This window comes from Aulostomus chinensis, chromosome 7, assembly GCF_037954235.1.
Source record: "Aulostomus chinensis isolate RoL2024-O1b breed Wild chromosome 7, RoL_Achi_v1.0, whole genome shotgun sequence".
NCBI lineage: Eukaryota > Metazoa > Chordata > Actinopteri > Syngnathiformes > Aulostomidae > Aulostomus > Aulostomus chinensis.
The window spans coordinates 25,036,583-25,322,775 of NC_141326.1; the positions used below are offsets into that span (position 1 = coordinate 25,036,583).

Below are 286,193 nucleotides of genomic sequence, written 5' to 3' on the forward strand. Positions count from 1 at the left end.
CTGAAGACGTCACTCTGACATCCATATTGGCTATGACGCAATAGATATCATCTAGATATCTTCACTGTTTTATATAACTTCCTATTGCCACCCCCTCCCCCCCATGAGGAGCCGTGCGGCAATCTATACTTCATTCATCTTCAAAAATATCAGATTCCTACTCTAATGACCCTAAAATGACAAACATAAGGTATATTTTGAACTTTCTTCATTGTAACGACTGAAATAGAGCTGCATGCGTCTGCACTGGAAAATAAGACTGTTGTCCCTAACACACACTTCAGTGTTAATCAACTTCAACCACATGTGGTGAAGATAAAACTTAATGCTCACTGTTGTTGCTCGGGGGACCTGCACTCCTCTTCTAGAGGTGCATGGTAATAACATATTAATAACACCTTCCCTTTATATTGCTTTTAATTCTTAGAAAGCCAAATGTTAAATTTGCTTTCAAAATAATACTCTGAATAATTAACGGAACATTTTCAATAATGAGGCTAACGACCACTAAATTTATTTGCCAAGTATATTTTATATTTTTTGTATCAGTGGACAAAGGGGTTTGGCACACGGTCCACTGATGTATATATCGCTCACTTTTCAACCATGAGGTAATCGCCATTGCAGTAGCTGTGATCGTCTGATTTAAAATCAGGGTTTTTTTTGCAGAAATTCAGCATTTTTCAATGTCCATCCATCTTATTGTTTGGTATCCATCTTTCAGGAAAATGATTAAGCTCATCATCAAACAAACAACCAATAAAATGATTTCATGTAGCTTGCTATGAATACGGTTAATTTCCTCATCAAGAGCCCTGTTGACACTCAATGGCTGTGCAGTTTAGTCACCTCACACACACACACACACACACACACACACACACACACACACACACACACACACACACACACACACACACACACACACACTATACCCTACCACTCTGCTGCTTGGCCTCATGAGCTGAAGACGTTCCCCATTACTCTCTTCCTCAGTGGCCAGGTGAAAGGAAAAATAGCTCATAGTTCGAAACCTACAGACACTTGACAAACTCGTCTTGTCCTCACAGTTTTTTTTGTGTTTTTTTTGCTTCCAGGGCTGTCTCGCATGACAAGAACAGAACAAACAAACATCTAGTGCCCTCTTGAACTCTTCTTACTATTATCCATGAATATGATCACTCTAACATGTGCTGTTAGGATGAAAACACCAGTGTAGCGCAAAAACACTGAGGAAAAAATTCCACACATTAGAGGATTCTAATGCTGAATGGTGCTAGAAACCAGGCTTATTGCCAAGAAGCCATTACTAATCCCTCAGGGCTTTTAGAGTGAAGACTGTGTACATGCAACAGTATGTGTGTGCAAGCGCCATCCAGCATGCATACGTCAAAACACGAGTGTGTGTTTTCCCACTCATTAATGTGCACCCTCACATGACCACCATCACATATTTAAGTCATAACAGCTAGTTACACATTACAAGAGAAGAGAAGGAGCAGAATAAAAGCTTTTTTTTTTTTTTTAGCATGGACAATATTTCCACACAGATATCAACATTTATCAGGAACTATGTCGGAGGTTTCTAGACCATCTTGATTTAAAGCAGCAATCAAAGAGTACAAATCCAAATAAGAGCTCATTTAAAGCATGAGTAACTAATCAAAACTGTTTAGACACTCTTAATATAATTTAGGAGTTCCTTTCTATAACCATGGGCAAAGTTATAGCGTGTGAATAACTACATATCTTTCCATCTCTCTTTCTATGCAGCCCAATTAAAAGCCATAAAATCTACTTGTGTTTTACCAATTAAGTGCCAGCTACAGGTCCATGAACTCTGTCCCGCAATTTTGCAAACACGTATAAAACCAGCCTGTGTGTTGCCATGAACAAATACATGTGGCCAGAGCAAACCTTTCCCATGCATGTCTGCATGACAGGCTCCAATATCCTCACAGCAACCACAAGAAGATGAATGAACACCCACCAGACCATGTGCACACACACAAACACACTCACACACACGTATGTGCATACACTCACAAGGAGTGCCAACATCACGCGGGTGGTAGAATCAGGTTCAAAGGTCAGCACCGGACTAGCTTGTGGTTCAGTGTAGCATTTGGGCACTAATTCACAACATGTTTGGTTGTTACAGTTAAAAGGCCACACTGGTCTCTTAAGAAGTTCATAAGTCCATTTTAAGTTCTAGTTTTTAACAAAATACAGCTTGCACATTAAGGCCATCTGTCCCTGATTAGCTAACCATGTTTTGATCATATTCCAGTGAAATTAAGAGCAGGTGGTTAGGTTGTCTTTGTCTTTTTATTTCTTGAAATTCAACTTCCATTGAAAAAAACAAACCCTTTTCCTTCTCAAATAGCAAACTTTTTTGTTTACTAAGAACATAATATTTGCTCATTTGCAAATTATATGCTCAAAACAAAACACAGAGCGCATATTGAGCTCACAGGCTCAACCGCAGGCACGACAAATACATTAATTCACCCAGCATCATAAAATACACTTCAGGAGCCAAGACAAAGGCAAACACAAATAAAATATCTAGCAAGTCCTTTTTCTCCCTATTTGGAGGGAAGCGCAACCCAGTGCTCTGGGAATGAACCTGTTATAAAAACATCCCCAGAGTCAGCCAATTGAAACATTAAAGAGTAAATTTATTAGGAAACCTCCGTCTGGACCTGCTCAAACTCAGTTCAACGCATTTAGCTCTTATTGAATGAGCTAGACTCAAGTACCCTGTTGGCATCGGTTCACTTTGCAGCCAAATGTCTTTTAATTGATTACCACATATCCATGGAACCAAAATGAAATCTCACAAACACACACACACATACACACGCGCACACCTCCAAACCTATATATCTCATTAAGCATGCTGCTAAGTGCACACTTAACTATCCCAAACCTTTTAGATCTGCCTATTTGTCTCAGTGTCCTGATGTTGTAGTCACAGCACAGAGTGATTCATCAATGCAGGTAGACACAGTTCAAAGAGGACTGTGTGGTCCTTTGCTAATGCCATCTTACAAAGAGCAATTTTCACAATTTTTTTATTATTATTATTATTATTAATTAGGTTTGAACAAGCCTGATCAGAATGTCAGGGAACAACTCGGATACTCCAGTCAGAGAGATGTTTTTCTTCTTCTTTTTTTTTAATAATAGATGCAAATACTGTTCAAAACTACAGGAAGTTCTGCGTATTACTCTAATTTAAAAAAAAACCAAAAAAACTACCGTGTTTTAAAGCACACAATTGAGAAACATTTTTAGAAACTAAAAAAAAAAACTAGAAAGCACTTAGAGAGTGCATACCTCCGCCAAGGAGGAAAATAGCGCTAATACCCTGCCAATGGTCTCGAACGGTCCTCAGCGTCTACAATTTGAGTTGATCATTTGTTCCCTGTTGTATTGCCATTCTCTCCACCAGATTTCATCAAAACCTGTCCATTACAAACAAACAAACAGACGCACGCTGGTGATCACATTACCCCCTTGGCAGAGGTAATGAAGCAACTAAAAAATCCATTAAGCAATGCCAGTCAACCAATATTTCAATGTCTCCCCATAAAAGTGAGCTCAGAATGATTTAAAGCATGATATATTCATTGATTTTCTAATCTCTTAATGCATTGCTGTTTGATTGTCGTCGTGCATTTGTAAGGTGTCCTTCACAGTTTTCTGATTAAACTATAAGACAGACTAAACAAATCTGATTACACGATTTCAAATGTTAGCTTTTTTTAACAACTCATACCAAACTGCCCCACTCATACAACTCATACAAATGTAGGTGATCAGCAAAAGCCAGCAGGTAATGATATTTTTTAAAAGTCTCACAGGACCAGATTAAAAATAAAACAACGTCTCAATGGCAAATTTAGAAGACACTGCAAGTTTTTTTTTGTTTTTTTTGTTTTTTAGAAAAGCTGTGGCCGCATTAGCACAGAAGACATCCAGCAGCAGAGTGCGTCTGTTCTTGTGAATGACTCTCAGTGGATGTGATGAGAGAGAAATATGGCGCGACTGGGGGTGGGCCTCCTCCTCATTCACAGAGAGTGGATGCGCCTGAGTGCCCCCCATTCCAACAACTCTCCTGACTGAGAGTCACACTGCGGCTCCCATCGGTCATTTACAGCAGCTGATGATGGATCCATGTTGCTCCAGCGTGTCGTCCTCTCATGTCTCACAGCAGAGTGACTTGGTGCTGCAGGTCAGTTTACAGTCTGGGAAGTTGTTCCGTGTCAGATGAAGTACTGCATTACCACAGAGTGGTAGTGAATGGTAGGTGACTCAGAAGAGGATTTTAGCGCAACATTTGCCTCTGCTATGTGTGTCAATGTGTCATTACAATGAATGGAACTGAGTGATAAGTTTTACTAAAAAAGTTACACCCGAGCAAATACAGTTTCACATATTAGTCTATTTGTCCTGTCATGCACTACATGTAAAAAAAAAAATCTGCACCTGACATGAAATAAAAAAATGACCAGGGAACATTTATGCCAGATGTGGTGCAATTTGCTCCAAGCATGACCTCGACCTTGACCTTTGACCACCCAAAATGTTTCAGGGTTCCATGAGACATACTTCAATTATCAGCGGCGTACTGTAGGTGTAACTATCCACTAAAAAGAGCATGCACATGGGAGGTGAAAGTGACCTTGACCATCAAAATCTTTTCAGTTCATCTTTGAGTTCCAGTGGATATTTTTCCCAATTTAAAGAAATTCCCTCACGGTGTTCCAGAGATATCTGGTTAAGATAATGGGAGGGATACATTCAGCTGTGGATGGATAGAAAAACTGGATAAATACTGTAATACGTCTGGCTCTCAGCTACGGCATTGTGCACAATATTTGTTAATTAGGGCCTGAGCCTGAAGGTACTTCAGGCGATTATGACCATTATGTTCGCTCGTTTTAATTGTAATTGTCACCACAGCTCAAGGATGAATGGAAAGGTTTAGTGGTCAGTGGTCAAGATCAGTTTGATAAGCACATGTCACAAAGGTACACAACTGCAACTCTAAAAGGTTTTCATACAATTTTGTGGGTCAAGATGTAGTATTATTGCTGTCTGGGGAGAAGTCAGACAGCATAATCCTACACTCTGGCACTACACGCTGTGGACATCTTGATCTAATTTCAGTTTCTACATGTTGGCAGGTGCAAGTGTCCTGCAGTGTGTATAAATCATATGAAATTGGCGCCATAAACAAACACTTGATATAACTTGTTTGTATGTGAGGTTCTGCTATAATTGCACCAAGTTTATGAATAACTGTATACCAACATTTTGTGTATTTGACCATGAAAATGATTTTGCTTCATTCCACCAAACATGTCATTCAAACAGAGTACAGACTCATTACAGTGGGTTTCTAATCCTCTTGCAATGGTAACGGGTGGTCTACTATTTGCATAAGCCAACTGGCCTTTGAGGGAATTACAAACTGGAACCGGCAGCCTTTTATTGCCGGATTCATGTCAATACCTCCATCTTGTCAGCTTAGCATCAGACACGCAGACCATTTAAGTGGAAGAGTGAGCCAGCATTAAGGAAGGATTATAGAATCTTGGAGGTTAAACATTGCCTGACCAAGTGCTTTTTTCCAACAGGAGGTAGACTGGCTGATTATTTTAATATGGTATTGTTTATTCTGGTTTTGAACAGCATGTGCTTGTGTTGTGTGAGTAAATCCATATAGAGATTATGGCAAATACCACTTACAAAATAGCTTTGTTCCCTTCATCGATTTGAAAAAAACAAACGATAAAAGCATGTTTAATCACACCTTGGAAAGCAACGGGATCACACAGATAGGAAATCTTAACTAGAAGCTCTCAAAAGCTCTCCTTTCCCCTTACATCTCAGTAACAATTGTACTTTATCTCACACCCCCATTCTACCTTTCCCTTAAACCACACCCCCTTTAATCCCTCTCTGTGCCAATCAGACGGTGCCTGTGCACTAGTGTCTCAGCATGCATGGAGCCGAGCACTTGGCCAAGCAGGGGTGAGTCATACTTCAGGAGCATGCTACTGGATGTAAAACAGCACAGTTGTTTCCTGCTGAGTCAAAACCACAGCTCTCATTAAGCCATTATGTGGTAATTAGCCTGCATGTTAGAAGATAGGTAGCATAGCGAGAGAGTAACAGCTATAGTCCATCACAGGAGAGAGTGTCCATGTCAAGCAGATGCAAACAAGAGTCATTAACCAATAATCAATCACTAGTGATTGTTTTTTAATAGTTATTGATCCAGTCCTGTGTTGACAAGCTGCATGCACTCTTGGGTTACAGTTACTGTACTGCACTTGTACTCACATTTGACTCTGACCAGGCCAGGTTCCTTGCAGTGGCTGTTGGCCAGCCAGAGTGATGAAGAACCACGGTGCGTGTCAGTATCCTAGCAACGGGCAAGCCCATAAATCAGCAAACAGCACCGGGAAACACAGGGCAGTCTAGCGAAAGACAGTCATTTGAAAGTGTGTTTCTCAAACAAAACACTCCTTACTCTCCTCACAGCAACACTGAAGTCATTTTTTCCCAGCCAGAACAATAAGCAATCACACATGACCCATGAAGCATGGATAAAAAATAAAAGGAACAAAGCGTCTGCCAAAGCAAACCACTATTGTAGATTTACACTAAATGAACAGCAAATAAAGGTTATTCATAAGGGTTTTTTTTTTCCAAGAGCAGACATCAAAAAGTCTTTTACAATTAAGTTAATATGCAACATGCAGACACGCAGAGTGGATTCTAAATATCACGCTATCAAAAGCCTCCGCAGATCTCTCCAAGTTTTAGAACTGTCATTTTTTATTTTGAATTTCTATTTAAATCAGATGTGACGAGAAAAGTACAACAACAAAAACAATATTCAATCGGAAATCATCTGCTTAAATGTAAAATTTAGTGTGGCTTGAGTTTCTGCCAGGAGTGTGCTTAAAATGCACTCTCCCTCTGACTCATTGCAGGCTTTTTTGCCATATTAGAACAGTAGACTACTGCTATTCTTTGCTAACACAAAATGGAGAAAACTCATCATCTTTGCTGAACAAACAATCATGACATCCAACCATTTAAGATGTCATTTGAGCACTTTTTCTTTCCTACTTAAACTTCATCCGTTTGGAAGGAAACTAAGTTGGGTGAGATTAATTACTTTAGCTTTCAAGTCCAACTGAAATTATTATTTTTTTCCCTGCAACAGCATTCATCTACTGTGTAAATCCCATGTCCTGTGTTCCGAAAAATGTTTGATTCATGATGCTTCCCTGTCTTCGCATTTACCTGTCAAAATACTAATTTCCAGAGGTTAAATCACATTGCTTAATTATAAACCATTTTGGCATAAAACACTGTTCCATTATAGGCAGACAGTTTTAGTGACTAACAGCCAAACAGTCAGCAGTCAAACATCTGTGTGTTTTGTCGTGAACCACAGCCTGGTGAACAAGAAACCGGACAATTATTCACCAGAAAAGTAAATTACAGACATCAATTTGCAGGATGAATAGCTAATTAGCTTGTCAGCTGCAGCTCATTAAACCACATGTAAATATATATAAAATCTCACTACGGTCTAGCTTGAAGCTGTTGTAACTGGTAGTACTTCAGTAGTACTGCCCACACCGTCTAGACTACGGAACAGACTTGTTTACTTCCAGCTGAGCCAGCTTCGGGGTTGTCCTACTACATCATATTTCCACCCGCCCCGTTCTTTTTGACGCAATATCTCTGGAATTTCTGTCAGTTTGATCCAACATTCACTTGGACTGCTGGATGAACTGATTTTGGTGGTCAAGGGGTAACATCACGATCACCTCAGGTACGCCACATCCTCACATTCTTGTGAAAAGGATATCTTTGGACTCATGCTGCAGGTGAACTCTTGGATTTAAGGATGAACTGAAAAGATTTTGGTGGTCAAAGGTCATCGTCTTTGGAAAACCTTGAGGGAATTTTTCCAAAGTTGATACAGAGATCCACAGGGGCCCGAGGCTGATCTGAAAATATATTGGCGGGTCAAAGGTCATTGTCACCTCATACAAATATAGTATGTCAAATATAGTGCAGACATCCACTGGGATTCAAGGTTGACCTGAATGTTTTTGTTGTTGTTGTTGTTTTGTAAAATCTATGTGAAATTTAGTTGCATCTGACTTGGATGGTGTAAATCCCTCTTTGGCACTACACTGACTGATTTCAACCCATCACCGTGGTTTATCACCAAAATTAACGATTGAAAAAAGCAGATAATGCTCTTTTGGAGCCTGGGAAGAAGACTGGGAGTAGCCAGTCTTTCGCCACAAATATTTAGACGTTTTATCAATAAGCATGCACTGATAGCTCTCTTCCTATTCCCCTGGACAACCATCATGAAACAAAGTAGCCAGCCAGCAGAAAGCACGTTGTACAAGCCCCAATTTATACTACCCAGCACATACTGTACATCTGCCAAGAATACTAAATACCTCTAATAGCAAGAGTATATCCTGTATCCACTGGCTTAAGAGCTGCCTTCAGGATCTTCCACTATCTCTCTACCACATGTAATCAAAATCCATCCAGTAGTTTTTTAGATATATCCTACAAACAAACAAACAAACAAACAAACAAACAAACAAACAGACAAACAAACAGACATAAACCGGTGATCACATTTCTTCCTGGCAGAGGTAAAAACCTGAGGGTGCTCAAGGAGAAAAAAAATCCACAAATAATTATATCCTGCCAACGGTCCTCCTGGACAGTCTTTGGGGTCCAGGATCTATAAATTTATCCAGAACTCCTGATTGTAATATTACCTATCATCCCACCAAATGTAATCAAAATCTGTCTGCTAGGTTTTGAGATATCCTGCTACCACACAAACAAACAAACAAAGAATTATAGTAATGGTAATGTGATGCAAATGTGGTTGCAATGGCAGTTCAAACTTAGAATCAAGTGGAATGAATAATACCACAGATGAACTGATACCAATCTTGCTTGCTAATCTTTATAATACAGGATGTGCTCAGGATTGTAACTCAAAATTATACAGATATCAGGATCAAAATCAGGTCCCTTTATCCTTCCCCAGTAATTGCAGCACTGTTTTCACCTAATGACCTTTCTTTCCTGCCTGGGAAATCCCTAATCACACCTCAATAGATGTATCCAACACTCAGCTGGCATGCATCAAAGCCTTGGCTGGAGATTAAAGATGTTTTGAGCTCCCATGAACTGTCAAGAGCTATTGTGAGGCGTTATGATGTGGTGTTAGGCTGTGCCATGACCTCAGGGGTCATTTGTCACCAGTCTGAATGTGGTACCTCTGAGTGAGTGTTGATGGTAAAGGCCTGAGGGCCTGGAACTGAACCAGCAATGGGCCAACCATGAGTAGCTGATGGCAGGTAGAGCAGGTGCTCTCGTCCACAGGAAGACTTTTATAAAGTCTTAATGACACAAAGATTATGAGTGGCCAGTACAGTAAATACAGCCTCATATTAATTAATGTTTTCAGAATCATTTGTTGTAGAGGCGATGAAAGCAAGAGAGAGAGAAAGAGCCAAAAAAAGACAGATTAAATCAAGATAAACATGCCGATGAGTTTATGATATCAAAAGGTGAGGCTTTACAAAGGCTTTTAATGTTTTTGGGCTTCAGGGATTGTTTTGCATTACTGTGTAATTATTAGTCTGACACCCAGTTTTCCACTGCATTTGATGACGTGCGATAGCCAAAATCAAAACAAACCAAAAAACATTATCAGGCCTTCCGAAAGTTCCCGTATAATCTGTATTATCAGCACATGCTTTTATCCTCTGCGGTTTTTTTTGTTGTTTTTGTTTTTTGCTGCTTTTTTTTTTTTTTTTTTTTTTTTAACAATCAACCACATGATAAGACTGGCTTTAATGCGTTCATATATTTACGGTCCAAAGGCTCTTCATCCCAAAAGGTGAAGTGTAAGGTTAATGTTGCATAAACCTGATGGGCAACGGATGACTTTTATAGAAGAGCTCAAAACTATGTGCAACAATGCCATCTCAGCCTCCACACAATCACAGTAATACTCACACAGATCACAGAACAACCACAGATTATAGACCACTTCTTCTGTAATTACTACTGGCTAAGCCTAGGGCATAATCTTGCAATTTCCTCTATGTCGCGCAAAGCATGCTACTCCATATAGACACCCAATTCCACACGGATCCTCGTGTCCATGCAAAACTTGGCTCACATACTCGCGATTCTTCAGATAAGAGATTAGCCATTAGTGAACGGGTGTGTTTAACAAACAAATACTGCTCATGCAGGTTCAGTTCCTCGTAGCCATGGTAGCCTTCGCCCTCCTCCTCTTCCTCCTCCTCCTCCTCCTCCTCCTCCTTGGCTGATGTCATTACACCTTGCTGTATCACTGTGGAACATCAGCTGAGAGCTTTACACTCTAGCCATCAGTTCTCCTTATCTCTTTTTTTTCACAAGAATGTTAGGATATTTGATTTAATTCAATAACATGGTCAATGCCTCAGCAATTACAGCTTAAGTGTGAAGGATAGACTGTCAATGTATTGGGGTTCCATGGAAATGATAGTGTGGAGGAGATCAAAGACCCCCCCCCCCCCCATTTCATTAAACGGCATCTTTTATTTGCCTTCTTGACCTGTCTTTTAAACCCCATCCCAGATGAACCATTACGACATCATTAGGGTTACTTTTTAGGACTTGACGTTGCTGAGTAGTACTTTTCATGATGTTTTCATCATTTCAAATCCATTTGATTGTTAAGAAGAGTGAACTACACTGATCTAATAATTATCTAATAAATACAAGCCATCAAGCTGATACATGTTTACACTGCGAATCGACAAAAATAGAAATGTAAGCTACTAGGCCAGTCAATGTACAGCATCATCAGGACGTATTGGGCTGCCACAGAGGTAAAAACTAATGAAGAGCCTATTTTTTTGCATATTCTCAAGCCCAAATTTGTTCTTACATACTTTATGACCTTTTTCATCCTCAGTTTAGTCTTACGAAGACATGGTTACAAGAGGTGTATGATAGATGTAGCTATCAGGCTTTGCTTCCTATCTATAAGACTAAATCTAGTCATGAATGAATGAGGCATTGAACTCTTGTCCTACCCTGCATTTGTGCATGGGAAAGATGAGGAAATATAAATGTTGATATGGTTGTGGCCCGGGAAAAGCATCCAACTTGCGATGTAAATTTTTGTAAAGAAAGCTCTTTTTTCGTTGTTGTTTAGCTTCCATTGCAGCTGAGTTTAGCCCTTGCGTGGGCATGCTCAACAGTTCCTATATCCTTCTTTCTTTCTGTCTTTCTTTTCTTTGTGCTACTTTTTTTTTTTTGTGCCTTTTTCCTAATTTTTCTCCCCCAATTTGCTCTGGGAAGCACCATGGAAGATCACGTGCATCCTCTATCAGATATGGAGTCCTTGGCCATATCTTTCCAACTACCTGTGAGGAGTTTCAACAGGGGTGGACATAGTGTGAGGAGGGATCGTTCAATTCCCTCTGGATCCCCACTTCCCTGAACAGGTGCCCAGACTGACCAGAGGGGGCGCAACTGCAGCAACTCGGACACACCCACTTACCTTCTCACCCTAGAATTGTGTCTTTAGGGATACCAGCCAAGCTAGAGGCAGCACAAGGAACTGAACCAGCAGTCTCTGGTTAGGCATTGCAATAGACTGCTGCTTGGCATTCTTCACGCTGCATTTCTATTGACTGGTTAAGTGACCGAGGTTGTAGCAGCAGTCACATTGTGAGGCGATTATCATATACTGTATTTCTGACACTCAAAGGTCTTCATTGAGACGCTCTAGACGAGGATCAGATTGAAGCTCAGTCTTCTCATCGAAAAAGTGTGTCAAAAATAGTACATCCATCCAGTCGTGCACTCTCCCATGCAATTACCAACCTTTGACAGTTCATATATGGTTGTGTTTTATTGGCTCTGGATGTGAACTGGTTGTTTTAAATCCATAAATTATTTCAAATGTAGGTATTTTGGTTTTAAAGATGTGTTTGGCGTTTTATAGGGTGTTTCATAAAACTTGACAGAATGAGGAAAACACGCTTAACTGATGAATTAATCAGCAAACACCAAACTTCAAACACTTTCCTACAAAGCACACATATAACTCTTTATTGCATCTTCTGTGTTTGAGGAACGTCCAGTATGGTGGAGTGAATAGCTAAAGCAGTATAGTGTCATCTTGCCTAACAAGATCTGCAAATGAGTCGCTCAGTAAAAGAATTCAGTAATAAAAAGAAGATGGCAAAGTCTCTTGCCGGCATTGTGAGAAGTAGACACAACACTGACACCTAGTGTTAGAGCTTGCAACTCCAACGGCTGCTTTCATCAAGTTCATTAGTGACACGTTACAGGTACAAGACAGTACATGTAAGTAACCTCAGAGTACAAGAACATTCATGTAGGAAAGGAACACACAAACAGGTATCAGGTAGTTTACTGTATGTTTGTGTTTTCCATGCTGGGTCCTCAAAACAAATATGAACTTAAGTCACCGATACTTAAATATGATATTTTTCATTGAGCCACACAAATACACATTCCATCCTGTATCACACACACACACACACACACACACACACACACACACACACACACACACACACACAGAATGTACACACATAGACACAGTGAGCCTCTTAAAGCCATAGAGCAGATAGTGATAATTATGCGTGTAAATTCCAGAACCCCTCTCAGCAGCTCTGCTGGCTGGTGTTGAGAGCTGAATCCTGCTGGCCCTGATTCTAATGGTAACCCACATAGATCCAGCTGTCACTGCTTCAAGCTCCCCTATCATACACTTTCACTGCATCGCTGCAAGTGTTGGCATAATCCCATGTACAAGAGACGTGCAGACATGTGTGTGCATTTGGGTTTTGTACGTGTGTGTGTGTGTGTGTGTGTGTGTGTGTGTGTGTGTGTGTGTGTGCGCGCGCATGTGTGCGCGTGCATGCTCAAGCAGGAAAATTACAGTAACGATGAGCAAACGACATGGATAGAAACTGGTGAAGAAGCATGCTGGCATAGCAATCATGTAGATGTAGTATTTATTTCAGAGGTTTACATCTTCACCAGATGAGTTTGGACAGAAACTGGTTTTGTCATTAAAAATTAAGCTTTAACACAGACTCTAAAATCTTTTTAACACACATTATTTTAGACTGCATATGACTATAAGGAATACAATCTGACCAGACATCAAGTCTTTTCAATAGTTAGAACTTCTATATCATTCCCAAGTTAATCCTAGCTACTGAAGCAATTGGTGGTTTAAGGTTAGATTAGATAACCTGTGTATGCTCCTCCCTTTAAGCCATCATCAAGAGGTTGTTCGTTATCTAATACATATATAGATTTTGGACCACTTGGGCCGAGTCATGATTATTCCATGTTTCTATCTGCTGTAGGTGCTGAGAAATGTAGGTTTTGGTGAATGTCATTTTTCAAAATGTTTTTCAGAAAATCCTAATATCTCAGGATTTTCTTCACAAAATGTCTTTCTTGGGTCCCAATTAGTCAGAGAACGATAACCTGGATCTTTTTTTCTTGTTTTTTTTTTGGGGGGGGGGGGTTATTTGGAACAAACCTCGGATTGAGAAATGGAAATGAGTGTGTGGAAATTCGTTGAAGTAAATGTGACGCTATAAAGTGAACCACTCACAGTTTTTTTTCGCAGTCTGTCCCGCCACAAAGTGCCACTTCATTTAAGCTGCTGGGTTCCATGTAGCCTACCTATGGTCAATTCATTCATTTCTGAAATGTGGCAACAAACAACAACTCACCAAACCTTGCCATTCTTTCATAGAATGTGCAAGTTGTGATGAAACTGCATGTTGCAGGGACTGTTTTGATGGGATGACTGCAGCAGACTGAGCGGAGGTGAAGACATGTTTGTCCGATCGATTACATTCAGAGGGAACATTTACTTGTTTGGAACAGCTACTCAGCCTCATCCCCAGTTGGTCACTTCTGATCGCCTCAAAGATGTGCACTAAACCCTCGTGCAAAATTGAAAATGGATTATTTACACTTGCTCACCAGCAAAAAGCAGGCAACAAACAACGTCCGTGCATTCATTTATGTGAATATACACCCACATTGATGAGTTGCCAGTGACCAAACTGACCTATTCCTTCAATTATCATCCAGAGAGGTCCTCCATGAGGTCAGCAAAACCACAACCACAGAAAGCTGTTTTTCTCCTTCATTTTCTCCCATGGAGATTACAGCAGCATGTTTTCCCTCTACTGATGAATGTTTATTCTGGTAGGCATGGTGGTGGTGTGATATCTGAGGTGCAATGAGCCTAGACTACCCGAAACACACACCTCTTAATGCCTGAGTGATGAATGCTAAGCATGTAGGTGATGTGAGGACTGCTGAACCTTTGTGCTGCTCTGCACCTCACTTAGTTTCAGTCTAAGTAAAATGGTGCGTGACAAACATCGGGGCTGAATTCACATCTGCATCTTAAAGCATGGTGTCTGGGATGCTGAAAAGAAGAACATAATTTTTTTAACACAGCTCATGTCTGGCAGGGCAGATGGCAATCACATAATGAAGCTATTTTAGCATCAGAGAGGCAAGCAAGAATCAGCTGGTTTAGTCTAGGAGGTGACTAACAGGGAATGGGGAGCTCTGCGGTGACTGGACTGGTGTAACTCGGCCTCTACCAATCTGCCAGCAAAGAAGGAGATGACAAACAGAGCAAAGTGGTGGAGAGCAGAGGATGGTGGGTGTGGAAAGGGTCTGATCCCTGTTACATCATCTGTGGTTGACAGGCAGTGTGGCAGACTTATCTGTCTGTAGTCTCTAGTCTCGGGTGGCATTTGTCTGGACTAGCGGTGAGTCACACTTTCTGTTTACCTCCATCCAGCAGTCTCCATTCATCAGCCGCATGAGGGCCGGTAGCAGGGTGGCTTCCACCCGCGGGTTGGCTTGCGATGCCAGGAATGTGCTATGCCCACACCTTGCTTAACCATGACACCTTTCCTGTGGTGGAGGACCTGGTTCCTTTCAAAAAGTTCTCAGCTGGAAACCAGGAGAGTAAATATAGCCCTCCAACTGTAGCCACTCTTCCTCTGGAACAGACTCTTAGGTCAAACAATTTTGAAAATATATAATATCATTGAGGTACTTGATTTGTAGGAACTGCTACATAAGACAATAAATGAATCCGAGGCTGTTTGGACAAGCACAGAAGAGTGCTTGAAAGTAAGTTTATTACACTTTGCAATGACAATTTAACAGAAGATCAGAATTGACGTGATGTGGCAAACTGTCACCACCTGGTTCTCCACACTTGCTCAAATAAACACACCCCTATGCGAATATCAAGACTGCTCATAGAGATTTACACCCAGGGTTCTCCTTTTGGCACCCAGAGCTGTAATGAAAGAGGGAAGCTCCCGCACATTTACTAATTTATTCTGACTCGTGTTTGCTGCTGTAGAAGCAGATTAACAGTCCAAAGGTCCATCAGTGGCTTGTGAGTTGGACGCTGTCCACAAGCAAAGACGAAAAACTTGCTCCGATGCCTTTTACAGTATACAATCATGCTTATAAAAATGTAGAGAGCTACGTCTTTTGCGGGTTGCCATTTCATCACAGAATTTATTATACACAGATTTTGAATCTATATCAAATGACATTGTGCAATCAAGTTCCAATGTTCTGGGAGACCCGAACATCGGCCTATCACCGCCATCACTTCCTATCAGCTGTTACAGCTTTTCATCACCGCCACAGGAAGTTTTCTCCCTGGCACTGATTCTGCTTACACCCACTCCTGTAACACCCACCCCTTCCTGCTGTACAATAAATTATCAGGTTTGTCTGCTTACACCCATGTTATATCTACAGTAGCCCAACACAGAAAAAAATATGGGTTTTACGTATTTTGGTTTGAGTGGTTGCTCCAAGTTTTCTTTTTGTCTGTTTTGTCATTGAAAATGTGACTACGAGCAACTTCATTAATATGTTTCCTCACTGGCAGAGAGAGTTCTACTGGTCTTCCATTCAGCTTTTTGAATGGCTTTGTGCAGTAACTCCATGGCTGTAATGTCAACACCACTGACAAGCTGATTGAAACTCAGACGATGGCCAGTGGTAACTGAAAAGTCTAACAAAGACTCAAATTTGCAGCAGGAGTCGGGTGTTCGAGACCTGCTTGAGTGCTGTTTACAGCTCTGCGTTTGACAGCTTTAACCCAAACCACAACGTTTTTCTAACCTTATTTGACTTTTCCTTAAGGCTCCTAAGTGGAGCATAGGGCCACAACAACACCACACCAACGGACTTGGTTCTGGGAAATTTTCTCCAGCTGGACCCACATCAGTCTGTCAGTCTTCTCCTCACTCTCAATTGATCTTCTCCAGGTCTGCTTTGGCCTCCCATCCCTTCTCCTCCCCTGTGGATTCCAGTCAAGTGGTCGCCTTGTGACGTTGTCAAAAAAAAAAAAAAAAAAAGTGATCTCTGGCCGTAGCATTAGCTTGTCAAACCAAGGATTTTAGCTGTCAGACACAAAAACAGGATCCGTCTACACCACTAAAGGATCCCTCTGTTGTTTCTGTATGGTTAGCACATGAATGTAACAGTGTTAAATTGTTGCCATTGCCATTGCATGTATTTTTATTTGATCAAGCTGGACTGAAATCCTGAAGAGTGAAAGGAAAACCGATGGAATACTGACTAGGAGCCCACAATAGCCGATAAGAACTAGCTGAACAGGAAGAGTCATCAAACTGATGATTTTTTGAGCTTGCAGCAGTCGCTAGCAGTAGTTTGCACAAGTGCTGTTTAGAATATGAAATATTAAACTGACCTCCGGCTCACACTAAAGAATGTGCAAGTCATGCTGATATTGTCATTTCATTCATTTCTTCATCCACAGTTTGACCATTTTATATTTGTGCTGCAAAACAAAGCAACGCACAATAGGCCTCCTCCATGTTTGTCACATTTTATCACGCATGTTTCTGTGAGATCAAGTCCCTGGAAGAGCCTCTCTGAAATCACTTCAGATAAATGCCAAGTGTGTGGTCCTGCATCTTGACTGAATCATCTGGTGAGTATGTGTGTGTGTGTGTGTTATAACTGGAGTGTGTGCAGGTAAGGGATAGCAATTTGCGGGCTCCTGGCTGGCAGATGATTGGCTCCCAACTGTTCACAGCCTACTTCCTACAGAGCCATGATGGCACTGTGGTGCTCCCATCATGCTCTTCTTCCCCCCACCAGCAACTCCTGAAGACTAACAGTGTCCATCTGTAACTGTTGTTATGCAACTGACTCTGTTGAATGTTGGGAGTGTGTAGGGTCCAGCTGCACTTAACTTTGTTTTCCTCCTTTTTCCATTAGGCAGAATGGCGATCTTATCATTAAATTTGCTGATTTTGAGTAGGTTTCTGTAGGTAGATGTGTTTCATTTCATGTCTGTCCTTGGTATGACCTCTACACTCTGTTTTTGTGGTTGATCGAGACCTGAGGAAGATAGCTAGCTTCACATTGTGCCACATGCAGAACAATGATCACCAGATCCTACATATACACAGTATATATGACATGCGTCTCCGTCCACCAAATCACCAGTTTCTTCATCTCCCCTCCCCTACCACCCTTGGCAGAGACTGATCTGACCCCCCCACCCAACCCTCCATGACAAGTTTAACATTAACCAATGATGACAACATCCTCAACTGGTCAGGAAGCCCCATCAGTGGGACACAAACTCAGATTAGTGGCTCATCCCCAGTGAAAAGAGCCCCTGGCTTAGCGCCCTGGCCTCCAAATCTAAACCAGCAGTGCTCTTGTGAGAATAACAGTACTTGGACAGCCATTGGGTTGCCCCCCCCCCCCTTTACCAGGCCTTACCCAGAGTTTTTCCTTCTATTTCCCTCAATCTGTATCTCTCTCATTCATCAGAATATCTCATCTTCTTTCATTCTGTGTAATAAAAGATATCAAACTTGATTTATTTCAACTTGTTTTTGGAACATTTCCAATAGCAACCAGCTCTTGGTTCACTTGAAACTCATTTTGCTATATATTCTTTGCAAGTGTATCTTTCACCTACCGACTGTCTATCCATCTACCGCAGTGTGGAGAGCAGTAATAGCGATCTGTCAATCTTTGTTTACCAGTCTACATGGAGGAAACACAGAGCAGCTAACCAGACAATGATCCAATCAAGAAAACCAGGCTTTGCATTTATTATAAGAACCCCAACAAAGGCGCTGGACTCATGCCGTGGGGATGAGGCCACACTTCAAGTAGAGCAAGACTAATCATGAATGCAAATAAGCACAATGAAAGCAACAAGAGCGAAAGAGATGCTGCAACGTCCTTTGGTAAACTTCTGGGAAACAGCACTTGGCACGTCTGAGGGGGCTCTACTTATCACTCAAGGACAGATTGAAATGCACTTGCTGCTGAGACAATGATGTATTCCCACCAAGCACACAAGGAGGGAGAGAGTAAATGAAACCAAGAGAATGGGAGAACAAGAGATTTAGCAGATACTATTTGGAAAAAAAAAAAGCTGTGTAATCATCTCTGCAAATGAGTTTGTTGCAGTTTTGGCTCGCAGGACTTGTTTTAGCAGGACCAGGGCAGCATGTTGCTGTACAGAGGAGAGATGTCACTCGTCTTGGATAGAATTCTGTGAGAGAGATGAAGAAGTCTTCGTGTGCAGCATGACAGTTTTATTGGGAGTGATCATTTTATAGCTGTGTGGTGAAACCTCCAGACGGGTATCACTAACTCGAGTCTGGCGTTGCAGCATCTGCAGCTCTGCGCCTGGCACTCCCTATTATAACTAGAGATGCAATATGAGATATTGATAATAAAACCTTATAAATTGCCTCCCACAGACACAAAAGACTATATAAGCAGCAGCGTCACTCATTTAACCAGATACAACACACAAGTTGACCAAAAAAAGTGTTTTTATAAAACAGAATAATCTCTGTATCAAGAATAGCATACTATTATGCTTCATTATTTGATTTGGAAATTTGTTTGTTTTCAGAGAGATCAGATCCAGGTTGAAGCAGCTGCACTGTCCGTAGTTGAAACTGTTAATCAATCGTTGGAGATTTAGAGAAGTACACAATGGCTCCTGGCACTGGGGCGAACCATTCAGAGTGGAGGCTCTCTGGAATGCGGAAGAGTGTGCCAGTTCACACTGAAATATAAGCAAATACTCAATGAATGAGCCAGCTTCCAGGAAAAGCCAGAGCCCAGTGGAGATAGCTTCTAATCTGAGCATGAAGCAGAAACCCAAACAGAGGGCGACCGCAGGGCAGGGTACCCGAGCACGACAGCCAAATACATCAGACACCTTTGGGTGATACCAAACCGCAATACGCGCGAGAAGCCTGGGCGTCATGGCAAAAGCAGTACAGCTGTAACCCATCGTTGAAATAACCGACCACAGAGAACATGTCTGTGGAGAACAACCATCCATCCGCTCTGCCTGTAAGAAGCGAGGAACTCTTCGCATCACATTTTGAAGTCGTTGCAGAGGACATACGAAAGAGACGCTGAGCATCATACAACTGGTTCACGTTGATATTTGCAATATAGCTGGTTAACGTCCATTCCAGTTTAGATGCAACAAACTCTTGGTTAAGTGTAGTAAAACTGACACACAACACAAACACACACACACCAAAACAATCTTGATGAGCAATCCATTAATCCCATGACTATCACATACACAAAACTGAAGTGAAACAACTGACACAACTTTATAAAGTTGCCTTCAAATCCCATAACTTTCATGACCATCAGACAGCTCACCTGCACACTACAAACTATACAAACTAACTAGTTTGGGTTAACTGACCCAAAGCAAATGAGCAATGCTATGAATCAAAGAACGTTTGTTGCTAGGGAAATTTCTGTGTTTGTGGCAGCACGCTGCATCAAGCAGTTAGGCAGTTAGGCATCTGCGGTATATTCAATCAAAACCCGATGGTATCTCCTGTTATTTTATAATTCCGTAATGTTGCATTCAACATTACATTACAAAGAAATGGCTAAATGTGCAAAAACGTCTTCTTTTTTTGAAAACCTCAACAATTATGGATGTTCATAACTAATTTGATTCGCAATGTCCAATGATGTCCAGGGATTCGTTTCACAGAGAAACGGGCAATTATAAAGAAGGCCAAAAAGTCCTCTCACACTGCTGTAATTCATATTGACAGGAAGACAATAACAGTGTGGTTGTTTCACAAACAAGTGAAAAACACGAATGTGGGCTTTCCCCATATTTTTGTTTGTGGAAAAGCCTGTTTGTCCTCAATATGTCACATTCTTCACCATCAGTGGCACAACACACCACACGGCCTTGGTCTAATGTTGTGGGTTTCCCCAGGACTAGCAAAGCAAATTTCACAGACATACATTCAAACTATTTCAAACACAAACCTCCGTCACGCTGAACTTTCTTTGAGCTATTTTTAAGTTTTAAAGCAGTCTAGTAATAGTACCTGAGAATTATGATTAATTTCCAAGAGATGCTTTGGGGCAAGCACACCCATGCAGACGCATTCATGCACATGCACACAAAAATGTATCCAAAGATACTACTGCCGACCCATAAGGAAATGAGCACCACATAAGAAAATAATACAGTAAACAGGAAATATGGGCGTAAGAACGCCAAATGCATTCTGCAGTTTCAGCTCCAGTCTGTCCTCTGTGCAACAGCATCTATTTCTGGGAAAGACTGTGAAAACAACAAGACGGACATCACAGCTGAAGAAAAAAAAAACCTCCCCTTGGTTTTTGAAATGAAAATATACTGTATTTTATGGTCAAATGAATGACAAGCATAATTGGTGACAGTAGATATGTAAATGTGAAGAACATAAATGAGGCCGGTTTTCCATTTAATTGTGTACGGCTGTCTAGTTGTGTCACAGTCGTTGCAGATCAGTGAGTGGGCAAAGTTCTCAGCAACCGTGGCTCTCTGCCAGCCTTTGGTTTCTGTCATTATCTGTGCTTTGTGTCTCTGTGATGGCCACATGCACATAATGAATAGGCAACTCTTTTCCATTAAAATAATACCCTCATCAAGTGGGCTCCTGTCAGCAAAGTTGCATCTGTGCCCGACCAAGCTCCATGTTTCAAGACAGCTCCCATAGTGGAGGCCAAAGGCTGGAATTTTAATTGTTTCACAGGAATCAGCTAGTTAGCGATTCAAACAGGCTGGCGCTGGAAAGCTTACCACCACAGATGATGAGTAGATAGAAAGGGGGATTATTTAGGAAATGTTGCTGTAAATTAATCCAAGACAAACTGCAGCTTTTGGGATGCTTTGCCCTGTTGCAATGAACTACAAAGGAGGAGTAGATTTCTTGAAAGCAGGAGGTTAGATGGAGAATTGTGTGTGTGTGTGTGTGTGTATGTGTGGGGGATGCATCCTTTTGAATCTCAGGGAGATTAGACATTTCTGCAAGTGACAAAACACCTTATTAGCCTCCGCCTAACCTCTGAGGATTGACCTTTGACTTGTGACCCTGACACCACTGTGCTTTACTCCTGTTGGGAGTCATTGGCATGAGCCTTTTCATTATAAATAGTGATTGTGCCAGAAGAAAGAGAGAATGTGGAGATTGTCTGGGAGCAGAAGATTGAAGGGTATAAGAAAGGGGGGATGTAACAGACAGAAGAGTTTAATTAGACACACAGCACCTCTGGTAATCCACTCTTACTCTATTCATAAAAAGAACAAGGGTGGGAGGGATGGGCAGGGTGAGATGAGAAGTTTTTAACAAGAGGTCAGAGAAACTTTGGCTTAGAACATGGGCCTTTATCAAATCCACTGGCAAATCCGCAGATTAGTCCATTCCATTGTTTTCAGGAAGTCCGCTCCCACCGACCCAGAATGCAGGCTGCGGATTTAGGAACTTTGCTTGAGCTCCAAGCCACTGAGCTGGATGGCAGTGTGTGTGTTTACGTGTCACTGTGAGTATGTGCGTGTGTGTGTGTGTGTGTGAGTGTGTAAGTGTACGCACACGTGTGCTTGTGCCTGTGTCAGTGTGTGCATGGGGGATGACACAGGGAGGAAGGGGTTGTCAGGAAGGCTTGGGCTCAAACACAAAGCTCTGACCAAAAGATTCCAGTGATTGCTTCTGACTTTCTGGCCACCAAAAGCAATGCAGACGGATGACGGGCTGGTTTCCCACTGTGACCTCTCCATAGATAATATATACTTTGGAAACTGTCATCCCTCATGGTTTCATTAAACCTTTTTGATATTTACATGGCCCGCAGAGCTGTTCTCTATACAGACTCAATTTGGTCAAAATGTGAAATTCTTCCTCTTGAATAAACACTTTGCTTTCTTCCCTGCAGAGTCACTTGACCACAACCAAAGGCAACGCCATTTGATATAGAGCTACAGTCAAAACACTTGTGGACAGCAACAAAACTCAACAGAGAACTATAAACCAAATATTAGATTACCACATTTTGACAATTTTTTTTCTCTATTCTTCTTGTCCTTTACCTGTTATTTGCGCCAATGTTTCTCGAGTTCCTGTGCAATTCAGCCGCAGTGCAAATGGGGCAATGGAGCGATGACAAGGAGCAATAATCACTTGAAAGCACTGAATCCATCTTAGCACCCTCCTCTTTCACCTATTTATCCCTCTCTTTTTTTTTAGCTCTGAAAACAGGAGGGGGGGAGAGAAAATCGACAAGTAAAACAGGCAGAAAGCCCAGACACAAAAGACAAATGATTTATTATGGCTTTCAGCAGAAATACCTGAGGAGGAGGAGTGCAGGTCCTCAGGTGCTGTCCTGGCAGAGTGTAGATGAGGATAAGAGAGTTGGTGCTGAGAGACACGCTGGAATGAGGAGCCCGGGAGTCTTTGGCAGTACTGAGACACTGGTTGGTCTCGTTGCAGGTGGGGATTTCGGGAAAGGGTGAGGGAAGGGTGCGCCAGCTACTGAAAATCATTTTTGCCCCCCCCCCCAAAAAAAGTGAGTTGTTTTCTTAAGTTTCACGTAATGGCTGGTGGCTTTTTTGCTCAAGTCTACTTACACTGATTACTATCGTGGAAATACAAGAAAACACTGACATCTGTGGTTTAGTGCATGATAAAAGTGACTGCATTATTTTCTCATGCGGGAACTGCATTTTGGCAAATTCAATTTATTTTCGAACATAACCAAACGTGATCTAATGGCACATGGCACGTTAAAAAAAAAAAAAATTGCTGAAAAATTGCTAGAAAATATGAATGTATCTTAAAACACACATTACACTCCATTAAAGTTATCTTTATGTTATGTCTATGTCCATATCAATGTAAATTTACTTAACGAAAAACCTTCCATGTGTCAGTAACAACAAGGGCGAGGTGGTGAAAGATCGGGCTTCAGGTTCAAATAAGCCCTTTTAGCAATCGGGGATTTTCAAACTGTTTTGACTCACGGATCAAAATGGGAAGTGAACGGTGGTTTTCTTTCACAACATCCGTCAAAACAGCAATCTCCATTCGCCGCTGGCAAAAGGGATTGAAAATAAATGTTGAGGGCCAAAGTCCAGCGTTGAAGCACTCCAACACCCCTTCTGACATTGACATTCCCACTACTGTACATAGAGGCCCTCTGATTTCCTACTTCCTTGTGGTTATAATTACTGCGGCTGCAGTGATGGTGATGCAACACCACATTCTGAGGAACATCTCAGTGCGATGCATTGACAGCACTAAAAGGTCATATTTGATATTTTGAGTTCATTAAGGTTTAGTTGATGTTGTTTTAGGAAAGTCTAAAGTGCTCCAAATTAAACGCATGAATCATTACTGATTAACTGATAACCTTCAGTCACTCTGTGTTAAACACATGGACCCACTGGCTTGCGTGTCCGTCCACCAAGACATTCAAGACTCTGAAAAACATTTTTTTAAATCCTCCATAATTTGAAAAAAGCCATATTTATTTCTGCGAAGGTATTCTAGGGCGCTTGTTTGCTCACGGCACCTTCGTTTTGGCCCAACTTTACTGTGACCCGGTTGTTTCATTTCTAGGTTACAGCTTCAAATAATCACATTTTTTTAGAAGATTCTTCTGGAGCGTTTATGCTAAAAGTTATTCAGACTTCTGACAAATGCTAGTTGGAGCATTTGTAGCTTTACTAGACATGCTGTTTGTTTTGTTCGTCTTTTTTAAGTTCGTACCAACTTTTATTGCCTCCATCACAGAGCACCACATCTCACATATGAAATACTGCTGACACATGAAACCCTGAAATTAGTTTCAACGTTTAGCTGACTGAGTGGTAGCAGTTAAACGGGTAGTTTAAATAACATGGCAATAGTGGTGAAGGAAGCCATTACCTCAGGAAAGATTTTATAATCTGTGTTCGGTTATGTGATATGGGCCAACATTATTAAGTCTTGACCAGATTTGTGAATATATATTATATCAGCTTGTAATTTACTTTTTTACAGCTTTGTGAAAAACAAAAACTGCAGTGCATTGTGGGATCACCAGGAGAGATTTTAAGTTGTGAGAGCACCGTCTTCACAAAGTAGCCACCACTGAAAAAACAAAACAAAAAAATAGCAAAACAGAGATTTTCCCAATGCAAAGTACTGAACGGGATGACGCACCAAATCCGGACATCATCGACATTCCATGCATTTTATCGTTGTTGCTTTTATTTTTTGCTACCACACATTGAACACATCTCTCCCAGTATCCGTTTTCACACACATGTCCAAGCAGTGTCAAGCCCTGCTTCAGTTCTAAAAACGTCATTGGCAACATGAAGGAAAAAAAATATTTAACTAAAACTTAAAAATAATTTTCCAACCCTTTAACAGGACCACACACACACACACACACACACACACACACACACCAACACATATGCATGCATGTTGAGTGTCCTCTTTCTCACTCTCTCTCATAGACACACACACGCGCACACACACAAACACAGCTGCTTTCCGTCAAAGCCTCATCCTGATTCTCCTTCCTCGGGGGGAGAAGATTTACACTGTGGTGGTTTCAGGTACACCATAAAAGTTCTACATTAAGGCTTCCTCTCCTACTAACCCCGGATTTTAAACTCGGTTTGGAGTCAAACGGATACAGAGGAATGGAAACCTGGGCTACCTGCTTTTACGTATGAAATCATCGTACCTTCTCAGAAATGTTGAACAGTCAACTACAGTTCAGGAACAGAGGCCAAAACATCCTCCACCAAGACTATACATATAGGACATTATAGATCTGGACCTGCTTCCAGATCAGTTCCAATCAATTGTTATCATGCTAAAAGTTACACAAATAGCACTGAAAACGTCACTGTATATAATCTATGCATCTAAAACAACAGTTCTATCTTCTTTGACTGGGCACCGGCAAAGGGGAGGTTGATGAGGCCTTAAATACGGGTGCCAAAGCCACTAGATACAGACTTCATGGAAGCTTGTATTTAATCCAGGTAGACTACGCAGCCTCTACCATTGTGGCTTGAGTCAGTGATGAATGTGAACTAAAGAAATTATAGTCTGTGGCCTTGGTTGGTACCAATTTCCTAAGAATATTCAGTAATGTGAAGAGTTGAACTAACAATATCTGAGCCCCAACAACTGTCTGCAACACATAATATTTTAATAGATTGTATGATTTCAAACCTGAAGTTTGCAAGAATCTGAACACTAAGCTTTTGCTGTAGACCAGAGGGATCAGAAAGCTTATGAAAGACCACTGAGAGAGAGAAAAAGGACAATTTTAAAATTGTGATTGAATGATGATATTATAAATGTGGCGTTCAAGCGCATTAGAGAAATTAATTCAAGGTTCTTCTACTTGGTGTTGTTTCAATATGGGCTGTGATTTGTTAGCCACATCATTACAATGTAACACACGAGGCAAAAACAGCAGCAACAGCAAACTGAGCTCCACAGGTCACATCAGGGGAGAGAACGTGACTATTGTTGCTGATGACGGGTCAAGTGTCCGGCTGGTTTAAAGGGATAGTCCATCTAAGGAGAAAATTCCTTCATGATCTACTCACCGTTATGCTGATGGAAGGTCAGGTGAAATTTCTTCAGTCCACAAAACAGTGTTGAGGTTTGACAAGAACAGGCATTGCAGTAATATTCTATATAACGGTAGAAAACGGTGATCAATTTACAAGGCAAGGCTCTTTTTCTACATGCTTTTTGAATGAATGCCACGGGGCCTTTTCTTCCAAACCCAGGAGGAACGGGACATATTGGAGACGCACACCCAGAGGCCCCACCTGCAGCCTTCCTCTGTGATTGATCAGTACCTGGTGCCTCGTTTAGGCAGGTGAGGTGAGTTCCAATCAGAGAAACAGAAGGAGCAGCTCTAAAGAATGCAGGTGTGAAAGACATAAATCATGCATATTTGATTTTTGAAGAGGATACTACAATTTTTTTTGGGGGGGGGGGGGTTGTAACCTTTGACATAACTCTTTGCACCAGAATGAGAATTTCGGGGTTACACCAACGTTTGCCCAACATTTCACAATTTAGCAATTTAAGAGCAGAAAAACAGCCCCTTTCTTCTCATTTCTAATGTTTCAAAGTTTCAAAATCAGAGGGATCATAAAAATTTTGCAAAGTGACCCTGGTCTGTCTCAATAACATCCTTGTTGTTATTAAACACCATATTAGATCGCTTTCATAAAATAAGAGGTGCCGGTTACATCTCTTAAATACAAATGATTGCAGAATGCCTCAAATGCTGTTTTTAAAGAGCGGCTATCTGAATGTACGCCGCATACTTTCAATTCCAAACTAGTCATTATACTCAATTCATGCTGACACTGATACAGTTTTACCAATCACTCTGTGACAGCCTTTGCAGATGATTGGCTGACAATAAACACCGCCCACCTATCACAGGGGCCTCTGGTCTTCAATAAATGATATTTTAGCTCCCTGCAGCCAGCCAAGTGTCAGCTTACACATCATCAGCATTCCTGAAGTCTTGCCCAGTGCAAAGGTCTATTTACACTGCCATAATAACACAATTGTTCAAATGGGCTGTATGAAATATGAAATGAAACAGGAGAGCAACGGAATCCACTCTGATATGCTTGGTTTCAGAGGGAATCGCCTGTCTCGCCTTGTTTACCATACAATAGCAAAATAAATCATAATGCTGACAAATGTTATAGTTTTTCCTCCTGAGAGTATATAATGCTTTTGTGTGGTTTCATGTCATCGGGCACTGTCAGATACAATCATGCACAGCAAACCTTCCTCTTCGAAATAAACAATTCACAACGGAGGTATATGCACTCAAGGTTGTTGCCATTTGGCCTGCATTAATGTTGTTTACTTTGCATTGCAGTGAATGTGTGTTACAAGAATATATATGTTACAATAATATATATGAAATTTGGCAATTTCACTGACCTTGGATGCAACATACGGTCTGACCTGCCAGATGCCAGCATGTCTGTGTTTCATGCTTAATATCAGCGACTACTGGTGCATTTCTCACAGTAAGAGTCATGGAAATTCCTTTTCAGTTCATTTCAGTTTTGATTACCAAACTTACCATGGTGGTATCTTGCAGGTCTGTCATGAACTTACTGTAAAACACTGTAGAAGACGGTTCTTGATCAAACATAACAAGATCAGACCTGCAAGTGGTCACAAAGCTTAAACAGTATCAGTAAAATCAAGGCTTCCTCATGTCATCTTTCGACATAGCAGATTTGCAAGAAACTTAATCCGACAAAACAAGGCTGGACAGGGCAAAGTGTTTTCCTCTGTGGTAGCGTCTGATGGAAAGGTCCTCATTTCTTTTTGGAGCAAAATAAATGGATAGCCCCATAAACTGTTGCTAAAATAAAAAACCTACGGCTCGTACACAATTGTTATGCAAGAACAAAAAGAGAGACAATATTTGGTAACCATGAGAACGTATCTATCCAGTGCTGTACTTAACACAGGATGAACTGGTTCCATAGTTTAAAAAAACCCAACTGAGACGACGGGCCTTAGCTAAAGTACAATTCCACCAATACTACTGAATTTCTTAACCATGAACCAAAATCACATATGTTTCTGTTTAGCTACATAATGACGGGTTGATGAGATTTAAGGTTTGATTACTGAAACATTTTAAAAATTAAGCCCCATTTTTATGTGTGTGTATATATATCATTCACTCCCAGGTCCAGCGACCATGCAGTACTGTACTGTAGATGAAGGTATGTATCAGCTTGGAGCACAACCCTGGGAGAGCGCATTAATTTGTGGTAAACCTCCAGCACTTCCAATCTCAGACCCACATACTACGAGAAGGCTGGGCTCCACCATCAATGTCCATGGAGGTAACGAACGCTTGGCGTCTCTGACGGTACCTTCAGTGACCTTTCGTCTTCTTCTGTCCTCACAAATTCAGTCTGGTCTGTTTTCAAGTTCTGGCATCGTTTTAAAAACAGACCGAAGTGAAAAACAAAGAACGCTGTCTTTGTCCTTCATGCAGCTTTTAATACAGCTACAAAAGATTGTACGCAAACCCAAGATGTTATGCTTTCATGCCATTTTGACAACACAGTTCACTTCCAATTCACCTCACAATTGTGTTTGTGGCTTTGAAGATGATGCACAAGAAAATTTAAAAAACAACAACAAAAAAAGGAAACCAGAACCCTCATGTACACAATGAGAACACTCAGTTTTATACGTGTGTGGAAAGAATCCTAATTATAAAAATGATATAATAGAATAGGTTTCAGTCCTATCACTATGATGTTGCTGTACTGTAGGAAGGGGAGTATTTTAGGACAGTCACAACAAGCAGTGGTTTAATTTCCATCCATTCTATTACTCTATAATACTTGTGTTCATGTCATTCTTTCTTCTTACAGAATCCTTAAACAGCCTACAATGATTCAACATCTCCCTGTGAGATAGAAGAAACAAAAATAATTTTACAATGGCCAATGTAATATGTCATGTAAGACAGAAAACAATATGTGCCAAACAAAAACCATGTTATTGTCCATCTGTGGTCAGAGCGTCATCTTCCCACGAAACACGGCTCCCGGGGCCAACTGTTGTTGGAATTGTGGACAGGGCCACACTGCAGTTTGGCCGTCACATATGTCATAGTTCTGCCTGGTCCCCTGATGGTGGAACAGAGTGTGCAGCTGCACTGAAAGGGAAAGCTTCCTGAGGTCAGGGGAGTATAATGCACTAGCTGGCTCTCAAATAAAACTGGTTTGTTTTTCTTAAAAGGAGGTTGAGGTTTTGGGGTTTCAGTCCATCACTCCCACACCACACCACCTCCACTCCTCTCCGTTTGTTACAATGGAAGCCTTATGGTGTGTGTATTTTGAACCATTTGATTTTAACACAAGGTGGTGATTGGCAGAAAACTTGTTTCATCAAGACTGAAGCTCTGGTTTGGCCCACCTAAATGTCAGCTGTGTGCAAATTTGGTGAAGACTTCCTGTGCAATTGTTGGAAAGGTTATTGGAATGAATATGACACGGGGTAAGCAACATACCGTATATTCAATTAACTGTAAAAAAAATAAATAAAAAAAAAGTAAGCAGGGATTTCCTATTTTCACAGTGTAAAGGGTTTCCTTTACCTTTAGAGACAAAAGCACTCCACGTTCACTGCAACCTTTTCAGTTTTCATAAAAAACCTCGTTTACAGGTTTACTCGAATATGTAAAACCGTTAATTTCATTTATAGATGCCACCATGTAAATGGTGCCTGCAAGGAATTAACAACAGTTTATTTTAATCTGAGTCATGGTCTTCTAAACATGCACATGTAATATAAATAATAAAAGAGGTGACAACACTGATTATGACACCATGAATCTGAATACTCAACGAGACAACCATGTACCAAACGATTTAATTGAATTTAATTTTTTTTTTTTAAATTATTTCTCCTACTTCAAAATACGCATCAAAATACGTAGCTAGAAGCCCGACCTTGTGAGTCCACTGTTAGTCAGCAGTAGGAAAAAAAGAAGAGAGACGACTCTTTAACACATAACAGCGAAATACAAGTACAAATGTACTCTGTTAACCTGAAGATAGTACGGGTCCAAAATAGTTCACTGGCTGTAATGGTCAGCAATGGTCAGTAATGGCCGGCGGTTTGGCGAGATCAGCTCCTCCTTACACAGCTCTTCCTGTCCACACACACACTGTATAATAAATACTTCCTCAACAGATTGGAAACCACTCTGCTCGTTACAGCTTTCTTGTGTTCCTCTCTCTCTCTTTCTCTCTCTGCCCTCTCTCTCATTCTGATGTTCCTTCTCTTTTGCTTTCTTACAGTCTTTTCCGTTCCCTTTGTCTATCTCTTTCCCTTTCTCTCTCTCTTTCCTTCTACATACTGACCTTCCCAGGCTGGCCCGGGTCTTTATATTTCAGGCTTTGAGGCTACATCTGAAACAAAAGCAAAATTATGGGTCTGGTTTGGCTTGAGGAGAGCGCAGTGACCCCGGCATGTGGTTTTCTTAGGCCAGACCAGTGAGAGGTGAGGTGGGGAGAAGAATTTGTGTGAATCTAGCTGTGTATTTGAAGAAAACCCCAACCACAGCTAATCTGAAAGTGTCATTAGCAGGAGGGGGGTTGATCTAAACTTGGGCTGGCCACATACTACTGAAGACACCACTTGTTTTCCTTTTTTTTTAAATTTCTTTTTACTTTTTCCAGGGGGACATACAGTAGGGGCATTAACATCAAATGTGAGAGCACTTACAGTACTGTATCCCATCATAAACATTCTCACCTCATCTTGTCCAAATCAAACAGCTGGCATTGCATGTGACAAACCTGTATAAGGTACCTATTCCATCATTCATATTTCACTCATATATTAGACTATTTGCTGGCACTGGTTAAAAGCGACTTATAAATCACGTCCTTTTTTTTCTCTCTTTTTTTTCTGGTCACTCAAACAGTGGTGGCCGTGATACTGAAGAAGATGGAGGAAGGTCAGTTTTCAGACTGTAAGCAGATGGATCACCCTGAAATAAAACAATCAGTGAAGAGAGCTCACATGTTCTGCTTGTGTCTCCTAGTTTCCTACAGTGGGCCTGCATCCTACTGTGTGGTCTTGAACCCTATTTAGACCTAGTGGGTGACCACTATACAATTAGGTATGCCATGTTTCACAGCAGCAGCTGAAAGTGGAATTCCTGTCAATGGAGCAGCCCTTCTAGTGTTTACTGCTCACATATTCTTCCTTCCATTCACGGCACTGCACCCGACCTGGCTTATGGTTGATTGTGTCATGCAGTATGAATAACACAATTACAAAACCTCATAAAACACTTGTGTTTATGTAACAGCAGATCCTCCAAAGGAAGGTTTTACTACATGCAAGGATAAAAGCTGATGCATCAGATTATATTTTCAGAACTGACAGTTATATATATATTTTTGCTTGACAGTAGTAGACATATTTAGGGATGACAAGGAATCATATCATGTAAATTTGTCCAATTACCCTTTTTTCTACATCTAATATATAAAAAAAAAAAAACACAAAACACCATGTTTGTAGATAGCATTCAACAGAAATCTGCTGTCATGTTTGGTGGAAATTAACTAACTATTCATTTGACAGTCTGATATGAACTGAAAGGAGTAAAACTTTCCTGCTCCGGTCAAACCAACACACACCCACTTGCTGTTTGTAACTGTGTCCTCTGCTGAATTCCTGCTACCATCACAGGTGTGTATGCTGCACGCATGACAAGACAGACAAACAATGAATTAATGAGGACAGATTGAATCAGACTTTTGGATGAAGTCACTTGTCAGGCAACACTGAATGAGACGATATGATATGAACAACAAATCACTGTAGTCAGTCGCATTTCTGAATCTGTAATATCACATTGAGCTAACATAACGTACCTTTATACAAGGAAGATGCAGAATCAGTGGTTTAGAATCAGTATTGTGTCATCACTGTAGGAAGTGGTATTGATATTTTGGAGAGAGAAAAAGAATTAAAACTCAAAAGGTCTGAAAAGTGGAAAGAGTCTGCTCACCCTGCCACAACTCATCTTTCTTTTCATATGTCTGGATGTTGAGGCAGAGCTTAAAAGTACATGAATCAAACTATGTCTGGCCAAAAGACAAAACAGCAACAAAGTGGGCCGTCCTGGGATATTTCCACCAGGCCTTTGAGTTGAGACATCCTTCTGGAGTAATCCATTGCCATGTACCCAGACCGTTCGATGCTTCTATCAATAATTCCTTGTAGAAGACAGCAAAAGATCGTCACAAAGACAGTTAGGATAGGCTTGTTTTAAACTTTGGGCATACAGCTTGGAAATAAAATGGGTGAATGGAGAGAAATCATATTATGGTTTTAATCTCTGAAGCCAAATGGTGCCATTTATATGCAATGGGGGAAAGGATCCTTGAGCATCAAAGTGCAAGGGGAGTTCTTACACCCATGATGGTTATAAGAAAAAAAACTGCAAAAAGCCACAGCTCTGGAGTCGAATGTTAAAATCATTAGAGAGTAAGACCCCGTACCACTGCAAACATGTCCTAACGAGAAATCTACCCATGCTGTTGCTCCCTGAATGATGATACCGGGAGATTTGGTGACAGACCCTTGCATGAACTACCATTGCTTCCTAATCCTGCAGTCCAACTGCATATCCTTGGGATTAAGCTGTAGAGGCCGCCGTGGCTGCTTTGCAGTGGCCAAGCAAATGCTTCTCAGCACAGTGCATTCAAAGTGGGCCTACTACAATTACCATATACCACACACACACACACACACACACACACACACACATTCTGTTTTGAAACACAGCTCAGCATGCAAATGAAAAACCACTGATTTGTAATAAGCTAATTTTCATATAAAGAGCCCTCCTTCATCTCACGGCTTTTGCTCAAAGGATCGATCAAAGTGGGAAGCTTGAGAGTCACAAGTGATTCTGTTACAGCTGGATCCTCTCTACAAACCCAGTCGATACTCTACCAACCCCAAAAGCTACAAACGCCCATGTGAAGAATACTGACAACCTTTTCTCTCAACATATGGATGTCTTACTGGCAGTGTTGGACCATCCTGAACCAAAGACTGACCGGCGGTCACTGTTGGTAACACCCTCCTCCCACACTTCCACGCTTGGTGTCTCGGTGAGTGGGCACTGGCCAGAACACGGTCTGGAAGAAGGTCTGTGTGTGGTCCGTGGAGCTCCCACGACACTCCAGTAATGTTGTCCAAAAGTAAGCGAGTGCCAAATCCACAACCTAGGAACATAATAACACTTGATTGAATTCAGGAAATCACATTTTATACAAATAGACATCTGCCTTCCTAAAATATGTTCATTGTTTCGTACATGTGTCAGTGTTCTCGTGAACGGACTTGTTGAATGACAGGTTTTTTCAGGCCGCTTAAACACAGTAACTGTTGCTGCAATTTGGAAAACATAGAAGTCTTTGGTAATGATAGAGTCTCATTTGAATGTAAAACTGATTATTAAATCAGCAACTGTGATAATAAGACAGAACAATAGAGGCTGTACTTACTTCCAGCTATGATTATGTCTCTGAGGAGATGGCAAAGGCTGCCTCTTCATCTTGTGCATTCCCCAGCGAACAGTTGGTCTGCTCTTAATTGTGGTGGTGGGGGGGCAACATCAGCAAGACTCATTCTATTCTTCATTTCATCCCACAGACATACTAGAAAACAGCTACAGTAGTTTCTGCAAGCTACATTTTCCACAGCAAATAGCCACAAGCTCTAAAAAGCAAAGCGCAGTGTCATCACCCAGGAATCCAAGAAACACCAGTAAGTCTGAGTTTTATTACAAAAATCATCTGTGAGCACAAACAAATGTGGAGCACAAACATGCCTTTTAATTGAGAAGGCAGATGGTCCGAGCGCAGCGGGACAGCAGCGACTGTGGAAAACAAAGCATCCGAAAGGATCCGCCATTTTTGTCACTCCGAATTGGAGAGAAGGTCTGGGATTGGAACCCACAAGACTCAAACAGAATTCACCATTGTTGCCTCAACAAGACACACACAGGGACGATTTCACAGGAACGAGTTGTATTGGGTTTCCAGGGGGAATGTTGTTTATCCACTTCATCATCATTGTTGTGCTTGTCTTCTGAAGTTTCCTTGATAGCTTTGGGAGAGAAGCCACTACCACCCTGCACTGAAATCCACAAAGTGAGGAGATATGGGAGGGGGACAGTTAAAACACAACATTTACACTGGAAAGAAAAAACACTGAAAATCCTCTGGAAGTGATCTACAGAGTAATCATCATGTTAAAGCTAATTTCTTGGTAGTCACAGCAATTTGAGGAATTTCAGTGGTTCAAATGTTGTAAGTGATTGGGACAACATGTATGAAAATGTTTGCTGTTGGCTGGGCTTATAGTGAAGCATTCTAAGGAACCAAATCTTCCCCAAAGATGCCTTCCCTCCCAGACTGGTCATAGTAACTGGATCCTCTGTTTAATAGTTTGCTGTAGCAAGGGACTGACTGAGTGGTTTCCATTCCGTTGGGCTGTAACCGATTGTCCCAGTGACCACAACAAAGGATAAAAAAGGAAGGAGGGTGAGGGGATAGAGAATAACTCCTGGCTCAGCATGGACTGGAGAACCCTGAGATCAGTGACTCAATGGCTTCCAGAGTCTACTCCAGCTTTACTACATTTAACCCTATCCGTAGGATCTGCTGCATTCTCCCATACGGCGAGTCATTGCTTTGTTATATAGTATGTCATAGACACAGGATATGGTGTCTAACAACTGGTTTCTCTGAACTGTACACTAATAGGGCAGAATCAAGAAGTCTTGATCTATTTAATTCATCAAGAGATGAGAGGAAACAGAGAAAGACATCATCGCAGCGGTTTACCGACAATGTGGGCCATATGTCCATTAAATAAACATATTGCTCTGCTTTGCGACATGTGTGTTCACAAGGGTGGCTGCTAAGTCAACAGATGGATAGCGTACAAAGTCGATGTTGTGATGAAGCGGCATCACCTTCACAGACCTCCTCTTCATTCGCGAACAGGTAACCATTAACCAAACCTACTTTGTGTGACCTAACTAATACCGGCGCATGATGGATTTCCTCAATCCTCTGAAGTAGAAAACACACAATTGAAAAACAAACTGTGACATATTAAGTATTATTGGTAATGGTAAGCAGTCATAGAGAAAAATCTTCACGCCAGAGTGGCACGTTCAAAGGCCCTGCGCTCATTAATATCCCACATGGCTAAGTGGGCTTCCTGGAAAATAAAGTCATGTGCAGGGAAACATTTTTAACAGGAAGAGATGCGATGATGTCAGTCGAAAAACAGGCGAACACATTGTAACTGTCATCAAATTAATGTCCCATTTGACGCCTTCAGCTCTTTTCCCGTTTAACGATGCATCTGAACAATTGGATCATTAATTCTCTGAATTGCTGGGCTCAAAATTTTAGTGCATGCAGAGACAATTGTTTAAGAACAATGACATACAGATGTGTGCTGGAAGCGCAAGCATTACAACCCAAGAAGTCAGACAAAACCAATTGTAGACTTTTCATTCTCTCACGTCAATTAATTTCATATTCAACCCCCTTTTTTTCTGAGAAGGATTGGATCGTTTCTTTTGTTGTCAGATCTGCTAAACACATTTGTGATATTAATGAGGCATTTTCAGGGCCAGAAATACTTTTTGAGGGTATGATATGTAAGTTTTCAGTCAGAGTACATTTGCATGATAAAGTAAAGGAAGAGACAGCCAACTTCTACGTTTAAAACTCAAACTCAGTGAATTCTGGAATTACCATAGCTGCCATTTTGACCGTTTGTACATTATTTACATATCATTTCAATAAAAAGTCGACATGCGGTTTGAATGGAGACTCTACTTTGCCCAAAAAATGTGAGTGTGAATGGTTGTCAGTCTCTATATATGACAGATGGACATGTGTAGGCCCCAGCTCCTTGCAACCCAGCACAGGTTAAGCAGTACAGATTATGAATATAAAAGATGTAACTGTAATGTCAGAGGTTAAAAAAAGACACCAGAACATGAATAAATCCTTAAAAAAAAGCATGACCAGTATGCATTTGCACACGAAGGAAACACATTTATGGACATGCATGTGTCTTAAAATGGGGATTAAAGAACAATATTTGTTTAGGTATTTGGTTGTTACATTGCTGCCTGAACCTGCTTCCATCAGATTGGCTTCATCATTGCTCAGAATCATGGCTGAAACCTCTATGAGAGTACTTTTTTGAAATCTCGTTCTCATTTTCTGTTCAATTTCACCATATTTGTCCATCCTGTCCTTATCAGTGCTTTTAATGTGTTTCAATTTAATTTTATGCTGGAAAGCTTCCCCTCCTCTTCGGCTCAGTCTTGAAGCTACGTTTAAGCTTTTAAAAAGGCAACAGTGACACACAAAACACACGCGTACACACACACACACACACACACACACACACACACATATTAGCAAGTATCTGGTAAAAACATCCAGTTGTTGGAAAATTTTCAATTGTAGTTGAACTGAAATCAATATGCACACTGTCAATATGAGCGTTGTGATCATTCAGGGTAAAAGTACTCTGATACTCACACTATTTTTTGTGTGTGTTTTTATTTTAAAACAGCATCCTGTAATTTAGGGAAATCAGGGTACTACAGTTACAACATTTCAACAAATTATTAGGATGCACATTTTAACAGCAGTCAAAATGACTCTCTCAGGAGCTGTCATTTGTAACCTGCCTGCAGTTCTACACTAATAGGAACTCAACAGTTAAAACTTGGGTCATTACAAATTCTGTCGAGTGATTTAGTGACGAATTATTGGGTGTGATTTTGAACCGTCTTAATGATGACAGAAAATGTCAAACTCCAAAGGCAATTGCGATGTTCCTGATGATTACACACTTGACACCACACATCAAAACATATCATACGTAATAGTTTACCCTTTGACAAACGCACAGGGAGTCGCTGAGCGCCGGTCCCTGTCCGGTCCCCACCAGTGACATCTGAGACAGCACGCAGCGTCGGCTGAGAGGTGATGGTTGGGTGTGTGTACTCAGACACAGACAAAACAACACTGTGGCAGACACAGCAAACTGCCAGATCATTTTCACATACAATGAAAGCTGAAATATTTGAGGTCTTGAGGCCAGTTAACTGTGAGATCATGGTCACTGCTACAGTCCTCACAGGCCAAGCCTCACTGCTGGACCAGCTTTTTAAAGTGCAGACAGCTAGTTTATCATGCGTAGATAATCCCCTTAAAAATCCTCCATTATGTGCAGCATAAAATGGGGGACTGGAAAATAACGTCGATAAATAGATATTAAAAATTTGAGAACATTGGTCTGAGAGAAGCCTTGAACAAAGACTGCTCTCTCTCTCTCTCTTTCTCTCCCTCTCTCTCTCTTTCTCTCTCTCCCTCTCTCTGACAGAGTATGTCTCAATCTGACAGCAAGTGTGTCATTGCATAAGTATAGTTTTCTCAATAAACAATGTGCTTTTTATTCTCATAAAGAACACTTTTGTTTTAAATACCACAACAGGCAACACAAGTTGACCCACAAATAAATGCCACATTAAAATTACAACCCGTAAGGAACGATGACTTTACAGTCAAGTATTTTAGGTGACCATCACACCATGGTTACATGTGGTTAGATTTGTTTCCTTTCCTTCGTGGTGATATGCGTCCGCTTAAGCACTATGGACGTCACAGTGTATTTCGGACTGCTTGCAACAACAGAAAGGCTGCACGCTGAATTTTCATGAGTAGTTCTTTATTCCCAAATGTGATTGATCTACTGTGTACTCTGGCAACATGTCGAGCTCAGTAGTGGCTGTGAATGGTTACGTTTAAAATGTGTAAGTTATGGAAGGGCACACTTGCGTGCTTTAACCCTCAGTATAATCGCTGGACTGTCTATCAGCCTCACTTGACTTAATTGATTGAATGGGAGACAATAATAAGGAGTCCCACAGAACAAAGGCTGTATAGAACGTGTCACTCATTCGCTGTACTGCTGTCGAGTTCTCTGTTACTTTCTCATCAGATTTCTTGTGCAACTCAAGTCAGAATCTAGTATAAACTTCTTTTTTTTTTTTTGTCCCGGTGGAATTCTACTGCAACACAAAATGATTTACATTCATTTCCTAAAAGTGATATTTTATTGCAAAATCCGTCTTGTTTGGAATTTGATTCATGATTTATACTGAACTGTTAAACAAAAGGAGAAAAAAGAAAAGAAAAACCTTGTTCTTGCTTGGGAAGCTTTTGCTTTTGTAATATAAGGTGGTGACAGTTGTGCAGGGCAATTCATTGTTAAAGTTCTCCGGCTGTGCAGCATTGTGTTGTATATGTCTGCCATCTATTGGACTACAACAAAACATCACTTTGCTCGTTGACTTAATGTGAGAGAGAACACTTTTCAACACGCTTATTAGAAGAAATCTTGCAGAATTTATTCACGTTAAGAGTTTGACAGCTAAGATGTAACCTATTTTGCAAGAGATGAGTAATTAGACAAAGGATTTCCTGTTAAGTGTATTGGCAACTTCATGAGAATCTCATGAGGAGCAGAAGAACAGTTGGTGGTAGCCATCTAAGCTTTGTGTTTATGTAAATGATGAAGGTTTGTAGAGGAGAAAAAATAAATACCCCCATATTTATTAAAAGAACTCACTTATATCCTATAACATGTGTTGCGGTGAAATCTGGGCAAGGACGCCAGGAAAAAGAGGGAGTGGGTGAGTGCAAGAGTTGGCTGAGCACGTGCCTCTTGAGGTCCTCTGGTCTCTGTCTAGGATCAGCCCACCTCGCCATCCCCTGGGCTAGACTCCCATCAGCCCCATGCCCTGACTTCTCTGAGCCAGACACCGCCATGACCACTTGTATTGAGAGGCCTGACCGCCATTGTGCCACAGAAGAGTACACAAACAAACATTGCAGACACACACACCGGTCTGCTCCTCTGCCATTACGTCGACTCATCAAGCCCACTTGGCTTAGTCATGTCACAGACTTCCAGCGCTAGCAGCTCCCTCTTGGCTTCGGATGAAGGATCTGGCAGAAGATATTTGCTCATTTGTCCCCACACATGTATGTGGTTTGGTAACACCACTGCAAGCGAGGGACTGCTGCCCCAGCTTTTCTTGCTGTCCAGATTCAGAGCCAGCCAGTCCGTTCCTGGGTAATGTCCTCCCACACAGTCTGGGTATAAGGATTTTTCGCTTGTTTACGTCCTCCTGTGTTCTCTACACAGTATCAAGACAAATACACAAGCGTCTCGCAAACTCTAATCAAAGAAAAATGTCTTTGTCACTGATTGAATGGACACGTTTTCTCTCTTTTAACACATTCCTGAAATACACTTGAAGTTGGTAATCAAATGAATGTGACAATCAAAACCCTAGCAGTTATTAGAAGTAATTATTTATTAAGTAGGATTTAATTGGCATTAAATACACATCAGAGCACCACCCTAAAGACAAGCAAACAGCCAGCCAATCTGACAGTGGTCAGTGGTAGCTGCACTCTGGTGTTCTGGGTAGAGTTGACACTCAGGTGTAGAATGGCTCGGAATTCTGGGAAGTTGAGTCCTCCCCCATGGGCTCTTATGTTCTGCGGTCTTCCAGCGGTGTGATCAGGCAATGAGGCCCAACACTAAAGATTACTATAGAAAATAAGGGGCAGTGATGGCCTACACGATAGAGGAGTTATGATTGGATGGTCATCGGGACTAGTGGGATAAATCTGGAACGTGATGAAGAAGTACTTGCCCCGCCCTCATTACTACCACTGAGGTGCCCTTGAGCAAGGCCCTTAACCCAGTTCCAGGGGAGCTGCTCAGTGGCAGTGGATCAGACTGCGGTTGTCCCGGGTTGTTTCCAAGCATAAATGTGTAACTGTGTGAAGCAGTTTGTAGAAATGCTTTCTGTGTTTGAAAAGTGATCAGTTTTCCATAGCAACCGTTAAGATATTAGAATATTGCAAACATGTATTACACATGAGGTTGTTTGCAGTCTGTCCCCCACACCCGCATTGATAAAATTATTAATAACCAATGTGCGCATAAAATCAACGAGAAGCTCTAAATTTTTGGTTTTGATATATTTTCCATCCATTATTTACTGTCTCCATTTGCCTCTGAAATACCTAGTAACAACCAAGTTCCTACAGAATGTATCAGACATGAATAAACCTCTATAACACGCAAGTGTTACGAACTTGTTCCATCGTACCTGCAGTTAAGTATCGTAAGAACTGTTATACAAGTAGAAAGTCTCTGAAACTATTAACTTTAAAATACTTGCTCTATAAAAATAAAATGTTCCAAGTTGTTTAATCCATCCATCGTCATCTTCCGCTTATTCCTACACTTTAAGGGTCGCATGTCGGGAAATTTGTTAAGCATCAGAAAAAATATTCTGTGTGAAATTATGGCTGAAAGAGTGTTTTTTTAGAGTTGGTGTTGAAACATAAACACACGCACGCACGCATGAACACACACACACACACACACATACCAACATGCGCGCACACACACACACACACATACACACACTGCATTTCTTCCCTCTTTTCATGTCAACCACAGCGCTGACCTGTTGGCCTCTATTTCCTCTGAAGAGGATATCCCTCTTCAGCAGAGCCTTAAAATCCATCACAGCTGACGACTTGAGATCCTGATGTACGCGACCCCCTCCCCACCTACCCACTCACCCACTCTACCCCTCCCCTATTGTCTTTGAAACGTCAGGATACTTTGGCTCAGCCTGGCCACAGTGATGATTGCGGACTCATAGTTAAGCTTTTACTGGCTCGCTCTGCGTCTGATGTCCCCCCATGTCTGATGAAAAGAGGAGTTCTGGTTCACTGACAAATGTAATTAGGAATGTGGTCGCCGTTACTCATGCTCATGGTCGTTAACTACTGCTGCCACCTTGTTCCCACTTCAGTCACTACCAACAAAGGTTTTTCTGGAAATTCTACCAGCCCCACCCAACCTCCCCCCAGACTGAAGGACCCTGCATGAAACCCACAGCGAAGGTGTTAACATCCATGTCTTGTGTAGAAGTGTCCTACATCCCCACTGAGGGCATTCTGAGGGCAAGATGTTAACATGCCTCTTTACTACCACAGATAGCATTCAGCAGCAGAATGTTCCAAATGTCACCATGGAAACGGACTTTCCACAGACGGCTGTGAACAAAAGTCAGCAAGCTAAGATAGTACTATTTACATGTTTCTGTTTGTTCGTTAATATTTACGAGTCTGAATTGTCATAATCACATTTCCTGTCGTGTCCTTTCTGTATTCAGTGTTTTGCGCAATGTTCACGACAGTTAACTCGTTCCAAGGGCACACCAAGTAACACATTTCGCAACATTAAATGTGAAATATCACTTTTTATATTGGACGGGTGAAAAAAATCGTGTTTAAGTTTAAAAAAATCCATATTCTTTAAGACATGGTGTGTCGATGTTTTCTGTATTTGTAAGTCTTTCATAACTTTGCTTTTGACGCCACAGCTCATTCTTTTGGGTCTATATTTTTCCAACCTGAGAAATTTGTTTTATTCTTGCACTTTAACACTTTGTGGCCATACTTTTCTGTTCAAACAGCTGATCTGCAGAGCTTTGGAGTAATATGCTGAGTATAAATATAAATATAGTGTACATGTAAACAGATACTGGGTCTTAGTCATGAATTCCTATTGTGTTCCTCTTTTTTTAAAGGGAATCATCCAAGGTTGCAAAGAATTTAATGTTTCAGGAGTTACACAACATTTGTGGCAAGCTTTAATTGATGGATTTCTTTTTCTTGGGCATTTATTTGGGGGATAAAATGTGTTATTCTCTGCAGTACCCCGTCCTCATCAGCGCAGACCTTCATGCTGCCGCTGCTCTGGCTCTCTGCACGGAAGACGCGCTGACAGCTACCAATAAGAATCTCACAATGGAAGGCTATGTCATGCAACAGCATTTCAAACAATCTGATCACTGTGACATTGTTGTACTTGCGAAAAACAACCTATTACCTAGAATTTAAACTCAAAAACTCATGTACAGAACTTATTGCAGTGGAACTCCATGCAGTGGTAACAGGAATGACTTTCTTCAGTTGTAAATGTTACTACAAATGCTTTGCAAGCACAAGGAAGTACCTTGCCCACAGAAATGTTCTTGTTTTAGCTTTTATCACATGCAAATTGGAGAGCGTAGACACAAAGGTCACTTTGTTGTTTTGTTTATTTGTTTTTATAATCCATGAAACTGCTGTTCAAGCGGTAAAATCTTTGTTTAGAATGGCATTCATTTCCACTGCACAACAACCCTGAAAAAAAGAAAGTACAGAGACAATGAGGATTTGAATTGTGCTCACAGGGGAACTTGTGGTGGACAGCACAACTGCTCCAATGACAAAACACTGAACTTGACTTTTTTTTCTTCACAAAGACCCATACAGGAACTGTAACTAAAATAGTGTTTATTCCTTAGAAAAAATACATCATCAAAAGGAAAAGTGAATGTTATAAAAACAAGGCTTATAATGTCAAGTGAGGAATATTGTTGCGTTCAACCATATCCTTCAATGGCCTTTCTAAATACATGCACTTTCTGTTTTAAAACGCTCTCTCTCTCTCTCTCTCTCTCTCACTCTCTCTCTCTCTCACTCTCTTTCTCCTTAAAGAGATTTTAAAGCATAACATTTCTTCATATTTAGCTCCATTTCGCCAGATGCAACACAGGAGTGTGTTTGAGGCTGAGCTTGTCTTCTAAGCGTGGCGCTTTCACGAGAAGCAGCTGGTAGCTTTTTTTAATCTCAGAAACTGTCAGAAGTAACTGAACATTACATTAAAACCCCGACACTGACCAAGGCAATGAGATATCATAACCAATGTGTACAGTGTTGACAATGGATGACTTAATACATGTGGTAAAGTTTGGCATCTGCCTCTCAGAACCAGAACTCAGAGACGAAGACGTGAACGTTGATGATGTTCTGGCCGGAGTCACCCTGGGTGGTCAAGTTGCGCATGGAGAGTTTCAGTATTGTAGTCAAAGGGCCGATCAGAGGCTTCACCTGGCGGACAACACCTGGAGGAGACAAAGATGAGACAACAGCAGCAGGTAGACGGCATGAGTTGGTCTCAAGCTACAACTGCTTCACTTTTATTGCTAGAGCTGTCGACTCCGGTTATGTAAAAGCTTGATCTTCACGTTTGTAGCCACGACCCAAAAAATGTATCTTTGTGTTTCAGGGTTTTTTGTTTTTTTTTTGTTCCAACCACAGTGGTTGTGTATTGTACAGTTAGTGCTGCCAAAACCCTTCTGAATGTACAGTAGTACTGCAGCTCAATAAATCCTGACGCTGACGAAGGACTGAGGCTTGAAGACATTGATGGATATCTTGGCTGGTGCTACTACATCACACATACTTCATATTAGCAGTTTTTTCAGTGAGAATCAGTAAATATGGACCTTTGAAAGTCAGACTGAAAAAAAATGGATGCTATTTTATGACACATATCAGCTCTGTAAATCTTGGTTTTCCTTTTAGAAAAAAAAAAAACTGGAATCCAAAAGGGACATATTCCATATTTCTTTGGTTTTACGATGGCTCATCCTACATTTACATTAAATCCACTGAAAGCTTGAAACCATATTTTTTAATGCCCCCCTTCTATTACAGACAGATGGTCCCAATGACTAACAGCCCGCTACACAACACAAGAGCCACAGACTTTGAGCAACAGCCCACATTAACTGTCCTGCTAAAGTCAACTGACAAACATGAACATATGTCTTCTTCTGCTCTTTAGAGTGTAAAAGAGCAACCAAACACTGGAGGAAAGTGCGTATCGCATAGCTGGTAGTTCTTGATACTTTTCTATCTTTTAAATTTAGACCTCGATGCATCCTGAATGCATCATGGTCGCAGTCGCATCATTGCTTAGATCGTCCAGGGTGTAGGTCCAGGTCATAACAGAACCTAAACCAATGTGTTCATGGGGCTTTTTCCATATATTCCTGCCCTCAGAATCCTCCTCTGTCATGCTAACCACCTGTATGTCCTTCCTCACCACATCCTCTTCTTTAGCCTCCACATTCAGCATCCTTTTACCAATAAATGCAACAGCTCTTCGTCCAAAAAAAATCCTCTGTCTTACCTCCCTTGTTTTGTCTCAAAATCAAATGCTGTCAGCTCATAAATGTGTTGTACCTTTGTTGAGTATTTAAATGAAGTGTTGACAGACTTAAAGAATGTCTTTAGTACAGTAGAACCTGTGGGGACACGTTGGGACAGTCCATGATAATTGCCATTTTACTTTCACCAGCCACCTCCCGTCTCCTCATCACAGACACCTTCTGTCATGGTAAAACTGATGGGAGAATAAACATACTGCAACACAGCATTATTGAATGCCCATGGAATTCATTGGGAACTCTTTTTTAACTGAACATGCGATTATGGAAAAAATGCCAGTGTTTATACAGGCTGTCAGCAGGCCTTTTCTCTGCAGAGCGTGGGTGACATTTCAGCTCTGGCCTGTTTGAACAGCAATCAGCTCAGTGCAGTCAGGCAGCACAATCACCACACTGTCCTCCTATTACACCTTCAGCCATTCTCTACCCTCGTCTTATTTATTACGAAGTCAGTTCACGCTTTTACCAGATCGCTGCTTCTATTGGTCTAAAGCAGTCAAACCCATCTGGGCGATGACTGTGCAGATGACGATCCAGTATGTGCCATTTGCTGCGTCCTTTGGGATACTGGCATGGTATGATGGCAGATCCCACCACCCACTAATTCTCCTCCCTCTCTTCCTCCCCTCTCTTCCCTCCCTGAGGGGGACTGGTGTTTGTGGCACCATCACTGTGGCCCACAAGGGTAAATGAGTCCCATGTGTTTGATGGAGGAGAGCAGTCGCAGTCACGCGATACAGCCATGGAGGCATTCCTCCAGGAATCCATCTTTAACGCTGGGAGGGGCCAGCTATAGGAGCTCGGACTGCTGTGTGTCTCTCTGTCACTTTCTGTGGCTCTCTCGAACATTTTTTGAGTCATATCTGTGGGCACACAATATATTCCAGAAGATTCTGGTGATAAGCATTTGGAGAGTGCGGAATGAGGCCCATTCTACCAGGGTTGCCCCCATGTTTTGGTGTTTTGGGACTCTGTTGCATAGTGACAGAAGACCGAGTGGAGCAGGACTGAGATTTTATTGTTTCCAAAGCGTCAGCGCCACCAGAAAGGGCTAACCTTCACTTTAACCCCACGACAGACGCGACATTAAAAAGACGGCACGAAAATAAGCGACTGAATTTTGATTCTGTAAAGTATTTTAAGACATGAAAAGCATCAAGATGCATGCGACTCTAAGCTGACCAACTGAAGTTCAGAGAGTTCGTGATTTTTCTGTGTCCTTTCTACAAAAATAGTTGAATAAAAATTCCGTGCTGGATTTATCAAACACAAAATAAAGACGAAGCACAATATGGACCACCTCATACGCATGACTTTTTCTTGACAATGCATTTCCAATTAGACTATAGGGTAAAGACATTTTTTTCCTAAGACAAAAAATCTTTCTACATAGTGCATGAATAACAAAAACACATTACGTCAAAACTGAAAATTTATTAAGGGTATCTAAATATTGCAATATGTGGAATGTTTCTGTGGGCTGTTTTGTAAATTTGTGGTCTAATTAACACAAGCTGTGTGTTTAGGAACAGTAATTCACCCTTCACTGCTCAACTCTCCCTAGATCCGCCAATTCAACATTAGCAACCGTAACTATGCATGGATGGACTTCACTGAGGTTAAAAAAATGTTGAACCTACAAGTCCCAACAGCAGATAACACGAGTGCCATTGTATTTTTTTGGCATTTCAGATGCCAAAAATGTTGGAGGAGTGGGTTTTGAGATGTGGATGAACTTCATTCACATCAAAGATCAACACAAACTCTTCTCCATCCATCCATTTTCTACCGCTTATCCTGTTAAGGGTCGCGGGGCGGGGGGGGGGGGGGGGGGCTGGAGCCTATCCCAGAAGCCTTCAGGCGTGAGGTAGGGTACCCTCATGCCTGGACGGGTCATCAGTACAAACTTTTTTTTGCTATTTTAGCGCACAGTAGAAAAGGAAATGAGAAAGCAAAATTCTTTTGCACTTTTAACTAAAGGAACATGGGGATCATTTTGTTTTTAAATGGGCGATTAGGGTGTTAAATCTTGGCTTTTCACTCAACATTAACATTTTTTTCCTTTACAATACTCTTTGCACAAATTATACTCAAGGCAAAGTACCTTCAACTGGTAGAGGACTGCAGGGGGAGTGGGTTGAACGCCCACCGTGAGCCCATTGAGGTGGGCTGAGCGGGTTTTGCAGGGCCAATCCCTGCATGGAACACTCCTTGGTATCAGAGGATTGCAAGAAAGAGCCAGCAAGAACATTGAAGCTGAAGATAAAAGCATCAAAGTGGTTGGGGCTCAAGTGGGGTGTTCCATGGCATGGCACGCTACTTTGACACAAGTAAGGGGCTGATCACCCAGGGCTGGGTCGCCTAGGTGAGGGTGTCTGATGATTTAAGACCTGAAACACCCAGTGACCCAGGGTTTATCACTGAAGATGTATGTAAGTTGCACCATCTGGTTTCTCAGTAACTGCTGAGAATGCACGTTAGCACAAATGCACAGGATAGTCCTCTCTGTTTCCTTTTTTCTGATATTTCATAAATATCATTCCATAAATTTTATTTCCACTGAATAGATTGATTGACATGTGGGGTGTAAATGCTTGATGGATTTGCAGCAACCAAGAAGCGTGGGACTTCCTGAAGGGATAATTGTGTTAGAGTTCCAAGTAGCATCACTAAATCCCTAAATGTTTTACAAAATTAATATAAAACTTTGAGATCTCTGGCTGGAATAAGAATCAGTGGAGTGTAACTCAACCTGTAGAATGTATCCCTGTTACTGTATCACATACCACATTTGTAAAAATATGCTTCATTCAACCTCTAGCCATTGTTTTACCGCATAGCCTCCAGGGTGAGAAAAGTGTAGTAATACTATAAGACAACATGGGCTTTTGTGTTCAGATCTGCACAAAGGAGGTTCATACTGAAGTCAGTGTTTGTGACCTCTTGAAAGCCTCGGTGAAATCCTAACAGGATGACTGTGTCTTTCTGTAAGCTTTCCATCAAAAGCACAGTGGAGAGAAAGCATCAGCTAACAGCTGGGCCTCAGCACACTCACAGTGAACCTGAGGTGCAACCACAACCGCATTCTCATCTTTAACATTTCATTCGGTCTGCAAGGAAAAACAGCCACATTACAGGTTGACTTTGATTGGCTACTATACCACCTGAGCTTCTTATAAATAAACATGAAGAGGTTTTGAATTTTGCCCTGCGCCTGGACTGTAAGGTCATGTTATCTGAGGCTTAAAGCACCCAAGCAGGAGACACAGTTGTAGTGCTGGAAAGGTTTGTGGTGTCTTTCCATCTCATTGAGGTATCTGCCACAGGGTGCAAAGGTGACCCCGCTGGCTTGAACAGCCACCATCAAACAAACAGCTGTACAATCTATCTCCTATCCAAAAACATTCCGACACACCATAAAGTAGACCCTTAAGTAGAAAATAGCCTTAAATAAATGCATGCTAGTGGCACGGACCCTGCCACAAAACAAAGTGAAGCAAATGCTAGGAGGCATTTGTCATCTTTCATGGCCACGACGGGTGCAATATTGAATAGTTACATGTAAACAGTACAATTTCTGGGTTTTCTGGTTTCTACAACTCAGCGAGGAAGTGTATGACAAAATCCAAAATGAACGGGTTTAACACCAGAGACAAATGAAAAGTATGCATTGGCTTCACCACAATATTGTGTAATGACACACTGGTTGTGGCGCTACGTATGCTCACTGCAGTGAAACCACTGGAGAGCATCCAGGTGGTGCACAAAGTTCCAGTATACAAGGAAGGTGCTGGGCGGCATTCTTTGGCCTCATTATGGCTACAACAGTGATTTTTTTTGTATCTAACAATATCACCGATGTGCAGGAAAGTACTGCTGGCATAAACAGAAGAAAGAGTGGCTTCTTATTCAATTATTCTTTTATTCAGTCATTACCAGGATAAACACTGCCTGAAACGCTTCCTCCAAAAAGCCAGAAGTCATGCCAGAAACATTACTAACTACCTCCCTTATTACCCCATTACCAAATCTTAATTTTTGAACCGTCAGCATGGCTGAAATAATTCAGACTGTGTAAAGACTCAGCACGCTCAGCAACTAGATCTTGCCATGTCACTGGTACATCGATGGCCAGTCAGGTCAGGCTGTCCAAACACGATTCGGACCACTCCAAAGAGGGGGCGGGATCCGTGTGCGCCCCTCTTCTAAAAAGGCCAGCATATGCGGTTTGATATTTTAAGGTCAATTAACAGTGAGTCATAGCTACAGATCTCTCAAATGGCCCATGTGTCATTGTTGGACAGTGTCACTCACTGGGTAGTGACATCATTGAAAAGTAGCCATGGGCAATTGGTTGCTTCTTTTCTTGGATTCTCTGTTTTCACAGTTGTGGGCCAGAGCAGCTGAGATGATATAACATGCACCATTATCTTTACCGCTAACTTTGTGCTATATTGCAAGTGACCTTTTAAAGATCATAGCTATGAGCAATACATAGGCTTGATAATGTAGATTCAATTAAAAAGATATGAGGTGAAAACGTGAATCTGGAATGTATTATCCATCCTGATATCCCACTCAAAATACATGGATGAATTAGATCAGGTTTTTAGAAAATACTTTGCTTTTGGCCTTTAACTACATGCACATGGATAAAACAAAACAAAAAAAACATTAATTTTGTCAGCTGAATGACGAGCTAAGAGAAGTTACTTTTTCTCAAGTGCCAGATAGGAAAAAGTGATGATGAGCATAAATGAAATAAATCACCAGACTGGAGGAGAAACGTGTATCTGATGAGTTATTAAGACAGATATGTTCCAGTGCATCTTTTTAACCGTGCACATGGTATGTCTCTGCAAGTACAACATATCTCTTCATCTATACGTTGAGTGAGGACCACCCGAGGGAGGCACTGTATGTTTGACGGAGGGGTTGTTGGGAGGAGAAGACCCTGTTTTGATTAGCAGTACTAATCCCTTGTTAGGGCAGACAAGGATTCCTTATGGTCTTGGCGCACTCTGGTGGGCCTGCTGCTGCCATGTCATGATTCATCCAAAAGACAGCCGCTAAAACTTGAGGAGTTACTTGTCTGCTTATCTCCTCTGCTGTCCTCAACTCTTCATCAGCACAGCCACAAGCCAGAGCCACAGTTTCCACTGGCTCTGAAGAAGTCATGTCTCACACAGAAGGCTCACATTCCACCAGCCACTGTGGATGGCTGCACCGCCGGCCACGACTACCTGCATAGACACAAACTGTCCACTTCCTCTTTCATCTGACTGTCTGCTTCACTGGCTGCCAGCACTGTGGTATTGCGAAAGGTATTTATTCTCTGCAAAGGATATAAACCACACGTGCATATTTCCACCTGCATTTCAAAAATGAACGGAATTTAGCTGTGACATCTTAAACCTACAATTTCTCCCAGAGGATTTTGTAGGATTCATAAAAGGACAAATGCCATATTATCTCTCGCCGTGTTGCTTTTTTACACTTCAATTTAGGTTTTCCTGCTTAGAAAAACTACAAAAGTGATTCATTGTCCTGAAAAATTCTTCCATTACAAATAATTACTCATGAGGAGAGTCATTTGGATACATTTAAGGGATGACTAAACCTGTGCTGACTGATTCAACCGTTGGCTGCATATTGCACTGAATTGTAAACGTACACAGAGCAACACTGGTCAGTCAGCTAAGTAATAAATTACAAGTTACACTTTTGATAGAATGTTGAAAAGATGGTGTGTTCGAATTGCTTTTTTAAATTTAGGTATTTTTTACATGGAATGCCATATGTTGCAGTAAATCCCAGGGAGTCCTTGTTGTGGGAGGAAGGGCTCATCCATCCACCTGCTGACTTCCAAAATCAATCATCCCATTATCAGCTTGGTGCAAATGTGTTCCTACCCGAATGTGGAAGAAAGTGTTAGCAGGAAATAATGCAGGCAAGTCTGTTTCTACGTGTGGTTTGATCTGAGTTGTGGAACATGTAGCAACTGCAGATGCTTCCACGGGAAACTGAGGGGTCAGTTCATGGGTACGACAATTATGTGACGCCAACATGTGGTCCTCAGTCACCTGGACTCACTAAGCCCTCGCCCTAAGTCTTCAGGACATGGATTAATTATTATCTTGAGCTTGTGAAAAATTCATAATTAATTTCACAGCGTGCAGTTATAAGTGTGCACTCAAAAAAGTACTGTAACTGAAGTTGTGAATGTGCATTTATTTTGCAAGCAGACAAGCAAACAGTCCAGGCAGTCCAGATGAATCATGTACTCATAAGATTGTTTGTTTTGTTTTTTGTTATTTTATCAGCGCCGCAACAACTAACCCTAACCCCACCGACAAACGGGAGAGGAGGAAATATAGAATGGCCCAGTCACAGTCACCTCCTTGCTATCATGCAAGCAACAACCTGACATTCAGAAATCCCCGGACATTGATCGATCAAAACCCATCGGCATCTTTACTGAAACATCAAATGAGGGAATACCATTTCGGAAGAACAGCATTCCGGTCTGAGAGCTCCAGAGAGTGATGTTATAGCTGGTATGGTGGCTTCTGATGCTCCTGTACCTCATTAATGTTGCCTCTTTTCTATCTTAATTACATCTGTCTGTGTGTGGATGTGCTGTGTGTCTACCTGAAGGGATTTTATGTAGCTGATGCTGGTGGTCATGGGAATTGGTAAGTGCTTGATCTGTGCTGTTTTCCAAGTTCTGCGGGGCTTTTGTGTTTGTACAGATGCACAAAGCTGTCAGGGTTGTCATCCATATGCGTTGGGAAAGCCAATGATGGATGACCAGGAACTAGGAAAGAGTGATGCAGCTCTTACACTATTTAGTGTGTCATCCAGTACGTGTATGTGTCTTGTGTGTATATGCATACACTGCATGCCTGTGTGTGCAGCTGACTGGTTTTAAGTAAGTGAGCAGAACAGAAAAGACCGTCAGCCAATCAAACCGTTTAAGAATCACTTTTTTAAAGTTAGCTATGGATTCCGAGGATTCCTAATTGCCTCTTTTGTCCCTTTCAAAAACAAAAGAGCGGCCAAAAATAATGGCCAACGTTAGCTTGAGTTCACGCACTTGTTCATTAGTGGAGCCTCAATGTCTGCTACTCTTCACATCCCACCAAACTGTAATACCACTGTTGGAGACACGGGAGATACTGGAAACTAAGCTTCCTGAAGTGACACGTCAGCGAGCCTCATACAATGGTTACGTAACACCAGTGTCTGTGGGCCAAACAGCACAATCCACTAAATAAAACCAAGAGGGCCCTCATCACACCAAGGACTCCTCACTTCACAGTCAGAGCCCAAACGCTCCAGCGCTCAGGGCTTCATTTTATATATGTGATGGGCAACTGGTGTTAAAATACAAGAGCTGAATCCAATCAGCATCCAATGGTTTTGGGAGAGAAGCGCCTCCTCACAAACAGGCCTTTCATGTGGTCTTCACTTTAAGTGCTCTAATGCTCGGCGAGACACTGAGGCCTAGCGTGGGGAAATGGAACAATACATTTAACCACATGAAGCAAAGCATCCAGGATTACTTCTGCACATATTTTCTCCCTCTTTCTTTCCCCTTTTATTAAATAACAGTCTCAGTTTATCTTTTTCTCTCTGTAATTTTATTCTCCCTCTTTTGCACATATGCCTCAGTAAATAAGCACCGGAATATCAACTAAATCCTTTTTTACACACATGCACACAGATACAAACAAAAGACAATACATTATGAAATAGGAGCTATCACTCAAGCGGAATTACGCTAAAGCACATTCCAACAAAAACATACAATTATATAAGTTGGTACAATATAATTAGAACTGCTTTAACTGTGAATCATGTGAATTATTGCTGGTAATAAACGGTGCTCTACCATGTCATTGAGTGAATTTGGGTGCATTTGGTGAGCACACATCTGTTCTTGCACAAGTGTACAAGAGAGAGAATTTGTGTGCACCCACAGCACAGCCTGAATCAGGGACACACATGCTCTCTTCCTCCCTTTCCCTTTCATTCTATCAAGACAGATGTGTACGCTGACAGGACGTCCCTCCATCCATTAGAGAGAAAAGACACACTCCTTCCACTGTACACCGCCTGCATCTCAGCACAAACAATACAGAGATGGGCCCAACAATGTGTCATCTTCAGGCTCACAACACCCTCATCCTCTCGAGGATCATGGCTCAGTTCAGCTCTCCCACAGGCGTGCAGCAGCCTTAGGTCACCACCAGGATGGGAATGGCTTCTACCCAAACATGTGTTGTTGTTACACACCACTGGAGATGGTATCTGCAGCTCCTACTTGAACTAACGCAAGGCTTCTTTCGGCATGCTGGCAGTCGTTGAACAGGTGGTTATGATGAAGTGTTTGGCAACTGCCATCATTCACGCTTATGTGCACGTGAACACACAAGTGCAGATTTATATACTCTATTCCTGTAGATACTGACATTGTGGAAAGTAATGATCTGCTGGGGATAAGCAGAGCCATGGATAAGTGAATTAAATGGTACTTTGTTTAACCACAAGGATGTGAAAATTGATGCCAAATATTTGGTGAGACAGAAACAGGCCTTTGTCTGTCTCAAAGAGCCACTCAGAGGACAACTCTCTGATGACTCCACCAAGAGCTGCCATGAAGATGATGGCGGCTACATGATGCCACCACACTGCAAAGACCACAACGGGCCATGTCAGATGTATTTATGTCAGGAGGTCCACATTACCCTGCTTTTGTCATTGTGCACATATGAGTTTGGTTTGTAAAAAGAGGTACATAGCCTATATATTGCATATACTTCTAAATGTATTTACAGAGAGAAAAATATAATCTCCAGTTACAGAGGCTGCTGGTTAGGATGCATGGTAAAGCTGCTATATTGTCAAAGTTGTTCGTCTCACCCACAACGCAGACTTCACAAATCTCAAAGCAAAATCCGTGCACTCACCCACATACATTCCATTCTCCACCCGCTTGATGAGGTCGAAAGCGTTCTCCACATTGCCCTCCAGGATGTCAAACTTGACGTCATAACTGCCTAAGTGATAGGGCCCATAAGCTGGCACTGTGGTTCTCAGGAAAACAATCTCTGTTGAGAAGATAACAATTAGACACAAGAAGCTTTTGGAAGTCTGAACCCTCATAATTACACTGGGATTGCAGGCATTTGCCAACTCTTTTTTTTCTTTCCAAGAGAAAGACAATAAAATGGGAAATGGAAAGGCTTGTGTTTGTGTACCCTGAGACAGTCACAGGAAGGCTGAGGCTTCTCAATACTGATGTTTGACTAAAGGGCCTCGAGTCCTTCACATCCCAATTTGTAGTTTATGAGAAATGACAAGGGCTTTATTCCCTGTGACGTTGAGCATGAGCGTGTCTGAAACATGCCCTGCAAGCCGGCCAATAGATGCTTGTCAGCTGTCACTGTCTGCAAGTGATTACCATGGTTACTCATATCCAACCAATATGGCACATTGCTTTCTGGTGTAGCCAAGCCCAGACAGCATTGAGAACATCATGGAATAGCCAATTTGGGGGTCAGACGTAGTCGGATTCTGACAACTGCACGGAAATTAATTTAATGGAGGCTCAGTGATGATAAAGGATGATTAAGGGTGATAAAGTATAAGGGAAAAAACACGAGGATAACAATGACACTAAAACCGCAAGTTATCATGCTGTCTTAAAAAATCATCCTTTCCAAAAATGTCTCAACATGTCTCAAAATAAAGCCTCAAATGTGGGTCTTTGTAAGAAGGAGAAAATGTAGTGGGATACAGAGAGACATTTTTTGGAGGGCTTAGATGATCAATCATTGTCAAAAATTGTGAAGTAAAAAAAAGATATGTAAAGGTATAGTTTTGCGTTTCAAGATGGATTATTCTTTCATTTATGTGCTTTTTTCTCTGAAGAGAGTTTGATGAGAGAGTTGATGATTTTCTTGTTGTTTGTCTGTTAAACATGAAGTTTTTTGGGAGTGTTTCTTAGTACTTATACTAGACACGGAGAAAAAGTAATGTGATCTCACAGGAATAAGTGTTGCTGTGACCACTTAACACTGCATAACATGGTGATGGCACATCACGTGTCAAGAGTTTGTTTTCGTGGCGGACACAAAATCCCTGCTTCAACTGTGTAACGCAATGGGTAGCGGTTTATGTTTTTTACTTCAGACAATTTTTTATTGTTATTTTTTCTGCAATTTAATGAATTCACTGACAGCAGCTCATAACACGGATGGGTTGGGGAAAATAATGGTCCTAGTTTTATCCAAAGGTCATAAAGTCACTTACCACTAATTAGCATTATTGGGTCCAGAATAAACAAACACAAAATAGTGTGTTAAGTACTGGGTCTTAGTGGTTTTGGTAGTTGGATTTTGTTCACTTTGGAGAGAGCCAGTCTAGATGTTTTCCCCGTTCCCCAATTTTCTAATCAACATAACATTTCAGTGATGGGCCAAAGGTTAGAGAAGCAAGCTTCTGAGCAGAGGGTCACCAGTTCAATCTGCTGCTTCAAACCTGAGCGAAGAAGGTGAAGAAGCAGCGCTGCCCCTCCGTCATCACCACCAGGAAGATGCCCTTGAGCAAGCTCTTAACTCAAGTGCACCGGTAGAACAGCTCAGAGATTTAACCCAGCAACTTTCAGGTCTAAATGCGTAAATGTGATCAGGGAAATACCCCAGACTAGATAAAGGTTGAGAAATAACACACCAACTTATCTAGCAGATGTTTTGTGAAGTCTGTCAGTCCAATTCTTTTTAACACAATATCACATGGTTGGGTGAGGGAATTTCTTCAAATTTAAAAAAAAAAGGTCAACTTGGTGCATAGGATGAACTGATAAAATGTGAGGGCCAAAGGTCAAGGTGTCTACTCACATAAATGGAATGTCATACAACATCCATCCATACCGCTTATCCATTAAGGGTCACGGGGGGCTGGGGCCTATCCCAGCTGACATTGGGTGAGAGGTGGGGTTCACCCTGGGCGGGTCACCAGTCCCTCACAGGGCTATCAGGAGCAATTAGGGGCTCAGTATCTTGCTCAAGGATACTTCAACATGGTCACCGGGGGAAGTGAGAATCAAACCAGCAACCCTTCTGTTGCTAGACGGCAACTGTACCTCTTTTTTTAAGGAATTTTTTTGGCATACACACCTTTATTTAACTGTAAACAGACAAGAAACAAGGGAGCGAGAGGGGAGGTGTGACGGGCAGCAAAAGAACTCCAGCCGGGATTCAAACCGGAGTCAGCTGCATATGTGACATGCTCTCCAACGACTCAACCACCTGAGCGAGGCACCACTCTTCCTCTGAGCCATGCCACCCCCTGTCATAAAACATGTGCTAATAATTTAGCACCAATATCCACTGGGATTCATGGATGAAGTGCACCAGCCGGGACTGGTGGACCTCATGATTTTACGCATTTCCATATTTAACCTATTTTCGACATACGCTTTATGTCAGTCAAAGTAACTGTGGTTCAATTTATTAGCTCCAGCCATCACTGATGGAACTACATGAAGAAACTCAACATGGCAGCATGGAGGCTGGTGTAAATGCAGCACAAGAGCCACAGCACTGCAAGTGTATGAATGCTCATAGAGTGTAGGTCATGTACTTTGTTTATGGCCACATAGACCAAACACTCAAGGACGATTTAGCTACTGTCTCCGAACAGACTGTATTTTGGTGTTCTGACAGAGGACAAGAACCATTTCCACAGTAGTGACAGTGAGCTAATCCAATACTAAACTACTCTTCGGAAACGTATATATTTCTCTGATGGGAGCTTGTGTATTATCACACATTTAGCCATCTGTATTGCTCTGGATTGAAGGTCAAGCATGTGAAGAAAAGATGGAGGTGCACTTACCCTCTGGCCTTGTAAACTCTCGGAAGGTCGGCAGTGAGATGAAGGTCTGGGACACAGAGTGTGTTGGGTCCAGGGCACAGGCCACATCATTAATTTGACAGGACTTAATACATCGTATTGGGTCAGAGCGATCAATCCTTGGCACTCTACAGGACAGAACCAACATATACACCACACACACACACACACACACACACACACACACACACACACACACACACACACACACACACACAAGGCCTCCGGCCTTAGAGTTCCTTACAATAAGATTCACGATTGGGACAAACCCAACAGCTGTAACACAAACAATATCTGTGGAACATGGCTGACTTTCGATGCAGTCATTGTAAAAAATCTCCACGCTATAGAATATTAATAAACAAAATGGCTACAGCTCATGCCGAAGCTAAACTTTATGCCTAATGCGCTATTTCAAGCTGTGCGGGAAATGATTTATCACAGTAACAAAGGCTGATCCACGACCTGTTCAGGACAATATTTGGATTTTCGCTGCATCTTTGGCTTTACATCAGATAATCTCTTGAAGAAAATTAATGGGGCAAGGGAGTACTCTAAAGACTCCTAAATTGTGAGCAACATGACTAGACAACTCCCTCTCCTCTCCCCCAGGCAGCTCTCATCCTATTATTTAGGGCTTTGTTTATTCCACAGCCTAATCAGTGACAGGTCGGAGGGAACGGAGGGCCCCTATTGGCTCCTAAAGCTAACGCCACGTAAAGTATTGCTATTCACAACCTCTCTGTTACATTAGACTGTGTGAGAGGTTTCTATGGCATTAACAATCTCATTAATCAAGCGTTTGACATTGAAATAACAAGGAACCTGTGATCAGGAGAGAGCGTTTGGAACATAATAAAAACCTTGAGTTTGACATCCAAAAGGCTACATTTAGATCTGGTCTCCACAAAGGAGACAATTCATTTTATATATATATATATATATATATATATATATATATATATATATATATATATATAGTAACATTGGGTTATGAAAACAGCCAAGTCCAGTTAATGTGTATGGCAGCCATATAGCCACATAGTGAGTCATGAGCCGTGGATATCTGGCGCTCCTCGGGGGACCTTTAGGCTGCAGCTCAAAGCCCCAGGCCGGCTTGAGTTGCAGGGCTCCTTTCATGGAGAGCGAGGGGAGAAGCCCCTGACAAAAAGGCAAGCCACCACTGGGTAGGGGCTTGTAATTAGCAATTAGCGGGTGGGTCCAAGATTTGGTTTGGCCATGGCCAAACCCACAAAATGTTCTCCTAGTTTATACTAGCATGGTCTGAGCTGCAGAAACACCCGAGCTGGGCTCTAGAGGAAGAGGTGAAAGCTCTTTTGGGTCAGAGTAAATTTACGAGAAGATAATGACTCAGGATGGACTGCCCCTTTACACGCAGACAGACACTTCAAAGCAGGGGTAGCAAGTGGAGCTAATTACAACATGTGTGTGTTAATGCATGTGACTGGCACCAAAAGGTCCATTTGTGTGTTTATGTTCATTTGTGCACGTGTGTGCATGTGTGTGTGGGTGTGTATACATATATGCAAGTCTTCTTCATCTCCCCATGCCTCATGTGGCCCAGCCCAGGAGAAAAACCCCAATACTTGCAGACCAGAAAGAAAAACACACTTTTTGGATGAAATTCCTCTGGTCAAGCATTGGGCCTTTTATTTTTTTGGTAATTATTATTTATAGTTGGCACATTGATAACGCCCCAACACAAACACTGCAGGGCATCATTCATTCTGTGCACAGCAATGCTGCTGTACCACAAATTGTTCAGACCACCGGCCAGAGCCCAGAGCCCTATAACTCAATGTCAAGGGGGAGGAAAAAACTCCTGCGCACCACTATGTTCTTATTTTAAGGATATCCCCATTAGGGACCAAGTGCATCCTTACTAGCCTGACAGCTTAGGACAGGAGGAACCTTCGACATCTGAATTTACAGTTATTATAAGCCACAGCCCCGGGCTCACATCTTGTCAAACTATTTATACTCTGTGCCAGGGCACATTTCCCCTCCTGTGCCACTGCATCTCATCGCATGTCACTTACTCAGCCTTCATTTGGATTATCTGTCTACTTTAGGGTTTATACCCACAGTATGCAGTGGAAATCTATGCATTTCACATTAAGCCCAAATGTAAAATAAGTCAAGGGCATGTGCATGAAAATATACTGCCACATAAAGATGTATCTGTGGTTCAGGGTTACTCATGTTTGGGAAGTGGGAGTAACAATAGAAGAGCCAGTTAGACTCATTTTGACAGTAATTTGGAGACACCGAACTACTGTAAATATAAATCACTGAATGTAAAATCTCTTGCAACCTTTTGTGAATATATTTTCTACCACTGATATGACAGGGACATTGTTAGAGAGTCTTCATACTTCCATATTTCATATGTCACTTTAATGTGATTGACAAAGCTCTACAAGATCCTTAATATCAAGAAATGGATTTTACTTGAACACGTGTCATTTCTATTCAAATTTTTAAAAAGTTCACATCCAACACATGTACCATAAAATAGTGGGAATCATCAGTTTTGATCATGCAACCATCATCAAATTACACCCAGTTGTATCTTATGACTCACCCTGACCTAGTGCGCCACCTAGCGGCTATCATGATGCCTTGCCTCCGAGAGGCTACATTCAGTTTAAACTGCTGAATTCTGATTATCATACTGATTATAATGTGGTATAGAAATAAAAAAATGTGCCCGTTTTCTCTGTTTACTACAATGTTTTGATCATATTAACTCTTAAAGTATGATGTGCTGTCTTTAACACGCTGTCGACGTGTAACTTTAACACTGTTATGAGTGTCCAAACAAAGAGGGTTCATCAGTCTGACAATAGGAGAAACTGCTCTGAAAGCCTTGTAAAGCAATAATATTTGAAGGATTTTTTTTTGGGGGGGGGGGGGGGGATGTAGCTCCAAATATCCAAAACTGATATTAGGAGGGCAGGATGATGCACACAAAGAAACAGACAAAAGAAACATTAGGGGCCCGCTGATCTTTTATGCTCTACGTCCGCTGAATTAAAATACATTTTACCCACTGTTTTATAAATGAGTATCACGGTTCCTAAAAGAGAAGCAAATACTATTCTGATTACAATCACTGCGTGGAATATCAGCAGACCGGTCATTTTGATAAAAACCAATGCAGAACAGGGTCTAATCCAACTAATGAAAACCTCATTATGATCAGTTTTATTACCTCCAAGGAGGTCATACGATCACCAGCTTGTCTCTGTTTGTTTGGGAGCGCAAAATCTCAAGCACTAACGGATGGATTTGGAGGAAATATGGTGGAAAACTGTCGATCCTGACGAGCGTTATTCGGTCGTTACATTGATACAGTTATTTGTGATGTTTTTCAGGACACCTCATAGGTGAATTTCAATCACATTGCTTGAGTCCATGTGAAATGCTGAAAGAAGCTTCCCAAAGCTTCTTGATTGTTCTGCCTATTTTTGAAATATTTGAAAAATATAAACATATTTTGATGAACTCTGTAGCTTCCCCGGCAGTACTGTACGTGATCTCAGAGTGCTTTCTACTTAATAAACGAGATCAATAAATATTTGTCTATATTTTCCTGCACATATTTGTAATAATTTGAAGGTTACAGTCAAGATGATATTGCATCACCATGCCTTGCTGACAGTTGTTGAACATGCATGTTGTGTGTTTACTGCACTAGACAACGAATTTAAGATTACACATCATAAATAAGAGTGTATTGACGAACCGCTACAGAGGTGTTGTGTTTATTCTAGCAGCGGATTGTAAGGTACTCTGGGCTCCTCCTGGGTAACAAAAACCAGCACTTTAGCTAGGTACGTGGTGACTGTGCTGTAGCGATGCAGCCTTAGCTCCAAAGACAGCTCAAAGTCCTGTGGCGTGTTGATGAGCTTCGCCACTGACATCACTCCACCAGTGGGAACTCGTTCCGTCTTGAAGAAACCGCCCTGGTTGCCAGAGGTAATAGCAATCTGGATGTCATCACCGGGCACAGTGTGGGAGGGGCCCATGCGGAAGATGTTGGTGAAGACAGGGATGTTGGTGGGGAAGGTGAGGTGGTAGTAGGTTATTCTCAGGGGCATGGCCAGGCACTCGACAGAGTCATTGCAAAGCAAGCGTTCACATCGACTGTAAAGAGAGATGGGGTGGAGGAGGGTGAGGGGGTGGGGTTTGGGGAGTGACAGGAGGACATAGAACAAAACAAGCAGAGAGAGAAAGAAAGAGAGAGACAGAAAGAGAGGGAGAGAGAGAGAGAGAGAGCACATGTAAATTCAATTTGCCGTGCATGACATGCAGTGGAGGGAACATCACATCAGCGGCTTAGCACCTGACTGAGGAATCATGGTGCCCTCTGTGGAATCATGCAAAGGTTCTGAAACTGGCAACTCCATAACAATGTGGCCATACACAGGTCCTCCTATTATCTGAGCTGATGAGACTAATATCCATACACACGTTATCATTCTAAAACAACAGAGCATGCTACAGCCCAGTCTTTTCTGAAGTCATTCTTGCATTGAGCATACTGGCCATGCAGAGCCTTGACATACAAGTACGTGCTGGTATTAAAGGCCAGATAATGTTTACTGTTGTACTCATAGTAGCTCTTGGTGAGATGATCATTATAACTCTGCTGTGTGTGTGTGTGTGTGTGTGTGTGTGTGTGTGTGTGCGTGCGTGCGTGCGTGACATTTTCAAACTTTGTCCATATTATTTACTTCTACCCATCAATTACCATACTGATGTAAATACAGATGACACTGTGCATGTGCGTCTGAGAGACACAATCCAGTTACTCACGTCTCTCCAACACGGCGGTAGTTGGTTGGGCACTCAAAGGACAGGCATTTGAATCCTCCCTGCACATTAAAGCAGCTCTGATTCTCGGCGCACGTGTGTGTCCCTGCCACGCATTCATCAACATCTGGGAGCACAAAGAAGGAAAAAAAGTGACTTCAATAAAATCTGCTTGCATTCAAATTAATATGAATCATGAGGGATTATGTGTAAAACTGAGGACATTTTACCCTGGCAGCTACGCCCATTGGGTGCCAAAGTGTAGCCACTGACAGGACAGGAGCAGTGAAAGCTGCCGGGGGTGTTGTGGCAGCGATAAGAGCAAATATGACCTCCTGTGGGCAGGGCGCATTCATCTATATCTAGAGAGAGAAAGAAAGAAAGAAAGAAAGAAAGAAAGAAAGAAAGAAAGAAAGAAAGAAAGAAAGAAAGAAAGAAAGAAAGACCAGCTTAAACCAAAGAATTTAAATAAACATGCTAATATACATTCGAGGTGGCAGATTGATCAAGGTTTTTAATATTGATTTGTGGACTCTTACATATAAAAGACTGAAACTGTCAAAATTAATTAATGATTCAATAGATAAAATACTACGTCCTTATCAGTACCAGACCATTAGAAAGAAATGTAGACTAAACTAAATTCATTAAATGTGACACGAACTGAGTTGTGATTTTATTTTACATCCGTATGTATTAACATTTAAATTCCCCTATGAACTGAATTTCACATTTAACTAAAAATGCATCCTTATTTCTGTAGCCATATCAAGTTATGTCACCTTTAATCAATTCATCTCTATATTTATCCAATAAGTAACAAACGCCTGTCTGTCATTCAAATACATTCCATTTCATTTTCAGGCATTTATGGATCTATGTTTTATTTTTTGGCTCTCCGCAGTTTCGGTGGTTCAGTTTTACCTTCACAAGTCATTCCATCAATGTCACTGAGCTGGTAACCACGGCGACAATAACACTGGTAGGAGCCGTACACGTTGGCACATTCTTGACTGCAGGGATTACTCTCACACTCGTTCAAATCTACAGACGGTAGTGGGCGGAGCAGATGAGTCAGATGCTACTAAATCAAATCCAATGCTATTCGCTTGATAAAGAAAGACTCCATTCATTACCATCGCAGTTCCTGTTATCACTGGATAGCTTGAAGCCAGTGGTGCAGCTACACATGTAGGATCCAGGGGTGTTTTCACACTTGTGAGCACAGAGGCGGCCAGGATAGTGCCTGCATTCGTTAATATCTTAAACACAAATATACATTTCTATCAGTACTTCAGTATCAGCCCATATTATCTTATTTAAATACGTATTTTTCTGCTTACCCTCACAAAGCCGATTGATACTGTTAAAGATGTATCCAGCCTCACAATCACAGTGGTAGGAGCCCATGGTGTTGGTACATCCGTGACCTGCACACACCTTGTCAGGGCCCTTACACTCATCAATATCTGAGGATACAGAAAACGCCAGAGTTATAACAAGGTTGGTGCTGTATATTGGCGAGAATGTGATAATGATGTCACTCAGCCGTACCAACACAGCGGGTGCCGTCTTCATTCAAGTGATATCCTCGGCCACAGTTCACCGAGTTCCTCTTACAGAAGTAGGATCCTGGTGTGTTGATGCAGACCTGGCCTCTCTGACAGGGGCCCGTCTGGCTGACACATTCATTGATGTCTAAAACACAGACACAGATGATACTCCTGATTAATGAAAAAGCTGCTCTGCTCGCACACTATCTTTCAATTGCAATTTCTTTGAGTATAGTTCGAAGATCCGCTGGGACTCAAGGATGATGCGAACATTTTAACCATGACGCAGTACTTCGAGTGCGTTTATATTTGCTCACCAATGCAGGCGCCCAGAGCATCCTGGATAAAACCGGCTCCACATTTGACACTTGGAAGACAACGGAATGACCCCTGAGAGTTTTGGCACTGAAACCCTGGGCCACAGTTGTGGATACCGGTCTCACATTCATCGATGTCTGGAGGAAAAGTATTCATTCACCACTGACCATGAATAACACAGAAAACTCAAATATGGGCTAAAAACAGGGATTGAGAGGGCAGAGGTGTCGCCGACCTTTGCAGTTATTGCTGTCGGTGAGTTCATAACCAGTCCCACAGCTGACCTCTCGCTGGCACCTGAATGAGCCGTCTGTATTGATACAGCGCTCGCCCACCCGGCAGTTGCTGGCCCCCAGCAAACACTCATTGATATCTGGGAGAGGAGAGCATAGGTTAACGATTATCTTGCTGATTGTCTTTTCCTAAAACGAAATTTGTATTCGCAGTTTCAATATTAAATCTACACCTCCGTGTTTTCCTCATTTCCCAGCTGAGACACGTGTCTTACTGAACGCTATATTAATATTAAATGTAATAAATTCCACCGGCATCACTTTCTTCATCTCATTTCGTTGTCGTGCAATTCAAATGTGCACAGTCTTGAATTACAACCATTTACTTTCAAATTATAAGATGTGGAGGAGTGAAATATTTACTTACCCTCACAGCTCTTTCCATCTGGTTTCAGTTTGAAGCCTTTGAGGCAGGCACATGTATCATTACCCACACAACGATGAGCACATTTTCCTAAAAGAGAAACACGTGTTGATAATTTATCACTGCCTTTGTACAGAGAAATTAAGTTTTTTTTGGAGGGGGGCATAGAAAAGCTTGTTCATTATCATACCTTGGCACTCATCATTTAAAACAGAATTATCCCCATTAGCTGCGGTTTCATCCTCTTTTGGTACTAGGAAAGAGAGGAAACAGATGAGTCTTAATGTTTCACTTCTTAAACAGCAGCTCATTTTAAAGTTTGCCATTTTTCAGCAATTAACAATAACTGCTTTTCATCTTGATTGGTGGTGACGCAGGGGTTTCCTCAATCAATCAACAGCTTGCTTTTTGCTTGATAAAAGGTTGCATGTGTCAGGGTAAAAAAAAAATAAAAGCAAGGACTACTTTATTAAATACTCAAATAAATTACCACTATCTCAAATACTTAATTGAATTCATTCTACCTCTGATCAGATGCTGAACGTAACCCATTACAATGTGAGTGAAAAGCATGGCTGTGTCCCAGTTGAGAGCTGAAAGCAATTACAGCATCCATCCACTAAGAGGCAGTGTAGGTCAAGGTTTGACAATTACTGACTGTTGGGTATAAATTCTCCTTCTCTTCTCCTCACAACAAATTTTGAGGAATTAAAAAACAATCTATAAAAGAGCTGCTTATTTTTAAAAATGTTTTACCTACATGTACTTTTTTCTAGCACTGTGGTCTGGTTGTTTGACACTCCATCCACGCAGCAAGCCCGGTACACGAGGCCACACTGGTAGCCCAGAGCCAGGTTGTGGTCACAGGGAAGTCCCATGTCCTGGGCTGCCTTCCCCAGGACACAACAGTCACAGCAAACCTACAGAATATAACATAAAATCCATCGGTGCACAATAGCAGCATCAAATAAATATTAGACTGAAATACAAATCAATACTTGTGCTGAGAAGATTATATACAAAAATGGTGAGGAGGAAACAGCGTGGTTCTCAGTTAGTTTGAGACAGCTTCATACTCAAAAGATTCAGAGAGAAAGGCAGCCGAGGTTTCAGTCAATCAGACGGACAAAAGAGGCGGCTGATCGAGAGGACGACTGACAGACAGACAGAACTGAGTCAGTAAGCAAAATGGATAGGCGGAGAGTGATGAGATGACATCACCGCCTCTGGTTAAAACATGCTCCATCAATCATTACAGCTACCTGGTGATGTCAGCAGGGGAAGGGAATGAAAGGTTGCAGAGTGTGTGTGTATGTGTGTGTGTGTGTGGGGGGGGGGGGGGGCTTCTGCTGCAGGTTTGAGACAAGGAGAACTGGTGAGATATATATTTGAGGACCGTGACAACAGCGTCTACAAACATTAGTCCAACACGTCGTGATAGAAACATTTAATGGTTTTAATCTTTCTTTAGCCCCAGAGCAACGAAGCGCGCTACATCTGTGGGAACGGCTACATCTTTCATGTTTGTGTGGTAAATACAGACATCTAAAGCTCACTAATGAACACTTCACTTCACGTGTTGTTTGATTTGCACAACATGGCACAGTGAGGTTTTAATGGAGTTGAAAAAACTGAAGCCGTTGCTACCATTACTCTCTTTCACAAGCCTTTTGTTTGTCTACTAGCATATAGCAAAACCTCAAAAATGAGTATATATGTATGTTGCACTGTCTTCCAACACAGGGGTCGCCGGTTCAAATCCCCTGTACTGTCTTCCTTACTGACGTAATTGACAACCGCACTACCAAGATGAAACCATTTTATTGTGTGACAGGGGATTTGAGAGGCCATCTCCTGTTCATCCTTGTACACAGCTTTTAATCAAAATCTTACCTGAATCTTACAGCTGATCAAGTAAAGACAAGCTGATGATGACAGCGATATCAGCCTGTCAGGAAAATGCACTGACATGCCCCACCCTCCCCCTCTTTCATATTTTGACAAGCGTATATTTTCTTTTTACTTTGATGCGCTGTGAAAATAAATGGGCAGGTTTGGGTTTGAGAAGGAATAAAAACATTGATGAGCTGAAAAGTGTTTGGACGTGAGCCTGCAGAGAGGATTTTACAGTCGAAGATGAATTTATAACCTTTCTGACAGCAACAAGCTCCATGGCTCCCTGGAGTGACATGCCTCATCCTGCTCATGCCTCAAACACATAAACTCACAAACACACACACACACACACACACACACACACACACACAAACTGTAGCTCTCATCAGTCATTCCTCTCCAAACTGCCTGTCAAGCGGAGTGATGTACAGAGCAGTCATTCAGGAGAAGGGGATTTTTTTTGGTGCGCGGGGTGATTTCACTCTCTTCTCTCTTATTTTTAGAGTATTTGTACTGTATGTGTACTTGTACCTTTGTCATTTTGGTCTCACAGGTGTTGGTGAATAAAGAATCGCAGGCTCCTTGCTCTTTGGCCACGTTGATACCACTGGTACACATATTATCCTCCAGCACTGCTACACAGCACTGCTCCTGCACTACCCTGTCGAACAAAAACACCAAAAAAAAAGAAAGGAGGACCAGTCATATCTATCAATAATCTCCATGTTGCAATACAATTCTGCCATAAAAAAAAGCCCATTAAAATAAGCTTGAGGCAAGCCTAGTGGGGATCTCAGAGCTGTCACACTGAACGCCTGGATGAGTGTGCTGATTAAGTCCTGTGTGAATTCATGGCAGGGCATTGAAGAGGAAGTGTGGTGTTTACTTTCATTTGTGTTTTTTGCAAAGCTGGCATCTTCAGATACAGAAATCCACCACGCTGTCTTTGTTTTGTTGTTTTAGACTTCAGTTGAACTAACACTTCAATACCAAGAATGCATCCGCCTCCGCATGTCCTTACTCATGCTGAGATTGTGGCTTTTAAAAAAAAAAAAAGCATCGCTCCTATTATAGTATAACTCAAACAAACCACTCCCTACAAGAAGAAGTGTGATGTAAGAATGGAGAATAGCCGACCAGTAATTGGGTGAATAACAGTTTCCAGCATATTCCGTAAGCTCGGAGCGTATTACATGACCAGAGCTGAAATGAATGATGGCATGTTTTTAAACTCCGACTGTGTCTCACCCTGAATTATTTTGGGATTAAATAAAGGTTGAGGACAATTGAATATATTTTTTAAGCACAAGTGAGTAACACATTGGTTCAGGCGGGGGTTTTCAGCTCAAAAGAACATCTCTACAGGGATCAATAAAACACGTTGTACTATTAAATCTGTTAAATGTCGAAAAAGTAACATCTGGAAGAGGCACAGGCCTTCGTATTACAGCACTCAACAAAATTTCAGTTATTTCATGTTTCTAGTGAATCAGATTGCATGACATTGTGGTGCTCTGTAGTCCAGTCCTGTGGGTGACAGTTTCTGTCTGTTCTGGATTTCTGTCTCACTCACTCACTATTTTACAAGACATAGAGCATGAAACGCCACCCCCTCGCCCCCCCACCCCCACCCCGCCCCCCCCACCCCCTCACCTCTTCGCTCTCATTTCCAACAAACCTCTTGATCAACTCTTACCAGAAATGTCGTCCCATGTAAACTACACTGGATCTCAAATTCACGTCAAATGCACACACAGCCTTTTAAGGGAACAGTCACACTCCTGTTTTTCGCTTGTCCTCACTTCTCTTGTCTTCTCTTTTTTTTCCTTTGGTGTCTGAAGTAATCACTCAGATTTCCTGTTATTGCCTCTCTCCATCCTCCCTCTAAGGTATTTCCGGGGTTTTCAACAGCCCCTCTTCTGACCCCCTCACCCCTTTTCCATCCCTAAATACACTGTGCTTCCCCACAAACCTCTGGCCTTTTCCTCTCCTACTCTCCTACTATAATTTAGACAAATTTGGAGATCACTTAGGGTGGCTTTAGTAAATGTGTTTGCCATCAGCATTGACAGCAGCAGATCTGCCTGGCTTACGGGCTCTGAACCTGTGGCGGCACCTTCTAGAGTTACAAGCAGATCTGTTATTATCCCATCACTATTAGTGTTTCCTGCTCTCACGTGATGTGAATAATGTGGCTGGAGATTTATGGGACAAAGGTAAAGCCATCTCATATTAAAGGCCTGCGGACATTTTCCCCCATACGTGGTGCAGGCCGACTCCCTTGTGACCAATATTGAAGGAGCTTCTGTGGTGAAAATCTAAAGATAGTGGATGGTTAATGACTTGTGAATATGAATGTCTTTTAACTGGCCTGCTTGATCTTTACGCTGCGGTCAGAGAGAGCAAAGCAGCTGGTTTACCGGCATGCGTTCGTCTCGGAGATAAGAGGGAGGGATGCACAGTCTTCGTTATCACCGGCACGCCTCTGGCCGTCCTTGCAGCATTCATTGATCGAGATCGGCTTTTCTCCTGCAGACATTCAGAGCCACAGCGGGTGATCAGGTAAACGTTGCATTTGTGCACATCATCTTAAAGTATTTGAAGGAGATTTTGATATCCGGCATTGACTGGTTTGCAGCAGTGAGCTGAACCCCAGAGGGAGCATAATCACACCTGCTAGCATACATGTGCATCATGATTCAACACTGTTGCCTTGGAACTCATTTCCAATGCAGGAACAATCCTGAATCAATGATTTTGAGCATTATTTTGTCGGCACACGTTGTTCAGACATGTTTATTGACCACATCCATCCATTTTTTTTCACTAGGACCAGATCACAGCGGCAGCAGGCCAAGCAAGGTGGCCCTTACATCCCTCTTCCCAGCAGCACACTCCAGCTCCTCCCTGTTGGACTCCGAGGCATTCCCAAGCCAGAAGAAATATATAGTCCCACAAGGCCTCTTACCAGTCGGACGTGCCCGGAATATCTCCAGCAAGAGGCGCCCAGGAGGCATCATAAACAGATGCCCAAGCCAACTAAACACACTCCTCTCGACATAAAGGAGCAGAGGTTCCACTTTTCACTCTTCTCCAATGTTCATCCCTGCATCTGAGCTCTGTAACCCATCTGTAAGGCTAAGAGGTAACTCAGCCACTAGGACTGGGTAACAAACTTTGACACTGCAATGGAACTGACACTACTGATTCAATATTATAGTGTACTGAATATCAATACCTAAGAAACCCAAAATGACACTTGATTTTTATGCTGCAAAAAAAAGTAATTAAACATAAAACTTAAGAGCTGAAAAAGCCAAATACGGTAAAAATAAATAAATAAATATATATATATATATACAAACAGTAAGTTGGTGAACCAGAGCTTTGTATTAGTGAAGGTTTTCAAAATGTTTCATTTTTTTGTATCCATGTTCACATTCTCTCTCAAGAAATGAGTTGACATATGTTAAAGGAAGGGTAGGCTCTGCCTGTTTGGGGCTTTTTGTGACGTATTTATTGTTCTTTTCAATTTTAACAAAAGATACACAAAACACAAACAGATACACAATATACAAACAATATGGCATAAATCTGTCTAAATCCTTTTTTGAATCATACTCTGATCATGAACCCTCCCTCCTCGCTCCTCACAAACTACACTGACAATAAATTACTGCAAATATAGCCTCTATAGCTAGCTAGCAAAGTTGGCAAATGGGTTTCTTACCTGTCCAAAAGAAAGGCTGCAACTTGCGTGTCCGTAACGAAACCTTTTGATTCTTTTCGACTCCTCCAGCAAGCAAATGAATCCCCAAGAGTCACTCGCGTTGCACCGAGCCTTTTATCCTGCTCCATCTACTATCTCTTGCTTCTTCTACAAAAGACCTTTTTCTTTTCACTGTGTTTTCTTCTGGCTCCATGCTCGTCCTCCTTGATGCTGCTCACCCAACACCGATCCAACAAGGCGTTGATACCCGCTTTAAGCTTTCCTGGTCTCAGCCTTTTGACGGACACCTAAGCTGCCCAATTAGGTGCATCCTGGTTTCAGCTGTTGACGGACAGCTAAACGGGCCAACCAATCTTGCTGGTTGCAGTTTTTGTTTGGGTGGAGGTAAATTTGGCCCTGCACCCCTTCTGTATTAGGGATTTTGATGCTTCCTTTTTTTTAAACGTGCTTTTTTAATGATTGCCATCGAGACATCATGACAAATTCAGAGATTATAACAAAAAGTACATAGAAATCTGGGAACCTACCCCTCCTTTAATGATAAATAAATAAATTATTTATGTTGATCAAAATTTGGCTATCGAAAAAACAAAACAAAACAAAAAAACAGACACTGCCATTGTCGAAGGCAAGCTCCCTTGCATTCGAAAAGATGGAAAATCACTCCTCAAAATCAGCAATTTAAAGTCCCTGGAGGGATTTTGTTTTTTTTTTTTACCAAAGACCCTGGATGAATATGTTGTTGCAGACCCAAGAGAGGCTTTTTGACTGGAGCACAACCAAGTCTGTGGTGATCTGGCTGTTTAGTCATGTGGATTAGAGAGTGTGGAATGCCTCAACTCTGTAAACAATCAGCCGTCACAATCACATCAAGAACATTCATTCTCCTGTGGTTTGTGTGATATGCCAAAAATGGGAAATAGCTTTGGCAGATCAGCTTCTTCAGACTTTTTCTTTTTCACCACTGGCTCAAACCATGACCAGTGCATCAAACTGTTTTTAACAATAGGTCCGCAGAGAGGGAAAAAAAAAAAGAAAACAAACTTGCTGTGAAATAAATCTTGTTGATGCGTTGTAATACAATATGAGTTGTTGCTAGTTAGTCACTGAAGGTTTTGAATTATAGTGAATAGTGATTGTGAAATGGGCTGACCAAATCCATCTGTTTGAGAGATTGCTGTTTGCTGTGAGATGCCTGGCAAGAGTCAGCCCCTTCAGGTAATAAGTTACATTAGGTAGGGAGGACAAGTGTCTGGACTAGCGAAGACGTGGATTTGCTGCATTCTCTCAGGGTGTGGGAGGAATTTCATTGTGAGCATTAATCCAAATATTCAATAGGCTACCAGTTAAAAGCAGGGACAGTAATCATCAGAGACAACTTCATGCATTGATGAATTTTGTGAAAATACAATGTAAGCAATGTTTCTATCAACCCCGAACAAAGAGGGAGCAAGATAAAACAATAACTTAAGAGTGAATTTTAATTATTATGGGTTTTTTTTCCATGGAAAACCTTCTGAACATACTTCTATCTAACAAAAAATTAATAAAAACTGCAGTAAATGATTTTGCGGTTGTGCAAGACTGAAATAAATCCTAACAGCATCATCTAAGCTATTACAAAGTGATGTAAGCATCCATTGGTAGTTGGGTTCCTGTTCCTGTCCTCCTGATTGGTCACTGATGAATCTGTCTTTGAAAAAGACAAAGGAAGACTTCCCACTTGACGGACTAGACTGAATGAGACTGAAGGAACCTTTCACTTGACTTCTCTTGCTGAAGGAAATCACAACGATTCAAGCCAGACCTCAGACACCAGGTCGCTTTCACTGGGGATTCATTAATCTTTTTTCAGTAAAAGTCATTGTAGTTCAAGAAGTTAACTTAGACGGGATGAATTGTAAAGGTGCTTCAACTGTCAAAAGTCTTCTCTATTTAAACATATTGTGGGTCTGCTATACTCACATGGCTTCAGCTCGAATACTGCGGAAAGAGCCTGGCCACCCACCGCTACTCTGGTTTACCAAAATGACCAAAGTTGCAGGTATGAGCGTGTCATTGGACCATCATCTCAGTGGAACGTCCCACCCCCTCAGCTTCCAGCATGCTGCCATTTTCAAAGCCCCCGTTGCTATGAGAAACAACCACAACTCCGAGCTAGCAAGCTAGTAGCGAATCAGACGCTGAAGATGTGTTGGTGAGGATTCGGGTCATGTTTCTCTTTTTGGTTCTTATTCAAATATAAAAGCAATATGGAGAAGTAGAACATGGTCTCCCTACAACGTTATTTCGCAAGAACACCACTGCATCCTCTGCCTTGCGCCACCCACAACCATTAGGACTGGTCTGCAGAAACTTGCCACAGCATTTCCTGTACCACAGCTGAATGATAACAGATAGAGCCAGATGGTTCTGTTGTGGTGTCACAGAAGAGTGGAGGAACGTCTGGCTCCATGAGACGAGTCCACCACTAATGGTCACTATTGCTAATTGCTGTTTTCTCAGCTTTTTTTGTGGAAAAATGATGCCTGCTTTGGCCAAAAGTGAGGATAGCTGTGAGAGTATGAACTAAAAGAAAAGGGAAGTTCTTTACAGGATTGCTAAACATCGAGCTAAAACTTGCTATTAAACTGTAAAGCTGGGTGACAATTCTCTGCAGGTTCATTGTTAGCATTTTCTGTATTATTACTGAGAAATATTGAAAAAGCTGCTTCGACTGTGTGGCTACTGCTGCTAAACAAAGAAAGATTAACCTGGCAGAAAGACTTGAGTTTGGACAGGATTTATCAGTCGACAGTCACATTAGCTGACTCACTACTGACTTCTGGATGTCTGGCACATCAGCACAACACTCTGGCCAATAAACCTTATAGCAGCTGGCTGAAATGAGATGGCATTTTAAAAAGCTTTCACAAGGGTTCACCAATTAGATCCTCCAGAGTGTTTATCCTCTCTCTCTCCCCCTGAACATCGAATACTTCTATCTTTTGCAAAGTAACACGGGGATTCTACCATTAAAAAGATATGCTGCTCACAAAGAGCCGATGAGGAGTTCTCCCAACTCTGCTGCTCATGACCTTTACCAGTAAATGACACTGTGGTGCCAGAACAAGGCGGATGATTTGCATTCATAGTGGAAATCCAAGGAGGATCATTCCAGTTTCCACAAAATAACTCATCGATAAATCTTTCCTTCCAGAGACACACTAAGTATCTTTAAAATGACAAGAATATTTGGTAACATACTGTAACTGCCTTCACTGACCTGCTTTAGACATTACTCCCTACTGTGCTGATAACTAATGCCAACCCACGAGGCATCACGCAGTCATTCCAATGCCACCACTGTCTGCTGCTCTGCAAAAGTAATCGAAAGACCAGAAGCACTTAAAAACTGTGTGGTGTTGCTTTATCAAAAAGAGGCAAACCAGATGCGGCCGTGCTCCAGCCTACATGCAGTCTGCTGCTGTTCTCTGTCTCTATGATGTATTGTCTGCTTGGAGGAGGGCTGATTTCCATCTTGGATGGCGGTGCTGGTTGTGAGGGCCATTCTTTCTTGGCAGGGCAGCACATGGCTTGCCTGCGTCTAGACGCCTCATGTAAACAAGGCTTAATGAGCCCACTAGTGGAGCTCCACCCAGACGGAGTAGCTGCTCTTAGCCAGACATCACAACAGCAGCATACATCTCTCTCTCTCTCTCTCTCTCTCTCTCTCTCTCTCTCTCGGGCTTCTCCAGAGTCTCAGAGAGCTATCTGCCTGTTGGAGTTTCAGTCAGGCTGGTAGCTGACTGAATTCTCCAGCACACTGACCTGTGACACAACCCCCTGCTAAGAAGGCAGCTGAGAGAAAAGTGGCCCTGCTGACTGTGAAAATGGCCCCATGTGTGACCAGGCAAATGTGAGCTTTTGATATGGCTCAACCTATGGCTTGATGACCCTGCTGTGGGCGCTGGAGTATAAATCACACCCGCCTGTCTAGACCACCCTGTCCTGGTGGGACAGTGTGAGTGCAGCATCACAGCATACCAAAGCACTTGGCCTTTGACTTGCTGGTCAGAAATTACAGCAGCCAAGAGGAAGTGAGAACTTTCAATTTAATGTTGTTTGTGGGATCTCACATATTCCTGCAACAGTTCAGACCTCAAGCTGAATCAGACACAGTGACTCTGTTGCCAAATGTTCTCATGTTATCCCCAGTAGGTGCACACAGATGTTAGGACACATTGCTGAATGAACCAGTGCAGTTGCCTTCAACCTGAAGAATCAAGCACTCATTTCGACTTTACTTGAGTCCAGGTAACAGTCGTGCTGCAGTAATATTGGAAGGACGCAGTGAAGGAATAAGTACAGTGTCATGGGATAAAAGTAGTCAGTACAGAAGTGAGGTACAGGACAGATGCTCCAAATTTAAAAAAAAAAACAAAAAAAAACACCTCAGTTAATAGAGTCAATAAGTGTCTGATATGTTTGGATAATGACAGTTTGATGGAATGTATCACAACAGAAAACTTCAACAATGCTTCATTTCAGTAGAGCTTCAACACTGAAGCAACAAGATTAGTAATATGAACCGACATCACATGTCCCGACTCGTCCTGTGACAAACTCATCACGTACGCTCACTCTTTCGTCTATTATCTGTTAATGTATTTCCTCGTTCATCTAAGTACCTTGACACACGGGTGTGACAATGGCTGGCACATTCGTACGTTACTGGATCGAAGACTTCTTCTCACCTTTCTGAGGTAGCAGCTGTGTGGTGGTCTGAAGGTAACTTACCTTGGCCAAGGAGAACTCCGACCAGACAACTGAGAAGCACAACCCGCGGACCCATTGAATGAACAGACGTAACAGTATAAAACTTTTTTTCTTATTTAAAAAAAGAAAGAAAGAAAGAAAAGGAATCCGATATGTTGGTTTATTCCGCGGGATGTGGATGGTGAGCTGCAGCCTTTACAACACAGAGAGTGACTCCGAGGGGAAGAAGTGGAAGTGATGGAGTTTGCAGCGTGACTGGAGGAACGAGCGTCTAATAATGGCACGGTGAGAGGCGGGCTGGGGCCACTGTCAACTAATCACACCACTCTCCCCCTGGAGCTCATTTACATCAGTGTAATTAATATAGGCAAATGACCGGGACTTAACGTCAAAGTTTTGACAGGAAAGATTATATTTATGCTGATCACATCGATAGGATGGAAACTTGACAAGTTACCTAAAAAAAAAAAAAAAAAAAAATACTGTCCGCCATCATTTTTATTGCATGTGTCTACAGGCTACTGTGTAGTAAAATATGCATGAACACATGGAAATTGTCTTCCCAGCAACGGCATTTTTTTTTTCTGTTTAATGATTGTCATGATTACTCAACATCTGGAGATGGTTTTTGGGGGTATTTTAAAAATCTGTGGTGGCTATGCCCAGACTGCATAAGCCTTTTCAATAACTCAGATAAATAATTTCACTGCAGTTATTTACTACTTCAGCTGAGTTTTCGTGCTCATGCTAGATTATATTGGAACCTTACTGATGTACACAATGGGATTAAAGGTCCCTGTGGAGCTACTACGTGCATATTTTTCTCTGCTTAACTTTGCAGCTGTACCAAAGAAAATGAAGTTCCTGAAATTTAATAAATTAAAGCTTTTGTGACCGTGCCACATATGTGGGTAGCTTACACCGTCAGCCAAAGTGATCATGAACTGTGAGGAGTTGAGTATAAACAAGCCACACACACACACACACACGCACACGCACGCACACTCTCTAGTCTACCAGAACTGGCAGGAGGGAGAGAAATAATTGCTAGACTGCATTATAAACATTTTGTACCAACTATGGTCCTCTGCAAATTCAATCAGTCTACTGGCTCTGGGAATGGTGACAGAGAGAGGTTAAATGATCTTCTAATCAGAGCCACATGTCTCCACCACCAGTCGAAAAACTTCACCACTGGTTTGATATCGGGACACCACAGGCATACAGGGAGGCCCACAAGTATATGGCCCTTATTACTGCTCTTTTAAAGTGTGTGACAAGCTGTGTCTCAATCTCTGCAGTGCACCTAGTGTTTTTGTACAGTATACACTTCCTGTAAAAACACCTTGTTAAAAAAAAAAAAAAAAAGACCACAGCAATGCTTTCAGTGCATGTTTTTTGTACCTTTCAGACCATCATTCATCTTGCTACTCAGGTCACTATTGCAGGACTGGTCACAACAATTCATGATATTCTTCATAGTAACACAAGATGATGAAAATAGTTCCATCGACAAACTGTAACACTTTCAGTTCGGCAGTGCAGTGAATGAACGAGGAGTCAAAAGGGTTTTGGTTTGCTTTTAGCCCAATCAAAGTGTTTATTGGTCACTGAGCTGGGTAAAGACGGACTGTAAACCAATGATGTGGGGCAGTTTTAAAGTTTTATTTGTTGCCGCAGGCTAGCATTTGTTAGCCATCACTCACCATTGGCTTCACGTTAAAGATACAGTATGTGGCCGGCTCTTTCTGCAATCTGGAGTTACTGCGAAGTAATGCAGGAGGGGGAAAAAAAAAAATCTTCATGAGCACTTACAAGTGAGTACTTGAAAAGCAAAGTACCTTTTTTGGGTAAAGTTTTGCTTTAAGGCATTCGTGACCGTATCTGACATGGATCTGGTTGACCCACGAGGAGTACATCAGTTTAAAATAAAGACAAAAATAAACATGTGAACTTATTATTCCCTTTCCTATACATGGGGAGGCTAAGTAAACTAAAATCTAAAAGATGACAAGATATTGCACAACTCTACCTGAATACATATTTTCAAATAAAAACCAGCTTGTGGAGGAGCTACAACGAAAGGTAATCCATCACAATAAACACAGCCTGCTTTAGTTTTATTTAGTCTAATATCTGCTTTTGGATGGCAAAACAAAACAGATGTTACAGATCAACCTGCAGTTACATCATGATGATAATAGAGCCCTGACACAAACAAAAGCAGACATGTTTACTGCAATGGATTTCTGCAAACGGGTTGACTACTTCGGTCAAATTCAGTAATAGTAAGTAAATGGAGTGAAATGTGCAAAACACCTGATAAAGCCTTTGAATATGCAACAGCTGTACCATAGGACTTCGATGTCCCACAGTTGCTATAGTAACACAGACACAGTTCCTTCAGATATCCATCAGTCATTGTGTGGCAAACCCCTTTGTAATGCAACAGTTCTCACAGCAGCAAAGAGCATCCCTTCCCCACTGGCCCGTCTGTAATCTTATCAGCACGATGGGACGAGGGTTTAGAGGTAAGACCGAACATCAGAGCTCAACATCAGAACTCCAGGATCCAACTCAGCTGGTAACAGCTTCTGGTGCCTGCTCGCCCTCACCAGCTCCCTCTCTCCTCCTCTAATCTGCATTTGGTCTTTAACAAGAAACAGAAGTGTGAGTTGACCTCCGAGCTCATAGGTGGAGGAAATTAGAGTGGCTGAGGTCACATTCAAACAGTGTTAATCTTGTTGGTGGGGGTGCAGTACAGTTCCTTTGAAGCTCAACAATGCTTGTTTCGCCACGTCTGTGTCAATCAGCAGATGCCACTGACACAGTCAGGCAGTCTGACGACCCAAGATCCTCTGGGGCCCCGGGAACTTGTTCCCTATAACTTAACATAACTGTAGGATCCTGTTAAAAGGGGAGCAAGAGAATATGTGCATATGTGAAACTGAAATTGTAAATCAGAGCAGTGGTACAGTAGTAATTTGGAAAAGACATTCAACAATATTGAAAGGAACATGCCAACAACATATTTTTTGGGGAAATATGCTTGCTTGACAGGCAAGATATCCTTCTCCATCATCACAATTGGAAGCTGATGTTCTCCTCTGTGTATGCATCAGGGACCTGAGACCCACAGAGCCCAACAGACTGCTAGTTAGCTTAGCACAATGAATGGTAGTGGAAGAGCAGGTTAGCATACCTCCATCTAAACTCAGTCAAATCAGGTTCTGCAACTTGACTTGTCCAGAAGTTAACATCCTCATCCTCTCTTACAAAGTCATGATTAGTGGCAGTTAATAGCAGTAACTTTCTTTTGTTACCCACAGTTATAACAGGGCTAACAGGGTGCTGTGTCAAATCACTACGCTCAGTCCAGAAAGTAGTTCCACCTATGTTTCTGATTGGTCATTTTAAAGTGTTATTTCATAATGAATGTACAACCCTGGTTATATTAATGCAGGCAAAGACAGTTTTAGAGAAAAGCGTACTTGATGACTTTGACTGAATCACTTTCTGTCACACTTCCCACCCACTGCCATTCATTGCACAAAGCTAACTCGGGGTCAGCTGGTCTCTGTGGGTCTCAGGTCCCTGACGCACACACAGAAGAGAACATGGACTCTACTGTGTCTTGGACAAAAAGCTTATTTCCAATAAAGTTGGTGGGTTCCTTTGAATTATAGTTACAACAATTGTGTTTAACTTTAATTAACTCCACAATAAAAACTTGTTCCCTTGAATTAAACTCTTATCTATTTTATTATACCTTGTAAACACCTGCAAGTAAACTCACTTACGAGTATGTGTATGATAAATGATTTGGCTCTTGCATACTAAAAAATGGAAAAAAGGAAGCATATTTCCAAATTAAACTGGTTGAGGGAACAAAAACATCTCATAATATCAGCGCAATGCTTATATTTTGTCAACAAAAGAAATAAATAAGCAGATAAATAAATAGATAAATAAATAAATTTTTCCCATAAAATGTACTGTTACAGCAACTAAATTTGAGGGTCTGCACAAGTAGAAAGAACTCAACAATTCAGACCAAGAAGGCATACTGTATAAAAGCATGTAATGATGTAACACATCTACTAAGAGAGACTTGATAAGGCCTAATGTATGATTCCAAATTCATTTCTTCAACCAAAAACAGAAAAAAATCAGCCAGTTGTCTCGACCCTGAAAGCACATCGATGTACCACATGCATGTACTTCCTGCCATAAATTCTTTGAGGTTTAGTTAGAAATAGAGCATTTCTTTTGATTGTGAGTAGATCCAGCAGCTGCGCGGCAGTTCAGTGCAGTAAATAGAAAAATATTTTGGTGTCCCCTGACATGGTCCTTCACTTGAAAAACAATTTTATCCAAAACAGTTTTGGTGACGCAACGTATATTTTTCGGAATTCTTTCCCATTTTTTTTCTTTTTTTCTTTGCAGTGACGTGTGATTCTCTCGAACTGGCAGTGTTGTCCAATATCAAAATAATTCAGAGGGCTTGTGCTCTCAATACTGCTCCCTCCTCTCCACTCGGGCAGCTGGATGAGTGCATGTGCTGATGGGTGGGGATCTACTGTCAGACAATGAGAGCTGAGAGTCAGGAGGTGCAACAATCTCCATTTTGATTTGGGGGAAGTTCTGGCCGGGGAAGATGGTCCTGAGGTGCTCCTCAAACATCTCCTTTAGCTTCTTGCCTGTCATGCTGACTTTAGCGTCAGTCTTGCAAAAAACGAACAAAAACAAAAGGAAAAAAATTTATTATCAGATGCTGAAACTCTTACAAATGGAAGTATGTGTATGTTGCAAATGGTACCTCACTGAGAATTGCACAGTTCCCAAAGATAAGCCTGATGTCTGCCACGAACTCAGCAGTGCTTTGGTAGCATACACCCTGCTTTGCCTCCAGTCGCTTTTTCACAGTGGAAAGATTAATTGGTCCCTTTATGGCCAGCCTGTTATTATCACATACCTACAGTATTTAGAGAGGAAGGGCTGATTAAAACTATAAAACTTTATAAGAAGATGATAAAAACCATGATTTGTATCTCATGCTTGTCATGAATTATTTGTCAGAATTTTGAACAGGGTTTTTCCTGTTTTTGTCCCTGATTTGTATCTCCCCTTATTAGTTGTGCAATCAACAAGAATTTCAATCCAACAGCATCACACTTGTGCAATATAATATGTATACGTATATACAATATGTAAACAAACACTATCTGTCAGTCTTTGCCATATCATGTGCAAATCTTTGCATAGTTACAATATGTCCATGGTCAAATGTGTAGGCTACAGGTAAATACTGCATATTTCACATCATTAAAATAGGAGTTACAGTAACCCCATGTGACATTAATCCTGTTAGTGTCCTCTGCCATGCTTCCACACTCACCGAGGGAGGTGCAGGGTCTTGAAAGTCTGACCTCAGATCATTGCAAAACAAGTGCAGCAACAGTCTCTCACACTTCTGCAGCATTAGAATAAGACATGTGGCTTAATATAATATATCAGATGTTAAACAACAAACTAAATATTCTTGTCCTTTCTTTGGTCTTATAACCATTTCCTTGATGGTGAGGCTTATCTCTCTGTACTTAACTTATGAATGTCATTTATGAAAAAAAAAAAAGTAGCTAAAAACATTTGCACAGATTCAATAAATGCATTATTTTACCTCAACCAAAAGGGGTTGTGTTTGTTGGGTTTCAGGTGCATCTGCTGATTTGATTTATTTGTTTTGTTGTCAACCGAATTATGCAAAAATTACCAGGCTGATTCACTTGAAACTTGGTGGATGGGTATGGCCTTGGGTCGAGGAAGAACTCGTCAAATGCCAGTGCAAATCTGTTAAATTTAGCAATAAATGGCATTTTATTAGCTTGGACTTGGGGGAGTTGGTCTACTTGTGTGTGTGCTCTCCAGAAGGCCCTTCTAGGTGATTGTTATGTCTATGAAATGTCAGAAAATACTGGAATATATCTGCAGTAGCCTGAGGTCTGCACACTGTTTAGCCTAACACTCCACAATCCAAAGTTCGTTATTGTAACCAAATTATTGAAAAAATATATATTTATACTAACCTGCCTGTCCCGAAGCTGGAACCCCTCTTCAGGATCCAGTTCCTTCTTAACTCTTTTGGCTTCAGGTTTGCTGTCACAGTCAATCTCTGACAGGTCACAGCAGAGAGAGCAAAGCCATTCCCCACTAGGACAAGACAGTCCAGACACTCAACCCAGTAAACATTGGTGGCGGATTTAAAAGAATTTCTTATAAATTAAATTTGACAAAGCTTGCCTGGGAGGACTGAGAAGAGGTGGAACATGGCACGTCAGGTGAAAAACTCGACGACAGTTATTGCAGCGCAGCAGCTCTCCGACTGTCTGACAAACTGCACAGAAGTCTTCATTAGAGTCTTCACGTCGGGCTGGATGCTGGTTTTCCTGCAGTTCTGCTCCCAGTGAAGGAGCAAGACCTGGAGCAACCATCTCACTTTGGTCCTGTGGCCAACGCCATGAAGGGCTTTGGAGGTTGTTGTCGATGTTATTAAAAGGTGTTGTGACCTTGTTCCCCTCACCCTCAACCCAGGTTTGGGGTTGGTCACCTGTACTGTCAGGGAGGCTGGCTCTTTGGTTAGACTGCACCTGAAATTCACAAACATACAGAAACCAAACAATAAATGAACACTGAAACAATCAAGTACACAGCTGAATTTGTAAAGTCATAACAATTTATACCCTAAGGGAGTTTAAATCCAAGATGAAATTGTACAAAATCATTATAGCGAGTGTGTAGCGGCCTTCCAACTACAAATGTCCACTGTAAAATGAAGTTCTTATCCTCTTACATAATTGCAGCCATAATCTGGTTCATCTTTGATGATGATGATAGGCCCTGGTGATGATCCTTGTCTTTTTTTGACAGCTGAGCCCACTGCTCCGTTTACTTGTTGCAATCCAAGAGGTTTCCAGGAAACAGTCCTTGGGAACAAAGTGATAAACAAGCTAAATTCACTGGCGAGGCCAATGGCACATAGGGCTGCTGCTGACTCGCTGCCTTCAAATGGAACTTGTGAACTGTTTACGACATGAGGAGTTGTGTACACAAAGTTGTGCTCGCAAATTTCCCCTTGCGAGGTTGTGAATACCACAAAGGGGTTTGCGGATGGTCCACAGAGACCTCCATCTCAAGCCAGCAAAAATCAAGGTGTTCAGACCTACACGACCATGTAAAGACTGAGAAAAAAGAAGGTGCTTTCGTTTGCGTGTGGCTTTGTTCAACTCTTTGTGGGAGCAGGACCCCATTTTATTAGTGGAGCCAAATATGCTTTATGGGACCAGAAGACTGGATGAAACCAGGGTTGAGAATTGTTTTTAGGGTCGGTATTCAACTGTGATGGTTAAAGTTAGGGTTACGGACTAAACTGTAGGGCCTGTAAAATGATACTAGTTGTGTTTCCCTTTGATCGTTAAGCAAATTTAAAGTGAGTTTTGGGAATGTTGCAAGAACGGAAATGGGAATTTGGTGTGATTCCTTTAACTGGTTTGAAGCAGATCCATTTTTCCAGCTAGCATCAGCCATGTTGCCAAAGTAGTATCGACTATGTTGCCCAGCAAGTAACGGCCAAGTTGCCAAGCTAGAATTGGCCATGTTGCCCTTAGATGAAGACAAAAATTGGAAATATCAGGGAAAATGCAAGCAGTGGAAACAACATGAATGAATGCTCATCAAAATACATTCACATCTCTTACCCTGGTTTCTCCACCTGGGATACAGCAGCGTATCCAGATGAGTACTGATGTCCTTGCACTTCAGAGAAACAAAAATATATATTACCTTATAAGGAACACAACAATATATACAGTTATGACATCTGACACAGACGTACCATTTCTGTGTGGCAAAGATGGTGGCAGGCTCTGGGAATAGTTTGATTTTAGCGTATATACCGGAGCACTCGCATCGTTCCTCCTGTTCAAATATGTAGTCTCGATCTAAACAAAGCAGCGAATGACATTTACTATGCAGAGGAAAAAAATAAGATACAGAAAAAATCTACTCGAGAGAGACTTTTTGCTTTTAATGGATTCAGTCTTACAGGTATATTGTGAATGGAGTTACTTGCCATATGGCGTGGTTGAGGTGAACCCTCCCCACCACCACACACTGGTAATGGTGTGATGTGTGTGTAACCAGGGGAGGAAGAAAATGCATCAGCAGGTTTGGGTTGATATCTGGAGCCCTGAGGCTATGGACGAAAGAAGGAGAAACCAAATGATGAAAAGAAAGGCTGCAATAATTTTTTTCCTCATGCTTTCATTCCACCGGTTACATCATGACACTGCGTGTGTGACCTGGTCTTGTTCCACTCTCCAGGCGGCTTCATCCCCCACCAGGTGTGTTTCACAAGCAGAGCATTTTACCTTTGTTGGTTTTTATTTGACCAGTGCTGAGTAAGCAGCTTCAGTTGTGTCTTTTTTTGGGGGTTGGGGTGGGGGCTGTAGCCTACATCTAATCATAAATTAAGGATTTGAAAACCAGACACGTCTTGCATGTCGTCCATGGACCGGTTGTCTTCAGGCCTGGTGTCTGATCTGTTTTATTTTGAAAAATGACTGGATTTTCAACTGCTCTCATGTCTGACCTCCTACATGAAATTGGCAAACTATTCCTTTCTGAATTTTCCCTGATCTGGGTTAAGTTTGTTACATTACCGCAGCAAACAGCAACCCAGATCTCAGTCTCACTCAAAGAAATTCTCCGCAGCAGCAGCAGCAGCAGCAGCAGCAGCAGCAGCAGCAGCAGCAGCACTGTCTAGTGGACATACTACTTGCAAAAAGACTAATATACTTATTTATAATGGAGAATATCTGAGTTCATCATGCAGCTCTAACAGCTTGTTCACATCAGGATGACACAGTGTATGTGTACACTTCACAGGCCAGTATTGTCCTGTGAATGAGCCTATACATCAGAGCTTGAAGCAAAACACCCTGTGAACTAGACTAAACAACTTGGATGATGAGATATGATCAAACGTCTCTTTGGCTCGTCCTGTGTCGAACGTTGGCTGCTCTTCTACTGCAGATTTAGCTGTTTTATTTTCAGCTAGTTTAAGATTAAAATCCATCTTGACAAGGAAAGACATAAATTGCCCAGGATGTGAACGCTGTCGCCTCTATTTAGGACAACGCCATCCACTGTCACTACTTGTTAAGCTTCTCAGTGACACATGCACATGTGGTTCTCACATGTAAATGCACACTAACCTGCGGCGTGAACCCCGGATTTGATAGGCTGCTCGTTGGGCTGACGTGGTTGTGAGGCGGCATCATAAACCTGCGACCTGTTTGAGGGGGCACGCAGTGTGACGGAGACCCTCCCTGAAGAGGCCTCGGGACAGTTCGCTGAAGTCGAACACTCTGGTACCATGTCCAGGGAGGAGGAGGGGGTTGGGGGTGCCAGTAGGCCTGAGGGTTTAGCTTGTCCACCTGCATCTGAAGCTGAGCTAGAGTATTATTTTGGGCTCCCGGGGCAAAGCTGTGGGCTAAGCCTGAGGGGGCCTGCCCAGGTTGGGAGAGCTGATGTGGGATACCCTGAAACCCTCCCAGCTGGTGTCCCGGCACGCTCTCCACCACTAAAGAGCCTGAGGCGACATACACACAGAGACAGGATGAGCATAACAAGTAGGGATAAAAATACGCAGCACAGTCAAAACTCCTCCGGAGGACTGAGGAGAAAAAGTTTGGGGAACACTAAGTGTGAAAAATATGTTAAGAAGGCTAAAAACTAACTATAATTTATTTGATTGAATTATTGATTAAACTATCTGTTGAAACTGTGAAAAGCAAAAAGCCATGTGACTAATGAAAGAATGAACAACACAGTGTGCAGGTTTTTGCAGGTTTAACAGTATAAACAAAGTACAGAGTTTGGACAGCGCTTTCTGTATCTAAGGCCCTGTTCAGTCTCGGGATTCAGATGAGTCCTAGAGCAAGTGCCTAGCATTTAGCATTAGAGGACCTGGTCCTAACCAATTAAGCTCCTCCCTCTCTCTCTTGAAAGCAGCTCCTCAGGCCAAATTGATCTGCCCTAAAGCGACCTGACCCACAAAAATCCAGCAGGTCCTGTGGGTCTAGTGGTGGCCTAAAGAGGGAGAAAATCAAAACAAGAAAAGAGGAACAATGTAAAAGGGTTAAAGAGTAAGACTTAAAATAAAACAGAAGGGAATAAAATAAATTATTTAAATTAAATTGAATGAAATTCTCCCCTGACCTGGCAGTCCTGAACTGTCCTTACCCAATCTCTGGCCTATCACCCCCCAGGAGAAACTGCTGCTCCAATACTACTCTGATACAGTTTTTCTCTCATTTTCTTCCTTCTTTCACTATTCCTGCCTTTCTTTCTATGCCTTTATCTAGTTGCTCTAGTCATTAGTATTATGATGTTCTCCTATTTTTTTCCATCTTAAATGTTTGATTCACAATGTTTTGTGCTGTATCAATCACATGTATTGCACTGTAAAATAATCTAAAAAAATTAAAAATAAGGTACATCGAAGTACTTCATTTCACCCTTGGTATTAAAATGCACTTTCTGATGCATCTTTATCACACGGGAGCAGTTCTCACTTGACCATTTTATATACACTTAACACCTACATAATTTCCACTTGTGAAGTTTCTTTATGGGCATTTTCAATGCTCAAATCATGTTGAAACAAAACCCTGCATCCATATGAAGTTATTATTATTATTTTATTTTTTGCTGTAAATTGTGTCAATCACTGACAGTTTCATTCTATTTAAGGAAACTCTCTCCTGTTCTGGAATGCTGGATGAGCTAGACCGACTTATAACAAGAGAGTAAGTGCAGCAGTGAGAATTTTTTTGTGTGTATTGGTTGGAAAATAGAAGCAGAAGAGGGAGGAATCAAATCCATCAGTCCATCACAAATCGCCTTGGTTAGAACATTTGTGCGAATGATCAGTGTGGACACAGCCTTGTGGCAGGAAGATGGATTTATTTGACCTCTTCAGCAATACGGGGGCCTCTTACCCAGATCGACATTTGAGGCCCAGTAAGAGGATCGACACTGGAACCGCACGCTGCTCTGTGGTACAAATGAGGTACTGCATTTTGCCCGCAGGAGATTTCCAATCTGAAACAAAATCTGCAACAGAAGGGTTGTTATAAATAATTTTCAGAGAGGAGCATTAGTCTGTTACAAAAGACATATGTTCCTGCTTCATCGAGTCCAGGATGGACCTGGCTCTTGATAGGACACTGGGAAATCATGACTGTGATGGGATACTGTGGTCAGACATTACCAAGCGTTTACAGATCAAAAGGGCTGTGCCCCTGTTCCTGGCAGTGGCCCACTTGGTGAATTTGATGACATGATCCAGGTGTCTGGACAGATAGCCAATGTCCTCCTGTTGTTTTTGTAAGACACTCTCATGATCCCTGGTTGCAGCCTGGAAAAAAAAAAAGATGAATAAATGACAAGCTGCAACATTCAAACAGCTTGGGGGGATGTGCTCTGGGCCTCAGGGTACAGCAGTCAAATTAGCTCACCAGCAACTACGGTTCTACCTCACATGAAGCCATAGGTATACCGCCTGTACTGGTACTAATACAGCAGATATTTATCTTATACTATATTAGAGCTGTTCAAAGTTCACCAGATCAAAGGAACACACTTATTTGCCATCCTCCCCACAGAGGGACACAGACAGACACACTTCTCTCCTCTGTGCGCATCACGGAGCTGAGAACCACAGACACCTGCTTGCCGCTAGTTAGTTTAGCGCAATGAAAGGTAGCAGCTTCCATCACTTACATTCTTACGTATTCGCATGCATCTAAATGTTGACGTGCACGTCTACTGTTCTCATACCTCGAGTTGATTTACCAGCGTCTTGCCCTTCTTGTTTATCTCCAGGATTAAACTACAGATGGACTTCTTGATTTCGCTGTGAACAGATCTACGGTTCTGATCGATATGAAGCAGCCTGCCAGAATTCAATGAAACAAATATGAGACTGCATCATAAAGTTTAGTCCCTTTTGTTTGCCAGTCAGCCTTAAACATATGCATGCGTGTGGGACTACACACCCGTTGTTGATGGAGTTCGATACCTCCTCAATGACTTTCTTTTTCTCCTGCAGCTGATGAGTCATGCTCTCCATATATTGTTGGTGGTTCTTGTACGCATCCTCCAGGAACTGGTAACTAATTCAATGTGGAGACATAAAGAAATCAGGTCATATTTGTACTATTTATGTGTTTTCCCCTCCTCATGTAGAAGAGAACAACCGCACATAAAAGATGGGTAATAAAATGGAAAGAAATGTAAAAATTGTGATGATTTTTTTTGAATATGAAATAAATCCAAACACATTAATGCTAAACAGAAAATGCCAATAAATTATATTGTCCTATAGACTGGAACAGTACTTGTGGTCCTTGTGCTCTACTAGCTGGCAGTCACGGCATGTCAGCAGGTCACAGGTCTCACAGAACAGCTTCAACGGCTCCTGCTTGTGGCTGTCACAGAACATTGGCCTCTGAGACGACACGCCTCGCACCTCTGCAACACAGCATCTCAACATAACACCTACTAAAAGTAGCATTTTGGACTGAATGAGTTACATTCACTCAACAGTCCTGGAATAAGATATTGAGTGTCAAATCGCTTGTATTAGATTTTCAAAAATAATCTTCATCGAAGCCTGAGTAAAAGGTGTTAAATTGGCAGCTCTGATTCCAAAATAGTTCAGTCCTTTATCGTGGAAAACACAGTTAACCCAGAATCTAACCCTACATTAGGGGAACTCTACACAAATATAGGCGTAAGAGCAGTGGGAGGGATACCTTGGGATTCTTTTGTCTTCGGCTTGATGGTGTGGTCTTTGGTAAATTTCACTCTTTGGTGAGCCTCCACGCAGGTTGCGCACAGGAACTCCACACAGTCGACACAAAAGCCGGCAGCTTCCGTGTTGTCATCGCAGGTCATGCAGAGCTACAGACGGATGAAACACGTCATTAGCTGCTGGTGAACTCTCGGTTTCTTGTTTGACAGAGGAAAAACTGGATGTCAATGGATCTGCAGGAATAAAACCAGACATCTGCTACTCCTGTTAAATGTGTGATGCACAACAAAGAAAGCTGTTCCCAGTTCAGACTGACAGACTTTGTGGTCCAACACTCTGAGAAAGAATATTCCAATGTATTTACGTCACTAACCTGGACTGTCTTCTCTACTGTGCTGCTGGGAGCCTCCACTAAGTCCTTCACAAAGACATTTTCAATGACATCTACCTCCATACACTCCTGCCTGCACACCGGGCAGCGGATCACATTGACTGGAATCAAAACACACACACATATCGGTCTAAATCCATGACAGAAAATTACATTAGACAGTCACAAAAGAAAGTGTCCTGCATGCGGAAACGCCGTGAATTAATCCCTGGTCACTGTTTGTAAACAAGTGACTCACGTGGTTTGGTCGCACTGTCAACCTTCGTGGGCTCTGTGCTGGCCAGATTCCTGGAGGGTGGAGGTAAACATTTCTTGCAGAATGAATGCAGACACGGAAGAAGTTTGGGTTCTCGACTGAGAAAGTTCGAGTGGCAAACGGGGCACGTGTCCATGTAATTAAAGACGGGCTTGTCCTCGTGCGCTTGCATGCTTTCAGCCTCGTTCTCAACGACGAGGACCGCAGCTTCCCCCAGCTGCTGTGTGCCTGGGCGTCCATTCATGACCAGACGTTCACGACCAGCGAGGCTACAATACGCCTGACGTTCGTGGAAGAACACACACACACACACACACACACACACACAGACACACACACACAGGTGAACGAACCCGGGCTCAGGAGTCCAGTTCCTCCCGCAGCGTAGAGAACATCCGCTCACACCTGCTCCTCCTCCTCTTCCTCCTTCTCCTCACACTCACTCACTCACTCCAGCCTTTTTACAAGCGCCATTTATGCATTCACAATTCTCATTGCTGGTTAGCTGGTAGTAAACCGACGTCTCGAGCGGAGCGAAAAGAAAAAAAAAGGAAACCTGTAACGTTGCCGCACGGAAGGACTCGCGAGACGCGGTTGGGATGTCATCGCAACGCACGCGGCGCGTTCCTTGCGGCAACAGGAGGGGCGGGGCCTGTATTGCGCGCGCTCGAAGAGGGCAGACTGACATCAGTGTTAGTGGTTCATTAATACACTAAATACTGCTGCAGTGTAGTAGTTGTATAGTAAAAATCTGTTCATATTGATTGGTAAAACTTGATAATAATGTAAGGCTACATTCATCATTTACTCATGTATTAACAGTTTATGGGAAACTAATCATTAAGTAGGCTAAATGAATATTTATTATTAACATATTTTAATATAAGGTATGTGATTGATAAAGATGTCATTTAACTAGTCGTGAGGATAACATTCTAGTCATTTATTCATTAGATGAACTGCTTTTGTGAACTTTTCTAGAGTGGTGACCGTCCAGTTTGGGACTCCTTAGAGGTTTTATGTGTCCGCACAGCCGTCCATCTCATTCTTGGTAACACCATGCATCAGGAATGCCTTGCCAATTTTCAGATTAGGCTGTAATATTCTCAGAGACTCAAGGATGGACTGAAAATGTGATGAGATCAAAGGTCAAGGTCAATCGCACCTCATATAAATGAGATATCTCTGGAAGGCCTTCAGGAAATGTATCTGTATGTTGCTACACACATCCACTAGGACAACTGTGCAATAATTATGTTATCCATATCAAGATTAATATGTAAGTAATCATGAAGGTGACTCCTATGATAAATATTCATTTTCTAAAAAAGAGGACAGACCAGACAAATACATGGGATGAGCAGTAGGCGGCTGTCTGGCTGGAATTAACCCTTCGTCTTCACTCCTTGTGCGCATAAGTTATGATGTCATTGAATCAATTTGAAACCTTTCATTCAGCATAATGTGATTCAGCACTTAAATGATAACAAATGTAATATTGTTATCGCTTCCATGTGTTTAACTCTGCCTACAATCAAGTGCTGCTAGCATGATGTGTGCTAACAAACCCATGGACCCTAAGGCACCTGGGTTCAAAGTTCATCCTTGTGCAATAAACGACCTATTAAGTGAGCAAGCGAGCCTTTGAATTTCTCCGTGATCGCACACACATGAATCTGACTGCAGAGAACCTCAGTGTCCCTCTCAGTGATGGGAACCGTATCCCGCTGCTGGGACTAGGAACGTATGGGGACCCTCAAACGGTAAGGAGGACACCATTTTTGTTTGTTTGGGGGGGGGGGGGGGCAGGAGAAATGCTCATCGATGACTGACTGCAGAGTTAATGAGTACCTGTGTTTATGTCTTTTCATGCACACAAACTGCAGCATGACTCAGACAAAACTGGGTCAAATCTTACTTTACTGTAACACACAGTCATATTTCCATCAATTTCCAACAGACACCGAGGGGCACAGCGCTCGAATGTGTTAAGCTGGCCATAGATGTAGGCTACAGACACTTTGATGGGGCCTTGGTGTATTTCAATGAGCATGAAGTGGGGCAAGCCATTAGAGAGAAGATTGCTGATGGAACTGTCAGACGAGAGGACATCTTTTACTGTGGAAAGGTACTCTCTGATTTAACTGTTCTTAATTCCTGTGATTTTGACATTTAAACACGTGTGTTGTTCAGAAAAGCAGACACATGCTTTGTGCATGACTTTTAATTTTTTTTTTTTCTCCCTTAGCTCTGGAACACCTTCCATCCACCAGAGTTGGTGAGACCCACCCTGGAGAGGACTCTGAAAGCCTTAAAACTGGATTATGTTGATCTTTACATCATCGAACTTCCTATGGCCTTCAAGGTTTCCCCTTCAAATACTCACATTCGTAATGATTAGATAAGAAAGTAAAGTAAGAGTTTCCTGTTACAAAAGCTTGAATAAAAAATCATGATGTGAAATAGAAATAACAAGATGCAAGTTTTTTTTTAATGTTATCAAATGCAAATTCAATCAAAATAGCCTGAAATGTGCAATATTATTTGTGCAAATGTTGGAATATATGCCAGCCAGTGGTATGACTTGTTGGTCACTGTGATAAGAATTTTTATATGCTTTTGGTAGCAATCACATCTCTTTTTCTTTTTTTAAACGAGTCCAACTGGACTGATGGTCAGATTGTGCTTATTATCAAGTTTTATTATAAACATCTATTTGCTTATTTTTTAGCCTGGAAATGAATTCTATCCCAAAGACCGGGATGGTAAATACATCTACCACCACACAGACCTCTGTGCAACCTGGGAGGTGGGTTGTTTTGAGGAGACACATGTACTTGTTGTCCATTTTGCTCAATTTCTTTGCAGTCAAGCCGGTCCAACTTCTTGTTTTCTGCCTGAAGGTGTTTTATACATTTGCGCTCTCAGAATATAGCTCCTATGAGAATCAAATGCAAGGGGAAAAAAAAAATCAGCAGTCATTTTGCGTGGGTGTGTTAGCCCTCCATAATCAGCTTGAAGGATCTTTTATTTATTCTTTTCAATTTAGTGGTGCTTTGAAAGTAGTGTTTATCCTGAATGAGAACATTAACACCATGAATCAACCGCATTGTAATTAAATAATTGATATCCAGCATTAAAACTGGAACATTCCCTTTCAATGCATCAAAGAATGTCAAGGCCAGTAATTACCAACTTTAAAGATCTGATTTTTCTTCCCGGTCGCTTTGTTTTGCTGCACGCTCAGTATGTGAAGATAATCACCATGTTGATATGCATCTTTCCTTCTCATCAGGCTTTAGAAGCGTGTGTAGACGCTGGGCTTGCGAAATCTCTGGGAGTCTCCAACTTCAACCGCAGACAGCTGGAACTGCTACTGAACAAACCTGGCCTCAAACACAAGCCTGTATCCAACCAGGTAACTGCTCCTGCTCTCCCTAGTCTCCATCTTTTCTTTTCAGAATTAAGCAAGTGAAGTATAGCATATTCTTTACTGTTTAAACATTCGTACATTTCATGCTATTGCTACAGAAAATGAAAATAACTGATGGAACTGACCACTATTACATTATATAACCTTTAAATGCTCAAGTCAGTTTTATATATGATATATTTTTTATCTTCAGTGTACATTCCCCTTGCATTTTAGTACATGTTTAGTACTTTGGCTTCGGCAGTATCTGTTACTGTGGTGAATTTACTTTAAGTACAGATCATAATTCACAAATCGAAAGCAAAACAGATACAATCTGCTCAGAAGAAAATATGGGGACCAAATTATAAACCAATAATGATATGATAAAACATATAATAATAATAAATCTGCTCCTTTTTTTTGTATTTGTTATTGGGAGATACCATATATAGACCTTGACAAAATTTACTGTCGTTTTTGTGGGAGTCAATACAGAAAGAGAGAATATAACCATTTGTCATGGCAAGCAAGAGCAAGAGGAATAAAGACGAAGTATTTGTGCATTTATGTGTTTTCTGTCTTCATTCTTAGGTTGAATGCCATCCATACTTCACACAACCCAACCTTCTGGAGTTCTGCCGTCAGAATGACATCGTAATTGTTGGATACTGCCCCCTTGGCTCCTCCAGAGATGCATCCTGGTATGCAGATTCTCAGAGACAAGCTGTTTTCAAGGCTGGTCTGATATTTTGAAACAAATTACTCACAGATGATGTTTTGCAAAATTTTGTTTCCTCTGGAATTGTATTCATGGACAAACCCCACATTCATATGGTAGTGTGACACTATGATTTCCTGCAACTGCCACTGAAAAGCAGAGGAAACTCAGTCTAGTGACGCTTGTATCCTGACAGTTGAACAAAAACACAGGGATAAACTCTGAATGACTCCTAGGTGGCCTTTTCTCCCCTGTCATTGGCTCAGGGTGAATGTGACATGTCCTCCCCTGCTAGAGGATGAGCTGCTGGTGTCTATTGGAAAAAAGTACGACAAGAGCAGCGCCCAGGTGGCTCTGCGCTTCAACGTCCAACGAGGAGTCGTAGTGATCCCTAAAAGTTTCAGCCCTGAGAGAATTAAACACAACTTCCAGGTTTGGTTTGACTTTTTTTTGGTCAAACAAGGCCATTTAGTGGTTACATGCACATGTGAAAAGAACCATCTACACTCCCATGTTTCCTATTATACGTCGGTTGGTGGGATTTTTAATAGTCTTGTATATCTAATCGCAGATATTTGATTTTTCACTCACTGAGGAAGAGATGAGAGCCATCGAAGCTCTGAACAAAAACATTCGTTTTGTGGAACTTCTGATGTAAGTAATGAATTTGCTTCAACGGGAAAATCTGTCGGGAGAATATGAACTCATCAACATTTTTATATGCATGTATGTCTTCAAGTGGTAGTTTGTTTTATGGCATCGTTCTTGTTTTTCCAGCAGATAATAGCTAATCATCTTTGTTTTGACGCAGGTGGAGTGACCATCCAGAATACCCATTTCATGATGATTATTAAACTTTTTCTCTCTCTTTTTTTTTTTTTTTTTTTGGTGATTTTGCATCATTTCCTGTCACTCAACTAACAAGGATTAAAGCTCAACTTTCACTTGAAAAGACAGGAATCATTTGTATTTCTGGTGCATTTTGACACTTAACACTAGAGGTCGCTAGTTCCCAGCAAATGAAAGGGATAAATGCTTTCATGGTTCATGTATATTTACGCATGAGCCACATATATTTAAAATAGTACATTGTTAGTTAAAACTGATTAATATGAATTGTTGCAACTAAATGAAGTTTTTTTTCTTTTTCTTTTCTTCTCTTTTGAATTGAATGTGTCAAAAAAATACTCAAATATGTACCAAGATACTGTCACTGTAAGGACTCTGGCTTCTCTGTAATACTAGAATTCTTCTCACAGGCACGTATAGCTTTCAGTCTGAATTGATTGAGAGAGCAAAAAACACGCCATGTGCCATTCCTGAGCTTCCAATTTTATGTATAAAGCACATTTATAAACAATGATATTTCAGACAAGGACAGAAAAATGACTGGAGAAGAGCAAAAGAGCACAGATATTGAATAAACATACAAAATGCACATTCAAATGCCAAATGGCCTTTTTGTCAAGATGATTCAGACACAAAAGAATGGAAATCTTAGGAGCAGCTCGAGTTGTAATGACAGTCAAAGTGTTGCAAGATGGTCAAGCAGGACCTGGTCCATCATAATCAGGAGAAAAAAGCAGCGTCATCCCAGAAGTCATGAAAGATTTCAAATGGCCAGAAACTACAAATGCACCCAACAATTCCCAAACTTGATACTTCAATAATCACAAGGATCAGAAATAAATACATGTATATGTATTTATATATGTGAGATGGGCCCACGTGAAAGGGCACCCCATGTACAGTAGTTGAGGATCTCCATGCAGCTGCATTACCTGCATATATGGTACCTTTGGCTTTGTCCTTAAGGGAAAAGTGTACTCAGCAGAGTACATCTCCGTACCAGGGGCGTTTCTGGGGGGCCCAGGCCAAAGGGACCTAGGGGGGCAGTCATGACCCCAGCCAGTAGCCTGGGGGCCTGCTTAAGGGTTGTTGCAGTCTCCAGTGAATGGTCAATCATAGAATTTAAGGGGGTTCTCTAATGTCACTATTGACTAATCAGTAGATCTAAGGGCCCCCTCCAGTTCGGAGCCTCAGGCTGCTGCTTGGCTTGGCAACTCTGATGGAACACCCCCACTCTTTGTATGTCGATGTGTTTCTGCATGTAATGAAGTAAAAATTTAATATGCAGAGTCTTCTGTGTTTTAGTCTGTCACAGCAAAATTGTCAAGTGCTCAGAGGTCAGATTTGTTATCAACAGGTACTGCAGGCAGTTTTGTAGTTGCCTTCGTCCTGCTGCGGGAACATTTGAGGAATTTGTGGAAAAGCATCTCGCATCCTTGTGTTAACACATTGAAGGGAATGTGATTTTCCATTATATCGCTTTTATGTTATATAATCGGAAATCAGAAATACACTTAATTGTACATTAGAATAGAATATGATTTGTTGTGTGTTTGGTTTGTTAAAAAAATGCAAGTACCAAAAGAAAAAAAAACCCAGAAAACAGATCCTCTGACTGACCTGTTCTGGAATCTTGTTAAGTACATAAATGATAATTGTTGATGCATAATTATACTCTCTGTAAAAAGTACAACATTCAGATTTCAGAACCAAATAAAATAGTTTGAAGTTATGGTTTAATTTCTGCAAAGACCTTTTTGTTACCAGGACTTGGATTCCAGCAGGACACCTCAGTAAAAGCAGTGATGCCTGATAATTGTTTGCTTTGGAAGGGTATTTCTGGTCAATCCGTTATCACACTGTGGACACATTGTGTAATGGTTGTGTACACACTTCTTGTGTACTCTGATGCTCTGCTTAGCTTCAGGCTGCCTACAATAAGCAGAACTTCTGCTCCAGGAAAGGAAATGTAGGAGAAACAATATTTTTCAAAGGTGGATATTTGGTATTAGCGGCATGATTCCCGTCTGTCAGCCTCTTTTTAAAAAAAAAAATTTTCTCTTTGGGCTGTGATGCAAGAAAGTGTCTCACTTGCCGAAGCCCCTCTTGATAGAAGGTTTGACTCAGTGAATTTGCATATGTGACGGATGATTACTTGACTCCTTCGAAGTCAATAGTTACATGCTAAAATGTGTCACTGTGCCTTTTAGCATTTTTTTGTTTGTTTGCTGGCTTTCTTGTACACCAAGATTCCATAATCTTTTCTGCAATCTTTTAAAGTCAGACACATCTTGTACTAATCATTAACAAACACGGTGAGGGATTCTTCCTAATGTCTGAACCTCCATGCAACATCAGGCTTAGAATTGAAGAGAAAAGATGAAAAAAACAGACCACATTTTCAGAGCAGCAACACGCAGTTATAAAAACAGCTGAAAAACAAGTGAAGAAATTGATCAATGAGTCCCCTCTGCTGTTTGGGATCTCGTTTGCCTTTGATATCATAGACATCTGCAAGAATGACACTGACCCTGGATCAGCCACTGATATGTGATTTGGAAAGAAATCTATTCAGAAAAAAGTCAGGTTGTTTCCTTCACATGTAGAAAGTCAAAGCTGCCTCAACAGTGAAGTCAGCTCTCCTCTAATGTGACTGTGTCTTGAATTATAATTTGATCTGAGGTGGGGGTGAGGGGGTGGGTGGGAATTTTTTTTTACTGAAAAAGACCTCACCCTGAAAGAGTTCAGACAGGAAAGGAGAAGCACATCACCCCCCTGCTCCCCATCTCTACCTCCATAAAGACCCTCTGGATTGTGACCTTCTAACAAATGCCTTGAACCGGGCCACTCTGGACCCCTGTGGTGGGAAAGTGTTCTGAATGGCCACTGGGTCTGTGAGGAAGGAATCTGGTGGAGGGAAGAAAAGAGGATGGGGGTGGGTTGGGGTGTAGGGGGCTGAACGTGTCTGAAGGAGAGGGCTTCATCCAGCTGGAGTGATGTTTTACTTGTCAAAAAAAGAGAGCTTAAGAATTTCACCTCTGAAATATTGGAAGCTCTCTCTCTCTAAATCTCATGCGTCTTTGCCGAGGATGCGTTTGCATGTAGAATCTCAGCTCAGTCTCATGCAAATGATACACGAGACTCACAATCTGTACATCCACCTAAATACAAATATGATCAGGCTTCCTTTTTTGGTTGCTCTTCCCGGAGAGAAAGGCCCTGGGAGAATGTGTGTGTCAAAAGGTTACGCAATCAGCCAACCACACTGAGACAGCACAGACCTCTAGTGTGCTGTGGGGAGTGTGTTTGTGTGTGGGGGGGCATCTGAATGGAATTGGACGGACGGGCGGGGGTCTTCAGAGAAGGCAAAGCAGAAGGAAAAATCTCTTTGCGGGTTGTTCCACAGTTCCTCAGATCTCCACTTCTCTATGCATATTACATAGTGGGACCTGAAACAGCGGCGGGCCCTCAGTTGTGCTCCTCTCTTCCAGCGGTTGTATTTGTACAACTCTATCAAAAGGTGAGTCATTTTTTTTCTTGTGCAACTTCTTTCATACCAGAGTATATTTTTCAGATTGCAATAAGTGGAATTGCAGCTGTTTATTTAGTAAAATGAACAAGATTATTATCCTTTTTACCGCCTATTTATTCAGAGCAGGGCAAAGTTAAAACATTTATTTCAAATTGTCTTTTTATTTCCTTTATGAGCATTGCTGCGACTATGCAGGACTCTTGATTTTGATCAGCTTTTTGAGTTTTAAGTTTGGAGCTGGCGTTTTAAAGTTTTTCTTTTTTTTTTCTCAGATGTTACTTGTTACTTGTTCAATTTAATCATATGAATTCATAGTGTTATCAGAAAGCAAATGACTTAGCAATAACAGGTGACTGATCCAAGTCCAGAGTGGCTTCTACAGAAGGAACAACACTTGACTTTATTTAATAGAGAAAATGCCTTTTATCTACTAATGCATAATCTAATCAATAATGCTTTATCATGCCGAATATGATATTTTGTTTATTTGACATGTACTTGACACATGACGCACCACATTGCAAACTTTATTAAGAAAAAATTATTCTTTGTTCAGTCAGAATCACATCTGACCAATAAACGACATCTGAGATGTTGAATCGATGCTCCATGTATACGCAATAAAATTGATCCACGCGTTTTCATCCAAACATACATAATTAGTAATCAATATTACAAATATTTACTGTGCGCGAAAGACTGGTGACTATGAGGTCCCTTTACTGTAACTTATGTAACAAATTCAGTAATGTACTAGGCTGCCAGTACTGAAGGAATGAAGGAGTGAGGGAGTACAGGACTTCATCGGTGCCTGACTCTGAGATGCACGTGTGCCACAGTGGCCTGGCATCATTTAACACCCGATTCTATTTCTGAACCCATCAGAATAAGCACAATGCTGTTCTCTTACTGATCTATACGTTTTATCTTTGGTGATTTTTCACATTCGTGCAAACATTGAAAATAGTTCTAATTTGTGTCAACTCTTTCAACCCTTTAAAACAATGCCCCAAAGTCCCATAGCATATCGCGCAACCTCCTCCTTGATTCTTGGGGATATTACATGTATTGAGGTGAATCTTCTCATCAAAATGGCAGATATGATACGTATAAAAGGAAACCAAAAACTCCTACAAATGAGTAAGTGGATCATTTCATAGATCAGTCTATTGGTCCATCAATTTCTCACTCAGTCCTCCACTTGAGGGAGAGTTAGCCATGGTGGGACTCCAGCGTGCCTTGACAAGGTCAGTGTGCCTCTCTGAGTTTATTCTTAAAGCATGTATGGGAGAAACGTCTCTATTTCAGCCGGACTCGCCTCCTAAGAACGATAGGATTTGCTCTCACCGAGTAAAGACGCGGTATTTGAGGTGCAGAATCTGGCTCGAGTGTTGAGCTTCCTAATGCCCACAAAGAAACTATCAAAAAGTGAAGTGAACTGGGATCTGGCTTCATGGCCAGTGAAGAGGGGCTCCTCCGCTTTTGTTGCTGTAAGCTCTCATTCCCACCAACCACCTTCCCAAAGACAAGGGGCTCTATTTTTACATCAGGCCTCGATTTGGCTGCAGTGCTGAAAATTTTGGCTCCTAAAATGGGTTCGACCTCCAATCCTGCGCACACAACACACAGAGTCACACTTGTGCTCCTGTGCACCTCTGCCCTTTGCCAAAGGGAGCACATTCCAAAAGGTGGCTTCACACAAGGCCTCCAGCTAAATGCGATTTCCATTTCCTCTGTTGACATCTTCATAGGCCCCTCGAGACTATGCTAGGCAACATCTCTTTGTTTCAATGTGTGAAAGACGGAAGCGCGCTTTTATCTCCACTCTTGTAACTGACATCATCTGAGCATGGCTCCTGCAGATGACCAGTTCTTCGAGTTTGAACCGAAGCAAGGACCACAATATGTGTCAGAGAGAGGAAAGAGGGTAACAGTAGGGCTGGTGAGGGGCCTGTTAATGCAACCTGACAGGAGTGAGCACAGTCAGTGAGCCGTCTGTTTCCTTCACAGAGAGAAATTCTTTCAGCTGCACTGGTCCATAAACAAGGTCTGGCTTCTAACATGGTCACGTAACATCACACAATTACTGACCTCATCCAAAACAGGACAAGTAGTGACATACATTATAGCTCATGTAAATATTTGGCAACTGGGATGCGATGCGAGAATTCCTCTGGAGAACTAGCCAAGGTCCTGAAACTCCTTCGTCCCCGTGCAGGCCCAAATCGCTGTACATTTAATCTGCATGTAGGCAACATTAATTGGTGAACTACTCACGTTTATAGTTTGGGTGATAAGAAAAGAAACGACACAAAACATGCAAATTAATTTCAAACCCACAAGCTTTTTTCACGAATCAGTCAAATAGAAAAGTCGTTTTCATTCTTTTCATCTTCACGTCAACATTTTTCTGCGTAGTAACAGTTTTTTTTTTTTTGTTTTCATTGTTTTGTTTTGTTTTATTCTAAGCTTTTGGAGTTATTCTCCCAGGTGACATGGAGAACCAATCCAAGGTGGAACCCTCCAACGGGCACAGCCTGCCCCTGGATATTGTGCCCAGTACAGAGACGAAGATGACGGACAGGGGTCAGTGGGGCAACAAGCTAGAGTTTGTTCTGTCAGTGGCTGGAGAAATTATAGGCCTGGGGAATGTGTGGCGTTTCCCCTATCTGTGTTACAAGAACGGAGGAGGTGAGCATTGTGGTTTCCTAAATCTTTTTTTTCTCGACTCTTTCTGCATTTAGTCAAGACTACAACCAGAAGAAGGCTGGCAATCATGATCATGGATGTATTTGACCAAGTTTGCTTCCCTTAAAAGTCAGAGCTGGTTGCTTGAAAGTAAAAAATGAACTTGTTTCAATAACCACTACAATTCATTGCTTTTATTTATTTGTCCTGGAAAAGAACAATAAGGGTGAATTCATGATCTGTTCCGAGAAAGAGACTCAAATGTCCAAATCCTCAAAATAGGCAGAGAACCAGACAAACATTTTCATCCAACCACCGAGCTAATTTCTAATTTCTGTATTGTTTTCACGCTTTATTTTTGGCTCCAGAAATGAAGAAACTGTTTAAGTTTCTTGTGTTTGTACATCTAATTTCATTTTTGACATCCTGTCTTCTGCTAATACAAAGAGAGTGTTTTAGGAAATATAATTTAGAATGAAAGGATGACACGAGCTAATAAACACACAAAGTGCCAAAACTATACAATATCCAAAATACACAGTCTGCACCTCTGGCAAACATATTCTGGAACATGACATACTTTCCTCTGACATTTCTAACATGTCAAAACATTGCATTTATACGTTTGCACAATTTCCTGAGATGATCTACTTTGATTTTTGTTTGCTCGTACCAGGCGCTTTCTTCATCCCTTACCTCATCTTTCTGTTTGCTTGCGGGATCCCCGTCTTCTTCCTGGAGACGGCTCTGGGACAGTTCACCAGTGAGGGAGGCATCACCTGCTGGAGGAAGATCTGCCCTTTGTTTGAAGGTAATCTGCGGACACGTTCACACAGGAAAAGATATGTAATAGTTATATTCAGTTCACGTTGGTGAAGAGCTGAGAAGGTCACGCAATCCAGTGCACGTCTCAGCTTCATTACGGTGGTTCAGCTTTCCTTCTTCTTGCAGGAGTTGGTTATGCTACCCAGGTGATTGTTGCTCTTCTGAACATTTACTACATCATCGTGCTGGCTTGGGCCATTTTCTACCTGTCCAACTCCTTCACCTGGGACCTGCCCTGGGCCTCCTGCAATAACACCTGGAACACAGGTAAGACATGTTTGCAGCACGAAGACTATTTTCCGTCATGAAGGACAGAATAAAAAAAAAAGACCAAAAATGTGCCCAAACCCGTATACATATACAGATTTCCATGACTTCCCCACACTTTTGAAGAAATCTTTAATGACCGTGGATTCTGTGAAATGTCTGTTCTATTCTACATTTGTTCTTCACGATGACTTTTCAGATATTTTATGCCTTTATTTATTTTTCCAAAACTTTTCGAGGCCTGGATACTGTTGTTTTCAAATTCTATGATTTTCACAGGTTTTCCATGAATACAGTAACCCTCTATGATACTATATCGTATCATTTAACCTGACGCACGTATTTTATTATATGAGGAGGAGCTGATGGTAGCCTACATCTTGTGCCAGCTCATGGACTGAAATCATTGTCTCTAAAATGCAACCCTCCTATATTCATCATTTAAATTTTTATGACGTTCCTCCTCATAATCAAACTCAGTAAGGAGTGTGTGCTCCTGCACCGTTTCCCTCCACCGTCTCAGTGGGTTGAATTGTTTCTTTTGCCTGTGTGTAACTTGGAAACCTCAGCGGGAGCTTGGATTCCCTCTCAGTGATGAATGTCTTTTCGTCTTTCCTTTATTCAAGATTCCTGTATGGCATTTCAGAGAGGGAACAGCTCCATCCATCACCATGAAAACGCCACCTCTCCTGTCATTGAGTTCTGGGAGTAAGTACCCTTTTGTTGAGCAACGTCCTCAAATGACCCTAGGGGCTGATAAATTTAAACAATATTCATACTGAGAAGTAATATTCGGTTCTATTTTTGCATGGTGTTGACAAAATAAACTTCTAAGTTTAAGTTTCCCAGTTTTAGTAAGTTTTTGGAAACACTGACAGACACAGAGTTTCCAAGCTTTTGAGAATAAAATTCTCTTTAGAAAGATTTAAAGGATTTTAGAGGAGACTGAATAAAAGGTGTGTGTGTGTGTGTGTGTGTGTGTGTGTGTGTGTGTGTGTGTGTGTGTGTGTGTGTCTGTGTGTGTGTTTTTGTGTGTGTGTGTGTGCGCGCGCTCCAGACACAGAGTGCTAAGAATTTCCTCTGGTATTGATCATATTGGCTCTTTGAACTGGGACCTGGTTATCTGTCTGGCCATTGCCTGGGTCATCTGCTACTTTTGCATCTGGAAGGGAGTCAAGTCCACTGGCAAGGTGAAGTTCACTTACTCATTTTCATCAATGAAACAGAGCCAATCATTATATTGATCACTTATTTTAAAAACCTTTACAGCTGCTTTGTTCTGGTTTTATCTTCCCATTTATCCATATTGAAATAAAGTGAAATAATTAAACATTTGCACATACAGAACCTCAGGTTTATCAACTAAGAATCCAAACGACTAAATATTTTGACACCCACATATCTCTGAAAGCATATTAACTGTTTCTCTGCAGGTGGTCTACTTTACAGCCACCTTCCCCTATGCTATGTTACTGATCCTGCTGATTAGAGGGGTCACACTGCCAGGAGCCTCCAGGGGGATCCACTTCTACCTCTACCCAGACCTGGGACGACTTTCTGACCCACAGGTAGGTTAGAAACACATTTGCTCTTGGACGTTTACACTGGACAGCTGCTTTCATGCAACTAGCCGCTTATCTGGACATTTCCCTGAGGAGCTGTATGCAAATAGGAAAGTGTGCAAATAGGTTGGACTGGACATTAAACAGACTGCCAGCTCCCTTGTACTGTAGATGTACGTGTATTTATATAACTGAGACCACCCCGTGATGTGGAGAACACTGCTGGGGAAGGCTGTGCTGATAACCCCTGACCTCATTATCAGACAGGTCCAGTAAGTCCAGGTTTTTAACATAGCTTACATCACCATAATATTATTTCTTTGTATTTAGATTCAAACAATCCTGTTGCTTTGAAGTACCTTTTCCCTCTCTCTCTCTCTCTCTGTCTGTCCTGTTTCATTTCTCTCCTAAGGTGTGGATGGACGCTGGAACTCAGATCTTCTTCTCCTACGCCATCTGCCTGGGCTGCCTCACAGCACTCGGAAGTTACAACAAATATAACAACAACTGCTATAAGTGAGGATCTGAGTAACGTAGTATCTTGGTCTAGACAATGTTTGGTACAAGTCACTCAGATAGAGCTCATGTATCCACTTTTACCTGCTCTGTCTAGGGATTGCCTGTCCCTCTGCTTCCTGAATAGTGGCACCAGCTTCATTGCAGGCTTCGCCATTTTCTCCATCCTGGGCTTCATGTCGTATGAGCAGGACGTACCTATCTCTGAAGTGGCTGAATCTGGTTAGTAGTTATTTTACTATATACAAAAATAAAATTGTACACACTGGTGTTCTGTTTTTGTAAAGGAACAATATGAATAGACAAAATGCATGCCAGTTACATGCCACTGGTGGTGTTAGAACCATCCGTGGAGATGGAGGGATGCATAGCAGCAGGTTGAATGTCTAAAATCCACCGGTCTATTCTTATCTTTTGCCACAGAAATGTTAAATAAACCCAATGTTTAGTGAGATGTCAACATGCTAAATTTCACATCTAATCCCAAAATGGTTCACTTGATGGTGAACTCTGTCAAATCCAGGTCCCGGTTTGGCCTTCATTGCCTATCCTCGTGCTGTTTCCATGATGCCTTTCTCCCCTCTGTGGGCCTGCTGTTTCTTCATCATGATTGTGTTTCTGGGACTGGACAGTCAAGTGAGATCAACACACACACACACACACAAACACACACACACACACACACACACACACACACACACACACACACACATACACAAAAACACACTTTTGGAGCACATTTTAACAGATTTAAAGATCCACTGTGTAGAATTAAGTTAGATAAGTAATATTGGTAGGATCAAAATGGAACATTGGTAACTATTTTAAATATGATTGCACTGAATCAGTCAATAAGCTGTGATGTAAAATGTAGACACGCCAATTGTCTTTCCCTGCCTGCTCACAAACAACTGGCCTGGTGCTAAAACACTGCAGCTACACCTTATTTTTACACATTCTACTTTGCTTCAGGTTGCATAGCACAATTATGCGAGCTGGCTGCAAGCCACCACACAGTAAAGGAGTGCTCAGTAAAACAAGACATATTTACCAACTAGGAGGGGCACAGTGGTGCAGTGGTCAGCACTGTCGCCTCACAGCAAGAAGGCTCTGGGTTCAAGCCTTGGCTGGAGCAGGGGTCTTCCTGTGTAGAGTTTGCATGTTCTCCCTGTGCCTGCGTGGGTTCTCTCTGGGACTCCAGCTTCCTCCCACAGTCCAAAGACACCAAGAGGGGACGAGGCTGATTGACACTCTAAATTGACCGTAGGTGTGACTGTGAGTGTGAATGGTTGTCTGTCTCTATGTGTTGGCCCTGAGATGGACTGGCGTCCTGTCCAGGGTGAACCCTGCCTCTCGCCCAAAGGCAGTTGGGATAGGCTCCACCCCCCATGACCTTTAACAGGATAAGTGGTTGAAAAAGGATGGATGGATGGATGGATATTTACCAACCAAAGCCTCTCTCATAGAGACTTTGACTCATTTCTATTCGAGGTGGCCTCTGCAGGCTCCCGTAGGATCGGGTAGATGGTTAAGGATCTGGTGAGGAGAGAAGTTGCAATCTGTAACTTAACCATTATGTGTCAAGATCTTACATACAAGAATTTTATGCTCATTCATGCAGAATGATTAGAAACTTGCTTGATACAGTAGGATTTTAAATTGATCAGAAAAGCTCTACACGTACATTAAGTCATCTTGTTTCTCTCTGCCTTAGTTTGTGTGTGTAGAAAGCCTGGTGACAGCCATGGTCGACATGTATCCCTCCACCTTCCGACGTAAAAACCGCAGAGAACTCTTCATCCTGGCAGTTGCTGTTGTTTCCTTCCTTGTGGGGCTGATCATGCTGACAGAGGTTAGTCATGAAGTGATGTCTCTTGATGATGTGTGTGAGAGAGAGAGAGAGAGAGAGAGAGAGAGAGAGAGAGAGAGAGAGAGAAGAGAGAGAGAGAGAGAGAGAAAGTAATTTTTGGAATTTTTTTTTAACCATAAAAACACTCAGATAACACAATATGCTAAAAAACAAAAAGGAGATAATAACAATAATCTGTTATTGAACTGTCATAATTCCCAGTATTGAAATAATCCCCTATAATACAAAGGATAATAAATTGTGGCTCGGTTGCCATGGCAGCCAGTTGAAGGCTTTTATTGTTTCAAGCATCAGTGAAGACAGACTTGCTTTTAGCCTTGATGTCAATCCATGTATTTATCTACTGTTCCTCAAAAAGGTCTGTAAATTACGCTGTTTCTCAGTTTGTCCCATTGTTTGACAGCATGATGGTTATTTTTTTTTTGACTGTGAGCAGTTATGATCCAATTTCTGTTCCCACAGGGGGGGATGTACGTCTTCCAGCTTTTTGACTATTATGCAGCCAGTGGGATGTGCCTTCTCTTTGTGGCTATTTTTGAGACTGTTTGCATCGCTTGGATTTATGGTGAGTGTGTTAGCGAGGCTGTTCAGGGATGCATGAGGGGGGTGTTTATGAGACAAAGGCTTCATTATTACTTGGCACTATTTATCCTGTGCACTGCTTCCCACCGGTTTGTAGAACACTGAGAGATTGAAAAGCACAAGAGCAAATCAGGGATTGTTTTTTTTTTAAATATGTATATATTTAGGTGTGAATAAATAGAATTTTAAAGAATTGACGAGATCCCATAAAACCTAATAAAATAAACAATTCTCTCTTGTTTTTCTGTCACTCTCTTTGATTACAGGTGCTGATCGTTTCTATGACAACATAGAGGACATGATTGGTTATCGCCCCAGCTCTATCATCAAATACTGCTGGCTGTTTTTCACCCCTGCAACATGTTTTGTAAGTTTCTTGATATCGCCTCACTTGACAGAAGAGCAGCCTCTGGTGGTCAATGTTGCAGCTGCATTTCTCCGCTCATCGTCAACCCACGGTTTTATTCAAGGCAATGAAATAGAGATCTGACATTTCACTCCCTCTGTGTCTTATCAGGGAACCTTTGCCTTTGCCTTGATCAAGTACTCACCTCTGAAATACAACAATGAATATATATACCCGTGGTGGGGCAACGGGATCGGCTGGATCTTAGCTCTGTCTTCCATGTTGTGTATTCCTCTCTGGGCAACAATGAAACTCTATTACACCCCTGGAACACTTAGCGAGGTAAGGTACACCTAAGCCTGTTTGACAGTATTCTGGAACTACTTCTACTAATAATATACTATGACAATGCCTGTAAAGTCATATAGAGTGGTGGAGGAGGAAGAATTCAGATTCTATATTTAAGAAAAACCGATTCCCCAGTGAAATTTTACAAATTATAATTCTTCCCATTTTTGAACAATTTTTGCTGTACTTATATAAACTGTCGGGTAGCTTCAGTAGAACAAAACTTCATATTTGATAAGCTCTTAAATCATTTAAATAAATGGATTGAATTGATTTTTAAAATTTTTTTTTTAAATGTATAGCGTAGACGTAGAAGATTGCACAAGAGGAAAAAAACTCAAGTACAATTAGTTCAAATGTGTACTTCAGCACAGTACCTGATTAACAATCTACCATCTTGCTAATGTATGATGTGTTTTTCATGGTCTCTCGCTCAGCGCCTGGCTCGTCTGACCACTCCATCCACTGAGTTACCAAAGACCAAACAAGAGCAAGAGAAACTGCTGGCCATCTTCTCTGCTGACAGTGACAACATCCATCAGAAAACACCCCCAACTAAAGACGGCTACTTCCCAGTCGATGAGAAAGAGTCTCATTGCTAGAGACTGGATGGTTGGAATACTTGTAGGGGTCAAAGGTCACTCCTCGTCTTGGTCTCTTTGTCTAGCTCAGTCCCAACTCTCTCTGCAATACCTCAAAAAGATAAGGTGGCACAGATGCGGACTTTTATAGTTGCCTGATCTGCAGATGTGCTGCTGGAGCTTTCTCCTTTCAACAAACAGTACGACAGCATAATTTTTTTTTTTTTTAAAGAGAGTTGTTTACCATTTCATTGCCATGTGTGCATATAAAATGTGGCTATTGTTGTTACACAGTGGCTGAGAATTTACATTGAACAGTATCTGCTTTCTGAGGAAGCATATTTCTTACATTCCAGTTACTTTAGTGATTCTAACTGCTGAGGATGGAGGACAGGAGGTGTTACATGAGTGCACATTAAAAGCTCACTTGAGTAAAAATCAGTGTGTGTTTAAATGCACATCTGTAATGTATACAGAGTAAAACCATATCGTGTATTGACTATATCAATCCAATCTGCTTTGTTTTTATTTGACGGTAGAGAATTCTTATCTCAGGATGTGTATTTTTGTAATAAAACAGATTCTATTAAAGCATACTAAAAACCATTACAATGCTTAAGGATGTCATGATAATTTCATTTAAATATGCATTTAGCAGGACTGACCATGAATCAATTACACTTTTGTTTTGTTCTTTTATCAGATTTACGTTTCTATGTTCAATGGTTCAATGTATTTTTTTTTTTTTTACTTCCTTTGCTTTCCTGAGCTTTGCAGAGTTGCAGGAATATGTCACACATTTTTTTTTTTACACTGTTCTGATCATTCACACCATGTTAATTTAGTGTCTTATCTCTTCATTTGAACTTCACAAGATTCATTACATTAAAGTGCCTGTGGGAGACAGTTGTGCTACATAGATAATATACACTAGCCGCACTATCATGGTGAAACAGTTACAAGATCATCTGCCCTTCAGTTGTATTCTGCTAAATGTCATTAAATGTTTGAATTACTGTAAAATCACTGATGGCTGTTTTGGTGAACATCTACGTATGAAATGTTTAAATGCTAAAATTATTTTTTATGACTGAATAAAAATACCCTCATTTAAAAAAAACACATTCATTTCGATTGAAATATATCTATGTTCTCAGTTCATACACTTTTTCAGCTATCACATTCTTGAACATTTAAATTGCTTTATATATTTCACTGTATTATCAAATAAGAGTCTATCATCTGCATGTCTTGGTGCTGCAGAATGCTTCAATTATAAAGTATGTGCATATGATAGTGATAGTTAAAATACAGCATGTAGAATACAGGAGAATGAAACACCTTGTGTGTTTTGAGCAGTTCTGATGTCATTTGACCAACAGCTCGGTAGTCTGGCGAGCCTGCATACAGTAAGATTTGACAATATGACAAGAATTGATAATGGGTCATAATTTACATGTTCATCGAGTGTACAGTTAGTTGGCAGCTTTACAGCTACCACCGCCTCATGACAAGAGACCTCTGGGTGGAAACATGTCAGGCAGCAAAGACCTTCCCTTCCTTTGAGTGCGTGTTTATATGCATAGATAGTGCGTGACCCATGGATCCATAAGCCTATCATGAAGAAATCCGTAGTTTATATATTCGTATTTGGACCGCTCCTACACTTGGATTTTAATTTTATTAGATATGACAAGAGAAATGAAACCTCAGGCCAAGTTTGGGCTTCGGTCAGTCCTGATTTAAAACGTCGCCTGTCTTGCTCATCATCATGATGGATCTGTATCACCCTTATGTTCCAGTAGAGGTCGCTGCAGTCGTTACTTTGCACCAGTCACTGTTTACGGAAGTCCCAGTGACGTGTCACTGACTGGCCACCGAAGCATTGTGGGAAGGAAAGCAGAGTTGACGGCCGCTGATGGCACACTGCTCAATCCAGCGAATATATTCGATAAGTAAGCAGCTGTAAGAAAGATAAATGTAAAGCAAGGATGCTACGTCGGGAAGCTAATGCCAGCGGGCGGTGAAGAGAAGGGCCATATGCCGGTGACAGAGCCGCTTTCCTGCGCACAGGCGCTCCAAACAGTGAAGTGGGATACTGTGTCAATGGACCGCGGCGTTTTTATTTTCCTTTGCAAGGGAGGTAATTAAAGGAGCGACGGATTATATTCCTGTCGTGGATGGGTGGGGGGGGTGCGACTACGCTCCCGCATTCTTTGTCGTTTTGAAGTTTCGTTAGATTTCTGTCGAAGACGCCGTCAAAGATGTCGACCAGCAGTCCCGAAGCGGTGAAGAAATTGCTGGAGAACATGCAGACGGACCTGCGGTCTCTGTCCATGGAGTGCAAGAAGAAATTCCCTCCTGTCAAAGAGGTCAGCCGGGTAGTTAGCTTAACTGAGCCGTTACCCTGGTATTCACCACCCGTACTGCCTGTACAATTGTGTTTGTTTGTTTTACTGGTACCAGTATAGATCTGGCATGTTTGTAAGAGCTGGTTCCCCCACCAACCACCCGGGCCTCTCCTCTGCCGGGGGATGTGTGGACTCTGCGGGTTAATGAAAACTTGTTTCGGCCGCTGGGCCTTTGTGTGCCACGTCGTTCGGCTAAATTTGCCAATATGAAGTAATTATACTGCTGAGAATCTGCTAAAATGAACTCAGCCGACCTACAGAGTAATATACAGAAGAAGCACCACACAGCGCTCCTCATTCCTGACAGGTTCCTGTACATACATCTGTTCTGATACATTATCTTATTTTTTTGTGTTATATTAGCCCTGGATTTATTCTTGCAGACAGGAAACAAAACCTGATGGCTAATATGTTGCTTCTGATACCTTCTGTGTATTTTCTTGTCTTTGAAATCCTGAGTCCCTTTCAAGAAGTCACAAAAGGGTTTTGCATCCATCACTAAAATATTGTCACAATATCAAGGTATTATGATATAAATATTGTGATATTTGATTTTGTCCATGTCTTCTAGCCTTAAATCCAGGTGCTAATATGTGTCATTTACCAAGGGATGTTCATGTTCAAAGGTATTTCCTGGGAAATGTTCACATTCTTCAGAAAAGATTTGTTCCCGCAGTTGCGTTTTTGTTTTTTGTTTTTTCTAGGCTGCGTGTTTCCTTCACTACAAGTTCGCCAGTATTGGCACAGCAATTTCCAGTGTTTGTTTTTCCATATTAAGTTACTGTTTGCAGCTCCTGACCGGCTTAGTGGTGTGGTAGCGTTGGCTTGCTAACATTCCTAATGACATCAAGGTTTGGTTTGTGAACAGAATTGTACAGTTGTGAAATGTATTGTTTAGCTTCTCTCTCTCTCTCTCTCTCTCTCTCTCTCTCTCTCTGTCTCTCTCTCTCACACACACACACACACACACACACACGCACAGAAGACAAACCAGCTTTTATGACTCCACTTTGCCCCAAACAACACAGCCCTCTTTATTACAGCTTGTCCACAGTGCTGGGCTGCTTAAGTTTATTTACATCTGCAACGTATAGCATTTTTTCTTTTCAACCTTCATTCTATCTGATTCGCTCTGCATTTCCTTTGAATGCTGTTTTTTCTGACTTGTTAAAGAAGTGCTTAGCTTGAGTACAGCTTGTGTTAGCCAAAGTTATACAATTCAACTTACTTATGCCATAGCCTAGTTGCTGTAATTCCTTCTAATTCCCTGCTCTCTTGTTCCTTGTATAGGCAACACAGGTCATCCAGGCCATCAGATTCAATATTGCAGTGTATTTGGGCTTTTGTAGCAGGTTGATGCATATCAGGCTAGGTCAGCTGAGTTTGTTTCCCTCATTTTTAACCTTGGATAAAGACATTACTTTGAGAAAGAGAACACGAGGACCTGTGCATGGGGGCTGGAGCCTATCCCTCTGTGATTGGTCTGTAGACTGATTTGATCCTGGAGGAGGTGTGGATCTGTTGCGGAACCATGAAAAGCATCTGTTCTAGCAGGCTGCATGTTGGCCCTCCTCACCCGAGGGGTCATGAAGCATCTCCTTCAAATATTGATTTATCATCACCCATGTTTCTAGGTGTCTTACCAGCAGCCCCCCCCCCCCCCCCCCCCACAGGGATCACAAGACACTTTGATGTTTTTACCATAACCTGGTCTCACTTAAGCTGGCGTTGACAGAATACTGATTGGAGCAACCTTTCCCAGTTTGAGCTGCCATTGTTATTTGCTGGCAACAAACAAGCTCAGTATTGTAGCTGTTATTTGATTTGAAATTGTGTTACTGCACGCACACACACACACACACACACACACACAGTCCTCGTTTCAGAATTCCCATTTACTTCATAGAAGGAGATTTGTTGTGGTTCAGTCAATGTTTGTGGGAAAATGTGTAAAACATTGTCTATTTTTAAAAAAAAAGGGGTAAACCCTCTCCTCATTCCCAAGCCTGTCCTCATTTCCAGCTCCTCCTTCGTTTCCCAGTCCAGCTCCCACATTGACAGTGCAGCACAGCTTGTGGTTTCTCTGAGGAGCCGACAAGAGTCTCATTGATTTTTCTGTATCATAGCTTCACACGCAGACTCTCACTTTTTAATTGCGTGGCGGTCAATGACACCCACCAGGGGCTGGATGTAGAGACGATGTACAACGCATATGCTGTGAATTTGTTATAAAAATGTGTGTACCTTGCACATACTTGAGACCACGCATGCACATGTTTTTTTTAGAGCAGTATACAACAATGAGGAAATAAGAAGACGAGATGGAATTTAACAGTTAACGTCCTTTTCTGTTACCTTTATTTTTCTATTTCCACACACTCTTTTATTTCCTATTTACCACTCACAAACATTGTAAATAATCTCAGTTGTACGAGGTCTTTTCATTATTATTTTTCTGGTAATTATGGATGTTAAAAATAGCTGGAGCTGTGTAAGGGGAAGCTGCCTGGTGTTCTTGCCAATGCATCTATTTTTTTTTTTTCCATTCGGTATTTTTTTTATTTTCTTTAATTCTGTTCGTGATTCAGGAGGAGACAATCACATAAAACTCATTTTCTCTTCTCTCCGGTGAACGTCTCAATTTCACATCGAGTGAAATTGCGCTTCTTCTTTGCTGTTGCTATTATGGCCATGTCTCATAATATGTGGTTCAAGCAGTGTTTTTGTATGCAAATGACTGTGTAGCTCGTGGCTGTGGGTACAATTTCAAGATGATTGAGATTTATAAGAGCAGATTCAAATGCATAGCTTTCTAAATATGATGAAGCTAGTACACATCTCTCCCCTTATGTACACATACACATTTATTTGGAAGTCTTGTGCATCAGGCCTGGGGGCTTTGCTGCTTCTTGTGCTCTGATTGCTTTTTCTGAGGTGAAAAGACACCAGGCGGCTAGCCCTCGGCTCTCTCCATTGATGAGTCAGGTGCTGTCAACTTCATGTGCTTCACCGTGAAGTAAGACTCCTTGTCTCGGGAAAAATGTTAGAATTAATGAAAGCATTATAAGCAACCTCTGTGTGGCTGGCTTAGCAAAGGTTTTGTAGGCTGCATACAAAACAACAAGTAACATGAAGTGAGGATTTGGCAAACTGACACTCTTTTCATTATAGGCTTTCAAGCCAGCTCCAAGAGACTGCTGATTTTAGAGACTCTCACATCAGATTTTCAACAAAGTCAATCTGTGTTGAGTTTCACGAGTGTTGCTTTTCAAATAAATGAGCTGGCACTCAGACGTGGGTCACTTCTGCTTTGAGGGTCTCCCAACAAAAAAAGGCTCTAGAGAAGAACTGAAAGTACTGACCGTTCCTGATACAGCCTGGTCCTGCTTGGACAGCAGAGGCTTCAGTGTCCCATTTACTGGTTGGAGACATCAAGTTTGCCCCAACTGTCAACAGTTCCTCTGAATTAACAATATATTATGAGATAAGTCCAGTAGTTGCTTGGATCACATTAGAAAACCCCTTTGAGTATTTAAGAAGATGATAACTTTAACAGAGGAAGTGACTGTTCACTGTTGAGTCGATGTATTATTCATTTTAGACCTTTTCATTTATGCAGGGAGTTGAGATGGTTAAAACAAATTGCAAACAATAATCAGTAAATTTATGGAGCTGACCGTGCTTGCGCTGACAAATCTTAATACGTCTGATTCCCGACGCTAACGACACATTTAAGTCCGTGCCAGTAGGATACCCAGTCTTTGACCTTGTTTTCGCTCCGTCTAGTTCAAGCGACAGAAATCTTTTGCTCGTTTGTAATATGAACGTGTCAACAGAGAAAAAAGCTCACGGAATCTGGCTTTTGCAGATTCATTTCAGGTCTCGATCATATACAGAAGCCCAAATGATCTGAATGTTTTTGCAAACGTGACCATCATCTAAAATGAACAGAGCAGATTTTCTTACTGTTGTGAGTCAGATGTTTTAAAAAGATGCAGCATCTTGATGATGGTCGGTCGGTTGCTGTTATTGTGTACTGGTGATAATCAGAGAGAAGAAGCATCGTGGTGGAAGGAGGCTCAGGCCAGTGGACAATGGCTGATGTCACCAATCTATTATAGTCATCAACACTCATTGCCCCGGCTACAATAAATAAGGGCTCTGGCTGTCCCTTTTCTTCTCCACCTTAAAATGGAGCCATTGTTTTCTTCACCTCTAAAGATTCTTCAGAAAGACTTATTTCTTTTGTCTTGCTTGTGTCCTGCGCAAGTCCAAGCAGATGCAGACACAGGTATCATATTTAGGTCACTTTTATAAGAACACATAAACAAGCAGTCCAAAAAAACCCCCATCATATCTGGGTATGAAATCCTGCGGCGTAAATGCAGCTTTAGTGAGAAAACGCACCCAGACCCTTTGATGCAGCGCAATTTTAGATGAGGTGAAAAATATTTCGTTTGACAGCTGCAGCTCTAGTGATGCCGTTGAAACCGGAGTGTCCTCAACTCACTGGATATGTGGTTGGTGAGCACTTACAAAACTGTTATTTCTGGTGTTTGAAATGACACCGATTTGAATTATCACACAGTCTCAGCTTGAGCACCATTCTGAAAGACTGAAAGGAAAAGCAGCTGTCTGATAGCATCTGTGTGCTACACTGGCCACTGACATCATCAGTTCATTGGTATTTTCCTCCTTTTGACGGTGACTTCATAGTGCTGACAAGTGGAAGAGAGAAGCTCCAGAGAAAGCTGAAGCAGCACATTCTGTGAGGAAGTAGGAGGTGAAATGTGTTGGCATGCAGAAGGGAGACTTTTACATGTCACTGCAGACTATTTTCATCAGTGAAAAAGAAATACAAATGTTTTTCAGATGGAAGGATCTGTTCTCATTGGTTTTCAAGATGAAGCTCTCGATGCCTCACAAAGGAAATACAAACAATCTGCATCTGATTAGAAGCATTTATAGTTTACTGGTACTCCACTTATTTGGCTGACTCAGATTCTACAGTAGCATTAAACCTCTTTTGGAAGTAGTGGCAGTGGGCCCACAAGATAACCACTTTTTTTCCCCCTCTTCTTTATAGCATCACATTCAGCAGATCAAAGAGGGTATTTTCCTGTGAAATCATCTCCCTAACAGCCACGATATAGTTGAGTAACATCACGGAGGCCATGAAACCTGATGAATGAATAACATTGTATAACTTCTGTTTTTAAAAACTCACTTGAGCAAAGCAGTGCTGTTTGATAAGTACAGGGACGCCTCCTATCTGAAGTACTTGAATGGGAACTCAAGTACTATTTATATCTGTAAGACTGTAGAAAACAGGCTCCTGTTTCTCACTGGCCTTTGGTCACAGGCTGCAGAACATCAGAGGACTCAGTCGTTATTAAGACTTCAATTGGCATTGATACAAGTGTTGGTCGAGCATCAGATATCCAAATGAACTACAACTCATCCTCCATGGCTGTAGTCCTTGTCTGTCTTTCATGTTTCTCGGGACGCTTTTCATTGTAAAGTGTAAAACCTTGATTCATTCTGAAAACTCTTTCATAACCTAGCACAGATCCAGGCAAGTCTGGAACTGGTGTTTTGCTGGTGTCCGTCATAACTACACTATATTTTTCATCTTGGGTATGAAAAGTAGCTCCATTAGCGTTGCAGGTATTTAGAACTTAATGTCTCTTTGATTATCCTGTTGAGACCTGTGGTTCTGTACGAGGAACAAAGGAGAAGAGGGAGACCGGCATTTTTTTGAAGATTAACTTTCTATTGTGCCCTTGGTAAAAGGCCAGTTCCTTCTACCGGGCAGTCAAGCTCACTAACCAGCGAGCCTGCAATATATCAGAGACGGTTGAGAAACGCGACAGCGTGCTGAAGAGCCATTTCCTGTATCTGTGTCATGTGGGTTTATCCACTGTCTGGCCCTTAAGGAGATGAGCAGCAGCAGTGCCTGAATCTTGAGCGCAGATTCTAAGTACTGTAAATATTGGTTTCATTTTTCACCAGGCACAATCAACAAGCACTGCTCTTAATAACTTTATACTTTAATCTGGTAAACACAGAAGATTGGCACAACGCTATGCTGCTTTCTCACGTTGCTTTTTGTTTCTCACTCATCAAACATGGCGTGTTTTTGTCTCGTAGGTTTGGAAATAGTCATTGCACATCATTGTATTTCTCTGCCTGCAGGCAAGATGATAGTTCAGCCTTAAGTCATCGTTAACGCATTCATGCTTAGTTGATTCATGGAGTGGATGAAAAATGCATCCAGGTAAATTGTTGGTTTGCTCTGATGAGAATGCTGATTTTTACTTTTGATGTGTCACGGTTGTTAAGCTTTTCAGTTTCCTTTACATTTAAGCTAAATCTGCTCCACTGACCACAGGAGCTACTGTATGTGCACCCACTCAGGTCCAGATTCAAGTGGCAGGCCTGTTTTTTCTCTCCATGTGCCGCTACAGTGACCTGTAAGATTTAAGTTTGCAAAAAAACTACATAAAGCAGTTAACAACAAAACAGTGCAATCTGTAGAAATGATGGAATACCTAATTGTAGCTGCTGCCTCTGGAAAGTGGTGGAAGAAAGGAAGGATGGAGTTGGTACCCCTTGTAAGAGAGTTCCAGTATCTCAGGTTCTTGTTCTTGAGTGAGGGGACTATGGACTGAGATATGGGCCAGATTGGATTGGAGCAGTAGGAGAAGCTTTGAGCTCAATTTTCCACAACGTGGTGACAAAAAGAGAGCTGAACTACATGCAGGGTTTATGACCAAAAGAACAAGACTGTGGATACAAACGGTTGAAATTAGTTTCCTCAAGAGGATGGCTGGCCTCCTCCTTAGTGATATGATGAGGAATCCGGTCATCATTGAAGGAGCCCCTGCCTCTTTGCATCCAAAGGATTCAGTTTAGGTGGTTCAGCCATGTAGTCAGGATGCCACCTTCCTAGGGAGGTGTTCCAGACATGTCTAGCTGGGAGGAGGCAAGGCAGATGGAGGACCAGGTGCAGGAAGTATATCTCTACTACGGCCTGGGAACGCCTCAGAATCTCCCATGCAGAGCTGGTTGATGTGGGCAGGGAAAAGCTTGTTTGTGGTTCCCTGAAACTGGAACTGCTTCCCCTGTGACCAGACTTTGGTTAAACAGTAGAAGATGGATGGATGTGTAGCAGGTACTCACGGTACCATCGGCACTGTGAAGCTGCTGTGTTTCTATCCTCACAAATCAAAATAAATCAATCAGATCAATGTGTATCCATGACTTTGTGAGTAAAATGATCAATATGAGCTGCTAATATTACAATGAATGTAAACATAATGAGGCTCGTGTTTGTGGTCTGATATCTCATGAGAGTGTGTGGCTGGCTCATAGCTGCATGCAACAAACATGCTGCTGGTGTAGCAGGAACGGATACGCACTCTTATCAGATCCAAGAATGCAGGAAGGTCAAGCCATCAACAACAACAACAGGACACCTACGTATTGGATTATGATTGGATTTTCTGTCAAGGAAAGTAGTTGCACATTGCCCCTCTTAAATCTATTTAGATGTCTGTATTTTGTGTAGTGCACCAATGCTAACAGAGGAAAGGGAATATTGAGAAAAACATAAATGAGTCCAGGCTGTAGTCCTGGAGAGGAAGAACCAGGGCCTGGGGGGAAGGGAGATTTGACAGGCTTGCGTTGGTTATTGGTGGCAGTAGAGAGATAAGAACAGCTTCTATTTTGACTGGAGAATACTCTGTATCTGTTCCTCTCACACAGGCTGACTCACAATTAGTCTGTCTCCATATCATCGCCTCCTCCAACCTTCTTCTCCTGTCCTGTCATTCCTCCTTTCCCTTTTTCCAATTCTTGGCATCTCACCCCTGACATACACCTCACTAGGGAAATCACACTCTCGCAACACATCCCTCTCAAGTTAAAGCTCATTCATAGCAGAAACACCGGCCCTCCCTCTGCCTCTCGCTTCAGGGCCTTTCTGTCTCTCCCGTGGGGCCGTCATTACAAGATACTTTGTCTACCGCAAGTAGCAAAGTGTTGCTACACCATCAGGATCTGTTAAAACATCTTACAACTAATTTTAACCTCAATGTTTCATCTCCTTCCCCCTCCCTCAGGCTGCAGAGTCTGGCATTGTGAAGATTAAGACCATTGCAGCCAGGAATACAGACATACTGGCAGGTGAGTGAATGTCAACCAGTGTTTCCTGTGGACCAAGAGGTTTCGGCAACATGTCTGGTGGTCACTCATAAGGTTGAAGTCATGGAGATTTGAATGTAAAATCATGGAATTAATGCAGAATCAACACAAGTGAATATATGTAAATCCACTGTAGGTCCTCCACCTTTACACAATTAATATACTCAAATTAGTCCCTGAGGGGCTGAAGGGGCTCCACTTGTTTTGTACGTGTGTGTTGTGGGCTGAAAATAAACCAGTGTCCAGCCGGTGCATATCTCTTTGGATCCGGTGCTCCATTTTTTTTCCACAGTTCAGCACATTCTCACCTTTGCGTAACGGCATTGTCTGTATACAATCACCATGATTTTTCCAGTCAGCCACATCAGCGTCAGACACGCTGATGCTGACATGCCATCTCAGCCCCCAGATGCCTTCACAGCACTGCCATAGCACTGCTGCAAAATGAAGCTAAATGGTTTTAATTTCATTGATGAAAACCAGACTAAAAATGTCAGTTGACTCCCTTTTATCAGATGATGTTGTCTAGTTCATGTTGACCGGTGCTGGGCCACCATCAGTGGTGGTGGTCATGTTATTTTTCTTAAAGTTCCAGACTGTTTTAGCTGCTTTAGTTTTTGCAGTTTCCCCCTAAATAACTATAACATCCATGTTACAAATGATGGTTTATAAAAACCTCATTAAGTTGATGTTTATTGAAAACACTGAAAGTCATACATAAAGTATTGTCATGATATTGATATTCAGGTTTTTGATCAAATATATTATGACATTTGATTTTGTCAACATATTCAAGCTCTGCTTTAAACTCACAAGAATGAATGACTTGACGTGTTTAGTTATTACTATCGTAAGTACATTTTTGGCCACATCACCCGGCCTAATGTTGAATAACAATACTTCAAGTGATAACATGTGACTAAAACTGCAAATACCGGCTGCCCGAAAGCCCTGAAGAATCACATTAAGGCTCACCTCCAAGATGTCACAGTCAGTTTTCATGCACTAAAACTAGACTGAAATAGTTGCTGTGCTGGCAGCAGAGCTAGTCACAGAGCCAAATGTATAAAAGCGACTGCTCATTCAAAATACTGAGTTGACTTCTAGGATGGGCCAGTTTTTTCAACCATGTTGCAGCAGACTGGTGTAAAAGTGGCTGTTAGTCCATTGCTGTAACTCCCTCTGCTGCCCATACAGTGTCGATGAGTGTACGGCTATACTAGATTAATAAACATGTCTGAGTATGCAGCATGAACTTACTGGTGGAGCTGGCGGGTAGCATAATATCAGTTCCTCGGGTAATAATCATTTCAAGAAAATGCCAAGTCTGGGCCGAGTCTGTCGGCAAGCAACCCAGCTGCTGTAAATGTTGCTTAAAAGCAACAGTACATCTAATTTATTCCAGCATCTCAAACAGAGGCATGCAGCCAATGTTTACAGATAGAACACCTGATTAAAAACAGGTTAAAACATTAGTGGAATCACAACACCTTCTTTTTCCTTTGCATTCTGAAGCATGTAATCTACCCAGCATCTGTACTGTAACCAAAACAACAGCATGTCTCTCCTTTTTTCCTGCAGCTCTGAAGGAGAACAGCTCAGAGGTGGTGCAGCCTTTCCTGATGGGCTGTGGCACCAAAGAGCCTAAAATCACCCAGCTGTGTCTGGCTGCCATTCAGAGGCTCATGTCCCATGAGGTGGTATCTGAGGTGAGGAGGCTAAGCTGCAGCAGCACAAGAATTAACATGCTAGCAAATACAGTACATACTGTACACCGTGGCAAATATCCAGAGTAGAGATATGTACACATAATAGGTGTGGCTATGCATATCTACAAGTCTCATGAAGCACGCGTATAAAACATCTCCCCACTTCCAACGTGAAGGATGAACGCTGATAGTATGCTGGCTGTTATCAGAGGCTTCTCAGGGCTCGCCAAGCTTTATAAGTTTTGATGTCAACCGTAGCAAATGCTCCTGCTGTAGTGGATCCTCAAGACATTCCATACTGCTCGGTGTATCATATCAAACTGTTGTATATCTTGACACCTCAAAGATGCTCAGTATAGCAAAACACTTCTCTCCCTTATGGTCTCAAAATTAGTGTTTAAGGGGGGGTTTTTGGCCTGTGCGACAGCCATGACTGGAGGAACTATGATTTGGGGTCTCCGATGGGACTTCCTGTCCCAGTGAAGGCGATAACCAAGCCACACCTTCAGGCAACTCCTGAAAATTTAAAACACAGAATCACTTGGACTCAATGAATGAACTGACACAAGGCTTTGTGAATACAACAGTGGTTCTTATCACACCAGGAATCCCATGTTTGAGGTAGCTAAGGCAAGTGAACTCTGGATTGATTCTGTGCAAATGTGAAAGGTGAGACTGAGCAATTTTACCTGTTGAAAAATCCGAAAAAAAACTGTAACACTCATCTTATGGGACAAAAACAAAGTGAAGCATTCATATTGAGAAAAACACTAAAACACTGATAACCACATTGGCAGCTTCGAGATGTAGATGGTGAGTACTTTGACAAAGAAGGACAGATGCTGAAGCCTGTTAAAGTTTTTTTTAACCCATGTTCAACACTTCAAACCTGCCATTGTGATTGAAGGTTTTTTAGCCTTTCTCTCAGTATGAATGTCCTGCCTTTTGTCCAATTTTCCCCCCCAGGATTTACCCTCCCGCCAAACCCCCCCCCCCCCCCAAAAAAAACCTGTTTTACACAGTTAAATTAACATTAGACAATGAATGCTGAAAGTGATGGACTGCTGCACCGCACTATCATTGTCTGCTGTCATTGCACTCAAGGAACATCTAGGTCACACTTCAACAATTCTACAAAACACACACACTGTGATCCGTAGAGGATTGTAGCTCCTCTTCCCTGCCAGAAGCACTCATTAGCAACCCCGAACTACAAGGTTTAAAAGCTTGGAGACGGCCTCGATAGACAATAGTCAACTACCTCAGTATTGATTCTTGAGGTGATGCTGGAGAGAACTATGTCATGTAACTTTGTCATGTGGAGAGTGTTATTTGGTGGTACTCGGTTTCTCCTGGGAGGGAGAGTGATCTGAGCAGTGTCTTGAAAGAAATGCTGTGATACGAAGGAACAAACACTGCGTTGCCACAAACTGATGTTTCCACCGCATGGACATCTGTTGCCTAATTACCTAATTTATGCTTTGCCTTCTGCAACAAACTCTCGTGCTCTCGTGACGGCCATATGCTCCTCCACTGCATCCCATATCGTGAAATGGGTTTTAGCTGCCTGCCCCACTAAAAATGTGCACTTACGGTTATTGGATGATTTTGTGGTATTATAGTCCATAATGTGGCAACCCCCTTCCCCAGTGTAAGCTCTGAACAGAGAAACAGGTCATGGTAAACATAATGAATGTAAATGAAAATTAGAGCAGGAAAAAAAATGTACAATTACTTGTTTTTCTTGTTTAATAACATTACAGATTTACTACAATTCAACAGAGTTTCATGGATTTGTTTTACTATAAATTATTCATGAATCATTCTAAAAAAAAAAATAGATGACAAATAAATCGGTATTGAAATAAATCTCGTGTATGATTCAAAATCTCATTACCAATTGGAAATGAATGTGTTCAGATCCAAGGTGTTTCATGAATAAATGGAGTTTTGGATCATTTGACTCAAGAAAGGACATAAAGGGACACATTCTGTCAGCGTCAAGTGACATAATATGAACTGGCAGTTGGATTTTGTTTTATTGAACTGTGATGATGTTGTGACCCCGAGGCCATCGGCACCAGCTGGTCCTACAAGGATGTTTTTGTGCATGTTCGTGATATAGTCTTGTCTGACCTCAGGCTCTTCTCTCACTTGCTCTTTGTCTTGTCACAAGTGAGCAAATCTGATATCTGAGCTGAGGGTGAGAAGTGGCGGATGAATTTACATAAGTATGGACGTAAACAAGTTGTCTGTGCGTATGTGGCAGGCGGCAGCGGGGAACATCATCAACATGTTGTGGCAGCTGATGGAAAATGGTTTGGAGGAACTGAAGCTTCTACAGACAGTCCTGGTGCTGCTGACCACCAACACAGTGGTACACGATGAAGTACTTTCAAAGGTATAAAGCCTGCATACTCTGCTATCACGAAAATAGTCTTGTCTGTTTCTGCTTGTCTCACTGGGGCACATCTGGAGCAAGAAGGCACCATTTTCCTCTGTTCAGTCTGCTCAGTTTCCAGCTCTTGTTGAACGATTTCAATTTACTCCTTCCAGTGATGCAGGACAGCCATTATAGTAAATAAGTACGTATTGATTTAGTTCACCCATTGCCTGTGTTTACATAATATTGTCATGTTTTGTCCCTGCACAGGCCATTGTACTGTGTTTCCGCCTTCACTTCACCAAGGACAACATCACCAACAACACAGCGGCTGCTACTGTCAGACAGGTCGTCACGGTGGTCTTTGAGAGGATGGTGGCTGAGGACGAGCGCTTCAAAGGTCAGGAGGTGTTAACGCCTTTTCAGGGTCCATTATGTTTGTGACTGGGTGATAATTTAACGTGACCTTGACAGAGTGCAGAAAAATGAACTGAAAAATGTTGACCTCATTGAAGATTTCTCTCAGATTGAAGCATCGGTCCTAAATTCATGAAGCACTGAGCGCAGGTTTAGAGCTGTAGAGTATAGAGTGGCGTACAGGATGTTATTTTTGCGCATTTGGAAACCTGCATTAGTCGTTTCATTCGTTATTTATTATTAATCAATCATTGGCTTTCCTACTCTGAACAATTAATTTCCTTGTTGCTTCACAGATTTTCCCATCGTACCAAATGTGAGGTGTGTAAATGTACACATGTTTTTATTGTGTTTACTGCCCAGGCATTGTGGAGCAGCCTCCTCCAGTCCAGGGAAATACCAATCGGCGCTCTGTTAGTACCCTGAGGCCTAGCGCCAAAGACGCATACATGCTCTTCCAGGTATGTCCACCAGGGGGCAGCAGCTCTCTTCACAGGTTTATGCTCCTGTTCATCCATGGACAAAGTTGCTTTTGAGACATTGCTGTTAATGTTAAGTCATCAGTGGTAGATAGATTAGGGCCTCATGCTGGGTGATTTGTTGATACTGACAAGAAATGGAAGTTGTCCCTGTAGTTTGAAATTAATGATATTACCAGTGTTGAAACTCCTGATGTAGAAAAGGAATGGGCACTTTGTCTGGATGAAGGCTGTCCTCCCAGCAGAGTTCAGTGATGGCACTCTTTCAGCCTCTGTAGTGTGTGTGTGTGTGTGTGTGTGTGTGTGTGTGTGTGTGTCACATCATTGTTGTGAATGCTGTTGTGTTCTTTTCTGCAGGATCTGTGCCAGCTGGTGAATGCCGATGCCCCCTACTGGCTCGTGGGGATGACAGAAATGACACGGACATTTGGCCTGGAACTGCTGGAGTCTGTCCTTAATGATTTTCCTGGTGTATTCCTACAGGTGCTTAATGATAATTGGCTTTTTATGTATAAATTATAGAACAGTAGACATGCTTTCAGAATGCAATGACCATAAAAGCACACTGCTACTACAATACAACCTCAGAAATGGCCAGCACCATTACAACATATCCTATACTGAAGTACATGCCATATGACTTCTACAATTAAAAAGTAATGCGTATTTGCATTACAATCGTTTGTCGTATCCCCCAATCCATCTGTTTTCTTTTTTCCCCACCCAGCACCAGGAGTTCAGTTTCTTGCTGAAGGAAAGGGTGTGTCCTCTCGTCATCAAGCTCTTCTCCCCCAACATTAAGTTCCGTCAAGGCAGCAGCAGCGCAGCCTCTCCAGCACCTGTGGAGAAACCTTACTTTCCCATCTGCATGAGGCTGCTACGCGTGGTCTCTGTCCTCATCAAGCACTTCTACAGTTTACTGGTAAGGAGCCAATCGGCAGTGATGGTCGACTGGCCAGAACTGTTGCCTGATGGGTGCTTTATGGGTAAGGGATTTCCTCAAGCACTGAGCTGATGCTTTTGTGATGTTGTAGTTTTGTCTTAGTTCTGCCCCAGGCACTTAAATCTGACTAATCTAGTGTTGCAGCTGTGCTTATTTAGTGATACCCTATCAATCTGGGAGACAGAAATGTGTGTTTTCACCCATTTTCAGGCTTTAGTGTGCTTCATTAAAGCTTAAAAGCAATCATAGATTTTACCAGAGGCCATTTGGGAGTTAAAGGACCATCACTCTATTTTGCAAGCCAGACGTCTGACACGTGTGTTTGCTTGTTTTGCAGGTGACTGAATGTGAGATATTCTTGTCTCTGCTGGTGAAGTTCCTGGATGGAGAAAAGCCTCAGTGGTTGAGAGCAGTGGCTGTGGAATCAGTCCATAGGCTATGTGTGCAGCCACATTTATTACGGTAAGATTCGGTTAGCTTGTTTTCAAGTCTGACTTAATTTAATATGCACATGCCCACATGTGTACATTGACAGAGTCATTGGTCTGCGTGATTGTCTCCCCTGTCATTAGTGACTTTGAGGAGATCCTTTCCTCGAGGCAGTCCCTTCCCCTGCAATCAATCAGTGCTGTACTTATCATGACAGCTGTACGTTTCTGTACGAGGTTTTGTTTACAGTTCTAAAATTAACAACAAATAAATACAAATGACATAGCATCATCAGCTCTGACTTAACTTACTCTGTTTTTTTAATTCAGTAAATTGGTACAATCAGGCTGAGTGGCTTTCAGTCTGGCAGCACAGCTCCCGTTGGTCAGACATTCACCCAAGTCATTGATCTTTTAGTCCAGAGTTAAATATTTAACCATTTACTAGGAAATTTAGGATGTGTCTTGATGCCGATGCTCGTCATCCTGGATGCTGAGGAATTCTAGTGTAATATATATGAGTTTTATTTGCATGCTAATGTTATTATACAGACTGTTCATCTTTTACAAGAAGTTTTTGGCTGCAGCTTCTCTTTATCAGCCCGTAAGAGAAGTGCTGTGCTTAGGAGATTTATGCAGAAGCGGGCCTGAGCTTTCCTCCCTCCAGGTGGTTGAACCACAGGTCAGGCAGCAGTGCCCTCTACCTCTTGCTGCTCTGGCTACACGTTGAAAGTGAAATCTCTGCCAAATTTGAATGCTTTTTTTTTTTTTCAGTTTGCCTGTTTGGAGTAGCCCAGTGAATAAGATGAGTTTTATAGTTGTGCAGTGACGATTCCAGTGGCAATAGTAGTTTTAACACGAAAACCAACCTGTTTTGGGGACAAGAGAATTGCACATGAGCACTAAATGCCCAACAGTTCGGACTTCCCCCATAATCTGTGTTCTTTGCGCTTCTTCAGATCCTTCTGCCAGTCGTATGACATGAAGCAGCACTCCACGAAGGTATTCAGAGACATTGTCAATGCCCTGGGCTCCTTCATCCAGTCCCTCTTCATCGTCCCTAACGTGGGCAATACTTCGGCGATCAGTGCTCCAGCCGGTCAGTTCTCTGCTTTTAAGATGATCATATCTTCATACATGAGCTCAGAGAATTCTGCTGTCATTTTACATGTCTGATCAACTTTGATTTATTGAAGACTCTCTTTGACTAATCTCATCCATTCTTCCTCCCTTAATTATCTCTAAACATCTGTCCAGGAGGCTCGGGTTCAGGGGTCCAGGGCACAGCACAGGGTGGTCCAGGGACAGGAGGGGTCAGCTCGAACCTGACCACCCAGGCTGCCTTTGAGTACCGTGGCACCTGGATCCCCCTTATGACTGTAAGCGTCCAGGGCAGCGCAAAGGCTACCTAGTAAGTACTTATATCAGACTGACTACTTTGTTTACTTGTCTCATTTTTTCTGTGTCTTTACACAAACATTTCAACTTGTATAATATAATATTAAAAAAAATAGCACAGTTGAATTACCGGTATCATGCAAGCGGTGATAAATGAATTTGCTTTAAACCCCAAGGGATGGTAATCGAGCAGAGATCAAAGGCTTAAACCTCCAGGAGGAGTGAAGATACTATTACTATTAGTCATTGGTACTTAAGAGGAAAGCAGGGTTTAAAACACAGGGAATTACATTAGCCAGGGGTCTTCCTGTAAAAGAGAGGTGTTGTTAAATTACCCTCTTGGACTCTAACGGAATCTATTTGCTGTAATTAGGATTCCTGGTTTTTCCAGAGAATGTTGAAGAGGGGATGGTCACACACCTTTTGATGTGCTCAACCTCGCAGGGCAGAAAATCAGAACAACAGCTGCTTTTTCTATGAAACTAGCAAAAACAACAACTGTGGTCTGGGTCTGAATTCATTTAATACACAAACTGGAAAGTTGGATGATTGAAAATTGAAAGAGGCAGATTTTTGGAATTGAAATAAACTTGATATATGGTGTTCTTTTAAGTCATTACTGAAATGTCCACATTCTTGGATAAGAATGTATTCATACATCCTTTGAACTCATGGAGGAACACAAAGGCCTTTTTTTTCGACGAACACTTTCTCACTAATGTTCGTGCATACAAGAACATACACACATTTCCCACGTTTTTGATCTTTTAGCCTAGAAATGCTGGACAAAGTTGAGCCCCCATCGATCCCAGAGGGCTACGCCATGTCAGTAGCCTTCAGTGCTCTGCTGGACCTGGTGAGAGGGATTACCACCATGATTGAAAGAGAGCTGGCCATCGAGGAGGAGGTGGCTGCTGAGTTCAGGGAGACACACCCGGATCAGGAGTGGCAGCCTCCATCCGGTGAGAATAGACGAATGGAATTGTTTAAGGAGCGAGACGGGCAGGTTTCCATAGCGATGAGAAATGTTCAAAAGTTATAGGACATTGACTCGCTGACTGCTTCATTAGATACACTTGTGATTCAGCACAATAGCTCTGGCTCTCACAAAGGTAATAATGTTAAGCTTTGTATTACACACTCAGAGAGGTAACGTTTATTATTTATGGTTTAGTTTGTTGTGGTGTCGAACCAGACTGCATTTGATTGGGAGATGTTTATTATTTTGCTGCAGTAGAACAGCCACTACACAGTATGACCTCAATAATATCCATAATGGATTGTAAAGGTATGATGAGCTGAAAACACGTTTGATTCGTGACAAACATGTCTGCTGTGGTGCAAAGAATCCATAATGAAGTCATCCAAGCATGTTGTCATCATCACAGGAACTCATCTGGTGTGGGAGGAAATGGTCAATGCGTCCTGGTGTGGTCTGCTGGCTGCCCTGTCTCTCCTGCTCGACGCCAGGTACATAAACGCTGAATCGCTGTCCTGTAATCAGCAGTCATTCTGGATCTTCAGAATCCTAATAGACACGAAAGAGTTTCCTCTTTGTAGTAAAGCGGCTCACTTTATTTTTACATCTCTTGCGTGTTTTCAGCACTGATGAGACAGCAACTGAGAACATCCTGAAGGCAGAGTTGACCATGGCCTCATTGTGTGGTCGTCTGGGCCTGGTGACGCCACGTGATGCCTTCATCACAGCCATCTGCAAAGCCTCTCTGCCACCACACTATGCCCTGACTGTTCTCAGTAGCAATGCTGCCAATCTCTCCAGCAAAGGTAGGACACCTAAGACTGCTTAGGGAGCCCCTCAGGTCTGGTCTTACCTCATCCTTGGACAAGACATCACCCGAATGCTTAAGCTCTTTTACACACACACACGGCCTTGAAGTTCCGTGATAATACTGCACACCATTTGCATGGAAGTTTGTTTTCTTTCTTTGATATTGGCAGCGTAAATCCCCGAAGAAGACCTCCAGCCATGTGTATTTATGTTAAATTAATGAGCCCTTTTCCCCGGTATGTTTTGATGTGCATGCTGTTCAAATGAGCTTAACATGTAAACTGTTGGTACTCTTCTTGTCCCTAATGCGCCACCTCTGTCCGTGTGACTTCTAATTAGGAAAACAGAGGAGAATGCATCTGGGGGAATGGCGACGTACACACAGCCAATCAGACATTCACTGTTTACATATTAGCTTGTAGAAATAAATCCAGCAAATTGGGTCTCAGCTCGCGATACATGTTTACCTTGCAGTTAATTAAGAAGGCTTTTCTTGCATGAATTAGGCTTGTTACAAAACCTGTTAATCTGTATTACTGTGACACAGACCGAAACACTGAATCCTACATAAACATCACTGTGTGTGTGTGTGTGTGTGTGTGTGTGTGTGTGTGTGTGTGTGTGTGTGTGTGTGTGTTTTTTCTGCAGCCTACTCCATCCAGGGCCAGAGTGTGCAGATTATCAGCCCCTCAAGTGAATCTCATCAGCAGGTGGTGGCTGTGGGGCAGCCGCTAACCGCCCAGCCGCAGGGCACCGTGGTGGTAAGAACACAGTTATGAAGAAGCTCTGGTTGCACTTGACATTTAGAGAAATTAATTCCTGTCGAAGCTCTACAGACACTTACATCAAGCATTTTCTAAACAAGGCATGTTGAACAGACAATAGACAGTAAACAGCAGCTTCATGATCAGTCAATACCCAAAAAGTCATTTAGGACAGACCTTGAACTTTTGTTGATTAGCACCGATTCAAAGTTGTTCTAGTTTGCTGTTTGAGTTTTACTGCACCTTAAGTCAGTGGTACCTGACATTACTGTAGTGCACTTGAACTAGTAGTATTCCATGATTGTCCCATATTAACCATTGTCATCTCATTATGAAGCTGCTTTTATCTTTAGTACTGTGTTGATTTAATTCCGTAGCATTTTGTAGACGAACGAGTGCAAATTTGACCTTTTTGTAGCCGCTTCTGCTTCATAATTAAATCTGGAAAAGTGTGTCTGTTGAATGCTTGATGACACGCAGTAAATTGTTTTAAATATAACTGTATGTCTTTGTCAAGCTGACTGCCAAGAACATTCAGTGTATGAGAACCCTGTTGAACCTGGCACATTGCCACGGGGCTGTGCTGGGCACCTCCTGGCAGCTGGTACTGGCCACACTGCAGGTACAGCCACCAACTGCTTTCACACATGGAGACAAAACAATATGCACACTTACATGGACATGTTTTACTTTAATGTATGCCTATTTGGATTGCTCCTTTCAGTGCTGTTACATGCTCAGTAAGAGTTTAAATTTGGTACTTTATAACTTACTTTGTCCTGTTTTTGGGGGTTTTTTTTGGGCTGAATAATTTGCATTTTCTGCCAGTAGCTCAGTAGATTTCATAACTTTCTGAGTTCATGCAGGTGTAGTTTCTTCTTCCTCTCCTTTAACTTACCTGTCAACTTCTCACTTTTTCTGTCTCAGCACTTAGTGTGGATCCTGGGGCTGAAGCCAGGGGTGGGTGGAGCCCTGAAGCCTGGTCGAGCCGTGGAGGGGCCCAGTACGGTGAGAAACACTCTCAGCTACACTGTATGATCGTATCACGGCGGAGGGTGTGGATCTAAACGACTGTGCTTTTGTCTTGAACCATGTAGGTGCTGACCACAGCTGTCATGACTGACCTACCGGTCATCTCCAACATTCTGTCCCGGCTGTTTGAGAGCTCCCAGTAAGGACCGGTATTTCATGTGTCAAAGTGAACGCTATCTATACAATTTTCTTCTAGAAATTTCACTTTATTAAAGAAAGACGAGAAGCTCACAAGTTATGATGTAGCTAGGTACAGGAGGTATGAAGTTGCGTCAGGAACGACAGTGAGGTCAACTACATTTCGCTCGAGAAGAAACTTTCTCAAATCAACTTATTTTTATCGTTAGGAATGACACTTTGTGTTTGAATCTGCCGGGACTATGCACATGTGACTTGTCTGTATCATTGTTCTAGATACCTGGATGATGTTTCCCTTCATCACTTGATCAACGCTCTCTGTTCTCTCTCCCTGGAAGCCATGGAAATGGCTTATGGAAACAACAAGGTGAAAGCTGTCTCTATGTCATTACTTGACTGAAAAAAATCACGTTTTAGATGTTTTATCGCTTGGGATTTGATTAGAATAGGCAAGTAAGTCTCTCTGTGTTTTTCTTGCTCGTCATATTTTCGAGATGACTATTTGAGTAACTGCCTGAAAACAAATTTTAGTCTACCTGTACCTCTCACTGAAATGCTTTGTAGAACTTGCTGTAAATACTAATATCTGTGCTAGACTGAAGACTACATTCAATCAAAAAAAGCCTGGCTACATCATTTAAACTGTGTGTTCTTGACTCGTATGCAGGAGCCGTCTCTGTTTGCAGTGGCCAAGCTGCTGGAGACTGGCCTCGTCAACATGGATCGTATAGAGATTCTGTGGAGACCCCTGACCGGCCACTTACTAGAGGTAAGGGGACCTTATTTGTTCACAAAATACAATACAGATGACAATACTTTTTAATGCTGAGGTGGTACAGTTAAACATTTAGAACAAACACTCAAAATAATGATTGCTACAATCTCCTGCCAGGCAGTTTTGTGCTGCTTTACTGAACATGAAGGCTTAACGCATTAGCTTTTTTTCCCTATGAAATGGGCCATATTAACCCTTACAGGAAACCTGAAATGATACAAGAGCAGCTTAGTCATAAAGGGAGAAAAGTATGGAGGAATTGAAGGCTTCAGTTCATATAACAGCATGTGATAAAATCAGTGAGCTGGACTTAATAATGGTTATTGAGTTGATGACTTTTTTTTTTTCCATCAATATTTCTTATTGACTCTTCCATAGCTGTAATACTTATGAGCGTCCTCAGAGAGACTTAACTCTTGGTCATTTGCTTCTGCTACCGGTAGATTATGCCAGTTTTTGAATGTTAAATCCGGGGGATTTTCTTTGTTGGTGGCACACCAGCATCAAGAAAGAAATGTGCAATTCGGTGAAATCCTAGCTTCTGATTAAATGAGATGTGCACACGGTAGAGCTCTGACACACTTCAGTTCCTAAGAGACAGAGGGTCATACACTACAGTAGATGCTGACATTGAGTTCCTCCTCTCTGAAAGAGGATTCTTTTTTTGTATGTATGTTAAGGTGTGTATTTGGAGAATTTCTTCACAATTTCTTTCTCTATCTCCCTGTCTTTTTTTGCATTCCTGTCTGTTTTGCAGAAGGTAAGCTCCTCCACAATAATTGACTTTCTCCTCTCTTCTTTTTTTTCCCCCAATCTGTCCGACTTCCCTCCCTCTCATTCTGACATCAGCATGTTAGAGTTGAGGGGTTGCTGTGTCACAATGTGTCCACTCTGCATTTGCTGCGCTACCAATGTTTGATCTCACACTCTTGTTCCTCAAATTGTCACAGAAGCAGGATCTAAAGTTGCATATGCTGGCGTCTGTGTTTGCAAGCTTGATCAAATTCATTTTCGGTGCTTTTGTGTTTTAAAGGAAATCTGACCTCTGTTTTGTCTTGAGTATATGAGTAAAATTACTATGAAAAACCAATCAGTACAGACCAGGAAGTCAGATTCTATAGAGATTCTATATGGTGTAGAAATACAAATATATACTCTATAGGGATACCTTTCATTTTAAAAAAACCTCTCTGCAGGCTAGAAATGATTGATTTTTGTTTTTTTTCTCACAGATGAGCTGAATTATAGGTCTTTTTCTTTTGTTATTTTTAAAGAAGACAAAGCTGTAAGCCGTTCTCTTGTGTATCTATCAGGGCTGCCCCCCGACCCAAGATTTTCCCTGTCAACTAAAATTTGTTATCCCAGACAATTTTGATAGAAGTCCCATGCTTGAAATATCAATTGAATTAAATAAGTAAATAGTTTTTTTGAGCGTCAAAAATAATTTGAGTCCCACAGCATTTCTACAAGTGCAGTAATGGTAGTAAAACGTCTGGAGCACCTAGCCAGCAAACGCAGCAATCTGTCAGTAATAACTCTCTTCTCTTTCCCAGTAAACGGGTCTCATACAAAGTTTCCTATACAGTATTGTGTGTGGATGTGGGTGTGGGTGTGGGTGTGGGCTGGGGGCAAACACAAAACGTCATTGACCGCCACATATTGATTGGCTGCATATGGATGGAACACACTGACAACCACAAGAGCAGCTCCACTGTGAGCTGTCCGCCCGCTCCACCGGTCGCTTATAGACATGGATAGATTAACTGTAGCACAATAATCATGTCTGTCTGTGCTAAGTCACGTAGTATCACGTGTCCACATGACACCAGAGCACAGAGCGGTACCCGCAAGTGGAAAATCATTTGCACCATGGAGTATTTCTGCCCTGCCAGTGCGGCGCTGCCATAAACAGGGCTTTAGAGAAGGAGTCCATGCGTGACTGACACTTTGGCATGTGGAGTTCTTTGTGTGGCTGATCGACACAGTCAAACTCTTTGAATAAAGTGCCGTCGACTGTTAGCAGGCAGCCCGAGTAACTACACAAACTTTTGTGATAAGACTTTGTGTTGCAACATATTCTGTTATCACTGGGGTTCTGCTGGTTTGTTTCAACCACTTGTTTCACACACAGCTACTCTGAAACGCTTTTTTTTTTGTTTGCTTTTTTGGAACAAAAAACTCACAAATCATCCATGTTGCTGCAGACATCCAATTTCAATTGTGCGCCCATGTATTTGTCTGCATTTGTGTATATATGTGATGTGTCCTGCAGGTCTGCCAGCACCCCAACTCCCGAATGAGAGAGTGGGGGGCTGAGGCTTTGACGGCACTCATCAAAGCTGGTCTAGCCTACAAACACGACCCTCCACTGGCTCAAAATCAGGTAGCTTGCACTGCGCGCATATGCCAGTTTCACATATTTACCTCACAGAGCTTTATGATTTTTACAGTATACAACACCCACTGTCCTTAAGCCTTTTGTTTGGATAATTAAAACCCTCTTAACCAAAAAAATAATAATAATTGAAGAGACCAAGTAAAGGTAGAGGTCGACAGATACAGGTATTTGGCCTCAAAAACATACGAAGATGAGAAAGTCTGATTGATATCGAGCGATCTGAAGCAGAAACAAATTTACAATCACACTTGTGTATTGTATGAACATTTATATAAATATTGTTTGGATTCTCCATTTTTCCCTCTTAATAATTGCTCTCTGCAATGCTAAAGATTTATATATCTGTTCCACTGTGGCAGCGCTGGTGATATTAGATAAGAGTGTCTGCCACACATTAAAGTGGTGAACAAAGAAATGTCAGCAACCATTTCTCTTGTCGTAGAAGCCGTCCTGTACAAATGTGCAATATAATGACCTAGAAGAGTTTTTCCAATTGTATATTTGTTGTGTTTGAGTAATTGTAAGATATGCTGACCCGAACCAACAATCATTCAATATACTGGACAAAACTGGTAGAATTTGACTGCTGAAATTGCATATGGCCTCTTCCCAAAACGCACTTTTACATTAAACAAATCATGTCTGAAACACAGAGATCTATAAACAATTAAAAAAAAAAACACGATTCAAATCATCCGTGTGGAAGCTTTGGATGTATAAAGTCTGGAAGGATTCGGCCCTCTGATATCATCCACTCATGACCAAACCAGCACAAAGAAGATGAAGGAAATGACTAAACTGTTTGTACCAGCTGACAAAGACGAGTCTGGCAGTTGATCAGCGTTAGTTACTGGTTCCCTCTTTGTATCACCAAGCGGCTTCAGCTTCTGCTGCTAAACCCCCTGAAGGAGTTGTCCAACGTGCTGCACGCAGACATCCGACAGAAACAGCTGGAGAGCGTTCTGCAGATCTTGCAGAGCCAGGGGGACAGCCTGGGGCCTGGCTGGCCCCTCGTCTTGGGTGTCATAGGAGCCATCCGCAATGATCAAGGGTAGGATCATGAGGGAGGAATGGTGGATAGATAACGCAAATATTTTGATTTTGAGAGGCATCCTACCTTTCTCTTCTACCTACTGTTATTCTGCAAGTAATTAAGAAACCACACTGCGTTTGCATTGTTTCCCCTCAGTGAGTCACTGATCCGAACAGCCTTCCAGTGCCTGCAGTTGGTGGTGACAGACTTCCTGCCCACCATGCCTTGCACGTGCCTCCAGATTGTTGTGGATGTAGCTGGGAGCTTTGGCCTACAAAACCAGGAGCTTAACATCAGCCTCACCTCCATCGGCCTGCTGGTGAGATGTCGTGTGTCTTCGGTCGGGCTTTTATTCGAGGATTTTGCTTTGACACATGTTCTCTGACAGCAGCTAAGCTTTACGCTTACACAGTATGAAATGTGGAGATACTCCGAAAATCATTTGAACTGGAAGTCTACTTTGCTTCCCAGTGGCTACCGGTAGAATACTTAAGAATAGTTTATAGGTTTGGATGTTTGTAACTATGACGATGAAACAAGTCTATGAACATCAAGCACGATATTTCATTATGTTTAACCATAAAAGTATCTCTTAAGTCCATGCTTTGCATCTCATCTTAGTCAAGAGCACTTAAGTGCTCGACTGACATATCATAGATGCTCGTGCAGCATTCAGGACACGCAAAACCTGATATTGATTTGTTGGCTGCAGGATTATGTCTCTTGGAGTGTGACAGTTCCTGAGAGATTACTTTATGGTAATAGGATAGCAAAACCGCCAGAAGCCTTTTACCAACCTCCCTCTCTACTCCACCCCCCCACCTTCTTCCCCTCTCCCTTTTTTTTTTTCTTTTTTACCTACAGTGGAACATTTCTGACTACTTCTTCCAAAGGGGTGAAGCCATCACACAGGAGTTGGAAAGGGAGGAGGAAGCTCTGCAAAAACAGGCCCAGGAGAAGGGAGAGACTTTGAACAGGCCCTTCCACCCTGCCCCTCCCTTTGATTGCCTGTGGCTTTGCTTGTATGCCAAGTTAGGCGAACTGTGTGTCGACCCACGGCCTGCTGTGCGTAAAAGTGCTGGGCAGACATTGTTTTCCACCATCGCTGCACATGGGACCCTGCTGCAGCAGCCAACGTGGCATATTGTGGTCTGGAAGGTAGCTTTCAAGAATAATATCATTTGGTTTTCATTGCAAGATTATAATTGTACAGAAAAACTTAAAGCCTCTAAGATGAGGCTTTATTAAAAGTTCTTGTATCACATCTGCAGAAGGCACTGATTCACTCTGTGACAGAAATTGCTGCTGACATATCATGCTGTGTCCACCAGGTACTGTTCCACCTACTGGACTGCGTGAGGACATCGTCCACTACAGCCGACAAGGAAAAGATAGAGTCTGGTGGCGGCAATATCCTCATCCATCACTCCCGTGACACAGCTGAAAAGCAGTGGGCAGAGACATGGGTGCTAACTCTAGCCGGGGTGGCGCGTATTTTCAACACAAGGCGGTATCTCCTCCAACAGTTAGGTGAGCAACACAAAATCTGCTATGATGCGCTTCCTCTCAGTTTTTTTGCTGCTGTACATGAGGTTGATTACCACAGGAAAAGAGGCATTTCCTCAAAGCACATGTAGGACCTCAGGTCAATGGCAGATTTTTAGAATTTTTAATCACCACAGCTTGCCAAGCGTTGAATGTGATGCAGTTTTTCAGCTTATTAAATGGATCTGCCATGAGCCCATTCCTCCTTGGCCCAGGCTGCACAACTTCACCAAGTTTATGGAAATTGTCACAGCGTCACAGAAGGACAGACAAAAAAAACACAGACAGGTGTACAATTGTGACTTTTTGTGTGGCAATAATGCCATTGGGGTGTGGTGGGGTATTTTTTTTTTTTTTTACACAGTCTTGCATTATCCCAATTCACTTGTGATTATTATTAATCCTGGGAGCCTGTAGTCAATCTGCCTCATCCATAATTTGAAAGATAAAGAGGACTGAAACTAGTGTATTTAAAAACAACAAAGTAGAGGTCATATGGTAATTTTAGTCTTATGTGTATCAAAATAAGGTGACTTAAAATAAATACAGCGTTTTTCTAGCCCACTACATGAAATGTCAGTGTATTATTATATGTTATATACTCCATATGTATGTACATTTGGGCCTCTAAGCATGTCATTTTTTCTGTGGTCTCTGAACATCTGCTAGTTGCCTTGTACTGAGTTGAAAACTCCCGTATCTAGTGCTTATTTCCTCTTGACACAGTTAACTGGCAGTCTTTCACATTCCCATCATTTATGGACCTGCAGGTGATTTCTTTGAGGCCTGGGAGGTTCTGCTGAATCACATTCAGTCAGCTGCTCTCAGCAAGAACAACGAGGTCTCCCTGGCTGCACTCAAGAGCTTTCAAGAGATCCTACAGATCGTCACACCTGTTAAAGACTCAGACAAAGCAGGTGATGCACTTGCTGCTATGGGTGTTCCTGTAGTACTCATTGATCCCCTCTCAGCGTCTGGACCTGGCAGACCCCTGGTGCGGTCAGATTCACTTGTCGAGCGGCTGACACAGTACAATGGCGCTGAGCTGCAAGTCCCTCCGCCTGGGGAGGAGTCCGCCTTAGAGGACTCTGCATTGTGGTGGTCTGCCTGGAACACGTGGTATCGAACAGGAACTGACAGCACAAGGCCACCTAGTGGCCTGACAGAGAAGCTCTCCTTCATTCCCAGTCAGCCCTTCCTCACTGCATTGATCCAGATTTTCCCAGCACTGTACCAGCACATCAAGGCTAACTTCAGCATGGAGGATCTGAAGAAGCTAGGGGTCATCCTCCAAGGGGCCGTGTCAGTGCCTATCAGCAGTGACGCCTCCCCTTTCATCCTCCCCTCCTACACTGAGGCGGTGCTCACCAGCCTGCAGGAAGCTGTACTCACTGCTCTAGATGTTTTACAGAAGGTGGGCAAAAAACAAGGCTACCACGTAGACATTAAGGATCCAGATTAACTGTCTGAACTAGATGATGTAGGGTTGAGGGAGTTCTTTTCCACTGGTGTAAAGTTAATTTCTCAGCAACAAGAAAGAAGTAGCATAAGACATCAACAGAATAGACTTCTGGTAGAACACTGGATTTGAAATTTTATTTTTAAAAACTTAATATGTCAAAAAGAAAGCTCCGCAAATGGCAGCAATATCATAAGAGTTTGATCTATAGCACAAGGTGGAGCGTGGCTCAAGTTAACTCTCCAAAACGAGCAATTTTACTCTATAAACCACAAATAGTAATGAATTCATTTTCAAGCTGCCGTTATAATCTTGACGAGAACGGTAGCTGTAATTCTGAGGAAAAGAATGAGACACCTGATTTAGCGGTTGAATACTTTGACATCAGATTGTCAAGGTTAATATCACCCTGATCAAGGACATGGAAGAAGCAGTACATGAATGTCTTCTCCTGCCTCTGTGACATTGCTGTGTGGCTCATTTTAAGCCATTTTGTGTCTTTTCCTTTTCAGCACAAACACACACACACACACACACACACACACACAGAACAGAACAGACAGCGAGTGCAACTGCAGTAGGTGTTTGCTGAATTTCACCAAAAGTGTATTGAATTAGAATTGCTGACTGCACCTTTAACTGGAGTGATATATTTATAATTGGCACAGTAGCCGACCCAGTACCCATTTTAATTGGATTTTCCTACAGTTACTGTGTAAATCACAAATGCAGATCCCTCTTTTTTTCTTATTTTTTGCCATTTTGTGTCAACTCAGCCTAGGAAATAATGTGTCAGGCTGCTAAATCATGCAGTATGCAGTCCCATGGTGGATGTCAGCAGTGTTTGTTCCTCCCTTCCCTCCCTGCTGCAGGCCATCTGTGTGGGCCCAGAGAACCTGCAGGTCATGTACCCGGCCATCTTTGAACAGCTGCTACTCTTCGTGGAGTTCTCCTGCAAGCCCCCTCAGTACGGCAGGATGGAGACCAAACACGTGGCCAATGCCAAATACAACCAGGTAGGGGAAATGGAACTAACCCTTACACTTCTTAGTTTTCATGATGCAGTTCTAGCCTTGGCCCTTCATGAGAATGACCCCCATTAGACCCCCCCCCCCCCCCGTCCCCGTCCCTTTCCCGTCCCCCCCATGCTTCTTGTTAACGGCAGCAGGCCACAGAAGGTTTTCAGCACAAACCAAGTTCAAATTTATATCAAGGAAGAAACATAAGGAAATATATCTTTCTTCCTCTAAATTCAAGAATAGGGGAGCAATATTAAATGTGTTATTTGATAGCTGGTGCCACGGGAGATTTCAATGTTGAATTTGAGGGTCTGTGGTCTGCTGGTTTAGGGTCTGACATGATGTGACAGTTTTTGAGATGAAGGAGCTGTCAAGTTGCCGGATAAGATTTTGGATAGCTTTGATGCTCTATATATGTATGTGGTGATGAGAGCAGTCAGAGATCATTATGCTGACAGGGATGAGAGACAAAATGGCTCAGATCAAAGTCAGAAATTGTCAGTGAGGTTTTGTGACGTCACAGCCTGTGGTCCTCGGTCCTGACTGAACCAATGGGCACTACAGTCGTAGTCAGGGCATGTAGTCGTATCGTCACTGGGAAATTAGAGATTGAAGAGCCTGCGATCAAAGTAACAACTCCTGAGGCCAAAGTCCCTGGTGCCGTCACTTATGAATATATAAACAACTTCCATTTCTTCTCAAGAGCAGAGCCCTTTCACAACAGCATTCTTATATTATTGTCTAGGTGCAAGGAGTGAATGTTTTTCCCTCTAAATCAGTCTTGATTATTTAACCTCCTTAACTCCACAAGCCAATGCAAAATTGAATATAAACACCGGTTTAATTGCAATCTTCTCTCACTCTGTTTCTTGGGACTACTCACTGGATAACCATTTTAGATCCAGCTGTTTGCACCGGTGAGTTCCACTGTCTCCCTCAGCCCCCTCTATAGTTGTCCTAAGCTGTGCTGAATGGTGAAAACCTGCGCTCTGTGGTGGACGCCATATAGCACTGCATGATAGGCTCTCTGCGTCAATCACTTACTCTTCGCTACCCCCCCCCCCCCTTTGCCTGCCACTAACTGGTGGTTATGCCTCTGTGTGCACAGTCCCTGTGCAGTTTCATCTTCAGTTCAGTTTGTGTTTTTTGGTGATGTTCATATGCACATGTCTGGTTCAGTTTAAATTCCTTAAAGGCACCCTTTGTAGCTTCCAGACATTTGTTTGGCTATAACATTTCAGCTGTGCCTAAGATCATATAAGCCTAACAACATCTAATGCAGATGACATTTTAAAGGTGCTATGTGTAAGCATTGGCTAACCGTCAAATTCTCTCTCCATAATAATATATAGATTACCCGAAAGTTAAGGTTTGCACACTGACTGTGAAAAACAAGGAAATGCCAACCAAAATGATTAATACTGTTCGTAATTTTATACATTCAGCTTGGCATTGCCACTTTACCATTGTTAACATTAACAGCTAAAAGAAAGGTTTGATCAAACTTTATTCCTTTACTTGCCGAGAGCTGTCTGTCCTTCATTCTCTTCTTTACCGCCGAACTTGGTTTCTTGCTGGTGGCAGGGGCTGGTGATAATGGTGGCTTTCATAGAGCTTCAGCCGAGAAGGGCTGCCTTTGGCTGCACGGTAGACCACACCTTCAAATCACAGAGCTGCCAGCTGCTGCCTCTACTCTCCAAAACCATCTCAAAAACTGATGTTTAATAATGTATCACTGCTATGGCTAAGATCTAGTTGGGTCTTGGCTCAAAAATAATTGGCTTTATTTAGCAACAGATCATAGTGAAGATTAAAAACTTGTTTCAAGGCTCAGTTTAGTTTCCTACCTTCTTACTGTGAGACAGCGTTGGTCATTGTGGTAAGGGGATGAAAGCGTCTCCAGCTCTGATGACTAAGAGCTCTTGAAAGTTGTCTTTCTGGGGTGTGTCTGCACTCTCGAGGTGACGTACTCTTGCTTCAGCCATCGTTGAGCCACTTTTTTACCTTCTCATGTTGGACTGAGGCAGGCTGGACACTTCAGTTACTCACTATCACCTCTAGAGGGTAAACATGGTATTGTGTCATACAACAAACCAGGGCAAGCTGGTTAGCATTGTAACATAAGTAGGCAGTATATCCATGTAGCAAAGTACATACAGTATGAATGTAAAATACTTGCATATAGCACATTTAAATACACGTGTGTGCTACTTACAAAGTGTGCCTTTAAAACTGCTTTCAATGTGGACCTGCTGAAGGGCAGAGATAACTATTCACATTAGTTCTACTCATTTTTTTTTCTCTCATGTTTGTTTTTCCTCTTCTTTTCGCTCCTGCAGGCAGAATGGGTTGCCTTAAACTATGTGCCCTTTGCTGAGCGCTCCTTAGAGGTGGTGGTTGACCTGTACCATAAAACAGCATGCCACAAGGCTGTCATCAATGAAAAGGTTCTGCAGAACATCATCAAGGTATAGTGAGACCTTTGAAATATGTACAATTTGTTTTTCAGAACTGCAAGTTTTGTAACGAAAAAGAAAAAAATCAATTTCACCAGGGCATTCTCTCTCATGGACAAGTATATATTATCAAAAGAGATGGACTGAGCATTAAGTGCTGGAATATGTCTGATTATTCTCAGTTCTGGCACAATAAGAACCGCAAGTTCTCAACATCCTTATCCAAACTTTGAACTGGGCACCAGTTGTTGTTGAACCCTGCACAGTCATAAAAATATTGTTTGATGCTACAAGGTTTTGTAATTTAAAGAATAAATTCACACAGGGAAGAAAATTGCTGCTGTGCTCCTTTTCATGGGCTCAAACACTGAAGAAAGTTGAACGTGAGTCATAATTCTGTGGATCATATCAAAGCAGGTGTTTTTTTAAAATTGCAGCTATTTCTCTTCAAGGTCCTTGTAAACAATACTCTTATGTCAGTTGCTCAAATAAAATAACGTGTCTGAAGGGGTTTGCTTGTAGCGGCAAACTAACAGATCATCGTGAACCAACCTCAGCTCCACCAATTTGGCTCTACAAGGTGACATTTGACTGATCTGGTCCAGTGTCACTGGTCTGATCCTTAGCAGGGAGCTGGTTCCAGCTCAGGGAAAAAAATGGAAAAAGCCACTTTTTATTAGGAATGAATGTGTCATTGATTGTGTGAGTGATTTACTCTCTGAATTAAGGTGCAGGACTCTCTTTGAGTCTGTCCATTCACCTCAGTACTTACGTACCTCACTGTTTACTTATATACTCTACATATACTTAGTACTGTACTTAGTAGTACAGTTTCTCCAGTATTTTACCGTATATATGCTCTTATCTGTTAATCTCAACTTGTAGTTCTGTTGGTTCCCAATGCCAGCTGCATTTTCTGAAACTTTTCAAAGCACAGTTTGTCAAAAAGACGTATAAATCACAATTTAAGGTCTTCCACTTTTTCCAGACCTCTTCATTAAACTGCTCTTTTCACATAGTTTGTTTCTAGGAAACTCCAAGCTGAAGGGCCAAAGATTTATTAAGAGGGTTCCCCACGGATAAATCCATCCCCAACATTTTTGTCTACAGAACAAGAAGGCTTAACCTTGGAAGGCCCTGCTGTCCTCTGAAGAAGAGACTGAAATGAAATGAAATAGAATGAAACCTGAGTAGAACTACTGCTCAGTGCACAAATATGTTGAAATATTGTTTTGAATTTCACTCTTTGAATTCAGGTAGTAACTTGTAACCTTCAAATAGCAGTCATTCTCCATATTTTAGTGTGAGAAAGGAGTTTTTTGTGCTTAGTTTAATGGATTATACCTTGAGCCTGTCTGTGTTCTCTCTTGAGTCTCGTGATCTATTGTTGTCTCTTCCTCCCTGTGTCCCTCCATCCCTCAGTCTCTGAGAATGCCCTTGGGCTTGAAGTATGCCTGTCCGTCAGAGAGCACCTGGAAGCTCGCCGTTTCTTCCCTGCTCAAGGTTTTGTCTATTGGACTCCCGGTGGCACGGCAGCATGCCTCCTCGGGAAAGTTTGACACCATGTGGCCGCAGTTGGCCAACGCCTTTGAAGACTTTCTTTTTACCAAAAGGTACAAAAAATACATAGTTTGACATCATCTACACTTCCATCTATGAATGTTCAGGTCAGTTTTCACTCCACAAATTGTTTGACCCAAAATAGAAGTCATGGGGGCATCTTGCATAAGTGCTGAATGGATCGATATGGTCTTATCAGCAGAAGAAGCTGCAGCCACAGCCCTACTGACTCTTAGTTGTGTTTTGGAGCTTCGCACCCTGCTCCCTCTCTGATAACGTCCTGGTACAGGAGTGGACACCCCTGCACCGTGCCTTGTTCTCACCCCACTGCGTTAAAACTTTTTCACCCTGCAGGACACATCACACACTCTACACTTAGGAGCTGCAGTCGCTCTGCTACCTCTTCAAAACTGGATTGACTGTCCTTCTACAACACTTTTTAAAGCGCCGGCCATGACTGCAGACTAAGAACATTCATGTGAACCTTGTAAAAATTGAAACGCTCTGTACAGAGAAGTGCGCATTCATTTATAAACTCAGAACTCTGTTCTTGAAGCAAAGAAATATTTTCACTTTGCATATGTTTCTTTTTTTAAATAGAATTCATCCATCGATTCTTTTTTCATTCACCACAACCTTGGTAATAATCACGTAGCAAAGTAAGAAAATCATAGATTCTTCAAAATATGTATAAAAAAATCCAATCCTACTATTTTAAGCATTTATCAGGGTTTGTTAAACTGTTCTCTGCTCCTAAAAGCAAACCACAATTTGTTTCCTTGATATTTGCTTTGACCACTCTTTCTATTCAGCACCGCTGCGCGTCATCAAGTATGTATGATATATTTATTCTTTAAGTTTGGTTTCGTGAACTAAAAACTCATTGTGTTTATAGCACTCCTCCAGATAACCTGTCCATCCAGGAATTTCAAAAGAACGAAGCAGTAGATGTGGAGGTAAATATTTTTCTCTCCCATCTGGTCGGTCAACATGATTTTGTGAGTGTGCCCACGTCAGCATTGTGTTCTTTTTCATTTAGGTGGTCCAGCTGATCAGTACAGAGATTTTACCGTTTGCCAATTTCATCCCCAAAGACTTTGTTGGCCAGATCATGGCTATGCTCAATAAAGGTTCCATTCACTCACAGTCGCCCTCATTCACAGGTAAGATGTGATTTTGGCAGCGGAAATTGTTTGACTGCAGCTTTGCTGTTGCTTTGTTTTGTTTTGTTTTATTTAATTTGACGTTAACGGGACAGCAAGCAGAGTGTTGGAATCATCCTGTAACTGATAGTCCATTACAAAAGCTCTCCCTGTGGTTCGCTACTAAGCAGCTCCGGTCAAAATGAGTGTTGCGCGGCGCTCAAGCTGTAAATAACTTTGCTTAGAAGCATCCGCAAAATATCTTGAATCTGATGAAAGTTCCTCTCTCGACAGAGGCCGAGATCGATGTACGGATGAGGGAGGAGTTTTCCAAGGTTTGCTTTGAGACACTACTGCAGTTTTCCTTCAGCAACAAGGTGTCAACCCCACAGGAAGGCTACATCTCACGCATGGCGCTCTCAGTTCTCCTCAAGAGGTCCCAGGATGTCCTCAGGCGCTACGTAGAGGATGAGCGGTTGAGCGGACGTTGCCCACTGCCCAGGTACACGACACCAACTAAAATAGATTAGAACATGGCGTGGCTCACCTGTGCTGGATGACTCTGGAGGAAACACAGCCGAGGAAAAAAACCTAAGAGCCTAAATCCCTAAAATGTAAAATCCCTAAGAGCTCTTAGTCTTTCAGACAGTGTACCGCTAGCAGTTAGCTGCGTTTTGACACATTGTAGTTCCAGATCAGTCATAAGCATGAGAAATGTCACAGTCACATGATACCTCAATGTTTTCATTCTTGTCCGTCCCAGTATTGTTATTAAAATCTTTTTTTTAAAACTACGAATCCTGTCACAGTACTGCAGTACTCTTCCAGTTCTTGCAGTAAGAGATTTCAGCTGAAGCAGCGTCGTGTGCGCGAACACTCGCATCAGCAGAGGCTGCTGCTGCCCTGCAAAACTGCGCTTTAACGCTGCTTTCCACAAGACCTTCAGTGACCCTTATCCCAGCTTTGTTCCTCTCATGTGTTGCGTCACTTATTACTAAAGTGTTAAATATCTTTTTCGCCTTTTTCTTCTCAGGCAACAAGTGACCGAGATTATCTTTGTCCTGAAAGCTATCAGTACTTTGATGGACTCACTCAAAAAGACACAGCCAGAAAACGGTGAGTATTGAACTGTGAAGGATGACATACTAGATCTTGGATGGAGGTTAGACGCTGAATGCAATGATGCCACTATATTTATCATTTATTAATTTCAGATAAATGTGTCACAGTACTGTTGGGACCATTTGTCAAATGAGTTTTATCTCCAGTCTGGGTAGAAGTGTTTGTTTCCACCAAGGTCAATTACAAGAAATTACGTTTTAACCACAATAGATTGAAGTGAGACATGTTAAATTAGGTTTTTGAAGTGCCCTTCAGGATGTTTGTATCACATCGCCCTTTATTCAGAGCAAAACTCATTTCCATACGCCTGTGGGAATTTTATCAAGGGAATAATTTCTTCGATTGCCTCCTTTCACAATTCATATTCTCTTCTTTCCTTTTCCTCCCACCCTCCCTTCTTCTGCGGTTCTTTTGTTTACTGCCAACAGTGGATGATAACACATGGGCTCAGGTGATTGCCTTATACCCCACACTGGTGGAGTGTATCACATGCTCATCGTCTGAGGTGAGCTCAGCCCTGAAGGAGGCCCTGGGGCCCTTTAAAGACTTTATGCAGCCACCAATCTCCAGAGTCCAGAACGGAGAGTCCTGACCTGGCTCGCATTCAGCTCTTTGTTTTATTTTATTTTTTTGTTGTTGTTTTTTTTTTATAATGAAGAAATCTTGAATGTGTCTTCTTGATCCACGTGCTTCACAAGTGCACAGACATGAACTCCACGTGAGCCCCATCTACAGTGACATGAGGCAACCCACAGTGACCAGAGAATCAGAGCCCACTCGGACCACGCAGATGAGCCTGATTCTCATGCATCATGCTTCTCATAAGAGCCGATAACGCCCCCCCCCCCCCCCCCCCCCACACACACACACACACACACACACACACACACACACACACCTCCACTCTCATACGGACTGGCTACACTCCTGCGTTCACTAGAGAGATTTAAACATTTGCAGTGTCGCCTCTGGGTTTGTTTTGTTTTCTTCTCCTGATGAGGCCGAGTCAGTGTACAGTGTGTGGTGATCATGTCGATGATGTAATTAGGAACAAAACAAACAAACAAACAAATGGGGCTTTAATGATCTTAAAAATGAACACTTAGAGACTTTTGCAACATTTTCAACAGTGAGAATTTTATGCAAGAAAACAAATCTTACTGTAACATTCCATGTCATTGTTACCCAGCCATCTGAGAAGGGATGTACTTGTCTATATAAAATAAATGGGACAGTTCTACAATCAGCTCTGTGCTGCGTCTGCCTCACTTCCCTACGACACCCATTAACACGTGCATTAATTAAAGCAATACTGCACCCAGAATTATCATTCGTTAATCAGTCAGTCACTCTTTGATTAATTCATGAAGATTTATTTCCCCCAGCATGAGAATTCAGAAATAACTCCAGAGATGAACAACAGCAAAACAACTACAAAACGACCATTTACAAACCGTCCAACGCATCATGCGGTGTAAACCAAGTAGAATGCATGTTTAACATTGTGCTGAAAACCTGCTCACGCCGCACCGCCACTTCTCACTCTTCTCCCTCATTACACGAATATACAAATATGTTTTCATTTCACGTTTAACTGCTGGACGCAAAATGTCTCCTACTTCCTCAGGAAGTCGTGTCTCACTGTTTGTGCACTGAAGATTCATATTTCCAGTGTGTGTGTGTGTGTGTGTGTGTGTGTGTGTGTGTGTGTGTGTGTGTGTGTGGGTGTGTGTGGTAAAGCCTTCTTCCAGATCAGTTATGATGTCACAAATCATACTAGTAGCCTCCCATTGTCTGTCTGTGGACTTCATCATTAGTAGAAAACACAATATGGCGTCTTCTAACATTCACATTACAGGAAGAAAATATATTTATTAAAGGCTAATTGTCAGAATGCCATTTTAAAATAACATTGCAGGGATGTTCTGCCCACACATCATATTCTACACACTATGATAATAATAATTAATATAATATAATATAATAATTCCAAGTAGATGTTGTACACACATCATTCTACGCAGCGAAGCACACACGTGCAACAAGAAAAACATGCTGGAATGTATCAAAGTATTTTTTCTCAAATACTGTAGTAGTCTTTACTCCACTACATTAACCTGAACCTACCAGTTACTGTGCAGGAAAATATTTTGCACAGAAAACGCATGCTGAAACCAAATGCGAAGCTGGCAACTTCAGAGGATATAACAACTCCCAAATACCAGAGTACACAAACAGCATGTAGAATTGGTACTTTCACTTTTCATACTCCAGTAAACTCAAATACTTATTTGCTTTTACTCAAGCAGAATTTGGAATGGAGACTTTAACAGTCTATGTAGTGGGATATCACTGTTGGTTTTCAGAACACAACCTTTCTAAACGCTGGAATACACAAATATGTAGAATGTGTACCGTTACTTTTTATCCCTAAGTGAACTCAATATCAAATACTACTATTACACATGTAGAATTTTAAATGGAGACTTTTAACAGAGTATTTTTTTATCTGAGTTGTACTTTTATGTAAGTAAAGGAACTACTACTTTTTTCCATATCTGAAATGAAACGAAGTCCCGGTAAGGAGTTCTCTTGAGGTCCCCAAACCTTGCATTGTTCTCCCCCTTGTGTGGGTCACATGAGGGAAGAGGGAGCTTGAAGACGGAGGAGGAGGAGGAGGAGGAGGAGGAGGAGGAGGAGCGCGGGGGGAGCAGGTCTCCTTGGGCGGGGTTTCTCTCTTATTTCAAGTGTGTTCAGAGGCGAAGCGGGAGAGGAAAGAGAGAGAGAGAGAGAGGACGACAGACGGACGGACGCGCGGACGGACCGTCTCCAGCTGCATGGGAATGTCTCTCCGGAGGACGGTGCATCTCTCCATCTGGACGACATTTTTTTTTTTTTTTTATCCGTGCCCTTGTTGTTGTTGTTGTTATTTTTTTCTTTTTGGTCTTCGCATTGTGACCAGGCACTGGCTGAGGTAGTAGTTTGTGCTGTTGGTTGGGTTGTGACACTGCCCGCTATGGAGATGACTGCGCAAGCTACTGCCTTGCTAGTGCTGGTGCTCGCTCTCCAGCCGAGGAACAAAAAAAGAAAAAGAGCGAGAGAGAGAAAAAAAAAGCCCCTCTCGCTGCACTCTTTGTCGGTTTATCCAGGTAAACCAACACCGTTAGTTTCATATCATGTTAATTTATTAACTGTATTTTAATTTTATTTATTTATTTTGTGTTCATGGATGAATTTCCAGTTGAAGCTTTTGTATTATGCTTTATCCAATAAAATAGTTCAATGACCGTTGGGGAAAAGACCACTTCCGTGTATGCAGTTTTGATTTTACTTTATTATCGTGCATTCTGGCGGAGCTGGACGGAAATATGATGTGACTAATTTGATATGCAAATGCGTGATATCTCCTATGGATTTGCATGGTTTTCCACCTCCTCAGGCAGAGTGCATGTAGAAAGCATGTAGGTCAACAGTACTGTTGCTATGAGGAGACTAGTGACGTGGCTCCTGCTGCCCACAAAGGTATCCTACAATACATCTGCTCCGAGCTGGCTTTACGGCTCTCCCTGTCCTCCTTTTGTGGACTAGACTGCATTCCATCACTCTCTGGACCAGATAGTGTGCTGCACCTAAACACCTCTTGGATGCAGGGCAGACCTCAGACATAAATCCATGCAGCTGTTGGCTCTGCTCACCTAATAATCTGGTTATTATGTGAAATCTGGATAATGTGTGCCTCCGTGTTGGAGCTGGACGGTTTGCACAGACAGCCACATGATCTAACCCCCTCCCTGCCTTCCCTCCCCTCCTCCTCCCCAGGCGCTCCAGCAGTGGTGTCCTCACTGAGGTCAGGGAGTGGATTGCTGATGTAGGTCATGCTTTGTGAGTTAACCTTTGAAATCCTTCCTCTGCTGCCCAACAGCATCTGGCTGCTCGATATCACATTAGTATGGGCAGTCAGGGGTCTTGTGGTGGGGGTAGCGACCGGAATGGATAATGAGCTTTTGATCGGCTGCAAGGGTTTGCTGTCTTGAGTTTAGACCCCCGCAGCCTAGATGAGAGCATGCCGCCGCTCACTTGCTGACTGAAGGTTGAATCCGGAATTTGACCTTCCATGAAGATTTGCATGAAATATTTACGAGTTCACACTTGATAGTGTGTAAATCAGAGTTATGATCATCCTGGGCCACAGCTCGGCCCACTAGCATCTGTGCTGATATTACACAATAAATTCCACTCCAGCTATTAGAGATGATTGAGAAGTGGGAATTCTTTTTTTCTTTTTTTTTGCACAAGAAACCAACAAGGAAACTTACATTAAATATGTTTAAATCAGTGTTTATCCTCATGTTAGAAGTAATTCAGCCTCCAGGGCAAAGCCAAACATCATTAATCATGTCCAGACTGTAGTGAGAGGCAGCAGTGCAGAGGCCCGTGTCCTCCTCATCCATCTTAAGTTGAGGTTCTCATTGGAGTTTCGCCTCCGATAAATCAAGCTTCAGGCTCCTGAAGCCCTAAAGCAGTAAATTAAAGCCCCCTGCGGAAAATCAGTCCACTCAAATGGGTATCGCAGCTGTCCTGCACAAGCAGCCGCACCTCCTGACAGGAGTGCACCACCACTTCAGCGGATACTTGAACGTGCTGACGCTGCTTGTTTGGGATCAGAGCTGAAACATGCACTTCTTCAATTATCAGAAATGTTTATCATCTTTAAACATTTGTTTTAAGATGATTTTTAATTCCTTACAAATAGAAAACCTTTATTTGTTTGACATCCTGTTAACTCCTTTGCTCAGTCTATAGATTTGCAATTGAAGTTCAATTGAATCGGCATCAATCAAAACGATATTTGTGTACAAACTAAATGTCTTTAGATTTTTGAGGAGATGAATCTGTTAATTGACAGTTAGAAGCAAGTGAAGCTGGTGTATAGAAGTGACATTACAAGTAGTATCTTTTTGTTCTCCTCTACAACCGTTCTCCCATGTTGCACTGCAGCGAGCGAGTGAGAGCGTCACCTTTCCTGTACAACAGATGAGTATCTCGCTGCAAGCCCACTCAGCATCTCCCTCAGAAATATCCACGGGTGAGGTGGGAGTGCTGTGACCTTGGAAAAACAAGCCACCCACAGGAATGACTGTGTCATCATTGCCGTCATCCAATCTGGACCACACAAACACACACACACACTCACTCACACACTGACACACGTGTAGAGTGCCAGATCAGTGCTGGCTAAACTGGAGGAGGATGCAACGCTGGCCTGTGGGGACCAGATGGCCCTCCAGCTCCTGCAGGGGACCCAGGAGTGGGAAGCTCACTCTCACGACTGCACCTTGTTCTGATGAGTGTCTAAAGGCATATTTACTGATTTATTAGGTATGAAACGCATGCGATAGAGCGAGCCTGCAATAAATCTGTCCTCAGGCAGATAAATGAGATGGACAAAATAATAGGAGCAGCTCAGAGTTTAACCCTGAACAGCTCAGTAGCACCTCTCAAAAATCTGATTCAATAAAAGACTGAATAATGTATTTTCTCCCAAAGGAATAATTAATATCTGTGCTGTTGTATTGTACCAGATTGGTTTAGTTGTGTGTGTGTGTGTGTGTGTGTGTCTTGATACCCTAATTTGAAAGGTTGCGATAACATGAATGAATAAAAGGAACTCTCAGTGGTTTATAAAGCAGATGGTTCACAATTCAGATGCTGCACGTGTGAACACACGTGAAGAGTTCCACCTGTGTGCCCTCCCTCCCTCAAGTCTCCTTCTTTACTTATTAACTTCCATTGAATTGACACCCAATACATATGTTTCATTCATAAAAAAGGTAGAAAAGGAGATAATTTATGGTGTGATATATATATTTTATCATACGTATTCATTCATAATGTATTTATTTTACTCGTAATAAGTATTAACGACGGTACAGGGTGTTACGTTTTAAAGGCGGTGGTGTCTATTAATTGGTCTCAGGTGCTCACCGATGTCTGTCAGATGACTGCCGAGTATCTCCGCTTCACCTGCACAGTCAATTATAAATGGTTTATTAATGCTCCAGTTGTGTGCTGTGTGCATCAGAAAGTGATTCATGAGCAATAATGAAAAACAAACTAGGGATTCCCAACACACATTTGAGATGTCAAAAATAATCGTTCATCAGAACTGAAATTCCATTTAGATTGCGAGCTTTCAGGGACCTGGTACTGTGCATATTGTCATGGTTACTGAGACATTTGGACAGAACCTCTGATATAAGTGACACCTGTGCGGTCCCTCCTGCTGCTTTAATTACTAACTATGTACAAGAACATGCTAGCAAAACATTCCGCAGTACGTAGGTTTACATATGTAGCAACTGTCTACACACCTAGCTGCCATTTAAAAAAAAAAAGACATTTTTATATATTCATTCGTATCCTTAGGAGCCACATGCAATGTGTCTTCAGTTCAAAGGTCAAGTTCACTGTCACCTCATGTCATGATCTTGCAGGAATACATTCAGGGATTTCCACATTTTTCCCTTAATTTGGCACAAACATCCAATTGGGGTTCAAGGAGGAATTTAAGAGTCAAAGGTCACGGTCACTAAGACTTCATACACACAATATCTCAGGAACGCCATGAGGGAATTTCTTCAAATTTGGCACAAATGTCCACTGGGATTAGAAAGTCAGGGAGATTTTTGTTAAATCTTGTATAAAGTTTACTAGGACTGGAGGATGAACTGAGTCGATTTAGTTAATCAAAGGTCACTGTGACAGGCACGCCTCGTGGAGGCAGGCAGCCGCGACGCCAGATTCCGGCAGAGTATCAGGTACACCGTTTTAAATGACAAACACATTCAGTTGTACTTTACAGATATTGGGGCACAAGCGTGACCAACATAACGGACCGCCGGACTTGGTGAGTCACATGATATACGTATGTAAAGAAAAGACCCTTGTCATGCTTGCAAGTGGCCGAGTCAGTTTCAGCTGTGATGCTGGTTCAAACCTGCCTCACTCCAACAGCTGCTGGTATTCTTTGAGACGCACTTTTTCCTTAGAGATACACAGTAATACCAAACAGACCGACTGCTGTATTGATAGAATAACTGCAGGATTGTGTACCCCCAAAAGTACAGGGAACAACAATCTGTTCAAGGAAGTTCCATGCACCTTTGGGTGAGTGGAAGTATGAGGGTTCTCTTATAACAAAAAAGCCATCAGGTGTCATTTCAATGGCACTTGAGAATATGAGTTGCATCTTTTCTCATATGAGCAGATAAAACTCAATCCCGTAATCTAATTTAAATCTTGATCACACAAATATTTCAGGTTCCCGCAGTATACTCCCTCAACTACGCTTTCATTGGACTTGAGAAAAGACAGTTCATTGTTCCGCACTAGTTTTCGACTTATATAAGTGAAACATCGAAAAGAAAGACCAGTTGAAATGGGGACGCAATTCTTTGGTCAAGTTATCAAGTTGTCTTTCATCACTTCAGGGTGTGTGTGTACTTCAGTGTCAAGTTACGCCCCTTGCAGCAGCCTCCACCATGAAATCTCCTGTCAGGCAATTCAGTGAACTGATACCCTTCATCCACATATTGCTTTGGGACTCACTTGACACAGTTTGTCAGACTGGTAAATGTTCTTATTCTATACAGTCGCTGGAGTGTAAGAGAGTTTGTCCTCATTCAAATCTCGAGTTCCTACAGAATTTCCATTCAAGCACGCCTTGTCCTTGCCTTACTTCTTTAGGGTAACTTAGATTTGACTTTTCAACTTCCAGAGACAAAATGTAATCGACAGGTTGATACTGACGACCTCAGCAGTGTAGCAACTAATGAGTTACTGGGGGGGGGGGGTAATGTTGTCTCCTGAGCAAAACTTGTGCAGGCTGATTTTTATAAAACATGGCAGGGGTGTGTTGCATGAGGAAATGATGATCTCATTACATTTGGGAGCAAATCTGTTTAACATAGCATTTATTTTGCCGGAGCATTTATTTTGAACGAACGGATAGATTTTAATGAGATTTGATGGAAAAATATTACAAGGAACAAACTGCTTCCTTTTGGAGGTGATCCGGATCAAATCGTAGATCCTGGATCCAAAACACTGTTCCAGTCCATCGGTTATCAGGGGAACTCAGTCCATGTGAAATGATTTAAGGAACATTTCATCTTCTACTGATCAAATTCTGGGTTTGTGACACAAATTTAAATGTGACACTTTTGTTTTTGCTTCCATTTTGTATCAGTTTAAATGACGACAGGGACGCCAAATCAGCACCAGTTAGAAAAAGTGGACAAAAAACACAGGGCAAACCTGTTTGTATTGCCCCCCCCCCCCCCCATCTACATTTTACATGGACTTTATTAGTGCTAAAGCAATAGTTTCTATCCTATAATAAAGTAGAGTTTTCTTTTTTTTCGGTAGCTTCTGTGTCATGTGATCCTGGGACTCCAAATCGGCACCAGCTATTAGCACAAAACTAGAAATAGAGAACACACTCCTTTCTATTACATTTTATTGCCTCCTAAATCTTACATGATTTTTTTTTCCTGTGTGCAGAATTAATACATTTTTTTTAATAGCTTCCCTGTCAAGTAACCCAGGGACTCAAAATCAGTCTTCTACTGTTGGTAGTAGTCAAGAAATATAAGGCAGGCCTCTTCTTCATTGCATTTTATGGTCTCCTAAGTATTACATGAATATTTTAGTGCAGAAGTAGTAGCTTTTTATTGTGTACGATGTCTTTATTTAATAGCTTTTTCAGAATGTTCTTTTTAACATGGAATCCAAGGGGCCCAGGGACCGTCATTAGGAGGAAGCCGAGCGAAGTGTAGTGCCACACTTGACCATCAGTGTGGAGCATGTCACCGTTGCCAGGCTCATTTTACCCACAATTCAATGCAACATTTAAAGTTTGAATAATCAGAACAAACTGCATTTGACTCCATGTTTAACCGGTGCAGGTCTGAGGGACCCCTGCGCTGACCCGCCACTCAGGCAGCAACATCAGCATCTGGTCCACCACCCTTTCATAAAGAGATGTGTTACCCACGTGATGACACACATCTCTGATAAAAAGAACTCAGACACAAATGGTCTTCTTTTTTTTTTAATAAAGCAGAAAAAGAAGTTTTTTGTTTTTTTTACTGATCCTAGGTTTCAAAACAGTAAAAATGACATATTTTGTTTCAGTATAACTTCCAGAAACAGAAAGGAATTGTCCCCTTAAAGAATTATTTACATTTTTACATTTAAATTAAATCAATCATGTTGCACAAGCCTAAGCCACTTAAATGAGTTTGTGCACGATGAATCAAGGCTGAAAACTAGAAGTGGACAACAGGTGAGACACAAGTGGATCAGGTTAAAGCAGTGATTGTCAGGATTAGCCTCTTTAACTCATTAACTGCCTTTATATATAATTGATCTATTTTAAAATCAGAGGTATCCCCTCTGTAAGAGATGCCTGCTATCCACAGCCAAGGGTTTATATCAAGAGAAAATACTAATTTATTCTTTAAATGTAAAATGTGTGCATGCATGACAACAATAGAGTTTACACTTGAATACTACTCATCAAACAGCTGTTTTGTTTTTTCTTGTTTTTGTTTTTTTTTTGCTTCAGCGCATTTCTAAGAAAAAAAATCCAAATCTTCAATGTAAAAAGAGTTAAGAGTAAGAAATGTAGATAAGAATAATGGCACGCGTAGCGGCTGTCGATTCACGGTGCACACCATTCTTTAAATACCACAAATTGGTAAAAGGAAGAAAATAATGAGGTAGATGCAACAGAAAGACTTGTTTGGTTCTCCTCCTGAAAATGGAGTTCAGGGAACACGGAGCTGGAGACGCTGAAAGGGTCCAGTTTAAGTGACACCAGCGTTTTCTTCAGAAATGTGTTTCTTCATCTTTAAAAGGAAACCGTTTTCCTTAGTAAGTACAGTGTTGTAATACATGGAGGGGGGGGGCAAATGAACAAATATAGCAGCTGCAAGAACAACAACAACAACAAACCAACATCTAGAGAAGACTCAAGTGTTTTCTTTTTTTTTAAAAAAAAAAGGCTAAAAATTGCACAAATGACTAACTACAAGCCTTCATGGAACAGAGAGTGACTCATCGTGTCCAGGGTGTCAGTCTTAAGTTTTAAACACTGTACAGCTGTTCAGATAAAACATTTATCCAAGTCTTACAGCCTTGGGAATATTTACACATTTATATATAGTGTGCATTAGTTAGTAAGAACAAGACCTGAGATGTGCAACATCATCTCATCAATGTGAGTCCGTGCTCTCGGCCTTGAGCGTTGCTCCAAAATCAAGTTTGGGAGGGACATACAACTTCTCCAGCACCCAGGGAAAAAAAAGAAGGTATAATCAAGACGAATCGGAATAACATCCTCAGAAAAGGAGAAAGTCCCCACTAAAGCACTTAAAAGAGCACGAGGGATGAGGGAAAATCCAAGGGTGGAGTTGGATGGTCAAGGCGGGCTTTAGTTTCGGTGGTGGTTGTAATTTGTTTAGTTCTGTTTGTTGCCGTACACGAGGGGAATGATGTAGACAGAGATGTCGTCTCCAGAGCCTAACCTGTCACTGGATATCCTCCAGCCTCGATCTTTCAGCACGCCGCGCGCTCTCATTACGAGGTCTTGAGCTGCCATTGTGTACCTGACATTACAAAAGATAGAATGATTTACAATACGGTGACAAATGATCTCAACTGATGAGTCAGCCTGCAGCTAATGACATTATCTTTAAATGTTAAAGTGAACATTCCAACAAAAAAAAAAAGATTTCGAGTCTTGACATCAGCTAAATGACTTATCTACATGTTTGGAAATTTGCATAATTTACAAGATAACAACATTTATCCCCTCCGAAAAAAAGACAAGGGTGAGAGGAAGTTCAACCCTGAATTTTTTTTTTTTTTTTGGCTGCAGATATGTGAAGAGCAAACTTGCCTGTGCTGGTCATCGGGGTCACAGTTAGCCAGGAAACAGGTGACTGCCTCTGCTACTTCCTGGTTGGAGAGGACGTCCCATAGGCCATCAGTTCCCAGAACAAGAATATCATCAGCTCCATGTTCAAACTGCGCCAAAGGGTAAACTCTGACCTGAGGGTGAAGGGAAAGGGAACTGCTGAATGCAAGTTCACTGCAAGTCCTCCAAGAACTGAGAGAGAGTGGAGATAGACCGGCACACTCCAGTATGCTCCTACAGAGTGATGCATTGTGGGAATTCTAGCTAAATTGTGGGTGGGGGTGAAACTACTGAAAAGCAAGCTCAGGATAACAACAAAAGAAAATGTAACCATCCATCCATCCATTTTCTACTGTTTATCCTGTTGGGGGGTGGAGCCTATCCCAGCTGCCTTCGGGGGAGAGGTGGGGTTCACCCTGGACAGGTCACCAGTCCATCACAGGACCAACACACAGAGACAGACAACCATTCACACTCACAGCCACACCTACGGTCAATTTAGAGTATCAATCAGCCTCGTCCCCTCTTGATGTCTTTGGACTGTGGGAGGAAGCTGGAGTACCAGAGAGAACCCACACAGGAACAGGGAGAACATGGAGACTCCACACAGAAAGATCCCGTCCCCAAGCCGGGGCTTGAACCCCGAACCCTCTTGCTGTGAGGCAACAGTGCTGACCACTGCACCACTCAGATTAAAGTCTAATATCGTAAATATTTAATAATTTTCTGAAGGTATAATATTCCCGTTTCTAACTTTCAGATATGTTCTTTCCTGGTAAATGTTTTTAAATAACTTGTTAATTTACTGGCATTTACCAATGCATTTTAAAGACATTTAGATAGATATAGTGACTAGGAAGAAAGAAGTGAAAGGGGGGTTCGTAGACTTCTTTACTTCTTTTTTGATAACAAAAAGCAAAACGCTGCTCAACTCCCCTGCAACTGGCGCTCTAGCAAACCTGTGCTGATAACAGCAGCAGTCTTTTCCTGGCTATACACGAGTGGAGTGAGTGAAGTGATATTATTGCACGTTTCCGACAATGACGCAGTGGCCTCCAATACAAATAATATTCAAGTTAATCCCTGTGCTACCAGGGGGGAGTCGTCTCTTCTCAGTGGAGACGGCGACTTACCGGGAAAACCAGGGTAACCACAATTTCACAAAGAGCTCAATATGCATCATGAGTCCCCGTGTCCTGATAAACCTTGTGATTCCAGTCAAGCTCAAATCAGGAGAGTAGAGGAGTGAGGCTGAGGGCTGACTGTGGCATTTGATCACGATACCCATGATCAATGACTCAGGACCTTTTTATATGTAATCCGTCACCAGCCATTATTTTTAGGAGACCTCCTTATTTGCCCCCATGCTCAGTGACAGCATGTCACAGTCTTATATAAGCTAATCATGCTATATGCAACAACAGTGGCTGCAAGTATCTCCGATTAGAAATAAGACTTTAAAAAGATGCTGAACTATGACTGAACTCAAAAGGACAATGAATTCAAGATCAAGGGATTCGTCTGAGAGCGGTAGTTGGTGGGGAATATTAATGTGCACGTTGACCACGCAGTAATGGCTAAAGGCATTTTAACATTATTGCCTTTGTGCTCCCATTTTAGCAAAAATGGTTAAGGTTATGAGGTAAATCAAATGGGAAATTATCGATAAAATACTGCAGTTTATCACTCCTAGAGAGAGAGACGCATTTCTGGGATTATAATGAAGTCACAGTTTGAGAAGCGGGGGTAAGAAAAAAAGGTTGATGCTGGTTCCTGAGGATGAAAATGGCAAGTTTCTTCCTAATACTATATTTTATTCTTCAATCAATGGCAGGACATTTGCCAGGATCACAAATTCTGCCACAATACACAAGATTCACGAGCCTGCGATTGATATGAGACGGTACATATCCATGAACACAACAGACCATCTTGTCACAGGTTGAAACTGATGGCAGGACGTGGGAGAAGCAGAGCACTCCAACCACATCACGTGTGGTATCCAATTCCACATCCATCACCGTGTTACGCCTGTAGCTTGATGAAGGATGGGAGGACCATAATCGAGTGAAACCTACCTCTGGACAGCAGGAAAGGAAGGGTTTGATGTAGATGTTGGAGTCGTGTACTTTGAGACTGTGGTCCCCGAGACCTCTGGTGACCCCGATGGTGGCCAACACGCGAGCCTGCAAAGAAGAATCCACCAGTTGCGTTTGAAGCACAACTGTTATTTTTTTGTGACACATCCAAGACACTTACTAAACATTATTAATATTACTTTTGATGATGGCCGTCATGCTTAAACCCAAGAAACTAAGAAAATAAGACGTAGATTTTAAGAGAGTGCAGTTATAGATTAAAGGGGCCATGTGTAGGATTTAGTAACATATTCTAGCGTTTGGATCAAGAAGGTTCCTTGAATTTAACAGCAACTATGGCCAGGAGATTCAAACACTTCAAACCTGAACACCTCCATGAGTCTACTTCGCGACTAAAACCGATCAATGTAAAGTCTTTCCCTGTATGACGTGTTCCTAGTGACAATTCACTGAGGAATAAAAGCGACTTCCAGTGGAAATTTATATCCGGATGGATGAGCAGCATTTAGACGAATAAACACAAGCTCATTGTCTGCATCTTCCACCTTTGTGTGTGCTTAACGATCATTCCCAAAGCCCCTGATGCTATCAAACTCATTTGTAAGCTGTGCAAAAATTCATTTTGAGTCTCACTGTCTGCACAAATTGCCACCACGGCCTCTAAAAATGGCTACTGGCACCAGACTGGGGAACTGGGCTAATTGAATCTACTGTTCAGCATATGAGAAACGATAGCACATGCAGACGAGGGAGAGGAGTAGGAGAGCGAGGGAGCGATTGAGATGGCCTGGCAGGTATGAGACTGGATCAGTATTCAGCACAGACAACACAGAGAGAGAGAGAGAGAGAGAGAGAGAGAGAGAGAGAGAGAGAGAGAGAGAGAGAGAGGGAGACGGAGACAGAAAGGTGGAGAGAAAGGAGAGTGTTTCAAAGTGGTGGCAAAGCTCCTCCGGCAGAGAAGGGGAAACATCCTGGGATTAACTGTTGAGCATTGAGGCCTAGCAGGCTGCGCGGCGGGCTTTGAAGTACTCTGGCGTTCCTCTCTCACACACAAAGTCCCCCCCACCCCCCGCTCTATCTAGCCATCTATCTCCATGCCTCACTTCAAAGGGAGAAGGCGCGACATGGGCACGGCCGACTGTGCAGGGGTAGACCCTCATGTGGTGGCAGGCAGTGGGGTGACATCTGCCCCACTCATCAGTCAAACATCAGTACACTGTCTGTGTTTAATAGTAAAACAGTGAGAACATATTCAGATCCATTATCTTCCCTTTGTGACCTTTTCAATGCAACAAAGACAAGTTGCACACCGCCCCATGAACAACATCACCGAGGGAGAGAAAAAAGGTCATCAGCTGTGTGCTGGGCTTGTGACCTTTTCTTTTGCGTTTGGAGTCAAAACACTGACAATTACCTCTAAATAACATATGTCACGTTCTGTGTCAACGAGCACATTTACATGATGTTAGTCAGTTTATTGTGTTAGGCGGACTAGAGCTGGACTTTTAAAGTACATGTGGGTACGGTTAAAACTGTGCTAAATCAAACTCTCCGAACTTGAAACAGAGTTAATACAACAGGAAAGCAGTTTCCCCCGGCATGTGTACACTTCAGCTGGCCCCAAATGGCCCTTCTGCATGTTCTGCGGATCCCGCTGTGGTTTTTCACCCGTAAATCGAACACTGCACAGTCAAGGAAGCATCATCACAGTGGGCGCTAGAGCAACAAAAACAATGCATTTCTGGCCTGTGCTGGGAAATTGTTCATTTTTCTTTGTTCACCGGCAACTAACTTGTTGGCTACGTTACACAAAAGGTCAAGTGGAAGAAAGAAAAATTGCGACCAGCTGTTAGGGGGCATCCGCCACCTACCCTCCATCAATAAATCCACTCTGCCCCAGCTCTCGAAGACGGGGACAAAAAAATGCAGGCCAATTAAATGAGCTTGCAACTTTACATGCAAATCCACTGACTTTCATCATATTGTCGCCGTCAAATTGGTGTCTGGCTGTAATAAAAACTTGGATCGTTGAGGGGCATAAAAGCAAAAATCCATTAGACGAGAGATATTCTTTCCACCGTAGGTAGGTGGAGGAAGGCAATCCTTCCAGAAAAGGCCAGGAATACTTTTCCCCAATTGCCTGGCTGCTAAACACGCTGACAAAGAGGAGTGTGTGAGTGTGTGTGTGTGTGTGTGTGTGTGTGTGTGTGTGGGGGGGGGGATCCTAGTGATGGAACCCTGGTGAGTTTTCATTACAGACAAGGTGCACAAGGCGTAGAGAGCAACTCAGCAGCCATGGAGACACATACCTTTTTCCCTTCGCCGTAGATCAGGGGAAACTTCAGGTCATCATCCTCTATGGTTTTATACGCCCTGCAAAGAGGAAGGAGGACACTTTAGGACGTCTCTGGTTTCGTGGCAGGTAGCTACGCGTCCCCATCAGGACCTGCTACTGAGGCATAGCAGGAGAGAGAGAGGATGCTGGGTAAAGACGGATCCACACATGCAGAGTCTTAGCATATTTCCCTCATCCTGTAAAAGTCTCCCTCATGACAAAGGGAGAGACGTCTGTGGACATAAGAGACAATCTTAGCTTCCTGTTGGTTTTTTTTTTGTGAATGTCTGCAATGTGCAAGTGAGTGTACATGCATGTCTGTATCTGAAGGTCTGGTTGCAAAACAGCTGAATGATGCAAGAGTATCCACATTCACATTCCCCAGCTCTCAGAGCAGTGTTTAAACTTCCCCGACTAATGAATAATTGACAATCTTCAGACTGGGACCAGACAGAGCTGCAGTACAAGGAGAAAGACTGCATAATACAGTATGTATTCATGCCAAGTCTTAGGATACACTTTTCACCCTTTCTGCTTAGAAACCTGCAGTGGAAAAGTCAGGCACTCTTGTTCATTCCAACTATACTCTTTTTCAGAGGAACAGCTATGTCACTAGACCATAAAACATTAAAAAATTGTAGCCGTTTTCCACAGGAGCTGCCAAGAGAAAGTTTTCCTTTCTCATCTCACACCAAGTGCGAGGAATATAAAATCTGGCTTCTAATGATGCCACAGTCCTGACCTCCGTCAAATAACGTACCAGCACAGGTTTACATTAGCATTTGCACTGGAGAAAATTGAGGCATCATATCTAAAAATTACATATTTTCTGACAGTATTGAAGAGAAAATGTGAGTTTAGTAGTCAAACATGTTGTCTTGAAGAGACCTGCAGTGTTATTTGTGAACCCAGGCCAGCACACACCTTGATATAGAGTACATTGAGTATGTCAGCTGCTGTGAAGCAGATTAGCAGGGACGAGGATGGTTTTTACATTACTGCTGGTTCCACTCAGAGAGACCATATGTTTCCGCCTAAGGCGAGCGCGATACTGCTGGGCTCAGCGCTTTTTTCAGAGGGTGCAGAGAGTGAGGACGATCAGTGTGTTCACGGCCCACAAACACAGAAATACAGTCTGCAGTGTGAGAGTTTTCTAAGCGGAGAGATGTAGTGTGAAATAACAGTCTGTCCAAGTGTTTCCTCACTCATGTTTGCAATGTTCATGGCCTGGAAAAACCTCTCCAGCAGCAGTCTGATGTTGTAGGCGGAGCCAGTCCAGCTCAGAAGTGGCTGCCAAGGGCCCTGCATCCACTAGGGGGCCCCGCAAACTCATGTATATCTATTGTCTGGCCTGACAACCCTACATCTGAATTAAATTAATGAATTGTTAATGTTGCTAATGTAACGCTAGATTATTACAGTTTTCTGGTGTGACAACCTCACAGTTTATTGACAAACAGCTGTGCGTGGTGGGTTTGTGAGGTGGGTCACCTTACAACCCCCTTTTTCACTTACCAACACCCACTAATGTCTATAATGGGAAAAGTTTTTGACGGGCATCCGGTTCCAGGCCAACTAACTGCAGACTAAAGAGGGTAATTATAAGCTTTGGCTCCGACCGGCATCTTCTGTGAATTTTTGTCATCTTGGCCATAAATGAATCCATTTGCGTTCAGTCAGCATTTAGTAAAAGATATTAACAGTAACAACCGACACACTGTCATTGCCATTCATGCTACTTTCTATCATATGGCATTCCTGACGTGAAGCGCAAGAAAAAAACCAAACAAACGGAACCTGCCTTCTCGCAGTAAGAGCAGGGCTGGATTAGACATGCCTAAGAACCTGCATGCAGGTAGGGATGTGCTGTGGGATACAAGTGAGTGAGGGGTTGGTGGTTTACATGGATCCACCCATCAGGCACAGGGAAAGGAACAACCAGCACAAGGTAATGTTTGGAAATGTAATATTACCCCAATTCTGTTTACGACCCCTGTAAACAGCTACAGGGGCTAGCTAGCTCCAGCACGCTCTATCGCCTGAGTAGCAGATTTAACAGATCCTGACTGCCATTTCAGTTTGTTATCATTTCAAAGATGTCTTGGATGAAAACCTGCTCTTGGGGGCCGGCTCCCTGGAGGAAAGTGTTGAGGAACCTGCACAAGCAGCACTTCTGCATTCAAGTGGTGTTTGGCCAGACACACAGGCTTTACCAGACACACATGCACGCGCACATGCGCACGCGCGCGCGCGCACACACACACACACACACACACACACACACTTGTTGAGAAACTTTGAGGTGACATTGTCAGCACCAGATGAGTCAGACAAATTGGCGCACTTGACAGTTGGGTTCAATTAAACTTTTTGGCCAACCTTGACAGGCTTTTCATAGATTGGATGGCGCTTTCCGGAACAAAGGCAGGCCAGAGTTAATGGCAGCCACCCAATGATAGATGGAAGATGTAGGCATTACTTATACTGCTACAGAGACATAGTGGAGATAGAGAGGGAGATGCAGAGGAGGAGGAGGAGCAGAGGAGGGAAAGGCAGAGACAATGATGAAAGTGTGTGTTGTCCTCCCTCCTCTCTCCTTCAGTGACCACTGGAACAGAAGGAGGACAGACGCACAAGTAGACATGAGCAGCCACAACACCACTTACTGCCATTTATCTTTGGCCTCTTGTGTGAGAGAGAGACACACACACACACACACACACACACACACACACATCTTTTTTAAAAATGTGATCTTTTAGTACCCGGCTTTCCATTTTCTTTATTTTTTCACTTCCATCTATTTCAATTCAATCTTTTCTCCTTCTCGCCTGTCCTTTTCCTTATTTTTCTAGTTGACTTCTTAAAGGGGCAGTTTACCCAAAAATGAGTTACAGAATTAAAGACTCATTGTTGCTGTAGCTGCCAGCCATGACACCTTGTTTTACTGAGGTTAAAAAAAATGCCATCTGCATTTTACAAAACAACTTGGCATGTAGAGGCGGCACGGTGGTGCAGTGGTTTGCACTGTCGCCTCACAGCAAGAAGGTTTCGAGTTCGAGCCCTGGCTCGGGCACGGGGTCTCTCTGTGTGGAGTCTGCATGTTCTCCCTGTTCCTGTGTGGGTTCTCTCTGGTACTCCAGCTTCCTCCCACAGTCCAAAGACATCAAGAAGGGACGAGGTTAATCCAGACTCTAAATAGACCGTAGATGTGACTGTGAGTGTGAATGGTTGTCTGTCTATATGTGTTGGCCCCAGATGGACTGGTGACCTGTCCACGGCATGTCATGAGGATTCAGGATGCTTGGTTTACATCGGACGAGCAGAATGGTTTTAATATGTTCTCGTGTTTCAAAACTTGACACCATTCATGTGAGCTTTTTGGAGATTACTGTATCGCCCTCTCTTGTGAAGCAGTTTTTGATGACTAAAAATCATCACCTGACCTTCCATCAGAACGAGGGCGACTATGACTGAATTAAAGGTTTTGGATGAACTGTCCCTTTAAGCCACTCAACTCCACATCTTGATCTGTCTCATTGATCTTGGCATTCTGACTTTAATCGCTGACTTAAAACAACATGCCCCGCCCCTTTATTGATTGCAATGCTTGTTGTCTGCGGGTCCTTGTGTGACTTCACAAGTCCTCCCTGACTTTGATCTCCGTCGTTCTGTCTGCCATCCTGCCATCTTTGATCTCTGCTTTCAGCGCCCCATACATTCGTGCAGCATCAATACCATTCAGAATCTTTTCATGGGAGGAAAAGGAAGCACTGCTTGGATCTGAAGGCTCAGATTAAGTGAGGTGCTTTTCAGCAGAGCAGATGTCTGTCATCTCAAAAGCTCTGTCATCTCAGACGCTAGGCTATAAGTTAACCCATTTAAGGCCCACGTATGGAGGTTTCTTGCAGTTATAGAAAGACTCAACATCTGTCACTCCAGGACATCTCAAAATCAAAAGCACCTGTCACACACCATTACAGTTTTGTAGCACCAAAGCAGGTTAACACTCCGATCCAACTGGCCAAGTAAAAGAAGGTAAAGGAAGCGAGGAAGGAAGAAGATAGAGAGGGGTGGGCTGCAGGCTTGTATGTCTTCATTAGTGTGGCCTTGATCACGGATGCCTTTGAGGGAACTGGATGCTAGCATACACCCACACACACAGCATGTGGGAACATAGGGTACACATACAGACAAGTGAGTGCAGACAGAAAGCTGTGGAGACATTAAAAATGATCCTCTGCAGCTATAAAGCGCCTGAACTGCACCTATACAGGCTGACACAGTTAAGTCACACCCTGACGCCCGCGCAGGCCGAGAGAGGACTAATTTTAGACACTGACTTAATCCGGGTGAAACAAGCAGCATTGGGTTATGAGCAGAAAGAGATGGAAAAAAACAAAAAAAACATCACCGGTGTTCTGCAGTGGTGAAACAGTAAGCAGGTATTTGACAGGCTGACAGTTCTGTGTCCAGTAGGTGCACGCAGAAGCAAAGAGGTGGCGTCACAAAACGTCCCGTTCACCTGATGGTGGGTCTTCAGTCCAACCCTTTTCATTTGCACACCAGTGGAAATCCAGGGCTGGACTGGATCATGAAAAGATGTTCTTTAAATCTGAGATAACTTCGATGTGAGTGTAAAATAAGTGAGTGAAAACACACCTCCTGAGAGGAGGGTTGTACTTTGTTACTCTGTGATATTTACTAGTTACTGCATGGTAATTGAAATATTTACCATAATATATGATTTTTATGGGACATGTCAACAAAATAACACCCTCTACTACTACTACTACTACTACTAATAGTAGCTAACAAACAGTTAGATACAACAAACAAGATATAACCTCACAAATATTATGAGTGATCATCAAATCAGATATTTTGGATTTGAAGAATTTGTATTTGAAGTTTTATTTTTGGGACATTTGAGGGCAGCAGAGACAAACTAACTAACTAACTAACTAACCCTAACAGTTGTCTGAACAGAAAGATCAATTCTTAAGTAAATTACATTAAATACCTGCAAGTATTTACAGTATTTAATAAAATTAACATTTAATAGCATGTAAATGTGTTTCTTGATTCATTTATGTATCTATTTCTGATTGTGTCAGTTTATGGTTGGAGAAGGCCTAATATCATAATGTAATAACAGCAGAATGAATACTGAAAAAGCTCAGGTTGCGCTGAGAGCATTTGATCAGTGACACCTTCATCTGCGACTGGACTTAAACTCTATGAAAGTAACAGAACAACTCTGAGGCTCCAGTAGACTGACAAAAAAAACGATGAAGATGCTAAGGGAACGATCATGAGCCGCTACTTTTTTTTTTGGTAAAACTTTGTAAAGCCGTAGTCAGGCGATTACCCTCCACGCGATCATCATCATCATCAAATACCTCCCTGACATTAAACATGACCCTTTCAGCCGCCTTCGATGACATTTTCTGCTAATACTATCCTGAGTTTCATAGTGATGGGAAAATCTATGTTACTCAAGTAAAAGCACACAACCGCGCAACGGTATTTAACCAATTCAATCATGTGTTATTGATGCATATGCAACCGAAAAGACCTGTCTAAAAGCTAGCATATTGATCTCATTACTAATCAAAAAAACCTCATTACATCCTGCTGACTTTTTTGTGTGTTGTGTATGTTTGTAGACAGTCAGATAATTTGTCAGTGCAGTAAGCAAAATGTCATGGCAAGTGAAATATATTGATATTGTCTTCAAAATAAATCTCCTCATCTTACAGAGATGAGAAATTTTTGACTAGAATTTAGAAAGACAAAAAGAAAAAAGAAGAGTCCGCACACATCAGCTCCCGTTTGTGCATATATTTGAGGACATCACAACCAAAAAGCAAAAAATATATGCACAAAAAGGGAGCTGAAGTGTCCGGACTCCTCTTTTTTCTTTTAGTCTTTCTAGATTGATTTTGAGTCCAGCACCTGTTTATGGGATGTGCGCGACTTCTCTACTTTTGACAAGAATTTAGACTAATATTCTCCTCAAGGTTCTTTTGCAGGGGAAATTCAGTGTTTGCAGCTCTCCAGTGTGTTATTTAAGTCCTTATCGCAACATTAAATTAAATGGACGCTGAACACGTCTATAGTTAGCAGAAATTACTCAGCCTACACTTGAGGCTGCAGATGCAATCATTCCTTCTCCCTTCTATATTCTCTCCGTTTTGACTCCTTTATCATTTTCTCTCACATTTCTGTTGGCGTCTTAAGACTTCTTTCTCCACAGTAACATGCCCCCCCCCCCCACACCATCGTCCTCAATCTCTTTGACCTTTCTTACATTTCTCTCTGCAGTAAGACAAAGAACCAGGGCCTTGCTGTGCCCACACAGTTTTTCCTCCCCTCATTTTCACACACACTAACACAAATGCCAAGGCCACTTACAGAGTGATGCTCTGAATAGTGCATTTACACTGTATCTCACTGACTGTGGGGAAAAAGCATAGGAAATAATTTAAAAGTAGATAATATAGTTAGTTAGTGTTTCAATGAGCTTTTTAAGCAAATTAACGGAAATGATGTTGGCATCCACTTCTCTCTGAGGACTCATTCACTGATCTGGTTTAAAACAGAGAGAGTTGTCCTCACAATGAATGTGTTTAATGGTAAATCATCCAGCGGGAGGACAGAGCCGAGGCTCCCTGACACGCACATCCTGACTGACCAAAATCAAATGAGAGACTCAAAAGCACAGCGAGTGAATACCTCCACCAAGGCTACATTTTAGTCTTGGACTATAATGAAAGCTGCAAGCAGATCACACTGAAGTGTATTAAAACAAAAAAAAAACCAAACAAACCCTGCAATTTCCTTTTGCAACCAGGTGGCGCCATGACTCATCTCCCCCAAATTTTAATGGATTCGTCATCGGCCCATGGTTTCACCCCTCCACCAAGTTAAGTGAAAATCCGCCTCATTATTTCTGCATAATCCTGTGGACAGATAAATATACGCAAGCTAAAACCTCCTTGCGGAGGTTTTTGTAATACATAAAACAAATGCAGGGCGGCACGGTGGTGCAGTGGTCAGCACTGTTGCCTCACAGTAAGAAGGTTCTTGGTTAAAGCCCCGGCTCCAGCACGGGATCTTTCTGTGTGGAGTCTGCATGTTCTCCCTGTTCCTGTGTGGGTTCTCTCTGGTACTCCAGCTTCCTCCCACAGTCCAAAGACATCAAAAGGGGACGAGGCTGACTGATACTCTAAATTGACCGTAGGTGTGACTGTGAGTGTGAATGGTTGTCTGTCTATATGTGTTGGCCCTGCGATGGACTGGTGACCTGTCCAGGGTGAACCCCACCTCTCCCCCGAAGGCAGCTGGGATAGGCTCCAGCCCCCCAGGACCCTTCACAGGATAAACAGTAGAAAATGGACGGATGGCTGGTTACATTTTCTTTTGGAATGGAATGGATGGACGGATGGAAAACAAATGCATTTTGGTGCAATGATAAACTGAGTCATAGATGAATCAATGACCAACCCACCATCCTGACATGGTGAAGTCCCGGTACAGCATCCTCTTCCCCACCTCCTTCCTCTGCACTCTCCTGGGGAACTCCAGATGTGTGAATTCATTTCCCAACAACTGGGGCTGCATGTAGGCCTTTGATATTAAAAAAAGAGACAGAAAAAGGAGACTGACATGCCCGGGGGATAGGAAAAACAATTCCATAGTCTATTAAGCTGGCAGAGTAAAAGAAGCAACAAGACTAAGCACAGCTGATGTCTCAACAGGAGGAGAGGTCAGCTATGCTAATATCTGACAGCTGGGCTTGCTTAAAAGAAGCTGATGAAGGCTTTTTTCTCGTACCAGGAACTGCAATCGCTGTCTCTCTGACTCTGGTGTGAACTCTGCTGACATGGGGATGACGTCCCCGCACCGGATAATGATAGCTCTGAGGGGAAAGAGCAGACAAAACAAGCTAATTTTAGCTTGTAGCTGCTGCTGGCTGCAGGGCACGAAAAGGTGAGCAATATGGAGGAGATGGCTCAGTGTGTGTGTGTACGTGTGTGTGTTGGGGGGGGGGGGGGTTGGTCATCGTTGTGTGTGTGTGAGTGTGTGTCACTGTCATGTTTGTGTGTGTGTGTGTGTGTCTCTCACCTGCTGTCACCAGCGTTCCCAACATAGAGCTTACCAAGCAAGTTAACCACAACCAGAGCAGTGCAGCCTCCGGAGATGTTGTAGACTGCCCTCTCCTTTTCTATTTGGACATCCTAAAGAAACACACACACACACACACACACACACACACACACACACACACACACACACACACACACACACACACCCACACTACTTTATTCTGATCACAGTTTAAAATGATCATAGCCTTCAAAAAGATTTTCCCATCATGAGGTAGACAGTTTTTACATAAGAACTCGATAATGAGTAAAATAATTCCCTGATACTTGAAATCCACTGTGATGCCGTTATTAATTATGATCTGAAGTTAATGTCATAATGACTCCATCCCCTCTAAAATCCAATTACCTGAAAATAACTTCTACACAGGACTTGTAATTTACATTCTGTCAAAGGAAACGCATGTTTAAAAAAAAGGAACCATTTCCAGCCACTACTGTTTAATCTTGTTTTTAATCTACTCCAGTGACTGATAGCGTCCAGTGATAATATGATGCTCCTTCTACCAAGGTCTGGGTGAATACTTGAATCTGATTGGCTGTTGAATGTCCATTGAAAGTATATTTGACACCTTTAGTTCAAACTGCCGGTTCACCTTCTAAAGTAATGTGCGGTCTATGTGTAACCATAGCAACAAGGAAGTTACTGCTTATCACCGTACTACAAAAATAAGTGACTTTGACACGTCTTTTAAACGGTTTGGAGAATAAAACCAATTTGATAACTGGGTTTCGGTTGAAAATGATTTCCATCTGTGAAAATAACTCTGAAGATCTCTGTGGAGGCCCAGCTCAGGCCCGCACCTGCCATCATCCATTATTCCTGATGATGGACACCGGAGTGAGGCAATTTCCTTAATTTATCTGAGCTACATCGACTAGTAGGTTGATTTTAAGCTACTGATTTGATACGAGGTCATGTTGCTGATTTATTAGTCGTTCTGTGAATTATTTTGTAGAGGAGAGAAGGAAAAACTGGAAAACACAATAAAAGAGTGTCGTGTTTGTCATCATCATTATCGTCATTTATAATTATTGCACCTTTAGTTATTTTCTTCTCTTGCCTCGGGTATCTGTGTTGTAATGTTGTGGAGGAGTAGCTGGTTGCCTAGGAATCAGCTAATGTGGATCCTGATGCTAATATAAAATAACCATAATGAATTCATTCATCAGGAGTGTCGCCGGTCAAGGGACAACACAATGAAATGGGAACTAAAAGGATATAATAGAAATTTTCAAGAGACTGCTGGTTATTATACCAGTTAATTAACTCAGATTAATTTGATGCTAATTAAACCACAAAAAAATGATTTCAAAAACCAATTTTCATTAATTAAATGAATAATTAACCTGTCGCTGAATTAATCAAAATAGCAACATGGATGTGAGGCGAGCTGCTCACGTGTAGTTTAACCCTTTCCTGCTCAGTGGCTGTAATGTTGGCACCTAAGAGGACTTCAATTGCATAACAGAAGCAGCGAGTTATTCTGGGAGAATGGAGAGACCCTCCGGCGCCTCCTTTGCATCTCTTTGTCACCATCAGTCACGTGAGAGGGCCCAAAAAATGCTGGCAAACGCAGTGAGTCCATCCATTAACATGTTTTCTCATGAGGAACGTTCACCCCAGCTGGAGCACATCGCCTTCTGCTACTCAGCTGACAAACTCCATCTGATTACAACTGTGTGTGTAGATTAATTTTAGGTGCTCTGATGAGAGATGCTCTGTGTGTGTGTGTGTGTGTGTGTGTGTGTGTGTGCATTGTGTAGATAAATATCAGTGTACATTTGTGGATCCACAACAGAAGTGGTGTGCATCTGAGTACAATATGTGTGCAGAGGGAGGAGGTGCGTATGTGTGTGCGTGTGGCTGGGTGCGTGAAACACACACTCATGTGGGTGTGTGTTTGTATATTTTTGTGTATTTCAGATGGTGTGTATGTTTGATTGGATGCTCGTTGGCATGGACTATCTTTCTCTTATTCACAGACCCCCCCCCACACACACACACACACACACACACGCACACACACACACTCTGCTTGAAGAAGCAACACATTTCCCAAGAGACAGGGGGCATGAGGGTGTATAGAAGATGGATACCTCTCTGTGTGCTTGTGTATTTCCTGAAGTGAGAGTCTCATGGTGTCCCCTTGTGGACAATGCACGTATAGCAGGTGGGCCACAAAAGGTCATTCACATTAATTAATAGGGTTTTTCTGTTTTCAATTTCATTATTAACCATGAAATATTTATTTGGGGATGCAAGGAACCTCAATTGATGTTCAAACCAGCTTTGCCACAGAAGAAGAGGGAGCTGAACAAGTTGCTGAGACTCGTCACCTGGAAGCTACAAGTCACGTCCAAGAAACTCTTTTTATTTGCATTAAGCCCTTACGCATAAAAAAATATATAATTAGTACATTTTCTATGATTCCAGCTGTCTTCATTTACTGTTATTTACTGATTGTATGAATACTTAATTTATATTACAATCCTCAGAAGCATGGCGTGATGTGACGGCAATCGCCGTGGCAGAAAAATAAATTGTAGAAGATGGAAAACTGGTGACACAGGTAATTAACACAGATCAATCATTTTCAGCGGCGTTGCAGTTTCATTTGAGGGCAAGTAGGACACCTGGGAAAATCATGGGGAAAATGTATTGAAGCTGCTTCAGTGCAGCGAATCAATACCCACCACCATCATTCCATTTATATCCATTTATGTGCATGAATGATTAAATACTACTAACTGCTGTATTTCTCCGTGTCAAGACTGGTGACTTGTCCCGGTTCTCCAGCCTCCTGACTAACGGGCCATGATGGCAGCTGGTTTATAACTGGTGTGTCCTACTGGGTTTGTTCAGTCCTGTCTGTTATTCATTAACAGTCAACGGCACGTGGAAGCTATTGAAACAAAGAAACAAATAATTATGAATTATGGATGAAAATATCAAACAAGAAGCACTAAAATTATACGAAAAGAGAGGCGTCAAATGTAATAATAATAATAATCATAATAATAGAGTATTGATTTGGAGTCACTAGATCACATGACATGGAACTATGTTACATTTAACATATAAAATGTGTATTAAACTAAGAAAAATCGATTAACCAAACGTGTCATTGATGAAGAAAGGTTAGGTAACACAAGTTTTTGAAAAGAAACTATAATGACATGAAATGAAAACAGATGTTGCTACGGAAACCTTCATGAATGTATTTCATGTCAAAATGACTGCTGTTAAAAAGGCCTATTACTTCGTACATATTAACAGCGGTATGTATTTATTAATCTTTTCTTTGACTACGGTTTAATTATCCCAATGCATAATTACCCCTGTATATGGCCTTGATATGGCTCAGTAAAAATAGTTAATTACACATTGCCACCTAGTGGTAAAACAGTGGAAGTAGCAGGATGTACTGAGTGACAGTATATTTTAATGAGGCTGATCTGCACAGCCCTCCATCAAGATCTACTCCACACTGTAATCTAATCTAATCAGCACCTCTTGAGGGAGATCTCCAGCACAGTTGTGAGCTTCTTGCAAAGCCGACTGATCACTTACTGGGTCTCTTCTAACCTGTTGGCATGACCAGGTGGGTGGGGTTTTATAACAGCATTTACATCACATATGTCGAGTGTTTCCTCATCGTCATCAGTACTTCATGACTTTTTTCCCCTTCTTTTCATTACTTCTAGTTGTGTAAAAAGTCAAAGTCAAAATGTCAAAAATACTCCACTAGAAGTAAAAAGAAAATTCTTAATTTTAAATACATAAATAAATGAAATAAAATATTCAAGTATACTTAAAGTACCAAAAGTAAAAGCACTAATTAAGAAATTAATTGGTGGAGACGTATCAACAGTCAACATTTCGCCAGGTAGTGGAGTTTATCAGGTAATAATCAACAGGAAATCCTGTTTTAAAAGGCACTTATCTTTACCAAGTTAATGTTTAATCAATAAGATATATAGTAACTCTACACACTGTGAAACCACACTGATATCAGGACAAGAAGGATGACTTTAATTCCCGAACTCAAGTCAAGATCATTCCTCTTTCACAACACCGCGGGGGATAAACATAACAGAAAGTGTTTACCAAACCCTGATGTTGAAACTGAGGACAGTGACCTCTGACCTCCACCCCGTCCAAGCCTGCAAGGCAGCCCAAACTGTTTTGATTGGCTCCGGTCTTGATCTCTTGGCCTGAGTATAAGCGCAGTGTAAGTTTGCCCTGAGAGCAGAGCCAGATGGGGAGTAAGAGTGACCTGCAGTCGCTTGGAAGGGAAGAGTGGATCAATGCTCCTCCTTCCAAGCCTCAACTGACTCCATGTGCTTTCAATTTGAGAAGAGAACACGCAAAGGATGGATTTTAAAAGGAATTCTCAGTGTGTAAATGCGTGTATTTGTATGTTGTTGGCGAGTTCACTGAATGTGTGACCTCACCTCAACCTTAGGTGACATATTAACCCTCTGAGCATGTAGGTGGACAGCACAGAGGTGAGTCACGCTAGTGTCAACGTTTTTTTTCTTTTATATTTGTCCCTGCAATAAAAGTCGACCTGAGGACACCCGCTGCTTGTTAAGAGACTTTTATGGTCACCGTCTGTAAGGTTTGTCTTTGTTGGATTTTTTGAAACGGGATGATAACACATTGATACTTGTGCAACGTCTGCTCCTCTCTGTAAAACAGCAGCAGGAAACTGAGAGAGAGGGAGATTTCCATTTCACTTGGCTGGTTAAATACCATCAATCACAATTCACTGGACCTGACAAGTTGTATGAGTTAGTGCAATATTATCCAGAGATATCAGGTTATCAAGTATGTACAGATGGAGAGACCACCTGATAACATAATGCCTCTAGCCTATGGCAATAAAACGGAAACAGAATATCATTTCTTTCTTTTAAGGCTACACCTTCCTTCCAAATACTGATTGTTAGGCCACTCAAGGTGGGTCCCATTAAGATTGAAAACCTCCCAGAAATCTCAAGAAACATGTTTTTTTGAAGAAAGGTCTGTCCCAAAGCTCTGCTTTGGTCCACACTATTCTCCTCCACCGTGTTTGGTGAAAAATCTATTTATTTTGATGCAATCCTGCGAAAAAGACAAATCATGGTGCTCATATTACCTCAATAGTGGCAACAAGGACCACAAACAAATGTTTAAGGCATGATGCACTGATGCCAGACAGCATATCAACCTAAATACAAACTGTCAGATTGACAGGATTGAGTGTCGTACAGAAAACTGCCATCTGATCCTTTTAGTTTTCGAAGCACTGAATGAAAATCTTTGAGAGTTAAAGTTGAAACTTGTTTGCCTAAAAGTCATCAAACTTTATCGAGAACTTTGTAGCGTGTCTCTTACCATGTCTTTGAAAGCATTCTCAATGGCTCCGATCACCAGACTCTCGTGTGAAACTTTCTTCTCAGAGAAGAAGCGTGTGGGCGGGGTGCTCGGGGATCCCGGAGCTCCTGCGGCACCTCGGAGTGATGCGGCTCTGGTAAGGGCACGTTGGGACGTGGGGGTGAGATGTTGACTGATGGTCTCCTCGCCCAAGCAGGTTGGGGGCAGGAGGTTTGACGTGCAGAGGATCTCCATCACCTCTTGAAGGTGCAGGGCGATGTGGTGATGGAGAAGGCGAGAGGCCACAACCGCCGCCCCAGACCCAGCGTGGCCATCAAATAATGCCCAGTAGTGGAAGGTCAGGTCTTCAGGGTTGTCCTGGGTACAGATACACACGTCAGTCAGCTGTGTCACAAGTGATCTCTGTAGGAAAGCTGGATAAAAATCTACATTCTTCTTGAGGAGTTGTGAAATATTTCAGTCAGCAGAAACATTGCTGAATATTGCACAGTATTTCTGAGTATCTCCTCGTTCATGTTAAATCAAAAGCAAAAGTCACTTTAACTGCAACTAGAAATACACATCACGGTTTCATTCCTCATTGAAACATTCTAAAAAAAATCATAAATAATCATTTTTACGTCTAATTCATAATAATAAATTAGTCTTTTAACAGGTGATTTTTTTTTTTTTTTTTTAAGCCCCACATGTCGAAACATAGAATCTAACAATAGAATCTGAACCGGCCTCAAAATAAAAACTAATGCGTCATGGACTTTTGCACCCAGTGTGAGGACAGTTCCTCGAGGAGTTCTCTGAGTTATTACGTAAACAAGAATGTGACAGACATACAACCTCAAAATATGACGCCTTCGGTCCTCAGCTGTGCTGTGCAGAGGCATAAAAATACTGTGATGACTCATCATCCCTTCATCAGTATTTCAGGATAATCTAATGCTTCCTTTCTTCTTGCAGCACTGTGATAGACTCCTGTGATTCCTAACATGGTGGCCGGGGCCTGCTGAGAGGTTTCAACATGAACCTTAGTAAGTGGAGGGGGGGGGGGGGGGAATTAAATTAGAAAGTAGTCTTCTACGTTTAGAGAAAATTCGTCAGCCCTGTAAACCACCTCAGTGAATACCAGCAACATGAGTCCCACAGCTAAACGTTTGAAAGACACTGTTTACTGTCTCAGTGACCGGAGCAGAAATCTATGTTGTCTGAACAAGTTAAACCCACATTAAATCTGTCCCAAATCATGGCCGACTGGCAATAAGAAGCTGTACTATTGGGGGGGGGGTTAAGCCGATTCGCGCAGATGTCACGAAAGTCTCACAACTCCCCCAATATCTGTGTGAATGCTCCTTTCTTCTGCATTTGAAGCAGGGATGCAATCATTGTCATTGAAGTCTTCTGATCTGAACGCACCGGAGTGTTGAAGCGGGTCTGCTGTAATATTCATGTATGCTCTGGCATCAACATTTCAATGCGCAGGATTTAATAGACCCGCCATGATGCACCGTGTGCTTCGAAGCTTGTGTGATCTACAAAGTAACGTCCGGTTCATTCATTGCGCCCCTGTAGACCGCCACCCTGAAAAAAAACCCCCGCCGATCTATGATGGTGGTGTTGCTCGTTGTTCCGCAGCCTGCTGAGGTGGTCGACTCTCCAGTGTGAGCTCACACACACCCTACGTCTTCACACACAGATTATGCTCTCATTCTTCCTCTTCTATGCAGGGCTCCAGAGATTCTAACGTTAATAAGACAACAAAACACACTCGTGACTTTGAAGGCTTTCTATGCGTCTTAAAAACACTGGTTGCTACAAGTGACCGAGCAAGTCTTCAGACGGTCTCGTGGATATGAAATTCTTCAACGTCAAAAACAGAAGAAGTGTGATGCGAGTTGTGATGGCGTCCAAGTCTTGCATCTTTGCTGTTGCTCAATCACAGCGGAATGATAACTTTGTACTCCTAAAGATTAAGTTTACACTTTGCAAATCAAGAAAGTGGGCTTATTTGTGTAGATAACCTTGAAAACCAAAAAAAGGGCAAATCTCATAAAATAGTGTTTTGCCGCACAGTTCATTTTTAGCAATAATCTATGATTCAAAGTAAAACTCTGATTGTTTTTTTGCCCCAGGAACCCATAGAGATGCTAACTTCCATGTTGACCTTCCTCACCTGGGTGTGAGACTTGTGTTGCACTTGTTGTTGGGTCAATGACCCAATCGTTCAGCTCAGAACCGCTGAGAACGTGGACTGATTTGCTAGACAGAACCAAGGTTCAGAAAATCTTGAAGGGCATTGGTTCAAGACCCTGCATCAGTTTGGCGTGATGGGGCATGAGTGTAGGTCCTTGCTAGCACCTGTAAATACACCGTGGTGCATGTTGGTGCTCAAGCATGAGCCTATGAAGGCACCACAGACGAGCAGAAACGCTCCAAACTGCTACTCTCACTGGCCTTGTACCACTGCAGTAGTGAGTCATGTGGTACTTGCATGAGTTTGCTGTGGGCTCTCAGTGGGCCTGAGTAAAGAACTGGTGGGCTGAAATTCTAGCAGAAGTATTGGTTTATGTAACCGTTAGTTGTCTTTGGAAATTAAATTACGAAACACAGGAAAAAACTTAGATGAAACAGTGAGATAGTACAGGAACCTCAGAGCGCCAGCAGAATTAGAGGTAAAAAAAACAAAACACCAACAACAAAAAAAAACAACAGGCAATTGACATCAATTATTTCTTGGTTTTCCCAGCTTGGAGGCAATAAAGGGAATGTTGTCAGGAAGAGAATTAAGAGTCTGAATCTGTTTAATCGCCTGATGAACAGCAGTGAGCTTCCGTGTCACAACTCTGTAAAGACTCCTGCTGTTTCAGACATAGGGAAGGAAGCCTTGTTGAATTAAAAGCCTGGGCTTTTCATAAAAGGTGACTCACTCCTTTTACATCAGGAGGACAATTCCCTATTATTCCGATTTTAATTAAACCGACAGTAACTGATTTTTTTCCCCAAACAATCGTAGGCAGCAGAAACGAGCAGTGATCCCAACACTGACACATCATCCATTTCTACATTTGTGTGCATGTTTGCAGCGAGTTCCTTTTTCACACATCCAGCAGTTATAAAGCAACATTAAAGTTCATTCGGAGTTCCTCCTGCTCGCTCGCTCTCCCTCTCTCCTCGTCTTTTCTCTAAACATTGCAGCCTGCTGCGACTCTCAACAAACACCATGGATCGATGAGCTAAAGTCGCACGTCACAAAGCCGAAGTAGGAGCTGAAACTTGCTGCAAAGCTTTGTGGGGCGCTGCAGATTCGGGTGACGATTCTCTAGAAGTTCGTCATGTGGCACATCATAATAAAGAGTATTGATTACATCTACTTCAGGGAAACAATACTTGTTCTGTAAAATTTCTCAGTGCTTTTAATTGCTCCAAATAAAACAATATGGAATTAAAAAAAAAAAATTGACATTCATCTTCTTCCAATCATGACACATTTTGCTCCTATTTCAAAACTTCCTGCGGTCGTTACATGAGTCTGTGTGATGTAACGCTAGCAAGCTGTACCACAACATCTTAACTAGGGGGATTTTGCTGACCTATTCCAGCCTCACATTGTGATTGGCTTTCTAAAGCAGCTGAGTGTTCAGATAGTCTTAATAAAGGACATGACACTCCTCATTTACCCTTACCAGGTTGTCCCTGAGGCCCAGAGCCTCTCCGTTAGGCAGGGAAGACCTCCTGCGGGGCGTGGGGTTCCGGTTGGGTGTAAAGCTTCCGACAGGTCTCTTCTTTACCACCAGCACCTCACAGCAGGCTTGGTCCTCATTTAATGTGCTTTTTCCTGCATTGATAACCCTGTACAGAGAGGGTGGGGGCAAAAAAGAACTTCAATTTTACAGTCCGTGTCTGAATACTGCCCCAAAAAGTGTATTTAGAAGAAAACGGCATCACTTTTTACTTTCTGTTTCTGCTTTCAACAGAAAACCGACACGTCTTTGATATCTTAATGAAAAATGACGTGACTAATTTTGCCATCTCCTGTCATGAATTTTTCAACCAAGTGTTTCAAGAGAGAATTAAAGCCAACAAATGAAATACTGTTGAATGCTTGTTGACATGAGAGGAAGTCTCGCCTCCTTCCCATAGGTCTAATAAAAATAATCCTAATTGGTCCTGGGGAGGAGCTCCTCGGCCCCCAGCTAAGACAACACCATGGGTTGCACAAGTGACAGGAAATTGAGCAGACCATCACTCAGAAAGATTGATTTTAATTGCTGTTTACACAATGGGCTTTCTGCCGCTTCCTCATTCTTGAAAGTAATAATAGCACAGGCTCCCTTTTGGCTGTCAATGCAAGTTTAGAGAAACACCTCAGCTGCCCACAGCGCTGCTCCTTCAGAATGCATATCTACGGATCTCTAATCATCCGGAGTACTGCGGCAGAAATCAGTTCATGGCAGTGATATCATCACGATAGCTATTGAATATTTGAAGAAAATAATATTCGTGCAATTAGCCAAATTCAACTTGCACGATGTTGGAGAGTACACCAGAAACTAAGAATAATAACTGCTCGAGTTAGAGCTCCAGTAGGTCATCTAACCGGCCCGCTGTCATTGTCCCAGAGCAGATGAACCGGGGAAGAATCGATTTATAGACGGAGTGTTTTGTCTGGTTGACCTTTTAGGTCCCTGTCAAACAGCGGACTTGAAGTTTAAGATGATTTAAGAGAGACACGACATCTCCCAAAGCTGAGACAGAATGAAGTTTGTCTCCTCGCCTGTCCAGAAATATTTCACCTCTGCACACACCATGACGACCCCCACCCACATGAGTGCAGACCTCCAGGTTAAATGCTGCACTGGGACCACAGGAACATGCCAGGGGCTAATCTGAGGCCAGCTGAAGCACATCTAGTCCAAGGGCCAGCAGCATTATCACCTAGACTGACTTTGATTGATGATGTCAGTCGGAATAACAAGCTTACATATATGTTGAAAGTTCAGACTTACACGGATCAACTTTTTTCTAAAATCATAAACATAAGTAGCCAAATAAATATTTTTATTCCAAATGTATTAAGCTGATGTATTAGCTGAGTTTGGTTTTTTTTTTTAAATCCCTGGTTGAATCATAGTAAAGCAGCAATGCTGTCCTTCCTTCAACTCTTGTTTCTTCAGTTCGTGCAATGAATCGAGGCCACAAACTCCAGCCTGTCTGAGACCAAAGCACTGCAGGGAGCAACGTTCATTTGACCCCGCGAGTTCACTAGATTAAGACTAGCTGAGCTTTCCAGCCTTTCATCTTTGGAGAAAAGCCATCCTCTCCCCGAGGCCTCCACAGTATCCGACACCAGACCTGTCATATTCAGTTACCTCCTTTCAACATTTGAGACAATGGCTTGGCCTTAATTGCACTGTCAGAGCTGCAACGCTAACTGAGTTTTCCCTGGATTCTCAGCATCCATTCACCCATTTATCATTGACTTTCCACTTTATTTTATAGTTTAAAGTGTTTTAAGTGTTATAGCTGGAAGTGGAATAATCTGTTAAATGTTATAAATGTAGGTTATGGCCAATGTTCACACTTGGGTTATTTGTACTTGCTGCGCACTCACACAACCATCTTTAGATTCTGTTGCACCGTCTCACAGCAGATCATCTAGGATGATAAATTCGATCCTATGACGTGATCACGACAGCCTATTGTTTTTGCTGCAAGCTGAAGACACAACAGCGTTATATTGTTTCTTCCTCGTAGCAAGGAGCTTGTCCATGGAGCAGAGAGAACACAAAGGCATGTGCTGCATCATGTGATAAAGCGCTGGCGAGCTCTGGGTGTATTAAGTGCTGTTCATGTGCTTCTTCAAAGCAAAGTGTGTCACTGATCGATTTATTTAACTGCTTGCAATGGAACGAAAAAAAAATACTAAAAATGTAGAGGGAAAGGTTTAACTAAAAATAACAAGAGGCAACATAAAAAGATACCCGTGCTTCAATCTTGGAAATGCTTGATGCAGGCAGTGACTTTGTTCAGCTACTTTCTGCTTCACATTCTTTTGACACATAGTAACGAAGACTTTTCACCTTCCAACTCCAACTCTTACACCTTTTTTCTTTGACACATGAACGTCTGCTTACCAGCAGACTAAACATCCAGAGGTGCTGCTCCTGTTTACCTTGTAGACATGTATATTGATTAGGGATTGATTGGACTGGAGCTGAGTTTGCATGACGTGTCACAGGAGTAAGTAGGTGCGCAATAAAACCTTGTCACAATTCATACGACTCGTAATCCCTCGGTAACACAACACTCTTGTGCTGAGATGTAATTCATACCCTCCTTCCACTGCTCATACCCACGTACATGCAGGTTTTTTTAAACACTGGCAAACGTGCCAAAAAAAGCCAATTGCTCCCTTTCCCTTTCGTTCAGCTTTCCCATTGCAGACAAAAAACAGATGTTGGAGAGTGTTTTTGGCCAGTGGAAGGAGGTTAGGAGAGGAGACAGGAGGAGTGCATTTTGACTTTTTTGCTGTTTCTTTGCTCTTTCATCAAAATTGGAGCTTTTGCTGTCAATCCTTGGATTTCTCCTCATGCTGCAACCATTTGCATGGCATGATAAGGGATAGCGTGTTATGTACACTATGTGTACGTAACTTGCTTTGCACAAATAACTGGAGACAGGCGTGCTATGTAGCAACGTAGCTAAAACTCATGAGACGGCCCTCTGAGGTGTTGTGAGATTCACTGTCTGCAAATCACTGTGCCCGCTGTCTCATGTTACAAACACACCCCCAAAATTAATTTCCTTTCAGGTACTGGCACCAATGTAAACTGTGAAGGCAGGCAATGTCCTGCACTTGACTTGAACTCAAGACAACAGTGTCTTGAGCACAGAGGTTACACCCCTTGGAGTGTCTCTTTAGGAGTCAAAGGGTGAGATTTACTCTCTCCACAGAACTTTATTTGCTCGCTAGAGTTACATCGAATGTAACATTCTACTGTAGCAAGCTAGCTGCCTAAAATGTGGCAGAAATGCACCACCGACTAACTCGGTTTTGCAGTACCTTTGCTAAAGTGAGGCCTGACAGTGTGCCGAAAGAGATGAAAGGGTGACCCACGCCAGAGCAACAAGCACTCGCTGATCCATCCAAATGATCATGCTCACTGGACCCGACAGTGCACCCACCCAGACACGGTGCAGCTAAATCCCCCTCATAAAGCAGAACTGCTCTTCCTGCCTCCGCTGGGAGCAGATCAGGATGGATCACCCCAGCAGTCTCCGAGTGGCCTACTTATCAGCAAGCAAGGGTATGAAGGAGAAAACCCCCAAACAAAGAACGGCTGAGCAATTAATCCTGTGAAATCATACATGCACTTCTATGATTCCTCCTATTGCTGATAGTGATAATCTTCAAATATTGACATTTATGGTCTGGATGTTAAAATATAACGTCAAGATGTTTCAGAAAGTAACTGCCTTGCAAGTAATTTTTGCAACGTTTACCAAGATGGTCAGGAATTCCCTTCAAACCATAATTTATGACACCAAATCAAAGAATACCTTTCATAAATACTCTTGTTACATGGAACACTTTCACCACATATCAAAAATTTTTCTGCCCTGATGTGTAATCACTCAGGCTTAGTTTGACCAACGCTTCGTACCAGCACATTTGATGCACATAGAGTCAGGTTCTGATGTTAGCCTTGTTGCCTCCACAACCAGTGAGATAAACAGATGTGAAAGCATGGAGTAAGAGCAATAATAACCAAAGTAAAGGTGGAGTGCATTCTTGGAGTTGTAGGATTTATTTATTTTACCTTTTGAAACTTCGCAGCCCCTTTGCTCTGTTTTCTCTGGTCATGTGACACCAATCATATCAAACGCTGCCTCACTCTCTCTGTTTGTGATGACCATCAGCACCAGTTAAAGTGGGTTGGATGTGACTGCCAAGCTTACAGATGCACTTATTTTTGAGTGGATCTGTTTGGATCACATCATCTCATGACATCATGACATAAGGGCTCGGGTTTTCTCCGCTGGCAGTGAGATTTTACTACCACGAAGCCTGCTGGTAAGCCAGCTGTTGACAAATCCTCAGTATGGCTCAGCAGGCTGGCACACACACACACACACACACACACACGCACGCACGCATGCACGCACACGCACCTGGCAGCAGCATCAAATCTCTTCATGAAGTAGGGCTCCTCACTGATCCTTCAGACTCATACGTCCCATTTAAGTTAAAAAAAGAAGATCTAAATAAATTGTGCTCTTTGAATTATAAAAAAAAAAAGTGCTAACTAAAAGGGCTCAACTGGGACTGTAGATGAATGGGAGGTGGTTTGTACAGACAGAAACAAATTCAAATCCTCTTCATGCGTTTCTTGGATTAAAAATTCTTCATGGCAGATTACACAAATGGGCACGTATACATCATCCCGTCTCCGGTTAAGGCAGAATCTGGAAAAGCGAGCGAGATTTTACAGGAGCCGAGATGATTTAGATCACTTCCAGTTTGTCAATGCTCGTTTCAAAAATGAATTCAGTATATACTTTTGACTAATCACAAAAGACAATGTTATTTTCAATTACAGTAAATCTGACGGGACGTTCACGCTGCAGCGTTGAGATTTGCTCCGGCTGATCTGTCATCAACAGAACTGACTGAGAAATCGTCGTTAGAGCGACAGCATGTTTGTTTGCAATCTGGAAAACTATGTGGGGGGGGGGGGGGGGGTGACAACAATGCAGCTCAAACAGCTTAAGGTCCTCATGGGTCCTCATGTACAGTGAGGTCACTGGATGATATCATCCGAGTTACCAGGAACCAGGATGAAGGAGCTGAGGGGGCAGTAAGAAATAGGGAGGGGGCAAATTCCTATTTCTCTTTGTCCGTTTATACAGTGAAATATTATCTGTTACTAACATTTCTTGGTCTTGCAGTTGGCAACATTTGGTATAGTAACAAACAATTCCTTCCATTTCTGTTCCATGTGTTTGGGTGTCATGGCTGTTATATTGTATGACATCATATTTAGGGCAGTTCAGCCCCTAATAGTAGGTTTATTGATATTCATTGATTCAATCAATCAGCCTCCATATGGCTTCATAACACCAACATTCTTTTCAAAATCAGCTAAAACATGAGTTTCACAGCAGAGGTGAAGCCAGTATTTCACCGTGTGTTCTTGCAAAGTTCATGGAATCCGAGCATTCAGGGTGATTAAGAAAAATGTAAAATGATGAGATCGCTCTGCTTCTTCATTTTGTGGATTACAACAACGCAAAAAATAGAATGACGGGCAAAAGTTCTACAACCACAGAAAACAGGACGGCCGAACACAAGTGATGTGCTTGGTTGTGTACTGGATACTGTTTGTTGGGGGGGGGGGGGGGGGACCAAATCAAGTAAAAACCTTCCAACGTTTTATGGGAAAACATAAAATATTATCCATTAATTATCGAGAAAATTTCAAGCAAACTGTGGATAACCCCCCGCCCCCCTAAAAAAAAGAAAGCGCTAATTTGGTGTGTTTCCATCAACTGGTTTGGAGCATGGCTACAGCAGAGGAGTAGAAGAAGAAGAGACGTCTATCAGACATGGACACTGATAGAAATCCTGATGAATTAGAATTGTTGTCCAGATATGAAGACAAAGATCATTTCCTCATGAGGAAGATGACGGGGAAATGACAGCCACAATGGTAATGTTTGAGTACGGCACAGTCCATGACATTAGCGTGTTAGCAGAGGTGTGTAATAACAATCACTGCCAGAAGGTGGAGACAAAAGTCCAGCGTGATGACTTTAATGATGTTGAGAGAGACAAACAATGGTGTTCAATTGTTGTAACATCAGTGTCACGTACACGGCTTCCCCCCTCCTCTGTGTTTGGGTCAAGCAGGAACGAAAGTCTACCTGACTGAAGGAAGCACCTCTAAATTCTGATTGGTTACCACTGAAATGTGTCACAGCCCACCCACTGTAAGACAAGCCCGTAAAAAAATGTGTTCAAGTTGGTTTTTCACTTTTCCCTGACATTATTAGGTTGCTGTTTTGCTCTCTTGTTGAGCAGGAACAACAGGCAGAGGTCTCGTTGAAGCTCAAGCGTGCAACAAGCAGGCCTGCAGACGACGTGCACGTCTAGACCGAGTTCACTGCAGGACGTCCAGGTCTGAAACAGTAGATGCAAAGAGACGTTCACGCTGAACGTCTGGAATATTCGATTAAGCAATTAGGCAAAAGGAAGTGGGCCCTCCACCATAGCATCCTTTCAACAGCATGAAGATAAGAAATATGTCAGAGGGAAATGCATTTTTTCCTAGTGAGTTTAGTCTAATCTGTCCCCTCACAGAGAAGGAAATGCCTCGAAGACCCAACGGTCACCTCTCCAGCTGCGAGTGCGTCTCCGTATCCACCAGGCCGTGCTCTCGGGTGGAGCATTCTTTTGTATGAATGTTAATTACATGAAATGAAATAAGTTTTATTTGAATAGATCAGGGGTAGTTTTACCCCGAGGTTCCCGCTAAAGCACTAAAAACAGTCAAATATGTCACTGAGTCTGCATTGTCTCACGTTCTGCCATATATTTTTGCGGTGTACTGCAAACCGCCCACATTAAAAAAAAGATCTCCGTTCTTCCCCAGCCGAGCTGCTGCACTCACTGTTTATGGCGCGCCGATCTAAAACACACCACGGTCCGTTTATAACGGCCTCAGCACGAGCATGAGGGGAGCCAAATGGATCGGACACGCCTAAACACAAGACATGACATCAATAATAGAGCAGATGATCTCTGGTCTGGTTGGTCTGTCATACAGCTGGATGACGGAGCTAAACTGACAAAGTCAACACTGCAAGAGCAAATACTGGAAACCTGCTCTCCTTGAATCGATCGCTGTCTCTACCATGGTCTAGGGAATATGGTGTTTTTGCCAGAAACATGTACAGTTCATCCACTTTGAATGAGGGGAAGAGCAACAGCGCTCCCGCTTGCCTCATAAGCACAAATAAAACCGGATCAAAGTACAGTTTACCGACGATTTCCTTGTGTGAATAAACAGTGTGCACCAAAAGTGAGGTCACAGTGACATTATTCTAACCAGCTGTGTTCAGTTTCATACATAAACACATCGTCATAATAGGTCAGCGTCCACGGACGCTATGAGAGAGGGAGAAAAGGTCAAGAAAAGACAAGACGACCGAACGATTCTTGTTCATCCTTCAGGCCGAGTGAACATTTTCAATTCTACTTAAGAAAATAAGTTCAGGAAAATGTTCAAAACCTACATGTAGAACTGCAACAACTAATCAGATGATTTATTAGCCGACTGAAAGAAAATCAGCCGCATCCTGTTGTTACAGTTGTTTAATCATTTCAGTCTTTTCTGAAGCAGAAATATCAAACATTTGCTTTCACCAAACTCTGAAATATCAAGATTTAATGTTTTTTAGTCATTTTTGACAGAAAATCAAGAGTCTGAGGGATTTTGACTGCTGGATGGACAAAAGATGTAATAATATTTCTGCTGATGTCGATCAAAAAGTGGAGTCAGACGACAAATCCCTTCATCGTAACCAGTAATAGCTTATCTTTCTATAATATTAAATTACGCTATGCTACTGTTTACATGCCACATCAGGACAGAGAACTTGGGATCAGAAATTTGTTGAAATACAAAATGATGATGATGATGATGATGATGATGGGGTTGACATGCGATGATTTAGAAAATAGTGCTTCATTTAAGATGGGGAAAAGCATTTTCTATGTAGTGGGAACATGTTTTTAATGTATGGTGTGATATCAGTGGGCAAAAGTCAGCTGATGCTTCTCATTTGTCAAATTCCCACTGTTTACGTGTGTTTTTTGTGGTGTGTGCAATAACTGAGTATCACAGAAACTCATTTTTATACACTTCATATCAGTAAATATTGGCTTTCAGCTACAGCGGTTATAAAATATCAGCATATGGTGAAATATTGTTGTAATTACAACATCATCACATCAAGAAATAAAGGTTGTAAATCTTTCTGTTGCTATTTTCTCCTCTATGGAAGCGTGCACCTTCATGACAGTGTGATTGGTGGAGGCATGTTTTTATGTCTCCTGGTTTTCGCCTCCCATTGGAACGTAGGGGCAGGTGTTGAGAGAGCACACTCCGATACATCAGCAGAGGAAAAGGGCTTGTTTTTAATTCAGCACTGATGGTAAACGTGTCTGGTGTTTATTCTTCATCCCCAGACTGCTCTGGTCCAGGCAGGAGGATGCTGTTGCTAGAAAAGATGGACGCATACAGGTTACTCACTCTGCGTAGCCGGTGGACCACGGCAGCCGCTTGGTCTCCTTCAATATCAGGATCGGTCTCGCAACATGATCCGCTGAGCATTCGATCTCGTCCGGGGACAGCCCCAGGAACTCCGGTCTGCTATACGGGAATTTCAGGGGCAGATCCGAGCCGCCGTGATGGTCACCGTTGGAGCCGCCAGCCATCATTCCGCCCATAAAATTAGCCACCGCCGACTTCACCCGCGTGAGCATGGTGGTGCGGCAGCGTGGTTCCGGGGGATGCGGTTGTCTCCCGCCGCACGGCGACTCAGGTTAGCGGCGTGAAAGGCAGACGCACAGTGGCCGTAAAAACTCATCCGGTGCTCCCTCCGTGAACGCGGAAATAAAAGACACACACTACTCACACACACACACACCCACACACAGGCAGGCAGCGCTGCACACTGGTCATGTGACAAACCGGTTGCTGCTGGTGGATTTGGTCGCACTCTCCGTGAGCAGTCTGTTGCCAGAGCTGGAGGTCAAAAGGTGCGTAATCCGGGTTTGACGATTACCTCCCGCCGGGCGAGGTGCAGAAGAGAGGACCCTCGCACACCACACAGAGACACACAATCCTGCTAATAATTGCATTCATTACACTTAATGTAACACTCAGTATGATAAAAGGGGGGTTGTTTCTAAGACTTTTTTTTTCTAAAAGTAAATTTTGGACATTACATTGTTTCTCATATAATGAGCACACACACACAAAAAAAATCAAACAAAGGTTATTTTTTTCTCAGTATTTTTCATAAAATGTAAAGAATTTCCTTGTAGTATAGGACAGGAAATTATAATTTTTGTAAATTTGAAGAGGGAGTATAAAATAATTACAACTACATTTTTTTAAACAAAAAATGCTGTAACAGAGCAAATTATTATGACACAAACTGATTATTTTAATGTCACATGATCTCAAAAGTAGAGATATCATCAATTTAGAAGTAATACATGCTGATATTATATTTACATATATATATGTAAATATAATATTTATTAAGGTTAAAATATGGCACAACAGAAAACACACTATATATATATATATATATGTATATATATATATATATATATGTATATATATATATATATATATATATATATATATATATATATATATATATATGTAGTGTGTTTTCTGTTGTGCCATATTTTAACCTTAATGTTGTAGAATTGCATTGACACACCTAATCAAAAATGGTTGTAAATTAATGTCAAAACTATTTCTAAGTGTAACCATTACCTTCAGGTTTTATTTTGCGAAGTACCTTGCCGGATGTGACACTTCTTTTTTATTTTGAAGTACTTCCGGCGCTATCACGGAAGCACGCACCTGTACGGTATGTGATTGGTTAGCATACCTAAACCGGGGAGATTTGTTTGGCGTGGCTCAATGGTGAAGTACCTCCTGAGTTAAGGAAATTATTTATGATAAATTTTAAAGTTTTGCTTTTGGTAAAAATTGATAGAAACAGAAGCAGAGTTGGTTGACGGACATTTGCTCTAGAACGTGAAGGTTTAAGGTCTGAGACAGTGGGCCTCCCTTTTCCAGACAAAGCTTTGTGTAAGTACTCTACCAGCCTCTTGGAATTGCTCAACTATCAGATAGCTTTGTAGTATTAAATATTTTATCCAATAGACAATAAACTTTTCAACCAAATTTGTCAAACGTTGCTTTGCCTGGAGCTCAGACTCCACCATTCGGTATTTATTTGTTTGGGACCTCTGAATAATCAGTAAGATTCCACAAATTATTAAATATTAGCTTTAACTAAATCATACTGATGACTTATTCATTATGTCCTCTTGCTTTGAATTTTTCTTATTCTAGAATACGTCTCCATTTATCCTGTTGCACAATTTATTATGAGGCTGTTCTGTTGGAGGTCAGCACCCTGACTGATGTAGATGGTGAAATGTAGACATGTGGTAGGACGCTGAGGGAAGTCATAAGGACGGATAAAATAATAGGGAACAAGCCTCACAACATGGAACCACACAATCAGTCTCTCTCTCTCTCTCTCTCTCTCTCTCTCCCCCCCCCCCCCCCCCCAGACATGGAGATAGTGTGAGTGCACTCAGCTAACTTTTGCATTCTCTCTCTACTTCCATCATCATCTTCCGCTTATTCCTTACTAGTAAGGGTCGCGGGGGGGGGGGGGGGGGCTGGAGCCTATCCCAGCATCTACGGGCGAGAGGCGGGGTTCACCATGGACAGGACTTTTGCATTCTCTCTCTACTTGTCCCTGATAAAACAAGACGAGTGGGAGAAACCGAAACTTGGAGTGAAAAAAGTCAAGTCAGCTACACAGGAAGCTAAACTTGAGTCGTGTAATAATAGTACTTATAGTAGTAGTAGTAAGTAGCAAGTTACAGTAGTATATATCTAAATATCATGAACTCACAAATACACTTGCAGCTGCATTTTGGAGACCAGAACCTCACAAAATGATCCGTTACTCAAAACCACCAGAGAGGCCACAGATCAGACCCGCAGGCGTCATTCTGGTCCTGACGTCGCACTGCACCGCTTGGTGAAGGGTCAAACTCAATATCGTGGTTGAGAGGGATCCTGGAGAGGGAAGGCTTACAGTTGCTTTTTGTTTTTGGTGGTGTCTTAACTGCGTTTTGCACTTTTGATATTCTTTTGTCCAACGCCTCAGCTCAAGCTGTGTTTAAATGTGCCGCAGGGATAAATCGGCATGTTTATGGTGATATCGTTGAAATAGAGGCACCGCTGGAGTCAGGTAGCTATTCACTCAAATCCATTTACACCGGACAACATTTCATCTCATTGCTTCATCAACCTTCCAGTCAAAGCTTGCCTGAGTTTTTTATTATTATTATTATTATGATAATTATTATATTAGCCAACAGATTTCAGGTTTACAAAGAAACCTGCACATTGAATTTCAATATTTAAACCTGATCTGATATTTGTGAGGCTATAAATAACATGTTTGTGTGAAATTCACGAAGATCCATGAAAGTCTTTTACCCTGAAAACATTTCAGCGTGAACCACAGTGCGATTTGAGGGCAAGTCACGTGAAATAAATTCACGAGTGGAACCTTTTTAAAACCAAAAATGCATATTGATCACATCATCATGGTTCACACCGCATTTTTGTACTCCACACGACTCTGTGTGATCGCATCACGTGAACTCAACACATGTAAAATTCCTACCCTTTAAAATGACCGACGCGTGAAACGCATTTTGCATGCGATACATTAACATGTCGTTTTGTTTCGAAGGCTGAATGGATATTTTATCCGTCTGATAATGTCCCGAGGAAGAGTCTGATTATTAAAAGACAAGCTTAGAGTACCTGAAAGCAGCGTGTGACCGACCCGCGCGCTGTCTTCTGTGTTTACAAGTCATTAAAACAGAAAGCTCTCTCATTATACAGAATGTCTCCTGTGAAAGGAATGAACTATAGATGAAAGTGGATTTGCCAAATTGGCAGACTATGCCTGATTAATAATTCATGACTTTTGCTGCTGTTTAGCATAAGTTACTCTTACATCAAAGACAGGAATTCATTCCTAAATATCCTTTAAGACGCCTAAAAATAAACCAGCTTAGTGTATTGAATTCAAATGAAATATAATATCTAGTGTTGATCTACAGTCATTTATTTCCATGTCATGGCGGCTAATTAAATAAATCGATTAATTTTCCATTAAAACATTCTAATAAAATATAGAAGGCAGTAAAAATAAAATATTCTAATGTAGGTATGCTTGTATTTATTCAGACTCACTGGGTCACACAGCATAGAAGCAATTGCAGAATTTTACATTCATATACTCGTGTAAATTGTACAAGTAACAGTTAACTGCAATACACAGTTTTCTTTCATCTTGATATAATCTCTGATATTAATTTGGAGTCACTGGGTCACATGACATGGAGAGAATTGAAATGAGCAATTTTCCAGAACACAATAATCATGGTAATCAAAAATGCATTAAGAAGATATGGGCTTTGTGTTTGCAGTCTCGCCAGGGTCGCGCCTTGCGTAGATTTTCAAGAGGAGAAACCCAGTCTGGTTTTATGAATGAAATATCACATCACTCTTGGCAAGAGACTTCGGAATGAAACAGCTGGTTGCAATGAGGAAGTAATTAATGTAAGGGGGAACAAAGCTTCGCGGTGACCTGAAAACAATGACACGCACCTAGAAATCCACCCAACAACTCTCAGGCAGCCATTATGAACATTAAAAAAAAAGTGAAATGCAACCATATACTTTATGCCAGTAATAGAAAAACCCCACATGGTGGCCCAGTTCTACCCCGCAGGATTAAAATTGAAACATTTGGTGATATTAGATTATTGATACAAATTCAATTTTGCGTTCTTTTAGGTTTTAGTTTGTCGTTTTGCATCTCTCTCGCCCTCTCTCTCTCTCTCTACAGTACACTTCTGCATGTGTGACATCATTGTGACCATCATTGAGTACTAAAACTTCTCTCCTTCTAAAATCTAAAACAATGCAGTTGGACCACTGATCACCTCGTCCTCATCAGACCTGATGATGGTCCGACTGACCATCTTTTCAGTTTAGATTCATATCTACTGTAGTTATACTACTGTCGTCCTGCATGGGACTTCAGTGTGTTTCCATTTTTAATGTCCACTCCCTCGTATCACGTCCCTCCAGCTCTGTCAGACTTATTCAACACAGGATTATGATAGAATGATGACGAGGTCAAGAGGGGTGTGTGTGTGTGTGTGTGTGTGTGTGTGTGTGTGTGTGTGTGTGTAATCAGCCTGCTAGGCCAGCTGATAACTAAGTCACAGATGGACACAGACGGCTGCCCACACACACTTGTAGTGGGAGATAATCCCAATGTGGTGAACCTGTGTGTGAGAGAGAGAGAGGATTGTTGCAAAGGCCGTTAATCATGTATTCATATCAGCATTGCATCCTTTTGTATTTCTCATCAAAGTAACATAAATACACTCATTTCAGACTGTTTAAAAAGTGTTAGTCACGAATACTTCTTCCAGCAGCACTACTACTACCACCACTACTACTACTACTACTTCTGGAAGTAGAATGCTGCTATGACAGCTGCAGAATTTATGTAAAAGGTATTATTATCGCCATCTCTATCTATTTGTTTAAGTGACATTGATGGTCAATATTTTATTACAGTTTTGTGACAATGTTGTTTGACTCAGTAACCACTAGATGTCACCCTTGTACACGGAATTTGAAGGGTAAACCTCCCCTCTTGTAAATCGAGGCTCCGTGTGTGTGTGTGTGTGTGTGTGTGGGGGGGGGGGGGGGGGCAGGTATATATTTTTAGGGATTTAGTGCATGTACACACACCAAAGCACGTGTGTTTTCTTGTGATGAACAGAGGAAATTAGTCTCCTACCTCACAGGCCCAGTGCTGATGTTGGAACTGTCTTGTTCAAATGATTTATGAGTGTTGATGGGACCGAATTCCACAGCTCCTCATAGGACTGACGGGGGGGCCGAGAGGTCCACAGGGTGAGACTCCTCAAACCATTTATATCTATTACAGCCTACTTAATTTTGTGGTAAACACCTTCCTCCATGCAAAGTTAAGGTCTGCCCCTGGAAAGGGAATAAAGACGTGTATTTTTTTTTTAGTTGGGATTAAACTTGAGTTTGTTTGTTTTGAGGGTTGGAGGCCTTTGCAGAGATAATCAATCACACAAAGTCAGTACATGGGTTTTTATAACTTTAGGGTGTCAGTGACTGTACGTATTAAAAATAAAAAGGTTCATGATGTTCTACATTTCTCCAAAAACAAACAATTTATCCTCTGTAGGCCATGATAAAACATGTAAACCTAAATAAACACACAAAGAACATGGTTCAGAATTGGTTTTAGGTTAACTCCATCAATCATCTGTTTTTATTGGCTCCTGCCTTTGTTTTTCACACAAAAAGAGATCCACAGCAGGGCCCCATCACTGCCAGCCTCAAAAGTAAATGCTATAACACAACAACGAATGATTTTCCTCTATTAATCACTTTAACGGGGACAACAGGTCATGGTGGGAAAGCACCAGGTGACAGAAAAGGATGCAACTGGAGCAAAGGAGGAAAGCCTCGTACGGAGGGGGTTGGGGTGGATCAAAGAGTCAGGGAACATTTCCATGGGGGCTCGTTGTTTGTTTCCTGTTTCCAACAACAATCACGTTTCCCACTGTTCAGTCAGGAATGGTGTAGAAAATGGCCGCAATCATGTCCATGATCGTTGTCTAGCCTACCGTGCACATGAGATCTTGGGTCGCCTTAAGGAGGTACCAGACCTAATGTAACCCGTACAAGAGAGTTTTCATGTAGTACTTAAATGTCTAATAGATGTGTGAAACCGTTGCCTCAGTTTTACCAACAGTTTCTATGATCATCTTTGGTTTGGGAAAAAATGCTGCATGTGAGATATAAGAAGCCTTTGGATACCGGGAGCATTAAAAACTCAAAATGAAAAAGATGAGAATGAGCCAGGCATGAAAATGCTGAGTAAAAGTAGTAACGTACTAACGTCAAAACGATCATGTGATATCTGGTTTAACTGAGGGGAAGGCGGCGTTACAGTATATGGCGAGAAAAGTGGGGTATAGGTCTTTGTTTCTGATGTCAGTTTATATCCAAACCATTTTCCTCTCTCAGTGGGGTTTGGATGTCACTCATTACCCGCATTCATCATAATCCAAGAACAGTTGACCAGTCAGTATGATGATGGCATGCATAAATACATAAAATGCATATTTTAAGACTTTTTTTTTTTAAGAAATTCACAATACCTACTCTTTTCAAATTTCAAACAAATTTGCATCTTTGATCTTCAGACGTTCAGCCACATCACCACGTCTGTTGCATAACAGATGTGAGGTTTTGATTAAGACGTTTCTAACAAGGCAACAGCTCTGTCAGATCCTGGAGCGTCGAAGCAGGAAAGTATTAGAAGTAACTCTCTGTAAGCAATATAGCAAACAAGGTTCTCAGTTGTTCTTTTCCCTGCTAACGGCGTAAAAAACTGCTGTGACTCTTCATTAATCATTGTCTACTGAACCAATCTAACCTGCTCTTGGTTTCTAGGCAACAACTCAGCTATTACATCCTGACATGCTACTCATATTTGGGTGGTTGTGGTGTGTGTCTGGTACAAAGCTATCACATACTGTGTCACATAAGTACACAGTCTTATTTCTACTGTAGCCATCCACTCTCTGGTTAGCATCTTCTGAGGAGTTCTGTGGAATTCCAAGTGTTTAACAGATGTGTAACAAGCTGATACGTTAACTCTTCTCAATTTTTCAAGCCAGGCTGAAGAGGCAGGCTGATCCTACCCCAACACTCTGGTTAGGACTCGGGGTCTGAAGAGTTAAAGCTGCCTCAAAGCAGAGGACCTCTTGCACTGTAATGTTCATACAGTGCTTGTATGCTTATCAGAAAAGTAGGCTGGTGCAAGACCATGACGTGCTTTGAGTAGAATTTCAAAACAAATACAAAAATTGGCAAGTACCCCGAAACACATGTAATGTGTTCTATCTGTCAGGATTTGGTCAACACTCCTGCTCAGCTGACACAGTCTCCTGATGTCACTGATGCAGATTAAAATGTCGAGGCCCCAGAATCTACTCTTGGGGAACCTTTATCACTGAGACGTTGTGTGATTGCTAATCATGTGCCAGTAAGGTAGATATATATTTTAAATTGTGTTCTTTGGCCTGGTCTCTAGTCTCTACTGTCTAGACTAGTAGGCACACCCCATGTAATTGCGGCGAGCTCCCCTACATAGATTGTTGTCGGTGGCGTTGGGCCACGTGAATATGGCTGTTGACTAGTGGTTGCAGCGGCAGAGTAACAAACCTTGGGCGGGTGTGATGAAGAGCAGCAGTTACCGCAGGTTTGTCAGGTCCAGTCTCCCCTCCATGTTCATCAGCAGCACGTGCTGGTCAGGAAGTGGCTGGAGGGAGCCAGGTGTGGTGCTAAACCGGCCGCAGAGTCTAGCAGGAGTGATGTTCCGCAATTTTTGCAGTTTTCCATCATCAGGAGAACAGAAGCAAGCTAGACTTCTTCTCAATTCATCCGAATCATCCAAATGTGCAAAGGCTGGTTAAGACCCTCAAGACGGCGATGAGCTCACTCACTTGCCTGTTGCTGTCACTGGCGGGGAACAAGCCACTGGTTCATAATTCTCTGGGAGGCATCGAACTGTCCAAGCAGCTCTGCGGCATGCAGACCATTTAGGAGAGGGTCAGAGAGTCTGACACGTACACTGTCCCTTGCTGCCCAGGCTGTGGGAGAGCTTATCTCTCTTCCCACATGTTTTAAACTATCCATGCCAGAGGAACCAGCTCACTTTAATGTTTCCCAGAATCCTCTGGGAAAGCAGAGAAGCAAGCATAAATTCATTGTCTTACTCGGTTAAAAAGCTGAAAAAAAAAAAATCTTTGAACATAAAACGAAACTCTCTTCCCAAAGAATGCCCATGGAAACTAAACTGCGGTAATAAATGACTCCAGAAATGTCGTGGCATTTATTTGCTATGTTATTTATACTGGAGGAACGATGACAGATGACGGTGCTGATAACAAATCCTATAGGCTCTTCTCACTCTCTGCCTCTGCCTTTGATTCCTGCACAATCTCACATCTGTTTGCAACCTTTGTATGACGTCCATCCGTTCCAAAGAACATCAAAGCACATTTTGATCAATGTTTTGACCGTTAATCGTCTTCAAAATGCTATATGCTAATACCTGTGTGATGCTGAAACAAAACTGAACTGGACCTGAACTTCCACCATGATTTGATGTCCTGCAAATCAGTGGTACATAAAAAAGTGTAGTAATTGTAAATTTGTCACGTGACCTATTTCACATGATTCTTTCTTCTGTGTTACATTACCGCGTTACCGATTACCATCCGTGTTTCTTTTGGCCATTTCTGTTTTTGTTTTTTTTTTCCCTCCAGCTTTTCTAAGAGAGTCTAAGTTTACTTCTTGATTTATTGCCCTTTATTGGACCTCATCATCATCATACAATGATTGCCTTCCTGTCCCTCAGCGACAAACACCGGAACAACACCTTGTGCTACTTGGACACAATAAATTATAGATGCAGAGTTCACCAAACAATACAAATGCTGACAGTTACAAAAATTTATTTTTTTAAATCAACACACTAGGAGAAATGATGAGTGTTTATTCACCTAGGAAAAAAAGAGGGAGGTTATACTTCCTCTAGAGATATGGCTTAGGAAAACTAGGACGAGGGGGGAGGGCACTTTCAAAATCTGTTCACTCTCTTTCTTTCTTTGTGTTTTTTCTATTCTGTCACATTACCAGGAAGTGACAATCGAGTTTCTAATCTTGTGTACCAGCACGCTTGTTTGTGGCATGAGATGAATGACCTTCACAAATGATTAAACAAAACAATAGTAAATTGGAATGCGAGCTGTTTCAAGGAGGATGGGGGAAAGGCAACGAGGCAGGAAGAGGGAGCCTGCATGTGATTGAGGCTGATACTGAATACTGGGAGCCAGAAATCCCGATTTATTCCAAAGCAACTTTCCTTTGAGAGCATGACAAAATGTCTTTAATCTTTCTCTTTCACTGTTCTGCCAATAACCAATTCTACAGTGGTGTGAGGAAAGGCCAGGGTGTCAGGTGGAGGGAAGCCAGCTGCTGCAACAATTGTCCAAACGGTAAAAGAAAACATCACTCTCTTCCTGCGAGGGAAAAGTTGTTTACTGAAAGGAAGCAAGAATCGTCTCTTCATGGTTCACCAAAGAGAGCTCCACTACGCAATTGTGCATCCTATGGGAAATTTCTATTCAATGAGCACTGGCTTTATTTATTTGTTTTTATATGTATACTTTTAAACCACTTGGAAGTTGGAGAGATTTTCCAAGACTGTAAATGACTACTTGAAGTCAAGCTGAATACCGGAGAGATATTTGAAACAGCGAATGAATGAAATCCTTCCTCAGATGTAGGAGCAGTTACCGTCAAAAGCGCAGCTGAGGAGTCGGGTCTTCTTTGTCTAACCCCTCTTTTCTCTCCACTTCTGTTACCGACATATAAAACACGCAAAGGTCACAAAGACTATGAACGTCACTGCTGCTGAAAAACTGAAGCCTGTTCACTCACATCTGTCAGATCCATTCATCTCAACCTATGAGCAGCGAGAGTGTGAGTGTTGAAATAGATTTTGTGACAGATTGTCCTTCCTGTGTTAAATAGACATTAATCAAAGTGCAAAAAACAAGAAGAGGGCATTGACATGACAGGGTGTCAGATGATATATATTATGTCATTGACACCGTCATGTTATGAATGGATGTCTGGGTTTTTTTTATAGGCTGAAATTCAATGTCCTGCTACAAAGAGTCTCTTTAATGGCTACTTATCGTATGAACCTCGTGTCTATTTATCCAACTGCTCAACTGGAAGTTTTTCCACTCTCTGGAGAAACTCAATCACTGCCTTCTCAAGTATTTGCACAGTCCAGACTGGGACTGTGTGACATTTGCCAGATTGTGTTGGCGTAACCAGCCTGCAACTAAGTGATTGGCACGTCTAATTAGATGTTTAGCGCCTGCTAGACTGGGAAATTGAGATGTGTCCATCATGCTTACAGACACACTTCTTAGATGGCATCGTAAGTAGCCACTTGATCCCGGGTGAACCATCTGATGCTTGTTTAATTCTCTCCCAGAACGAGCGCTTCCAGTCCCTGAAGCAGGTATTGACTGATTTTACCTTTTTTGATGGAATCACATTATTTCCTGTGGGAATTCTCCTTCCTTCTGATAAATCCTCATGTGATGAGGTCAGATGATCATGGATGGACTGAACCGCTGAGAGTAAAGAGATGAATGGTTTATTTATAGGAAACCTTGAAATGAGCACTTTAACCACCCAGGAACAAACAGAACTATCTGACGACTGTATTCCTCTTAATGCCAGAAAACATCAAGATAAGTAAATAACACAATAATGTTTTTGGTTTTTTTTTTAATCTTTCCCGGATTATAAAATTGTGCAATTTTGATTTCAAAGGAGGTATAGAATTTCTTCAGAAATGCAGTTGTGCTGTCACATACTGATCGTAATCATTCTGTTTGAATGCAATTGACACTTAAGAGTTACCTCAAGTTATAAAACTAGAATGTTTCCTCACTCGTCAACCTGTCATGTACTCGTCAAGTCGTGCAGGTCAGCTTTCATCAAATCACTCAAGCTTCCATGATGCGCATCTGAAGACTTGTATTTGAAAATATGGTTGGAAATGGCATCGGATGTTTTTATGCTCCCTTGAGGAAGTTTTTGTGTTTTTCAAAAATGGGAGTTTGAAAACACTTTTCTTTCAAAAAGCTCTAACATAGAAGGACTTTAAATCAGGCAAATGACCAGCTGCTCCTGCTGCTGTCTTCCTGGCTGTTCCTTAAATGGCTTTGGATGGTTTGCAACATGGCTGATAGTTGGCAAGAAGGAACAACTTGCCCAACTGAAAGTAATTCGTTAAGAACTCTCCATTTTTCGCTGGATGGTCAAGGTGACATCTTCTCCTCCTACCTGTCAGATAACCACTGGATTGCTTAACTGATTCTCTTCAAATTAGTCAATGGGAATGCGCCTAAGTCACATTTCCTTTTTCGCAGTATCTTTAAACTTGGCTTGAAACTTGACGTGTATCTGGCTTGACACATTGTAAAATTAAAACGACTTCCTGATAATATTTTGTAAAGGATGAAACAGCAACAACTCTGTCCAGAAATAATGTTCCAAGTATTTTGGATGATTAATCCACCTTGCTGTCTATTTTTTACTTGAAAGTATTTTATTGCTGCTCCACATGGATCTTAAACCGTTAAGACTTTCTTTTCTGAACAAAAAAATGTTGCTGTTAAAATAAAATGTCACTATTGGCTTTCTCTGCAATAGTTTAGACACTAGCAGCATGTTAGCTTAGCTTTAAGACTGGAAATGGAAGAAACTGCTCGCTTGGCCTTGTCCTGTAAGATAAACAAACCTCAGTTTTTAAGCACCTGTGAAACTGCGTTTGTTATCCAAAGGAAAAAATAAAAAAGAATTAATCGTCTTGTGTGGTGAGGAGCTTGACTGTTTCTTGCCGGGAGCTGTTGCCAGACATCCAACAGAGATGCTTCTGAAAGCCTGCAAAATACAGGTTTCCTTTTTCCTGTGCTGGAAAGGTCAGCGGGCCGCAACCAGCAAACCACGAATGTTGCTTTTAAAGTGTTTTGTTATGAAAGCAAGGTTAATGTGTGAGTAAGGTAAGAGGGCTTTTGTCTACTTCTCTCTGACAGGTATTTAAAACAATCTGTAAACAATCAGCGCCGCAGCCTTTTCATATCTGTGGGGCTGTGCTGCTCGTTGAAGGGACACATCAGTGACTCCACTGTCTTCCGTCATTGTTCACTGGAAATGTCACACTGTTGAATAATCACATGGCTCATCAAGTCTGCGTGTAGACCGGCTCGCTGTGGATTCAGAGTTGCAAGCGAAAACAACACCAGAGATTTCAGGAATTATGTCGACACTCCATGAAGCGTCAGTAACGAAATCATTTGTGAGACCACACCTGGATTTAGCCCGTCAACATGTATATTTCCACTTAGATTTATAACATATTTAGATCATTTTCAATGTGCACAAGCCATTACAGATGAATAGAATTTGTTGATCAGATATACACATATATTACTCCTATGTACAGATATTAAGTGCCATTTGTATACTATAAACCCAGATGTTCAGAAGTATTTTAAAACTATTTACAGGATGTTTGGGGGTTTTCTCAGAGAAATACTGCAGTCCACCACATCACATTAGTGTGTGGGAAATTGTTTTTGTCTGAAGTGCAAATGAAGCCCCCCCCCCCCCCCCCCTTATGTTTCAGGATGTCTGAAACAAGGAAGTATCTTGACGTAGTGTGTGTGGAATGTGTGTGAGCTCTATACTCTGAGAAAGCCATTGGCAGGGAGGTGGTGGGGGCTAGGTGGACTTGCCAAACTAAGGACAATCTCAATTCATCAAAACATGTTGGTGAACGCTTGCTACGGGATCCCATATGTTCCTGCTGAACCAAAATCAAAACCTTCCTGTAGGGATCCACATTAAAAAAAAAAGAGTGGCTGCTGCCGCATGGACCAAATCTTGAACAAATTATAAAGATGAGGATGCATGCGAGGGCCCAGTTTTTAAACGTAGCCAAACCTCTCACCAATCGTTCTTCCGTTTTGTGATTGGTTAAATTATGTTTTACGTAATCAACTAAATTCTTCTGGGAGAAAAACAACAAAGTGGAGAGCCAAACACAAAGGATGAGGTGATTGCCTTGGTTACAGAGACGTGCGGTCTGGAAGAGACATTTTCACTACCGCACACCTCCTGGCTGCGTTGTAAGATTCATCTTTGTAAACACAACAAGGGAGGGTGTTTGGTTGAACTTCATGGAGACATAACCACCAGTAAAGAGTAATAGTATTCTTGGAAATGTGTTGGTTTTTTTTAAAGTCATGTTAGAACTCCAAGAAACACAACTGCTTTGTGTTGTAACAAGCAAATGTTCAAATAAATTTTACAGAATTATATATAAAAGCCTGTTTTCCACAGAGATATGAAACTGTACACGGTGTCAGCACTTTATCGTCTTGCGTTTTTGAAGCTTATGTGACAACATTGTGATATCACTCAGAATCTAGCAAGAAAAACATATGTAATAATAATATATCTTTGCTGCAAATACACCATCTCGTCCCCCGCTCATGTAAAAGTATTGGATGGGGGGGGGGGGGAGTGTGAAGTCTTTATCAGTCACTGCCCAAGTTCGACTGAACTTATACTGTTTGTGTAGCTTCACTGCCAGGCATGTTTGCATATTTACTCCGCCTGAATGGAGGACTTTGGAGAATTGTCCAGCTCTCTCCATTTACCAGAGCTACCAGTGGGGCTGCGATTGGTCATCTTAGTCAGCAGTGTTGTTCGACGGAGACTGCTGTCTGAGTCCTCTTTCTTGAAGTCTGTGGTCATTTTGTGGCAACAAGAAAAACAGTGCACAAAGTCTTGGAGGAGATGGCCGCTAAAGATCATGTATATCCAGGGGTTGCAGCAGCTGTTGAGACTGGCAAGGAGCGCAGACAGAGTCACTGCTGTGTTCTCAGAATCTGGAGAACAGAGACAGGAAAGTGATGATTAATTCTCAAAACATCTGGTGCTGCTAGGATACAGAAATGCCCTAAGTCGATTCATCTGGAGGTGACATGTAAAACCATTTTTTTACAGCTAAATTTCAACCAAAGAATTTTTTTTTGATTTCTTCACATGATTAAATTCTAGATGAGCTGAAGAAAGCTCTAAATCTTTCAATTGTTTTAATTTTTAAAAAGGAGGTTATATTGTAACAGCATCAGGGCGCGCAAACGTCTATGTACATCCGAATTGGCTTTAAAAAGAGTGGCTTATTTTGACAATTCAGTTCTGCATATTTCATGTGCTTTATAAAGAATATATGTCTGCACATATTTTTTTTTTAATTTCGCAGATTACATGCATATTTTTGTAGCAGTTGCAGTATTCTGATAAATAAACCGGTGCGTAAAGGCTGTGCGCGTCTTCGTATTTACGCATGGTGACGTTTCCTTCCTTGTCTGTCTTCTTCTTTGGCTGCATATAAATTAGTGTTGATTAATAAAAATTAATTTTAGCACTCACCAGCCCACTGAAAGTTTTCATCCCACACTGACCACATCTGAACCGTGAAAAACGGCGCCCAGCAAATGATGTAGACCAGAACTATCACAAAAGTCATTTTTACGGTCCTCAGTTTGGCCCTTGATATCGTGGTGACGCTACTGACGGAATTCTTCCCTATCAGTCCGTTCTTGGTCGCTGCACCAGCTCTCGATTTCCTCTTCTTGTACTTGATATTTTTCCAGATACTGTGGCAGATGAACCCGTAGCACAGCATGAGAATGACAACAGGCACCAGAAAGATGCCCACGGTTATCCAGGTGATGTACGCCTTGGCACCCCACGGCTCGATAAAGTTTGCCCAGCAGTCGTGGACGTCCGAGCCGTTCTTGACTTTGCTGAGGGAGAAGATGAAGTACTGCGGGGTGCTGAGCACCAGGCTGCACATCCACGTAGAGATGATCATCATGTAGGAGCGCTGGGTGGGCTGCTGGAGGGTTTTCAGAGGGTGACAGATGGCGATGTAACGGTCCAGGGTCATCATCACCATCATGTAGGTGGACGCAAACATCCCCATCACCTGGAGATGTTTGACTATCCTGCAGAGAAAGTCCGGGCCGTAGAAGCGGAAGGTGATGTCCCAGCAGAGCTGCGGCAGCACCTGGAAGAAGGCGACCACCAGGTCGGCCAGACTGAGGTGTTTGATGAAAAGGTGCATCCTTGACATCTTCTTCTTAGTGTTGTATATTGCCAGCAGGACGCTAACATTCCCGATCACAGCAACGACGAAGGTGATGCTCAGGACCATTATCTCAATTTGGGCCACCTCTTCGTTTCTAGCAAAAGGATCGGACCCGTTCAGGTCAGCGGTGAGGTTTCCCGCAGTTCCCATTACTAGTTCGTGCGTGGGACTTGAAACCATGGACCGGTCGTCTCCGCTCAGGAGCAGCGCATGGCGAGGAGCGCGTATGGCACGGCCCCTTTGTATGCCCTGGTAGATGCAGTGCAGGGGGACGTGGAGCGCCTCTCCGGTCCGTATATGGAGCTACCTGACGGAGAGAGAGAGGAGAACCCGTTGAGCTCTGGCTTTGAGGCTGCTGCCGGGGCTTTTAAACGCGATTCAAATTTCAGACAACGCGTGCGTAAAGTGGATGGACTACACTGCAAAAAATAACGCTCCTGGCAGTTGATGAGCTACTTCGTGATGCGGAACGCGTTGTTAGCCTTAGATTTCCCACATGTTCATCACACTCAACCCGTAACCATCCCAGAGTGCGTTAGATTCCTTTCAATCAGCCAGGGCCGTTGTTCAAGTCCTGGTTGTACCGTGATGACGCGCGCATCTGTGCGCAGGGTTCTCGATTTTTGTCTTCAAAATGTAACAATGTGTGTCCGATGAAATACACATTATTCATATAACCAAATATGTAGGCAATGACAGTTTGGAGATGATGGACTTTAAAAAAAAAAACGTTAAAAGTTGCAAGGTAATTTGTTTGAGGAACAAGTTTCTGTTTGTTGTTTTTGTTTTGATTTATCATACAAAAGTAAAAGCTAATGCATTTCTTTCTTGCTACTCTGGATTTCATTGCCTTGTAAGTTTTTTTTGTTGTTGTCTTTTTTTGCAGTGTGCAATCGAGCCCTCCCCCGTAGTCTAACTCCACACCAGCGGTGCGTCCTCCGCATTGCCTGGGCCACATGTGTAGAGAGCAGCTCCACACAGCGAGTTGCTGAGGAGGAAATGAACAGAGTCACAGACAGAGTGAAGTGAAGTAAAGACCCCAATATTTCAGGTTGAAAAAATTCAAAGTTGAATTCAAATATTTAACGTGGCTCTTTATTTATGGCGTTTATTTTATTGCAATATTAATGCATCTGCTAACAGACTTGTATTGAGTTCAGTCTGCTGACCAAGAGCGAGAGCAGCAAGGAATTATTTATACATGTTTATCTGAAGGGGGTTTTCTCCATAACGAATCTCGAGGGTTAATTTCTTTGGGCTTTGTGCTTCTTCTTTACATTAGAATATCAATCACAGTGTGTTTGCCAGGAAGTGGCCTTCATTTGTGTTTTAGTATTTGTGTTTTAGTTTCTTTCCGTTTGTGTGTGTGTGTGTGTGAGTGCACCTGTGCGAATTGCATGTTTTTCAAAAGTGAGGCCTCAATCTTCATCTTGTCAACATGTATACACATATATTTTGCTCTACTGCCAGTAAAATACACCATTTCTAAAGAAAAAAAAGATCTATTCTTATGTTCTTGGCGTGAATGCAGAAATATTCCAGGCAGAACCTGCGCACATAAAACCAGAAATATCTTCATCGTGTCCAGATAAAAAGCAACTGAGGTCGAAGTTGGATGAGTGTTTAGACTTCCAAATAAGTATCCTTTTATATTACTTTCCTCCTTTTCAGTGCCCCCCGTGAGGTCCCCCCGGGTTTCTTATGTCCAGTAGTCTTTCATTGCTTCACCATTGTTAGTGAATGCTGCTTCAGCTTCTAAGTGACATAAATTCATTCATACAGTAGCCAGCTGTGGGTTTCCTGCATATTCGGCTGGTCGGATCCATTTTCTGCTGGAGGTGAGGATAGTTACCCTAATTGCATTCGCCATCCTCTTTCAGTTCTGATGGCTGTTTTACCAAGTGGTGCAAACTGGAGCCCCCTGAACTTCCTGTTGGCTCGTTGAACTGGCTCAGTGGAATAATGAAATTTTTGTCAATTATCCCTGTGTGTCAGTCTTTACTTATCTTCCCATCAGAGTCACAAAAAAGTGACCTTTTTAATGCCGTGGGCATGTGTTGACCTGCCTTGTCCAATCAGAGTGCTGTTTTGTGTCTACATGGCCCAAGTCTTATTTGTATCCCTCCATCGATACCGTCTCGTCTTGTTCCGGGTGTGCAAGGGCAGGAGCGTCTGTCTCTCTTCACGCTGGACTGAACCACATTTACCCTCATCTCCTGTTTTTGAAGCCATTCACTGGAGCTGTTCTGTGCTCTTATTACAGCACCAGGCTTGTCTTGGTTTTGATTTTTGGTTGTTGTTTTTTCTCTTCACGACATGAAAACTGTTCGACATCCTCAATACTGCATGTGATCATGGGAATTCATGTCGTGTCTCCTTCAGTCAGGGCAGTCAGTCTGAATCGTTTCCGTGATTTCATGCTCTTGAGAGCAGCTCATACTCTTGGGGGTTTTTTTATGCTTGAGGATAAATAATCTTGGAAAGGAGTTTTACTTTTAAAGGACTGACTCAAAAGTAGTGAATTATAACACATTCCTATTTTCATTTGCTGTATTATTTGATTTAATTCCAATTTGTTCTTTTTTTCTTTATCAACGCTTCCTTTTATCTGTGTAGTTTTGGATTTACTGTGTCGGTACGAAGGCCATCATCTCTCGATCAGGACCTGTGCATCACAATAAAGTTTCTACAAGTCAATTTATTGTTGATGTCACAGCCGTGCATAATCTCATGCATATGGGGACTGCCCACTCTTTACAAACTGCATAGTACGCATGCTTGCTCTGTCTGGCTTGTCTCTCGAACACCTCATGCATTGTATTAGCACTTCATTTGGTCAGGCAATCTACATGATATATATAGATTTATATGTCTATATCTATATATATTTATATACTGAGTTTATGACACATGCTTCTAAAGTCAAGATCTACTTTTCTTGATAGAAGCAAACACCTCCTATTGGACTGTGGTCTCAAAAGGTCAAACAAACAAAGCACTTAATTGTCTCTTTACTCTATAGATGAAGTGACAGCGATGAGCGCCGCTCCTGCACAGGCAACATAGAACACATCACTTATGTAAGTTTTGGCCGCGGGGATGGTGGTAAATCAGTGAATCGGTAAACACAATTTTCAGTTTTATAATTGTGAAAATCTGTACAGAGAACATATAAGTCATATAACCTGGAGGTCGCTGATAATATACGGAAGGCTTCAACGGAGCTGCTCATGCTTGGAGCCACTGGCGTCACCTGTACTGTTTGTTTGAATTCTGAAGATCTTTTAATTAAACTCAAATAACAGCGGGAAGAACTAATAAAAAATATCCAACCTTGATTATTTTTTATGATTTTTACTCACTTTTTCTATGTTTTCTCTTTCTACGTGTGTGCTACAACTGAACTAGAGGGATTTTTATTGTAAGTGATTATTTATTTTGGCTGCACGGCGGTGCAGTGGTCAGCACTGTCGCCTCAAAGCAAGAAGGTTCCGGGTTCGAGTCCCGGCACGGGATCTTTCTGTGTGGAGTCTTCATGTTCTCCCTGTTCCTGCCTGGGTTCTTTCTGGTACTCCGTCTTCTTCCCACAGTCCAAAGACGTGCAATTGGGGACTAGACTGATTGATACTCTAAATTGACTGTAGGTGTGACTGTGAGTGTGAATGGTTGTCTGTCTCTATGTGTTGGCCCTGTGATGGACTGGTGACCTGTCCAGGGTGAACCCCGCCTCTCGCCCGTAGCTCCAGCACTAACTGGGGATAGGTTCCAGCCCCCCCGCGACCATTAATAGGAATAAGCAGAAGAAAATGGATGGATGGATTATTTTTTGGAGGGAAGATGCAGGCTTAAATGGTTGGGGGGGGGGGGTTAGCATGCCAACCTGTAACAATACTGGAAAACTGCGAGGGACACAAAAGAGAAAGCAGTGTATCAGGCGTGTCATACAAAAGAAGTGCAATGCTTCATTTTACAATGAGACCACTGTAACATTGCCACTGCTTTGAATGCAACAATCTAGACAAAACAGGAGTCGTGCCTCAAAACAGTTCACAACTGAATCCCAAGCTCAAGACTGCAGACAGCCTGATGGGGAAAAACCCAACAAAGAAATTATACGAAGGAAAAGAGGCTTCTGTGTGAGGCTTTCTGGAGAGCAACTGGGAATATTGTTGACCAATTAAGGTTAATAAATATAAAAAAACTGAAAGAATTATGAACAAACATGGCATGAGAGAAACAAAACAGGTCCATTTCCTGAAGGTAGACGTTTATACTACCCACCATGTGTTGGCTTGCAGCTTCTGCAGGATGTGGGGATGCGAAGGACTGCGGCGGTACACCTGTTTCTGCTCTCTTCTACATGCTGAGCTCAATCTGCATTCTTCCTATCAAAATGTGGTCAAAGTCATTTTAGTTTAAGTGTGTTCCCGGTGCTGAGAACAAAAATGTTTTAAAAATAATCCAGCCTACTTTAATGTGATTCTACACAATCAGCAGAAGGGGGATGATCCCTGTGTAATAGCCACCTTTCAGCAGGTCTGATCGCAGTATTTCTTTTATTGGTGAGATGAAATTACCCCTTTATTTTCATTTTGTGCTCTCAAAGTGCCGTGGATGATTTACTCAGAGAGAAACAGCCAATTGTTGCTCCTTCACTCGCGATGAGTCACTGAGCGGTTGAAGTCCATTTCTGAACACAGACTTCAGATTCACCGGCACCGTTTAATGGCCCACAGACCCGAGAGGCTAATCCTGTTTTATGTGTGATCGCTTGGCTGTCAGTGTGCCATTAAAGAACTTTCCTTTACACGCCATTGCATTTTTTAAATATATCACATTGCTTTATTGAGGAGCTTAATGTACTTTTTTAATGCACCTTATAAAGATGAAACATTTGATCCTATTTGGCTTTTTTTTTTTTTTTAAAGAGTGGAATTCCTGTTTGCAGGAAATGCTGAAATACAACCTGGAGTCTTATAGCTGCAGGTTTTGACATTGAAGTTGTTGTGAGGTGCAGGTGGGGCAAATGTCGCCCCACTTGCTATGTTGCACAAGTTCAGGGATGGGAATTGACAGGATTTTTACGATTCCAATTCCATTTTCAATTCTGCTTAACGATTCGGTTCTTTGTCGATCCTCTTATCGATTCTCATTTGGAAAAAATAGAACGAACAGGTTGATTTGCATAAACTTCGTTTAGTTTAGAAGTAACATGACCTTACAAACCCAATAGTGAGGTGGTGCTAACATGATAGGCAGGGTTAGTTGGTTAGTTACGTGTAGTATTAACAGCAGAGGTTGTGCTAACTTTGGCACCGCTGCTGCTGGGTTGACATTCACGCCGGAGCGGATCGAAAACACAACATTTATTCAAAGTGATCACGTGCTGTGTGTGCAAATGTTTCTGGTAGTATTTCCTCCCTATGTCCATGTCATCCTTTCTCGATAAATGTAACGTAACTTTCGAGCATTTGTGCCTCTTCAGCGCCGTTTCCTGCAGTCTGCACTGGTGAATGACATCACCACACATGCTGCTTGCTATGCAAGGTGCGCGGCGACGTCATTTGTTCACACAAGAATCGATAAGGGAATCCTTTGCAAAATTGGCAAATCATTCCAAGGTGTTGAAACACTGGGAACCGGTTCTCAACAAAAACTGGTTTTCAATTCCCATCCCTACACAAGTTAGAAAGTCATAAACAAAATGTTCTGCGTGCAACACATTACTCAGATGTTTGTTAGATAAATATTAATTTTAGTGTTATGATCAAAAAAATACATTGTTCTCAAACTCAAGAAATGTTAGAAATTTTAAAAAAGGTCAAAGGTGACGCCAAATCCTCCAGCATTCAGCCTTCAGGAGGAGCCGCTCAGCCAAGAGCATCATGGGATATCTGCAGGCTCGATTTACGGTACAGACAAAAAAACATCTCGATCAAAGTACATTTGCCTCTATCAACCTGGCGGAACACTTCCACCTGCGTCGAACATTTTTAAAAGGACACTAACTGACTCCCACAGTTGTCCTGTTTGAATGATGCTACGTGAGGCACAGCTGTTATGAGGTAAGCTCACGTTGCGCCCGGTGTCAATTAAACTGTCTCTGTCCTTGGAAAAAGTTTTGAAACAGCACCCGCTGTCGAACTGCAGTCAGTATAAATCAAAAGGCTGTTGACTTTTGAAGGCTGTATAAATTGAAAGGTTTTCACGGAGTTGAGAGAAAAGGGAGGTAGTGAACTTTGATCTTGAAAGCGACATGTGACTTACAAAGATGTATTTTTCTCTGCAAACCTCGTAGGGTGTTCTTGATCGCACAACTTCGCTGTGATCCTTGTCAGAAAATCCTGCTTCAAGCTGAAATAATTGATCAAGATATTCCTGCAGGACTGATGAGAAAGCTGCTTCCAACACAAACCGCACAAAGAAGCCGAGTTATTTTTATGAAGATGGATTTGCTGAGTGGAAACTCTAGAGGCGTGTGGGTGTGTTTTCAGTTCTGAGGCACATGCACGCATAGCTTCTCATATGCACGATTGTCGTGTAATTACAGCTTATGGGAAACTAGCAGGCATTGACATGACTTATCATCTATCAGGAGAGTACACAGCAATGTCAACCCTCGAGGGAGGGAATGATCCCAAACTTTAGAGAACTGGACTGTTGCTTCAACGTCTTCCACAAGCAGTTCAGTTTGGGTATTTAAAGTTTGTGATTTTCTTTTCTTCCAATTTTCTTTGTTGCTTTTTCTTAGGTTCTTTGAAATGTTTCTCAAGTGCGTGACTTTTTGTCCAAAACTGTAAAGAAGGGAGGGGTTTACTCCATGAATAAATGGCACATACATACACAAACTTAAAAATAGACAGAACATCTCTAAAAATCCTTGTTTAAAACGAATCACGCCTCACCCTGGTAGAGATTCACACACTCACTGTTTTTGTACAGGCAGAGATGGTTTCAATTCGACTTAAATTCAGCCACTGCAGGAAGTGAAATTTCAAGAAAAATAAAATATAGCATTGGCCAGTCTCCAGAGAAATAACAGATGTTACCAGCAGGTTATTTTCAGCTTCAATCTAATATTTTCGTCATGTCTAAAGACGGCGTATTTAATCTTTCTGGAGACGTACAGTGGCTTCCTGCCTTTAACCTACAGATAAGAACCATAAAAATATGGCCCCCAAAAAATAAATGCATACTTATTTATTTTTTTAATTTACTGATGTTTTTCCAACATCTCTGAGTGTTCCTCGTCTAGTCGCTAAAGGAGTGTGTGAGGCGCATGGCGGGGTAATGCGGGTTAGAACAGATATCATCGTTGACCTCATCCTCATCCGTGGCTCATAAATTCAGTTGCTGATGAGCAGCATCTGCACCACAGCAGACCACTGCATCTCCTCCAGATTAAGATACACAGAAATACTCTTAACCAATACTATCATGCATGTGAGACATCGTTTGTGCAAAGAAACTATTAAGTTCATCGCATTAAGTCTTTAAAAAAAAAAGCATTTCACTTCCGTCTCATTAAAAAGCCTGATTACATAAGAATTTTGTCGTCTAAAAAAGCCGTCTAAAGACAATGACATCAAAATGCTGCTCAAAATGCAGTTCAATAAATCGATGCCACACAAAGTGATGTCACACATCTTACATGTAATACTGCCTCTTTACATGTCCACGATGGGAACGGCTTTCCATTGTCCAAGTCGACACATACATCATCCTATACAATGAAGCTTAAACATTCTGTGGGAACAAGATGAAAAAAAGCCTCTCTGCCCGGAGGGTCTTTAAAATGTTTGTTTTGCAATAAAACTTCAAGCATCGGTGAAAGATTAACTCACTTTTAATTTATTTTGGAGGAAGGCTGCTAGTCTGACATCCTGCATCCGCAAGCTCCATGTGGTAAAATAATAGGAAAGTCGAAGCAGGGTTTGAGGAAGGGAAAAAAAAAAAAAAAACAATGTTAAGTTTTGCCACTTCACTTAATATTAAGTTGAACTTGAAGAGCATGGAGTTCAAATAAATAGCTGGATCATTAGAGTGTGAAAAAAACTAATGAGAAAAAGATTTTGTTGGCAATTGTTTCATGCAAAACCTACAAGATGCCTGAAGTTCTCAACTCATTTTCCTGTTTGATAGAATTAAAAGGTGTGAGTGTCTTACTCAGCTCAGTTGAAAGAGTTGAGGGGCGAGCAGAAATAGACTTTGGGGCCATGTTACTGATAATCACACTCGTGAGCACTCCAGCGTGACCTTTTACTCCATGTTAAAATCTTTTCCTCTCCTTTGGATGATTGTAAGTTTCCGCTGTCAGCAAACAGAAGTCTGTACAACAGCACGATTTCACAAACGACAAGCATCTTTTTCTTTTTTCTTTTTTTTTTAAATTTTTGCCATTCTCTTTGAGCCATGAAAACAAGGTGGGAGTGTAGCGGGCTGCTGGATCTGCAGACATTCATCAGAAGAAGAAGAGAAAGACCATGACTGGATCTCAATGTGGACACTGTGCCAAAGTTTCAGTGCCAACACTCTGTTTCAACACCTGCACCAACCATGACTTTTCTAGTCAACAGTTATTGGTTGTTGCATGAACTTTGGGCTCTTCTCTTCTGGACTCCTGTTTTATTTTAAAAGTGTTACTTTTCATGTTGTCAATTGTTAGTTCCTCCCATTTTCCCAGACTGTGCGATTTCCGAGCCCGCCGTGATGCCATGTACCTGTGTTAATGATTACTCCATGATTTATTGTCCTGTTCTCCTTTTTAGTGGTCAGTTCATCTGTTTGGTTTCCCTTCTCCTTCTTCTTCTTGTAATCAGCGGAATGTTTGCTGCATTTTACCCGGGTCAGACTGTCTTTTCTTGAGCTTGGCTGCTTTTTACGATGATTACTGATGATTTGGGGCCATCCCACGGCTGACATTCATGATGAAATAGTTGACATGCAGCCAGTGACTCCATATGTGACGGAGGACACGTGTGATGGTGATTGTGATGCTCTCTGGAGTGGCAGAGGGGGTGGAGCAACCACCAGGACAGGTGAGCAGCAGGCGTTTGTGTGACAGGAAGCAGTAAGAATGAATGTAGCACTTACATTATAGTTGAATATGTGCAGTTTATGCTGGTGACGAACTGCTAAATCCTAAAGTCCTCTTGTGTGTCACTTGGGGATACACTGAAGCAAGTTACCCCCAAAGTTTGCAACTTTTTTCATGTAAAGGTGGCGGCAGATATGTATCATTCAGTTTAGACTGGTCGCAGCAGCTACTGCAGATATCAGCGAGTCGATCTAAGTCTGTGCATCTGTTACCAGACAGTCCTGGTAGGGTGAGGAGTTGTTTTTAATTCAGTCTCAGTCATGAACTCAATTTTTCGTTTAACATTTAAGGTTCTTAAATGCCAAAGCATCCATCAGCATCAGATTGCATCCCTGCGATGGCGGTAAATTACCAATCAAATCACAGCCACTGAGCAGTTTCGTACTGACATGGGCCTCCTACGACTACAAAAGAAAAGTAGAGCAGTGATCTGATTGCAGTGCAGGCACCCGACGACAACAAACATTGTAATTTTGTGTACTGATTATGCGTTTCACAATGTAATCTTCTAAAGATGCAATTTATTAACTAAAATGCATTAATTCTTTATTTCTGAACATTTTGTTTCAGAAATTGAAAATAATTCCAACAGTTTTCTTTTTACTTTTTTTCCTTACTTTTACGTTCACATATTTCTTGGGCTCAAACGTAGAAAAATATCAATTTTCTCATTCCGCTCTTTTGCTGTCTCTCATTCATTTTAAAGCTTAAGTGCGTCCGTCTCCTGGCAGCGACTCCGCCGTCATTATTTGCAGCTTTAAAATGGACCGACTCATTTCAAGTCCAAAATTTGATCTTCTTGCTCGGAAAAACAAGACTTAAAAAAACAACTTAGTTATTTAGCCATGTTCAAATCGGTGACCTCCCAGCGGCGGTGGTGGTGGGGGGGGGGGTGTTGTCATGGATACCAGCTCCGTATTTCGTGAAATGAGAGACTGACCTGGTGGCGGTGAGCTTACTGATTGTTCATTGTGTGAACTCATTACACGAAAGATGATTTTGCTCTCTGTGTCAAGATTAAGGCTGGTGATTTTCCAGACAATTACAGGACAGGCATGACATCACCTCGCAGTGCAGCAGCTCATTACTGCCTCGTACCACGCCAGAGCGCTCTGCTGGGATCAGTGACCGGGCTCCTCTGCCGCGCCTGCCATTGGGATGAACAGTGGAACGCTGGCTCAGTAGGCGTATCAGTTTGAAGATTCTTCTTTCACTCTGTCCAACCAACTGTGCTGGCCCGGCCTGTGAGACACCGTGGCCTTTGGCCCTCCGCGTGCGAGTAGAACTTTGAAAAAAAAGAATAAAAAGCTGATGACGTGCACATCATGCCAAGAAGACAGGATAGCTCATGAAGCAAAAAGGCAGCCAAAGACAAACAATCAATGGATTTTTTAAATTTCTATGTGTACCGAGCACTTTTAAAGTAACACAAAATCATCTCATTTAAGATATTTGAACTAAACCACCTTTGACGTCATGTCCACAACTGTTTTCCCCTTGCTTTTCTTATTATTGGGACATATTTGCTATCTCTTAGTGGAAAAAGAGCTGGTTTGTGCCTTGTGAATAAGCTCTCTTAAGACCCTGCTCTAAGGGCACATTAAGCAGATCCATAACCTCTGAAATAACAACTTACCATGAAACTAGAGACTTTTTTAGCTTTACTTGGCTCATTTTGTGCTGCATTTTCATTAGCTGATGATCCATGTGACAGATACAAACTTAACCGTTGCTACTCTTTGCCTTCATTTCATGTCTGACGTTCTTGTGTGCACCTTGCAAGGCTTCTTAGGGTTCTCAGCATTTATACGAGCTAAAACTAATGGTCAGGCAGAGTGATGTATTCCTGGAGACCTTTCTTTTGCACATGTTGCTTTAATTGTATTAATACAACATTAAATTGATGTAATGCTTTTTTGAGCAGGCCAGAAAACCTGTATATTCTGATCTATTGTCCTACCATCTTCCACCTTCACATTTACTCCATTTATATTTTTTTAATGCTTTTACATCTCCAGGTACTTTTTTACAGACATGCAAAATGAGTTGTTGTTTTTGTTTTTTGTGCCAAATGAGTCTTTAGAATTGTGTTTCCACTCTGCCCTCAGTTTCTGGCACAAGCGATGTGCCGAAAGGTACCCATTATTTCAAATGAATGTCATCACTAACTGAGCATTACAGGGTGAGCCGCTGCAGTAGGTCGCTGCCAACATGAAATATATTGCCAGCGCTGACTGAAGGGTCCTGATTTGTCTCTGAGCCGGCGTCCCTCTCTTTCCCTTGCATGTCAAAAGGTTGTCAACTGATAAGAGATTCACTCTTCAAAGGCGAGGGGTTTTGCTTGTGCATGCAGCTGGTGTTTGGTTAAACCTCTGCGCAGTATCTTGTTTGATATATGCTGTTGGATTAACCTTAGACTGTTGACCCAAGTATCACATTGTGTGTGTTAATGAAGATTTAACACCATCACGGATGCTACGGTTATAAGAAAAGCACAGCCCACGATGCACGCAACCTGAATTAAAACCCTTTTCCATATAGATGCGCATACACAGTCAGGATACCACCGGCCTCTTTATAGCCACCTCAGTTCAGCAGGGTACAAAATTGTTGCATGAGTCTCTTCAAATGACAAATTTGGGCAGCGCTCTGAATGCAAATCATATATGTGTGCACGTCTCATTCAAACTCAGCTAGAAAACAGGCTCTAATTTCCTCCTTCGCCGATTGTGTCGACACAGAAGGTTCAGCACCACCACGTTCAAACGGAGTGGCTCCGAAACTTGTCTCAACTGACGGCAGGCCGCATTTCCTCGGGAGGCCACTTATCATGTTTGTCTCAACATTCCAGGCCTAAACAACATGGAAACGCAGCACAGAAGATTGACGTTTGGAGCGGAGCTGCATTTCTGGCAAATGAAATGTTTGGATTTACCTTATTTACTTCCACAAACACTGGATTTTTCTCCTTCTACCTTCAGTTTAGAGGTTAATTTTTTCCAGAAACTTGGTGTTGATAAATTGGGGGACTACGCTCAGACCAGAATGACCGTCAGAATATTGTATTCATAATTTCTTTGTGATTCTGTTTCATATTTAAAAGTCATTGATCTTCCAGACTAGCTTGGTGGAGTAAAGTTGAAACATTCATGTTTCATACTTGAGTGGATCCAGCAATTCTTTATCATTCCCTTCATCATTAGGAGAAAAATGTTTTGAGTTAGAGAGTGAGACCCGGGAGGTGCAGGGGTAAATCATGTACTGCTGCTTTTTTTAACCACTGCCGCTTGTTAATTGATGGCCTATCATGCTGCTGCTAGCGCCGGTGTTCTCGCAATCTATGGGTCTGTTTGGGTCAACCACCGTTTGCATCAAGACTTTTTATTCTTGGGTGTGTTTGGAACATGTCTGACTGTCCTCAGGTCACAGAGAGAACTGTGGAACTAAAGAAGAAGATGAAAGAAATGAGTAAGAATAATAAAAGACCTGTGATTGTGATGATTTAAAACCGGGAAAACTGCATCTCAGTTGTATTCCTCTGTAATCTTGATCTTTGACCTCCAAAATGTATTCAGGTAAACCTTGAGTGGATTTGTGTACAATATTGGGAGAAGTTTACGGAGCGAGTTCCACAGCTATGATGTTTGTGTGAGGTGACACTGACCTGGAGTTTGAAACAATCTTTTGGGTTTTTTCATGAGCCCCGGTAGACATTTGAGCCCAGTTTGAAGATGTTCCTTCAAGTTGTTCCCGAGATCGCATTAACAAAAAAATGGGTCATACGGATGTATTGATGGACAGCATGAAAACGGAATCCCTCCAGTCCACAGCAGGCATGAGAATAAAATAGTTATGGCCCAATGCTGTGGACAAATGCTTCTTCTTTTTTTTTTTGACATCAGCTTTTTATTTGTAACCAACTTGCAGTAGATACCAAGCTAATGTGCAAGGTCCCAATAAAGAAAGCTGCATCTGTTTGTGTCGTATCTCCTGTTGCTCTGGCTCAAATGTAACCCGACGACAACAAACAAAAAGCAATACCGTGTTTAAAACGAGAAAAAAAACAAAACAATCAGTGCCCGGCTGAGGGATTACAGCTAAAGCACAAGTGTAATTTAAACTAGGGACAATGAGGGTATGTTCTGACTTCATAAAAAGAATCGGCCCCACCAAGAACTTGATATTACAAAGGCTTTCCAATCAACTAGAATCTCCACCGGCTCTACAAAAGTGTGAATTCTTGCTGGATAAGAAAAGGTGTTTCTGTCTGTGTTTGTTTGCTTTGTTCTCACCTCCTTTACATGCTGCGATGTGTTTGCAGGAGAGCCTCCATGAATGCAGTGCTACCCTTAGAGAAAGGAAATACTTTGCCAGACCACAAAACAATTCACGCTGTTGCATCACAGGAGTTTTGCTGAGCTAATAATAATTTAATACAGTCTTCTTCATTGATATGAAAGACCCAGTTAGCTGCCCTGGCCTGGCGAACTAACTTACTGCGGACCAGGTGTATCATGATCGACAAAGGATAATCGTCCTGAAGTTGTCACTGTATGAAACGCCAAAAGAAAAAAACATGTAAAACAATTGTGGGGCATTTTACCGCGAAGATTAAGAGCAAACAGGTTTTGGTGGATAACAACCAAAAAAAAAAGCTGCTTGTTACTAAGTTACAAATGAGGCAAACAAGCAAGGAAAGACCAAGGACACGAGCAGGCTCATTATCCAAAGGATGCTGCAGTGCAGGGCTAACATCTCAAATTTAGCAGAGCACCTGAAGGACCAAAATGCAAACCCTCGCGCCAGCTGCCACTTAAACATCACCAAGACGTTGAAGGATCATTTGTAGGAAGGAATGTTCAACCTCTAAAAGCTAGCGCCGGCCTCCTCTCCTCTAGTAAGCCACTCTGTTCCTACCGAGGGAACAGTGCGTCAGTGGAGTGCGAAGGAGTTCGTTCCAGTTTCCAAATGTCCATGCGTGCCCTGTACCCACCTGACAATTCCACGTATCACATTTAGCAATGCAACTAGTTAAGCGTTCAAAATCACTAAACAGTGTTTATCACACAGAGAGCTGAGAAAAAGTGATGTCAAGGGAGTGATTCTGAACAGCCCTGGACATCACCCATAGTCCATGTCCTGAAACTCAGGTTATTACACCAAAGTGGAAAGTTCCCCGATTTGGCAAAGTTCCCTTTGCGCTTCTACACGCAGCAAATGTACACAGGCTTTTCATTCCAGGGCATTTTTATTTAAACGGAAAAATAAAACCCTGCTCTTGTTTTGATGTGCAGAGGTTAGGAAAGGTTCTGACAATCACAAAGATCACATTCCTGTCTTTGCAATATCATACACACTTCCTCAGAGGTCAGGCATCATCGGGTCTCCTCAAGCTCGCTAATCTCCTCAGCAAAAACATCCACGTTTTTTTTCATTGTGATATTCCAAAGCACACAACTTTTTTTCTTTTCTCTTCTTTTTTTTTATTATTGACAAAATGTTCAAATGTCTGGAGCAGTGGATTGACCTCAATCCAAAATTCTGGTCCAAAAGGCAATCACTGCTCATGGCCGGTGGTTTTATTTTAGACAATCATAACAAAGTTTCAGTCTCATGTTGGTTAATGGGTCTCTGTGGATTCATACTATGTTATTCACCTCACATAACCCAACATGCTCCCAGATCCTACACGAGAGAGGCAATCGACGCAAGAGTTTTGCTCCGTATGTTCCAAAAAGCGTCAGACAGGTGTAAAATTCAATTCCTGATGTTGATTTATTGATGGAATACATCATTTCTGTGCTTTGCTTATTTTAAGCATGTGGTGTTTTTATATAAAAATGTCTGGGTTTTCAGATGAAGTTGGTTGACAAGGAATAAAAGAGAAGGAAGAACAGGCTGTAGACGAGCATTCAAAAATACTTAACTCTCTTTGTGGTGCAATAAAATCTTTTAATGTGTTGTATTACAATATTTTTCTTTTTTAAGTTTTCATTATAAAATGATAATGTAACGGCAGAGAATAGCCGCCCCGTTGGAAGAAACAGTTCACAGTAAGATCACTTATTTGTCCAACTTGTTATAGACGTAACTGAGATTTGCAACATATTTACATAGTTCATAAATTTAGCTCCTGAGAATTAGCTCTCCTCTCGGCTGAATTTAAAATATCCCTCTCTCTCTCTCTCTGTCTTTCTCTCTCTCTCACACACTCTCACTCTTTCTCTCGCTGCACAGATTATTTGTCTGAAATTATCAGCTGTTGAGATAAGAGCCCCAAAGGACACAGTATTAGTTTATAAATGCACGATGTCAGAAACATGTCGCTGGGATTGATCACTTACGTCTCAGTTTTGTGTATTTTATCTGAGAAGCCGTGGCAGAAGACTCCTGCTTTTCTTGTTTTCATTGTTGTAAAAGATGGGGGAAAAAAACACCAAAATTTCCTCTGAGCACAAACGTAATCACTGTCAAATAAACAGACTGATAAATGTCAAGATATTATAAGGCCAAGTGGTGTTTTATTTAAGTATTTACACTTCACATTGCTCTGCTCTCCAACTTCTCTCTTCCTCTCCTCTGGTCTCATGTCCTCGTCTCCACACTTCTGTCTCCTCATCTCTTCTACCGTTGCGCCAACATACAGCATGTGAATGTGTGTGTCCCATGAACAATGCACATCATACGCAGACACACACACGGCTTTCAGAGCAATGTAATCATTATGAAGTGGAAGTGGAAAAAAGCAATTGATCGTGAAAAAAGAAGCAATTTCACTGAGCCTAGATTTCTTATCGTCCCAATTACAGACACACACACACACACACACACGAGTTCTTATTGTTGTCCCTTTTACGCAAAAATTTACATTTGAAACAAGTTTTATTGAACCCAACAACCAGTGCTCATTATGATGCGCCCTATCAACCATACCCCTGTAAGTCCAGCCAGAGTAGCTCCATAGGAGATGAAATTTACGTGCCCTCCAGAAGGGAACATCAGTAATCCACTCCACGCCAAGGGCAGTGGATGAACTGACTTCCTAGCTGAGCTACAGCCTCCACTCCCAACCATGGAGGAACTTTCATGTTGCCATCTTCAGGACTGCAGGCGGTAAATATTGGTTATTTGGTGGTCATTTCAGCGCAGTGAAATTGCAGCTAAATTTCAAAAATGAAGCGGAAGTTGGAATTTCTTCACATGCTGTAAAACATTCTGCAACAGACTTGAGTCCTGATTGGAGCTCCGCTGCAACAGTTGGTTCATCGAATCAATGAAAAAAAAGAGGGTTTTTGTTCCAAATTACCCATGGCGACAATAATATAACGTGTCGCATTTTAAATAAACCTATCTATAGTTTGTCTCGGTATATTCCTTTTCTTACAAGATTAAAAATAGTTTCCATTATGTCATTTTGTTTACAATATGTAAATAAATGCAAAATTACAGTCAAACATTATTTTAAAAAAAAACCTCCATAAGTAACGCTGCGATAAAGTCGTAACGTCACTTTTCATCAGTGCACAAGCTTCTCTGGTTTATTTCATACAGCAACATACAGTAGCTGTTTGACCAAAGGATTCAGTGTCTTACTGATGTTATAAAAAGTCTAGGTGGTGAAAAACAGACAAAATTAAGTTCTTCTACATCTGAGATCTGTTATAAACTATCCAGCAAGCAAGTCAATTAAAATCAAAACAAAAGTTGTAACGATGACATGTGCCGCTTGATAGAAGGCCTCTAACCTGACAAGGAACAGGGCCACGTGAGATGGGGGAATCCCCATTATTTCTGATTTCCTTTATGTGACTGTAAAGTTGCATGGAATTTTTGTCGCATTCAATTTGCAACCTGCAACGAGTATCATGAAGGTTTTACTGTATACAGCCTAACAAATCAAATGGTGATGTAGTTTGATGATGGACTGATCGAAATCAAAATGAAAAACACTCTTTTCCCTGGAGGCCCAGCGGCTCGAGTTCCTTGAATTGTGTGTGGAACGATCCACAGGTCTTCCTCTTGACCATAAAGTATTTAAATATTGGTGTTTAGCCAATTAAGGTTGTTTGGTCGTCTCTAGAATAAAATGTGCCTGAGGGGAAATCAATACCACACGTCCGGACTGACATCAGCCTGGGAAAAAAAGAAAATCAGATAAAAGAAAAGTCAGAAAACATCACACTTGATCAGACCAATGATTGCGCTAGAAAACATGACTAATTATAAAAAAAACCATGTAAAATCTTCACTCTAAATAGCTCATTTTAAGTAAATTATTTGACAAAACTTATTTCATGAGAATAAATCTTGTGCCTACACGCTGAAAACGGTTGAAGACTGGAGTCACTGTGTGTTTAGGTTTTACGTTCGTCCCCTGAGGGGTTTCTCCATGTTTGGCTCTTATGTCCACCAGGTCTCAGAGATGGTCTGAATACATTTCAGTGGCCAAAGGTCAAAGTGTAAGGTCACTGTCGAATCGCCTGTGCACAGTACCTGGAAGAACTTGAGGATACTTTCCCACCAAAATATACTACAAACATCCACTGGGACAAAAGGATGACCTGAAGAAATTTTAGTGGTCAAAGGTCATGGTCACTGATAGGTCCAGGTTGCAGAGAGTACAACAGTATTGAAGCATTCTGTGTAACTATTATGTTGCATGGAACATAATCAATGTCACAGTCAGTTCACAGCCTGCAAGCTGCGTTGAAACTGCAGCCATGTGCTCTCTGAAGATGGAAACTTTAATTTTCCACCTTTTTGCTCCGCATGAGACTTCATTCTAAAAAAAAAAAAAAAAAAAAATCCAACTAATAATAACAAACCAATTTGTTTGTGTCAAACATTTTTATTAGTTCAGCAAGTAATTTTCCTTTTCATATTTGTCACCTCCCCATACTGAGTCTGTGGTAGAAGAATGTTTTAATTAACTGCACTGAAATTCAAAACATACCGTGATTTATCGACAGAAAATCCTTTTCAGAGCTAATTTAGATTAATTTTCAGTTCTCGCTTTGGCTGATTGCAAATGAGATGACGTCCATGTTCTGAGTCTTGAACACAGGAAATAGCTGCAGGGCTCGTTTCCTCAACACACGCTCGAACACACAAATACTGAGGAAGAAATAAAGTTCTTGTAGATGTGACAGGAGCACTAGGTGGCTGCAGGTTGACCAGCGTGAAAGTCATTACTGTGCACTGGACAGATTATTCTTGTCACGCTGCTGCCTTTGTGAGCAGTCCTCCCTCTGGACTGTCTTCATGCGTGCACATTTGATCAAATGGCAGCAAAGCACATCTTAACCCCCGACATTTATGGGCTTAATAAACTTAATTCCCTTTTATTTGAGCAGCAGCGGTAAAAACGCAGTTCCACCTCTCATCAAACACGATGTCATATGTGCAGTGTGACCCACCTATCACCCCACTGGTTGATATCCTCCTGTATCTTCTTATTATATATTAGGATTTGTTGCCAGACCCTTAGGCAACAGTGTCATGTCTCTGCTTCTTATCCTAAATCCCCTTCCCAACTGTCCAAAAGGACAGCAAATATTGATCCTTCGCTTCCCTGGCAAATGATTGCACTCAAATATCAACTGGGTCTTTGTTTCTGATAAGGTAGCATCAGTGGGAAATGTCAACATAATTTTGTCGAAAGACAAGCAGGCAAGAGTTTTATTTCTCATCTTGAGCCCACAAATTTATGAGATTAAGAACCATGTTATTAAAGGTAGCATCTGACATTCAACATCCAGCGATATTGTAAAAAGTCCCGTATAAACACAGAACGTTAGCTTCACTCAAACAAGATGAATGAATTCCAGTAGTTCTGAATTAACGGTACAAATTGCAACTAACACAGTCCATGGCAAATATAATAAAATTACAAAAAGAATTAAATGACACATATTGGCTATAACTCGTGTTTTCATACTTTCAAGTAACTGATTACTTTTGCATTGCGCTCACCAAAATAATCTTTACACAAACTTTTGTATTTGCATGATCACATTTTCAAACATTAAATTTATGTGATTTGCAACATAACTTGTTTATGGTTATTGTTTTTTTTAAAATTGCAATGCCTTTTTTTGGTTGCACAACATCAAAAATACCCTGGTGTTACCGATATGTAAGACTGAGACACCAAAATGTATAATGTGAGGCTTTTTTTTTTCTTGAAATGAAGCCGAAAGTAACTTAATGCTAAATCACAACATTTTCTTGAAGTGAACCTGAATTCTTTGGTTGGGGTTGACCTCCAGGCTCATTGCTGTGCCCACTGGTCTGTTCTCAGCTGGTGAGAGACATACTCACAGAAACACACTCCCCCCTGCAGGTGACGAGCGGAGCTCGGCTGGGGGAAGGGGAAGTGCCGTTTGGCAAGGCAGCATGCGTAACCTGATGAGTAGATGGTCAGAGCTTTTTGAAACATATCCTCAGCAATGACCTGCACAGAAAATGTTTCTGCAAACGTGCGTTTGCAGCCGTCCAGAGAAACATACACCAGATGAAGTTTCGTACTGGACCGACAACCCATGAGCACCTTCTCATCAGAGAGGATTATATTTGCCTGACCTACAGCTTTCTGCAGCTCCCTCAATATGTACTTCTCATCATCCCTCTTCCAGAGACCAATCTGAATGAGCAGCCCAACTGGAACACTGTAGAAAGCAGAAATAAAAAGCACCCATGTTCCCGGAGAATGTGAGTGCTCTGGCTCCTGAGCACTTCTTGAAAACATAACGGACAGATATAAGAAAAACCCTAACAAAACTAAAACAAATGTTACACCAGTGGTGTAGATCAGAACTCGCATCCAGAGAGGGCGCAGCCACACTTTGTCTTCAGACACATTGTTGATGATCCTCACAGCCTCTCTGTACTTCTCTTGGTCCTCAATGATCAGACGCAGTTGGTCTGGTACCTCCATGTCACTGAACAGACCACAATCCCATTTATAGAGACCCTCCTCATTGACAGCAGTTAGGGGTTGCAGGGCCTTCCCATTGTAGATGGAGGGGGGTTGGAAGGGTACCACAGTGGATCCCCGAAGCTGCTGGTTGGGGGTGCACAGCACCTTCAGCAGCTTATTGATGAGCTCAGGGTCACTTGCCTCCAGGTATGTGAGGTGGCAGAGGTGGAGAGGAACAGAGACTCCTGGCTCCAGCAGCACTGGGACCATTGGCTTCCTTTCCAGACAGTCTCGGAACAGAGACATGTTGGCTTCCAGGAGGCACCAGCGGCTCCTCACAAACTCTGGACTGAGAACCAACAGGACCTTCTGGCTCTCTTGGATGCAGTCAGACATGTTCTCCAACACGGTGCGTCCGGGGGTGAAGTCACGCTCGTGGTAACAGACCTGCAGGCCGCTGGACTCCAGCTTGTTTATGAGGGAGTGTGTCCACTGGTAGTCTGTGCTGCTGTAGCTGATGAAGACATGGTAACACTCGCCTTCTCTCAGAGTGGGAGGAACAGGAACAGAGGACGACAGTAGGACGGCAGGCTGGGACTGAAAGTTCGCAGTTTCAGCAGACCCTATTGGCTCCATTATCAATGAAAATCTGGGGAGCAAGATAATATAACTTAGAAATGAAGACATGTTTCACCAAAACACTCCTTACTGTGGTTTATGTTCGTACATAATCATTTATGCTGATTCACAAAATAGTTCTGGTTTTTAAATCGTGTCCTTTACAGGAGAGTATGACTATAAAGCAATAAATCAAATCATAATCATATATGAACCATGCATTTCGGATGTAGACAAAGCAAAATATTTGAAGTATTTTTAAGAAGATGTAGAACCATTCTGTTTTGGCTAAATGACTGTCTGCCCTTTTTAAACAGACCGTGTTTCTCAAAGGTCACGAAGGATTCAAAAAAACCTCCTCCATAGGCACACAAGCTTTCTCACTCCTTCGCTATGACAAAACAATTTTTTTTTAACGGCTCATTTTAGGAATAAAAACACTAAAGTCAGTAACTCTTTAAATTACAACATGCAGCATCTATAATATACAATCATACCTGTCAATAACAAAGTCACGGAAATACAGCAAAGAGTGTTTCCCCCATTCTTGGGGGAAAATACAGAACTGAAAGTAACTTCAGGAAAGTTAAACAGGAAATGAGGTCACTGCTACTCTTTTAGATTTCTTAAAGGGACATCGCGCACTCCCTGGCTAAGGAACTTCTAACAGATGTTACTGTGCTTTTAAAGACTTGATTGCTTTCTTCTTCAGATTTTAAGGTTGATTTCTTTAAAATGACAATTTACCTGACATGTAAGGATCTGTTAGAAGAGTTTTACTATCCTATAGTTATACATGGACTCTCCCCCCATTCCGGCTTTTCCTTCAGGGGACCAGTGGAGCTGGGCTGGAGAAAGAGACTGTTTCTTTAGACAAGGCAGCAGCAGTGATGAGAAACAGCAAAGCTCTTTCAACCGTATTCCGGGAGCAACCTGCTCAGGAATTGTGTCAAACCCCTTTTCACCACAATCAAGAGAAATTTCTATTACAGATACATTTGTCATTTTGAATGTCTGACCATTAACACAATCTCTTTGTCTTACAAAAAAATACCTAAACAAGAAATAAACTGACGAACTCTCGTCATTATCATGTCAAGGCGAAGGCCCTGAGCCCAGCATGGTCTGCAGTCCTCCCTGCTCATTTCAAGAATGAACGATTTCTATGTTATATTTTACACGAAAATAAAAACATACTGTGTAGATACATACCTATTTATGACAAATCAAAAGAAAATCTAGCCACGAACGAACATACTTTGGGGAAGAGTACTAAAATTAAATTCAGGAAGGAAAACACCCTCAATGATGCATCTTAGGGAGACAGCCTGCATTCTGCTTCCTGAGGGGCTTTGTCCATTCGTGCTATAAATAGTTGTTGTTTTTTTTCATCTTGTCACCGACTACATTGTAAATGATTTAGCTAGAATGATGTGAACTGGACTGGATTTTTAATGTCCTATAACTTCATTCTGACTTGTTCAGCTGCTGGGACTGGACTGGACTGCTCCATTATTTAATTCATACTGTTATTTTACTATGTTTGGGATCTTATCATTATTGTTATTATTATTATTGAGAATTATAACTCACTTTTTCAGCGGGGAATAGAGGTGCTACAAGTGAGCCAATAAAGGTCTGTAAACAAGGCCTGTCTGAGTGACCAGGGCAATTTTAATATCTGTGTGACATGGAAGACCAGAGGGAGTTCTTTTAATCAAAACTCTTTTCCTATTTTAGCTGCCATTCAATGACAATTTAGAGGATATGACATCAAAGAGGACCATCTCACATCTTTCTTTATAGCTAAGAAAGTTATGGGGTTCCAAACCATTAGTAAATATCATGACAAAACCAAAAGTGAGTATTTATTAGCCTTTATTTGTCTTTTTCTCCCTTGCTCCCCTTCAGGGTTTTCATACAGACCAGTGACCACCTCTAATCTTTTGTTGACAGAAGTGAACAAATGCATCAGGGTTGAAAGGAGAGAACTCACAGTTCTATGCAGCTGTAGTCTAGACAAACATCTGCTGGTCTCTTGTTGCACAAAGTCTGGATGAGCACTGAATGGACAGGATGCTGGATTTTGCGGTGAACGCATCAACAATCTTCACTTAACGCAGACCTCAGTCCAAAAATAGATTATTTTTATTTACTGTGTAAAGAAAACACACCATAGAATCAGAAAACCAGTGATCTGCAAAGGATGCATAAATCAAATATATTCAGCTGAAAAGCAAATGGTTTTAAGTGTCAGACAACCAATTGGTTCATTCAGCCTATCCCTGCTGCCTTCGGACGAGAGGCAAGGTTCACCCTGGACGGGTCACCAGTCCATCGCAGGGCCAACACAAAAAGGCAGACAGGTCTTTTTTATTCCCTTAATAATTAATGTTATATTGTACACTTTCCTTTTCAAAATAAACTAAACTAAACTGTTGGTCTGATAACATTTGGAAACTTTGTATGTATCCTCATTCATTAGCAGGGAGCTGGCCAGAAGTAGGGAGTGCAGCTAGCGTACCGCAGCTCTCTGGTGTATGCGCTCTATTATGCGAAGGACATTCATGTAAATTTCAATCAAAATTTATGACAAACAACTTCCTCGCTGCATGTTCCTTCTGAGTACACACAAACACGCACACAAACACACGCACAAAAATATCATCTCGAAATTAGCCTACAGATATAGGCAGGTATTAAAGGCCGTCTTGTGAAGATATACGTACATAAGAGTACTGAGTGTTGAGTGGAAGGGAACTTGTGACCTCGGTTACCTTTTTTTTTTTTTATGAAACCGAATCTACAAACTGCATCAACTACAAGCGCAGCAAAAATTTTCCACTTGCATAAGCATGATCCCAGGTCCAACAATGCATGAACCATTATTCATGCTGTTCTCTTTCACTTTGGCTGTGATAAAAGCATTTAAACCATCAATTCGTTTTGACAGTTTTAGGACAGGTTGATAGGTAATGAGCTGATGGAAGAGGCAGTGGAAAATTATACATCGTCTCCAGGAAGCATTATAGTATTTGAGCTGAACGGATGAGAAAATTAAGTTTGACATTTTCTTTTCTCTTCCTTTTTTAATTTTTTTTTTTTTTATTCATCCACACGCTGAAAACAAATTTGTAGCCGTGCTACTGTGGCCTTTGTGGTTTAGCTGTTTATATGCCAGCTTAGACTCAATTAATGGCCTCATGCCTTGGCAGCCATTATTGCTGGCCTGTCATAATGATTAATATGGTAAATTTTTGATGACTGTAGTATCTGTTTGTACGACCGAATGTTATTGTTTACAAATGTAATAATCATCTGTTCATCGGGATGTGTGTCCTTTTATGTGTAGCCTGGCTAGCAGTTCAGCTCTGGGGGTTTCACACTGAAATATGTGAGGAATAATGGGGACGATTCTTTTCAAATATTGTCCACTCATTACTGGCACCCAGATTTGACTTTGTTTTTTTGGATGCTGTGACTTTTTTTTTATTGAGCATCACTAACGAGGTCAGAATGGAAATAATAATAGTAACGACCAAACTGGGACACTAGTCAATTAGCTTTGCTTGTACAGTGTGGGGAGAAGATTACACAATCATATCTTATGCTTTTACAAACAGTGCATAATCACAGCCAATATTTAACTTTCATTTCAGGACATAATCTGTCAGTCGGTTTGGATCGAGGAGTTTATTTACTGATATTTATTGATTTAATGATAGTATGAAAAGGTTTAAAATGTCCTGAGGGCTGCTTTACAGCATAAGATAAGAAAATTGTAATTACAGAATGACGAGTGCAGATGTCGGTGGGGGAAGAAGAAGAAGAAGTAGGAGCAGCAGGGGGAAAATACAACTCACAGTTTAGGGTATTCCAGAAAAGCAGTAGCAGGTCCTAAGAGAGCAAAGGAGTCAAGATTTCTGCTGGACAGCTGGATATTTATCGTTTTACAACATGTCTGGATCTGTGAGAGCACCGCATCGAGAAATGCGTGTTGTTTTTAACAGAACCAGATTTTTTTTAATGTGTGTGTGGGGGGGGGGGGGAGGGGTTAAGGACACGATTCGGAACTGTTAGGATCCTGAAAGCAGGTTTTGCAGAGTAGGATGACTTTAGTGTGGGATGTATTGCTTGGGGTGCACTGGAGAATTATCCCGTGACTCGGCAGCTCTCTTCTCTTTGGGATGTCTTCATTCATTCAGCCCACCAGAAACCTTCGTTTTGTAAGCTGCCATTTACATGGACAGTCCCACCAGTGTGACGCGAATCATTCTGATCAGATTCCGAATGAACTTTTTTCATGATTCACTTCACTATTGGGCAGTTATGAAAGGTTTAAGCCACCTCATCTAAGAGTTAGAGGGAGGCACCTGAACTTCTTTTTGGTGTGGAAGACATTTCACCTCCTGCTGGATAAGAGGCGAAATGTCTTTCACACCAAAAAGAAGTCCAGTTGCCTCCAGCTAACTCTTAGACTACCATGACCTGGATGATAGAGAACCTTCACAGACATTTACACCCCCTCTTTCAGGTCCTTCTAATCTGACTAAGAGTTCTGGTATAGTTGTTCACGTATGGCACACCTGTTAATCACCTCATTATCTGCTGTGCTCTTCTCCTTTCAGTTTTCGTACCTTCTACCACCACCACCTGCTTCGTTACCATCCATCCATCCATTGTCTTCCGCTTGTTCCTATTAAGGGTTGCAGGGCGGCTGGAGCCTATACCAGCAGCTACGGGCGAGAGGCGGGGTTCACCCTGGACAGGTCGCCAGTCCATCGCAGGGCCAACAACCATTCACACTCACATTCATACATGTCTTTGGGCTGTGGGAGGAAGCTGGAGTACCCGGAGAGAACCCACGCAGGCACAGAGAGAACATGCAGACTCCACACAGAAGGATCCCGTGCCCAAGCCGGGACTCGAACCCAAAACCTTCTTGCTGTGATGCGACAGTGCTGACCACTGCACCACCGTGCCGCCTGCTTAGTTTCCGTTTTATGAATAAAGTACTTTAAGGCTCATTTTTGTGAGCTCAGTTTCTGCTTTGGGTCCAAACACAAAAACAAAACCTAACAGTGTCTTTCACAACCTCATGAGGGTCCGACCTGATCGAGGTTCTACGGACAGAGGTTGATGCATAGTGTGCTGATTGCGAAGCCGCCCGAGGCACACTCGGGGGATTTTTTTCAACCAGTCTTGATTGAATTTGATCGATCGAAGCAGTTACGTGAGGCATTTTTCGTCTGATTGGGGTATTATTGTGGTCCATGTAAACCCGGCGAATGTTCTCATCATGGTCTCCTGATAAAAGAGACCGCTGTGCTTTGCGTTGGAGGAAAAAAATGTCACATTAATGGAAAGATTGCATTAAAAAAAAAATCCAATAAAAACATACAAACTAAAACGCTGGAAGAGTTTGGACACATTCCCACATCATTATGAGGTCAATAACACGGTGCCTGAAAAACTACATATTTAAAGAAGCCAGTGATTTATATTAGCAAGTAATACTGAAAACTAAAAAATAGTAGATTTAATTGAAATATTAACTTGATACTCAGTGGTATGGTGGCTTGGCAAAAACAGGATGAACAATTTATTTTTCTCCACAATGTAAATACCGCACAAACTACGACAGTGTTTGGGTTGTCAGAATGAAATCTCTCAGAGCTCAAATGGCTTCTAAATGAAAATGACTTGAAACCCCCCCCCCCCCCCCAAACAAAAACTAAACCCCCCCCCCCAAATCTCTAGAAACGTCAAGCTGGAACCGTCTGAAACTCAGCTGGAATTTCAACATCAGCGTTTTTTTCCATTCAAGCATCAGACAGATGAAAGCTTAATGGGAGGAAATATGTCACTTGACAATAACTAAATATTCAACATGCATACCTGCATTTAAAAAGTCAAATAGCATAATTCAACATACTTTGAATCTAAATTTTAGGCATGTTGAAGTTCAAAGGTTTCTTAAAGCGCTCAGAGGAAGTGCTTTTTGTTTTGTTTTTTGTACCTGCAGCGTTCGTTTACAAGTTCTTTGCTTACATGTTGCTTGTCATGTCGTGAGACCCACCGGCCTCTAAAATGTCAGATATGTAAACTCATCCAGGGTGAACTCAAGAGTTCAGCGTCAGTTCCCACATGGAACGGCAATATGACGTGACCTTTGAGAACTCTATGAAACTGGATGCTATGTAGATTAGAGGTTTGAGAGCCTGACCTCTGAGGACTGAAATAAAGAGAAAACACACCTCAGAGTCGACAAGAAAAAAAGATGCTCAAGGATGTTACAGAAAAAGCCTATGAGTGTCCCCACGTTTCCTTTCTTCGAAGTTATCTCTTGTAGTTGAAAAAAAACAACTACAAAAGGTATGAAACTAAGTCAGTTTCTTGGAATGTTTGTTGTCAGTATCCTGAAAGAGAGAGGCCAGAGACAAATAAGTAACACACAGGCAGTGGCAGTATTTTGAATGACAGAGGATCCTGTGTGACTCAAAGACAAATGATTGTGAAGGTCAGTGTTAGTGTCGCCTCACATAAAGCCTTATATCGGCAATGTCTTGAGCCAGTTTCTCTAAAGTTGCCACAAAAGTTTAGTGGGAATCAAGGAGAAACCTGAAGGATTGTGGCGTTCAAGGGTCAAGTTACTGTTTGAGCGCACCTCTGCCAATGCGATATCATGCTATTGGATGATTCCAAACTCCAAATGCTTGTTCCTCAAACTGAGCTCCATCCATCCATCCATCCATCCATCCATCCATTTGTTCTCCCTGTGCCTGCGTGGGTTTTCTCTGGTACTCCGGCTTCCTCCGACAATCCAAAGACATCAAGAGGGGACGAGGCTGACTGATACTCTAAATTGACTGTAGGTGTGACTGTGAGTGTGAATGGATGGATGGATGGATAGCAGGGGGAGGAGCCTTTCCCAGCAGCCTTAAGGCAAGAGGCAGGATTCACCCTGGATGAGTCACCAGTCCATTGTAGGACCAACACATAGAGACAGACAACCATTCACACTCACAGTCACACCTACAGTCAATTTAGAGTATCAATCAGCCTCGTCCTCTCTTGATGTCTTTGGACGGTGGGAGGAAGCTGGAGTACCAGAGAGAACCCACACAGGCACAGGGAGAACATGCAATCTTAAGGGTTCGAACCCAGAACCTTCTTGCTTTGAGGCAACAGTGCTAACCACTGAACCACCATGCCGCCCCAAATTGAGTTCTGTTCCACCAAATTTAATCAAAAATCAACTACATATAAGTCGTCCGGGGAACAAACAAAATGAACTCGTGCTCTCACATTACCTCCTTGGTTAGCAATGACATTTGGTGTATATTCAACAACACTTTTATCACCTTTGGCTGCACAGTCTATGTAAAAAGCATCAAATTTAAAGTTGCAGTATTGTAATGATGGAATTCTTCGTTAGCAATTCAGTTGTAGCCTAATCTTGCTAACAGACGGACACTTGGAGTTTAAGGATCTCAGCAACAAAAAAAGAAAGCATTTTATAAATGTTTTGTTGCAGTGTTAAATGGATCAACCCCAAAAATGTGTTCTTCCTTGGTTCCACCAAGTTTGGTAAAAAGTTGGCCTCATAAGTATTTTTGTAATGTAAATTGTGTGATAGACAGACACATAGGAGGATATGGGTATTGTGTAGTTTCGCTTGAAAAATTGAACCATTCAGTACCTCACTATATTTCTATTTATAATCTAAATATATGCATGACAATTTATGCACATACTGCATGCCAAATAGCATTTGATGGGAAAAGTTCAAAAGCAATATAAACATTATGTAAATAACATAGATTAATGGTAATCAGGAAAGTATGTGAATTCATGAGTTATTATGGTCCAACCATTTCAGTGTTTAGGTGCCGACATTATTTAGAGTTTTACATATTTGGATATCAGAACCTTGGTTGTTTTTCATCTCAGGAAAACTTAACCTTTCACAATTTGCCAAGGTTTCCTTGATCCTACTCCAAAGGAATATGTTTGAAGGAATGCATACATGTCTCGGTGAAGGTACAGGCAGCTGTGTAAATTTACGGCCTAAGTAAAAGCCCCTGGGTCTTTTACACTCTAAAACTTTTGAATATATTCCTCCTTTAATACATCCAGCTGATCTCCCTTGTCTGTCATCGAGTTACGCTAATGCCTGAGAATACTGAAGCTAAAAAGAAAAGAAGGAAAAAACACTGCGTATGACCTTTTTCAGAAATTGTTTGTGAGAAATGTGTCAGCCAACGAAGGAAAAAAAAATACAAGCGTGTAGCTCTAAAGCCCAGCAATGATAAAACATTTTAAAATCCAATAAGCTTTCTGAATATGTCAGCGTAATAATGAAAGAGGTCATGCGCACGGTCAGGTCTTCATAGCATCTCATCTGTCGTAAATAAAGTGGTACAACGGAGCATGAACTCATTTGTACTCTGTAACATTTCTGGGGTTATTAAAAATGTATGATGTTTGATGTGATGTGAAAAGCTATGAACAAAGACTTCAATGAGATGAGACAGACATAGACGGTCCCTCGTGTCCCATGAATCAGCGCTGGTAATTTACTTCATCCAATCACTTGTTTTTAATTGCGTTTGGCTTTGTTTTGTCTTTTAAAATTTACGTGCTGCTGCTCGTCCTATGTTGGATAGTCATGTCTCCAGCAGCTAACCCACACATCCATCGTCCCAGCAATGTGCTCCAGTTCCTTTCAGCAGGTGTTTCAAGGCCAGATGAGATAAAAAAGTCCCTGAAGCATTCCACCTCAAAGGCCTGAGCCTCCTCAGCTGACTCCTCTCAACGTAAAGGAGCACCAGTTCCCCTCCAAGCTCCCTCTAGGTCTCTGAGCTCCCTATGGTCTCAGGCAAAGAGCAGCAACCCTGATTAGGAAACTCATTTTGGCTGCTCGGATCCTTGATTTATTCTTTTGGTCACAACCCAAAATCTGTCCCTTCTTCACCACAATAACGCTGCATGAACAAGACCCTAAGATACTTGAACTCTTGAAACTCATTTCCGAGCCCAAACCCCCAACCCTGGGGGAGCGATCCCATTTCCACAGGGAATCATGACTTTTGACTCACAGGTCGAGCTCATTCCAGTTGCTTCACAGTCTTCTGCAAACCGTCCGTGGCTTGTTAAAGGTCACAGGCTCACAAGGCCGACAAAACAGTCCCTCATAACGGTCAGAATAGGTGACAGCCCCGGCAGACCCAGCACCTGCTAGTCTTTGATTTAACTGCAAAATTATAGACGCAGCTGTAACTATGGTTACACAGTGGCCAGATAGCCGAAAGCCATGCGCCAACATAGCCTTACATTGGACATCCTTAGGGACACAGTCACACCTTATGCCCTCTCCAAGTGTAAGATTCCCCAGAAGCCCTGTGAGGAAGAGCAGCTGCTCCATTGTTCCACAGCCAGGAAGTAATACGCATTGTTCCTCCTCCTTTCCAGCACCTTGCATTTCCCTTGGGGAGCTGAACAGGAGGATTCCCCTGTTATTAGAACAACCCTGATCAGCCACTGTCTAAGTTGATTTTACTTGGTTAGCAGCTGAGGTAATATAGTCTCTTTTTCATATCTTGTTAACTGCTGTTTCTAACCGTTAACAGAAAAAGGGCAGCAGGGTAATCTAAACCAGTTGTTCCCAGAGACTAAAATCCAGCCAGACTTCCCTGGTCGTCATCCAGTGGTTTCCTAACTGTACCTAATAAGAATAAGATCCAGAACCATAGAGTCACATCAAGAAAAGGACCATGTGATGAACTCAAAATGAAATCTTGTGAAAGCGAATTACACGATCCATAACTTTTATTGGGTTTGGCATCGCAACAAAATCAACAGGTGTCTGGCACAGGCAGCATTTGAGACCAATCCTGCCATTATATTCAGATATTGAGGACCAAGTGTTGAAAGACAGCAGAGGCCCATCAGGAAACCAGAAATATTAAGTGAAGATCAAATATTACACAATACAAAATGCTTCATGGTAAAAATATTTGAGGAGTTGAACTTGAAAAAGCAGTAAAAGGTCAGTCCTGAAATGGACAATTAATTAATAAAATTGTTTAAAACTTGTAAATAAGTTATCGTTGATCATCGGGTTCTCCCGACCCTGAGATTTTTTGGGTTATTTGGGGTTTTCAGTGGTCTGCTTGCAATAATTTCCAGTTCACACTCGTTAACGACAGTATAATGTTTTGTTCTACTGTATGAAATACATCAGTAAATACCATACTTGCACATTTTGAAACTTTTTAGAAGTTCTAAAAATGGCCATTGCAAAAATGTTGTCATTTAAACATCCTAACACCGATGCTGGATGTGTCTGCGGTGTGGTTGGTTCATAACACAATGTTGGCTTTGCACTTCCAGAAATCCAGAGATGACGAAAGTAGTGTTGGACGAGCAAAGGACATTTCTGAAGAATTCATGAAGACAAACAGAGAATGCAGATAAGGAACAAAGCAAAAAGGGAAGTAGTAAGACTTCTTATCCAAACCCCCTTTGGAAAACCAGCATTTTGAAAGTGGCGGCAAATTGTAGACAAACTTGTCGTTTGCTGAGTACAAATGTATTACAATGTAGTAGTTTTGGTTTTCTCCTCTTGACGTACAGTTATTTACAGCAAAATATTTCCTGGAAGCAGCAGTTTTCCAGGCAGTTTCTCGCAGCTGGCTGTACGCGCCCCTGGCTGTACGCGCCTCTGGCAGTACGTGCCTCTGGCTCTCCTCATCAACACAGACAGATGCCGTTCAGTTTTATGAGTTATCTGGGACGCCCACAAGTACGGCAGCAGGGATACGGTTATTACGACAGCAGTCGATGAGGGAAAGACGGAGTGAATATTTGAAAGTTGATTACTTAAATGTGTGTGACAAGATCCTCTGTGCTCTCTCTCTATTCATCATCTCTGGCGACTAAAATCACGTGACTTCCTAACTCTGTTTAAGGAACAAACAAGGCTGCGTCTCCGTGGTGATTCATTGAGTATATTTGTTGTTGTTGCCTCGTTTGTCTGTTATGAATGACCTTGTTGGCCACCATAGCATTTTCCTGAGAGGAGGATGAGGTGAGGGTTAATGCCACTAGTTCCTATACTCTAGTCCATAAAATTATTAAAAGTATTTAGAAGAAACAGATTTTATTCATATTACAATTTACTGTATTCAGATTATCATTAATTTAACATCTTAAATACTTTGACTTTTATGTGTTTATGTATTTTTCCAAATGAACACATCCTCAACACTGCAAGTGCAGCAAATTCAATGCTGGATAGACAGCCTTTCTTTGTAGAGGAGAGATGGAAATATTTTTGAAATTGGTTGCTGCATGGCCAAAATTAAACAGAGAGAGAGAGAAAAGTGTTGTTGTAGTATTCCTTTCTCCTCTCAAGAAAGAAAACTTAAACCAACTGCACTGCACAGGGTAAATGTTCCCCCAAGGCAGTCAGTGAGTCAGTAACAAAACACTGTTGCTATTGCATTTACCCCGTGTGCACACGTCATCACAGTCTCGCTGGCTTTTCTTGACAACATAGCAGGCGTGTTGTTTTCATTTTGGAACAGTAATGAGCTGTTTTCTGGTCCAAATGTCTGTTGGCATGCAAAAAAAAAAAAAATCCCAAAATTCCAAAGTAAAATCGAGTTTGAACAAGCTGGTAAAAGCAACATCTGGCAGATGTTAAACAGGTGGACACAACCTGTTAAAACAAAAAGCACACAACAGGTATGAGGAGGAATCCGCGCAGTGACAAGACAAGAACGTTCGCGGATCGTAACGATGATAGTTAGCGGGAATAAAGGTCTAATAGTAGCAAACTAATTGATATGAACTACTAACTACTCACCTCGGTCACCGCTCTTCATTCAGTTTCTTCACGGTTGCAATGAAAATCGGTGATATTTGAACCGAGAGGGAGATAAAATAAGTCATTAGGGACCAGAGAGTGTGAAATGGCAGGCAAAAACTAAGAAAATAAATAAATAAAATCATGGCGATTAAGTTCGATTGAAATAGCCATTATTCATGTATCATTTACCAAGCTTTTTTATGAGACACATTAAAAGATAATGTCATAGCTTCAAAACATGCTGCATGTGCGGTTAGAATGCTCAGAAAAACGATCTTAATCCTTTTTAAAGACACGTTTAATTTCATGCACTACTTGAAAAAAAGCATGAGCCCAGATAAATTTGGCAAATGATTGGCTGGGTATTATGATTCAAGCTGTGTTTGACAGATTTACCATATTCTCATAGAACATTCGGCAGACAGAACTGGACTGTATTAAAACCAGATTTTTCATCTGTGTCCTCATTTCAGATTCAACATCAATCATTGCTCTGTTTGTAATCATGGAGTCAAAGACACAAACAGAAAAAGGTGTGAGAGTTTCATATTTTGTAAACGGTTTCATGTCCAAATCTGTCGTCGTGTCATATTACATGGGCACACATTTGTTTTTGTGCTTTGTGTATCATAAACAGAATTTTTTTTTTCTTCAATTCCTCTAACGGCTAAGCTAAGCGGAAACATGAATCAGAGGGTGAACTTGACACTAGCCTGGCATGCCGTCTTCTCCATCCATAATTCATCTTAATCCAAGCCTCCTCGGCTCAAGCATCATTCCAGTTCTGCAGTCTGAAGGAGGGAGCAGTCGCAGTGTGCCAGGGCTGAAACAAGCAGGCACAGAGGGAAGTTTGGCTGTCATGCTTGTCTGATCACTGAGGATTTCATGATTGTATTATTGCATTACAGTTTCCACTTACTCTCACTGATATGATAATTGAGCAAAAACACACAGGAGCAGCACTGCTATTTGTACGTTTGTATTGAGATTTCGCTTTATTGTCTTCTCTCAGAGCGGCTGAACCCCCACAGGCGATGTGAATTTACGATAGTGTAATTCTGATAAGTGAATGCTGGAGTCTGTCTTGGCATTGCTCAACTCAGTAAGAAACATGAAATACACAAGCCGACAGGAGACAGACAAATAGTTGGCGCTGATCTTGCATTGATTCAGCAGGATGTTGACCACATGACACTCAAGATGTGAGTTACCTGTCCTGCTATTTCAAACATGATGGCTCAACCTCCACTTACAAAGTCACAGGGGCGAAAGCAGCATTCTGGCTACTTTCAAAATTATATTTCTTTGCAGATGTCCATGTTTTTCCTTCCTTTTCTTTCTCTTTCTCTGTCTAGGCGGTGAACAAATGTCACAACGGGCTGGGGGGGCGGGGATGTTCTCATTCATAGCTGCAATGTACAACATCATTGCCAAGTTTCTGTAATCATTCTTATAAGCTGTTTTACATTGTTGTGTAAGAACACAAATATTGTTTTTGTCTGCCTGCCAAGTTTTAACTCTTCACCGTACTATTAATGATCTGCCACATTGAAGGATGGAATTATCCACATTTCAAAATGCCTTCACCTCCCAGTTAAATCATGTTTCAAAAATTATTGAACTAACCTTTGTGGGAAAATAAGTGATGGCAAAGATGTAAAACATGAAAGCTTTATGATGCGCTTTCCATTCGCACGCATCACATCATAATGGGCTCTCCAGCACAATTAAAACAGTTCGTAAAACAGAATCAGCTATTTAACATTCGAATTAGAGGTGGACTCAGTGAGCACATGAAATTAACAGCCCTGTTTGACTGACCTATCTGAGTTTGACAGGTTTTAAACGAGAGCGGCAGCACGAGGACTTCATGCATATTCCTCTCATAGTTGAGGGACTTGGAGAGCATGAAGGAGTCCAAATTAAGATCTGGATTTTTGGCATTTTCTTTATTTCATTGTTGGGCTTCACACCGTGCAAATATTTCAGTCCTTATAGGTAATGCAAGATGGAGGACCTCATGTAGGGATTACTAGGCCGGGGCTTCATTAAACTGTTCATTTGGCAGCAGGTGAAATCATGAATGTGAAGGCGGGTTCGGAAAAGTAGAAAAGTAGACATACTGAAAGAAGATGAGTTTTGTTTTTTGTTTTTTTGAGGCGATAGACAACATGTTCATACTCCAACATTCACATATGTTTTGGTTGCTTACATAAAGAAAGACGCACAGTAGAAGACGTCAAGCAAATGTTGAGGTCCCTGAAGAACAAACTTGCCGTATTCACTCAGTAAAAAGCAGAACAGAAGAAGTTGTTTTGGTTTTCCTCCTCTTGACTTTCACAGCAAGACACTGTTACTTTACCTCAGAAGAAATATCTCACCATGACAGGAGACAAGCAGTATCGACTTTTATTGTCTTTTTTCTTCTTTTTTTTTAGTGTTTTTGGCGTCTCAAATATTCACTGCATGTTGGACACTTTATTTTTGGTTATTTTATCATTCAGTTTTATAGTTCCTTTATATATTTTTTATTTGTGTTCTATTCAAAATCATAAAACAGATTTTACAGTTCATTAAAGAGTCTGTATTTCTGCACTTTTACTTGAGGGACTAGCTTAATCAGTACTTTTACCAGAATGTGTACCTTTCCTACCTCTGCAAAGCTGGACATGTGTCAGGTCGCAGCCGGCATCAGAAAGCGTCTCCACATGCATATCGAGCACTCTAGTGATCAGATCTCACTCCCTGTTTGTACTCACACACGCTGGATACGGATGTCACTGATGTCCTGTTGAGTCAGACTGTGGAGGATGAGCTGATGGCCGCATGTTCTAAAAGCTCCAGTGTTTGTGCACCACAGCTGATGTGTTTAACCACACTGGTAGATTTGGCAAGGAGGGCTCAAGCTTGGCAGCCATTCTCAGAGCTGTTGTCAACAGGAATTGCGAGAGCCATCTGTCCTGGTGAACAAAAGCTGGAAGTGGATATAGCACGCAAGCAATCTGCTGGCAGGGAACGCATCCAGACTGATGTTGCACTGGCCACAATTTGTCTCATTTCAGTTTTTCATTGGTGGAATTAAGTTGAGGTTTGCTGCTGGCTGGAATGTCTCTGTAGTGTTTAAACAGGAGATGTTGTCAGAGAGCAGTGAGTGAGGACATTAAAGCTAACTAGCAAGGCTCTGCAGTCACTGGTAGACGTGACTCTCCACCGCCGAATGCTTCATGTGAGGTTGGCAAACAGTAGGCCCGATCTGGTTAAAGTGACCACGGATTTCCTGTTGAAACGAATCGAGATCTGCCGTTGCACAATTGCCTGCAATAATGATTGCTGACTTATTCTAATGCATGAATCTAACCGGCCGTTTAAGCTTATAACCATCATCTCACTACAACTCAACCAAATATTCACAAGGCCCACTCACTTGTATTTCTTTTTATTATCCCACTGTGGTTATTAAAATCAACCACCTTCTAATGGATGAATGCAAGCAAATCTAATGTGTGTGTGCTGCACTTACACTGGTCATAACATAAATGTGTCATAATACATCAGTACATTTGAGATAAACCCTCCACAGTTTCTCTCTTTATTTAATGACTTATTCAAATAAGTACTTTTGTTTGTTTGTTTTATAATATGACCATCACCAACACACAAACAGTAAAATGGGTCCAGGGTCGTGTCTGCGTTTTGAAAAATAAACATGAAGTCAACCTGTAAAGGCGTGTTCACCCCAAAGGCGACGCCAATTTTTGCGGCGCTTTATTCCCGCGTATTTGATTGCTGGATCATTTGTTTTTATTCACGTCATTCGTGCAAACTCTTTCCCCTGCGAGGATAATGCATTTTTACCATTTCTTTACATCATCAACCATGGCTGACGTTACAACTGTTGCTGGCTTGTACCTGTTGTGGAAGTCCAGAGGAGCACACAGCCAGGTGAATTGTGGTACTTCAGGCTGACAAGAGCCCAATTCGAAGACCTGTTGGTGAGGATCGGTGCCAGGATGTCATGGATGGACACCAACTACAGGCATGAGTACCATTGATGAGACGTCACTGAAGCCAGGGATATCTCAACGCTGATAAGCTCTCTTGACACAACGTTACACAAATTTGTCACGTAAATTGAATATTTATGCCGCCCGGTAAACATTGCCATTACTCTCTCGTTACTCTCCCACCTCTTAAGCACATTCACACAGTGGACGTTTCCACATTTCACCACTATTTTTTTTTTTTGTCAAAAAACAGGATTTCAAGATTGTGGGACAGCAGGTGGATGTGATTCTGCCACTTCCAGAGGATCAAGAGTCAAAAAAATGTTGAATTTGATGGAGAGACTGGAGAACAATGAAGAGTGTCTCCAGAACAATGAGGTGACTCTCAAGGGCGATGGCGAGGCTCTTGAGAATGAGAACAGTGAGGATACTGTCAAGGGCAATGAGGTGACTCTCCAGAACAATGAAGAGAACCTCAAGAACAATGACGGTAAGAAGAATGGCTCATGCACGGTGACCCTTAAGTGTAAATGAGTACGACAAGTGGCAAAACCCAAAGGCAATTTGAAAAACAAGAGCAAAAATGCACAAAAGCAAATCACAAAGTGTACAACAGATGAAAACACACAACGGCAAATTTTAAATCAAATTTGCAGAGCAGACAAAACTTTGTTGAAGCCAACAGATCTCACTGTGTGTATAACTTCAGGACACATGACGCAACATGTAATTAACGTATTTGTCCGATGCCTTTCAGCACTGGAGGATAACGAGGGCGTCACAAACTATGTTGTCCCATCCGGTTCCCCCACAATCGCAACTGAGGCCAACCACTATGATGCTGAGGTAGGAAAGCTGCACACCAACACAAACACGCGTAACAGTACATTTTTAGTACAGGACTTTTGCCTCGCCACACTTGTACTGAGTGAATGCAGCGTTGTTGAGCTTGTGTTCATGTGGAACTCAAAGTTTCTCCCATACAACCTGGAATTCTAATGATTTTTTATTGATTAATTTATGGTTAAATATGATAAGAAGCAGAAGCTGAATTCATAACAATATTACAAGACAGAAATCCAGCTTGGCGGCAAGGTGGTGCAGTGGTCAGCAATGTCGCCTCACAGCAAGAAGGTTTCGGGTTCAAGTCTCAGCTGGAGCACGGGGTCTTTCTGTGTGGAGTCTCCATGTTTTCCCTGTTCCTGTGTGGGTTCTCTCTGGTACTCCCGCTTCCTCCCACAGTCCAAAGACATCAAGAGGGGACGAGGCTGATTGATACTCTAAATTGACTGTAGGTGTGACTGTGAGTGTGAATGGTTGTCTGTTTATATGTGGCCCTGTGATGGACTGGTGACCTGTCCAGGGTGAACCCTGCCTCTCGCTCGAAAGCTGCTGGAATAGGCTCCAGCCTCCCCGTGACCCTTAGCAGGATAAGAGGTAGAAAATGGATGGAAATCCAGCTTCTCACGGTTTGGTTTCTCACTGTCTGCCAGTATGCTACTGTAAGTGCCCTCTTCCATGTCCATCTACCAGGGGGAGCCCATCACCCTGGTGAAGAAACAGGTCACAATCATACGTTCTCTGTAGGACATGAAGGCACTCGTAGATGAACCAGTTCACATGGAGAGCCTATCAGACGGCGATCTGGAGCTGGATTCGCTACTGAGGAAAGATTGACCGAGCCCTCTGAGTCATTACCATCGACCCCGGCTGACAGATGAAGATGCCAGTGACTGAGCTCCCACAACTCAGCCATCAGCAGCAAACTCCAGGAGAACAGGGCAGGAGTTCTCCACCCAAGACTTGGCCTGCTACAACCTCCAATGACCCACTGCTTCAAATCCAGCAAGGGGTCCACAATTCATTCCTGTCAAATACTTATACTGTTACTGTGTGATTATAATAAATATTGATGATATATTGTATTTAATGGTGTCTTTAACTTCACTCAAGAGTTACAGTTAAAGATTTGTTTAAAAGGATTTCTCTGGACTACAATGTTGAGTTTAAAGTGTAAAATGTGTTGTTTTTTTTGCCTGAGTTTTTGAATAGAGACATGAAAAACACTTTTAAACACACATAAAAAAAAAACAAACAGCAGACAATTAGAAAAGATCCAGAGTGCGTTCAAATTCAAATCCAGTCTTTCAGACTGACCCCACTTCACAGGAAGCTGGCGATGAGGTAAAAACATCATCAGAGGATCTGAATCAGCTGGGCGGCATCAACTGCTGTCAAAGGTCAGCACGATAATCCTAACTGCTAAAGGAAGGACTGAGCTGAGAGACAGTCGAAGCTGCTGCTCACGGTGAAATACCCTCCACGGAGTCAGAAATGTTCAAGTCTCAAAAGTCCCTTCGGCCTACTCAGTCACTCTTACTCAAAGGGCGGTTATCAATTTTCATGACGGTCGGTCGGTTTTCTTTGTTCCACCTCTGGCGCCCGCTCAAACAACTGGAATAAACAGGCAAGGCATTCCATCGCACTACGCAGAAGCTTGTTGATCCAAAGAGACTCCGGAGAGTAAACAAAGACAAACTGGCAGACAGAAATTAGGGACTGGTGAAATTAATCAGGGTGCTTAACGACATGAACAGGAAATGCAAAAGGACAGGAAAACAGCCCAGGTTGGTAAGCGTGAGATCTAGTGGATTTATTGTCAAATCCTCACCCATAAGGTCTGCTATTTAGCTTTTTTTCGAGTGAAACTACAGAGGTATAAAAACTGTATTGACATTCAATACTTGTGTAAAAGAAGAATTACTAAAGAGTATGTTGTTCAGTTCGTCTCATATCTTGTTGGAAATGTAAAAAAAAAAAATCGGTATATTGCCGATTCTGTTTTCTAAGCTTTTTTTTTTTTTTTTTTGAAGTCTCATTATCTCTGGACCATCACGTCTTGAATGAAAACAGCTGGGCAGAAAAGATGAGCCCAAGGGAGAGTTGAGAGGCAGTGATTGGTACAGACAAGTTTGGAATAACAGTCTCAACGATTTAGAAAGCAGAGACCTTTTTTCCGTAAATTGAAAAAAAAAAAAAAATTCATATATGGAGAATATATTCACAGATCAACACCATTCACCAAAAATGGATCCCTTCACAGTGTGTGCTTTACAATTTATGCGGTGAGTTTTTGTCAAACATTGTAATTCAAAATCTGTAGTTGAAAAGATTTGACGGCTGGTGGTCGCCAAGGCCATCTGAAATGATCCACATCCTCTTCATCCTCACCAGACCATTCAATGGCTCCTTGAGTCCTGACTTGAAGTATCCGCTTCCATCCTGTGACGGGTGTGTACAAGTTTTTCCCTTTTAATTTGATACTCAGCCGTATACTTGGCATTGCCCTGGAAACAGTTTTATTTCTCCCTATATGAAAAGGCTTAAAAATTTTTTTTTTTTTTTTTAAAGCCAAGGTTCCACAGAACTTAAGGTTACATAATAACCTCTGATTTATTTTCTTCTTCTTTTTCTTCCTCAATAATGACTTCATAGCTATCTAACATCGGTCAGACACACAGGGTTTGAAAAAAAAATCCCATCCCTGTTTCTTTTCGGTTTGATTGAAGAACATAAACACAAACAGAAGCTTCCCATATTATATCACATTTCTTCACTATAGCAAATGTCCGAATCAGTTAATAGTTCAAGCTGAATCAACAGAATATTCACTCTGCAGATCTGGGGCATACAGCTGCAATATTTCAACCCCAAACTATTTAGAAGTGACCTTATTTCCAACCATCTCTACTAATAGTTGGCATAAATGGACTGTCGGAGCGTGGGGCATTGACATTGCACCAGCTGTAAGAGCAGCTGAGAGAACCAACAGAAATTTAGTCCCGAAAACACCAGACCGATGTGACCTATCGACATCCCGCTGCGTAAAAAGGGAGTGAAATGAATATTGAACTCAATATTGACAGCACTTGTCGGCTGTCATTGAGGCCTTCTTACCTTTCAATGTACTTAGGGTTTCTTTGTCACAGCCCTTCAGACAAAATGGGTCAGTCAGTGCCGTGGATGTTTTTCATTGATGATGACAAATATGAGTTTTTCTAAATCGTTTTAGTGTTGGCCCTGATGATGTGAGGATTACACACTCGTTTCCTTGAATTATTCATTTTATTTTCTCTAATCCGATGAGTGCTCCAACAACTCTTTCCAGAAAACAAAAACAAACAAAGCAAATGATTAAACTGGACTCTCCTGCCAGTTTACAGCCGTGCTCTCCTGGAGGCTGCAGACTGATGCGCCCTTTTCAATGATCTATAAATCTACTCATGAATTACTTGGATGCTAAAAGACATTTTTTTGTAGTTCTCTGTGGAGCTTTATATCTGTGCATGAATATTGGCAGGGTTGATTCTCTGCTCTTGCCACATCATAAGTGAAAATAGAAAATATTTTGGAGCGCAGCATCATTTTACTGGCATGAACGTTTCCGTGGGATTATCTGAATCAATGGGGGGGGGGATCCAGTTTAAACTTGACATCAATTGACAAATGGTGTCAGGGTCTGCAAACACTGTAGGTCATCCGTAGCTCGCTTACACAGTCATTTTGAAACGAGTCGTCACAAATTAGGGGCATTTGTTAAATTATACATTAATTAGCCTATTTAAAGTTATGTGGAGAAACTTGTTTATATGAACACATTCGGTCAACTCTTCTCATCCAACGTTTGTAATAAGTGTCAGGAGAGTAATGCACTTTATTCATGCTCGAGTCTCGAAACGGTGCCTGTGCAGCAGCAGCCCCTGCTATCGTGCTGTGCATGGTAAACCTCCCTTCTAACACCTGAAGGGACGCGCTTTGGCTTCTGTCCGAGCATGTCTGCCTACCATGCTGTGGACACAAGTTTGAGGCCGGCGTGGGACTCTGCTTGTCTACATCATAAAGGCATGTTGCAAAGTTTTAACGTTTTGAAAATAGAATCATGCTGAATGATGTGGTTTTTGTATATCTATGTGAAGTATAACTGACAAGGAACGTGTGCATTTCCCAAAAGTCTACAAAGACTGCAAATGCTAGAAAACTCCACTCAGAAGTTGACGCGCCTGCACAGAGTCCTTAACTAAACCCTATTCAGAACATCTTGGATGAACTGGTGTCAGCAATCACATCTCGGGTGTCCCCGTTCGTGTCCCGGTTCGGATTGAAAACACATTTTCAACACCTAAAACAATCAACAGTAACATGAGCCGGCCACAGTAACAACCCACACTTGTGGTAGAAAAACTTTCCTTGCTGCTCAACTGTTTTAACGGCTTCTCATTCAGTTGTCTGGGTTTTAACCCCAATTACAAAACCACATGGAAAAATCTGCAAACACTCTTGTCCATCAGCCACTTGCTGTGTCTCCAGCTGGTGATACAACATTAACCATGTGTCAGATGTATAAGTGGTCTCAGTGACCTCAGCTGAACGTGTGCAGACTGAAGGAAACATGACAGTTTAAGGATTTTTTTTTTTTAACATTAAAATATATTAAAAATGAGACAGGCGGGGGAATCCTGTAGAGACGTTTAATTTAGGCTCCAACATTAAGCAATTATGACAAAATCTTAATAGCTAAAAGTTTACAACAAACCAAGTGTCAGACGTTTATGCCAAGATCATCACTCCGCTAATGTGCTTCAGTGAATTATGTATGTAATTATAGTGAAAACTATAGTCTGAGCCAAATGTTGGCCTTCACCTCAGCGTGAGAATGCTGTTGTAGCACAAAACAGGATAGCACAACTTTTTATGGATGTGAAGCACATCCAAACAATAATATGACATAAGCTCCAAGCTATTCTCAAGGCATCAGTCAGCAGTAAATAATTAATGTATAGCATCTTGCAGACTTGGATACAAAATGGAATTATCTGGGGTGTAATTACATAGAGGCCTATGACTCAAGTTTGACTGGTTTAACAACTATATTGCCTCTGGTGCTAGCCTAAAATGCATCCCATGCTTCAGGAAACCAGACAACTGACATCATTTCTTTTATCTTGTCACTTCAAATCATCTACCTCAATTGACACAAAGTGCAGTTCCCAGTCCCATTTCCCAGTTTGGTGGCCTTTCCCAGTGCAGCTGCCCAATTGTACATGTAGCCTACATACTATACCATATGGTTTATTATCATGGCTAAATTGTGGGTTTCTGGCAGCACGGTGGTGCAGTGGTTAGGAAGCTGGAGTGCCGGAGAGGACCCACGTAGGCACAGGGAGAACATGCAAACTCCACACAACAAAGCCCCGGTGTCAAATCAGGGCTCGAACCTGGAACCTTCTTGCAGTGAGGCGACAGTGCTGACCACTGCACCACCGTGCCGCCCAGAATTTCTATATTTACATACATTTCATGAGTTCCATACAGCTGGGGTTGAGGGTGGGTCAGACTGGACCCGGCTGAGAACGTGTATGTGAGCAGCAGGGGCTTGGTCTCTCGCTAAGTCCGCCTCTTGATTTGTGTGGAGGAGCTGCTTTTCTCTCAGAGAGATGTAATGGATCTGCCTAAGAAACAACAACAACACAAAAAAAAAGGAGTTAACTTACTTCAAGTTTGTGAACCCAGTATTAAATTCGGATGATTTACCCAGCCGCACCACATGCTACAAGGTAATTTATATGTTAAAACTGAATTATGGGAGCTTTAGTGGGTAAACCAGACCGCAACTGATTATACGTGTGGCTCGAGCCTTCCTAATTGCTCCTGTTACCTTGAGCAGTAGATGTACATTACTCTGCTTTTCAAATACAGTATATGAAACGAATATTTATATAAATCAAATGCATGTTCCCGTCTTATACAAGCACAGAAATAAAAGCTACTTTACCCTGAAAAAGAAAGGAACAACCCTGGCAGGGAATTACAGTCACGTAATTAATTTGCAAACAGTAATTTGTGTCTACAAGTTAAAATTAATATTTGAACAGGAAGTAGGGTGATTCATACTCAACAGGGACCAAGGAAGAATATAAAGTTTCATCCTTGAGGACTACATTTGTTTAATTTTTCCAATAAGTAACCAAGACCACAATCTTTTTCCAAACCTTAGAGGAATACCCCAAAGTACATGTTTGTTTTGAGAATCAAATACTCATTTTTCGTAGGCATGAAAGGTTGCCTAGGAGTTTTCTTGAGTCGCTTGTTCGTTGAACGCTCATAAATGTTGTCAGCTCGACACTGGATGGCTCCGGTGTCTCAGAGTCAGGATAGAATATTTAACTCCTCTGCTGTTTGGGAATGTGTGTAACTTCTTATCGTCTCTTTGCCAGTGTTCTTTCTGCATAATTTGATTAATGAGGATGCAGTGGCACAATACAGTGTTAACAATAGATGGAAAATAGTGAATAATCCCTCACAATTTGTAAGAAATGACGTTCCCATTTGTGGAACTTGAGGAAGAAGCACACTAGTATTGGAGTAGCCTTTTCATCATGCTTTTCTTAAAAAAGGCCTAATTTTTTAAATCTTCTTGCACACAATTTGTTCTGAAATATTGTTGTATTGGTTTGTTGGGTTTTTTTGCCCTGAATTTATTTGTACGGATGGGAAGGAATGCTTGTTGGCAACTAGCAATCAGCCAGGCTTGCAAAGATTTACAAGAGATACACATCAGATTTCAGGAGCAAATTAAGGGCTGAATACGTCTTAGACTATGTAAGAATAAATTTGTGCAAGATGAGAATGATTGATTCCAAGTGTAAGAATATGTACTGTATATTAAAATTTTTCACCCAGCTGTAAGTCTCCAAGGTGAACAGTAAAGATTCCTCATGAAATTCAAGCAGACTCACACCTCAGCCATTTTTAATCACGTCGTTGTTCTTCTGTATGATCAGACTTTCAGCCCAACACAGCCTGGAAAATGTGAGGCTTTATAGCTGCTTCACTGTACCAGGATTCACATCATGAAATGTTCCCCAATTATTTGCCACAACAGGTGGGAACAGTTGCACGTCATCATGTGTTTATATTAGGAGTTATTAACTTTGTTTTTGTTGCCAAGGATTTAATGTAATTCCATGCTTGTTTCTGTGCATGAGTAAGGAGTGGGTTTGTTTTGAAAATGGCAGGAATATGTTTAGAGATCATTACATTCTTTAGCGAAACAATCATGCGTACGTCATAGTCTTCGTATAAATCAGTTCGTATTCGTTTCTGTTACTATTTAGTAAGCCTTCATTGTTTTTAGTGGAGGGAGCATCATGTTAGAAACGTCTGTTAGCACAGTATAATGCTGTACAATGCAGCGCCAGAACCTGCCGCCTCTTGAGTTGCTGTTTATTCATCAGCTCTATGAAACTGCTCGGTTGAGCGTCTTAACCTTGATTAGGGAAGAAGTGTTACATCGTGTCTGTTGTGTTTAGCTGTGACGTCCATCAGAGAACATGAAGAGAGGACTGAGGTCTTTCTTTACTCTCTCTCTCTCTCTCTCTCTCTCTCTCTCTCTCTTTCTTTCTCTCTGTAAACATCCTGCCAAATTCGAATTTATGAATTTCAAAGTTGCTTTTTAATATCCCCCTCCAGTCAAAAAGGTGTTTTCCTTCTTGTTACAACAGTTTAAGGTTTGAGATCCACAGTGTGGAACGATATATGACGCAGGAAGGCTGTTTTTACATTAACTGGGGAACGTGTAAGTCTTCTAGACGCTCAGTCTCACAAGCAGGATTTGTGACATAACAGATATTTTGGAAGCTGGTCCACACTTCAGCTTACAAAATGTGGAACTTTGAACCCTCCTGTTCACAAATAGTGTGCACTGACTCTGATACATCTTGTGTCCAGCAGTTAAATGAAAAATATGTGGATATTAATGCAATCTGGAATTGTTAATGAAGCAGAAGAGTAGAAGGCGTTGAGAGGATTTGAATGTGGTCGTGTTTGTTCTCCCGTACAAACAATGTCAGACGCACATTTGTGAAGAAACAATTCTGTATGAATACAACGCTGGGAGGCGAACGGACGGACCAGCTGACCGCCCTCAACACAAGAGAGCCAGCGTGAGGACTTCATGGGGGTCAAACAGGTGATGTGCAAGTGATGGAGGCGGTTGAATACAGTTGTGTGGCTATTAAACTGCTTTTGCTTTTGGAAAATGTCATTACAGGACAAAAATATGTAGCAGTATTTCCATGTTTCCATGTCTAGTCATAGTAAATTGATTAGCTCAGAAAGCTCTTGAACAGATGACCAGCCAATTTTCTATCTCTGAAAAATTCTTCTTCCTCTTAGCCCCATGTTGCAATAACTTCATTTCTTTTCTTTTTTTTTCAGAGGAGAGTCTCTGTTTTTATTTTCAAAAAAATCATTCCTTGAGGAATTGGAAAGACCTTGCTATCTTATCAGGTCAGCTCCTCAAGCCACACTTTTCCATTGTCTCTCTATTGCAGCGTGCCAGCGTGTGTTACGATTGTTACTTCACACACTTTTCTCCTTTGGGGTCAGGGGTAACTGTATCACATTCAACATCTATAGGATAAAGGATGTCGGCCAACATGTAGATTGAATTTGTCTTGTTCAGCAACCATCCAACTGTCAGGGGACCTGCTGCTCCATTGTCCCCTGCGTGTTTTCCCATGGTCAGTGGCTGTTCATTGAACATTAATCATTCCATGCTCTTACGCTCCTTCCCACCTCTTTGATTCTCAGCTAATGTGAGTTGGGTTTTGGCTGTGCTTTCCTGACTGCAAGCCAAAGTTCCCAGTAAGAAGATGAGAAACGAGAAAATCTTTTCCAGATGTTCCAACCAGTGACCCTCATTTGTCGACTGAGGAGTCCAAAAACCAGGGGTGATTTCCTTCCTCTCCCTCTACAGCAGCAAAAATCCCTCCAGGTGTTCTTGTTTGGTGGTTAAAATATATGGCTGTGTTTCTGACCTTGCTCCCTGACTGTGTGGATGCCATTCAAATTGAAAAAACACATATTAGTGCGGACCACTTCAATTAATGCTACTAGCAAATAGTGTTAACATACCCAAGAGAGGGATGAAATCGTACAGATCAGTCGATCAGATTGAGCCTGCTTAAAAAGTTTGCTCTTAAAAAAGCAGATCATGCAGCTCATCCTTCTGTGTTATCAACACCAGTAAAATCTTTGCTCATGCTGTGTTTGCCTTTTGACTTTCACTCACTTGTGCCGGCCACCGTGCGCTCCTCAGGCAAGGGAACCTGATGTTTTGTCATATTCAAATATCATGTCCCTGATTATATTATGGTTAAAACTGGAATGCATTTTTTTAAATTTATTTTTAAAAGAATAGTTTTCCATTCAAATCCCTAAATGGTATTCTCAGTCATAGGTGATTGAAAGGCATTGCGTGAGGTACTGTAAGGTAGAAACAGTCTTTTGCTACCGAATGTGAAATCAGCAGGCGTTAAAATAGCCACAGACAGCTCACACTTCAGTTGATTGCCATAAACAGCTGGAGTTTTGCTCCAGCTTGGATGAATGATGGATGCGACTCAGACAGCAGCTGTAGGGAATAATGGTTAGGTCGATTACTGACCCTGTGTAGTGCAGTGACAGTGCCTTTGACCAACAATTCTAAAATATCCACTTAAGGAAGATTTATGTTCAAATAAGACCTCTAAATATTGTCCAGTGAACAAAGAGGTCAGGTATTTGGACTTTTCACACATGAAAATTGAGTGTAATTGCCAAAAACTTTATCTCAGCCGATAATTTGTTCATGGCGGATATTTTTGATTGAATTTTGTTGAGGCATTTACCAGGCAGAAAACAAGAATGCAATGAGGCCAATGCTTCTGTCCTCACTGAGCACACTAGGAATTTATGGGTGTGTTATTAGGCGCTCAACTGTATTTTTTTTTTTTTTTTTTTTTTACCCTGGCACCCCTTGGCTGGAAAAAAAACGACTTCCAACACAGGAAGATCGTAACACATTAAATTCTGTATGTAAGAAACCGAACACATGGTCAAAACCAGGATGAGTATGGATCAGGATGTTCCACAGAGGAATGGCCTGGAGGAGGCTCAAAGGCTTTTAACTTGTCTTTCAGTTCTGCAGGCCATACCTCATACCACCCAATACAGTCACTACTGCTTCTCATCATCACTTTGGAAAGCCTCCTTGTGAGATAGCTCAGCAACACATGTTGTAAACACCATCAGTCATCAGACTAGTTCAGCGTTGCGCTGATGAACTTTATTCAACCTCCCACTCTTTCATTGCATCAGTGTTGTGCCATTCCTTCTTCATTTTTAACTTCAGTGTGCAGTGGTCAATTAGTAAGGTATTAGTCAAAGACTTTTATCACGTTAAATGACAGCTCAAAACAAAGATGGCCCTCCTTGGAATTTTTTTTTTTTTTTAATCAGGGTTCAACTCTCTGTCATGAGAACTGCACTTGGGGTTCTGAACTTTTTCCTGTTTTCATTACAAAGCACTTTAACCCTCCACAGAGTTTAAAATACATGTTTAAAGATTCATTGAAAATATAATTGATAAACGATGGCGGCGTGGCTCGGAGGTAGAGTGGCCGTCTAGCAACCGAAGGGTCGCTGGTTCAATCCTCACCCCTGGTGACCATGTTGAAGTGACCTTGAGCAAGATACTGAATCCATAATTGCTCCTGATTAGTGGGTTGGTGCCTTGCATGGCAGCCTTTACATCAGTGTGTGTGTGAAAGGGTGATTGAGATGACGTAAAGTGCTTAGGTAGGTAGGAAGGTGTGTTTTATAAATTGAGTCCATTTCATTAACACAAACAAAAGCAATATCACATATGAATGTCTAAACTCTGCTTATGGTACTAGGGGATACAACCTGAGGATGGGGGTCATGGCAACTGGGAATGGTGTCATGGCAACAACATCGCTGCCTTTCATCCCCAGCCTCAATGATGCAGCATACTAATGTAGTCATTTGACCCACCTGATAGTCAACCTCACTTCATTTAAATACATTCCTTTTTATATCCTGTTGTTTTTAACTGATTTTATCGATGATTTAAATGATCGTTTGAATTAGCCTGTGATTGGTTTTTAAATAGCAGCACCTCATTATGATCCAGCACTCCACATTCATGTGCGCTGTAAATTATCCATTGTATTTTTGAAATTATGATCTGTTTGAACGATAAAAGTTACAGTAGTCTGATACATTAAACTTAACAATCACAGCTGCCAGATTAATTTGTCTGAATGGCGAGTGAAATGTCATCATCCAGGGAGCACATTTACCATTGGCTGCTACAACTACGACACGTGTGGCATTGTATTTCCCTCAAGACATCATGAATACAATGTAAACGGCCTCTGCCCGAAACAGGATCTTGGGGAACACCCCAAAAACAGAGATTCTGTTGAGGAGGCATAATTATGTACTTTTACCGAGAACATCCTGTCTGTCAGATAAGAGGAAAGCCCTTCCAAAGAGCCTGTTTCAAAAATGCCCACCCGCTGCCTGAGCCTCTCCTATGATATATGGCATGCTGAGGTGGGCTGTCACACTGTGGACAATTTTGAAGATTAATTGAAAAAAAATCTTATTTTGTTCAGACTTAAATGATTGTTACAGAGACATGTGGGTTTCTGGGTCTAGTGGATAACTATGACTGAGGTTTGGGAGGCATGTAGTTGCACTGGGGCAGTTTCCCTGACAATATTTTCCATTTCAGTGTAGACAAAGTTGCATTTCCCTTGTTGATTGTTGTGCAGAGCAAGAGAACAGCAGGGTATGATCAATGCTCAGCTTCCTGGCATATCTTGCACCACAGCTCACCGCAGTATCAAAAGCAGCTCTGAGATCTTACACTACCACATATAGAGCTATTTCCTTCATCATCTTTCAGTTACACATCAGTCAGGACTCTGAGAGGAACACTTTAAATTGACAGAAACCAGATTCAACCTCAAAAATAAATGTGTGCTGCAGTTCTAGTGGAAGGCATTGTTCAGAGAAGTAGCTGAACAACAGCTTTTAAAATATGCTGGGACCTAAACAGATGTCAACAAATTATAGATTATAGAGAGAGCACATAAGGACCAATGGGATGGATGGGATGTGCTTGGTGTTTCCGGTTGGACTTTCCTTTAATTTTTTTTTTCCTTCAATTTTCATGTCCTTCACTGTTCAGTGATTTGATCAGCTCAAGCTGTGTTTGAATGTGATTGGTGGTTGAGTTAGTGTCCTTGTGTAAGAAATAATTGGTGTTTATATCATTTGTGTAGGAAAGTGAGTGTGTGTGTGTGTGTGTGTGTGTGTGTGTGTGTGTGTGTGTGTGTGTGTGTGTGTGTGTGTGTGTGTTTTAATGGATGTGCTGTGAAGCACTAATGCACTTCCTTTAACCATTCAGGAAACAAAAAACAAAACTGGACCTACTTTGGCTGCAATCAGCAGATGATTCTTTGCTCTGAATTTCATCACAAGTCACACATGTGAATTCTATATTCCGTGGTACATCCTTCTAGGTATGCTTCAAGTTGGGGAGGAGAGGGGGGTTCAGACAATTTGTGGAAGAGGATATTTCTACATGTACTTCCTTCGAGCTTGCCCCATCCTGGGCTAAAAATGAACTGGCCTTAAGTAAAGCCACTTGAGCTGTTTAATTACACTTACCGCAAACTGCCTTTCAAACATGAATGACAATAGTTCTCAGATGGCAAAACAGCAGATGGTCCAGATAAGGAACATCACTGACTTCCTGTGTTAAACCCATTAGCCCCGGACCAAAAGACCACTCCATGGGAATGTTGTGTCACTGTTTAGTTCCCAACTTCCAGATTAATGTGACTTACTCACACTCATGGACTGAATAAACTATAATATTTGTGGTGGAATTGGCTCACGGAACATTTAATGCGGTGCACATTTAAACACGGGATCCAAGAGGCTGCTCCAGTGATTTATAGTAGTAAAGGGTAGGCTGGAATGTTAAACAGTTGGATGGTGGTTGGTGTATGATTTTTCTATTGAAAGGAATATTTATAGAAAACATGACAGAACAGTATTGAACAACATAAATAGTAAAGCAGGTTGTTTGAACCAACATCACATGCGTAATCTTTAATAATTAAATACCCCAAATGTAATTTTTTTTGAAAAAGTACAAACCACATAAAATGATACAAAACCCGACTTGTTATACCTCCTCAGCAGTGACAGCCTTGGGAAAGGGGCACAATATTTTAGGAATGTTTGGATGGAATTTCTTCAAATTTGGCACTGGGATTCTAGGCTTAACTAGAATGATGTTGGTGGTCAAATGTCAAGGTCAAAATATGTGAAATCTCAGGGACTGCTACAAGTAATTTCTTCAAAATTGTCACAAACATCCACCTAAACTCTTGGGTGATTTAAAAAGGTCACTGTGTCTCCACAAGACACAATTTTAGCCAATAACTGATTTCTCTCTCCCAGACTTTCTTAGGCTTTTCTGAAGGTCTGCTTCCAGAGCCCTGACGTAGACTGTGTCCTACACATCTCCCACGGGTGCTCATGACCTCATCGCCCCCGGCATTTGGTTGGTTTGGAGCCCGAGTCGTTTTTGCCCGTAGTGTTGGGCCAGTGGAGCTTGAGCATTCTTAGCAGACATGTGTTGATGAAGGTCTGCACTTGCTTTATGGTTGTCCTGGGTTTTTAGTGTCAGTTCTTAAAAGCTCCAGATGTTCTTCATACGCAGGGAAGCTGCTCTTGCTTAGCTGATCCACATATCAACAATGCTGCCCGGACAGGTGATGGCATCCACCTCCTCCAAAGAGTCGTCTCCCAGTCAAACTGGCTCGGCATTCATTTGACATACAGTTCATCCTGAAAGTATCATGACATATAATGTCAAGTCAAACACCATAAATGTTCTGAGTTTTCTGGAAGGTACAAAGATTATTTCCTAGAACCAGGCGATTTGCAATAAATCTACCTGGCTCTCAAGAGAACATCCAGGCTTAGAGGATTTTTAAAAAAAAATATCTAAATATCAGCAGTGAGAAGCACTGTGAGGGAAATCAACACCATATTAAGGACAGATGCAGTGACACGACATGGTTTTATTGTGAAGAACAATATTCTTAGTACTGTAGCCACGGTAGCGGTTGCATAACTGAACTATTCCATGCATCTGCTCTTGTCAAATTATTTGATTGTGTGTATCATAAACCTGGCATCTTGTACGTGTGCTGTCAAGAAGATTCTTTGATGGTTCGCAGATTTGCATTTGAAAAGAAATATGACTCTGACTCATTGATTCCTGGCTCAAAAACATCCCAGATTCCAGCAACAGAAGCACAGCTTCTTATTGTTGACTCCAGATATCGTGCCTTATGTTCGGACATCACTCAACCTTTCCTCAACAGTATATACCCCTCAAGTAAAATACATATTATTATATACATATATTTTCATTTGATGTATCTACTTATCTATATTTATTTCTGTTAAGCATTTTTTTTTTTTTAAATAGATACTGTACATGTTTTTTGTATTAATTCAAATTCTTCCTTGTTGCTCATTCTGAAGATGTCAGATTTTTCTCAAACAATTATGCTTGAACTTCTTTTCATGTATAGTTTGTAACCTCTCGAAAATGTAGCCGAGGATATCTCCCGTGAAACAATGTACCTTAGCTTAACGAGCTCAAATCAAGATGGTTTCATAATGCTGAATTCCTATTTCTGGATTTCAAAGCAATCTTGAGCTGTTGTGCTCCAACGGAGGTGAAAGAACTTAATGGCAATTTAATGATTTTTACCATGGTGCACTCTGCTGTTCTTAATTTGTACCAATGTGTTCTATTATAAGTTCAAATACCCCATAGAATATAAAGTCCCCCGAGCAAAGCTTATGCTTTACGTCCAGTATTGTATTGTTCTCGGCCTTTTTTTTTTGCAAACAACTTTTGCAGGTGAACGCGAGTGCGGTCATTCTGCAGTTCATTCAATCTGGCAGGGCGATCATTATTATTCACTGTTAGAATATTCTACAATTCTACTAATTTCGTTTGGCAGATGCTTTTGTCCAAAGTGACGTACAACACAAGCAAGAATTTATACTGGAGGGAAAGTGACTGACAGAGTGAATGACTCATTCTGCCCCTGGGGACAAAGAAGAGAAGGTTGCGATTTAAGTGCCTAGGTGTTCCCTGAACACTTGAGTCTTCAAATGTCTCTTAAAAGAAGAAAGGGACTCTGCAAATCATTTGGAGTTGGGTGGTTCATTCCATCACTTGGGAACAACAGAGGAGAAGAGTCCAGTAGGTTGAGAGCCATGCTGAGCTGGGAACTCCAGCCGTCTCTCACAGGCAGAGTGGGCGAGAGGGAGTTTAGACCTGCATGAGTGATTCCAGGCTGGCAGGAGCCGGTCTGAATATCTTACTTTGTTGATCAATTGTTTGTTTGTTGTCTGCAATAATTGGAATTTTATGCGGTTTTATAAACAAGAGGTTCTCATCGCCGTAGTTTGTCTGCTCTGGTCTGTAGCAGTTGAGTGTCTGAGCTGCGAACAATTTCTCCTTGGTTCAGATTGTTTTCTCCTAAAGAGAAACCAAAGAGAAACCAAATGTGTGACTAAAAACCATGAGAATATCGATTAAATTTGTTGGTTAGATTGACAAGACCACCGTTTCACCAACTTTTGGTGAATGACTATACTTGAGAAGGGTTCGAATCAACAGACCAAAATGAGGAGGAGGTGAAAGAACCCTTAGAAACCAAGCTGCATGCATGCTCAGTAGAATCAAACACGTGTGAAGGGAAAGAATTATTATAGTATGTTAACAACACACATGACGAAATATCAGTGATTACTCCAAACTTAGAAACAAAGTCAGCAGCCTATGACAAACTAAATTCCCATTGATTTGATGGTATCTATATAAAGGATTACAGAAGAGAAAGATTTCATTAAGGACAAAAAAATTCAAACTTAAAAACAAAACAGAGAGCGTAGCATTTCAGCAGTACGGCAGAACTGAAAGCACACGTCAGAAATTTGAAGTGGGGCAACCGTTCTTGTTTGTAAGTGGAAGCTTGAATGAATCGGCAAACAAAAAATGAAATAAAAAACACAACATTTCACAAAACACAAGCATTTTGCTGTTTCACGAAAGGGTTTTTGTTTTTCCTTCAATCTTTACCCACTTCAGCTGTTCTCACACGTGCAAAACATATGTTGTTGGTTTTTTCCCCCTGCATTTATGGTTTTATTTTTGAAAAACAAACGAATAAATTATTCATGCATTCAAAATATTCGCTGGAGGTTGGTTTGTTTATGAACGGGCATGGAATGGACCCCGCCAGCTCCCGATGTCCATGTGTTGAGCTCGTCATTGTCCAGACGTTTGTGACATAGTAAACTACAGTCTACTGGTGTAAAACTGAATGGATACAAACATCAGAAAGTGAGGAGGAAGGCTCATTTACACACAGAAAAATCCTTAAATGAGGAAATGACAGGATTTGTTCCGACTCAGTGAAATTTTCAGACACATTCAAAGGTAAAACTAGAGACTTGGGTGTACAGTATACAACCAAATCATGGATCTTTAAAAGATACATGAATATTCAAAGCCAGCACAAGTTATGAGGACAGCAGGGAGTCCAGCCTTGAGCTGCTTGGCTGAGGTTTCATCCGGACTTGATGAAGAAAAAAACAAACAAACTCAAATCACTGGTCAGTCAGAGGTGTGGATGTACTGAGTGAGTAAGGCAGGAGGGCAGGTCTACACTTTGCCGATTAATAGGAGTTTACAAACAGTTGACATCACAACGTACAAGTAAGTCAACTTTCTAACACCGTGACTGATTGCATCCAATCAGCACCACATCGACACATTCTGTGTGGCAGCTGGGCTCCTCCCTTTATTGACCTATTTAGGCCCGTGTCTGATGTGACTGTGTTTTCTGTTTTCTTATGAGTTATGAGCTTGATGTCGCTGTGGTTCCCCATGAAGTCATATCTATTGATGAAGTGCATTTTGAACTTCCAAGAGGCGATAACGGGAAAGGAATGTGCCAGCATCAATGCTCCTGGGTGGGTGGGAGTGGGGGAGGGGGGGGGGGGTATGGACATCAACAGTCAGCTCTTGAAACTAACAATGCTGAAAAACTCATCACTTTCCCGCCACAGGACACATAATGAAGCCAAGCAGATGGATTGCTTTGGCACACCGCTGAAGTCTCCATCAGGCTGCTCTGCTTTGCTACTGGCTCATCATGAACCAACCATGTTTTTCTATTTTCATCTGCCACCGTTTTCTCCGTTACTCATCCCTTTTTTTCCTCAAACGGCGTTGAAAGTTATATTAATGAAAGCCCTATTAGCATATACATCCCCTCTCTGGAGGAAGCATTAAAGTGCTGAAGCATATCAAAGCTTGATTCTTTTTGTCAGGTGATATTTCCCCCGCTGCTTGCTTGGCCAGCAGGACCATTGACTCTGATGCTGATGTGACCAGAGAGAAAAGAAACGCATGCTGCAGACTAATTTTCATTCCACTCATCCGAGTGTTTTCCATTGAGCGCATCAGTGTTCTTTTATTCACTTGTCTAGTCAGGGCGTAACATTTTTTGAATACAGAATTTGCTTTTGCAATTGATTGGTGGAGATTTGATTATCGTGTGTGAGATTTGGGTTAAGGTTATTAACACAATGAGTCAAGCTTTTACCGAGCTTTTGTAACCACTTTAGAATTTAGAAACTGGAATTTATTCCTGGTCTATTTGATTTTGAGGGGACTATGGGTTGTGGGATGTCACAAATCCTCTCTGACTACCTCTGATCTCAGTCTACTGACTTTGATCTTGTTTTCCAGACGTAAATCTTTGACTGTGGTTCAATCATCCATCCATCCATTTTCGATACCGGTTATCCATTGATGGTTGCGGGGGGCCTGGAGCCTACCCCAGCTGACAGTGGCTGAGAGGCGGGGTTCACCCTGGTCACCAGACTGTCGCAGGGCCATCAGGAGCAATTAGGGGCTTAGTATCTTGCTCAAGGACACTACGACATGGTCACTGGGGGAAGTGAGGATCGAACCAGTGACCCTTCGGTTGCTAGACAGCCACTCTACCTCTGAGCCACGCCGCCCCATGATTTAATCATTTTACATTTTTTTCATTCAGCTCAAGGTGAACTGTTAGGAACAAGGGACATTTTAATTCTCATCCTAAAATGTTATTTTGTGTGGGTTTTTTTTTTTTTTTGGTATTTAAAAAAATGTCAGTATGTTCAAAGTTTTGAGCATGGGAATTTTAACATTTACTACCAATGTATATCTCCCTGAAGTATTGATTCTCGGTCTCCTTTACTCACTATTACTGCCACGTGTAAGACTAGTCAAACTGAATAGCATAAATTTGACTAAAAAATCATATCCCAAAGTTCAAATGCTTTGCAAATTGAATAATAAGTTGTTTTTTGGGTTTTTTTTTTTTTGTATTTAAGGCCCCCTTCTGTCCTTTGAGATTTTGATATTGTAATGCTGTATATTGGATTTCATTTTCTCCCTTTTACCTAATTAATTAGTGTAATTTAGCAAATAATGAAACATGACTGTTAAATTATTTGGTCATTATAAAAAGACCCTGTTTTGGGCTCGTGTATCGTTATGGATCTGAAATACTTGCAGTGAAAGACATGTATTGGTGTGATTTCAACACAAATTGCACCATCTAGTGGTGAAATTTTAGCATTACACATTCCTCGCGTCCATGTTTAGTCAACCAACCTTGAAGTCAATCGAAGCGGTTCATTGGTCAGTAATAAGAGTCCCTGCTTTGAACTCCTCTCGGATTGGTGAAATCGAAAGCAAAAGACCAGCACGTTCTCTGAGGGGTTTCAATCTCTGCCCTTTGATTGCTGTCTGACTGCGATAATCAACAGGTTAGGGGTAAGGATTTGAGTTATTATAACCTAGATAGCATTTAACTACACACCACATTGTGTGGATTAAAGCTTCATACCTCCATACACACCATTTGTCTTTGTCTGAAAGTGTTCGGTCTGTATATTACCTATCGTGGCCTTGCAATGAAGCCTTGAGTTAGCAGGGTGAAGTTTGTTTCACTTAGCTTCTAGCTAACTAATGGACATACACACTTTTTGGCAGAACAGCAAATGTATTTTAGCGCCAAACCGACACTGGGAAGGTGCACCCATGTGGTCACGTTTGCTGCTCGGCTCGACTGCGCAACCATTTCATTTTAAATGTGGCGGTTTGCATAATTTGTAAAGTGACGACGTGGGAGGTGCAGCACGGAGCCAACTATTTGCTACACGGGAAGCTAGCACAGGTTGCTAGGCAACTATTAAGTCCGAATTAAAACCATATTTTCACTACTCACCTTCATCTTGTTACAAGTTACACACACAAAGTGTTTGCGCACGTCGCATGGATGCGAGAGAACATTCGGAAAGCGAAATATTCAAGTCAAAGCCGCCAGTAAATGACATTGTTGTCCTAGCCTTGCCCTGTCAGTTACCATGGTAACAAGCTACAGGAGATAACGCTAGCTACCTATGAGCAGATCGCTTCTATGCCCATTACAGATGTTGACAAGAACATTAAAATGTTGGCATGCTATGTCAGTGTATGCTGCCGTAAGTTAACGTCATAGGAGACGTCCCGGTAGGAGGTGACGTTATTGACAGGGACATTTGTGTTGAGTCTGTGTTTAGTGAAGCGCTGCTGTTAGCATGACAGCTGTGTTTACCGTGTTCAAGTAATCGGATATTAAACGCTGGTTATACCCTCCATTTTATTTAAATGATTAATGCACTGCGCTGTTGTATGTGTGTCTGAAAGCTGCTTATATATTTCAAGTCTATCTCAGGTAGTTTTATCAAGATATGCCGCTGTCGCATCACGGTTTCATAGGCTCCTGACTCTAATCCGCTTTGCACGTCTTATTTTTAGGGATGGGACAGCCGCCTGTGGTGATCCTCCAGCACCAAATGAGAGGCAGGTAGTGACGGTGCAAAAGCAATGCTTTGCTGTTGTGTACAATGAAGAAAATTTTCAGCTTTACCAAGAAGAAGAAACATCCATCAGGTACCCCTGACAATGGGAGTGTACTCTCTGCTGGCTATGAGCTCAAGGAGAAGGACCTGGGGAAAGTGCACAAGGCTGCCTGGCTGGGTGATCTGGCCAAGTTGAAGCAGCTTGCTAAGAAGAATGATCTCAATCAGCTTGACAAGGAGAACAGGTAAGTGTGGGGGTAGCACTTCTTGAGTCAATGGAGGAAGTCTAAAATCATCCTTTTTGATATTGGAGTACGAAAGAATATATTCTCAATTTATCTCGATTCATTTTTTCATTTTTTTTTATCAGTGTGAATTCTCAAATCCTGCTTGACTGACATTTAATTCATCAATGAATACTGGATTAATTGATGTCTTTTTTTTGTGATACGTTTCACTTGTGGTACCTATGTTGAAATTCTTGGGCGTTTGATGTAATGAAGCAAGATGTGATGATATTGTGTCAACCTTGAAGTTCTATATTTTATGAATTAAATTACATCTTTTCTTTGATGAAAACAACTGAATATAATATTAATCATAAAATATATCAAGTCGTGTTTGAGTGGGGTCGGGAAATAGCCTTTATTTGTGTGCAAATACAACTGGTAAAAAGAAAATGACACTTTACCATATATATTTATACCAACTCATTTAACACAACACATTTCACGTCACAAAAAATACAAAACCTTTATTTTTGTACTGCCCATAAAATAACCTAGAATATTAAAAACACCACAAAATACAAATTCAGTAAATGAATACATAAATTTGACTTTGACTTCTCTTAAGTATTTAGCATTTTGAGGCTTGACAGGGTCACTGTTTTACCTCGTAGCTACAAAGTGTCAGCTGTATTATGCACAGAGTAAAATGTGTATGACACACTATTCTTTCTGCTCATCTTATGTTACAAGGTCGGATTTAGTTACCAGTGACCGTTAGTATATGTCAGAAGTAAGTGAGTGGTGGAAGAGGAATCCTTTGGGCAATTTACAGATTGACCTGTAAAAGGGAAAAATAGTAGCAGATACAAAAGCTGCAGAAGTCAGAAATTGTGAGTTACAGTATTTGCTCAACCAAGATTTGTCCGTCCATTTAAAATGTTAAGTCTTTCACACTGTGAAACATTATTTTTCTACTATAATAGCACATTAGAATTGAAACAGATTTGCTAGTTTCTATGTGAAGTTATAGCAATTCAGTTTTGGTTGAATTAAGATTTGTTATATCAACTTTATGTAACATTATAAGGATGGTATTTAGTGATAATCTAGAAAAGGTCACCTGCAAACAGTCACAAGGAAGAACTATTGCACGGTGTACAGTTGATTAAATGGATGTAAAATCTGAATAAGTGCCAGTAGTAGTTAGAGGTGTTCTGATAAATGTTGGAATAAACAAGGTGGACATGCTGGAGCGCTCTCTGCTGTGCTTGTAATGCAACGCCTTTTTTAAATCCTCAGACATTGTTGTCTGTATTTTATGTGCTGTAAAAAAGTTTCTTTATGGGTATATAATGAAAATCATAAAGGCCAATACGATACATCTAGCCGATATGTTGGCCAACTGACATTTGTCAGGCCGTAAGATAACAACTCCTGTGTTAGTTAATAGTGAGAGCAAAACTGCCTGCATTCAAGAAAATCTCTCTTCTATTGCAGAACAGCACTTCACATTGCGTGTGCCAGCGGACATGTTGAGGTGGTGCAATTCCTTGTTGAAAGCAAAGTCAAGCTGAACCTATGCGACAATCAAAACAGATCTGCCTTAATGAAGGTGAGGGATAATGAGACTCCTAAGAATTTACTCTCGCATATTTTGATGACACTGTCTAAAGACTTGTTGCAGGCCTTGCCTTTGCATTCATGTCAAACTCCTCCACTCTGTCAGGCGGTGCAGGGACAGCATGAGCGCTGTGTGACCATGCTGCTGGAGAATCATGCGGAACCCAACCTGGTGGACATCAATGGCAATACAGCTTTACATCTGGCATCAAACATCCCATCTATCTCCACTGCCGTCATGCTCCTGGAGCATGAGGCTGACATCAACGCCTCAAATAAGGTAATTCTCTCAGGCGGCTTCCCACCATTAGATTTCTCAGTATTATGTGGATGGTCGTCCATTAACGAACACTGAAATACATGTATTTGATTGGAGCATCAATCGCACTAAGGCACTGGTGTTCTAGTATTTGGCAGACGCAGTCTTACATCTTACATTATTGTACTGATGGAGCACTCACAATCATAGCCTCATGAGGAGTTTCTGCTGGGTTTGCACCACTAATATTTGTGTGTGTGGCGACACTCATCAAACTCTATCAGAGCTTCTGCCACCTTTTGATATTTGACACATATCATTCAACATACTATTGCAATGCTGATCATTCTGATGCTTGTTAGTCAACAAGTTAACTGTGGTATAACTTCTAGGAGAGTTTTACACCCTTGACTGTAGCAGTTCGTGAGGACCATATAGAGATGGCTGAGTTTCTCCTTAAGGAAGGTGCTGATATCAATTTTTTGGACCAAGACCAAAGGTCAGAACTCAACAGTAACAAATCTCTACTTTTACCATAATCAAATGTTGCTAAATGACTTGCTCACACTTTGTCTTTTAACCCACAGGTCTCCATTAATGATGGCTGCTGGCAGTGGACAAATCGGTATGTTGCGGCTGCTCTTGCGGTTTGACGCAGATATTACACTAAAGGATACCAAAGGATGGTCAGCTGATGACTACGCAGTGATGAACGGGCATCATCCGTAAGCCTGCCATCTTTTCTTTTGTGCAGTAGGTTTTTTTTTTTGTACGTTCTCACGTTACATCTAAGACATTCTGACAATGTCAGTTCCTCCGATCTCTCGTAGTTGTTCCCTCCTTATCATTGAACACGGTACCCAGAGGAAAGATGGGCCCTCCCTACCTCACGGAGCTCTCGGCAAAAAGAAGAAAAAGCCTCTGCTGGGCAGTCCCTCCCGAGACCTTGATGCAGGCTTCTCTTTGGGAGGACCAGCCACCGACAAAGATGGTAGGGAGACTTTTCATCACAAGTTAATGAATATAAATTGAGTGAGGATATTAGATCTTTAAGGTGGTTTAGCAATGCACCGTTATTGTGTTTAATCATTATTGACTTTGATTATTTCATTTATCCCTCATGCATTACCACATGACTGGATCTAGAGCATGGATCAAATGAAGCAGGGGGAGGTATTACTTTGCTCGGATGTAGATGTGTTTGCCAAATCAGCCCAGTGCTGTCAGTTTCTTGCCAGTTCAGAGTATTAACAGTTAGTCACTCAACCTACTTTTTTACTGTAGATTAGATGCTTTCCAGTTTCAGCCATTTCATAGTTTTAAAATTAAAATCTGGACATTTACCTGTCTGCACTTAGATAAGATTTTAATAGAGGTAACAGTTAGCTGAAAAAAGTTCATTTGTCTTGTTTCAGATTTTGAGGACAACTCTCAGTCCGAATCCCTAAGTCGGTGAGCATATTTTTCTTGTCATGATTTGCAACCTAAAAGCTCAAGTGATTTTCCTGCTCAAACTGATCTTCCTCTATTGTCAGGGTTTCAAAAAGTGCTGCTGATGAATGGCCTTCATCGGAGGATGATGATGAATCTGCTTTAGTTGAAAAGGTTGGTTGTATTAAATTTTCTGTTTAATTTTATTTCATTCTACACTTTATTGTGACCTTTACTTCTCATGGTGTCTTTCAGAAGTTGCTGAAGGTTAACCTAAGGAAAATGATTGCGTCGAAAAAGGGAGAAGGTACTTGAAATCTTCTAGCCTCATGTTACTCTTTGTGTCCCTCCATAGTTTGTATTTTGTAGTAGTAATCTTGAATCCCTGCCTACCCTGTAGCTTCTGCATTGGCTGACAAATCATTGAGCGGTACAGAATCTGACCCAGAGAGTGAGAATAGAATCCAGAGAATCCCATCTCTCCTCAAGGCTTTACCTCCCAGCAAATCCCTCCAGCACCTACTAGATCCCTCTCCTGGTTCCTTCCTTTCCAAAGCACCCCAGATGACTTCAACCCCTCTTCCAAGCAACAGAAAGGTAAAATATTTGTGTGAAAGCTTTGTCTCATGCATTTTGATGACATCGTTCTCCCTCCTTCCTTTCTCCTAAACACTAAAAAAACAACAACAAAAAAACAACAAGCTGACAGAGAGGAAAGCAAACACTGTCAAGTAGAGCAACCGTCAGGAAGTAAATCAAGATCGGAAGACGAGGATTCTGAAGAAGAAGATGGAGAGGATGAAGAAGAGGAGGAGGAGGAGGAAGAAGAAGAAGAGGAGGAGGAAGAAGAAGAGGAGGAAGAGGAAGAAGAAGAGGAAGAAGAAGAGGAGGAGGAGGAAGACAATGAGGAAAGTGAGGAGGAAGGAGAGGAGGAAGAAGAAGAGATTGAATGTGAAGATGAGGATGACAAGTGTGTGGCTTCAGTTGAGGCCCCTGGATTTGAAGATGAACAACAAGCTTCTGCGACTGGTGCACCTGAGATGGCCGACGGTGCTGAAACTGAAAACGTTTCTCACGCCTTTTACAAGAATGAAACTGGCTTAAGTGAGAATCTAGAGCGTCCAGAGAACGCTGCTGAAACCAGACCTCATAATGATGATGTCATCTGTTCAGCTGCAAGTTTAGCAGTGGCGGGTTCATTAGGTGTGGAAGAAGACTGTATCGTGTCTGCCATTCGGGTAGAATCCAAATTTTCCGATGAAGATGACAGCCTTGGGAAGGATCACGTGTCGTTAGAGCCGAATATCCTTTCAGACTTTATTTCAAAAGGATGCCCAAAACCATCCAGATATTCTGCAAGCCAGATTAAAGAGGTGGAGATTGAAGGAGAGTTGGAAAAGGATGAAGGTGATTATTCCTGTAGCAGTAAACAAGACAGCAGTAATTCAGTGTGGAATGATAGCGACGATGAGGAGGATAACCCAAAAAAACAACGCGGTCCCAACCTGGTGCTCTCTAATCGAAGGAAGATGGCACCTGATGATGCAGAAGAAAGAAATGCTCACAGTGCCTCTGACGCTGAAGATGATGGTGGTTCAAAAAAGGCAAAACACAAATCCTCATGGGGCTCTTCATTAGAAGAAATTGATAGCGACAATGGCAATTTACCAGAGGAGGATGAAGTGAAGGACAATGTTGATCCAAAAATTCAAGCAGCAGATTCGCTGCCAGGAGCATCGACACTGTTTTCAAAATGCACCTCATCTCGGCAAAATAAAGATCTTCCAGATACCTCTTGGGATTCTTCATCACCAGTGGCTTCTCCAAAATGTACCAGCACACCTCAAAAACTGATGGATAAACATAAATCCTCTCTCACCAGCACTCCTCAGTCCAAAAAGAGACCAGCTAAAACAGCAGGAGGTGAATCGGATTGGGATTCATCTGAAAATCAGGAAGTTTTGTCACCAGTTCCTGGAAGAAATATAACAGCAAACCTGACTGTAAAAGAGCAGTGTTGTGATGGCTCTTTGATTGGTGAAGATAAAGACCGTTACATTAAAGAATCCCATGACCCCTCCCCTGCTGTGTCACCAGTGCCTGAGAATGAAAACGCAACTGGTAACCAGATATTAGATGATAGAGATGATGTTGAACAGTTATCACAAATGGATGGAAATACAGACTTGGAGAATCAGAAAGGAGGTGATGATAGTAGTTGGGATGATACAGATGGAAGTGTTGAGTCTGATGAGCAGAATACAAAGGTCAGTGATGAGGATGCAACCTGTGACCATGTCTCGAAGAAGCCTTTGACTCGAACCAATTTGCTGTCACCTCAGGGGAGAGCCAGAGGTTCGGTTATAGTGAAAGAAAGTGAAGAAGATCTCTCAAAGCCTAATGAATCTGCCATGGAGGCAGATGAAGACAATGACAATGTTCCTCAATGTATTAGTGGTGGAAATGATAAGCCTCTGATCGATAGAGATCCAGAAGAGAAGAAGCAGTTTGTTGGTAAGGACGAGGAGACAAGTGAGGATTCTGACAGCAAGGACCAAAAGTTGCAGTACGATATAGCCAAAGCTACGGTCGAAGCGTCTGATGTGGAAGACGACAAGTCTGAAGATAATGAGGCGAAATTAACTGCATATGTAAAACTGCAAGATAAAAGTTTTGCCCTGTCGCAAGTGTCATCAAATGACATAAATGAAGAACCAATTAGGGAAGAGAAATTCGCAAGCTCGCCCACTAATGATGTTGCTGTGAGTCAACATGATTTAGATGGGAATGTGTGTTCTGACCAAGCGTTACCTCAGACTGACATTGACGACGTTGACCTAGACTCATCTGATGAGGCGGAGTGTTTGGGCATGACGTGTCCAGAGGTTAGAAACACTGAGGAGCTTGCCTTCAAGGTAAAATAGTTTTTGCAATAGATTATAATGTACATTTTAGTAGAGTAGAGTGGCTGCCATGACTTTGGTCAAAAAATGTCCAGTTTTTTAGTTTGTGATTTTAACTACAATGTTTTTTATAACCACTGCTTGTAGTCAACTATTTTTCCAGTCTGTAAAGATACACATTGATTGATTCTTTTTTACACAGAACGAAGAGGATTCTGAGGATGAGATTGATGATGACAAAGACAAAGAAAGAGATGATGATGAGGAGGAGGAAGATGACCTCTCAGATGACCATTCTGAAGACAGCGAAAGGTCTCTTGATGCCACCTCAGATGCTCCTGAGAGAGAAATTCCTGAAGATAAGAAGAGAGGTAGGAGCAGATCGTTTTTGTTGGCTAAGCGTATTCTGGACAACTGCATCAGATGAGATCCAGATTAGCCAGTCAACCCCATGGGCGGGCCTAAACTAATCATTAACCTGTGTGCCATGTCCTCTCAGTATCCTCCCAAAATTGTAGGTGTTAATCCTTAGTTTGAAGAGAGAATTGTCTCACATTGTTTAGATTTTGGCAAAAGGGAATTCAAATGTAATAAAATCTGCAACCCAAAACAATTGCAACTTTTCAAGGGTGTCACCATAATTTGTTTACATCTGTCGAAATCTCATGCATAGATTACTTTTCTGAGTTGGGTCTGGAGAAGGGAGAGGAAGAATCAGACTCTTTTGATTCTGAGGTACAGTAAGAACACATTTTGGAGTAGTTTGTTGGATGGGATAGTTCGCACTCACAGTTTGATCCTTCTGTCTCAGGATCGGTCTGAAGACCCTGGTATGGCACAAAAAGAAGAACAAAGCTTACAAATTCCAAAACAAGAGACTTCCACTGTTGAAGAGAAGGAAAAAGGAAGTAAGAGTGTTTTATTTATTTTATTTTCAAAGCAATCGATCATTTCAAGCACCATTTCATGCTGCAGAAACAATGTGACCTTGATGTAATCATAATCCTAGAAAATGGCTCTCTACTGATAATTAATGCTCTCATGAATTAACTATGAAAAGCTTTGTATTCTCCATCCATATGTAGGTTAGACTATGCAGTATAATGTGATTTCCATTGATCAAAATGGCCCTTCCAACATGTCACATTTCTTTTTGTAGACTTGTTTTATATTCCCTCTTTTTTAAGAGGGGAAGGAGGCAATAGGATGCTAGAGCCTTGGAGGAATGTAGGCAGGCCGCGAGGCAGCCAGGGAGAGGGTAGGAATGTCTTGCCTCATAGGTCTGAGGAACAGCATGTTAACTGAACCAGTTGCCTGACCATCATCTCATGATCTCCGCATGCATGCAGCATTCACTACCGCATCCTGCTTGCTACTTTTAAATCCCACTTCCCCAAATCTTACACTCAAAGGATGGGTGTGCATTTTTTCTTTTTTCTTTTTTTTGTTAAAGAATTATCTCATGCTCAAATGTACATTTTGTCATTTATTGCTAATTATGAAAAAAAAGGTTCCTATTCACATCCCTTATTATGTGATCCACTTAATGTTTATGATTTCGTGGATGTCAATAATTCCGCCATTGACCTTATTTTGGATAAGACCATATACACCCCTACCAGTACATTATATACTGGAGTTTCCCTCCAGAATTTGATCTGAAACAACTTGTGTCTTGTCTGGTTGAGTAGTTTCTTAGTAATAATGTGAAATACTGTGCACAGAGTCAAGATTGTATCACTCGCTGGAACTGGACCATGAGTTGTAAAGTAATTTGTTTGCTGTCATGTTGCAAAAATGCTGCAAAACTACTATAAAGATGTACACATCTACAGCACTCTGAAATAATGCGACTATGATTGGTGTACTTCACATATTTAATCATACTATTGCTCTTATTCAGGCTAAGGTCGATAGAAAAAGTTGTAAACACAGCACTGTCTTGTTCAAAGTATTCTCTTCATTGGTTTTAAAATCAGAATATTGCCGTCCATGTAAATGCAACCGTCATGACCTCGACAAGAGGACTGCTGAATGATTTCCACTACTTTTTCTCACCTAAATGCAAAAAGCACAGCAGTGCCTAATGATCCATTTAATGTACCAACAATGAAAAAATGTAAAGTTTCCTTTCTAAAGGGGCACACGTAGTAATTTATTCAAGTTTCAATGTATGTTCTTGGCTCATGAATAAAACCAATTAAAAACATAACAGGGGATCTAAATGTGTTGTGAAGTCTAACCACATGTTTTCATGCTGATTAACTGTAAGCACAATTGCATGGGAATGCTTTATACATTGTGTTGGCAAACTCCCCTAACATCATCGGTATATCAGTTGTCTTGGGAAGAAAAAGTTAATTGGTTCGTCTTGTATATAACAGGCATTCATTCCCTTGTAGCTGCAAACGACAATGACAGCGATGGAGCTGATGAACAAAATCTTAAAGATGATTCTACGCCTCAAGAGGTGAGCGCCGCTACTGAAAACCATGAAAACCAAAATGAAAAAAAAAGTATCAAATATCATTGTCCTTTCACTCTCGCAGACTGAGAAGGCAAAATGGGAACCACTATTGAGCAAACTAGAAGGAGAGCACAACCAGAAGACAGGTGAATGGAGTACTTCCTAGAGATAGGATTTCTATTGGTCTACGATGTATTTGACACGTTCTTGTTTGTCTTCATGTCTGCCTCTGTCTGACAGATGTGATGGAAGAGTTTGGGGTGGGTGACTTTGATGATATTGAAGGTAAGATTTCATTTTTAATCTGTATTTGCTGTCTTTATTGTTTTAACTGTACTAATTACTGTACTAATTGTTACATTTGTCTGGTTTATCGTGTGGTGGCTAGCTAAGGTGCCTTAGTCTAAACCCAAGTATCACCCTGTGCGCTCATTTTGAACATCTGAATACTGAAGGAGCTTTCTTTGTACAACTTTGAATTGAAATGTTATCTCTACCTGTATAGTTAACCTTTCTAATCCCTGTTCAGAAACTCTTGACTTCATTTTATCACTTTAGAAAAGAATTTCCAAAATAGGAACATATAAACAAGTTTTGATAGTTGGCCCGTTAAGAGTCAAACACCAACTTGGGGCAATGTTGATATCATGGCGTGCCTCAAACTACAATTTATTTGGTGTTGTGCTATAGATGCATCAGACTGGGACTCCGCCAGCATCGCCAGTAAAAGAACCCTACCTGGATGCAGAATGGCTTCACCTGGACTGGAGGAATTCCCAGAAAGCTCAAATCCTCCTGTTGAGGAGGAGGAAGAAAATATTGCTCCAGGAACACCCCTCACACCAAGCAACGCGGACAAGAAACAGCTCAGCCTGCCTCCTCTGCCAGTACCTCATCCCCAACCTCGTGCAAGGAAGATGGTACTTCAAGAGAGTGAAGGTAAGATGTACCTCATTTATGTGTTTGCTCTTCAAAGGAGATAAGCACATAATTTCATATGTTCCAACTTTGACTTGCTCTTATTTAGAATCCGATTTGGAACCAGGCAACTCAACTGTGCCTTGCAAAATGGGCAAAACTGACAATCAGCTTCAACATTCAGCTGAGCTTCAAGCAGCAGTGAAACCAGGTAAGGCTCACCGGCTGTTTGAATCAGGCCTGTTAGTCCTGTGCTCTGTATCAAAACTCCGTCTTCTCCTTAGATTCCAGTGAGTTCTCACCAAAGGCAAGAGACAGAAAAGGGGATTTACATTGTGACGTGCAGCAACAAAAGGTGAGAAATGGCCGCAGGATACCATCACTCAACAGCCGTGTCATATTTTTAATCTCTCCCATCATAGGAAGACTTATTTCTGATAGGAAACAAATACAGCAACAATTTATCTTACTGTGTTTTTTTTCTAACTTTTGTCAGTTAAAACACATGTAAAAACCTACTGGTTAGTTCCGCCCAGTCGTAAGTAACTGCATTTGTAATTATTGTCCACTGCTCCAAAGACTGCAAGTCACAGCTATAGGACATATATGAGGGGCCAGACAGCTCCTTACTGGTAATTGTCTGAGAAAATCCATGTTCCCATTAGGGCTCCAACGATTAGTCGACGTTGTCGACAAAAATCGATAATAGAAGTAGTCGACAATGAATTCCATTGTCGACTGTTGTTGCCAGACGTGTTTTTCCAACAGAGTGAGGCATCTCACTTGATTATAATCTCTGCTGAGAGTCGCTCATGCGCAGTAGCGTCTCTGTCTCTGAGCGGTAACATACAGAAATGGCGGCATCAACATCAGGTACGCGTACCAAAACTTCTAAAGTTTGGGAGCGAATAAAAAGACTGCTTGCAAAGTTTGCAAAACAGACCTTGCGTATAATGGCAGTACCTCGGTGATGCACAAACATTTAAAGAGAAAGCACGTAGGGCAGTTGAACGAAACGGAGTCTGACTCGCCTCGGTGACATTCAAGTAACATTCAAGCCAATACGGTTTTTATGATTGTACATTTTCTAAGCGTATTTTCGCTATAAAAGAGAACCTGAGCGTTATGCCAGACTGTGCCTGAGAGATGTATTTTAAATTAAATGCACGCAAGAAGAGATGCACCATGGACCCCTTCCCTCTTGTGTTTATTATCATTTGCCACATAATTAAATCAACTTTATGCTAAATTTAAGGAAAAATTAATAATTATCCGATTAGTCGACTAATCGTTTCAATAGTCGGTGACTAGTCGACTATTAAAATAGTTATTAGTTGCAGCCCTAGTTCCCATGCATCAAAATAAAGTTTTCATGGAGGTCCAGTCCTGTGCCAAACATCCTCACCTGTAATTGAATGTATATAAATACAAAACAGGGATTTTTCACATGGATACCTGAGTTTATTTTTCAAGCATAAACAGAATATTGGGTCGCCATGGAAATGAATGTATTGGTAAGAATGTGTATCAAGCCTGTTGTTAATATATGAAGGGGTATGGCAATGCAGTCAAATGCTTCCTCTAGGGGCTAAGGCCCCCTTTTCGAAGCCACTATGGGTTGATAATACAGAATTGTTTAGAGCTGCGGCCAGGCCGCTCAGAACATAACGAACGGAAGTAAATGTTACAATAATACGGTGGTTTATTTCCATATCCAAACACTGACAATAACCATAACTCGTGGTACTTTAACAAAAATAACAAACTGAATGCTGATCATCTAAAACTGCACAGGGCACAGTTGAAAAAACTGTTTGCTCCCCATTAGCAGCACCTTTTACTGGGTTTACCTGGGTTAAATGGCCTACCTGGGCTGACCATAGGTAACCTCAGCCACACCCAATACAGCCCCCTATTGGCATGGAGTGTAAACACATGAGAAGAATGTATAAATACATATAACTCATACACCTCCATAGTATTTAAAGGTTTTATGTTACAAAGTCAAATCTTGGTTTTTGCTTTTTCTGTGTGTTTTGTCTGTTTTGTGTTTTTCTTGCTCACCCATGTCATCAAAGGAGAAAGATGGTGCAATAGAATCATGTGAGTTAGAAGGAAATAACACATGCACATCCAGCCATGTGAGCTCTGGCATTGGAGCAAAGAGTAAAGAGTTTAGAGGTCGGCACACTCCTGAGAAAAGTAGTGAAACGAGCGATGACATTCCATGGGAGAAGCGTTACGAGAAGCTCTGGGTCGAGGTGGAGAAAAGGGAAGTGAAGTCCACGTTCAAGAATGTCGCTGGTGAACTAAAAGAGAAGTTTGGAGAGCTGTTTAAATCTGAGCAAACTGCAGATGATGTCAGTGAAGAAAAGCAGGCCACAGCTGAATCTAGCTCTAGTGAAGAGTCCAGTGATGATGAGGAGGTGATAGTACGTCCAACAGCCAGAGCAAGAAGTACCGTCCTCCTTACCATACCAGAGCAGAGAGAGTCTGGACTCGAAGACTCTGTGACAGACTCAACAGATAACTCACTGTCAGAGGACAGGTTTCAGGTCCAGAACAGCGTGCGTCGAGAACCGGATCTACCAAAGGATGATGCTCCTGAGGAATTCAGATCTCACTTCTCTCAACCGACTTCAGCAAAGGCACACAGCCACGTGGATTCTGCCACCACAGGTGTTATTGATGGTCACATGACACCCATGTCTCCTGCTCACTACGGCACTTCCTTAAAAGATGAGGCCAAAGTCGGATCTTTACACAGCAACCACATCCTGAAAACAAAGAAGAACCAGGCTGGTTCAGAAGATGATCCAGAAGAGTTTGTGAAGTCTCAGCATTGCAATCGAAGCACACGCTCAACATCTGTCCCAGGTGTTTCTGATGAGGAGTTGGAAGAGGACATGCAAAGGTTTAAACGTCAGGTAGGAATGCCGAAGGTTGTCTTCCTGGATTTGGAGAAAGAAAAGGCCCAACTGCAGAAAGAGGTAGAGGATGGCCGCCCTTTACTCAAGTAGCCGCTTCTAGATTGCCTCTCTTTCTCTCATTATTACTCTACTTCATTGCATTTCTCTTTTTCTTTTGTGTGGTGTTGTCTTATGTGTGGAGTTTGAAGTCAAAGAGTGCCATTTTTACTTCCATTTCTGTACGTGTAACAACACATGTAGAGTTAAACTAACAGTATTTAAAGGTCATTTTCAAAGTTTTTTGATGTTCGAGTGTTTCTTTGTGAGTTGTTGGTCATCCTGCATGGACTCTGCATGTGTCTTGTTGGGATTAGCTTTGTTGCATACACTCACTTTGTCCACATGATGTGATGTGATATTAATAGCCCTCTTTTCCTTCAAAAGAGGAGCAATGATAATGAGGACAATTTTTCTTTTATTGTTTGTTTTTGTTTATCCTTGAAATGCATGTTTTTGGCCTTTGTGGCTGTAGGCGTTTCTTAAAAAGACTGACCTCTCAGTGATAAATGGATTTGCTTACACTAGTTTTGACAGCATGTTTAACATTTGGTGTCTCTATTCTGAAAAAATACATAAAGTAAAATTCTGTTTGACATAATTTATAATTTTTACTGTTTTTCAAACAATCTGTTTGTTAAATTCACTCAGAGAACAAAAATATGTATTTAAGTTTTGTTTAGAGCGCAATCTTCTGTATTCAGCTCATGAGGAAGAGTCTTCTCTAATGTCTTAAGTGTCTAGCTGTAGCTTGGAAAGTTTTCTAGATGAAATTTATTGATTAGGTAATTTACAAGTACTGTAAAAAAAATCTTTTTTGTAGCACAAACTGTGTGTTGCAATATACATAATAATTTGTCTTTGTAATTAACTTAAAACTCCCTGTCAAGTTGAGTAACTACATGTAGGTGTTAGGTCTCCAAAGGAAATGGTGACACTAAATTATGGATGAGGAAAGGGTACAAGTACTTGCTGCATAACAAATCTTAGTGAAATAAACATGTTTCACTTCGTATTAATCTCTCCTGTCCATGTATTAAATACTTTTGTATTTTCAGGTTAGCAAAGAGACAACAAAGACTGCTCTTGTGCTGCAAAATTCCAGTGCTTCCTTGGATATTGATGGGACGGCATTGGAAAGAGGGGTTACAGAGAAACCTGAGACTGGGTTAGGATGCGGAAAAGCGCTTCCAAGTCAACCTGGAGCCACGCAACAAGAACCGATGCCTGCATCCACCAAGAGGTATGCACGATTTTACATAATCTTCTCATTAGTTGAATGTTAATTTAACACTTCAAAAACATTTTTATGATGCTCCTGAATTTAGGAATCAGATATTAGGATTTTTTTCCCAAATTGTTTTGATTTGTAATTGTACTTTCAGAACTCTTTCTGATGCGTTTTTCTTTACTGACACATCCAACACAAAGAGCTTAACTAAGTTTTCTTTCATTGACTCCATGTAATGAGGTATCTCCTCAGCAATTTCCACCCAGGACTCCAAAGTATAGATGTCACAGGTCATTGACTATCAGGTCGTTTGGTCTCCATAGCACCAGCAGGGCACCAGTGCAGTTGCAACTGCCACTCCAGCAGACCTACAATAACAGCAAACAGGAGGGACAAGCTGTAAAGGAGACGTTGCAACGGGAGCTGGTTAGAGAGGCCCGGGGCAGCAGAGCCCCTCAGACCAACACCCATGTTAACGGAGATCTTCTCTCTGTGTTTGACGATAGCAGTATAAGTGATGTATCGGACGATGAAGGAAGGTATATATGCAGTATGCCATTTTTGTTTATCAATATCACTTCTTTTATACTAATCCGGAAAAGTGCGTTCAGTTTAAACACAAAGTGAATTCCGGAGATGGCATGATGCCAATAAATAAACCCGTCTGTCTGAGCAGGAATAGGTTGTTCAATCTCAGGTCTCTATGTATGCTGACAATTTGAAACAAAGGTGATGTCATTGCCAGTCTGTAGGACATCACTTCTTGATCACAAAAAAAAAAAAAAAATGGAAAAGAAACCACAAGAGTTCTTTTGCTTTGGAAATCAGAAGTGTAGTTGGTGCATTTGCTGTTTGTGGAGAAAAATCACAACCATCTGAAATTTCTTAATGACACTATCTGGAAAATTCACATTGTGTTCAATCTGAATGCATCTTGTGTTCTTGGTGATAATCGGGAAGGACCTTTTTTTTAATTTTATTTTAGCGAGTTGCATGACTAACCAGTGATCATCTTTTTTTCCCTAAAAAATTGAACTGTATACTGCATTATACCATTGAAACTCCGCTCCACTGCTCATTGCTGCTGAGCTAAAGCTGTAAAAGCATCTGATTCCCCAGTCATCGCTCTTTTTTTCTTCCTTGTGTTTGATGGCTGCAGGTTTCACACTGGAGAACAACAGAAAAAACAGGTAAAACACAAATTCTGTAACTTAGATCTTCATATAGAACTTCGTTTTTTATATTATATGCCATTTGCTTTTTTGTTTGTTTGTTTGTTTGTTTTATTAAACTGCACAGCTTGAAAATATGTCACATGATGGCACATACTTTTTAATATTCAGAATCCAGAAGAAATGGAGATGGCCGAAGACTTTGATGACCTGACTCAATCATCAGACACGGCCACTGATGACATTGACTCGCCCACTTCAGGCTATCGTCATGCATCCCTCCTCATTCAGAAGCTGGACTCAGTCACTTTAGGTACTGAGACAATTTTTTTTTTTTTTATACACCACACTGAATTTACTTTTTTTTACAATTTAAAACCAAAAAACATATTGTTCCACTTTCTATTGTTCTGGCCACTGTGTCGTTGGTGTTATGACATACCATTCCATCTTTAATGTCTTTACAGGGACCCTTTCTTAATTTATATGTAACATCAGTATATATATTATTAATTACGATTAATTATTTCTGCATTGTAGGAATTAATATCTGGAGCAACAGTACACATTTTTAATTACTTATTTTGCAATATATGCTCATGCAGAATACACCGCCACTGGCTAATGCTCATTAAGCACTCAGAATATGACTAGACTTATGTCCCTCAGATTCTAGAAGTATGGTGAAGCTGCAGAACATTTTCCATGAATATGAGCGCTCCATCCAAAAGGCCAGAAGCCGTCATGGGTACCTGGTAGACAAGGTGAGCCAGCTGGAAATGGAGAGGGCGGAATTAAAGAGCTCTGTAGAGGAAGTAAAAGACATTAAATCTGCCTTGGAGCAAAACCAGCTGGAGCTACAGACTGAAGTCACAAACCTCAAGTAAGAGTGTCTTTTTTTTTAGTAATTTGTCACAAGTTCTTGTCATTTTCTTTATCTTTCCACATAAATTTGACTGTTGATTTTATTGCATGGATTTTTGGGGGGGGATTAATTTATTGAATTGAAATTTTAGATTTCAGCTGAAACAGGAGCAAGAAAACGGCCGCAATGCCACCATGATGTACAACACCACCAGAGAGAAGCTGAGGAGGACCGAAGAGCAGCAACAATTGGAGGTTCAGGAGAGACAGAAGGTGGAGCTCACACTCAGGAACCTGGAGCTGGAGATGAGAACACTGGTCAACAACAGCAAACAGGTACATCACCTCGTATTGATATATGACTAAAAGTACCATCTGTAGTCTTGCTAAGTTATTGTTTGGTGAAATACAGGTTGAGTATATTTGGTTTTTATATTTGCATGTTTTCTGTCAACTGTCCAGCTGGAAGACGACCACGCTCAGACCCAGAGGCTGCTGGCTCAGGAGCGCAGTGCACGGACCCTGCAAGAGAATCTACTCAACTCTCATCTCCGTAAGCAGCAGGAGATAGAGGAGGAGAACAAAAGAAATATAAGCAGAAGCAATGAGGTAATTCTCATGAGTAGTGTCTGTCATTTGACAACATATTTGTCATTGGTCATATTGGTTGCAGCGGTATTAATTATAGTGTTCTTGATAGATATGCATATATACATCATAATCTGTCAATAATTTATCTTCTTAATAATCCATAGGCCTTGTCTCAGCTCACTGAGGCCAGCGACAGGGAGAAGGAGCTTCTCCAGCAGAACTCCTCCTTACAGGAGCAGCTAAGCATCCTGAAAATTGACCTTGAACATTCACACGCCAACAGCAGCATCAAACAGAGAGACCTTTTGGAGGAGAATGAGGCCCTCAAAGAACGGTTAGAAGATGCTCGCCGAGATCTCAAACTCAACAATGACACCCTGACCCAAACTGTCTTCACCTGCAATAACCAAATGACCACCTTAAAGTCTGAGCTGACCATAGCCATGACTCGCCTGGAGAAAGAACAGCAGTCTCGTGAGACGCTTGCCGTGGAGTTTGAGTCAGTTCGTACCCGCCTGACGGGGGCAACACAGGAGGCTGAGCGCTGCATGGTGACTCTCACACAAACAGAGAAAGCTCTGCTCCGGGAGAAGGAGGAGCACCAGCGACTTAAAGATAAACTCACAGGTAAATTTCAGTGGGAGTGGCTCAGAAGGTCAAGTTCAGTTTTTATATGTACAGCTCAAACATTTTGTGAATCATTTGCTCACACCACGTAAAGAGAAATACCTTTATTCTGACACATGAATCTGTTCACAGTGTGAGATGGTTCTGCTCTCGTGGTGGTCCAGCCTGAAGTATTTGTCTATCCATATTCATTTATTTCCACAGGTGAAGCATCCAGTCAGCGTGAGGCTGTCACTGGCCTGTCCCAGAAGTTATCCAAAGCAGAGGCACGTGCTAACAGTATGGAGAATGAGGTTCATCGTGTCACCATGCAGCTGACAGAGAAAGGTGTGCTGCTGGACGTCCTGCAGCGAGAAAAGGACCAGATAGCTGCACGAATTAAAGAGCTGGAAACCTCTCTGCAGGCTGAGAAGGAGCTGGTCAGTCGTGCTGGTGCACGCCAAGAGGCCACACAGGAGCGGCTAGCCCAAGCCCAGAGTGAAGGAATGTTATTGCGGCAACAGTTAGAGGAGGCCCAAAACAAAGGTGTTGCGAAGGAGCGAGCTGTAACAGATGCTCAAGAACGTTTTAGTGACATTCTGTCCAAGCTTCGTTCTGACTGTGAGGAGAGGGTACAACTAGTGGAGGAGAGAAATAAAGAGCTCGCCAGTAAGGCTGCTGATCTACGAGGTCAGATCTACAAATTAGAGGAGGAGAAAAACGAAAGAGAGGTAAGATGCCCTGGGGCTCTTCAGGGTAACAGGATTACCTCTGTCTCTTCCTCCCGGCCCACTTTTAGCCTTTCTTCCTATGGCTATTTCCTAGAATTAAGGATCTCCCTTTTTATATCTAACCAAACATTACTTCCTTTGGTTTTTCTGAGTATAGACAAGTCTCAGGCAGCTGCAGCAGGAGCTAGCTGACTCATTAAAGAAGCTGTCAATGAGTGAGGCTTCTTTGGAGGTCAACACACGGTATCGGAATGATTTGGAGGAAGAGAAGGCTCGGCTCCTCAAAGACCTGGATAGGCTCAAAGCAAAGGTAACATTTGGGGACATTGCCACCTTGTGGCTGCTTATTCTCATCGCATCTCCTCTTTCATACCAGCGTTGTTCCTGATGAGGAAACACTTAGATTGCCCATGATCACTTCCTTGGTCCTAATTACAGTCACCTTGTAATGTTCAGTAAATTAACAGTAAGTCTGCTGTTAGAATTGTTAATGAGGTGGCTGCTGTGTCTCTGTCATGTAGCTGGAGGACAGAGAGGCCCAGTGTGTGCAGGTCGAGAGGCGTATTAACAGTCTGAAGAGCAGTCTGGAGGAAAAGGAGAAGGAACTCACCACTGCTGCTCAGAAACACCAGGAGGCGCTGTCTGCCTCAGCAGCCTCTGATATCACTATCAAACAGCTGGAGGAAGCTGTGCAAAGGTGCATAGAAACACGCAGTCCACACTCAGCATTTACTGTGATCTCTCACACACACACACACACACACACACACAAACACAAACCCCACACACTGTAGAGCAGAAATATTTCTATCATTTGCATAATCACAGCCAAAATAATCAGACATGGAACATTGGAATGGGACCGAACCACTGGTGCACAAGAGTTGAATGTATATTTTATAATGTCAGTGATGCTATGTTAATGTAATGTCACCTTAGGTTGGAGATAGAGAATGCCAGGCTGGAGGCTGCTGCAAAGCAACAGTCCAACAAACTTGATGCACTTCAGAAAGGCGCTCAGGAGGCGACTATGGTGAGTACTGGTTTGAATACTGACTAGATGGTTTCTCTCATGATCTCATGATGTTGCGATCTTGCAAGTTAAGCACAAGCTGCCAAGGAGGCCTTTTGTGTTAGACATACAGACATTATAAGCACTAGTAGAGTATTCATACTGGTGTGACTGCACGTGTGTTAAGGCAAGCATTTCTGAAGTGTCATGAAGGAAATTTCAAAACGGTATATCACGATATAGAATGAGAATATTGAGAAATATTGGGCAACATCTAGCAGCCTTAGGGTCAGTTTTATGACTAAAAGTAGAATTGAACATAATATGTGATATAATACTATAAGCAAACAGTTGGCTTGCTATTATTTCTACAATTCAAAGTATTCATTTTCTTCCAGCTATCTGACAGCCCAAACGGAGGAAGGGTTGGTATTATGGGTATAGATGTTTACTCTGTGTGGGTTAACTGCTGCTGCTCAGCAAATAATCGAAATATTTAATCATGTTGAAGCTCTGCGGTGGCCTGGGATTTGCTTGGTGGTGATACAATGTAGTTCTCCCTGAAAGTTGATCTTGGTTTATGGGGTCTTTCCCTCCTTTTGATTGTAGCTGCATGATGCATGTTACATCTTTTAGTCTAAAATGTCCTCTCAACTCTTTATTTATCTAAAGTGATGAATAAAACAACAAAAACACAACCTCAGCTAAATGTTATGATGCTTTCCATATATCTGTAGGTCAGAGGTCATTTGGAGGACTTGGTTGCAAACCTCCAAAGCAGTAAGATGACTTTGGAAGACCAGCTCAATAGAGAGGTTAGTGCTATAATTGATTTTCTCACAAGGAAAATCTTCATCTTCAGTTTCCATCTCTTACTCTTTTTTTGTTTTTCAGTCTTCATCTATGGAAGTCATCTTTCAGAGAAGGCAATTTGCCACCTATATGACCTATAATAACATACGCAGTACATTTTAATGAAGGGGATGAAAAAAATCAATGTTTCTAATGGAGAACTCAATTATTTAACATAAGATTGGCTCCAGATTGATTGAATCTGACGTCATGCATGTTTTATGTGAATGTAGGAAATCAAACAAAGCAAACATAAACTGATTAAAGCAGATTCTTGTAGATAAAGTGAAGAGAACAAATGTTCCTGTCATTAAAGTTAGAAAGATGCAACACAACAATATTATACAAAAACTAATAAAAATGAATCCTTTTCACTGAAACCTGTGAAACAGATCAGTGTACAGGTGTGAGGACTAAATTGCTTCTCTACCACAACACAAACTAAGTGTGTTTCAGCTTTCTCAGTCATGAAGAAATAAAAACAACAGAATTTCTAACTTTCATAGAAAATAGTGGCAGTGCAGTTGTCAACTTTGAGTGCTCAACGTTAATAAGAGACAGTTTTTCACAAGTGTAAATTTCACATTAATTTTTGATGTAATATCTGGCCTCTTTCTTTGTCTTTTTTGTTCTCAGGTCCAAAAACAGAGCATGCTTTCTCACACAGCCCAGGACTCCCAGGCCTTGTGGGAGGAGGAGCTAAAGACCCGCTCCAAGTTAGGCTTGCGCCTAGCAGAGCTTGAAAAGGAAAGAGGAGAGCTTAACACCCAGGTGATCACAACCATGCATTCATGTGCAGGCTAATATGGGATTTATTACATTGCCAACACTCCTGAGAACAGGCTGTGATCGATGTCCTGAGACTTGTCTTCATGTGGCATCTGTTCCAGATGGAAATAGAGAAGAAGAAAGCCAAAAAAATAGCTGAGCAGAAGAAGGCTATGGACTCACGCCTGGATCAAGAGATGAAGAGAAACACAGAGCTTCAAAAAGAAATGTATAGGTGACTTCTAACCTCCTCCTTGCATCCTTCTCACTTGCAGCAGAACCCCTAACACCTGTTTAGACACATCCAAGACCCCATAGAACGCAGTCTTTCCTGGCTTATGTGGCTGTGACATACAAGTAAGTTTGTAGCTTGGTGCAATTTGTAAAAATCTAAATGAACTTGTGGTGCGTACTCCACACTCCACACCGATAGGGCCTGCATATTTCCAGAAAATTTGAGTATCCACCCCAATTGTAGGAAACAAATGCAACTTCTTTCGCATGAGCCGGAATGCAAGTTGAGTTGCATTTTCCTGTCCAAACTTGAATCAAGTTAGACCGATGGGAGAGTGATGCCAACCCCAAACCAACAGGCATTCCGTTTTTTTGTGCCCAACCCAAGCCAAAAGATCATTTGTTCAAAATAAACCTCAACTGGAAGATCATTTTGAAATATCTGTCCACAACCAACCCTACCTGTTGGTTCTGTCAGCCCCTGGTCAAGGTAAGTTCAACTCTGGTCTCGAGTTTCACACAAGCAAGTGGTTTGGGTGCTCTGGTGACTCACGGTGGCTTCTCCGAGGGAGACTTACTATCATCTCTGGAGGTACAGTGTGGTATTACCAGATGAGACGAAATGACGGAAGCTTTTCATGTTTTTACAAATTGTACCCTTTAGCCTTTAGTTAGAGGTTGTTTGTGTATCTTAAGTCTGTTTCATCTGCTAGCACTTCTTGGAGTCACATGACTAACCTTAGTTGTAGGATGTACAAGTTACATACCAGGGCAATCTTTCAGTAACAACATTTTAATCGTTTTCCAAACCAGTATTAGACAGCACTTCAGAGATTCTTTTTAGACGTAAAATCTTTTTTGTTAGTCATTAAAGTTTATGCTGGATATTGTCTGTATGTGTTTGTGATTTTTTTTTTTCTACAGGGTAGTTTACTGTTTCTACACTTATGTGTTTAAGGTTGCGAACTCTACTAAAGTCTGCAAAGAAGAAACTGCGGGCTCAGGAAGCCAGTGGAGGGGAGTTTGCCTCTCCAATGAGCAGTCTGCGGATGGACCTGGGCAGGCACAGCCACGATGAAGGCGCGTCTGGACGAATGAAAGACAAGGTTTGTCCATCTCATCCAACACTCTGATATAGGTTTAATGCATGAATTTGATCAAGCGGAGCTTGTTTTAAGCAACCAGCTCCCTTACGTGATGTATTTCACGTGTTACAGAGAACTTAAAACGTGTCCAATGTCTTGTTTTGATTTGTAACCAGGTGGATGACCTGCGGGTACAGCTGGAGAGGGAATCATCTCACCGCACCCAGCTTGAGACTACAAACCGGGAGCTTAAGGATCAACTGGCCTCCCTGAAGAGCTTAAGCCGGAATAACGACCATTTGGAAAGGAGTAACAGGCAGTTGGAGGAGGAAGTACTGGACCTGAGACGCAGGATCGAGGCCGCTCAGATGGAGCAGAGCCAGGTGGAGCAGTTGCGACGTGATGCAGGGGAGAAGGCCCGACAGGAAATCCAGCAGAAGCTAGAACAAGTCAACCTCTTCTTGCAGGTAGAAATTCTAATGAATGAATGAATGGAGCTGTTAACTGTGATTCTGATTCACTTCCATATTCCATCTGTGTAGCATTGCAGCAGAGTCACAGGCCGTGTGTTAACTGTTTGTGTCTGTGTCCCAGTCCCAGGTAGCATCCCAAGAAGCACTGGAGCAGATCAACGCAGCCAACGAGGCCAGCCTGCGCTCCCAGCTGGAGCAGAAGATCCGGGAACTGGAGGGTGAACTGGGCCGGGCCCGAACCACCCAATATGACAGCCTCAGCCAAAGAGACTCCACACGCACAGAGCTAGAAAGATACCGCCAGCTGTACACAGAAGAGCTGCACCTAAAGAAGTCGCTGGCTGCCAAACTAGATCGGTCAGAGTGCAGCTAGTTATATACCAAAATTCTGAAACAGTGTCTGTCTCATGTCTACCAATTTAAGTTTTTCTAGTGGAGTTCCTGGGAAGTGGGGGGTATTGTACCTGGGAGGAGTGCAAAGGCTTCCAGATCAGAGTAAATAAAACATTTTAAAATTCAGCAGCACACCAAGGAAAAAGGGGTAACTTTTTGACATGTTCTAAAAATTCTGAAGCAGCAGGGGCAATAATTCGACAGTAAATGTATCTTCAAATGTATCATCTAAAGGAAGCACTGGTGTCCTCCCGACAGCACATGCAGTGTTATGCTGTAACCAGACAGACCTGAGTTATTTGCTGTATTTTCTGTCTAAAGGGCCAACAATCGACTGTCAGAAGCCAATTCACGGTTGCTCCAAGAGCGCAGCAGGTCACTCATCACCAGCAGCTTTGCAAATGGCACCTTTGGAGCTTCTTCTCTGGACGTGGGCTCTTTGGGTTCACCAGCCAACTATGGGGCCTCACTGGGACCCCTCAACAGGAGCCTTGGGCTAGGACTGTCCCTCCTCAGCCCCGTGACTGAAGGACAGAGCAGCAGGGTGGAGGACTACCTGGCTAAGGTCTGTCGAACATGAACTGACGCATTCATTCATTCATTCATTGTTGCAGTTACAGACAAATCAGTTTAATTTGGGTCATTTTCATTCTCAGTGGCGTTACTGTGGCTCATTGACAGTGTCAGGGTAGTGTGTTGTTTTTTTCATAACTGCTGAAATGAAATGATTTATGGGGTTTTGAGGCTATCACTTCAAATATAGCAGATTGTGGACAAAAAATCAACCCCCACCCCCAACTCCCCTCCTCCTATAAAACCACCTCCCTCCTATTACAGCCCTTCAAAACCAAATTTATATCTTCTCCTTTTGACTTTTTTTTCTTTTCTTTCCTCTTCACTCTGTCCTTAGTCTTAACAGTAGTGGGACTTCATACCTAACCTTTCTTCTTTTTCTCACACTTTTTAGCTTCTAGCTCAAAAGTCTGTCTCTCATCTCTCCTCTCTTCAGCCAGACTCATAATCAGGTGTGTAGATGCTGGTTGCTGTTCCCTTCTTCCTCCTTGGTGTGCTGCATTGACCTACATGCAACCATGTTGGACAGGGTTCATGCAATGAAAGAGAAGCCTGAAATGTAAAAGTTACTGAGTTCTTTAAGGGCCTCTGAGATAGGAACACCTTTATTAGAGGAAATGTGATTTCAGGGCTCAATTAACCATTGGAAAATATTTCCAGCCATTTAATTGAAATGCCCTTTTTAAAAACACATTTTTCAATCACTCCATTAGAAATGGCACCGTGAGGATAAACTTTCCAAACTTGACACCAGATCACACGTGACGTTTCACAGGTAGAGATATTTGTTTAGTGCCTCCGCGTGATTGGCTCCTGACAGCTGGACTCATTAAGCTGCATCTGAATGAAGAGAAAAGATAGCGGTGGTCACCAGTCAAGGTCGCTGTGACCTCACATGAACACAGCATCTCAGGGAACGCCTCGAGGGAACGTCTTCAAACATGGTGCTAATGTTCTTATGGACATTAGAAGGAAGTGATCTGATTTCAGTGGTTGTAGGTCAGAGGTCAAGGTCACTATGACTTCACAAAAAACTGACAGTGACTATGACCTCGGGTGACCTTACAGACTTGGCTTTTGTCTGAGGCAGTCAGCATCAAACCATCCACAGAAACTCCTCACTGAAGCAGAGCGCGCATGCCTGCATGTCTTGCTGTGTCACGCAACACTTTTCTTTCTCTCGTTGTTTATCATTACACGTGTCACCATCTCATAGCTTTGTGTTTGGTGGAGACTCGTCTTTTACACGTCTCTACACATGTATTTCAAACTATGTTTTAACCTTTGTTAGCCATATTAACAAAAACATGGGTACCTTTAATCTTTTTCTTTGTTCTCTGCAGATGCAGAGCGAGTTTGACAGAAGCATATCAAAGGAATTAAGCAGTGGTGAGTTCCTCTCTCCCTGTCATAGAAATCCTATCAGGAGGTGGCTGTAGTTTAACGATGTGTAACGATGGCGTGTGACCGTGGTGTTTAACCTATACGTGTGTGTATCTGTGTTCCTCAGCTGCAGCAGAGCTGGACGTTGCTTCGGCCCGCATGTCACCGGTGGGCTCTGCCTCCAGGGTGGAGCTGGACCCTCTCACCAGAGCGAAGCAGCAGTACTTGGAGGTACTGAAGAAGAACAACATGATCTGACCTCTCGGGATGTTTCCACCCGTGCTTGTGATTTGGCTGAGTTACAAATGTGTCTTGACATATCAGCTTTAAACGACTACATCTGGCACGAGCTTCATAGCTTAACAAGTGAAACTGAAGGTAAAAACTCTCAAGGTTAAAAGTTTATTTGATTGATAAAAGAAAGAAAGTTTCCATTGAAACTACATGAAAAATCCCTCCACTCACGACTGTACAGAGTTACAGACGACTTTCTTCCCTCACAATCAATCTCCTCAGTGTGCAAAGCAGGAAACAGACGTGTTTTATTTATTTTCCTGTTATCGTCTTTCTCACAAAATTAACATTGATAAGCAGGAGATGACCTCAGTGGCTCCAGTAACCTTTCAAAGTTGAACAGATGGAGGTGCCTGAGCGCGAAATGCTCCCACATGAGAAGTGTGTACACAACTTTTTTTTTTTTTTTAAGTATAAAATAGGCTGAATAACTGATCTGCCAGTCGCGGTTACTTGGACTTGATTCGTTTTTCACATCACAATCATGTTGTGACGTCGTGCCACAAATATGCACTCAGCTGTTGTTCTGGAAAGCTGCACTGCAGCAGGATGAGACGACTACAGGACAGCATTCATGCTGTCAAATACTGATCAGTTTGAAAAGGTCTTGGTGATAACACTTGTGATCAGTCGCGACATTTCTACTGACGCCACATCACAACAACTTTGTACTATACTTTATCAAGACCAAGGCCAAAGCCTCCAGCCAGACATGAACCAGCACGAATCTTTATGTACCTGGAGCACACCAGGAGGTACCAGGCCTTTACTGGAGGCAGGTTTGTTAGAGCTGGCCTCTATTTCTAATTTCCCTTTGTTCAATAAGTATATTCACTCATATTTAAGATGAATTGTCTTGTTTATTGTGATCCGTGGTCAATCTTTTTTTTTTTTAAATATCTTTTTTTTTTTTTTCTACGTTACAGGAGACATCACTATCGATAAACTATAGGATCACATTCAGTGAAATAACGAGAACTTTAATCTCCCTTTTAAAAAAATGGAAGCAATCATGAATGCACATTGCACTTAACCACTCAGGAACAAAGGGTATAGTCATATAAACGAGTATGTGTTACATCATCGATGGGTACAGAGGAGAGACGCTCAAAAGTAGTCGTCCGGTCTGTAACTACACTTTTTTTTTTTTTATGAGCAATATGCGCCAATTGCCAATTTATTAGTAACACGGGATTAAAGCCAACTCCTCTCACAAAACTCGCATTAACCTCCAGAAGGAGGGTTTATTGCAGGATTGTATTAGTTTTATTTATGTGTAGTTAATAAATTGGCAAGAGAGTGTATATACAGTTTATATACATACACCTATATATGTATAATCATGGTTGGATTCTTATTTGTGAATATTGGTGTTGCTGATTTTGTTAGTATTGGATGTATGCAGCATTAATAATTTTGCCAAGATACTACGTTTGGAACGTGCCATCAAATGGTGCAATATTTGTCTCGGTCTTACTTATTTAGACCCGTTGGAGTATTGAGTTTATTTATTACTTTTTTAAATGAACGTGATATACTTGAAGACGAGCTGGAATGCTCTCTGGCCACATGAAACAGGGTGTGTTTGTTCAACTGTTAGTTCATCTTGTTGCTTTTAGGGACACTAAAAGTGAAAGACCTTATATTTCTCCATTATTATGAAATACTGTAAAAAAAAAAAAAATGCATATAGGAAAAGTTGTGACGCCTGTGTATTACAGAAGATTGTATGGTTGTAAATAAAATTATAGAAAAACCTGAAGTTGAATGAGCTATATATCAAGAGTTTACACTAGTAATAGGCTATATACTGTATATATAATATAAGAGAGAGAAAAATTTAAAAAAAATCATATCAGTCTCAAACATACACATTTTCAGAAATAAACACACAGTATAGGATTAAATCTAGTGGACACAGATCTACAGGCAGGAAACACTGATGTGACATTTACTTCTGGTCATAAATTCTAATCCCTATGTGGATCTCAGCCAGGTGTCCGTGTGTCTATTAAGCCCAAAGTCACAGAACTTTATGTTTTTGTGGCCAACCGTTGCAAACATTCTTACCCACAAAAAAAAAAGCGATTAATAGATTAGAAATTAGATTTGGATTCTCTGGACCTTTGAACATTTTTCGTCTGTTGACAAATAAACCAGCTTTCTTAACTGATCTGCGTCTGAGAGTTAACGTGAGGTCAGATTATACTTTGAAGTAAATCCCAGAACCGATTTGGATGGAATTATCCGCAGTAGATACAGATCACATATCAATCCCAGGTGCGAGCAGAGTTGCCGTGACGCTCGGAGCCAAATGTTAACGTTAACGTGAAGCAGTTTTAGCATTTACCGTGTCAGAGTTCTCTAATGAGCACTGACGGTCCTCAGGCGAGCGCGACAGGGCAGATATTTGGTCTTCGGTTCTCTCTTGATAAAAGTGACATGTGACCTGATGATGAGCAATCAGGAGTTCACCAGGAAGTTTTTCTCTGGAGAAGACACGAATGTAGGTTGCACATTTCTCAACAGTCCAGTCTGTGATTTTATTGGAAACATTTGCCCTAAAAAAAAAAAAAACCTACGAAAGCGGTAAGAGATTAGAAAGCTGTGCGAAGGCTGCGGGGACACAGAACATCAACATCATCCAAGTTTCTTCGTACAATTTCTTCTCGACCGCCAAACGTAGGTCTCCAAAATCACCGAACAGAACACGATCCATTCATATTTCCCCAGATCTTTAATACTTCTGCCTCTAATTTTGATACATAACATTATCAAATTTCATCAAAGTGTGCTCAGACTTCTTCTTACAATCATGTCACATGGGCCCAAGGAATTTGATCAGAATGTGTTGATGACATGCTTAGAAAAATACAGCTAATCGCAACATAACAGTCTCGAGGGTCAAGAGTCTTCATTTTTACGTATAATTTTTTTGATGTTACCAATCAGTCCTATAACTCTTGAGGTATCCCGCGAAAAAACAAACCCGCAGACACACGTCAACGATTTCATTACCTCCGCGGTCGTGTTACGGTGAAATATTGATGGTCTAGGGGACCATAATTTCCTCTGTGTGTGTGTGTGTGTGTGTGTGTGTGTGAGGGAGCGAGTGATGAACGGCTCAGGCGGTGACTGACAGCTGTGCGTCTGCTGACCTCTGTTGTGTCTGAATCACTGCTCGTATCTGCTTGTTTATAACTTCCCTTTAGATTGCAGGTGTCTTCTACTCAAGATAAAAAAAAATCTGACTCGCTATCAATATTTCATGCACACCCATTTTTAACCCAACCCTCATTAGCTGTGTTTTGATGTGCTTCACTCCCCCCCCCCCCCTCCTCCTCACACTCCTAAATACATGAAATTTGATGGTATGCGCTGGTTAAGAAACGATTCCCCTCACTTATTAAAATGAGACGATGTGGTTATGATTGCCCCCCTCTGGTGTGTCTTTCTTCCCTTTGATCCATCTTCTCTGCGTCAGCCTCAAATGTAAGATATTCAAATCTAGTTACATTTATTTTTGTTTCTTTTACAGCAGATGTGCACATCTGACAGACTGACTATTAGCTGTTTTTATTTCCCTCTTTTTTTTCTCTTTTTTTTTCACTAGATGCCAGTTCATACACTACACATAAACCTTGTTTTGATTGAGGAGGTTACAGCTATTGTCACAAAGCTTTGCAGGCAGGCGGGAATACAAATAGACACATTCTGAATATGTAAAAAAAAAAAAAAAAAAAACAACCTAAAAGTGTTGAAAGGGTTTGTTTTTGAAAAGCTGTGCAGGTTTAAAACAAACCGCTCCTCGCTGGGTCATCCTCCATCAGTGATGCCCAGTCTTGTTATCTCTGACTGCCAGTCCAACACACGGCGGCAGCTGTTCAGAGAAAACCACGCTTCGGTTTTCAACCTCAAGGCTCAGACGCGTGACAAGGTTGTCTACTCAGCCGTCCGTTTTATTTATAAAACTCCCGTTCATCAAACTTTGACTGTAACCTCATCTGAAAGAACAGACAGGGAACAGCGAGAGCAACAGCAGATATTTAAAACATCAAACGGCCGAACCTGCTGGAGGTGAAACACGAGCAGGAATTCAGGTTAACAGTCGCCTCACAAAAAAAGGATGTTGCACGAAGTGCTGACCAGTAACTAAACAGTTCTCATTGTCCATCCATAACTGTTCATTTCCTCTTCTATTGTTTATATGTATGTACTTTACGAGCGTGTGCCGTGTAAGTTGTCTACGCTGGAGAGCCATTTATTACAGCAGACTTGGCACCAGAATGTTCATTTGTAAATGGCAAAGTGAGTTTTCATTTCTCTATTAAGACGGGAAACTGGACCCCCGCCATCACGTCAGTGTGTGTACATCAGTGGGTGTAAAGTCAAGTCACTACAAAGACGTGTCGGCTTTTATGAAGAAAAGGGGAGAGAAAAAAGACGTTTATTTTGCATGTTGAGAACAAAGTAAAAAATGTAGAGAGTAGAAGTAAGATTCATGTCAAGTATTAACATTTTATGATACGACGCAGGTGTAAGTTTAGAACCGAGCTGTTCAACTTCACTCACCTGCTCATGCGAGGATGGAGGCTCCACACTCTTGCAGGGAGGCCACGTCATTTTTCATACTCCGATTTTGATTCTGATGAAAAAAAATCATTATTTTTTAATCATGCCTGGCAAATGATGGCTCTTCTGTAATTTCTAGACAACATCTTAAATTCA

At 41.7% G+C, this 286,193-nt stretch overlaps 9 protein-coding genes and 1 long non-coding RNA gene across 13 annotated transcripts; 5 read left to right on the plus strand and 5 right to left on the minus strand.

Moving 5' to 3' along the window:
* Positions 1-42,364: 42,364 nt before the first annotated feature.
* On the minus strand, positions 42,365-74,237 carry fbln1 (fibulin 1). 2 transcript variants are annotated; one of them, XM_086209509.1, is made up of 17 exons: positions 74,029-74,235; positions 67,940-68,048; positions 66,051-66,180; positions 64,384-64,543; positions 63,814-63,876; positions 63,627-63,713; positions 63,202-63,339; positions 62,966-63,103; positions 62,650-62,793; positions 62,439-62,564; positions 62,232-62,357; positions 62,020-62,139; positions 61,326-61,457; positions 61,099-61,222; positions 56,239-56,384; positions 53,307-53,447; positions 42,365-43,224 (listed from the first exon to the last, which is right to left on the minus strand). In XM_086209509.1, the coding sequence occupies exons 1-17, from the start codon at positions 74,081-74,083 to the stop codon at positions 43,085-43,087; spliced, it is 2,079 nt and encodes a 692-aa protein (XP_086065635.1). In that variant the 5' UTR covers positions 74,084-74,235; the 3' UTR covers positions 42,365-43,084. The 2 variants fall into 2 exon arrangements, with proteins under 2 accessions (XP_086065635.1, XP_086065636.1); XM_086209510.1 differs by lacking the exons at positions 42,365-43,224; positions 53,307-53,447; positions 56,239-56,384 and adding an exon at positions 57,910-60,426 and having other exon boundaries at positions 74,029-74,237.
* Positions 74,238-74,399: 162 nt separating this feature from the next.
* On the minus strand, positions 74,400-88,120 carry LOC147259241 (transcription intermediary factor 1-alpha-like). The gene is made up of 18 exons (XM_086209508.1): positions 87,514-88,120; positions 87,258-87,376; positions 86,886-87,033; positions 86,469-86,601; positions 86,127-86,243; positions 85,909-86,023; positions 85,340-85,486; positions 85,068-85,182; positions 83,280-83,656; positions 82,136-82,258; positions 81,899-82,004; positions 81,762-81,819; positions 80,858-80,990; positions 80,308-80,654; positions 80,094-80,217; positions 79,406-79,480; positions 78,827-78,982; positions 74,400-78,732 (listed from the first exon to the last, which is right to left on the minus strand). Exons 1-18 carry the CDS (start codon positions 87,773-87,775, stop codon positions 78,520-78,522), a joined length of 2,868 nt encoding a protein of 955 aa, XP_086065634.1. The 5' UTR covers positions 87,776-88,120; the 3' UTR covers positions 74,400-78,519.
* Positions 88,121-89,151: 1,031 nt separating this feature from the next.
* Positions 89,152-94,224, plus strand: LOC147259242 (aldo-keto reductase family 1 member D1-like). The gene is made up of 9 exons (XM_086207877.1): positions 89,152-89,294; positions 89,492-89,659; positions 89,780-89,896; positions 90,263-90,340; positions 90,827-90,949; positions 91,538-91,647; positions 91,931-92,096; positions 92,236-92,318; positions 92,476-94,224. The coding sequence occupies exons 1-9, from the start codon at positions 89,202-89,204 to the stop codon at positions 92,516-92,518; spliced, it is 981 nt and encodes a 326-aa protein (XP_086064003.1). The 5' UTR covers positions 89,152-89,201; the 3' UTR covers positions 92,519-94,224.
* A 1,607-nt stretch (positions 94,225-95,831) lies between these two features.
* slc6a13 (solute carrier family 6 member 13) lies at positions 95,832-106,733 on the plus strand. Its single transcript, XM_086209511.1, has 15 exons — positions 95,832-96,033; positions 98,536-98,736; positions 99,410-99,544; positions 99,685-99,825; positions 100,452-100,533; positions 100,883-101,015; positions 101,259-101,393; positions 101,800-101,903; positions 102,001-102,125; positions 102,427-102,539; positions 103,618-103,755; positions 104,236-104,338; positions 104,622-104,722; positions 104,873-105,043; positions 105,487-106,733. The coding sequence occupies exons 2-15, from the start codon at positions 98,541-98,543 to the stop codon at positions 105,649-105,651; spliced, it is 1,842 nt and encodes a 613-aa protein (XP_086065637.1). The 5' UTR covers positions 95,832-96,033; positions 98,536-98,540; the 3' UTR covers positions 105,652-106,733.
* Positions 106,734-107,513: 780 nt separating this feature from the next.
* On the plus strand, positions 107,514-142,907 carry mon2 (MON2 homolog, regulator of endosome-to-Golgi trafficking). 2 transcript variants are annotated; one of them, XM_086209512.1, is made up of 35 exons: positions 107,514-108,002; positions 116,165-116,228; positions 117,828-117,955; positions 120,225-120,356; positions 120,609-120,738; positions 121,119-121,216; positions 121,592-121,717; positions 121,962-122,156; positions 122,515-122,639; positions 123,565-123,704; positions 123,863-124,016; positions 124,775-124,965; positions 125,392-125,473; positions 125,607-125,788; positions 126,441-126,553; positions 127,074-127,178; positions 127,484-127,564; positions 127,654-127,727; positions 128,003-128,093; positions 128,394-128,495; positions 130,774-130,884; positions 131,775-131,950; positions 132,089-132,251; positions 132,797-133,090; positions 133,264-133,462; positions 134,248-134,891; positions 135,809-135,952; positions 136,855-136,872; positions 138,295-138,423; positions 139,834-140,024; positions 140,867-140,927; positions 141,011-141,134; positions 141,408-141,615; positions 142,147-142,229; positions 142,664-142,907. In XM_086209512.1, exons 1-35 carry the CDS (start codon positions 107,895-107,897, stop codon positions 142,825-142,827), a joined length of 5,130 nt encoding a protein of 1,709 aa, XP_086065638.1. In that variant the 5' UTR covers positions 107,514-107,894; the 3' UTR covers positions 142,828-142,907. The 2 variants fall into 2 exon arrangements, with proteins under 2 accessions (XP_086065638.1, XP_086065639.1); XM_086209513.1 differs by lacking the exon at positions 136,855-136,872.
* An 8,432-nt stretch (positions 142,908-151,339) lies between these two features.
* On the minus strand, positions 151,340-183,963 carry ppm1h (protein phosphatase, Mg2+/Mn2+ dependent, 1H). Its single transcript, XM_086209514.1, has 10 exons — positions 183,510-183,963; positions 174,879-175,044; positions 171,205-171,561; positions 165,781-165,893; positions 165,490-165,574; positions 165,164-165,282; positions 157,625-157,688; positions 155,295-155,402; positions 153,199-153,350; positions 151,340-152,905 (listed from the first exon to the last, which is right to left on the minus strand). Exons 1-10 carry the CDS (start codon positions 183,740-183,742, stop codon positions 152,758-152,760), a joined length of 1,545 nt encoding a protein of 514 aa, XP_086065640.1. The 5' UTR covers positions 183,743-183,963; the 3' UTR covers positions 151,340-152,757.
* A 929-nt stretch (positions 183,964-184,892) lies between these two features.
* Positions 184,893-195,513, plus strand: LOC147259246 (uncharacterized). The gene is made up of 3 exons (XR_015117196.1): positions 184,893-185,090; positions 186,217-186,273; positions 193,164-195,513. It is a non-coding gene; the product is annotated as an uncharacterized LOC147259246 (long non-coding RNA).
* A 628-nt stretch (positions 195,514-196,141) lies between these two features.
* On the minus strand, positions 196,142-199,309 carry avpr1aa (arginine vasopressin receptor 1Aa). Its single transcript, XM_086209515.1, has 2 exons — positions 198,261-199,309; positions 196,142-197,713 (listed from the first exon to the last, which is right to left on the minus strand). The coding sequence occupies exons 1-2, from the start codon at positions 199,159-199,161 to the stop codon at positions 197,430-197,432; spliced, it is 1,185 nt and encodes a 394-aa protein (XP_086065641.1). The 5' UTR covers positions 199,162-199,309; the 3' UTR covers positions 196,142-197,429.
* An 18,816-nt stretch (positions 199,310-218,125) lies between these two features.
* LOC147259248 (uncharacterized) lies at positions 218,126-221,669 on the minus strand. 2 transcript variants are annotated; one of them, XM_086207879.1, is made up of 2 exons: positions 221,611-221,669; positions 218,126-219,645 (listed from the first exon to the last, which is right to left on the minus strand). In XM_086207879.1, exon 2 carries the CDS (start codon positions 219,630-219,632, stop codon positions 218,349-218,351), a length of 1,284 nt encoding a protein of 427 aa, XP_086064005.1. In that variant the 5' UTR covers positions 219,633-219,645; positions 221,611-221,669; the 3' UTR covers positions 218,126-218,348. The 2 variants fall into 2 exon arrangements, with proteins under 2 accessions (XP_086064005.1, XP_086064004.1); XM_086207878.1 differs by lacking the exon at positions 221,611-221,669 and adding an exon at positions 220,112-220,187.
* A 33,481-nt stretch (positions 221,670-255,150) lies between these two features.
* aard (alanine and arginine rich domain containing protein) lies at positions 255,151-283,221 on the plus strand. Its single transcript, XM_086209516.1, has 45 exons — positions 255,151-255,339; positions 256,366-256,654; positions 258,137-258,251; positions 258,366-258,539; positions 258,911-259,017; positions 259,106-259,243; positions 259,349-259,509; positions 259,665-259,691; positions 259,934-259,970; positions 260,054-260,123; positions 260,205-260,256; positions 260,652-262,864; positions 263,055-263,223; positions 263,526-263,587; positions 263,664-263,760; positions 264,012-264,110; positions 265,237-265,322; positions 265,402-265,465; positions 265,560-265,604; positions 266,010-266,258; positions 266,347-266,448; positions 266,522-266,592; positions 268,316-269,227; positions 270,262-270,446; positions 270,758-270,973; positions 271,594-271,624; positions 271,778-271,919; positions 272,276-272,489; positions 272,623-272,806; positions 272,933-273,079; positions 273,226-273,688; positions 273,893-274,398; positions 274,556-274,708; positions 274,920-275,095; positions 275,338-275,431; positions 275,809-275,835; positions 276,148-276,225; positions 276,899-277,033; positions 277,153-277,265; positions 278,223-278,370; positions 278,526-278,816; positions 278,944-279,179; positions 279,537-279,780; positions 281,132-281,177; positions 281,299-283,221. The coding sequence occupies exons 2-45, from the start codon at positions 256,455-256,457 to the stop codon at positions 281,427-281,429; spliced, it is 9,210 nt and encodes a 3,069-aa protein (XP_086065642.1). The 5' UTR covers positions 255,151-255,339; positions 256,366-256,454; the 3' UTR covers positions 281,430-283,221.
* Positions 283,222-286,193: the final 2,972 nt, after the last annotated feature.

What these genes read in the sequence shown, in the direction of transcription:
- fbln1 (XM_086209509.1), bottom strand. Translation starts at nt 74,083, where the DNA reads ATGGGTCCGCGGGTTGTGCTTCTCAGTTGTCTGGTCGGAGTTCTCCTT. An exon ending in GTGAGACCAAAATGACAAAG is followed by an intron (nt 64,544 to 66,050) that starts GTACAAGTACAC and finishes TATATTCTGTAG; the next exon opens with GTTTGCTGTGACTGTTGTGT. An exon ending in TATCAATCGGCTTTGTGAGG is followed by an intron (nt 62,358 to 62,438) that starts GTAAGCAGAAAA and finishes TTTGTGTTTAAG; the next exon opens with ATATTAACGAATGCAGGCAC.
- LOC147259241 (XM_086209508.1), bottom strand. Translation starts at nt 87,775, where the DNA reads ATGAATGGACGCCCAGGCACACAGCAGCTGGGGGAAGCTGCGGTCCTC. An exon ending in GTAGAGCACAAGGACCACAA is followed by an intron (nt 86,244 to 86,468) that starts GTACTGTTCCAG and finishes ACATTGAATTAG; the next exon opens with TTACCAGTTCCTGGAGGATG. An exon ending in ACTGTGCAATTCTCAGTGAG is followed by an intron (nt 78,733 to 78,826) that starts GTACCATTTGCA and finishes GTTTTTTGCAAG; the next exon opens with ACTGACGCTAAAGTCAGCAT.
- LOC147259242 (XM_086207877.1), top strand. Translation starts at nt 89,202, where the DNA reads ATGAATCTGACTGCAGAGAACCTCAGTGTCCCTCTCAGTGATGGGAAC. An exon ending in CGTATGGGGACCCTCAAACG is followed by an intron (nt 89,295 to 89,491) that starts GTAAGGAGGACA and finishes AATTTCCAACAG; the next exon opens with ACACCGAGGGGCACAGCGCT. An exon ending in ACAAGCCTGTATCCAACCAG is followed by an intron (nt 90,950 to 91,537) that starts GTAACTGCTCCT and finishes CTTCATTCTTAG; the next exon opens with GTTGAATGCCATCCATACTT.
- slc6a13 (XM_086209511.1), top strand. Translation starts at nt 98,541, where the DNA reads ATGGAGAACCAATCCAAGGTGGAACCCTCCAACGGGCACAGCCTGCCC. An exon ending in TATAACAACAACTGCTATAA is followed by an intron (nt 101,904 to 102,000) that starts GTGAGGATCTGA and finishes TGCTCTGTCTAG; the next exon opens with GGATTGCCTGTCCCTCTGCT. An exon ending in CCCCTGGAACACTTAGCGAG is followed by an intron (nt 105,044 to 105,486) that starts GTAAGGTACACC and finishes TCTCTCGCTCAG; the next exon opens with CGCCTGGCTCGTCTGACCAC.
- mon2 (XM_086209512.1), top strand. Translation starts at nt 107,895, where the DNA reads ATGTCGACCAGCAGTCCCGAAGCGGTGAAGAAATTGCTGGAGAACATG. An exon ending in TGCCAATCTCTCCAGCAAAG is followed by an intron (nt 125,789 to 126,440) that starts GTAGGACACCTA and finishes TTTTTTCTGCAG; the next exon opens with CCTACTCCATCCAGGGCCAG. An exon ending in CGGCTGTTTGAGAGCTCCCA is followed by an intron (nt 127,728 to 128,002) that starts GTAAGGACCGGT and finishes TCATTGTTCTAG; the next exon opens with ATACCTGGATGATGTTTCCC.
- ppm1h (XM_086209514.1), bottom strand. Translation starts at nt 183,742, where the DNA reads ATGCTCACGCGGGTGAAGTCGGCGGTGGCTAATTTTATGGGCGGAATG. An exon ending in AGAATGCTTTCAAAGACATG is followed by an intron (nt 165,894 to 171,204) that starts GTAAGAGACACG and finishes GTGTTTCTTTAG; the next exon opens with GATGTCCAAATAGAAAAGGA. An exon ending in GACTTCACCATGTCAGGATG is followed by an intron (nt 157,689 to 165,163) that starts GTGGGTTGGTCA and finishes TCCTCTTTGCAG; the next exon opens with GGCGTATAAAACCATAGAGG.
- avpr1aa (XM_086209515.1), bottom strand. Translation starts at nt 199,161, where the DNA reads ATGGTTTCAAGTCCCACGCACGAACTAGTAATGGGAACTGCGGGAAAC. An exon ending in TGAAAACTTTCAGTGGGCTG is followed by an intron (nt 197,714 to 198,260) that starts GTGAGTGCTAAA and finishes TCTGTTCTCCAG; the next exon opens with ATTCTGAGAACACAGCAGTG.
- LOC147259248 (XM_086207879.1), bottom strand. Translation starts at nt 219,632, where the DNA reads ATGGAGCCAATAGGGTCTGCTGAAACTGCGAACTTTCAGTCCCAGCCT.
- aard (XM_086209516.1), top strand. Translation starts at nt 256,455, where the DNA reads ATGAAGAAAATTTTCAGCTTTACCAAGAAGAAGAAACATCCATCAGGT. An exon ending in GTGACGTGCAGCAACAAAAG is followed by an intron (nt 266,593 to 268,315) that starts GTGAGAAATGGC and finishes ATGTCATCAAAG; the next exon opens with GAGAAAGATGGTGCAATAGA. An exon ending in CTGGCTGCCAAACTAGATCG is followed by an intron (nt 279,180 to 279,536) that starts GTCAGAGTGCAG and finishes TTCTGTCTAAAG; the next exon opens with GGCCAACAATCGACTGTCAG.